The sequence below is a fragment of the Amblyomma americanum genome, chromosome 5 (assembly GCF_052857255.1).
Source record: "Amblyomma americanum isolate KBUSLIRL-KWMA chromosome 5, ASM5285725v1, whole genome shotgun sequence".
In the NCBI taxonomy this organism is placed as follows: domain Eukaryota; kingdom Metazoa; phylum Arthropoda; class Arachnida; order Ixodida; family Ixodidae; genus Amblyomma; species Amblyomma americanum.
Window position 1 is genome coordinate 128,316,897 of NC_135501.1, and position 281,056 is coordinate 128,597,952.

At 48.4% G+C, this 281,056-nt stretch overlaps 1 protein-coding gene and 1 long non-coding RNA gene across 2 annotated transcripts; both read left to right on the top strand.

Moving 5' to 3' along the window:
* The first annotated feature begins 23,157 nt into the window (after window positions 1-23,157).
* Window positions 23,158-35,390, top strand: LOC144135010 (uncharacterized). Its single transcript, XR_013315337.1, has 4 exons — window positions 23,158-23,283; window positions 26,204-26,239; window positions 31,043-31,063; window positions 35,380-35,390. It is a non-coding gene; the product is annotated as an uncharacterized LOC144135010 (long non-coding RNA).
* On the top strand, window positions 35,385-156,406 carry LOC144135009 (uncharacterized). The gene is made up of 18 exons (XM_077667788.1): window positions 35,385-35,389; window positions 37,839-37,954; window positions 40,429-40,500; window positions 43,394-43,420; window positions 45,617-45,745; window positions 51,102-51,174; window positions 53,711-53,740; window positions 67,184-67,286; window positions 73,375-73,540; window positions 82,835-82,892; window positions 85,118-85,359; window positions 106,302-106,527; window positions 111,307-111,460; window positions 112,779-112,900; window positions 131,582-131,711; window positions 133,614-133,784; window positions 147,000-147,113; window positions 156,205-156,406. Exons 2-18 carry the CDS (start codon window positions 37,867-37,869, stop codon window positions 156,343-156,345), a joined length of 2,046 nt encoding a protein of 681 aa, XP_077523914.1. The 5' UTR covers window positions 35,385-35,389; window positions 37,839-37,866; the 3' UTR covers window positions 156,346-156,406.
* The last annotated feature ends 124,650 nt before the right edge of the window (window positions 156,407-281,056 follow it).

Consider the following 281,056-nt stretch of genomic DNA (forward strand, 5'->3'; position numbering starts at 1 on the left):
GAAAAACCAGTTTAACCAGCGTTTCCAAACACTTAAAAATAATCTGGCAACAGTGGTACACCCAGCGCGTCGTCTGCTCTTTTGTTCCGTCGCATCCGCTTGACGTCATCGGACCGAAGGCCAGTTTTTAGTGGCGCACGAACACGTAATGCGCGGACGGCGGGCGAACGGACCGTCGTGTGAGGCCCGTTTCACGTGCTGCGACTGGACCGAAAATATCCGGTGTAGTCAGTGTAGCCGCTGTGCGATTTTCGGTCACTGCTTTCACATGCGTAACCGACACAACGAATTCGGTCGGAGGAACAGGAAACGTTGCTTGATATTTGCATAGGCAACCCATTATTAAACGCGACAGAAACATCCCACAGAATGTGTTGATGATTTTATGACCAGCGTATTTTTATATGCAAGGCATTACTCCGTATGTTTTCACTAGAATAAACAGTTTTGCTTCCACCGCGATAACAGCTCCCACGTGACCGCACGTGCCACGCCGTCTCGGCGCTCCCCATTGGTCAGTCGCAGTGCGAACACACCGACGCTGTGACTGAATACCAACCGGACGGTACTCGATCGCAAGCCGTCTGTGACGAGACCGACGGCCCTCCGCAGTCGCAGACCGACAGAATTCGCAGTGTCGCAGCCGAAAATCGCATGAATGTGAAACGGGCTGAATCGGGCTGAACCGCGGACGCTCCACTCCCCGTCTCCCAGGCCTGCATGCCGGAGGCGGGAAGGAAGGTCTTTTCTGATGGAACTAAAAGTTGTTAAACGAATCAAACAATACGAACTTCTCAAGAATATACGTAAGTAACCGTGTCTTCGACGTCTGGGTGTCAGAGGCGACACCTTCGACTGATAACCTCCGAACAACAGGCCGCAGAAGACGCGAAAACTATAATTCTCCAACAGTCAGATTTAAGCGTGCCTGACGCACTGAGGCATGTTGCCAGCGAGCATAAACTGCGACGAAGGACGAGCAGATGCGATGAACGCTGGACTTGGCTGTAAATGAAAATTAGAAATTGGTTTTTGAGGAAAAGAAATGGCGCAGCAACTGTCTCACATATCTCAGTGGACACCCGAACCACGCCGTAAGGGAAGGGATAAAGGAGGGAGTGAAGGAAGAAAGGTAGAAAGAGGTGCCGTAGTGGAGGTTTCGGAACAACTTCGACTACCTGGATATCTTTAACTTGTCCTGACATCGCACAGTTCACGGGCGCCTTTTTGTGTTTCGCCTCCATCGAAACGTGGCCGCCGCGGTCGGGTTCGAACCCGAATACTCCGGGTAAGTAGCCGAGCGCTCTAACCACCGAGCCACCGCGGCGGGTGGACTTGGATATTGAATGCAAGCGCTGGTAATGGTTGCTGTTTCTTCGTGCTCATCTATTCGCGCTTGTATCTGTGTTACATGTCTCCATGTCTATCTGTGTTCACAGCCACCAACTAGCCCAGCTGTGTGCTCTTAGCGATATCTGACAACCCGGCCGATAACGTGAGTATTAGCTGACGTAGATGGCAGGGTCTTCGTAAGTGATTTTGGACAATGAGTCACACCATTACCAAAGGTCAAGAAAGTGCCTTCCTCTGCCCTCGTTCAAGATGCTGAGCCAATCGTGGAGCGCCACTGCGAACATCCGGTTAAAATAAACGCTGCAGCTGGACAACAAACCTCTCTATTGCGTCTGTCAAGTCGTTGTGTGAGGTATAACATTACAGCGTCTAACATCGGGCCCCTCAATTCTTTAGTTCATCCCCTACATGCCGTGTGCAGTTTTCTTGGCAATATATGACTGTGATGTTTTATATGGTACTGCTCCTAAGCAGTGGGAAACACCAATCGCAGCAAATAGACCGTTTGAACTTCGTACGGACGAAGTGGCTATTCAGAGTAGCAATTCCAATTTGATGTTGTGTGCGTGGATAATCTATCGCGGCTCGCCTTAACATGTCTATTGTGCTCGAGTAGCAAGTCATTTGCTTAGGGCTGAACAACATTTTTCCTATTTTGCACTCTTTACATGCTGAATTACCAGTGGTAGGTACAAGGTCTCCTAATGCAAATTATATCTGTTTCATACAGGCACTTTCGACTGTGGTTTTAGTAAACAACAGTCCATGCAGATTTCCAGCTGGTGCTGGACTGACTTAGGAGTCTTCGCCCCGTTAGCGCTGACATTTTCATCGCGAAATTCCATTTTTTTTTCGAAAAACTGCCCTAAGCATACCACAGATTGTATTCGCCAAAAAGATCAATGCTAAACTGTACTCACCTAACACAATTCAGCCTTCTTCTTCCTCCACCTTGCATCTGCTCGTTCTGAAATTTGCGGCGCCACAGAAATTTTACAATGATCATCATCACTGCTAAGTCGCACTCGGCCTGGGAGACACTGATATCGGTCTGTCATGACGCAACAAGAACGAACGCACTGCGATGTGCGACTTGTTCGAAAATCTTGCATCCACACTGGGTCACCTTCCTCAAACGAAGACCCGCCCACTCTTGGTTGGATTTCTGCTGACTTCTCAACTGGCGTGATGCAGTTTCCGATTAAGATGACGATGAAGTTGTTGATACATCAATAATCATCAGCCTGACTGCGCCCATTGCAGGGTTATCTCTTGTGGCAAAATTAAGTCCATAAATCACTTTTTTCTCTTTTTCGGGAGGTTCTTTTCTCACTGTAGAACTTAGTTGAAGATCCCCCTCGCTTGCCTGGGGCTTCCTCTATGTATTCCGATTATCTTCTGCTTCGTCGCAAGCGATGCGCGACTAGTTCGAAAATCTCGCATCCACACTGGGTCACCTTCCTCAAACGAAGACCCGCCAACTCTTGGTTGGATTTCTGCGGACATCTCAACTGGCGTGATGCAGTCCCCGATTAAGATGACGATGAAGTTGCAGATACATCAATCATCATCAGCCTGACTGCGCCCATTGCAGGGTTATGTCTTGTGGCAAAATTGAGTCCATAAATCACTTTTTTCTCTTTTTCGGGAGGTTCTTTTCTCTCTGTAGAACTTAGTTGAAGATCCCCCTCGCTTGCCTGGGGCTTCCTCTATCTATTCCGATTATCTTCTGCTTCGTCGCAAGCTCAAACCAGTGTGCGATTTTATTCACGAATATATAATTGCATCAAGTAGATCCCTCTGCTAGAATAAGTATTCACTGCGGTTTCATTTACGTTTTTTTTGTCCTCCATTTTTAATCCAAATTCCCGTCTAGGTCACGAAACTATCCAATTACTCCATTCCTTGCCCATGAGTGCGTTTGTATCAGCTATGCATCCTGGCCAATCTCCGCCCTGAAATTTTTTTTATTTATTTACAATACCTCCAAGGGTCCTCTCTGCTTTGCGAAGGTGTTACATAGTGGCGGGTGGGGGGATAAAAACACATAAATAAAAATTTGGCGCAGGCACTTGAAACAAGTAATGCATGTAATAACAAAGTGTGAAACAACTAGTATTGTACACAAATAAAACAACAAAGAACACAAAATAAAATACACGGTGGTATTATAATGCACATAATAAAACAAAATACAAAATATATTAGTACATGGTTTGCTTGATCAAATGCTGAAAGGATTATAAGCTAACCGCATTAGGCTTGTGGGATGGCAGGTTGTTCCAATCTATTATGGTACAAGGAATGAATGATTTCGCGTAATGCGATGAACGGCACATTATGCCTTTTATTTTGTTATTATGGTCACGGCGAGGAAACACTGCATGTGGTTGCAAAAAGCAGCCATCGTGGTGTGTGAGATGATGTTACAATTTGTGAAGTAAGGTTAGGTGAGCGAAATGTGGTTCCAACTCGGCACGTTGCTTTAATGCTGTGACACTGGTGAATCGTGAATTATCCTAATGTGCCGTTAAGCCTGATGACATCAATTAGCATCATCACTGCAGGGCAAAGCCCTCTCCCATGTCTCTCCAATTAATGTCTCTCCGTGTCCCTGTCCAATTAACGGGATAAGGTGGCCGCACCGGGCCACCTTATCCCCGAACATTAATCTCATCCGGCCACCTAACATTCTGCCGCCCACTGCTACGCTTGCCTTCTCTTACATTACGACGCAAAGAAATCTGTCTTAAAGTTATATCGCATTACTGAAGAATATAACTAAAGCGGCAAAAAAAGCACTGAAGTTTATAATGAAGCGAAGTTGCTCCATCTGCTCTATAAATCGCACAGCAACTCAATATGCAAGGAGAAGTAACAATTTTTCCCTATATATAAACGCATGTGGCACAACCATTTGATGGATGGATGTGCACTTGCAAGGCCGCGCGGCTCTTTACTTTCGCTGCAAATCTACCTGCGCAGATTAGGTTTAGCACTGTTTGCACTGCGTTGTTGCATCTCCTCTATGTTGTGTTGTTGTTGTTGCGTTTAAACGGATGGGAGGTACCCACGGCGGGGGATTTGCCAGGGTTTGGCACACATCCAAACAGGAGAAAATTCACCCAGGTCTACGCAGGTTAATCCAGGTCCACGCGTAGATTGCTAGAACGATGAAGAAGACAATGATGAACTCTGCTTGAAGCTCGGTGCCTAGACTACTTGACACAGTTTAGTGATTACTAGTCTTTTTTTTTATTCGAGAAGTGTGCCATGAGGCATGAGTTGAAAAAAGGAAAGGGGGAAGGAATGCACGGGATTGAAAGTTAAAAGAAGGAGTGAAGAACCGTTGCGCTGAGGTAGTCGCAGAGGTTGTTAATGAAACGGTTGTCCATTGTCCACTTCACGTAGTCACTTTCGCGGTTCCACCGCAGGCCCACCTCCCTGAGGAGCCGTTTTCTGATAGCAGCCGTCGCTGGGCACGTCCACAACAAGTGCCGCACATCACAAATGTCCGGTGCAGTGCTACAGTGAGGGCACCTGTCAGGTACTGGCAGATCTTTGGCACGCCACCGATGACGGACAGATGGTGTCAGAGCCGCCCCTGCCCGAATCCGGCGCACGGATACCTCCTCCTGCCGAGTAAGACTACGGGGGAGAGGGTGCGAACACGGAGGAATTAGAGCGCGTGTTCGCTAGCGCAGAACTTCGGAATCGAAAACATGGGACAGGAACGGATCTGGGGGAAGAGCGGAAGGTGGTGGATCGTCTAATGCATGAAGACGAGTCATAGCATCCGCTTGAATGTTATGTGGATCCTGGGCATGGCCGCGAATCCAGTGTATGCGCACAGGACATGGATACTTTGCGCAGAGCACATGAATAGATTGTGAAATCTGGAACGTTCGTCGAACAGCCTTAAGCTGTTTAAGGGCGGCGCGGGAGTCGGTGTAAATATGAACTGTATTGAATGTTGGAATGAGCGGAAGGGAAGCAATGGCATTATAAATGGCTTGAAGTTCTAACGCCAGGGGAGTGCACGTATCCGCAGTATACGTCGCGCGAGAGTTGAGATGCGGATGAGATGGACTATACACAGCAGTAACTCCCCTCTCTGCAGTATGTGATGCATCCGTGTATAATATGCACCCTTCAGGCAGATACGCTGCTGATACCGACGGGGAAACAGTGGGGCGATTGTCAGTGAGCTGGCAATAGGACCACGGTGGAAGTGTCTTTAAACTGTGAAGTTTGAGAGACTGTTTTCGAGCTCTATTTGCCACCCGTTGGTCGATGATTTCACTGAGTGTATTAAGTTGGGCGAACTCCTGTAGCACAGGTATGGGTGTTAAACGAGGCAGATATGTTATGACGCGCATAGCCTCACGATTGATAGCTTCAAGGGAGTCCCACTGTCTGCGGGTGAGACGTTGAAATTGGGCCTCATATATTATCCGTGGCTGAAGGATAGAGCGCACAAGCTTGCGGTCCGTATGAACACGTGCGCCACCAGAGCGCATAGCTATGCGACGAATCAGACCTAGAGTAGCGTGAGCCGATTTACGGGTGGCTGTCAGCCACGGGGGGCCAGTCCCAGATGTATGGAGGAGAAAACCAAGAATACGAACAGTTTCTACCTGAGGAATCAGAGAATTATGTACCGTAAAATTTAAAGGGGGAGCTTTCCGTAAGGCGGCTTTATTGCCAATTCGAATGAAACATGATTTAGTAGGAGAGAGTGTTAGACCCAGAGGTGGGAGGCGAGATGTCAATACATCCAGCGCGTTTTGAAGGACCGACTGATGAATAGACGCATCTGGATGACAGCACCACAAGGTGACATCATCGGCATATGCAAGCACGCGGATAGAAGGGATGGTCTCTAGGGCTCGAACAAGAGGAATTAAAGCCACATTAAATAATGTGGGGGCGAGAACTGAGCCCTGCGGCACTCCTCTATTGGAAGTGAAATTACCAAAGGGCTTTCCGTGGACACGCACGCTGAAGGTTCGATTTGCTAAAAAGGCGTGAATGAAGAGGAGGAACCGGTGAGGGAGACCAAGAGTTTGAAGGGAGGCAAGAATGGAAGAGTGAAGGATGTTATCATATGCCTTTGTTATGTCTGTAGCAATTACGGTTCGTACAAGGTGACTCTGCGGAGAGTGGTCAAGCACGTCAGCAGCCAAAGTAGCAAGGCCGTCCTCCGTTCCAATTTGTGGGCGGAAACCAATTTGCGGATCTGGGTAACAATCATGGGATTCCAGCCACCACGACAAGCGCGCGGCTAGAATGTTTTCATAAAGCTTGCAGATGGTAGGGGTAAGGGAAATTGGACGAAGGGCCGAGAGAGATACTAGAGGCTGACCTGACTTGGGTATTGGAACCACAATAGAATGCTTCCAGTCTCCCGGCATGACGCCAGAAAGCCACACTTCGTTAAAAGTATCAAGTAGGGTTTCCAAAGCCCTCCCTTCCAAGTTTCGGAATAAGGAGTTAGGTATGCCGTCGTGCCCGGGAGTAGTAGTAGTTTTTAAACGTTCAATGGAGGCCAGCAGCTCTGCCATGGTGAGATCAGAAGTAATCCCATCGGGGGGCTCTGTTACCGATAAGTCAGGTGGAGACGTAGCGGTGCAGTCTTGGTTTGGAAAAAATTAACGGGCCGCGTGTTGCGCAAATGTGTCCTCATCCACATTTAGCGCGAGGCGAATGCACTCTGTGTAATCTGCAACCTGAGAAGGGCGCTCCATGGCGTGAAACGCTCTCCAAAGATGTCGTATGCCCTGCGTAGAGGACAGGCGGGCACACCATGCAGCCCAGCGTTGCCTGCCTAGCCGCTTGGCATAGCTCCGCGGCCGTGCGGTAGCGCGGTGAAGAGTAGGAAGAGCCGAAGGGTCATAGGGGTGACGAGTAGCGTAAAGATCCGCCTGGCGACGAAGAGCCCACAGATTCAAGAGATGTATGTCCGGGTTTGGGTCGTCTTCATTTACAGTAGTGGTAATAGTGTGAGTAGCGAGAACAGCAGAGAGAGTAGACAATGCTGAAGAGGGGTTGAATGTAGATAAATGATTGTCTGCGCGTACAGAATCCCATGATGTTATTCGTACAGTGCGGCGTATTTTCCGTAGACGCGTAGGCGTGAGGGAGATAAAAATAGGGCTGTGACCGCTACCCCAAGTATCCGAATCAACAGCCCAACGAGGGTTACCGGGGCGTAACCACCAAGTCAAATCAGGTGAATACGGGCCACCTCGTGGTGGGTAGAAGTATTCGGGTGGTTTAAAAGTCTAAAGGAATGATCCGAAAAGCTCCCTTGGATGTGTGCACCCCTTGAGGAATCCGATGGGTAACCCCACGCAGTGTGTGCGCCGTTGAAGTCACCACCAACTAGAATAGGGATACCCGAGTTGTTAGAACGTAGAAAACGAACCCATCCCAGATTGGGAGATGCGGAGCCAGGAGGACTATAAATAGAAACTAGAATAAGGGGTGTGCGTGCAGGTTTTACGAGAAGGGCTACAACCTCTTGACGTGTGTTGCACCATCGTGAAAGGTCGAGCGGTGTGTGCGGAACTGAACTGTGAATATAAATTGCAGATTTACCTGGGCTGAGGGAGGAGGCGGTGCAACGGCGATCAGGGATAGAGGGTGAATGGTATGCGCAGAAACATGAAAGGCGTGTGAGTGCATTATGTTCTTGCAGTAGGAACGCCCATGCCCTCAGCATTCCGTCGCGAAGGCGGATGTTCACTTCAGAGGCCTTATTAGCGAATCCTCGACAGTTCCACTGCACCACCACCGATGATGATGCGCTATCCATGACGAGGCCGAAGTGCTTCCACGATGAGGGATGTCACCTGCTTCATCAGCGCTAATATCTTATCCACTGTCGGGGTAGTCACGGCTAAAAGGTGGTCGGCACCTGATTGTGGGCCAGTGCTTGCCCTGGGTGATTCCTCTGATGATTGCTACCGAGTTATTAGAATTCTTCGAGAGGATTGAGAACGACGCTTTTCCCGGCGCAGGATAAGTTGGTGTAGTCGGCGGCGAGCATCCGCGATTGCATTGTCCAAAGCTGTGTCTTCATCTGTGGTATCCACATGTGATGGATGCACTGGACGTTTTGGTGTACCATTTGATCCGGGAAGGTGAGCCGCTTGTGCATATGTACGCTGGTGAGGAGACGTATGGTGAGTAGCGGGCTCAGATAAAGGAAGTTCAGGGAAGTCGTTGTCGTCACATGCGAGAGCTGCAAAGCGATTACTTGTAGGAACATTCATATTTGCAGGCGACTTGTGAAACTTCTTCACTTGCTTCTTCTTTGGACAAGCGGGGGAGCGAATGTCATGGTCCGGCGATTTGCACAGGGCACAATGAACTGTTGGTTCATTCATGTCGGCCACAGCTGCTGGATTAGGGCAGGTATTTTGCACATCACCTTCTTTGTGGCAGTGATAGCAAAAAATACGACGAGGTCGGAAGGGCTGTGGTTTGACGATCGCACCGTAGTAGGTAAGGTACTTCGGGAGAGTCAACGGGCCTTGTAGGATGAGCAGGTATGAGCCCCGGCGACCCATAGGCCGTGATTGCAGTACAACATGAGTTGAGCAGCGAATATTAGTGCGCACCTCCTCGGGAGGGCTCGTGCTGTCGACATGATAAACCATGCAGCGGAGTGTGTCAGAACCAGATGCAAAATATATTTGCACCGGGACACGCTTGCTGTCATCCAGGGGGATCCGCGTAACTGCGCAAAGTTTCTGGGCGTCCATCAAGGATGACAAGTTTACCGTGATGGTGTTCGATGGGCGATGGACGACAAACCCGCAGTAGTTCGAAGAACCAAGGGCATGGTCAATTGTGGCTTGAACATTCCGGGCAGGGATGGCAGTCATATCAAAGCGCAATGTAGGCTTGATGGTAACGCGGAACTAGTTCGCAGCAGGCGGAAGAGAGCCTTGACTCACGGGAGGCATCTGCGGAGGAGGCTCAGACGCTGGTGACGGCCCTTGGTGGGAATACTGAACTGGCGCGACGGGCACAGTTTCTTGAGGGAGTGCCATGGGCACGGAGGCGGTAGAGTAGTCCATGTCACAGGCCAAAGTCGTAGCATCGGAAGACGGCGCAGGCTGGAGGCCCAGAGGCGCTGACGATTGCGTGGACGTGGTGGCTGCGTCAGGTGGCAACACAGCGGGCATCCGAGTAGCTGTCGTCGACAACGCAGAATCCATGCAGACGCGTCACGCGGCCTCGCTCGGCAGCGCCGAGCTAAGCCTAGCTTGCCCCTAAGGGTTACGGTTGGGTTTCCTCACTTGAGAATGCGCCCACCGTGCCGGGAATTTCTCCGCAGGGTCGTCATCAGCATTCGGCCTCACGGAGGGCACTGTCCGGCCCACGCCACACGCGAGAAGACAGCGAAAAGCGAAAACACAGACCTAGAAGCAGACACGTAGCCAGTCAGACACGTAGACTAGTCGCTCAGCGACCGTTAATTGGGGCAAGTTTAAACACAGCGACGCCTCGAAAAGAACGCCGAAGCCCCAAGAGCATCGAAAGATTAGACAAGACTCAGGTCCTCCGGCTACGCCAAGTGGCTAAAAAAATTGGCGGTGGTTTTGTTTGGTTAAACCTGAAGTGACGTGATAGCTACAGCTGGCTGAGCGGAACTTGGTCACGTGACCAACCACGTGACCAACCACGTGACGAACCACGTGATCAGCCACGGCGCCGCGCCGCCGGCGGCTGCTTCGCACCACGTGACCAACCACGTGACAGCGTGGCCGCGCAGCCACGCTGAAGGCACGAAATGCTACCGTAATGTAGCTATCGCTATAAAAACAATGAACAGGAAACTCATGATAAAAGGGGCTGACGCTACAATTCAGATGAAAAATTAACAGACACAGAGATGTGAGAGGGTAAGGCGTTCTATTCGGACGCAGTTATGCGAAAGAAGCTATTTTTAAATGTGTTTGTGCGGGCGAAAATTGGGGTCAAAGAGTGTTCCAGCGTCGGTCTGGTACTCCTCGTACAATGCGTTTGGACGCATGTAGGCAACTTCATTTTTATTTTTCCGTGTAGTAAACTTCTTTCAGGATTTTAAGGTGTGTATGTTGTGTTCCTCCACTAGAATAGATGGCGAATGATGCCGTATATATTTGTGAAAAATAAATCAAACAGCTTTTCTTAGCACATTCTGAAGTTGCACAATATCTTTTTTCTTATGTGGGCTCCATCGAACCGCCGCATACTCGAGTTTAGCCCTTACGAAGCTGTTACATGCAAGATGTATAGTACTGGCAGGAGTAGCCCTAAGCTTTCTCTGAAGAAACCACAGTTGGCGAAGCCCAGCAGCAGAAATTTTTGATATGTGTTTCTACCAGTTGAATTTATTTGCGAGCGTTATCTCTCGACATTTATATGACTCAAACTCTGAAAACTTGTTGTTATGAAGCTAATATGTAGAGGTAAACGGGCGTATCTTCCTTGTCACTCTTAAATGTACCATTTTATCAATGTTTCATTGCATACTCCACTTTGTATATCAGTAGGAAATAGCTTCTAAAGTGTCCAGTAATGTTTCTCGATCTTTTGTGCACGTAATGTTTTTGAACACAACAAAGTCGTCGGCAAATAACTGGGCAGACACTTGCGGAGAAGAAAACGTCACAAATCAATGAGGAAAATAAAAAAATAACGGGCCCTAGACACTCCCCTAGGCGCAACAGAAGTAACATTCAACATCCGAGGAGAACAGTTTCTAAGTGTGACATGCTGTGTCCTGTCAGTAAGATTGGCTTTGATCCAGTGAACAATACTCGGGGGAAGACCAATACATTCCAGTTTAAACAACCGCGTACATGTGAAACCCGGTCAAAGGGTCTGGAAACGGCTAGGAACAAAACACCTAATTGACCGTTCCCGTGCAATCCACATCCGAGTTCATACACACTCGATAACAGTTGTGTGACAGTTAACAAGCCTTTCCGAAAACCGTGCTGAAATTCTGATAATACCTGATTGTTTTCTAAGTGTTGCCGAATATATGTTGCTATAGACGAGTTGCAAAATGGCATCCGTAGTAGCGCCATCTATGCACAGCTACACAAAGCTCGCCTAAGCCGCTATTGTGGAGGTACGGGCCGAGCGAGCGTTGGTCTGCCTTGATCGCTTGCCTGCCGCTTATTCTGGACTTTGGTGTTTGTTTTGGATGAGCGGGCCGCATTTAATGACGTGACACCATGCCAGTGAACTGCTGGGTGCCGCTGTTTGCGCTTTACGGACGCTTCGACAAATCTGGATGAAAAGTACCCGCCTTTCCTGTCCCCGCGTTCATGGTGCACCGGCGTCAAAGACGGGAGCTCAGATTATCTAGCACATTCATATCATGTTTATGTGCACGCGTCGTCGAACTTGTCACTGACGCCTATCAAACATGCTCGAGGATAAAAACAAGTGCTGATTGTTACTGGATGCGGGAGGCCAGTGCAAGCATATAGAACTGATGAGCTTTGCCGCTTGCGAGGTACAGCCTACGTGTACTCTGTTTAGTTGCATCGACCGTCGTAGCTGAAACACCGTGGTCTTCACGTAAGAAGCCTGCGGTGAATGACTTGAGCTGCATTTGAAGAAGAGGTGGGGATGGATAGTATTTTATAGTGTGCAAATAGCTAGTGGCTACGCATTTTAACGCTGGGTTAAGCAATGGGTTTAAAGGTTGCAGTGCTTTGTAACTGGAAATTCGAGGATGTCGGGGACGGGGCAACAAAAATGATTTATTTATTTTTTATTTCTTTATTTATTTATTTCGAATACTTTCCAGGCCCGAAGGCATTACAGAAAGGAGTGGTATTTAACATAAACAGTGCATTTTATACAATATTATTTTACAAAGCGGCAGAAAATACAGTGGTCTTGAAGTTGTTAATGTCAGAGATGGCAGCAATGGAGGGAGGAAAGTCGTTGCAGTTTGCGCTGGTTTTGGGAATAAATGAATTATGACACGCTTTTGTTCTGAAAAATGGGACAACTTTAAACATGTGGTCAGAACGGGAGGATATGTATGATGGGCGAGCAAAAAGATGATCCTTTAACACAGGGTTATGATGATACATTCTATGAAAAAGACAAAGTCGAAAGCATTTACGGCGCGAAGAAAGGTCCGGCAGGGCAAGGGTGCTTTTCATGGAAGTAATGCTGGCGTGACGGGATTAGTTAGATAAGATAAAACGTGCTGCGCGATTTTGAAAGGATTCAAGTGTGTTTATTAGTGTGATTTGAATGGGATCCCATACTGCGCATGCATATTCTAGTTTTGGCCGCACTAATGTTTTGTACAATGTTAGTTTTATCGGCAGAGGCGCAGCAAAGAAATTTCGACGTAGGCACTCAAGAACCCGGTTAGCGTTATTAGTGACGTGTTCGACGTGCATATGCTATGATAGGTTACGTGAAATATGAACACCTAGGTATCTGTATGAGTTGAAGGATTTAAGGGAAGTGTCGCGAAGAAAGTAAGTGAGCGTGTTGTCAGGGATGTTTGTGCGACGCGATACATGCATTACTTTACATTTGTTATCATTTAGTCACATGAACCATTTATCAAACCAGTTAGATATGCTGTTAAGATCTTCTTGAAGCTTAATAGAATCAGTGTGATAAGTTATTTTGCGATAAACGACGCAATCATCGGCGAAAAGCCTGATAGATGAATGGGAAATGCATCTAGGAAGGTCTTTAATGTAGATAAGGAAGAGAAGAGGTCCCAGTACCGATCCCTGGGGTACGCCCGATGTTACGGAAATGTGAGAAGATGAACAGTCGTTAGCAGAAACGTACTGAGTTCGATTTGACAGAGAGCCTTTAATCCAGTTTAGAACATTTGGATCAATGTTAAGCATGCTAAGTTTAAGAATAAGGAGATTATGTGAAACAGTATCGAAAGCTTTCGCAAAGTTCAAAAACACGCAATCTACATCGAAGCTCATGTCAGCATAGGTAAACAGGCCATTAGTAAAACATATAAGTTGTGTTTCGCATGAGAACGTCTTTCTAAAACCATGTTGTTAAGCCGCAAAGAAGTAATTAGACTCAAGGAAATTGACGAGATGAGAATATATAACATGCTCCAAAAGTTTACATGGAATACTTGTGAGTGATATAGGGCGATAGTTTTCGGGGAATGAGTGTTACCTGATTTAAGGACCGGAACAACCTTGCCAACCCTCCAATCACTTGGAAGTTCTGAGGAACCTAGAGACTGTGAAAAAAGCATCGAAAGCATAATTGCAGAATACGGTTGAGTAATTTTGAGCATTTTACAATTGATTGAATCTTCACCCGATGAAGAAGATATTTTCATGCTTTCAATCAACTTTGAAATGCCGGCCCAATCTATAGAAATAGAATTCATTGGCAAGTAAGAGTAATTTGGTATAGAGGGAAGAGCAGTGGGAGCACTTTTGAGGAAAACAGAACAAAATACATCATTTAAAACGGAGCAGCACTGGTTCGTAGGAATGGGGACATTGTCAGAACGGGCTAGTTTGATCACTTTGCTTTCTTTGCCACCAACAATATTCAAGAATTTGCGTGGATTAGATTGTAGATGGATTGTAGATGTCATGGAAGGGTGTCATCGAATTTTTTTTTTTGCATTTTTGACGGCGATTGCGTATTCCGCGTGAATGTGATGATATGCAGCCCAGCGTTCCGGAATGTTAGTTGCTTTGGAACGACGAAAAATTCGTTTCTTTTTGTTGCGTAGGCGTTGAAATGTTCCAGTAAACCACGGTGAAGCAGAATTAGAAACTGTCTTTCTTTTAGGCACATGGCGATCTATTAGTGTAAGCAGTTTGTGCTTGTACAATAACCAGTTCTCTTCAACGGTACGTTTGGAAAAGTTTAGTGTGTACTCAGTAAGGAATGATTATAGTTCAGCTGTGATGGATGTGGTATCGGCGGCATTGTAGTCACATATAGTTTCAACGACTTTCGTAGAACGAACTTTCTTCTTAATTTTCAAGTGGAGAAGAGAGTGGTCACTGATTCCTTTCATGTACGTTGGAGTAGAGACCAAATCAGGGGCTGTGGTAAAAAAAAAGTATAAAGTATTTGAGGAGCTACTGATAGTGCGTGTAGGTTCATGAATCAGCTGTGTTAGATTGAAGTCGGCGCAGATGTCTAAAAAATGGATGCATTCGGAGGATGGCTGCTTAAGAGAGGGAACACCGGATTTCCACACTATATCTGGGAAATTGAAATCACCTAGAAAGAATAAATGTGATTTTGGGTATCGGACAATTAATTTGTTAAGAACATCATAAAGATCAGTGCAGAAAGTATCTGGTGAGGATGGGGACCTATAACAAGCACAAAAGGTAAGGTCGCCTGTCGGAAAAGCTACATGAGTGCAAACTATTTCTAGCGGTGAATCAATGGGGATATCGAAGGAATTGATAAGAGGGTTCACGGCAATGAGTACACCTCCGCCAGCACGGAGATCGCGATCGAATCTGTAAAAGTTATAAGTTTTTTCAGTCTAATATTTCACTATTTTTTATTTTTGCTGAGACCCACGTTTCAGTAAGGACAACTATATCAGCTGAGCATGCGTCGATATGGGATGACAGTGATGTGCGTTTGTTGACGATACTTCGAACATTCGTGAACAGAAGCGATATGCAGTTTGTATGTCTTCGAGCATGAGATAGTTATGCTGAACCTGAATGTGGAGAGGGTGAAACCGGTGATGCGTTGACTGTTTTGGGTTCAATCGAGCTCCTAGCTGGTCCGATCTCGCATACTGCGTCTGTGGTTGCGCTATACACGTAGCATTTATTACCTATGATTAGTTTGTTATGTCGCAAAGAATAGGACTGACCGCTAGCCTTTCCAAAGTCATTCAGTTCTTTCCTCGATCGACGGGTAGCGTTGCAAAAATTTTCGCCGATTGAAACACCCTCCTCTTTAAACTTTGTTTTTTGGGAAAGTATGTAATCTCTCATTTTAGAAGAGGCAAACTTGGCAATAACAGGCCGTGACTTGCCGGCATTAAATGTTCCTAATCTAGGAGCTCTATGAATTGAAGCTTCCGAGGAATTCATGTTGAGACACTTGTAAAAAAATGATGTATCTGGGCTTCTGATTGTACCCACGTCTCTTATAAGTTGTCTGAGATTCCATAGAAAATTAAGTTATCGCGTCTTAATAGGTCTTCCAGAACGTCTAGCCTTGACGCGAGCACAGCATTCTCATTTAAAATTGCTTCTTGGACTGCGCTAGTAATATCTCCGCGGCCTCCACGGCAGCCACTCTATTGCATAGGACGGAAACAGTTTCAGTAAGGGTTTCATGGTTGACCTAAAAGGGACACTGAGGAGAAATTGAAGTTTGGCTTGTATCGATAGAATACCAGCTCCTGATCACAAATCACAAAAACGCTGCTCTTACTGAAAACAAAGCTATTGTAAGGTAGAAAATAGCAAGAACCAAAATACAGGTATCGCCACCACAGGCCAATCTCGCAAGTACAAGCGTGGTGACGTCATAGGGCAAGAGACGCCACCTTGGAGGAATTTTCCTTCCTACATGGGGCGCGAATCTCTGAGGCTGACAAAGGTAGGTTGCGCAGCCCAATATTGAAGTAAATTTTGTTTTAAAACCAATAGTGCACATTTATCACACAAGGAAGGCAGGCAAAAGACAACCTGAATGTTGGAAGCAAAGAAAACCGATGCTTGGCGGCGCCAAAGGCGGCCAGGAGAGTTTAGATTTGTTATGGCGTTTCGCGTCTATGAGTTTTCCGTGCCCCTTGGTTTTGTTTTTGACGCTCCTCGATTTACAAGCGCCGAACAGCAGAGGAACTCCAAGTGCCGCTTCAAGTGCTATATTTAACCTTTGAAGGAGCCTGTTAAGGCTTGTCAGATGATCGCCACGGTCGTTGAAAAGCTATGATGGCACGATGGCCGGTGATCGTACAGAGCAGCACTTGTGTATTCGCTCGCTTGCCCGGCGAAACATTCCCGGCTGTGCCAGTCAACTTCAAACTACTTAACGGAAATCGTTTATTAGGGACGGGAGACAAGGTACAAGGCAGTTCAGAAAAATAGCTGATGGTCTAGCTCTGTTAGGCCAGGATATACCTCGCGAAAGCGCGGAGATTTCTGCATCAGAAGAGTGCATTCACTAGACGCGCCTTCATTGACTGCTGTAACTTCAGCTGTAACTTGAGCCGTCGTGGCGGAGTGGTAGCGTATCTGCCTCAAACGCCGAAGGCCTTAGTTCGATTCCGAACCTCGGCTCAGGACCTCTTTTCTTTTATTGAGTGAGTGGTCGGGGGGCTTCAGTGGCTCCCATGGATGCCGCCGCCGAATACGCTGGTTAGCGGTTAAGCACAGGCTCTGTTAAAGGGACACTGAGGAGAAATTGAAGTTGGCTTGTATTGATAGAATAGCAGCTCCTGATCACAAAAACGCCACTCTTACTGAAAACAAAGCTCTTGTAAAGTAGAAAATAGCAAGAACCAAAATACAGGTGTCGCCGCCACAGGCCAATCTCGCAAGTACAAGCGTGATGACTTCCTAGGACAAGAGGCGCCACTTTGGAGGAATTTTCCTTACTTCCTGGAAGCCACGATACTCTGAGGCTGGCAAAGGAAGGTTGCGCACCGCACCGCTAGCCGTCAGAAATCACGGAGTCTGCGTTTACGTCACGTATCACGCCACTCCGTTCTGAGACGTCATAAGAGTTGCCATGGCGTCATAAGAGTTCCCTGAGTTTGAATCATAGCGGCGGGAAAAACTTTTTCATCTTCGAATCCAAATTTCTTTGAAATAAATGTATCTTTCGCGCCCGGACAAGCGGCAACAAAGCCATGAAATGCCGAACTATGAGATTTTGCTAACAAAAAAATGATAGAGTTCTCCTCAGTGTCCTTTTAAGGCGCGTTTATGCTGCGGCAAGGCGCGCGCGCGCTGCACGGCGAAGTCACGTCGGTCAAAGCGAGACCCTCTATACTCGAATTGCGCTTGACCGCCGACGTGTTCGGCGGCTTCGGCGCACTCTAACCGCACTGGCGGGGAGACTTGGAGCATGTCTCTATTTCGCGCCGAGTACGCCAGCCGCCGCCGGCCCGGCCAGACTGATTTGGTTCCGTGGCGAGGTGCGCGCTGTATTCAATAGCTGCTGCAGTTGGGCGGAGCTGTTCCTTTCGAGCTCGCCTAATTTAATCCATTCACAGTACATATCTGAAGGTACATGCAAGTGGGCGAGAGAGCCAGATCAAGTGGACCCGTTGGATCTAGCGGAAGCCGTTGAAGCGTCGTGCGCCGGCTTTAGTTTCAAGCCACCGACTTTAAACGCGACCGCCCTTGAGGACCCATTTGTTTTTTTATGGCAAAAATATATAAATAACTTGGCCCTTGCAACCGTGGGAGACCTCGACGCCGCCTGCTGCGCCGTGCAACCGCCCCGTTCAAGGAATCACATCTGTTGGCCCCAAAGCCCCGGCCAGCCTCCGATGGGCGCAAGGCGCCGACCTTGTCCTGGCCCCTTGCGACTCCCTGCACTGGGGTTATGATATTTAGTTTGCAACGGCTGCTCTCTGAGGAAGGGGGAAACCACCCGCCGGCGCCTAACCTAACCGTGCTTCCTCAAAAGCATCGCACGCTCTGTGTGGCTGAGGTCGCTGAAATGCAGGCCGAAGTTTTTGTGAGAACTACGTCGTCGGGTTCGGGAACGGTATCCATCGTAACGCTGGCAAGACGCCGCTGCAAACGTAAGCGAAGCGACGGTAGCGACCCCTTATAGATGCTTTCAAAGTGCGGCGGCGGTAGCTTTCATTTCGGCAGCTGCTAGACCGCACCGCTAGCCGCCAGAAATCACGGAGTCTCCGTTTACGTCACGTTTCACGTTACTCCGTTCTGTGGCGTCATAAGAGTTCTCGAGTTTGAATCGGAGCGGCGGGAAAAAATTTTTCAACTTCGAATCCAAATTTTTTGAAATAAATGCATCTTTCGCTCCCGGACAAGCGGCAACAGAGCCATGAAATGCCGAACTATCAGATATTACTAACAAAAAAAATTTGATAGGGTTCTCCTCAGTGACCCTTTAAGTTCCGCTATGGCATTCATCATTTCATTATGACGCGCGTCAAACTTGGACGACAAAGCAGCTATAGAGGCCGAAACTTCACTGTGCTGATGATCAGCGTTTCCAGAACCTGGATTTAACTCCATGTCCCCGGAAAGTAATAGCAACATAGCAACAAATACACAATCGTTCAGAGTGGCAACCAGCACTTGTGGGCAAGGGAAGAGCAGCATACAGACATTGTTTGTACGTTTGCAAAGTAGCGATTCAGATTGACTAACCTGCACAAGAAAGCAGAAAGGAGTTCTTAGCAGCAACCGCATGGTAGCTGCTCTCCCGTGCCCACTGGAAGCGCCTTGGAGGAACCAGTTGCTTAAATCTGGCCGCTGCAGTGCTGCCGCTGGCGGCAGTGTGGATGTCCTACTAGACAGGGGCGTGAAGATGACGTCTTCGGTGATGAGATAACGAAGGCTGTTGTCGGCTGTTGGGGGCGGTAGATGCAGCAGGAAATACGATGCCGATGTAGACGTGACACACGTGCCAGATGGTGAAAGCCATGAGCCGAGAACAGCAAACTGCACAAGAAAGCAGAAAGGAGTTCTTAGCAGCAACCGCATGGTAGCTGCTCTCCCGTGCCCACTGGAAGCGCCTTGGAGGAACCAGTTGCTTAAATCAGGCCGCTGCAGTGCTGCCGCTGGCGGCAGTGTCGATGTCCTACTAGACAGGGGCGTGAAGATGACGTCTTCGGTGATGAGATAACGAAGGCTGTTGTCGGCGGTTGGGGGCGGTAGATGCGGCAGGAAATACGATGCCGATGTAGACGTGACACACGTGCCAGATGGTGAAAGCCATGGGCCGAGAACAGCAAACTGCACAAGAAAGCAGAAAGGAGTTCTTAGCAGCAACCGCATGGTAGCTGCTCTCCCGTGCCCACTGGAAGCGCCTTGGAGGAACCAGTTGCTTAAATCAGGCCGCTGCAGTGCTGCCGCTGGCGGCAGTGTCGATGTCCCACTAGACAGGGGCGTGAAGATGACGTCTTCGGTGATGAGATAACGAAGGCTGTTGTCGGTTGTTGGGGGCGGTAGATGCAGCAGGAAATACGATGCCGATATAGACGTGACACACGTGTCAGACGGTGAAAGCCATGAGCCGAGAACAGCATACTGCACAAGAAAGAAGAAAGCAGTTCTTAGCAGCAACCACATGGTAGCTGCTCTCCGGTGCCCACTCTGATGATGCGATGTCGGTTTGCTGTACAAACAACGAAACCATTCCCATATCTGGGGGCCGCCACAGCTCGACACAATGAAGCGACATCCGCATGTCCGCGATGTCGAGATCAAGTTTCTGGGCAGGACTCATTTGCACTGATCTGTTGGATTGCTGGTATTCCTAAACCATTTTGGTCACAATAGCTTTCCGTGTGTTACATGACATAAAATGCAGCTGGGGCAAAATGGCAGTCCCGCATTTTCAAACCATGACAAGGGAAATTGCAATATTCACTTCATTTTCAGGTGTCCACCCATATAATCCCAAAGAATCCGGACATTTACAAGAAGTTGATTGTGGCCATCAGAAGGAATGAAGGAGGACATTTTAATGCGTCAAAACCGACCAGAATGTGCTCGCTCCACTTGGTCGAGAGCGTCTTCGTCGCTAATGTTGAAAACGGTTACAGGCATTAGCACTAAGGTGCGATGCCTTCAGCGCTTGCATTTAAACAAGCTAAGGCTGCAAGCAAACTATCAGCTAAAAGGACACCACTGCAGCAGTCGGGCGATAAGAGGCAAATTTTCCGGCTGGGCAGTCGGACGTCTCGTAGGGAAGACGAGTGCACCGTTGTAATCGAAGATTACCTATTTATATATGCTTTCAATGAGTTGTCGATCAGTTTTCTTTACACGCTTTGGATTTTGAATATCTTTAGTTGCCGCAAATACAGTTTCAGCATTTTGCTGGTGGGCGTTCCTTAAGAAAATAATACATGTTTATTACAGTTAACCAGAAATTTGGACAAGTTTCTACATTTTTAAGAACAGAAAACGGCGTAAAAACAAGGGACTTAAAAGCGGACGACGCAATGCGCCAGCTTCTGCGCTGTATTTCAACATGCGCGATACGTTTTCAAGGAGTCAATCAGCACGACAAATTACGTGCTCTTACTGGCTGTTTTAACGATACACATGTACTTACCCATTGAGCTGTAATCAATCAGCATGACATTTACAGAGGCGCCGACTTGTTAGCGGCACACAGTAATTGCCTATTAAAGTATACAGCGTAAACCACGGCAGCCTGACCTGCTCTGGCACGTGTTTGTGTTCAGAGCAGCCACACTGGCGTATTGTTCTACGTGGAAGCTGTAGTTACGATCGTAAGATACGCTCGGTGCACGACTTGCTCTCGCAAAACTTCCGGACGCTCTGGTGCGAGAGCGGCGGAATCGCCGTCAGATGATTTTGCCATCCCGTAATGGGAGAAATGACCCACTGTGACATAGCTGCATGCGCTACGTTGAAGAGTATAGTCTTTCCCTGCTAGACTGTAACGAAGTATAAGCGACACAGCAGCTGCTATTTGCAAGGAAAGAGACGATCTGATGCGGGCTATGTACACTGCGGCAAGAAATGCTTGTGGTCGCTTGTCTCGCTGTCCTGCACAATGGCCGCGTTGCGCAGTGTTGCCAGAACTCGCTGAGGCTTTTTACAGCGCTGCTGGAATTTATGCAACTGGTCTATAAATGTTCCAGAAACAGTCGGAGTCCCCCGCGCCTCCTCTTCCTTTCTATTTCTCGCGCAAAGAATTGGAGGCTGCTGATTACCCATGAGTTGGCTTTTAACGGTAGCGACAGCGAAAATAACCCAGTAACAGTACCTTTTGAGGGAGGTGCTGAGTAACCTGACTATGAATTGCAAACCAAGTTTTGTAAACCTATCCCCGCTTTACAGTTTCGGTTTTGCTTACCTTCTGGCAGCAGCGATCCCAAGCTGTCGTTCTTGTTGGCCAGGGTGTCTTGCATATTCAAAGAATAGTGACACTGACGCAATTAAGGTAGACGTGAGCGCAATTTTGTGTGGAGGGATAAAATTTTCAAAATTATAACTAACAAAGCAAGATAATCGCAGACTGGTGTTAGGATATATCTCCTGGCGTTTGCCCCAAAGGAGAGAAGAACCTAAATCGAAAGACGAAGCGTTAATGCAGCGAGGGCAATTTCCAGATAAGCTCTCCGCAGGTAAACAAATCGCTTACAGGAGGAGGCAGTGGCCGTTGTTGTCCTCAAGAGGATAATGGCTCTTACCCACTGCGGGTGATTGGCCAAGAGACAGACGGCGACTGAGAGGTGCTCAAAACGTTAAAAATAATATTAAAAAAATAACAATGCAGATTTGATGGCTGGTTTGTTTTATGGAGGTTTAACGTCCCAAAGCGACTCAGGCTATGCGTGCCGCCGTAGTGATGGTCTCCTGAAATCTGGACTTTCTGGGGATGTTAAGCGTGCACTGACATCGCACAGTTCACGGGCCTCTAGAAGTTCGCCTCCATCGAAACTGGACCGCCGCGGCCGGATTTGCTGATTGAAACTGAGGAATCAAGCACTGTGAGATTGGTCACGGAAAATGACAACAAGGTTAACCCTGCCGTGTTTAGGAACCTTTGATGACTTTTGAGATGAATTTTGAACACGAGCAGCCAGAAGATGAAATTAAGAAATATTTTAGCATGTCAGCCGTTTAATGTACAAAAGGAAGCCTTGTATGGCGGAGAGCACATTCCTGTTGCTGTGCCCAAGGGTGGAAACACCAAGAGACAGAACAACCCCAGCAGACAGATGTAGACGTAGCTGTCGTAACGGGTACTCATGGACGCACCTCTCAAAGGAGGAGAAACGGCGGTAGGTCCACAAGAAATGATCTGTCGTCTCGGGTTCTGCGGGTACAGTGGAGAGACCGCCAGACCAGACCTATGTTGGTAGAAGTTTAAATGAGGCACGCGAGAAGATCGCTAGACATCGCAGCTTAACGCTTCCCCCACTTAAAACTAGCTCATTCTAAGGCTTACGTTTCTGCCCCTGAAAACTCCAGTTCATTCTGAACGCTTATATGCAAAGGTGGGCTCTTAGACTTTGCGCGTCCCGAAAATCATCTTCGATGGCACGAGATATTCATAAAGATGAAGAAGAACCAGATACTCAAAAGCTAGAACTTGGAGGAAAAAGAAACAATTGAATAACTTCAGTGATGAAATGATTCATTCCTAAATTTTGTGACGGGCAGGATTACAAAATTCTTCTGTTTACATGAATGCCTTCTGCGAAGCTATAGCCGTGGTGCTACCACATTTGGTACATGGGACAGAGAGAGAAAAGTTTAATCATTTATTGTTCGGGTGGGTCCTCATTCCAAGGGCCCATTGGCTTTAGCCGCAGCTCTTGCCCAGTTTACCGAAGAAAGTAGGTCTTCCGAATGAGCTGGACAGCGCCGCCTCCAATTCCTCAGTTGTTTGGTTGTTTATTCTTTTTCTAGGCGCACTTTCTTAGCACACCCATACGATATGGTATACGCCAGTCACTTCACCGCAGACAGCGCAATGCGGGTCGTAAGAATTTTGAAGCATATAGCTGAAGTTGACGGGACTTACCTAAGTATTGATATAAGTATTCCTCCTTGCTCCCAGTCTGCATGACGACGAAGAAGAGGGGTAGCAGCGCCTCGAGCTTGCCCCGCTCCTCGTGGCGCTCGTGCCCACGCTAGTCCCCGGCCTCGCAAGGAGCGTCAGGCCCGCCACCGACCGCTGCCGCCACAGCCGCCGCCTCCGCAGCCGCCTCCGCCGCCATGGGTGAGCAATTTACAGCGAGAAGCTGTTCAGCTTATGCTTAGCGACTCTCAGCCGCGAGATTGAGGGGTCGTCGACGCTCTAGGCTGCCGCTGACGCCTGCGGCACCGGTGGACCGAACAGCCAGCGCTGGCGGCCGGGCCGTGCTGTTGGTCGGGCCTAGCCAAGCGCCGCGGCGTAGCTGGCCGATAAGTGCGCCTTGCGGTCGTCCGCGTCCCTTGGTCTTCTCTCTCTGTTGGCGTAGCTCGAATTTCGACGTTGAGTCGCGGTCACGCTGACGTGTCGCGGAGCTCGCGCGACTTGTTCTGATCATCTCGCGACGGGCGCCGAGAGACTTGAAGTGTTCAATGGCGAGTGAAAATTGCGACTCGCTCCCCGGGCGTTCTCTACAGAACACCACGGATTGGCTGAGGAGTTCTGCGACAGGATGTCGTGTCTCAAGAAATTGGTCAGCGAACGACTGCTCCAGAAAGGTCGTTGGCGACTTGTTCGTTGGCCCCCGCCGCTACGAATCGGCTTAATTATGTCGCGCGAATCGCGCGCAATCCGCGACTCGCTGGTGCAAATGCGCCTTTAGCAGCGTGTCGATCGGAGGCTCCTGCTCACATAGTTTATTGGTCTGTTCGGCGGCTTGATGCTCGGTAAAGTGCGCAAGGTGTACGAAGCGAGGGGGGGGGGGGGGGGGCGTGAAGTTGTTGTTGCGCCTGGTTAGGTACCTCGGGTCGCTGTGTGTCCGCGTGATGCTCTGGTCGCCGAATTCAGTTATCACCGCAGCAGCCTAGCGTTCCCTCCAGAAAACATCCTGACTATACCACAGGAAAACAACCTAGCTGGAGGCCAGTTACACTACCAGTGAATGCTCTCACTGGCAGTTTTGCGCCACCGCAACGTCTTTCCTTTGGTTTGGCACATAGGTGTGCCTGAGCACCGCAGCGTAAAAATGATGTCCAACATAGCAGGAGGCATCCCAGCTGAAGCAAACACGCCGTAGTAAGGAATATGATGCGCACGGACGTCTCGCTTCTGTGAAATCCTCTTGTCAGTGACTAGTTCTGTAGTTGAGGCTCTACATTTCCTCTCCTTTTTTAGAGCGAAAGCTCAACTCTTCCCGTGCAAAGCTGAAGGTAACGTGGCTATGAAATTTGACCTTCAAACCAGCAGGAGCGGAGGCTGGCCTCTGACGTCATGCCACGTGACTATCCAGAGCTGCGCGCGTTGATCCGACGGCGCTCGATCAACATGCAACTATCGAATCACGTGACTCGCTGCGCCTCGTCACAGCTCCGTATGCGGAGCCGACGGTACTTTCGCAACTGCCACGTGACACGCCGTTCGCTATATAACATCTTGTGGCATGTGCTTACCTTTCTGTGCTCTTCTTTAAGAGTTTTCGGTCTTCTTACTGGGTTCAGCCTAGTTGAGCCACAGCTAAGTTTTTGTAAAGAGCAGATCCAAGAAAGACTTATCCGAGCAAAGCGACATCGCTTCTGACGTTGCCGTAGTATTCCGAAAGGAACGTAAAGTTTATTGTCTCCTGGGCTAGCACACTTACGGTAGAATCCGTCAGGCCTCTCCGATATAAAAGGCTAAACCTGAAATCAAAACCGGTCAAATTCCATCCGGAAAGGCTGTTTTTCTGCTGTCCAGAACAATCTTGGCCGCGTGGACACAGGAATTAGGGCCATGTCTGATGATGAGGGTGTGCTTTCGATAATGTAGAATTAAACATGCGCGCTGGCTCACGGAGGCGAGAAAAAGGTCACATTTCTCTTTACCCGCATTAACGAAATGATAGCGAAAGCTATATCTTACTCTTTCCCCGGCCCTGTGAAAAATTGTTACTAATATGTAAGCACTACTTCGTTGTGTACCGAAAGTGTCCACAGAATCTGTAGACACCCGAGGTTAGCCGCCGCGGTGGCTCAGTGGTTATGGCGCTCAGCTGCTGACCCGAAAGACGTGGGTTCGATCTCGGCCGCATCGGTCGAATTTCGATGGAAGCGAAATTCTAGAGGCCCGTGTACTGCGCGATGTCAGTGCACGCTAAAGAACCCCAGGTGGTCGAAATTTCCGGAGCCCTTCACTACGGCGTCCCTCAGAGCCTCAGTTGCTTTGGGACACTGAAGTCCTGTAATCTTATCCCCGCTTACCCTAGTTACTCGGTATTAACTAGAGTAAGCCCGGATAAGTATCCACACTTTCTGTTGACGCCTTTTTTATAAAACTGAGTAGTGCTTACGTATTAGTAATTTTTTCGCTAGGATTGCTTAGCTAATGAACATTGAGGAATATAATAAGCATGCAAGACAGCAACCCACTAGTTCGTGCACGTTGGAAGGAAGTACGGAGCAATAGGAACAGCGTCACAGAAGGAACGGTATTGTCTGTGCCTGCATTATTCAAATTCACCCTCATATAGCCGGCACATCTTAAATACCTGTGTTGGAAACTAACACTGCTCTTGGAGCTCGCTGGTCGGTGCAGTGTTTTTCGGAAAAGAAATTCACCGCAATGATTGCCATCCTGTGGCTTATAAGCTTACTTGGTAGCGTACCCTGTAGCGGCGTACGCGTTTTACAGCTGATCCTAAAACTTTGCCCTGCTGATAACGTAACGCCGATCGAGCCGTATTTCAAAAAAAAAATCTAATACATCGCCCACTTCATGACAGCCCGACAGACAAATTGTTATCAGGCTAGCCTACTCGGTGGATACGAAGCAGGCAGAGTAGTTAGTAGGTAGATGAGAACGTACTTGCGTGAGAGTTTAATGGACACCCGCCTTTAATTGTTATTTTATACTGAAATTTTCTCCCGTAATGTCTTAGTGTAGATAGTGCGTCTTGCTCATTGTTATCCACACTACTAGAGGCGGCGAAGGACCAAATGGTATCATTTCCCTTATCCTTTCTTTTCTCTTCCAGCTGACGCATCTCAAGCGCCGGAAGGAACAGCGGAACGTGAGTGCTCGAACAGCAATAGGTTAACCAGGGACCTGTAAACTAGTACCTGGTTACAGAAAGTTCAGTGATGTCATAGTTACATGTAACATGTCAGCATGCCGCTAATAGAATGAATCTACCCTGACGACAGAAAAACAGGCACCGTCTGTTTTAAGACGGCGCCACAGTGTTACTAGAACTTGTTTAATAGTTGTAGTAGCACTACCAGCATTTCTAGTAGTAGCTGCTCTCGGTAGCAATAGAAATAGCGGCAGTATCAGCAGCATCAGTTGTGATTACCAGGAATTGGGGACAGTGCTCTAGTCGGCTTGTTCAGCCCTCATTTGACGCATGAAAAACTAAGCGCTGTATTTCCGTCTGAAAAAAAAAACCTCGGTAGCGTAGGTGGGGTCGGGGGAACCTCGTTCTCTACTGTGTATGCGTTGCAGCGTCAGGCCACTCAGTTACGGCGCGACATAAACAAGCGTATGGATGCATAGGCTTGGAGCCCTGGCGCGAGAGATGCGGTAACTGTGTTGAGGGAATGTGAGTTCTGAAAATTTTCCTACTTGTTTCGACAAACATGGGATTAAATAATGGAGAGTCCAATCCGTGTTCTGTTTGCAGCCATAGTCAAAAAGTTGTTGAAGCCGTACATTCTTGAAAAATCGTGCTTTTGTCATACAAAAGGTCACTTATTTTTTGTCGTTTCACATAGACCCATCATTCAAACATTGCATGCTTATGAAGTAAACGTTAGCCGAGGCGATAAGACGCTTGTACCTTTAAGGGTGCGATGGGAGGCGACCCTAATCCTATGGCAAAACCCAGTTCGTCATCTGCACAATTACTTATAAAAAAAAATGAACGCCCGTTCCCCAATGAAGCCACGTAGCCCGCAAGGCCTAAGAGCTCTAACTAGCAGCTGCCCCCCATTCATAGCTGTTTGCTGGTAGTAAAAGTGCCCACAAAGCGATGGGCGTCCGGCCAATGCCAGGACAGAGTGTGCTAAGAGGGTAGCATGCAAATGGTTATGTAAGAGATGACAGTGTAAATAATCGATGAAAACAATGAGCAGGAACGTAGTGTTTTCATGATGAAAAGGCAGGCCTTACCGACATGTGAAGGGTGACCTTTCGCCTCGCGGCTGGTGGAGGAGTGTCATCCCACGTATCCACGCAGGTGGCGGCAGTGAGCACAGCCCCTCCTTTCAGACGGCCACGTCGGAGCCATCACCGCTTAGCTGCTATGCCCGGAGCTCACTTCAACTGGGCTGCTAGTCTGGCGCATTGCTTACAGCGCGACGAGCTATGGTGGTGGCTTGGGAGGCTTCTGCTTGAGTCTAGGGCCCGCTCGCACATAACGCTGCCTGTGTGGAAAGCAAAGGCACAATAACTCTCTTGCTCGATGGGCGCCTCAACCGCGCAGTGATGAAAAGGATAAAAAGGGAAGCGAAAACAAAGAGAAAAGACGGTCAAGTTAGCTTGTCTGTGGGCAGCAGATCTCCCTCGAGAAGCTGCAGCGTTAGCCTCAGCTGTCCGACACCTTCGTCTCGCTGGTCGCCTCCCAGAACATCTGGAAGGGTCTAAACGGGAAGTCCCGCTGCTTGGAAGACAGATGTTGTACCGCAATGTCAAAGTAGCTCCGTGGTGCTGCTCGCAGTCTCTCGTAGATCAACTAGATTGCTGCCACCTTTGCGACGTTGGATCTGCAATTTTCTCGCAGAGTGCGGCGGGCCTCGTCACGAACAGAGTATCGAGCTGATTGGCACGGTCACTGCAGGATGCGGCTTGTTTGCCCTGGCGTCCCCTCGCTGGGGCGCGCAGTGACCCGCGGGTTTCGTGCCATGTGAGGGTAGATCTGAATTATCGTATTCGATGAGGCGTTCACTCTGTCAAGGTCATGACACGACCTAAGGTCTCCAGCAGTTGATGCAGCTAGGATGTTTGTCGGGCACTGTGCCAGCTAACTCAGTGTGGCCCTGCAAATTGTCGAGGCGGCTGCAGTAATGAAAACTGCAGGCCTGTTCAGACAGGCAGACGCACAGCGGGGCGCATCTAGAATCTCGCTACCGCTCTTGGAATACTGTTAGCTGCGACCTTTAGGAGCATACCCAGAAACTCTGGACAAAAGGAACTGCAAACCATTCAGGACCGCAATTTTTTCATATAATGGAAGATTTAACTGTAACAATCAACATATTTGCAGATCATCTGACGGCAGTCTAATTTTTCTTGCTACTAACGTCCTTGCTATCGTCCTAAGCATTCCGCATTGGTTTCCTGGGGCAGTCTTAACTGTTCGATGCGAGCGATTGCAACGCTTTAAAAGAAAGATTTCGCTACATATCAGAAGAATGGGTCATTGCCTTCAACGTTACCGTACCACTTTCCTTAAAACCCTAACCTTAGCATTTTTCCAATTATTAAAATTTTGGTCCGAAATTGCTGGACATGAATGACAACGCCATCGCGGTGGAAAAGGCGCATAAATACAGTGTGTTTCACCTCAAATGTTCTGCAATTTATTAAAATTGGCTTTTTCAGCTAGAAAAAGCATTTTTCGCCGTGGCATTGTGGCATTCACCCGCACAGAAATCGGCCAACATCTTCTACGGCATCTTCACCTGGCCCCCTATCATCTTCTCATCTGCCCTCAACTATCAAATATCCCTAATGACATCCAGGGCCAATTGCACATCAAACCTCAACCCAAAAATATGAACCCCGAGCTACATAGGGCAGATGCCAGACCAGAGCTGAATATTACACCAAACACTACAGATGAAGACCCGACATCCTCTACGGGGACGCGGCTTAACGCAACCTAGCAGGCTATCATACCGAAGACGCCGTCTTGGAGGATGGCACCATCGGGGCCGCAGCCACCCTCCACGCCAATAAACTTTCGGAGGCTGAGGGCGCGGCCGTCGCCTTGGCGCTCATACACACTACACAAGAGCCCAACGTCGCTGAAATCTGCACAGACTCCGAACCTGCGTACCATCACTATCAGCAAAGCATTATCACGGCAGCCGCCCGAAGCTTTCTCGCGTCAGGATGCACGCTTACCCCAGTGGTAGCCCCCGCGTGCGTTCCTGGGAATGTCTCGATCCTCGGTAATCAACGTGTTCATATGCAATTGCTCAAGAAACATCCCTTCGGACCCTGGAAGACCGGGCACCCAAACCCACGCAGGTAACCTCGCGGGTTTCACCATAGACTAGATTCGAAATACAGTGTGGTCTGGCGGCAACTGCAGAGAAACTGCTACTTCTCACTTTACCTCCTTCATCGCTACCACCCTGCCTTGGTACTCGCAGTCTGCTGAACACGTGAGGCGGCCAAGGTCACACTCATGCACTACATGCGGGAGCGCCCCCAACCCATGCCAGTGGCCCCATACCCAGCCCAGCCCATCCCCCTCCTCATGGTAGGCCGCTCTGCGAGCTGCTCAACCAGCTGTCCAAACAAGGCTAGTGGACAGAGCTCTCTGTGAAGCCCAGGCGCTTGCACTCTTTTACAGCTTGAAGCCCACCGCTGATGTGATTTTGTTCCTAATTGAAATAGCTAACGGAAAAAGGTAGAAAGTTGGCTATTCATAATTAGTTAACTATCTTAGTAGACAGCATGTTGAAGCTGCTTTCTGATGCGCTGCACCGCTATTTTTAAAATTACAGGTTATCTTGGGTGAGACACTTGGTAAATGTGTAGTCGACCAACCGAATACTGGACCAGCTCAGCTTCATAAGCATTATAGAAAAGAGGCTAAGATAGATTGCTCTTAGTTGTCTTCGTTGCCAGTGCAAAGCCTTTCCGAGACTCATCGCCTCCAATCACGTGCAGCACTTTGGCTTCTACCCCGCCGCGGTGGCTCAGTGGTTAGAGCGTTCGACTACTGATCCAGAGTTCCCGGGTACGAACCCGACCGCGGCGGCTGCGTTTTTATGGAGGAAAAACAGTAAGGCGCCCGTGTGCTGTGCGATGTCAGTGCACGTTAAAGATCCCCAGGTGGTCGAAATTATTCCGGAGCCCTCCACCACGGCACCTATTCTTCCTTTCTTCTTTCACTCCCTCCTTTATCCCTTCCCTTACGGTGCGGTTCAGGTGTCCAAAGATATATGAGACAGATACTGCGCCATTACCTTTCCCCAAAAAACCAATTATTATTATTATTATTTGGCTTCTAAGCCGTATAGCGGGACACATGAAGCATCCGTGGAGGCCTAACTTTTGTATAGATGAGGGCTAGAGCTATTCTTACTTCCAAAACATGCACATTTAAATTTGAATCCTGGCGCAGTGAAATGACCCCGAAAAACATCAACCGCACAAAGGGAAACCGCCTACCTACATACGCGTAGGGACTTTGCTATGCACCCCAGAAGTCGCCATTGACCGTCATCGCACAGTTCGGCAACGTGACTCGCAGCCTAAGCCCCTTCACCCCCCCTCCCCGCACCTTTCGCATCACCGCTTTCCTTCTTTGGGCCTCCTGGTGCCTGCCATGATTACCTAAACACGCTAGCTACCATCCCCAGTCACCTCTAACGAAAATAACCGAGCCGGCTTCGAAACGTTTGGTTTTAAGTTTAAAATGTTTGTGGTTGAAGCCAGGTCAGAGTTTAAGTTATCAAACGCAACCAGGCAGAAAATTTTGTCAAACTTTTCAGTTTTAAATATATTTGAAACGCCGATGACTCATAACGAACCACACAGCATGGCTGAGCAGCAGGTTTCTTGGTCTCTGTGCTTTCTGCAAAGAATGTACCATAACAGTCCTGCAGCGAAATTGGAGTGATTTTGTTCATTTCTCTTTCAGAGCCGTCAGCGGCACCAAGCAGTAAGTCCACGTTTTCTCATTGCCAGATTTACATTCGTCGTACCAATGTCAATAGTTTTGGAGCCAATTATTCCCACGCACCGATGAAGAACCGATACATTTAAGCGTTTCTGCGTAACTGCAGCTCCGACTACTGTACAAGCTCGAGAACAGCGGCCTCATGAAGGCAGGCTTTAGGCAAAGATGCACTTTCAACATACATTCTGAACATGTTCATTCGTTAAGCTGCAATATGCACACTTACGGACAGGGCTGTAGCAACACATAGAAATACTGCTTGAGCGAATATCAATCAGAATATCAATAGTCATTCGTATGCTCACTCGAACGAATATCAATTGTCATTTTTCGTGCGCGCCGCTCACGACTGAATTAATGACCTTCTTAACCGTCTGGCGCTTATCGGTGGTACTGCAAGGTTCGAGACTGCCATCGAAGAAGCTGTCTCATCATAACCATGTATACCGCAGGCCTGTCCCAATTTATCGCCGTACAGCCACCCACCCTTCATGTAAAGTCTCACGTCTGAACCTTTCAGGTATTATTAAATTAGATTAAATTAAACTAAATTTTCAGGTAAAAAACTTTGCAAGATGTCCTGCCGAAACACCATTATAACCTGTGCAAAGGAGTTCTGCTGATTAAATTAAATGCATGGCAATTTTAAATTGATAACAGGAAGCATTTTGGAACGTACTAAAGTACTCCTTCCTGTTAGAGAATTATTTTGACTGAGGAGGGGCAGTTTTCGTTCGTGAAACAGCGGACCCTGCAATACCGAAAGTGGGTGTCGGATGCCAAACATCGCAGTGACATGCTTTTGCTTGAAACACTGCGGGCCGGCATATCACATTTCGGCTAGTGTGGATTCTCGGCTGCCTTGTAGCCTGAGTGCTATATATAAAAGGAAGACAATAAAAGTAAAGCAAGAAATGTGCAGTGTCTCGGAAGTCGAAAAGATTTGCCGCTTTGTAGACACCTATGCTAGGAAATTTGCATAAAAGCGCATACGTACTCTGTCCACGACGGTGTCATGTTGAGTGCCATAGTTTATTACGCATGAGAGTACTGCATTTCATGAAAGCGCTATGTGCTCAGTGGACGCGTGGAGTTCTCCAGAATCCATTTAAATACTTCATGTCCCCTTGTGTCCAGTATTGAACTCTCCATGCTCATTTCTTCTTAGCGAACTGTCATTTAAGCGCACGTTCTGTTGTGGTCCGCGATTGTTCGTTCAAATGGCATTTTTTGTACAGGCTTTCCCTGGATGCAGGTAAAGAGAGATCGAAAAGAAGAAACAATAAGAACAGCCATATAATTGTGTGGTGGAAGGATCAGAGAAAGCGTGAGCATTAAATATGGTTGTTCAAGTACCCTTCTAATCTCACACTCGCTATGTTCTCAGTTCTTTTTGTTCCACTCTGTTCTACCCTTCGTCGCCTGTTTTGCTGCTCGCAATTAAATTTCAAGCTGATGCGTTAGCGCCACATGCATGTGCTGTTAAGTTGCAAGTATTCATAACCAGCAATCCTGCACAGCAGCATCTTTCGATGCGAGAGAGTTCAAGCACGCAATTTCTTTCGTATATTGTTAGATTTCACTATAACAATCAATATATCAGGAGATGTCCCATGGGCAGCCTTCAACGTTTTTCTGCTAAGGTTTTTGCTATCATAAAAACCCTCCCCGATTGGTTTTCTAACAAACTGAACTGCTCGATGTGAGCGATGGAAAGACAAAAGATTTGGATACGGATCTAAAGGATGGACAATTTCCTATAATGTTTACATTACAGTACAACACATGTGTTCCGATATTCAAAACTGTTGCCCAGTAACGCTGGACATGTGTACATTTCTTGTCAGGGATGTCGGCATGATGCCGTTCACAACCTTAGTGGGCCAGCCATAGTAATTACTACGCGTTTATAACGCAAGCTCCATGCTTCGTGGTACGGGCTCGCAACCACTGCTTGCTGTCAGTGCACCCGGCTTCACAAGTTTTCAGGGCGATGCGGATAGATGTTACTTACGTGCAGCCAGGACGTTTAGCCTGAAAATAACATGGGCGCTGCAGAGTTTCAGCCGTAAAGAAGCGGGCTACGGGGTATCATTTGATGGTAGGCGCAGTGGCTTCCAAAATATTTACGTTTTTCGCAATTCACGTGCCCCGTTAACCTTTGACGACGGCTGTACACGCGCTCTCTGTCAACTTTCAATAGTTAACTATCATCGTGTGCTGTTACTGTTACACTCCTCGATAGCTTAATATTACTTTAATGTTATTCACAATAAGGATTAGACCTTATTCATTCGCCACTACTCGTCCTTTGAGTTTCCTTGCAGATCAGTTATATCACCAAGTCGTACGCTTCTAAGGCGTTCTCTAGGAAGCCTCATACCTCTCTTTTCTCAAAGAAATCCACTGATTACCTCTTTTAAACGCGACAGGTAAGACTGATTTAATCATTCGGTCTGAGAGTATTGTAGTGGAAGTTCAGGCTTACAATAATAGGTAAGGTATTGGTTCCCTCGTATACGCTGCTTACGTAAAACAGGCTGAAAGAAATCCTAATGTTTAAGGGGGGACCGTGATCTTTAAAAAAGATATTAGTAAAGTCAGTCATGCAATTTGCAGAGAACATATGTTTTTGTGTGCTGATTCTAAATATGTCAATTAATTTTAATTTTATGTAAGACAACTCCGTAAGCACTTGTGCAATATATTATACGATGTTTTGGAGGAACATTTTGCTGCAGGGAACTTGCTGAAGTCCATGCAATTGATTTGTCTTGACATCAAAGAGTGCAATAAGGCAAAATTTTCATCCAGCCTATCATACAACTTGAGTTACAGGGTTTTCAAGTCGCCATTCTAGAAACAGGGATACCAACTTTTTTTGGCCATCTCAAACCCCATAACTCAACTATGATCGGCAAGATGACAATTTTACAGTTATTGCGTTCCTTGATGTAAAAAAAAAAACCAGTGACATGCATTTCCGCAAATTCCCTGCAGCGAAATTTCTTGAAAGCCCTCTCCAAAAAATGGCTCTGGCTTAATTGTGGTTAAGTCTGGATACACAAGCAAAAGCTTCGCTCGCTTGGCATGCTGGATCCTCCAGTGAAGCAGCTCGCCGGGCGATTTCCGCGGTGTGGTCAGCCGTCGCTTCCCGTTGACGGCTCAAAGCCCCCCCCCCCCGCCTGTCTGAGAAGACGGCCCGGCCTCGCTGTCATGCATGGCCAAGCCCGCACTCAATAGGCCAGGGCGCCGCCAGGTGCACGGCGAGTCAAGCTGTCAGGCGGCACCCAGCTGCGGACAGCGCACGCGCCGACGGCGTTGCCAAGGGTACGGTGCAGCTCCGGTCAAATGAAGGTCAATCTGCAACCCACGGTGAAATTGGCGCCACTAGGCCAGTGAAGCTTTCGCTTCAAAAATTTATTGACTCATTGCACAAGTGCCAAGCTGTTGTTTTACATGAAACTTAATGACATATTTAGAATGAGCACACAAAAATACTTGTTGCCCGCATATTACACGAATGTGATTTCAGTAATAAATTTTTAAAGACCAGAGTTCCCCTTAACCAAAGTGCCACAAAGGAGAAGTTGTTATTCACGCCGGTGAAAGCAAATTCACGCGACTCTCAATTACGGCATGTGCTGACACATAAGTGGTAGTGAGGTAACTTCCCTTCAGCTAGTGTTCGAACTTTATTACCGGCGACACATTTTTCGGGTGAAGCTTCTAATGCAGTCGCTTTAATAATAGATGAAAATGCCAGGCGCATTTAATGGCTGGTCTTTTGTCTTTCTTTCATTCACTGCGGTCGCTTTGCAGTTACTATGGAGATCTTAAAACCCAGCAGCTGGTTCGAAATTCCGCCTACTTAGATGCGTGGACCGTTCTCGATGGTTAACGGTAGTTTGCTAACACGCACACAAGCGAGAAGCAGCGGAAAGGAATGAACTTTCCTAAATGGCTAATTACTGGCCTGTTGTTACGCGTCACATTACTGCCATACCACTTCACGATTCCGAGAACATCTCTACAAGCAGGCGGGCGAGTTCACGGGCAGAGGGAATCTTTAAAGCATATTATTTCAAGGCATTCAAGACAATGTTCTCGCGAAGTTACCGCGGTTCGATCACAACTCTAGTTTGTTTACTTGGCGCCGTTTGTTTGTTTTTATCATTTTGTATATTTGATCACATTTGTTTCATGGCCGCTGTTTCGTCTCACTGCACTTCACTGCACACAGTAGTGGAGTTATCGGAGCGACTTACCGAAAAATCACATCTTGCTTTCGTTTTCAGCTGGGGCTGAGTAAGTACATTTCCTGAGCAAAGCTTTCGTCTTGAATAATCGATTCCTTCTGACAATTCCTTGGAAGTGCAGAAATACACGAGGAGAGGACACATTTGAGACAGACTAAAGTTTTTGGGAAAGCATGCTAATAAAAGATAATAAGCGTGACAGAATATTGGGTAGAGAATAAAAGGGAATCAAGGTGTTTCAGTAAATGTTCGGCGTAACCAAGACAATACTAATACTATTTTCTCCTCAGTACACCGGTCATGTGCAGCTGCCAACAATCAATACACACTGAAACGAGCCGGCATTGAACGTATCATATGTCTGGAAGGAAAGTGCTCAGAATTAACTGAGCTTTACTTTTAGTCATTTCGGGGGGCGTCCCCTTTGACTGCATCTTAATAAAGCACTTCCTTCGATTCGCGGCGGTACTTTCTTGCACATAATAAAAACCGTTATGGAATAAAATTTCACCCGCAATTACCTCTAAGAAACTTCAACATCTTGAGGATATATGCTTTTTAGTTGTTTTTAGGTCAGCATTGGATGCAACCTGTTTTTAACGTCATCACGAGAATAACCTTGAACTACGCATAACCAAACCTCAAGAGTACAACGTGATAGCATTAGAGATTCCTCCCGCTCAAGTACTCCTTGTATTTCAAAGATTCTTGGATCACCGGGTGTCCTCACGCTATGGCGCGGTGGTGCAGCTGTTAAGAGGTGCGCCACTGCCCAGTGCCTCCTAGACAGAAAATACCTCTGCTCTCCTCCTGTGACGCCGTGCACCTTGACGCAGATGACCACACCGCGGCATGAACTTAGAACACAAAGCTGAATAAGCGGCAGTCGCCACCATCAAGGCGGCTATCCCTTCTTATCCCGGATACTGTCGCCTCTGCAGCCTTGTGCTCTGATTTCGTGCCGTGGTATGCTCAACCGGCAAGATATGCAACGTCACAGTAGTAGTTCAGGGTTTTTTTTTTTTCTAAAAGGCACAGCAGCGCACCGGCAATGAACTGTATCATACACATCCTCTTGTGAGAGGCTTTTGAGAGCCAGGTCTCTTTTCCGAGCTGCCGTAAGGCTCATTTTTGCGCAAAAACTTGTTCGGGAAACTATCCCACGGCCAACGAGCTGATGCGCGGTTGCCCTGTATAGGCAGATAGCCAATTGCATCGAATTTATTTGCGTTAATTTCATTGCCACCTGATTTATCGTGGCACGGACCATTTATCTCTGCCGGACATTGCAGCTAGTTATCTGAAGAAAAACGATAGGCGTAACGTTAAGAGATCGGAAGCCGGGCAGAGTGCGTGAGGGAACAAACGAGGGTTAACGACATCCTAGTTGCCGGGCAATAATACCATGTGGGGCGTTATTGCTTTGCGCATGTGCACCGGCAACCAGATATTCCCGTAATCGGTAGGGCCCCCTATTCTAAAACTCATTAATAATTTCTTTTAGGCATTAGAAGTCAAGGGTTATCGGTTTGCTCAGCTAAAGTACAAGTCGCAAACTGACCGATAAAAAGAAGCACTTCAATCTATGAGGGATATGATGGTAGACTTACCAACGTCACCACTCTAGCATAAGCATAACCTGCCCGAATAAAACAATGGCTCCATATTTCGCTTGTTGCAATACATCCATTGCAATCGTTTGTATCTCCTCAGTCCTAATCGCCGTCCTCCTAAATACCCCCTCTTGCAACAAAGAAACTTAGTCCACAAAGCAAGGACTAATTACGGAAGACTAAGTTAACAGAATCCAATTGTTCTCAAAACCCATGTCGTGTTTGATCTCTCTAAGAACATATAAAAAACATTAAAATCAATGGTGACCTAAAATGATTACATTTTTTTTTGCAGCGAAGTATCTTTTGTTTTCGTGTCATGTTGATTGTGCGAGTTTTTGCTTGAGTGATTTAGCGTCATGCTTATAAATTTTATAGATTGCTTTGACTTTATAGTGCACTCTCTGTCTATAATGTAACATTTGTGCTGTACTACTGGCGTTTGGTGCAACTAATGTTTGCTAATATTTGAATATTTGGAATTTCTGTGCTGCGCCCTGATGTGCACAATTTTTTGGATACTGTGGCGTCGTTAGGCTAAATTTATTGCCTTTTGACACAGTTCGCTCTTTCATATCTGAAAGAAATAAACCGCAACCTCAAACCGAGTGGAATAAATAAGAACATATTCAAGAAGGTCGTAGAATCAACCATTAAACGATGAAATGAGAACAAGTATGTACTAATAATTCTTACCCTTTAAAGTGTCACGAAATGTCTCAAAAACGCGCATGGTGCGACCCTCTCAGCAACAGAGAAAACGGCTCTTTGCAGTTGAGTTATTTCATCTTTGACCTATACTTAAATCTAGCCACCTTTTACCTAGCCACCGTACTCAAAGTGACTGCACTAAAATGCGGCATGTCAACACTTCTGCGCTCTCAGGGCAGCAGGGGGTGAGGGTGGAGGAAACATGCCGCTTATCATCATCGGAGTCGTGGTGTTGGTGGCTGTGGCCGGCGTCGGTGTCTTTCTGGCGACGTCAGGACCGAGCGACGAGGGTGAGTCCTATCCGCCTCAACAGGCCAAGCGAGCAAGCAAGCTTGAAGTTATTTTAACAGAGCTATCGGAAGAAATTGAATATTTATGTCAGACAGCGTGATGATCTGCCATTTGCTACTTTTAGGTGTGCTCTTCCTTTTTATCTACGCTCATGATGTATATAACTAAAGAACGGGCAATAAAATGGGGTTGTTAGTCAGCGTCGTGTCGCCACTCTCCTCTGTCTAGTGCAAGAGGTTTTTTTTCGCCTCAAGCGCCAAGTGTTGCTTCCGAGTATCCAGAAAGTAATCCCTGCTAAGCAGCTTTACAGCTCGGCCCGGCTGCATACGAGCGGCTGTGCCGGAGGAATGAAGCTTCAAAGACATTCGGCCAGTGATTACCCAGTGAGTACACCGTGAAGGATGGCGTTATTGCGCGAGAAAGACGCTTGATAGGGATAACACGAACCGTTGACAAGTCGCTTGGAAATAAGTCCCGGGACCCGTTAATGCGGCTGCGACCAACCTGTTCGCCTGTGGGAGTAGTATGTTAGCCTTATAATAAACTGCACATATCCAACCAAAATTTTCACTTTAACCCAACGTTTCGAAGCCGACTCGGCTCCTTCATCAGGGGTGATTGAGGGCAGTAGCTAGCGTCTTTTAAGTATGGAGGGAAGGGAGGGGTGGAAGCCTACAAGGTGGCGCCACTTGTGCACTTATGCGCAACTGGGTAGGGGCGCTAAACCTTTCTCAAATCGCATACAAAGCTTGGAGGCTGCTACAGACGAACACATACTCACATCCTCAACGTCTTGCACCACATACAACCCACATTATACCCCCAAAAATGCCAGCTACGCGGGAGCACCCAAATCTGTATTACATTACATGAATAAGTGTAGTGAATTGGTCCTGTTGGTCAACGTTCATAGTTAAAAACAGCGCTAGTCGTGTCTCCGTTGTGCCCCATCCTTCGCACTCTTCGAAGTATTAATGCTACATGGGCTTGAGAAAGCATGCAGGCTGCCCCGAAACCCTCAACCTGAGCAGGCCGTGCCGAACAGCTCGAGCCTAGAGGACCGAAGGCAGCTGGTTTACCGGACGCATCAAGCAGTTAAGGCCGTGCACTAAGAGTCACGCCAGTTAGGGAGAAGCGGAGTTCTTAATGAAGAAACATGTTCTTCGCCACGAGCACTATACCCACCTGTAGTGTGCAAAGTCTGTGTAGCTTTTTACTAACGTTGTCTTTATTATCTGCCCTGAATCCTTGAGCTCTTACCGCTAGGGTACGGCCCAGTACAATCCGTACTCAGACGTCCCATAGTAATGGCTTTTAATGAAATGGGATTGCGGAGTCCAAACTGGAGTTGTTCCGACACCCTTTGCGCATAGTTTCCGCATGCCTTTTATATGATGTGCATGACTTCGTGCGCAGTCCGTATGAAGTTCGTCTTCTCTGCAAGTGTTTCTGTACAGTGCATACAGACTTTAGGTGTTGCATGTGCTTACCGTGTGAGTCATATGGGAAGATTTTAGAATTATCAATTTATATATGGAACGTTCCAATTGAGAAATGTGAATAGGTTTTTGAAGTTTCGACCACGTTTAATTTTTTCAGCGGCGAGTTATTTCGGGGGAATCTTCTTATAGTCAGATTTGGCCGCAACATGCTTAATTTTCACAGAACAAAATGCCACCGTCCAGGCTGATCGGTTGTGCAATTTCCAACGCGCCGTGTTATATATCGTGAACGCGGACTGCTGTTTGTGTTTGGCCTTCTTTGTGTCAATTGGTTCACAAGAAGCCTCCATGTAAATAGACAAGCAGATTTTAATTTTTTTTGAAAGCAATCATGTTTGCCGGACAAGCGAACGAAACCGCTCACCGGAGCTCCTTGAAAAAGCTAAAGCCGGGGACAAAAAAATTGGCGGTGGTTTAGGCTCTGGTTAAACCGGGAGGGACGCGATAGCTACAGCTGGCCGAGTGGAACTCGGTCACTTGACCAACCACGTGATCAGCCGCGGCACCGCGCCGCCAGCACCTGCTCCGCACCACGTGACGAACCAAGTGACAGCGTGGCGGCGACACCACCACGCTGAAGGCTGGAAATACAACCGCAATGTAGCTATCGCTAAAACACTCTTATCTCCAGATGACGCGACATCGCTGCTGGTTAAAAATTCTGAATAGAAGCATTAGCCATTCGTGACGCATTATATCCCAGCAGCAACGTACCAGACAAGTTGTGCGCACCTGTTGGTACGCTGGGACTGAAAGGGTAAAATAACGTACCGCTTCTTACTGGACGGGCGCCAACGACCGTTTTTATTATTAGTGCTTTGGCACTGAGCTGATTTGTCGTCCTCATGGCCAGAAGTGTCGAAAGCATGCCCTAATTTGAGCTTCGCTTCTCAAATTTCGTAGTGCCCTTCTCACAGTGTGGGAGCTGTCAAGTTCTCATGACATTGCATGCATGCTTTTCTTTTTTTCAGGTTCAGGATCCACTACTGCGGAAAGTGGCGGCCCAGGTGGCCCAGGAGGGCCCGATGGTCCCCCAGGAACAGGTGGTACAAACTGAGCTGCCGCTATTTTGAGTCTCTTCGATGAATTCTAAACACACGGTCATGCGTTGAGGCCGAACGAAAGCAGAGTACATTGAAGTGGGCAGGTGTTGCCCGTTCGTTTCCTTTCTGCCGTGAAAAATAGGTTCGAGGTAAAACGAAACTCTGCTTGGGGGATAGTCAGTCTTGCCATGGGAAAATAATCATGCTCTCTTTGATATCGACCACTCCCGAGCTGACCGGGCTGTAGACGTATAATACAACTTGGAACAACTCTGCATCATTTGCGTAAGCGTTTGCCGTTCTCTTATCTCATATCTAAGAATTCCAAATGTGCAGCGTAGTACGAAGGTGCCTGTATTTACTAATCCCTAAATGTGCAAAACAAATTTTAGTGGCCAAGGAAAGTGCATAAGAAAAAAGAGCATTTCATACATGAAGACCAAAGAAAAAAGAAGCAATGGTGCATTGTACTTCCTAAAATACCTCGTAAATAAAGAACAGAAAAAAAGCATTCATTGAAAGCGAACAATGCCTAACATTGTAACTCTTTTGAACAAAAGATTTTCCATTCGCGGGGGCTACGTGCAAGGAAAGGACGGCGGTATGTGGTGTTGCTAGGCATAGTTGCACGTGGTTGTAGGCGCTATTACTCGGGGCACAGAGAAACAGTACTGACAAAAAAGCACAGGGAATAGAGAACCACGTAAGCGAGAACGCCGATAACCTCGCGCAGGCAAAAAAAACCGCTCCCCGACCAAACACTACGGTGACAGGTGATGAAATAGCAAGTCATTGCTTAACAAAAAAGAAATACAGGGGTTTACTTAAGTCTGCTTGAGACCAGTAATGCGAAACAATTGGTCTTACTGCTGCCGATTATGTTCCTTAGTGCTGCTGATTGTTACGCACGCGCTAATTGGTCCCAACGTGGTAAGCGGTCGCGGAGTTGACGGGAACGTGGCGCCATCTGGCTCCCTCAGGACAGTGCATGCGCAGTCGTGGCCTCTGCGATCGGCTCGGCTGCGCCGCTCTCTATCGCAGAGGCCACGGCGCAGTGGTGGGGCACGGTACACGCTATGCTAAACGTAATTTTCCCTTCTCTGCGTCAGCTTACTACAGGCTTGGCGATTCTCCTGTGACACTCTGCTGTACGCTCGGAGCGCCGTTTTGTCGTTGCGTTGTGGTTTCAGGGTGCTACTGTTTCACCGTGCAGTGATTTAGATGCGCCCTTTCTTGGTGCTGTGTTTTTTTTTGTCGCCCGGGCATTTTCTGTTTGGCGTTTTAACGGGTGCTGTTATTCCCGTGCCATTACATACCAGTGTAAAGTCCTGCGTTGCACGGCCTCGCGGGCATGCACATTTTTGCTGTGGTACGTCGCTTACGGAACGCTCACGTCAATGCGGCGACAATCATCGAGGGCCAACAACCAAAATAGTTAACCGTCAGCATTCACTTGAGAATAGCATGGCAGCTTTAACGAAACTTATGCACCTTTCCTCAGACAAGGATGCTTGAATTACTTTTTTTGGCGCTGCATGGATGCGCCCAGGAGGAAACTCCGCTGATTGGAACATGCTGCACTTTAGGGAATTAGCGTAAACACATTGCACTAATGGTGATAGTCGGCGTTGTGGCGAGGACTGGCTTGAGCGGCTCAGGTGCGCTGTAAGGGTCGATAAAACCCAAGTTGAAAAGAAAGCACGGGATAGCGTCCGAGTTTTACAGTTAGCTTAATGGTTTCGTGGCACTTCGTCCGCCTCGGCAGGATTGACGCGGTAACAATGCATGCTACACCACTTCACCGTGATCACCAGAAGCGATTTTTTGTCAGTGGCATGTTTTAATGTAATAAGGGACGTTTAATTGCCCCTGTACCTCTGAGAAAAACCGCTGGTGACTCCGTCTGAAAGAACTGGCATAATCAAATTAGAGGAATTAAAGCCTCAAGTTAGCGTTCATGACATTTCTGAAGAGATATTATAGAGAAAATTCAGAGACACGTGATCCCATTATAATGAGATATGTAGTCATGTATGACTTGCCACTGCGACCGCATTAGACGCTGCTATGCCTTTACTGGACGGGACGTCATTTCAGCGCTAGTGAGGTCACTTACAGTGGCAATGCTGTTCTACGTCACGCTCCTCCAGTTAATTGTAATGCTCCGGTATAGTGATGTCATTATCGGTGGGAATGCTCCGATCTGGTGATATCAATATTTTTTTTCAGCGAATGGGAATGCTCACATCTCGTCATGTCAATTTTCTCCAGCCAACATTAATGACCCGGTCTGACGACTTCACTTACCTGCAGCCAATGGGAATAGTTTATCACTGACGACGGTTTTTGACCCCATGGGGCTTGTAATGCGCCAAAAAAAAAATGGCTCGTGCAAGAGTGTTGCGCCATGCGACCAGCCTTAATTAACAGGCGAAGCTTTCTTGAAGCCGTCCCCCCCTTTTTTTTTATCTTCCCTGGGCCGTAAAATGCTTGCCCCTCACTAAGTGAACGCCTCACGAGTCGTCCCATCGGCCTACTTTCAACCATCTTATTTTCATGACTGGTGTTCTAAGCGGTCGCGTGATGCTTTCTTTTAATATAGATAACATTTTTTTCCTCAGTGCCTGCAGTTCATACACCCTTGAATATCAGCAGGCCAAAGATCGGCTGATCTAAAAGACCGCATAGTGGCCCGCTCTGGGCACAGGTCACCTGGTCTACTAGTTTGCGCTTCAGGTCACATATCTCGGCACAAGCGTCATGCTGGACTGCTCACCTGACATGTATATCGCCTTGTAGCTCGCTATCATCATTATCGGGCTCTTGAGTATGTCTATGAAAGTTTTTTGTGCCTGTTGATGAGCAATATTGAAACTTTTTTTTTTCCGCACAGGTGGTGATAGCGCCATAGACCCGTCAAGTAAGTTCTCCATTGCTCTTACGAAGTCACAAAGGGCTTAAAAAGGGGCTGGTGGAAGGTGTCAGTGCGCATTGTATTTTTGCTCCTTGAGGCACTGAAATTGAGCCAGCATGATATTAAGGCGAAAGCCTTTAATGGCTCATACTGTCGTCCGTCCGTTAACAGAGGGTGTCACACGTGTTAACTCAGGAACTAAAAACAATGGGAGAAAATGGTTGCTTTCAGATAGAGAAGGAAAAAATGAACCTAGAAGCCAAGCTTGAAGACTGTAGAGTAATTGTAGTCAAAATGTCAAAACTGCGTCGAAATAGCGCGGACGTCAATATAGCTACGGGAACGATGTGACATCACATCCACCGGAAGTCGTCACAACAGTGTAAACTTCTACAGAATGGCCGGAAAAAGGTCGGATTTTTGTCAACTTAGATGGGGAAATGAGGAATTAAGCGTAATTAATACTTAAGATCCCCAAAAGATGTATCATTTGGGTATCGATATAGCCTCGGGAAGGGTGTGACGTCACATCCAACGGAAGTCGTCACGGCATAGTGAATATTGTCACAGAATGGCCGGCTTTCGCCTGTCAACAGTTTAGTTGCCAAAAGTATCTCGTATTTTTTTTTATTTCCGGAGAAACATTAATATTAGGCAGCTATTATGTCAAGAGTAGTGATAGATGCAGAAGTAAGGTTTCATTAAAAAATAACGCAGCTTTAGTGCCAAGGTAGAAGAGCAGTTTCTTGCCCTTTTTTTCAGAACGAACGAATTTTGTGTAGCATTGCGGAGTCGCCCTTCATGGTGACATGGCTCTCGTGCAATTGCACCGCATTTCGGTTGCAAGAATTTTTGTCACGACGAAAGCAGATTCCAGAATGCTACGATGATATATGCTGTGCTCAAATAAGTATAGGTATTTTACATGTTCTAAGCATTGGAGTATTGTCGGCGCCGCAGTGGTACTGGTAGCACGAAAAGAGGTTTTGTTTAATGCGAGAATATGGAGCGATGAACAAACTGTGGCGGAGCAAGACCTCCAGCTTCTAGCTGGGAGGACGCTAAGCCCGACTGAATCCATGGCACACAGTGGGCTCTGATGCTATTCGAGCTTGAATGTTTGCCTAATCCATCTATATTCTGAAATGTGGAGAGGCGCGTTTTTTCTACTGGAAGTGTATTGTTTCCAGAAAAGTAATTCACCGCTACTTACCTAAGACGAGCACACAGAAAGGCATGACAGGAAGGGCGCTCACTGGATATAAGACTCGTTACATTGATTTAGAAAGTATGCAGTCAGCGCATGCGCATATATTGCCATGAAATTCTACATTAATTTTATGAGCGTGCGTTCCAGTAAACTTAGTTTGAATTAGCGCCCGTCCTGTTAAGTCTGTCTGTGTGCTCATCTTAAATATGTATAGCTGAATTGCTTTTCTAAAGCCCAACAATGTGTGCTACTAAAAATATGTTCAGAATTGCTGGGTAGCGTCGACAAGCCATCAGCACCCTCCATATATGAAAATCGGAGGACTCCCTTAATTTGGAAGACCGGCCACCGGAAAAAAATTCGAAAGACATTCAAAATACTGGAAGCAGGCTTACCCGGAAAATGAATTAAGATGAGTTAGTGGGTAGGTTGAGGTGGATTAGTGGGTGGGATTAGTATAATAATGTATGATGATCCCATGAAAGGTACTAGAACATTCCGAAGGCGCTGACTTATTCATACCATATAAGGGCATTGGAACCGGTTCTAAGCGGAGTTTTGGCAAGAACAACCTTAGAATAAAATTTGGCTAAGATGAACTCAAGCTTTTTGTTGTGTATTTCTGAGGTTTGACTGCACTGCCATCCACTGTTCGTCCAGTGATCGCGAAGCCATATTAGTCGCAGCGTCACGAGTTTGAGTCGAGTGGCGGCGAAGAAACACTCATTTCGAACTTAAAGTTCGCAGCAATTGACATGTCTTTCGCCGCTGAGCTACAGCCAACAGAGCCTTCCGAAGAGCCAAACAATCCAGTTTCGCAGTGAGCGAAAGTCGGCTGGAATTGTTCTCAGTGCGTGACATGTAAAATAGCGCAACAGCACACAAGAACAAGCAAGAACATGCGCGAGTGCTCGTGTGTGTTCTTGAGGCTGTCCTGTTAAGTCTTTAGGCCTCCAGACCATCTTGTTAATTCGCACGTTGCACGCCTGCAGACTGGACCTACTTCGGAGCAGAACTAGGGCCGCTAAACAGCAATGAACACGGCGTAAGCGGAAAAGTGTATGCTGCAACGGACTCCCTGATCTGCATCACCGAATTCAATTACGACGGCACAGGACCCGGTAGGTATTAAATAGCCAGCAACTGATTTGACAGGAAATGTCAACCACGGTTGCTCAAAACTCCCCAGGCCACAGGGTGTGTTTGTGAGCACTTTGGTGAGGCTGTCAGCGACAAGCCCCGAAACATTATATCCGGAGGCCGGCAAGGGCACTCAATTTCACCTATAAGAGAAAATGGCCGACTGTACCGTTCAAAAGATTTTTTTAGCCGTGTACTGTGCAATGTGAGTTCACGTTAAAGAACTGCACGTTGAAATTTCCGGAGCTCTTCACTACGGCGTCCTCCTTAACATAAGTCGCTTTTGGACGTTAAACCCCCATAAACCATAAACCTTTGGCCTGGGAACCGTGCCTGCATGAGCATGTGGTGATCTGCGTGCCTTACTTTCATGCTCAGTGGCAATCACTGGTTGGCTGCCTCTTCCTCTGCGTGATGGAAGTGTTTTCACGAATGTACAGGCTCTGCCAAACGTAGCCAGGCGCATGGCTTGCTTGTCAGCCGCATATGGAAGTAAGTATATGCGAACCCTTGTCTACACCTTCCGAGACCTTTCTCATCTTCGGGGAAGCCGTAAGGGCTTTGAGGAACAAACCATGCATTCTGGTGACGCTTATTGTTGCCTAGTGGTTTGAGCATCGGCTGCGCATGCGGGGTGTGAGGGTTCGACCCTCTCGGGTACCCATAGGTAAGACAATGGGCACACGCTTCACCCTGGCCTCATGCTCCGTTTATCTGGGGGGAAATGATTGGAAAAGGGGCTTCATCTTTTGTGGTCGCAAATAATTTGTGACATGAAACTGTTTGGTCAAAGCTGCCCTTGCGGCACAGGAATTCAGCCCCGCCATCAAGTGGAGACGAGGTTGTGCTAAACCACCCGCGACGATAGCATTATACTGCCAGGAAAGAACGAAATGAAATTCAGGGCTTCAAAAGCAATGAAATCTCTTTAAAAAATTAATTTCGCCCATTTGAGTGTCATGAACGTTACATACGTAACAGAAATGGGGCTTGGCGCAGCCATCATCTCACCGGGTTTCAGCGAAATCATCTGAAAAGTCATTGTGTTAATACGCTATGCATTTGTCGTCAAACGGCTGCTTATCAATAGGCGTTCCCATAATAAAATTTCACCACGGCGAGGGAAATTGTGAAGATTGCTTGGATGCATATGCGGCCATGCTTTCGTTCTTAACTTATTAGCTCATGATATGGGTAAGGGGGCTTCGGACCAATGTTTTGCACGAGCCATTAATATGACCAATGAAAGTCGGTCACGTGAGCTGGCAATCTGATGGCTCCATTTCGTGCGAGTGACAACCACAAAGTTTCTGAAGGAGGAGGGGCTTCTGGCTGTAACAGGGGCGGACGCTGTCTTGGCACTGGTCAGTTATGTGGTGAGCTCTACAGCACCGCGACCGGTGTGGGCTTCGCCATTTTACTGGTTCTTCGGGGACCACTGTTGGGAAGTGTAGCTGGCTTGCCTTTGTGGAAAATGCGTGCTTCGCTGTAGAAAGCGATGACAGCAAGCTCGGGATATTGTCACCAACCCTAACGAAGAATTTCTGGTGAAAAAGGTAGCTTGCTAAGCGAGTTTTGCATTACGATAAACAGCGTTGGATGAAACGGGCGAAGAGACGTGCACGCGGCACTGAGAAGACAACTCAACTGCATTGGAGAAACGCTCCGGACTTTGTTTTAAAAACCACAATAAGAAATTGTTTCAGTTACAACGAATCTCACATATTCGTGTTATTTTCGCCTGGCTATGTTTTGTGCCTAGAAAGCCATCATCTTCATCATCGACGTCAGCCTACCTACGTCCACAGCAGATGAAAGGCCTCTCCCATATCTCTGCAGTTAAACCAGTCTAGTGCCAGCTGCAGCACGCTGATAATTCCTGCAAACTTCCTATGGTAGGATGCAATTGAAAAATGCATCCGTGAGGAAAAGCCGCCCAGCCAGTGGAACCGATCGTTTCTCATGCGTCGCGGTTATTCCTCTGGCGTTCAGTCGCCGGTAGTTGCCAGGTACCTGCATGAAATGGGATTAACTGCGATATTATAAAGACCGGTCGACGCCATTTGTGGAGCGCATTCTTTAAGTGTGCCGCTAAATTTTTGTGTTGGCCGAGTATAATCTCATCCGCCCACGTAACATTCTGCCCCCCCCCCCCCCGCTACTACGCCTGTCTTCGTTTGGAATTGACTCAATTACGCTTAACCAAGATAACCACTGATTATCTTGCCCTGCAATTATGCCCAGCCGAAACCCATTTACTATTGTTGATTTCTAGTGGGATGCCATTAACACGTTTTGTTCCCATACCCACTCTACTCTCTTCCTGTCTCGTTCATTGCTCGCTCCGTTGTCCTTAACTTGAGTTGAACCCTTTTCGTTAGCTTCCATGTTTCTGCCCTATAGGTGAGTACCAGTAAGATAGAGCAGTCTTTCACTTTCTTCGTGAAGAATACTTGTAAACTACTATGCATCACCTGAGGGTGCCTGTCGAATGCAGTCCACCCTATAGCAGATTTACTTTCTTACCACTTGCAACGCTTCGATAGTAAACTGCGGCTCCACTCCAAGACTTGAAGATCACTTTTTTTTTGTATATCAATCCATAGGCCCGCCGTCAGGTCCTCAGTCGTGCTTGGCAATTCATTCTCTGAGGTACTTAAGTAGGCGGTGTCATCAGCGCACAGTAGATAAAGGTATTCTCCCTCACCACCCAAATATTCCCCATCACAATCTCTGATTACCTCCGGGAGACAAACGATTAATATAACCAGAGAGGTAGTGTCACCTTGCATGGCACCCTTTCCGATTGGTATTTTCTCACTTCTCCTCTGAAGAAACTCTTTGGTCGCTGTACAACCTTTATGGGTATTTTCCAGAACCCCAAGCAGCACAGGTAATCGGTTTTATATTGGAAATGAATGGTTTCACTCTGGACCTATGTATGACCGGCCTTTGCGAATATATTACCAATATTTTGCCAATAAATTGTGCTGCTTGGCACCCCTGCATGTGCCTCGTCTGCGCCTTAGTTACGCAATTCCTGCGTACTGCGGTGATTTCGAATGCGTCAAATGGTTTCTTGCAGTGACCTGATTCATACTCTGAATGATGTATTTTACCTCGCCATTTATGAAAGCCTGCTTTGCCCTTTGGTTTGTTGCAAAATCCCTTTGATCTAATTCGATTAGTGACTACCTTAGTAATCCTTGGAAAAACGGAGAGTAAGCTGAGCGCTCTGCATCTTTTGTGTCCTTGACATCACCTTTTTTATCGATTAGGATAACGTTAGCGTTCTTTCAAGATTCCTACACGCTTGCGGTCACGAGGAACTGCATATACAGGGCGTCCCTTTTCCTAGCATAAGTGTCTCTACCATGTTTATAAAATCTGCGGTCACATGGTCCTTACCAGTTAACTATTTGCATTCCATGTAATGCTCTCCGTACTTCCTGTCATTTCAAGAATTTCTAGAGGCCACTGTACTGCGCGATGTCAGTGCACGTTAAAGAACTCCAGGTGGTCGAAATCTACGGAGCCCTTCTCTACGGCAGCTCTCATAATCTGATTCGCTTTGGGAGGGTAAACCCTCATAAACCATAAACCATTTCAAGAAAGTAGGTCATGTGAGTGCAATGACTGTTGGCCTTCATTCTTTTCCGGAGCGGTTCTGGAATGAAGTTTTGTTTGCTGGATAGTACAGCGTGTGTGCCATCCTTCTCTCCATCGTTTCATCTAGATCTGCGTTCAGTGACTTATAGCAGGTGATGAAAAAACTAAGCAAATTGCTCTTTAAATCGATAGGTTCTGGATTTTGCGAAAAAAAATTATATCATCCTTAAAAAGTCAATATTTTTTTAGCATATTCGGGGTCACACCGTGTTTCTATGAGGGCCCTTTTCTGCATTATGAGCCTCTCCAGGTGCTTTTCAGTTGCGCTCCGTGGTCTTTGTAGTACTGTGCACTTTTATGTGGTGAAGTTTCAAAATCCTATGTGCTTACAAAAAGGAATAGTTAATTACAAGCTGCTAGTGGTAAGTAAAAGAATCCGATAGATGTAAGGATGCAGATCCTTAACGCCTCCCGTGAAACAGTACCGAGATCTGACGTTTAATTCCCACGCTCGTCGACAGAAAGATAAAGTGGCAAACTAACCGGAGCCAGTGACACCAGGGAGGGCTAAAAAGATCACTTGCCTAAGTAACATGCTTAACTCAGCCAAGCAAGTCGCCATGCCTCTGTCTGTCATTTTCTAATGCTTAAGATCTATAGCAAAGTCTCACAGGGACGAACTGTTTTTCAACGTGGTACCATAACGATCTCAAGACCATCACTGGTCACCTGGTCACACGTCATCACCATGTGACCGGTTGCTGACGGCCTAGGGCCTTACGAGCCAGGCCTAAAAATGATGGGAGAGCCTGGGCACCAAGATGAGAGCAAAATATGCGCAGAAGATTTAGTCACCGAGTAAATGTTAACAAAAAAAAAACTGGGATTAAACAGTTATCAAGCCAAGGAATGACGCAACGCAAGTGTAGGTCGACCGAAAAATTGCATCGTCCTGACGAGTAGCACACAACTGTCTGCACAGAGGTCACATTTACCTGAAAACTTAAAATCTCGCAGCTAAAAATTGCGCCAATTCCAGCTAAGCGAAAGAAGAGCAGATCTGAAGTGCGGCTAATTCCAAAAACACAGGCGTTTTTCACTGAGCAATGCCAACACGGTGTTTACGCTCAGGATTCGGGCTTACGATCGAATGGCTGAATAATTTCCAGTACATTTTCTGAACGCCCGCGAGCCGTATTTTACGTTTTGTCGAACCTGGACTCACACTTGAACCACCACCCGCCCTAAGCGGTGTGAGTGACTCAGTAGTTTAGCCAACGTTTAAACAAGGTCTCGCCGACCTTGCCGAGACGAAGTGCTCTGTTCGAAACTTTGATGAGCGGGCAGAGGCTGCCTTCCTCACACTCGCCCATTTTGGTCACAAGTCACCTAAACGTACGTAAGGAAGTGGCCTTGTCGAAAAATACGACAGAGCCGGTCCCAAAATACAACGGAAATTTTGTCCTGTCGTTACGACAGAATTTTCGTTTTACTGCGAAACTGTCTGTTGTGTTGACAGAACGGGATCCATCGTTACGACAGGGGACTGCTGAATACTGCAGAAAATTATGTTGTTACTACAAGAATTTGTTGTGAGTTCCCAAAAGACTACAGGAAAGCCTGTTGTTGAAACGGAAAATTTTTTGTTTTTCGTTATGGAATAGTAGAAAGCTGCGTCACATATCTTACAAATCGCTGACACGGTCGCTCCCTCTCTTCTCTCCGCAGACGCTGAAGTCATGGCTGGAGCGACAGACACACCCGACCAAAGTGGCGAGGTGCTGATGGACGTAACAAAAAAGTGAGCCGCCTGGCAGACGAAAGGAATGGCTGTGAAATACTAGCTCAATGCGTTGATTTGTCTTTACTCAAGCCAGAGTAGTCTGCACGAGCCTGATGAGTGGTCCTGGAAGGAGAGGCGTGCAGCGCAAATTACAATAGAATGTGAAGGACGCTTAATGAAAGTTCATAAAAGGGATGCCTACGTTCTTTCCGTATAACAAAAAAGTAGCATGACGCCTTGTCGTAGGAATGGAAAAACTGAAATCCCAGCCCAGACGGGACAAAACTTGTGAAGAGAAGCAGGTGTGCTGTACAGTTTGATACGAGAACTCCTTGGAAATAGAGATTCCGTTCCATAATTTATTTGTAGAGAAACCTGTGTTCACAGACAAAGCGAAAAGACAGGACGCACAGCACAGTGCCATGGTGGCAGTCTAATCTACGATTGCAAGCCGCATGGCCAGAGGCCGATACTATGAACACACGTCGCACGACACAGGGGCGAAATCGGCAAGTGTGGGTCTGACTCCTAGCGCACTACACTCGGATAGAACTCTAGAACGGAGTAGCCCCGTCACTGGACCCCCTTCCAGCCAATGGCGTCGGCCGGTCCTCATGAGCCTGCTAGTGTGGCAATGCAGGGTGTGGCGCCAGAAAGCAGAGAGGGGTCTATCCCCGAACATAGAGGGAATAGATTATCCCTTTTATTCTGTCACTCCCTGCTTTGTCACACTGAAATGGTCATGAGAATCGGCCGACGCCATTGGCCGGAAGGGGGTGGCTTTGACAGGGAAAAGATTCTGTGATCTTAAGTTGTATTCGGCAATAAAAAGCGTCTCGTGAGTTAGTAATGGGCATATTGCCATGTTCTTTCACTTCAACAAAAAATAACATGACTCTTTGTCGTAGGAATGGAAAAACTGAAATCCCAGCCCCGACGAGACAAAAATTGTGAAGAGAAGCGGGTGTTCTCTAAAACTTGACACAAGGACTCCTCGGTTGCTGTGCCTGTTAAAATGGTGCCTCTGCCTTGGCAGTCGTGTTGGGGCCCTGTAGCACATACGTTACCCTTAAATTACGGACTTTCTGGTTATCCGCCACATCTTAGTAGTTGCAATCTTTTTTAGACTCTGAAAAAGGAAACGATGCACCTTGAGCGCCTTGCGGGCACAGAATGGTCACGCTGCAAATCTATAAGCGGGCTGTGAGGGAGACTAGATGTAAACCTAGATGTAAACCTAATGCACACAGAGACAAAACGTTGCTATTTTGGCTAGTGAGAAAATTTACAGTCTATCACGATAGTCGGTAATGCGAAATTTGAGCTCAGCTCTTCACTGCTGGCACGTGGCATGTTACGCTAATAGCCACCCGCCAGGATCCTCCCCTGGCAGCCACCTCCTACTCCGTTCCATACATAGCAGACAACGCTGCCAACGCTAGCGTGCCTGTTCGCGCAGTCAATACTCGTGCCAGATTAGTCAGCACGGGCCTGGTGAGTGGTCCGGGCAGGAGTGGCGTTGCCTGCAATGTCCGCGCACCAAAAATACTTCTCCCTAAAACCGAAGTTGGAAATGGATCATTACTCATTGGCACCCACCAAAGCGCAGCCATACGGCTACAAACCTTTTGACCAATCCTGTTTCCACTTCTAGGTATTGATCAATTCCCTATCGCCCTACCATAGGCTCGCCGTCCCGGTTAGCACAGTTGGTAGAGCGACTGCTCCGGTGGAGCGGTGGTCCCGGGTTTGAACCCCGGACCAGGAAGAATTTCTCTTCTACTATGAAGTTTCTGAGAAAGCTGTTGGATGCCAATCAGTAATTACCGCCTTATTACAAATCTACTTCATCTTATGGGATTCCCCTAAAACATTTTACCTAAAACCAAAGTGAACACAAGCTTATTTCGTTGCGACAGATCTTAAGTGCCGTGAATTGCCATCTTCTGTGGTTCGTTTTACTTGCCACATTTTCGTCTCCCAACTTATCGTGAATTCCAGAAGTAATAATTAATTTGACGGTCCGATACGCGGCTGAAAGGGCGAATCGCCCTTACTCCATCCGCGCTTAAAAAGTAGTTAACAATCGGTGAATGTTACCGCCAGAGGCTGCGAGCACTGAACGCCTCACAGCTTCCATCGTAGTTTTCAGTGCTACCTCATCGCTTTATACAGCTCATTGTTTGTCCTAACGCTCACCGAAGCTACGAGATGGACGAATTATATGTGACGGAGTAATACTGTTCTGCGGACGCACTACTTCCGCAGCCTTGGCAACGCTCTTCTACTAACGCCGACTACGCGGAACGCAGGAACTGGCGCTTAAGAGCTGCCTGCACTCTAAAAAATTTCTAAGCGTGAACAATAAAAATGACCGCTACCGATCAAAAATTTTGCTTTGTGCAAGTGCAGGAAAGTCTTCAACACGTGTATTAGTAAAACAAGCTTTTCTTATGCGTTTAAGTGAAGCTTACAGACAATTTAAAAGTTGTAAAAGCGATTGCTACTCACTCAAATATCCTTAAAGGCTCAATATTTATCTTTTTCCTTCCAGAGCAAGCCGCAGGAGTTCGGGAGGGATAAAGTAAGCATTTATTTTATGAGATTTATTGCTTCCGCCATAGTACGAAGTAATAAGACCTCGGTCTAATATGTGGAAAACTGAAGAAGACATGCCCGCAACACGTTGGCGACGCTTAACTTATCAGTTTGCGTGGTATTCCGCGTATGCATTCAGCTGCCCGTCAAGCTTGACGATGTGAAGCTCTGCGCGAGGGCGAAGAACCAAGAAACACTTCTTATTAAAAATATAAACACATTAATGACACTTAGGCACGGGAGCGCGCAAACACACCACACACCACACAAAGCATGGGCGGAAGACTTCGCACAACGCAGTGTCAGGCTGGCTGGATGGAAGGTTGGGTTTGGGTTTATGGGGGTTTAACGCCTCAAAGCGACGAAGGCTATGAGAGACACCGTAGTGAAGGGTTCCGGGAATTTCGACCACCTGGGGTTATTTAACGTGCACTGACATCGCACAGTAGACGGGCCTCTAGAATTTCGCCTCCGTCGAAATTCGACCGCCGCGGCCGGGATCGAACCCGTGTCTCTCGGGCCAGCAGCCGAGCGCCATAACCACTCAGCCACCGCGGCGGCTGGATGTAATGTAGGAGCGTGCCATTTGAAACGGGGTGATGGGGGTGGGAGGGGCTGACACCTGTCGTGCAGCAAGCAAAGCACGAAAACGCGAGCCAATCATGTGCTGCATGGGAGCTGTCACAGGTGCTCAGTTTCGTGGCCAGTTAAATCTGTAGGTTGAAGCTCCGAGACGTGAACCCTCAGGTTTGACAAGGCATCATGCAAGTGACTACTGAGAAATGGAAGAATTATGTGCAGCATGTTAGTGAGGAAGATGTGAGAAAACTGGACCACATCATCGACGATGTTGTTGACCAAGGAACAGCGATTGTTGTCAACCTGGAGGACGAGATAACCAGCAATGCTGGATCGAGTTGTGGTGAAGACGATGAGATGAGCCCCTTTAATGTGCTAACGTGATACCTTAAATGTGCGCGCACAAGTCGGGACCATTCAGTACTGTCGCAGTGAGAGTAACGAAAATGAGAATATCATCGTCTGTGATAAGATATGGCAGACGCCGTAATAGAGGACTCCGGATTAATTCCACTGCTTGTGCGGTGCCTTTCGTACAGCACATGAACTTGTGCTTTTCACCACTATTGAATTCTGCTGCCCCGGCCTCCATTAGACCCAGCTTACAAGTGCAGTGACCACGCTGGAGCAAAAAAAAAAGCACACGACAGCAGCATTGAAAATATGTCATGTGAGAACGGAGAAACTGATAAGTACAGTTGGTGACAAAAAAGAAGTAGGGTCAGTCCCTTCGGAACGGTCATCCTCATGTCCAAAAACAAGCGAACACAAGAATAAAAAGACATTTAGCGGCGCCTGCTAGTACGCTACTAGCACGCCTTCTTTCACATTTTTGGAGCCAACTATCTGGTGGGCCTTAAGTCCCTCAATGAAGCAGAAGCAACGAAAAGCTTTGATCTTTCCAGCTGCTCTCCTCTCCCAGCGTGCCTTTGTGAGCGGACATATCTGAAGGTTTCCCAATTCATGTGCTTTCCTTCCCGGCGACGCATTCTGCAATGCGCGGATCGGAAATGGTACACAGCACACAGTGATCGCTTCCTATGTTAATGTTGAGATTGTCCCATCTCACACCGGGGATATTTCTTGCAAAGGTAAGGTGGGGGCGCGTACCCCTATCTACACTGTAACCAATGCGCGTAGCTTTGTTAGGGTCGATGCGTGAGGTGTGCCTTAGCGCCTCAGCCAGAGTTTAGTTCCCTTTATACGGTTAATTGAGTAGCCCCCTTCTGCATGGGGCGCGTTAAAATCTCCGCGGCTGCATGCGCCTTGCGGATGAGGGTAGCCATTTTCGTGCTGTTGTCTACAGGTGGACTGTATACGTTGATAATGTAGAGGGGAGGGCGCGTGTTCGGTAAGATTTGTATGAAGGTATGAGAGACCTCGACATTTCCAGATTTAGTTGATTTGCTGTGAGATTGCGGAGTACAAGTGCAGCTGTGATTGGACGGGGCTCAGCCAACACTTTCTCGTTGTATGCTTTGTATCCAGTGAGCTTTACTTAACCGTCCATCTCTTGAACGGCTATGATCACCGGTCTTTTTGTTTGGGCCAAAACTGTATATTCCATAGCCTTACGCTTGGATCTGAATCCCATGTAGTTCCACTGCCATACTATAACAGGAGCGTGGGTGGCAGTACGTTAGGTTTGAGAATATCGCTGGCGGACGCACGCGCCGACGCGTCATCGGGTGGGCGGGAGAGCCCAGTGTCGGTGCGAGGAAAAGTTCCTATACTTAGCATTGCCGATGTCGTGGTCAGGTTTCTAGGGGCCGCTAGAGCGTCGACGCTACTTGATAGCGTGCATAATTTAGATAACACCGTTTGGAAAGTGCTTGCAACGCTGGCCACCGCCTCGGTTACTTTGTCAGCAGTGATACCAGTTTCTGGGTAATATCGTCCACCTTGGCGAGTCGTTCAATTTTTGCAAGCCTCTGTTCGTAATTATTGTCTAGCTCATCTGGATCTGGCCGAGGTACAAGCGACGCTTTTCGTTTGTTACGGCAGATGCGATCCACTTCCATGTATTCCTTGCGGGTGACCTCGACGAGTGTGCAAGTCTCACTCGACGTGTTATTATTTTTGGATTATGCATTCACAGTTTCTTGCCGCTTGGTTTTAGCGTTGGACTGCGCTGACTGTTGTTGAAGTTGTTGGACTAACTCTGCCAGCTCCCTTACCTGTGGGCCGGGTGCTTCTTGGCGTTGCTTGTCGTCGATAATTGGCGTTTTCTATGCCAAATGTTTGGAAGGTTTGTCTTCTGCTCCTGAATTGGAGTTGGTCCGAGAGCTACTTTTTGAGATGACGATGTGCTCCTACCGGTCCTCCCACTGCGCCCACTTACAGGCGTAAAAGAGTCCTCCCTTGGTTCTCGATTCGACTGACCTCTGACCCCTCATCGAGATGGACGTTGGATTTCTGAGGGTCCTAGCTCTGTGTCACCTGTGTCCGGGCTTGAGCTGGAGCTTGAGGTCGAATGATAAGACGAGATTCCACGGCGATTTTCTACGAAGCGGTGCTTCCAGCTCCTGCTGTTGGTCGGATGTGGGCCTCGCACACGATGCATACCACTTGGCACGTGGGTTCCTGTCCTTGTGGCGGCGCATGTTCGATGCCGCTTCTGTGGCAGGTTGGTGTCCGGTCGATGCCCCTTTTAGCGGCAATTAAAACACGCCCCCAGTCTGCTTCTAAACGGGAAGACCTCAAATGTGAATCTCGGATATCGGACGTACCGGGGAAGGGTGGTGTTGGCAGAGGTAATCTGAAGTGGCGAGTCTGGCCCAAACGCTGCGCCGGCGCGATAGGAAGGTCAGGGTGACGAGTTTTAAGCTCGTTAAAGATGTACAAGTCCGTCTCGTAGCTGCATCCTCTGTAGATCACGCCTGTGATGGTCAGGAGTAGAAACCGCGCCTCGTTCTCTTTTTGTGCGACAGATTCGGCGGGAAGCGTTTCTTCACCTTTGACGGCGTCTACGCGCTGCGGTGATGCAAAGCTTCCGTTGCGCTTATGGGTGCGACAACCGAGAAGGGACAAATTATTGTGGGATGATAAAGAAAAAAGGAAATGTCCCTGCCCGTGCCACATTAGGAAAAAGTTATGTAGCGATAGCTACATTGCGGTAGCATTTCGAGCCTTCAGCGTGCCGGCCCGGTGGCGGCGACGCCACCCTGTGGCTGCGCCGCCATGCTGTCACGTGGTGCTGATCAGCTGCCGGCGCCGTGGCTGATCACGTGGTTAGTCACGTGGTTAGTCTGGTGACCAAGTTCCACACGACTAGCTGTACCTATCGCGTCACTCCAGATTTAACCAGAGCTAAACTACCGCCAAGTTTTCGTCATTCCGTCCGGAAAAAGCAACGCGGCTCTCCGAAATGTTTGGCCGCATAGGATAGGCCCGGAAAACTTTGATAATGTGCTAGATCCGCGCATTTGCGATGTTAGTGGAAGTACTTCTCATGTCGGTCGTGTTTTTTGGAGGATTCGGTGTGAAGCACGAGCGACTGCAGCCTTCGCAGTAAATGCTGTTTAGAATGGCTGTAGATGGATTCATTCCCTCGCGGGCTACAAAAGCCGCGCTTTTCGTTGTCTTAGCCCCGCCGCACTGCTAGGCTCTGCAGGTGTAGCTTTGATGTCGCGCGCATTATATGGCGTGTTGGTTTGGCTGTAGTCGGACTCGTTCGCAGGCTCGACTCGAAAGTTGCGCTTCATGTTTTTTGAGCCCCTCTGTGTACGCTGCTCGCGCTGCAAGTATAGCTTTGATGCTGCCTGCACTGCTGACCGTGTTTGTTCTGCAACGGTTCAGGGTTGATACCATGCCGTTGCTGTGCTTAGGCAAAGTAACGACATCTATGGATTGGATGCTTCATATCTGCGTGGATAATACTTGAAAATGCATGCGTGGGCCTTCTTTAGCATAGTTGCAGATATTTACTTCTTCAGTTTTCAATTTTCGCTTCAAGCAACTTCATAAACGAACGTGTTTGTTCAAGCTCGACTGAGTAACTTCGAGTTTTGATTTTTCAGCGCTTGATTGTTTTTGCGCGCGGTTTCGACTGAAAGCGAAAAATTAACTGCGGCAGTCCAGCCTGCTCCGATTTATGCCTGGTGATTACACGAGGGAACTTAAATATGCCATTATTGCATATGTTGACCGAAGATGACCATCACCGAAACCAACACGCTGGTGAATCATGCAGCGCTTAAAAGGCTTCTTTGATTGCGGTTAATCAACCCAAGAAATTAACCCTACAACAAATTTTTTCTGGTCAGAACCGTATCAGTGCGCAGCTTGCTTTTGCTACATGTCAGAGTTTTTATACCATCATGGTCCTATGTGAGCCATTGGCCACCTGTGCCGCACTCAAGCATGATTTCCATAACCGGCACAGAATTCTACCTTTTACACGAAGGTGAAAATTAAGTGATTGAATGTTATTATTACTATCAGTTTTACTAAAAAGGGCAGTGTATTCACCTATTTGCAGAAAAATATCAAGGGACTGCCGTCAGTCGGATCGTTTGAACGATAGCCTGCAAGGTGTTATAGTAACTCCGAAATATTCGCTAAGCTTTCCTGCACTAAAAAAATCGAGATGAGTAGGCACCTGCGCACTGAATAGTGCAATCAGCTGCGCTATTCATTGCGCAGCATCACACCGTCATCCTTTCATATAAGCACACAGGCCGCACGTCTAGTCGTATGTCGTTTCACTTCCTCTTGCGTAGTTAAATTAAGAATAAGAATGCGCAAAACACGCCGGTCGAAAAACAACACTGCGACAGTGGTGGTGGTAAAAACTATTGATGTCTGAGGTGTTTGGGGCACACAGGCCCCTGGGCATCCGCACGATCCTACTGCACTGAAACGTTCATGTTCCTACTGTTTATGACGTTCGCAGCCCAGTCCGTGGCCATCTGCCGGACCGGGTCCTCAGAGCGTAGCATGGTCTCCCATCCTCTCAGCTGGTGAGGCGCTCCAGGCCCTGTGGGAGAGAATGCTACGGGCATTGGAATAGATTGTGGGCGAGGGTGGCGACGGGGTGATTGCAAAGGGTGCAAGAGTGGTTGATGAGCGTTTGGTGGTAGCGGAACTTAGTATAAGAGAATGGGAGGGTCCTTGTGGTGGAGGCGGCGCCATAGGGTTTGGTGGCAATTATCAAGTGAGTGTTGCGGTGGCGGGTAGAGCTGCCTCTCGGCTCGGCGAGCCTGTGTCAGCTCACTCAATGTGTGCATGAGCTCTCGGGAGAACTCCGATGCGGGGGCTGCCTGTGCCCGGTATATAAGGTGAGCTATCGCGGAGCTAAGCTATCAGCTGCCTATTTACCGGGGTTCCCCGAGTGCGCAGGCACCCAGAGCAGCTCCACGTGGCGGGGCGTGTTGGCACCGGGCGAGGTCAGTATGGAAATCGCAGGGACATGAACTAACCCACGCACGAAATTTAGTAGTGCAGTTTTTGACTCTCTGAGAATATAACGGGCTTCCGTGTGGGCAATCGCAAGGGCAATGGCTGCCTCCTCAATCACTTATGAAGAGGATACCGGGAAAGAGGGAGAGTAGCAAGAGATTGAAGAGTGTTGCCTACCACGGCTGCCGCCGCTTCCTCGCCCAAGCATGCGGCGTCCACCTTCACGGCATACTCCACAGAGCCGCAATATTTGTGGAGAGCCTTTGTCTTAGTTCGGCGGCGTGGCCCGTGGTGTTGCGGATGAGTGTTTTTTAGAAGGGGTTTGACGAGGAGGTTGGAGTGGATAGGGCGTGGGATGGAGAGGAGTGTGGCGTCGTTAGCCGGGATGTCAATGCCGAGAGTGTGGGGGATGTGGCGTCCATGTTAATCGGATATACAGGGTCTGTGTATGGACCTCCGCAAGCTCCCAATAGTATTGTGAAGACTCAGCTGGAGCAGTTTTTCAGTTGAAGTATTCAGGGGTAGGTGGAGGGCCTTCTTGAACGCGGTGCGAAGCATAGCGTTCAAGGTGGAGACTTCCGCACTCCTAAGTCTGAGATATGGGAGCGTATATGGGAATCGGCTGAGGGTAAAGGCGTGAATGAGACGCATAGGTTGGGCTCCTTCGTGCCCTTATGGTGGACCAAAACTCGGGGGATGAAGTGCGAGAGCGCATCGTTCACCTGCTGAAGTTTCTACATAGTAAGACTGTTCCTACCGTTTTTTTTTTAATATGAAGGCGTAGAACCCGGACAGTGTCGACCTCCGGAATGGGGCGATCGTCCAGAGCAACGGTTATTGGTGGGACGGAGGGTGAGCTCGGACGTGTCTGGAGAGCACAAGAGTCCTATGATTGAGGCGTGTTCTTGTGTGAATATGGCGATGGTTTATAGTGTGTTGTCTTTGCATCTCTTCCGTGGGTGGTTCACAGCGTGATGTCATCGGCATAAAGAGAGTGCCGCAGGTGTGGTATTGTAGTGAGTTTATGAGCGAGGGAGAGTCATAGTCGCGTTGAAAAGGAAAGGGGAGAGGCCGGACCCCTGAGGTGTTCCGACTCCTCTACGGGAGTAAGAAGGGGATTTATGTGGGCCAAAGTGCAACTTAGCCCTGCGGTTCTTAAGAAAAGCTCTTGCAGAGGGTGCAAGAGGGGTTGGTGAGCGTCATGGTTGCCTGATGGACAACGCGATGAAAGGCTTCAGATAAGTCAAAAGCCAGGACGCCCTTTGTGTGGCCTGGAATGGCGGGGTCAAAAATGTCGGTTGTGAGCTACAGCATAGTATCATGCGCCCATAAATAGGGATGGAAGCCTACGATCCTAAGGGGGGATAGAGGTCGTTGTTCTTCATGTGTTGAGTGAGGTCGCCAGCAGGACGTGTTCTAAACGTTTCCCGAGACACGACACGAGAGCGATTGGGTGGATGTTGGCTAGTGGGAGTGGTTTGTTTGGTTTGGGGATAAATATAATCTTTGCTTGACGCCAAGACTGGGCAAGGATGACTTTCACCCAGCATTAGTTTAAGTAGTACGTAATCTGGTTGATCCATTGATAATCCAGGTTGCGGAGAATGGAGTTTGAGAGTTTGTCTACACCGGGAGCGGAGGAGGTGTGGAGAGTCAGGAGGGCCGCTCTGACTTCCGCTGCCGTAATGGAGGCATCGAGGGTTGGGTTTGGTTGGCCTATGTAGAGAGGAACGGGGTCGAATATGCCAGGCGATGTATGAGTTGGCTTGAGGTTGCCCAGGAGGGGGTCAGGGGATAAGTGAGTATTGCGCATGAGCCGTATCACATGATAGAGTGTAGCTGTTTTGGACTGCGTGGGGTCGATGAGATGGCGGAGCAGTTGCGAGGCTCACTTCGTAGACAGGTTACCGGCCATGCGGTCACAGATTTGTGCCTACTTGGAGCGGCATAGCTCCTCTGCATGTTGGTTGATCTGTCTGCAGCGCAGCCAGCCGCTTTTCCATACTGCGGTTGAGTTTGATTGTTTTCCGGCGCTCTTGGAGACTGTAGTAAGCCTCTTAGAGGTGGGCGAGTCGAGAGTATAATGTGGGGACATCCTGTATAGTTTCAATGTGTTGGGTGTGCGGCAACGTCGGTCGTAAGTCAACTCACCCATTGGTCGATGTCTGCGATGGCGGCAGCTGGTGTGTCCATTCGCAGTTTGTAGATGACTTCGCAATATGTTAGCTTGTGTGAAAGGTATTTCTTGCGTTGTTGTATAAACGGGACAGCGATAGAGTATAATATGCCTAGTGTATGGTTTGTCCGGTTCTCGGTGATGCCCACGAGAGGGCGGCTTAGCTTCTGGTCTGGACTGGTGTCCATGGAGATATGCCGATTCTCATGGGAGCGTGGAAGTTATTGTGCACAGTGAGCGGGAGGCCTCGCACCAAGGACAAAAGGCGTTGCCCTCTGCCCGGTGGGGCTTGGTAGCCGCAAACAGTGTGTGCACAATTGAACTCCCGCCCAATGATGGGAGGATGCTGCCCTGTAGTGTAGTGTCGGTGTGGACCGAGACATGACTGGGGAGTGTGGCGGATGTGTTGGGGTCCTGCAGTCAGAGGGGATTTGTGGCTTGGGGGTGAGGCTGAGGAGAAGTTGAAGGCGTGCGCGCTTGCCACGGAAGCCGCGACAGCCCCATTGGAGGAGAGGTAATTGGCGGGGCCGTCGCTTCATTATGGCCAATTACCTATGGCCATACTAACGTGTTGGGGGTTGGACGATTGAGGGGTGTGATGTTGTTAAGCGCATTTCCTGCGTCTGCATCATTCTGGTGAACAGTTGTTGCACCTGGTGTAGAAATCGGTGTGTGATTTGATCTATGGTGTTGGTAAATTTTGCCACAAGGCCCGCCTCCATTTCTTGTAATATTATGTTCAGTTTTTCTTCCAGTTTCCTGTGACCATCTTGGGTGATCTGGAGGGATTCCAGTGTGCATTTCTTTTTGGCGGGCGGGGTATCGGTTGGCTACGGAGGAGTGGGGGTGATGTGTAATGTGGGGCTTTGTGATGGGAGTGAGGCAGTTTGTGTGGGATGGAGAAGGGGAGGAGTGGTATGAGAGAGGCGGAAATAGAGATCTTTGTGTGGGGTGGATTGAGGGAGAAGAGTTAGGAGAGATGTTGGGCATTAACGAGGAAAGGCGGCTTACCTACACCCTTAGGGCCTTTAGCTCCCTGTTCCTGGGATCCGCACGAGGTGGGGAGGTCTTGCCGGCAACTCTGTCGGCCCATGAGAGGTGGTGCGGTTTGGTGGTTGACTTTGAGGAGTGGACATTTCGGGTGCGTGATACTGACTTGGAGGCACTGGAGCGGTTTTTGATGCGGGAGTTCTCGCGATGGGTTGTAGCGTCCTTGCGGCATGTGTGAGTAGAGTGGCCAGACTTGAGGGCTCGGTGACCGCGGGCAATGCATCCGGTTGTACCCGTCATGTGCCACCCACCACAAAGGATGCATTTTGGTGTGCATGTAGGTATTTCTTCTAGAGGGTGTGGGGTAGCGCTTCTGGGGCAGTTGTATGTACGGGGTAATATGCGCACACCAGCTCAATGTCCTGGCTTCCTACTGTTAAAGCACCCGCCCATATAGCCTCGGTACAGGGTGTAGAAGTGCAGACCTCCTCCATAGAGATTTTTCTCGGGGATGGACCTTCCCGGAAGGTGATGAGAATGCATAAGATATTGCCCATCCTTCTGGCAGCCACTACAGGGCATGCGGGTTTCCTTTGATTAAGTGATCCAGGAGTTCTGCTGGGATCTCGTTCCAGTACGCATTACTAATTCCCCACGTACTGACCCGTCAGGGGCAGTTATGTATGCTGTCAGGGCGTAGGTGCTGTCTGGAAAATTGAGTTTTGTAACACGCATCATGCTGATGGCGTCTTGTTTGTTGGATGTGTTGCAGTGCACGTGTTGTTAGCTGGATAGATGCGCAGTTGTACTTTCTCTGGTTCTCTAAGCTCTTGGGCTGCTAGGAGAAGGGCGGACCGTAGTTGGCGGGAGGCAGAGTGGTGAGCTGTAGGCCTCCTCTCGAGCGGAGAACTACCGTGAAGTATGCAGGCGATTAGGCGTGCAGCGCGCAGCGCTTACGTCATTGAAGACAGGTACACCGGGACAGCGGGTTGCAAGCCGGATGTTGCGCTGGCGTTAATGGCCTTCTGCGGCATCGTTCTCAGGCTATCGGGCCAATTCTAGCCGGCTCCAGGCGTTGGGATGGAACACTCAAAATAAATGTCCTGTCATGGAGGTCGTAATCCCGTGGATGGAGGGTCTCTCTGGGTACATGCATCGCTATAGTGGCGCTTCTATGGGAGGCTTCTATGGCGGGCCCGAAAAAGGACTGGCTTGTGCAAAAAATTTTCTCCCAGTGGTGCTCACCTTCACGAGGCTCTGGGCGAAGGTATCAAAGCTGGTAGTGCAGTCGATTTGCTGAAAATGCCGTCTTTGGACGGAGCCAACGTGAAGCACGTCCACACTCCACGATCCTCCCCTCCTAGGATATTCGCTGCTGTGCCGCGAGCTCTCTCGGCTGGCCTCGGCGAAAAGCTCGTTTCCTAGAGCAACAGCAGAGGGCAGAAGTAGAGAGGAAACATGAGAAAAAAGGCAGCTCCATGGCTAGCCTCGGCAGAGTCCATTTCATAAAGCAACAGCAGAGTGCAGAACAAGATAGGGAACATGAGGAGGCAGCTGCACGGCTGGCGCCTGCAAAAAGTCTGTTTCCTGCAGCAACAGATGGCAGAAGAACTAGAGGGGGAACATGTGGGAAGAAGTAGCTCCACGGCTCGCCTCGGCGAAAAGTCCGTTTCCTGGACAAAAAAGAGAAGACACAACAAGACAGGGAACATGAGGTAAAAGGCAGCTGCACGGCTGGCCTCTGCAAAAAGTCCGTTTCCTGGAGCAGCAGCAAAGGGCGGAACTATTAAGGAAACATATGGGAATAGACAGTTCCACAGCTCGTCTTTGCGAAAAGTTCGTTTCGTTTAGCAACAGCAGAGGGCAGAACTCTAGAGGGAACATGAAGAAAAATCAGCTCCACGACTGGCCTCGGCAAAAATCGGTATCCTAGAGCAACATGAGATGGCAGAACTAGGTAGGAAACATGTTGCAAGAGCTAGATACACGGTGGCGGCGGCGAAAAGTCCATTTCCTAGAGCAAGAGCAGAGGGCACAACTAGAGAGGGAACACGAGGGAAGAGGCAGATCTACGGCTGGCTTTGGCGAAAAGTTCATTTCCTGGAGCAAGAGCAGAGGGCACAACTAGAGAGGGAACACGAGGGAAGAGGCAGATCTACGGCTGGCTTTGGCGAAAAGTTCATTTCCTGGAGCAAGAGCAGAGGGCACAACTAGAGAGGGAACACGAGGGAAGAGGCAGATCTACGGCTGGCTTTGGCGAAAAGTTCATTTCCTGGAGCAAGAGCAGAGGGCACAACTAGAGAGGGAACACGAGGGAAGAGGCAGATCTACGGCTGGCTTTGGCGAAAAGTTCATTTCCTGGAGCAAGAGCAGAGGGCACAACTAGAGAGGGAACACGAGGGAAGAGGCAGATCTACGGCTGGCTTTGGCGAAAAGTTCATTTCCTGGAGCAAGAGCAGAGGGCACAACTAGAGAGGGAACACGAGGGAAGAGGCAGATCTACGGCTGGCTTTGGCGAAAAGTTCATTTCCTGGAGCAAGAGCAGAGGGCACAACTAGAGAGGGAACACGAGGGAAGAGGCAGATCTACGGCTGGCTTTGGCGAAAAGTTCATTTCCTGGAGCAACAGCAGAGGGAAGAGCTAGAGAGGGAACATGTGGGAAGAGGTAGCTACATGGCTGGCCTCTGCGAAAAGTTCGTTTCTCGGAGGAAGACGAGAGGGCAGAACTCGAGAAGGGACATATAGAAAGAGGTAGCTCACGGCAGGGCTTTGAGCCTCCCCCCCTCTCCCCACGCTTCACGTAGCGGCGTTGAGGGAGCCGTGGCGAAGCTCGATCGTGACGGCTGCTTCCTCAGTCGCGCCATCAGCTATCAGCGTGCGGGGAGTGAGGACATAGATTCAAGTTCCGTGTCTTGACTGAAGAGCTGTGCAAGTCCTCCACCACTAACCCGTCAAAGGTTAGAGGTTCACTGAACCTCGTGTTTTTAACGCCATATCGTTAAGTTCCCGTTGTGCAGAAAATACGGCGTCGTCGTGGTCGGCGTTGTGAGAGAAATAGGGTGGCATAGGTTGGCTCAGGCGGTCACCCCCGAAGAAACTACCTAGGAGGGCTACCTAGGTCACTTGACTTTGTGGCGATCACGACAACCTGCCGACCATGTTGCGAGGAAACCAACCACCACGCCAAGGTGCAGTTAAATAGTGACAGATCGCGTGAGCTTGCTTGAAAAGAGCAACTTTGGTCTTCGGAATAATTTTGACCACCTGGTGATCATTAACGTGCATTGCCATCGCGCAGCACACGGACACCTTTTGCGTTTCGCCTCCATCGAAACTCGACCGCCGCGGTTGGGCTAGAACCAGCGTACTCTGTTTCAGTAGACGAACGCGCTAACCACTTAGCCACCGGGGCGGGTAATTTAAAGGTGAAATGGTCAGTTCCGCATATCCTATCGCGTCATATCCTTAAGACGGAGCTTAAATGTCACCTTCAATTTTTCTGCCTTGGTATAGTCGGATACAATTTTAAACGCTGCCGCGGTGGCTGAGTGGTTATGGCGCTCGGGTGCTGGCCTGAAAGACGCGGGTTCGATCCCGGCCGCAGTGGTGGAATTTCGATGGAGGCGAAATTCTAGAGGCCCTTGTGCTGTGCGATGTCAGTGCACGTTAAAGAACCCCAGGTGGTCGAAATTTCCGGAGCCCTTCACTACGGCGTCTCTCATAGCCTGAGTCGCTTTGGGGCGTTAAACCCCATAACCAAACCAAACCAATTATATACCGCAGCAGGTTTTCCCTGCCAAATGACTCCCTTCAGGCAGTGGCGTCGGCCGGTTCTCTTGAGATGTCAGTATGACAAAGCAGTGAATGGTAGGTGAAAAGGATAATCTCAACACTATGTTCGGCGATAAACCGCTGTCCTCATTGTTGCGCTGCTTCCTGCATTGTTACGCTGCCAGGGTCTTGAGAATCGGCCGATGCCATTGGTTGGAAAGGGGGTTCTTTGACTGGGAAACGCCGCTGTATTCTTGAGTTGTATCCTACTACAGTGAAGCAGCGCTTCTGCGCTAAAACAAACAGGCAGCGTTCCGCAGCAATGACATACCAAAATGAAGTTTCTATCCGCAACTTTCGAGCAGGTGTGCACTTCAGGTTTTCATATCAGATTGAGGTTCATAACTTTTATCCTCATTCTTATCACGGTCTGCTACAGCAGTCATCACATCATCGCCATACGTGGCGACTCAGAAGGTCCTCAGTGTCTCACCATAAGCTGTCGACTTTCAGAATGCCAAAGCTCGAGAAGCTCAGCGACGCCAAACTGGTTTTCAAACTCTCCAAAAAGATCAACGAGTACAAATACATCAGCATTTTCTCCAAAACAGAGCAGGTAAGCACGCGGTTTGTGCACGGCTTGCTTCGTGCACTTCGAGTAAGCGTCACACTACCGCTCTCTACCAGAAGCATCGCGGCTCTTCTCGCCGTATCTGGAGCACCGAGAAACGCTCTTTCCCGCGTGCGACGAAATGCTTTCAGCAAAGCGCGTTCCGCTACCTCTTAAACGCCTACCGCGCTGCAGTCTCGACGTGGCAGGCTAGCGGGCTGCGGACGGGAACGTGGCGCCACCTAGAGCCTTCCGGGCGATGTGCGCATGCGCAGTTGCGCGGCGCGGTAAGCGGTGGCGGTACGTGCTATGCTTTCTAACGTCACAGGGTTGCAACGTTTGCACGGTTGGGCGTACCGCGTAGTGCTAAGAGCACTTTGAGCACAGCACACCAGTTAGTGTTTGGAGCCCTTGTATCGAGAATCCTATGGTCTGAGTCGGCCGCAACTTATAGGTTATCTTAATGTCGTGACACCGGTGCGCGATAAATGAACTGTGTATGCTTGTTGACATATGCGCAATGGAGCGTAACGTGGGAGACTCGGAGATACCAGTATCGCTCGCCCGCTCATGTAACAGTTTGCTCGCCAAAAGTGTGACAATAACATTATCGTTGCTAAAAACTATCGCTACTTCCATAGCCGTGAAGCGCAAGCAGGAAAGATTTAAAGGCACCGAACGCGAGAGCAAATTTCTCTTAAGAGTGCAAAATATCCTCACGAGACGTCCAAAGAGACTTCTTGAAAACGTTGCAGCTTTACCCTTTTTGGAACACGCATGGTGTCTTTGTGATACGATGTTGAGTGCGAGCGCGCGTACGTAGCCTCCCTCGTACATTTTCTTTTCCGGGCTTACACGTTATTGTAGCGTCTGTGTTTGTTCTCTTAATGTGTGAACATTTTTAACGCAATAGCATGTAGTTTGTAGTCTTAAAGAACTACCGAGTTTCGCGTAACGAAATGTCATGATTTTTCGAGAGGGCCTTGTGACGTCATCAGAACTACCTAATTTGACAATCTTAAGCCTAGAAAAGATAAATTGTCTTCCATCAGATCACCATATGGGATTACAATGGTGTAAATCACTGGGAGGGACAGGGGAGTCTTCACTTCTTCTCTTATGACGCGGTGACACCCCCTCTCAGGCAGTGCGTAATTCAGCTGCATTTAATGTTGTAATGCAGTTGATGGTGGTAACTCTTGTCACTGTGGCATGTTGGATCATCTGCTTAAGGGGGGAGAGTACCTCATGAGCTGCCGGTATGAAATTTTCAATATATCTGGGCGTCTATTCTATTGCCTCAAGTTCTGAAAACTTGCGTGAAACGCTCCAAGTTATATTTAAAAATATGCTGCCCATCTGAAGTTAAAGGACAAACAATTTTCGTGCTGTGGCGCTTTGGGAAAGGTGCACCTACAAAAAGCCTGTTGCCTCCGGAGCCACGGAAATTCACATCAATGGTCTTTATTATGTACACTGTTGACTGACGTACCAAGCTATACTGGACAAAAGAATATTTTAACAGGAAAGATTTCGAACGAAATTTTTTCAGACATCATAAGATTTCACTACAACAATCAGTATATCCCCCACTCTGCTGTCGGCAAGCTTGCATTTTTTTGCTTTAATGTTTTTTCTATCTTCAAATAAATTCCCCATTCGTTTTCTATGGCAGTCCTAACGGCTCGATGCGAGCAATGGATAAACGTAAATCGAAAAAAATCTACCATTACCTTCAACATTTCCATAACAGGGCATTAACATTAATCTGATATTCAAAATTTTCGTCCAAAGAAAGGTGTACAAGCCTCTAAAAAAAGGATTTTGACAATTCATTTATGGCAATTGCTTCAGGGATTTCTCTAAACAAAACTTTTATTCCTCTCTGAATTTTTCTAGTTCAGTAGACGCAATAGGAATACATTTGAAAGACCTTAGATTTTAATCTCTGATGTTTTCAGAGTTGGCTAAAAAATTTTCCCGAAATTCACGAAAACTGCGTGTCTAGAAATTGTTGTTTAAACTGTGGCAGCGCAATCGCAATGCTAATATGACACTGCAGGTGTGGCGTACATGTTTGTTTTTGAGGGGTTCAATCCCCAGCGCCAGCCGGTATCCACCGGTGATAATATAGGTACAGACTTTGCCATTGTTTGGTGCTCGGTTTCTTTACGGATAATTGCTTGGGAAAGGGGTCTCTGGCTAAACCTTGTGTGGACGAAGAAACCCTTTGGCAACAAATCCCTCTGCGCTATAAAAATTCATCGCGGCCGACATTCTTAAAATGTACCTGGTGGCTAATGTTCAGCATCGTTTACTTGATTGGTTTATAAAACCTTTCCTTGCACATTCATCTTCTAGCTCTCGCAGTTTGCGATGCTACGAAATACACTCTTGAAGTCAAGTTGTTGCCCATGCGGCCGAGCACCACACTGCAAAATATATCTGGGATAGCGTGCAGGCTGGCTCAAAACACGCGCTTCTTTGGCGGATTGGAAGAAAAACAAGGCACTGCTGTCTTCAGGAATATTCGGAATATATCAAACAACCGCATGGGTTAGGAAACTGCAAAAACTACCATACACGACTATCATATGCTTAAGGGTGGATGGTACCTCGTGAGCAGTCGGTAAAAAATTTTCAACATATCTCAACGTCTATTCTACTGACCAGTCTTTCGAGTGTTTCCATGGCTTGAATCGAGCAGTTAAGACTAATGAAATCCAATTGGTAATGCCCTGGACGATAGTAAAAATGCTAGTAGAAACAAAATACGAGCCTGCCGACGGGAGATGTGCCTATATATTGATTCTTATAGCGAAGTCTACGATATGTGAAAAACTGACTCATAAATCTTAGTTAACATTAATAAATCTTTCCCCTTCAAAAATTCTTTTCTCCAGAATTGTTGAGTATGACACACTAATCTACTACACTTTCTGGCATGGACCAACCTCCAAGGTTTCCTTTAGAATATTTCTGGAGTGGCCAACTTCCGAATGGTACCGAATTTTCTTCTTTAAAAATGTGGTTCAGAAGGTGCAACGTTTTTATCAAACACTCTAACCCTAGGCCACGCAGGCACGCGCTACGGCTTTGTTAAAGCGAGGCTTTATATTTATGCTGTGTGGTCGAGCAGGCCGCTGTTTCTAACACACATACTGGCGGAGCTTGCGAAACTGATGTTGGTCTTCCCTAGCTTCCGTAAGGCTGATGAGCATCGTCATGGTGGGCAGGTCGCAAGTGCATCATGTCTAGCAACAGGGGACAGTTGGTCCACAATCTAGTTGGCAGGTTTTGAGGACGTCGCCTGACCTCTATCGACCAATCGGGGATTTTGGTGACAGAGAAGCATGAAATTTTCTTGAAGGCAACCTATATGCTATCGCATTAAAAAATACTTCGAAATTGCCGCATTCGTTTTGTCCGCTGCAGTGCATTTTGCCCATCTTCACGTCTATCGCTATTTTCATGGGGTAGTAGAAAACCTTCGCCAGATAAGAATAAAAATTACGGGCCATCAATTGGACGGACGCGGACGAATGCGATCGCATTCTTCCAGTCGCCAATCTACTCCAGCATTGATTATATTGCAATTTTGATTCTGTCACAGTTATGAGTTCCACTTGCCTGTTCCACTTACGACTGTGCAACCACGCGAAAGGCGTCACTTGATAGACCTTGGCGAGCCCTCATACCACTACCGGCGCAGTGGCGCAGCATTTAAGCTATGCGCCAGAGAACTGGCTGGGGGCTGTTTCAAAAGCAGCCACCGGTGGGGTTTGTGAGAGCCAGGGTGCTCTTCCCGAGCAATGCGAGAAGGAAAAGCTGCCGCGAGCCTCATTTTTGCACAAACAGTTCGTCGGAAGGGAGGCTACAGTATATGCTGCATGTAGGCCTGCGGTTGTTTCAGTCAGTCATTCTCGAAGCCATTTTCATTTTTGCGGAGCCAGTTACCGTCCGGTGTCTCCCTCGTCTCTCCTAAAAGTGGAGAGGCATGGGAGAGGGTAATCGTTAACAAATGACAAATCCCCTCAAGGCCGCCTTGCAGGTGAAGGATTCACACGGAGGCCACCGATGCTGCCAGACACTTCATGGCCTTCCTAATGCATTCGCGTCGAAACCCAGTGTCGTCCGCGGTTGTGCCGAAAAATCCTCACTGGCTGCTGGCAGTGACGTCATTTCTGACATTACCAGAGCTGAGAAACAAACTTGGTTTGAGGGACGTTACGTCACTAGTCCGGAGAATGTTCACGTTTGGAAGGGAACTGATGTCATCAAACCGGCTGTGTCATCATCAGGTCAAGTTCTTAGGGCCGTAGCCTCTGCCTGCTAGCCGTGGCAGGTATTTTACGAGAAGAACAATCTGGGTCTCAGAAGCGCCACTTCCGGTGTAAGCACCAACATCTTTGAAAGCTATCGCATTGCAAACGCAAGCGATAGCTATATATGGAAGCACATATGAAAATTGGCGTGCTCCATAAGACGTCATGTTAAATGTATCGAAACCGCATGGAGATTATGTAGAATTCTTATAGGTTCCGTACAGAGGGGGTATGGATTTCCATATATTGTATCATGTCTTATGCACTCCATATTCCCATAATTCCATATGAGCGGCTAATACAAAACGTTTCAGTAGGAGTGGAAGATGGAAACCTGGCCACCGGATTGTGTGCAATTTCCCTACCGTGCCAGAAGGCAGGTGGTCTCCCACCCAAAATTTTCATTTTGTCCAAGCCCCAAAATTTGCAAACTAGCTCTGAAATGCCGGAAGTAGGAAAACCTACAAAACGAATTATGGTGGATTAGTGGGCGGGTAAAGGTGGTTTAGTTGGTCGCATTACCATAATCACGTATGTAAACCCAATGGAAGATACTAGAAGATTCTAGGTGGTGATTCATGCCGCATAAGGGCATATAATTTTCGCGATAAAACCGCAGGAACACTTTAAACTCACTATATTGCAGGCATCCTAATGTTATCATATTTTGTTCTTATAAAATGTAGCTAAGACATGCTTTTTTTCCTCTCGTATCTGCGGGCCATTCAAAAGAACGATAGGAGTTCTGGAGCAAGCAATACACTCATTATTGCTAGTGTACAGATCCTGGAGGGCACTATGATGTCGCGTTTTGTACCGGATGCGGCCTCTTGCTAAAAGAATTTTCTGTACGAACATGACGAGGAAACTCCTTTAAACTTTCCTTAATGAGTATGAGTAGCTAATTGAAGGACGCTTCGAATGTTTTGCGACGCAGCAGGGAGAGATTCTGTCGGTTCTTTTCAGGAGCTTCCAGGTGCACGAAGGCTATTTTTGCAATCTTTTCTTCTGCTTTGTAAAGGCAGTCTCTTTGGCAAGGGCTGATCTTTAGTTCCCATGTGCCGATTCATTTCGGCTAGATACCTGATACTGGATATTATTACTTAGGGTGGGCTACACGCGTCTCAATAATTAAGGAGCGTAACGATAATAGTTATAAAGTTAAGTATTCAATACTAGTTAACCAGCCTGGTAGTTAGAATTTCTTAGCTGTATTCTGACATATTACACCACTGACAATGATGTGCCGAAAAAAGTGCTCTTCTGACTCAAAAAGCCTAGTTATAAAAATAGTGTAAATACTTATGTGAAACACAGTCTATACGTTCGATATCTTTGGTCCCTATTTCGATTTCGAGATTTTTAAAATTTCGTCCGCCTCAGAGCTTTACCGCTTCCATTTACGCAATATAATCAGAAAGGTAATTAATAATGTCAGTTAAATGACCCCGTGTGAACTGTACTTGAATTGCGTATTTAATGTTCAGCTTGCATTACGATCTGCCTGCTTAGACTGGTCCTACGTGTTTGTCATGAATTTTCAAAAGAAAACTCAGTACAGAGAAAAAATAACGTGAAGATAGTGACATGTGAGTAACAAAAGTCATAGACACTACGTGACGAACGAAGCGTGTTGACTAATTGCAGAAAAAAGCATGAATTTCAAAAGAAAACTCAGTACAGAGAAAAAATAACGTGAAGATAGTGACATGTGAGTAACAAAAGTCATAGACACTACGTGACGAACGAAGCGTGTTGACTAATTGCAGAAAAGCTACGGAGAGATCAAGGCCAGTCCTGTCTTCGAAGCGCCGAGTCGACAAGACTGTAGTTCATTTCAGAACCCAGAGAAAAATGTGGCCTCAACTGCGAACACAATTCTTGACTCGAAACGGATGAAACTTGCGGGCTTCCATCTCGACGGCAACGTACCAAGTGAGGCTTCAGCAAACTTTTTCAATGCGAAGGAACACCCCATGTGGTGATTTCCAGTAGGTTCCTCCCTCTTTGCAGGGAAGGATACGGCGGTAATAGGACACTTGAATGTGCGTGCTTATTTGCATTTTTCCTAGTGCACGCTTCTTGTATTCTCTGTTTACTTGTAAAGGCCACTGCATTTCAAACGGACGTCGTCCGTTCGAGCAGAGAAACGAATTTCGCTTCTGTTGCTGCGCTAAAGTGCCGCATACCGTGCGGGAATTTTTTGCCCGTAAGAAAACGGCGAGGACAGAAGGAGAATGTGTGGTTTCCACTCGTAGTCATGTAGGTAATCCTCGGATGCACTCTCGTGTGTAATCTTTCGGACTGCTCCTACCGTCACATCGTATGCATAATGTAGAGGGGTGATTACGCGGGGCGAAAACTGGAGAGCACTGAAGTCTGCTGCATCGGAGAAATGCGTCGGCTTTTGCGTTTGAACGTCAGGATGATTTTTGCAAGTCATTCTTCTCCAACATAAGTACACATCCCCAACACACTTTACCGTTGTACACACCACAACACGTTCACTTCGTCCCCCTCTAACACGCTTGAACCGACATTTCGTGGCATATGCGTTGCCATCCCGCGTGGCACACACAGGTCCTGTGTTCAAACCGCGCTGCCAGCTAATTCCTTTTTTCGAATGGTCATGTTCGTGCGGACACGCCTTGCCGAAGCACTCTGCTGAAACTCTTTGCTGACAAGCTCTACTGACAGGTCGTGTACACGCCACTCATGAGACAATAAATGCTTTCGCATTAATAAAGTCGAGTCTTATTGCAGGGGCTTGGTTAGGAGCCAGGCGCTTGAGCGTGTGCGGTTCGCTGGTGTATTCGGCTTCGCTCGAGCGCACCTATATTTAGTGAAAATCGGCACCTGCTTTAAAAATCTGATTTATTTTCTCCGATCAGAGCTGCTCCCGCTCTCTAGACAAGTCAGATCACCTCATAGCGCTCGCTTCTACGCGCATTGAGCCCAGCGCCGGCAGCACCTCCTGTCGTCGCTTTTGCGAAGCAGCGACGGGGCTGCTCCCGCTGGCTTGTTGCCGCTGTCCCCTGGCATTTTGCTAACGCGTGTCCCGCTGAAGCTTTATATAATCAGACAAGCAATCAATGAATCTCCCTGGTGGGTTTAGCCTTCCTGTGCGAAAAAAGAGACTGTTCTGAGTATTTATACAGTGTGCTTTCTACTGTCTGCGGTCACACTTGACGGGACAGCTAATCACAGCAGCTATAGTTAATTCGTAATGCACTCGTAATGAAAAGAAGGCTATGTTTGCAGAACACTTTGAATTTGAGCAAGAATGCGCCAAACCTTAGGGCAACTACCACCGGCACCCACAGGCCATTGCTGCTGAACCACGTTTGTCGCAGTTCTGCGAGGCTATTATTTTCCTCTATTAGCTTAAGTGGTCACTTAGTTCGTAATAGACAGGATGTCATCGTCTAGTCGAAAGTTTTCATCAGCACGGCAGAAATTATCTGAACTATAACACGAAATTTGTCTGTAGGGCAATATCAATAGCAATATGTATAAAACACTTAAAGTAGCCGAAGAGCTATAGTAGCCAATGTAACCAGAACCTTAGAGAGTTGAGCACAGCAATGTGGAAATCCTGCCAGCAACGAAAGAGGAAGCAAATAAAGGCTCAGGATCAATGCAAAAGGGGAAATCAGGTGTTAAGGATAATGTTGTAGCAGATCTGTTAAAAGACTGAGGGGAGATTGTTCTAGGAAAACTATCCGCCCTGTGTACGCAATGCGTTATTGTCTCGAGCTTGCTTGAAGCTTGGAAGATTGCTAATATTGTCTGTATAAAAAAATTCGACGTCAAGGGCTTGAAAAATTACAAACGGATCAGCATAATTGCCCTTGCCTACAACCTATTTACTAAGGTAATCGCTGATAGTAAATACTTAGGAAGCATTTGACTCAGTGGAAGCATAAGAAGTCATTCATTCATTGCGGAGTCAGCGTGTAGAAGGGCATGTGAAAATTCTGGAAGATATCTATAACGAATGCACAGCTACCGTAATCTTCCATAAAGTCCACAATAAAATTCTAAAAAGGAAGGGCGTCAGGCAGGGGGACACATTTTGGCCACTGCTGTTAACCACCGGTTTACAGAAGTTTTTCCCAGGCCTCAAATGGGAACAGTTGGGGATAATAGTTAACGAAGAATGCCTAAGTAATCTGCGACTCGCTGATGACATTGCCTTACTAGGTCACTCAGAAGATGAGCCGAGAAGCATAAACAATGAGCTAGACAGGTAGAGCAGAACGGTGGATCAAAAACCAACAAGCAGAAAACCAGTCTAGCAACGAAACAGCAGTTCACAATGGGTAGCGAGGTTCTGGAAGTGGTAAAGGAATAAGCCTTTTTAGGACAGGTAGTTACCACTGATCCGGATCATGACACGGGAATAACTAGAACAAGAATGAGGTCGAGCGCATATGATCATGAATGGCATGGAATGGATCTCAGATCATGAATGGCAGTTAACCAATATCCCTCAAATGAAAAGTATACAACAGCTGTATCTTACCAGTACTCACCTACGTGGCCGAAACATGGGGGCTGACGAAAAGGGTTCAGCTTAAGTTAAGGACAACGCAGCGCAATATGGAAAGAAAAATCATAGATGCAACGTTAAGAGACCGCAAGTGGGCGGAGGGGGTGAGGAAACGAACGTGGATTAATGACATTGAAGTCGAAATCAGGAGGAAGAAATGGACTTGGCCAGGTCATGTAATGCGAAGGCAAGATAATCATTGGTCCTTACGGGTAACGGGGTGGAATCAAGAGGAGGCAAGCGCAGCAGTGGGCGGCAGAAAGTCAATTGTGTGGATGAGATCTCCGAAAAATGACAGGGTTAATTGAAGAGACATGGGAGAGGCCTTTGCCCTGTGGTGGGCGTCGACAGACTGCTACAGAGGACGAATGTGTTCAGCAGGCAATGAATGCCAAAAAGCCGCGATTATTAAAGCGAAATCATTATATGCCTCATGTGACAGAAAACCTGTCAGCGGAAGTTGTTTTCAATATATGTCCGTAGGAAGTGGCACGTCTCACCTGTTGAGAAAAGAAATTAGCTGGCATTGAGTTTCGAACCCAAGCTCTCTACGTACCTGGTGGGCACGCAACGCAACTGCCGCAAAGGATCTTATTTTTCTTGGTTGCATGACAATCAAATCCGCTAAGCTAACAAATTCTTTACGAACGCGCATACAATTACGCGATGCAGACAAACATTCTCATGTAATCGTACCATGAACTCCACCGGCACATAAAAATTGCGGGAGATGTACACATGTGTCAAGAATCGGCAACCATTCAGGCGGGCAGGCCTGCGCAGCATAAACTCCCCGCACCAAGGCGCACTGTTCCCTGAACAGGAACTTAGATGAACGAGGTGGCTCTTCGTGTTGATCTATCATGCGGCTCTTCCATGGGATAAAAAGTCCAATAAGCGTTAACCTATCGCACAGAATACAGGAGTATTATCCGGACAGGAGAGAACCTTATACTGTAGGGTGAGATCTGAATGTCTTTTTTGATTGTTCAGTGTAGTATGTCCCAGGAAAACGCTGCATCACGGCACCACACAAAGCAATGGTAGATCGTCTCTGGTTGTTCGCATAGGCAAGAGTTCACGGACGCAATAGTCCATGGCGCAATAGTCCCCTATTGTCCTCGAACATAGCACAATAGTACCCGACCATGACACAACAGTCCCATGGCACCGTAGTCCCAGACCTTGACGGTTAGAGAAGTTTGCCACGAGGGGTCGTTGGTTTAAGCGTGTTAGAGGGACACGAAGTGAACATGTTGTGCTGTGTATGTAATGTGTGTTGGGGATTTACGGATCCTGAACAATGACTTGCAAAAAGTTGCTGACGCCATCCAACGGTCACTTGATGAGTGTCACGTGACAAAGATGAGTTGCAAGAAAAAAATTGATGACGTTCAAGAGCAAACCTCTTTCGCCCTGTAAAGTTGGGAAATAAAGTTACTCCAATTTGATTGACTGAATGCTTTTGCATTTCTCCGATACAGCAGACTGCAGTTCTAAGATATTCGATGAAACCCAGTGTTACGAATTCAAATACGAAATCGACGCCGCGTACTCGTTTGCACATCATTACCAGGAATTCGGGGCAAGTACTTCTAGTCCGTTTGGCTGCCACCATGCAGCGCATGGCTTTGAACATAGAAAAATGGCACGTCGACACCATTTGTGGCATAAAAAAATTGACAAATATCGACGTAGTGCGCGCTAGTGAAGCGCTATATGCCGCTAGGCTTAGGGGCACTGGCTAGGCGCTGTTAAGAATTTCCGATAATGGGAACCTGAGTGCAAATTCAAAAGTTTGCAGGAGCCAGCACTACTCGAAAATTTGTGGCGCCACTGTGAATAACTAGATGAAGGTGAAGGAGGTGCTAATGTAAAGTCGTGTAAGAAGATCAGCACAAGTGATCCATTATTGGTACAAACTAATCTCCTCTGGCCGTTCTGCGGTTCACGAAAACTCCAGTAACAAGCATTGCTGCCGTTACTCAATCTTCAGTCTTCCGTCACGTCTAGCAGAAAGTCGCAAAGAATTCTTAAGGCTGGCTCACGTGCAAACAATTCAGCGAATTGATCAATTGAGCGGCGCATCGCTTCGAAAAAATTTCAATCTCCTTGGAGTCTGGTCGCTCGAGCCGCTTGAGCCACCGCCCCGACTCTAAACAGGTTCTTGCTTCGCGGCGGCAGGATTCGCTAGCGTTTTCGCTTGCATGTGAAACAGGCGTCCGCTCCTGCGTTGAGCGTCGCCGTTGGCTTCGGCGTAACCGAGCGAACGAGAACATCGGAGGATAGGAGATAGAACGCAGAGCGCAGCAGAGGCGGGAGGACGGCTGTTGCAGAGTGAGAAAAAGGCGGAAAGCGGAGGAGGGAAGTGCCACAGCTCCACTATGATGCGGTTGGCAAACGCGAATATTGGGTAATTGCTCCGAGTGCCATGGATCTCTACGACTTCGCGAGGAGGAAAGTGGAGGAGTAGGTTATGGTAGAAGCAGAGAGAGTACAGTAGCGCTATGGTCGTTGGCAGGAGGCGTGGCTCATGGACAGCGGAACACTGTCACGCTGCCCAAGTCGAAACCCAGAGCAGCCTCCGTTCTGCACTGTGTGTTCCATATGTGGTCTCCTACGGTCTCAGTGCCGCAGTGGCGGCACTCAAAAATCGCGTTTGCGAGAGGCGTGTTTGCGCTAACGTTGCGCTAGCGTTTAGAGCCTTCAGCGCGGTGCGGAGCAGCTGCTGCTGCCGGCGACACGACGCGCCATCGAAACCAAGGGAGGAGGGGGAGAGTAAATCCACGTCCAGGGACGAAGAGGAAGAAGGAACGCCCAGCGAAACGCAGCGGCGAAAGGCTGACTGCAGCTCGACCGGGCGAATTCCACGCGGCCAGCGGTAGCTATCGCGTCACTCTAGGTTTAACCAGACCTAAACCACAGCCTTTTTGTTTCTGCCCAACCATTGGGCGGTCACTTCTGCTTTTACTTTATCTTTTTACTCGCGACTTCTGAAATACAACATTCCATGACTTGTCGCACCCTATTTTGTGATAACTGTTACCAGAGGGAGAAAAAAAAATTGTTGCTTTTAGACTAAAATTTACATTATATATATATATATATATATATATATATATATATATATATATATATATATATATATATATATATATATATATATATATATATATATATATATATATATAGATAGAAAGATAGATAGATAGATATATAAATAGAGAGAAAGATGGATGGACAGATCGATGGATAGAGATATAGATAGATAGACGGCACCTTTATTTGTGTCAATTGACATAAAAAAAGAATCAGGCCTACATAAGCCTCGGGCGGCTTGTGTAGGCCTGGCAGACAACGAACAATATAACATGATTATATCAAAAGGGACAAAGTTCACAGTTTGCACCGTAATGCGATAAACTCTTTGTGCAGCGTAATGCGATAGACTCGGCGATATCACTTAGTCACGCGCGGCGCATGTGCAGTAAGTAGGAACCGCACATGATGCTACACTCTTAGTCTGGATCCATCTAAGGATACACTTGGTGCGCAACTCTTAAGCGCCTGTTCGTTGGCTGAGCCGCGTTGCCGCCATCGGTGTAACCGAGCGAAAGAGGGTACCGCCGCTTGCTCATAGATGGCGTTAGAGTGGTGCGCGCCGTCACGATATATTTCTGCAGGCAATATATCAGGAAAATAAATTTGAAATATCGTGGCAGGGGATTACGAGTACGACAACTGGTCGAGGTACACGAAGGATTAAGGCAAGCTTCTCCTCTATCACCGCTGCTGTTCATTATTTATATGATAAATATGGAAAGAAGGCTACAAGGAAGCATACTAGGTTACAATCTGTCGTATAGATTAGGCGGAAAGGTTTTCGAGCAGCGGCTGCAGGACTTAATGTACGCGGACGATATTGTACTGTCACCAGATAGCCAGAAAGATTTCCCGACTCTGGTTAATTACTGTGGATACGAAGGAGGCACTCTAGGTTTCAGTTTTAGAGCAACTAAGTCAGGTGTGTTGATTTTGAACGATAAAACGGATAGCTGCTTGCAATACAAGACCATGAAAGACCAGGAGTGGCCTAATACAAATACCTCGGGGTATGGGTAAACAAAGGGCATATGTACACTGAAAATCACGAACAGTCATTTATAGCAAAACTGCGAAGAGATGCCGGGATAATGAGACATAGGGCATTGTGGGGGTACAACAAAGATGAAGTACGTAGTTATTTCGAAACGAATAATGATGCCGGAGCTTACTTTCGGGAATGCGGTTCTTTGTTTAAAGGAAGGAGTTCAGTCGAGGTTAGAAGTAAATCAGAGGGCTGTTCGAAGATCAACACTACGTGCCTACGGGAAAATCAGAAACAAGGCAGTAAAGGAGAATATGGGCTGGACATCGCTCGAAGCCCGGCAAGCACAGAGTAAAATTCTATATAAAAAAGCCATGAGGAAATTGGACGATAACAGGTGGGCAGCTTGGGTATGTAACTACCTATACAGGAAGAGCATGGACTCACATTGGCGGAAAATTACTAGGGAGCCAACCAGTAAGTATGCCAGACACAAGGACGGAGAAAGAGCATTAAACGAAAGGTTAAAAACGCGGAACGTAAAAATTGGATAAATTCAATGGAAAAGAAGCATAGTGTAGAACAATATCGATACTCGAAAAGGCAGATCAGAAAGGAAGCGTTTTTTTATAGCTCAAAAGGCTTTGCCCTGCTCTTTGAAGGTAGATTAGGATATCTTCCCGACGCTCTAGGGTTTCGAGATAAGAATAGTCATGTAAATAAATCTGCGGTGGTGATGAGCAAAAAGCCTTTGGAAGATTGTTGGCTCAAAAGTAGAGAGGTGACAGAACGTTACAAGCGCAGGAAGACATATTTAAGGAAAATGGCGAGTTCTAATAACACCATATATCACAAAGTTAATAAAAATGAAGGGAAAAAATCAGCATGGTGGCAGATGCCATCACCACGTTTCAAAGGGGACGCTGCTACTTTCCATCCATCCATCAGGCGCGCCGCGCACGCCATCACCACTGCAAGAGCGGAGGTACGGAGGTTAGGGGAGGAGTGGTTTGCATGCGGAGGCCTCCTCGCAGTCGCGCCACACTCCGCTCCGTGGCGCGCGCTGCTTTGAAAAGTGCTGCATGCGACAAATTGTGCACGTCGGTCGCGCCATTCACGGCATTGCCTGCTAGTATGAACCGTCTGCTTAAATGCGCGAGAATGTCTCGTTCCTCGCCGCTACTCTTACGACCTCGCGAAACACTTGTGTTGACCTCGTTACCGGGTGCACAGGCGGAACGTATCTCCATCCATTTCTCCGGCCACAAAGCCACCTTCATGACAATCAGACTGGTAAAGGAGTGTTACTTAAAGAGTACATACATACGCGGACCTCTCAGTTCTTTGCCTCAATATATGGCAAAACAAAACACCTACAGAGCTGCGCTCAAATTTCGCATTAGTTAGCGCCGTAAGCATCCGTAGAATTCTTTTAGCAAAATGTTCCGGTAAGTGCAACGGTGATTCACGTGTTCCTAAAAGATGTGGAGCAGTATTTTCGAAATTTTAGCTGGAACTGTGCCTCGTATATTTTTAGTGACGCAGCGCTTCGCATATTTTTAAACGAAGTGGTACTCCAGCAATTTTCGGTGGAACGCTTTTTCTTTCGGTCAACGTTGTCGCAGTTGCTGTCGCAGTCCCTGATAGCCTTTTCCAGGTGCCTTGTAAACATTAGCTGGAGTTGATAACTTATTAATGGAATTGAGCTATCAACTGAGCATGCGAAAAGTGCTATAGAGCAGGAACATTTCTATAATACAACTAAAGAGCTGAGGTTCTGTGAAATCCAGACTTTTTCACACCTTGTGGGCTCTTGGCACCCAGTCGAGTCATGAATGCTGTTCAAGATAAACTAGTTATGGATAAAATATATACCTTTACTCAGGTGGAATGAATTATTCTCAACAGGATTCATGTTTCGATTGAGTGCCAAGAACCTACAAGAGGTGAAATACAGTACATCTTAAGACCGCATTATTGACCTAGTCATTTAAGCATCCGCCTCGCATGCGGGAGGTGCGGGGTTCGATTCTCAGTGCCGCCGGGCACCCGCCGCTGATGTAATGGGTACAAGCTTTCCCCTGCCGGGTCCTCGGCTTCTTTAGGGTGCAATGCTTGGGGATGGGTCGTTGACCTAACCTTGAGTAGAAGGAAGAAACTTTCTGACATGGCGTTCCTTGGCCACAGATGCCGTTGCGCCATAAAAAAAATTCAGCATCAAAATATACACCCTCTATTATGTATGTAATATTCTGGCGACAAACTTTTAAAATTAAATTGCTCCCAAATTGCTGCTATGCTGCCAAATAACAATAACGTAAGCTTAATCAAATTTATACTTAAGTCATGGTGCTGCAGATTGCTTTTTTACAGAGCTTGAGTATCCAAAGTATGTTTCATACCAGACTCACATTTAACACGCTACTTCTCTCTTGAGTGCGGTGTGTGGTCCTCCACCTCCGACGACGAGCGTTTTAATTGAAAGCACAACCTAATATGTGGTGCCTGCATACATCTCGTTTTCGTTTTCTTATTATTAATTGCTGAACTGACAGTATGCAACTTTAACTTTGTCTCTTGCATGTGGCAGACACTGTAATCTTAGTCGGAAGAGGAGAGATAAAGAGTCCAAACGGCAAACCGCTCACGTAAGTATAGACCAAAACCATCTTTGAAAAAATAGGAGTCGTCTGCGCTCTCTGGGTATATTAGTGCTGGAGTCACTTGCTCTAATTCAGTGTTGCCGTGTATAGATTCAAGTGCTTGGCACTGCTGTTCACGCTTCTTATATACTCCAGGAAAGTAGCCTAATTCGGGTTTACAAATCTGCATCATTCCAAATTCCCTGGAACCATACTCTTAATGCAGTTTAAGACAATGCGAAAGAGGCAGCTATGCAGTCGCAGCCGCAATAGACAGATAAGCACCAGTGTTGTAAGCGTTACAAAAAAAGTAACTAAATACGCTACTCGTTACGCTAAGAAAAAAGGAACGCGTTACCGTCCTAAGTTAGCCACAGAAAAAGGTAACGCGTTACCGTCACCGAAAAAATGAACCGCACGTTCCTCTGCCGTTACTCCATGGCCATCAATTTTAATCAGTGCGTCTTCGTTGCAAGAACTCATAACAATTTCATAAATCTCGTATTTTACATAAAACATATAGCCCAAACAATGCTTTCTCCCGAAAACATGATTTCACGATATTTTGCACAAATGTGCAGGTGATTAGCAATTTTATAATGGCCTAAAGTTGCCCATTGAGTTGCATGTGATGGCTTCTAACTCTGACACATCGTGAAGATGTTTTATGTCACATTAAACACATAATAACACTTCATCCTCAATTCTAACTTTACAAAGGAAACATAGCTGAACTCTTGACAAATTTACAGTAATTCTGAAAATTGTGATGTCTCAAAATGCTTGGCATGCTTCCACTGTTCAGTTAGTTGTGCGAGTGAGTAGTTTGGGAAAGAGAGCTAGGGGAAGGGAAGTGCATGAATGCGTGTTCGTACACCTCTTTCGTGCTTTATGGGTGTTCTGTCCAATTCTTTTAGTTGGGTGCGTCATCGAGGGCAGGTGTTTTATGGCATGCATGCGAGCCGCGACAAGAGTCCTCGAGAGCACCGGCACATTTTCTTTACATGCAGCGTCACTTTAGGTGACCTGCGCTTTTTTTTTAAAGCAGGCCATGGGGGGGGGGGGGGGGAAGGGGCAGTTGGAATAAAAAGTATCTAGTAACGTGACACCTCACGTTACACAAAAGATATTAACGCAAATACGTTGCCCGTTACAGTTCCGAATTCGTAACGAGTGCGTTGCTAAGTCGCTGAAAGAAACTATCGCGTTACCAATAACGCCGTTGCTTGTAACGCGTTACCGCCAATACTGCCTCCATGAGTTCGACTAAGCTATAGGCCTCTCGCGGGCTGGCGGCGCTGGCGGAGCAACACGAAGCGTTCCGTGAACTCGCTGGCTTCTTCACGGTCTGCGCTGCACATTGGTGTGCAAGGCGGCGATTTTCCGTTGTCTTGTATCATGACAAACTTGCATGTAGCAGCAAGGACAGAGACGACAAACGAGTCAGCAGCGACGAGGAAGCCAGCGTAGTGATCTTTTAGCTCGGCGGGTACACGCTTAGAAAGTATTTTGAATCCTAAAGGTGCGAAGAGGTATTCATGCCGACCGTTCGGATAAGTAGTATATCACGTGAATGCTATATTTTACTCTGATTTTTTTTGTGTGTGCGTGTGGGGGGGGGGGGGGGTCAACTTGTTTTGATAAAGAGTTAAAAAGGGAAGGTCAGCCTTTCACAGTCCTCTTGGGGCTATTTTATGTATATAGTGTAAGATGCCCTCGAATACGGGACTTGACATTAACGGTCGCTAAAGGTCTTTTAACATGGGCCGGGCGAAAAGGCTGAGTGGGTACATTGCTGGTATCGACAGTATGTGATGTGTCAGCATTAGGATGCGTAACCGTGCTGTCCCTTCTGACAGCATTCTTTCAAGCTAGCTGGAGCACAGTTTGCCGAACTGTTAGCGCTATAGACACGGACAACAGACAGGGAGACGACGCACATTGCTACTAACACCTCGCGTTAGCCGCACTGTGTACGTTCATTTTATGCAGTCCGCCTTTCTTTGCTAACGGTCCCGTGCATTCTGGATTTGCGCTGTTACGGAGCTTCGGGGACGAGGGCGGTGTAGCCACCACCCCAAGGCACTGGAGCAGAGAGCGGAAACATGCGCGGCTGGAAAGCTGTTATATTCGCTTTCTTTTGAGCTGCCTTATCTCCTTCTGCTTGTTCTTCGCCTTGAAATTTCGTGCTTGAAATTCGCCTTACAGTGGCTGGCGCATTGTTTCTGCAGCGAAGCTCTTGAAGAATATACCGGCAAGGACCTCGAAGTAGCCCTGAGCGACGGCACCACCTGGGACCAGTACGAGTGGATTTCAGTGTACTGCCTTAATGTCAACGTGAGCTTTGGACACTTCAATATCCCATCCCCACTGAAGGTGCCGGTGAACGTGGGCGGCAGCGGTAGCAGTCGGCCTCAACGGGCGGTGCAGCGACGCGTTCGTTTGGGAAACCTGAACCTCAAGCCTGGATCCGGTACGAAAACAACCGAGCTTGTGCTGTGCGCCCTCTCCGAAAGGCTCATTCTCTTTCTAAACGCATTATCGAAAATACCAATGAAAAAAACAAAAACAAAATTTGACCACGCACACCTCAACTCACGAGCCCTCAACCGTATCAGGTTCGCGAGCTGATTTACTCAATTTTGGCCACATGCGCAACGCTATAGTAATTTTGTTTCATGTCAACATTTTGACAAAACTGTCCTGTTGGGAGGCGGCCTAAAAGCCCGAACACTCGGACTAAAAGCAAGTCTGCTTAGGTGCAGTAATGCGAAAGGATTTCTCTTACCTGCGTGTCCTTCCTTCTCATGCGTGTCCGCCATCTGCTACACAAGCGCGGTACATTGCGAGGGTGGTTTTTAGTGAGTGACCCATCAAAGCGCTACGACTGCGCTTCAAGCACGGAGGAAATTTGCAGGTAACGTACATCTGTAATTTAGATGTACACTCGGTATGGGTTTGTAGGAAAGCTGAACCCAAAGAAAATAAGCTATGGGAAACAATACAGAATTAATGGCCATACATTCTGAATTCCCCGCTGGAATGCACACGCACAGGGAATAGTGTCAGCGTGGATACCTCCCCGGGGCTGACTTTAACCAGAAACATTAAAGACGATAGGTGGTCTAACACAGGCCACGAATTAGGTAGTGATGACTACATAATATCTACATCATTTCACTCCACGCCCAACTCACCTCAGCCTGCACAAGCGGTGGAATGGGTCGGTTCCTTCAATAAAGACACAAAACCTGCCACCGTCGAGCAACCGGTTGAGGAACAGAGTCAGATTTCTGACTCTAGACAACTGCGCTTGTGAGAGGCCCATATAAGCCTGCAGAAGCGGTGGAAAAAGCAAATCGCAACAAATGTATGCGCAAACGAGTTGCAGAGCAAGAGCGAAAGATAGAAGAGTACACACTAGAACTCCAAGACAAGCAGTGGGGCCAAATTGTTGATAACATGAACGGGCAGATGGCCCGTAAATAGACATGGCAGCTACTACGCCACCTATACGACCCCACCCAGATCCAGTCTGCGCAAAGTAGTCAGCTGACAAGTGGTACACCCAAACGCTACCACCCAAATACCTAAATATCCAAATACTACAAATGGTAACCCACTGCCGGACTACCAGGGGTTCCCCAACGATGACTTAGACTCAGACATCGTGAATGCCGAGTTGTGGTACGCCCTCAGTCACCTCCGCACCCCCTCCGCGGCCGGTCTGGACGGAGTTACAAACAAAATGCTTAGGAACCTCAACCCCGGCTCGGTCGTGGCTCTCACAGACATCATGAACACCTAGTGACGCGAAGGAAAAATCCCAGAGTATTGAAGGCATGCTATAGTCATCTTCATTCCCAAAACGGCAAGAAACTTTGTATAGAGGATCTGAGAACCATATCACTCACTTCTTGCTTAGGCAAGTTGATGGAACACGTAATCGTTAACCACCTACAAGGGTTTGGGGAAGACTGCGACCTAATTCCTCCTAGCATGATTGGCTTCAGAGCGCATCTGTCTACACAAGATGCCATGCTTCAATTGAAGTCCGACATCATTGACCATGTGCAAGGGACGGGCACGAAGGCAGTGCTCGGCCTAGACCTGAACAAGGCAATCGACAACGTCTCGAACGAGGCTATCCTCACGAACCTGTCTGACATTAATCCCAGGTTGCGGAATTCACATATATCCGCTCCTTCCTCTCAGAGGACTTCGGAGCTCGCAGTAGGTGCGATCGAGTCCGACCCCATCCACCTAGGGGGCAGAGGAACACCTCAAGGTTCAGTCCTCTCACCTTATCTGTTCAATCTGTCCCTCATCAATCTTCCCTCAAAACTCGACGCCATACCCGGGTTGCATCATACTTTCCACTCGGACGACATAACTCTGAGGGTAAATACAGGGAGGGACGGCCAAGTGGAGAGTACACAGCAGCAAGCGGTAGACACGGTCGAAACATATGCCCTAGCGGCGGGCCTCTCGCGCTCGCAACAAACATCTGAAATCTTTGTACTCAGAAACAAGCCCAGAGGCGTACACCTAAAAAACTACGTTCCCCCGCTTCCCTTAAATGTATGCGTAGGAGGTTTGCCCCTGAATGGGCAAACCTCCTACTCGTCGGCGAGGCGAGAAAGAGAAAGAACGTAATTGCCACAGACTCAGCAGACGAATATCCAACCGCAGAAAGGGTGTCAAGGAAAAGAATGTCGTCTGGTTTAGGCCTTCGTTCTAAACAGCCGTTTACTCGGTCCCCTACCTCCGCCTATATGCAGCGGAGAAGAATAAAATCAAAAGTGCCATCATACAGGCGCACAAGACCGCTCTCGTTCTACCGCGTCACACGTCAATAGAGAGGATCTTAGGGCTGGGCATGCACAATACGCTAGACGAACTCTGCGAAGCACACCTCACGACACAAGCGGAAAGAATCACTCGTGCCAATGCGGTCAAAGCCATTCTCTCCCGTCTTGGACTGGGCAACGCACCTCCGTGAGAAGCGAAAACTCGGCTACCGAAACATACTCGGAAGAACCTACTCATAAAACCACTCCCCGAGAACATGCATCCCGTGCACCACGAGGTCTCTCGTCGAGCCAGAGCACACGATCTGCACGAAAAGTACAGGCAGCACTCGGGAGTGATGCACGTTGATGCTGCGGAGTACTCACACAACAAAGCCTACGCATTGGTGGCGGTGGATGGACCCGACGGACCGCTCGCAGCCGCGACTATCAAGCTCCTCCGAGTTTGCGTAGGAGGCGGCAATAGATTTAGCTATAGCTAATACCACCGCTGATAATATTTTCACCGACTGAAAATTCGCCGTTCTCAATTTTGCCGTGGGGCCGAATAGCACCCATCACCCTTAGCATTCTTAAAAAAAAGCAGCCCTACCTGCCAGGGAGATCGAACTGATTTGGGTGCCGTCCCGCTCAGACAGTCCAGGGAACGAGGCAGCTCACAATAAAATCCTAGGTTTCGTCACCTGGGCAGGGAGCTGGCCTATTCGTCCGGAGTTTACGAGAGACGGCATGGCATCTTTTAGTGACATTAGCCATCGTCACACCTTGGGAAGGCGTGTTTATCCTCCGCCGGCTAAAACGTTGTCCAAAGCCCAAGAAACCACGTGGAGACGGTTTAAAACGCGCTACCTCACGAACTCCGCGCAACTGTCACTCATGTACCACTCGCATTACGAACCCCATTTTTTTCCGCTGTGGCGAACGTGCCAATTACGACCTCATCTTAAGGGATTGTAAAGAACGGCCTCCGGCGGAGCAAGTACAAATCCCTTCTCTCGAGCGGTGGGAGGTTGTGCTGGCGAGCTCAGACCCGAAGACGCAAGTACGGGCCGTCGAGTGGGCCGACCAGGTCGCCAACGGCCATGGACTAACGGCCACCTAACACAGTCCTCCAATCACCGAGCTCTTGACGAAATACAATTTTTTTTTCTAATCCAATCCAGTGACTCAGTGCGCAGTACGTCCGACACGCCGTATGTTGTGGATTCTCGAAGGTGCGATATCTGAGGAAAGCGCTGCCTTGCGCGATCATCGAAAAATAAAAAAAATGAGCTAAAAACTCGTCGTCGACACTGGCGAGAGAGAGAAAAAACTTAATAGCCACAGAATGTCGGGATTTAGGGCAGGCGGGCTTGGTGTGGCGCCCTGGTGGTGGCGAGGTCCTGAGCCCACGAAGTGAGTGCCATGAACCTTCTCTTGTCATCACTACATTCGGTTCTCATCAGTCAAGTCCTACCAGCCAAGCTCCCAAGACGCCCGCCTGGTGTGCTCCGTGCTGCCATTCTCCGACTGCCCCCCCCCCCCTTCCACCCCCACCCCCTACCCCAGCTCTGAGCAATGATCCCCGCAGAGGGAAGCAGAAAATAGAGCCACTCCCCACCTACATTGAAGCGACCGTGGATGGTCTTGTCTGGCCTTCTGAGGAGTTGGTTCCATCTTTCCTCCGACAGGGCTGGCAGTAAGTTTCATCGGGGTGGGTGTCCCGCGCAACCCCAGAGGATATGCGCCTGGATGGCGATTTGTTGTAGTTTTCAGTGGCTTTTAATTAATAAAATAAGAATGGAAGGAAAAGATGTTGCAAGCCGTGGCATCATCCACCGAAACCTGAAGCATATGAGCAGCGGCTAGCGGGAATAATAAAATAACATGAAGAGGGAAAGAAAGAGGGGAGGGGCGATATTTATCTGGTTACAGTTTTGGCATGCGCTGTCGTATTCCTTGTCTGTAATGAGTGATAGTCTAGAATGGGGAAGGATCGAGTGTCTGCAACTTGCGGAGCATGGTGGCTTGCGCTCGATTAAAGCCGTGGTGGGGAGGCGGGGAGTGGTCTCTCATCTCTGTTTGGAGGTTGGCGATTTCGGCAAAGGTCAGGGGAGCCTAGGCAAGAGCGTCTGGGCCGGTCGCCCAGTTGGTTACGCCTCGGGTTAGTCGGCTGACCCGTTTGCTTCCAGTTTTCCGCGTGGGCGGATACCCAGAGTAGATTGATCTTTTGGTCGGGAGTGCAGCCGCGAAGGATGCGTGCAGCGGGGTGGCAGATAAAACCTGCCAAGTAATTTTGTGTCGCTCCTTTGGAGTCTCTTAGGACTGCGTTTACATGAGTCGGCGATGGCGGATTCTTCCGCTGTGGTGGGAGAGTGGACTCGTACTGTCGCGGTGGGGACGAGAGTGGATTGTGGCATGGTTGCACAAGCCACGTATGTGGTTGCACTTTGTTGTGCAGCGTCAACGTGTATTTCGTGCTCGTCAGCAAGGTATGTGGCATCCAGTTCTCTGGCTTTGAACTGGCGCCGCGTATCATGGCGGCCAGGTAGCATGTTTTTTGGTGTTGATTTGATGGCGGCTATGGACTATCGGAAAGGGGGCCGTGGTGTGAACGTCGCCTATGGGGTTGATGTTGGGACGGTCAAATGTAAGCCGGGCGTGTTTGGTGCGGGATATGCGGTGGATTTGGGCGGGCTTGTTTTCCGTTGAGTCCTACGAGCGTGCTGTAGAAGCGGAGTCGGAGGGGATGCTGTGTGCTGCCGTACTGGGGCAGCCTTAGTGCCGCTTTTCATGCTAAACATATAGTGCTGTTCACAGCTTCCTCTTTCCTCCGGCAGAAATTATAGGAGGTGTAAGAGTAGATTATCCTGCTAATGAGGAATGCTTTACGTTGCCGAGTGCCGGATCACGATGGTCCGGCTGGTCAGGTGCGGGTCTGTTGTTCGCCCGACCCGCAGGCGCGTGCATTACGTCCGATTTCATCCCATACTTAACCATGCTCTTCACCACGCGGCTTCGCGTCCTCTCCACGCTTTTGCGTTCTGATCCTGCTCTCTTTTATACCTATTTACGTGCGTTGCCACTGGGACGGCAAGAACGCGACTAGGTTGACAGCTAGCGTGGCAAAAAAAAAGAAACCACTTTATATCGGTGCTACAACAGGCCCGCATAAGCTTCTGTTGTGGGCGGGAAGTTTTTATAATGGAGTTGTATACACTTAAAAAACAGAAGTTGCTGCGTACATCAAGCAGTTTGCTGCCGCAGAGTTTAAGCACTGTGGGTACATTAAACCAGTAGGAAGTTCACAGACAAAGTCCTTGTAATTTTTTCCAAATGCATTGCGATTGAGAAAGCTATGTGCTGCTTTCGTTTACAGCGATACAGAAACACTTAGCTTATTTTCTTTACATGATATTTACAATAGTTTTTACGATTATAAAGGAGTTAAAGAAGATTAATAAAGTGTGAAGTGTACTTAAGTCTCCTTACGAGCGGAAATGCGAAAGCTGCTCCGCCACCTGCATCATCTGCTCGGCCAGCCCCATACATTACGAGTGGGGTGTTTCATTGGGGGCCGCCTGATGTGGCTACGGCTGCACACCAAGCACGGAGGAAATTTACCGGAAACGGAGGGAATTTGGTGCTCGCTCGTTTACAGCATATGTAATTAACATGCTACAGTTAATGTAGGCCTCACTAAATATTTTGAAGATACGTTTTTAAGAACTTCGCATTTAGTAGACGCGCCTTTATTGAGCGTTAGAGGGCCAAGGGGCGCGGCCGAGTGGGCCAATCGGCGGCCCGGATTCAGTTGGCACCTAGACACCAATTTTATTTTCTTATTTTTATGCTATAACCAGAACCATTTGCGCTGTATATATACTGCGGACAACTTTTGCGGACAGATAACCTGCAACTGAGCCATCTAATGATTTCGCATTAATAATAGTGTTTAAAGTAGCTCCTCGGATTAACGTCCCGAAGTGACAGATGGACGATGAAGGATGCTGTAGCGGAGTGATGAGAATTTAGACCACATTGTGTTCTTTAGCATTGGGAAACATCATGCAGCACCCGCAATTTTTTATATTTCGCCTCCATCGCCACACAACCGCAGCGGCCGTGATTAAACCCGCGACCTTGGAGTAGTAGCTGAACGCCAAAGCTACTAAGACAACGCTGCGGGCGCAAATACGGTTGCCATTGTTACTTTACAAGAACGGAAAAGATATGAAGTAATAATAAAAACAAAAAAGCCCCTAAATGGATTGGGTTAGTTGTAAAAAGTTTTGTATATTCATTTACAGGTACCATGAATTGGTATAAATAATTTATTTCATGCTTGCAATATTAATTAAAAATACAGGTGCATTGTTACTAAAATATTACCAGCAATGAGAAACTGAGTCTATAGAAATGAGCTTCTAGCGATAGACATGCATTTATGCTTTAAAATATGAAATCTAACTTTCAAAGACACTTTTGAGCAGATTTCGCCCAGCCAGCCTTCCTGGCTAGCAGTAAGACGAATGACCTGCTGTAGCATATAAAGATTGAGCCGAACGCTTTGTTTACACATTCAAGCATGGGCAAAGTAGAAAATCCCAAAGGCTAAATGTTGATATTTGTTTGATGTGGTGTGGTGGGTGCTTCTAAAAAATAAATGAAGCCAGGAAAAGTTTTGTTTTACACTTACCTCATGTCCGCATGCGTATGCTGCGTATGCGGAAGTACGTTCTCTATCTTTTACTACGACTTTTATTTTCTGGCTTGTCGTTTATGAGTCTTCTGTGGAATCTGCGTCTTGTGCAAAGATCGAGTCATTTTTTTTTGTGTTGGACGAAAGCGGTTGTTCGCTACCTAGTTTGGGATTGTCTAACAATGTGAACAACGAGTGTAGTAGGTAGGACATTAAAGCACAATATGCTGTGTTCTGGAATACATTGCTTTAATGCGTTGTAGCAAATAAATCCCTGATAAACTGAAGGTCCTCCCTGACAGTACATGCCTTGCAAAGCATTCAAACATAAAAAAGCCGTAATTTCATCTTCTATGAAAGCTCTTTAATGACTGGGGTACCTATATCGTGCAAGGACCTGTTTATAAATAGCGAGTTTTCAAAACTGAATCAGATATGAATTGTGTAGCTCCTTCACCCAGTCAACACGAAGTATTGCTAAAACCGAATCGAGTACGAATGCAATAGTTATAGAAGGAAGAGACTACAGGAAGACAATATTTACTGATATTAGCTTCTTCCGCGAATACTCCCTGAGAAACGAATAATATTGCGGAACACGGATGTCTGAACTACTGCACATTAGTACTGTGCTCTAACCTCTGTTCGAAGGCGTAAAAAATCTCCTCACAAGGAGGGGCGTAACACCTGGTTGGTAGAATAGCAGACACATTTAGTATTGCCGCCAGGTGTCCCCGGGCGGCGCCTTGAGGACAAAGAAGTGAGTCGCGCGTGCTCTTTGCAGCTGAACACTGCTTGATTCCTTGGGGTCTGTGCCTAGCCTCTTGATTCTGCAACCCATTTGTAACATTTTGTGGTGGAGTGCGCTGGGTAAATCGCTCTGGAATACGTCGCACACCCCTCCGAACACCGAGGACCCCAGACCTCTCCCTGTCGACACACCAGTGCACCGGGTCAGCAACCGAAATCTTGGACTGCCCCTGAGCATGGACTATTGGAGACAACCTCGCCGTTTGGCCGACTGCCTCCTGTGCTCAGGCCATTCGACTCTCCCTCGGCGCATATTCCTCAATCGGTCATACAAGGCGCCGCGTACTACACCCTCCAGTACCCACGGCTACCAAAGCCCTTTCACGGGACTCAACTGGAGGACGTGGAAGATTGGCTCCTCCAGTTTGAACGTGTCGCCGCATTTACCCAGTGGGATGACGCCGCGAAGCTGAGGAACGTTTTCTTTAGCTTGGAGGGCGGTGCTCGTACGTGGTACGAAAACCGTGAGGACACTCTTTTATAATGGCCTGAGTTCCGATGTCAACTGCTCGCCGCGTATGTCGGCGCTAAACGTCGGGAGCGAGCTGAACGAGCCTTGCAGTCCCGCATGCAAATTCCCAACGAAACTGTTACCATGTACGTCCAAAACATGACGCGGCTCTTCCGACCGGCTGACCCAGCCATGATGGAAGCCAAAAAGCTGCGCATCCTAATGCGTGATTTTAGAGAACAGCTTTTCGCCGGCCTCGTGCATACCCCCCCCCCCCCCCCCAGCATTGTTACCGAGTTTCTAGCGGAGGCAGTCACGATGGAGCAGGTCCTCCGCAGCGTTCCACCGCGTACGACCGGCAGTCCTTGCTGCTTCTGTTACGGAGTACCTCCCGGTTTTCAACAGCAATACCGACTATCTCCGGGACATGATCCGCGCTGTGGTCCGTGAGGAGCTAGAGAAGATGTGTGGTACGTCGCAGCCAGCGGCCAGCTCCCTTATGAACGTTATCCGCGAAGAGGTGCTGCAAGCTATCAGGCCTCCGTTACTACACGCCGAGTCACAGCCTACCCAGGCAGACTACTGCCGCTTCGACATACTCTGAAGCTCTGCGACGCCCCGCCCCAAACCCACCGGCATTTCCACCGCTCGACCTACACTGACGCGCTGCGACGCCGTGCACCGAATCCAGCGGCAGTTTTTACCAACAATCACGACGTCCTGCTACCCTCCGTGCAGCCAGGGCAGCACCCCATCCCGTGTAATCGAGACTCCCTGCACAGAGCTGAGGTCTGGCATGACCCTGACCGCCGGCGTTTGTGCTTCCACTGTGGGGAGCCCGGTCACCTGTTCCACCGGTGCCCATATCGAGAGCTTCGCTGTAGGGTTTCCCTCAGATGCGGCAAGGCCCCGGTTTGGCCGTGAGATTGAAGAGTACATGACCCAGCAACCTCCGTGGTCCGTGGAGCGCCGTCGTAACAGATCACCGTCACCTCGCCGTCCATCGTTTTCACTCAATGTGCAGAACTCCTAGCGAGTGACGGCCGACCGCTCGCCCAGCCCTCACCGGGAAAACTGAGGACAGCGACCTCCGGGGGCGTGGTCGCTAGATATCGACGCTGTAGACCCCCTGACGATGCAGACAGCCGATGATAGAGTTTTGACGACGTCGACGACAGCAGCTGAACTAAAGGACAGCTTCTTCCTCGACATACCCGTGTTTCTCGATGGTCATAGCATTAGCGTGTTGGTGGGCACAGGAGCGGAGTTTTCAATTATCGAGTGCAAATTTGCAGCGCTTCTAAACAAAGTTACAACACCTTGCTCTGGCGTGCAGGTGCGGACGGCGGGGGGCCATATCATTACTCCGCTTGGACAGTGCAGGGCTATGGTCCAGATCAGCGACTCGACGATCGTAGTTAGCTTCCTGGTGGTCCGCGACTGTTCTCGTGACCTGATTGTGGGCGTAGACTTTCTCCGTGAGAATGGTGCTGTTATTGAGCTGCGGCACAGAATCGTTACGTTTTCGACAGCGGAAGCCGACACCTCTGAAGTTCGGCAACGCAGCTCCTCCCTTCGTATTTCCACTGAAAGCGTCTTGATCCCGCCGCGCTCCAGCGTTTTTGCAAGCGTCGAATGCGATGATGCGCTACGTGATGGGCCTGCAGTCGCCGAGGGCAACCTTTCCTTGCTTCTGACATGTGGCATTTGCGCGCCCCGAAGTGTCGTCCACCTCCGTGACGGTCGGTTGGAACTCCTGATTAATAAACAATTTTACGAGCGAGCCTCGTCACCTTTTCCGAGCTACCAATTGGCCGATGTTACGGAGTGCTTTGCGTCCGAGGTCATGGACCGTCCGGACACGTCCATGGATCGCATCGTTATTAGCTCTCGGCTCTCAGCGACTCAACAGCGCGACCACCGCGCTCTACTGCTCCGGTACAAAACCTGCTTCGCATCCTTCTCGAACGTGCGGCAAACGACGGTCACGAAGCATCGTATCATCACTTCCGATGACGGTCGACCCATACTACAGCAGCCGTAGCGCATTTCCCAGAAGGAACGCGACGCAATCCAAACGCAGGTGGAGGAGATGCTTCCAGACGGCATTATTCAGCCCTCTAAGAGCCCGTGGTCGTCGCCCGTCGTGCTTGTTAAGAAAGATGGGACACTGCGCTTTTGCGTGGATTACCGTAAGATGAACGCCATAACGAAAAAGGACGTCTACCCGCTGCCTCGCATCGACGACTCGCTCGACAAATTTCGCTGCGCCAAGTATTTTTCTTCGATTAACCTAAAGACCTGATATTGGCAGATTGAGGTTGATGAACGTGACCTAGAAAAAACGGCCTTTATAACACCCGACAGCCTATACGAATTTAAGGTGTTGCCCTTCGGCCTTTGCTCTGCGCCAGCGACGTTTCAGCGCATGATGGATACTCTCCTGGCTCGCCTCAAATGGCAAACCTGTTTAGTTTACCTTGATGACGTGGTGGTGTTCTAAGAAACCTTCAGCCAACACCTTGAACGCCTGCGGACCGCGTTGGATGTCCTACGGTTGGCCGACTTGACACTTAAACCCGAGAAATGCCACCTTGGCTACAAAGAGCTGAAGTATATCCGCCATGTTGTGAGCGCCGATGGCATATGACCCGATCCCGAGAAAACTGCCGCCGTAACCAAGTTTCCCCGTCCTACTACAAAGAAAACTCTCAAGCGCTTCTTGGGTTTGTGCGCCAACTACCTTCGTTTTATCGCCGACTTCTCCAAGGTAGCTGAATCTCTCACCCATTCAACACGTGAGGATACACCGTCCGTCTGTTCTGCCGAGCAACAGGCTGCTTTCACAGAGCTGCGACAACTGCTGCACACTACCCGTGTGCTGGTCACTTCGATGAGCAGGCTGCTACCGAGACACACACTGACGCTAGCAACATCGGGCTTGGTGCCGTCCTCGTTCAACATCAAGAAGGCGTGGAACGTTTGAACGCGTATGCGAGTCGCACACTCTCGCGCACCGAAATCAACTACTCCACCTCGGAAAAGGAGTGCATCGCTGTCGTCTGGGCCACGATGATATTTCGGCCTTATACCTATGGCCATAATTTTAAAGTGGTCACCGACCACGATTCTTTGCGCTGGCTTACCAATCTCTGGGACCCATCAGGCCGCCTAGCACGCTGGAGCCTTCGCCTTCAAGAATTTGATTACACAATTGCCTAAAAGTCCGTACGTAAACACGAAGACGCCGACACGCTCTCACGCGCACCTGTCGAGCAAACTGATGACAGCGCAGAGGATGACAATCGATTTCTAGGTGTGATCAGCAGTTCGGACTTAGTGGCAAAGCAGCGTGCTGTCGCTTACCTACGATCTATCATGGATCACCTGGAGGGCCATGCTTCCAACGTACCTCGGCACTTTTCCCGCCACTCGTCCTCTTTTTGCATTCGCAATGGCGTACTGTTCAAGAAATTCTACAGCAACGGTGACCGGCCCTACCTTCTAGTCGTGCTCAGACCACCCGACGACACCCTTCCGGCGTGTCATGATGTGCCCATCTCTGGCCATCTGGGATTTGCACGCACGCTCGCTCGAGTGCGTCAGGGCTATTTATTATTGGCCTGAACTTGCAAAGACCATCCACTGCTACGTCAGAGGTTGCCGTGAGTGCCAGTGTCGTAAGTCACCACTGCTCAAGCCCGAAGGTTTGCTCCAACCAATTGCGCCACCGTGCACACCTTTTAACCAAGTCGATCGGCATTGATCTTATGGGCCCATTCCCTGTGTCGTCTTCTGGCAATAAGTGGACTATAGTTGCGACTGATTATTTGACGCGCTATGCGGAAATCCAGGCGGTACCGTGCAGTACATCCTCTGAAATCGCGCGCTACTTCATACACCACATTGTTTTACGACATGGCGCCCCGTCCTCCGTCATCACCGATAGGGACACCGCGTTTACAGCGCAGCTCATGCGCGAGGTGTTCCAGCTGTGTCACACGAACCACCGCAAGACTACTGCATATCACCCGCAGTCAAACGGGCTCACGAAGCGCCTCAACAAAACCTTAGCACACATGCTCGCAATGTACGTCGACGTTTCAGCACTAGACATGGGACGACATCCTACCCATATGTGACGTTTGCCTACAACACGGCGATTCAGGAAACGTCTCGATTAACGCCGTTTCGCCTCGTCTATGGTCGTGATGTCCAAACGATGCTCGATGCCAAGCTTCCGTGCCCCCCTGACGACAAGGCGCTCACACCAGACGCGGAGAAATTTACCGGGCACGCAGAGGAATCCCGCCAACTGGCCCGTATGCACATCCGCCGGCAGCAGGCAACGGATGCAGAACGCTACAGCCAACGACATCGCCACGTCGATTACCACCACGACGACAAAGTGTGGGTATGGACCCCGGTTCGTCGCCCCGGCCTGTCGGAGAAGCTCCCGAGCCGCTACTTTGGATCCTACACGGTGCTGCGCCGCATCACAGATGTGACGTATGAAGTCCTCCACGATGGCACTCTCCCAGTTCGCGCTGTCGACCGCAGCCTGACGTCGTGCACGTACTGCGTTTAGGAAGCCGTACTTTACGCAGTAACGGGCACCTCGTTCGCTCCAAGTGCGCCCACGTATTTGCTGCCTTTTTTGGATGGGGACGGGGAATAATGCCGCCAGGTGTCCACGGGCGGCACCTTGAGGACAAACAACTGAGTCGGGCGTGCTCTTTGCAGCTGGACACTGCTTGATTCCTTGCGGCCTGTGCCTAGCCTCTTTATTCTGCAATCCATTTGTGACAGTATACAATGTAGTGTTACCGTTACCGGAGCACCGGGAGCCGGAGACCCGTCAGTGCGCATGCGCACGCCTTGAAGGCGCTAGCTGGTGCCATGCCCCCGGCAGCTGCCGCAAGACTGCCGCATAAGGACCAATCAGCGTGTGCTCAGTGGCGGTGGAGAAGCTCCCGGGGAAGCGAGCGCACGTCAGCGAATCACGCCGACGATTACACCTCACCAGCTGTGCCAAAACGGCGGGCCAAGTGAAGTGAAATTTATATATTGAGCCAAATATCAACGTATAAAAATTAAGCGAAATAATTGGCGCCATTTCCAGGCAGTGGATACGGTAAAAGGGAAAAGCATCAATTGGAAGAGCAGCATCCTTCACTTCAATGCACTTCACTGCATCTGAGCGTCTCTCTGTTATTTTTTACCGTCGTCTTTTCTTTACTAATATCCCACCAGCTGTGCGCTCTACAAATCACAAAGTATTGTTCTGGGTATTCCTTCTTTTCCTTGATTACACATTAATACAAAATGTGATTCTCGCGAATGAATACAAAAAGAAACACTACGCCAAGCATGCGGAGACAAGAGCACAGTGAACGACGTTTTATGTACTATCGGGGGCAAAAGTAACAGACCCATCCTTTCAAGTTCCGGTCCGTGCCGCTTCGTGTGGGTGTGTGCCACCTGCAAAAACACTTCTGGTGTCTAAACTAGCACACTGCTCCGGACTATAGTGCAAAAGTGTTTTGCCAGGTGGCGCCCTCACACAGAGTGGCACGGACCGGAACTTCAAAGGAGGGGCCTGCTATATGTGTCCCAAATGGCACATATTTTAAAAAGCCTGAAAGACTGAAAAAAAAGCACTTTATTCTTCTGGAAACACAACATTCCCTTACACTTGGGTAGCTCTTGGGGGAAGGCACAATTTGTTTTTTGCTACCTGTTTTGTATGTAAACAACAAAATATTTACAAGTTTCTCCATTTTTTTAACCAACGTATTGCCGCGAATCTTTGTACTGTTTATCGCTTTGATTATCGCTTTATCACTTTGTTTATTGCTTTTTCGCTTTGTTTGCGATTCAAGACGAGACCAGATATATCTCGATTGTTCGCACCCAGGCGGAGCCGAATCTTGGTTGTTCCAGAATGTTGTAGTAGCTTTGCACGCCGTATCTAGAAAGTTCACTATCAGCTTTAAATTGAGCACGGCCGACAGCGGCGGGCGTTCTGTTCGACGACCGCCGAGCTCGCTTGTTGTTACGCCACCGCCGAGTGATTCAGTCCATTGTGGGCGCAAGTCAGCCCAAATAAAGAGTTTTGCTTAGACGTCATTGTTGCTGCCGTTCTGCTCCCCGCATGCAGTCACCACATCATGGAATCTGGATGAGTGCGGGGTTGCCTTCCACGTTCCGGACGCCCCCTTCAAGCTGTGACGCCAGTCCTCTGCGCTTCGCACCGGAGGATGATCCCCTAGTTCACCGAGCCAGCCGACGTCTCCAGGGAGAGCAGCCTGAGTTCGAGACCAGGCCGGACCACGCGCGACAAAGAAAGACGCTGCTACGAGCAGCACAACCTCGCCAAAGATGTCGACATCAATCATACTGCAACAGCCACGGGTGGCTCCTACTTTCAATGGATCTCAAGGCGCAGACCCCGAAGAATGGTTGGGCCAAATTGAGCGCCTGGCATCATTCAAAAAGTGGAATGATGCGGCAAAAATGAGACAGGCATTCTTGTCACTGGCGGGCTCAGCACGTACGTGGTACGAAAATCACGAGACGTCCCTAACGACATGGAAGCTATTGAAGAAGGAACTTTTGAAGGTATTCACCAGTGCCATGAGGAAAGAGCCAAACGACTCCACGAGTCCAGGATCCAGCTTCCGAATAAGCCCGTCCGCATTAAGTCGAAGAGATGAAGCGCCTCTTTCGCTGCGCTGACCCTGAAATGACCGAGGAAAAGAAAGTTTTTAATGCGCGGCGTAAAAGAACAACTCTTTGCCAGACTAGTCCGTCCTGGCTCTGCAGTACAACCGCTCTTCTTATGCCTGTGCAATTCGTCCGGAGACGACGACCACCACCAGGGACAAGTTGCGCTAAGTTATCCGCGAAATCGTCCGCGAGGAGCTTCGCCTATTGCTGCAATCCTCCCCACAGCGGCAAGCAGGGATTCTCTTGAATGTGTTACGAGAAGTAGTGCAACAGGCACTTGGAAACCCGACGACCACAGAACCCCAGACCATGACTTACGCCGCTGCATTACGCAGTTCTCAGCCCCAACGACACCCCCTACGTCCTCTCCGACACGAACAACTTGTTTCCTAACGGCGCCTTCCAGCCTCCGGCCGCCCAGCTTATGAGCGACGCTCAATTAGGCCCCTGGTAATGCGACGCGTGGAGGACTTCCGAGAACCGGCCGTTGTGCTTCCAATGCGCTGAGGCCGGCCATATTCTTCGTCACTGGCCGTACCGACGTGTCGGTCTTCGAGGATTTGCCGTTAACGCCTCACGACCACGCTTCGGACAACGTCCGCAGGAAATCGGACGAGTACCTGCGTCGAGAGGAGTACACGCCGAACCGCTTTCCGCGCTCACCATCGCCGTCAACCTCGCGCTTTGCGTCGCCACGTCGCAGCTACGCAGCAGCGGTACGAGGAAGCTCTCCCAGCCCCAGTAGGGCAAACTAACGACAGCAACCTCTAGAGGTGAAGTTGCTCATGATCGAAACGCCTGAGATCCTCCACCGACCATGCCCCATGAAGACGCTGCACCCACTACGCCGCATAAAGACGCCGCACTCGCTGCAGCGACTGACAAATCCGACCACGACGCGAACTGCCTTCAAAACGACGCTGACACTCTGAGCAGCTACGACGGCACGCCCCCCCCCTGTCATCCCCCTCCGCCGCGATTCCCATAGGCGAGGAAGCCGTGACCCGACGCCGAGGCCGAGGTGCGATGCAAGAGCCAGGACATCCGACTTAGAAGAGACTATCAACGGCCGGAAAGTTACGGCACTAGCCAACACGGGCGCCGATTATTGGTGATGAATGGAACATTTGCCGTGCAATCGAGGAAAGCTACGACCGCCTGGACGCCCCTCAAATTCGCACCGGCGGAGGCCACCTCATTACACCGTCGGGGCGATGCACAGCCCGAGTGACAGTCAAGGGACACACCTATCCTGCAAACTTCGTAGTACTACAGCAGTGTTCCTGCGACGTGATACTCGCCATCGATTTCCTTAATGAGCATCAGGCGATCATGGACCTGCGTTCCAAGCTCATCACGGTTTCGACGGACGAAGCCATTCCTTCAATGACGACCATGGAGCAGCATGTTGCTATAAGTGTCCTTGATGAGCAAGTGGGCGTCCCACCTCGATCAATAGTCATGGTCACCGTAGATGCCACGGATGCCAAGAACATAGAAGCTCTCATTGAGAGGATCACGGCGTTGCTTCTAGAGCGAGGTATTGGCATCGCAGATTTCCGCAATAGTCACGCTGAAGTACTGCTGACTAACTTCAGCGGAGAATACCGGCACATTAACAGAGGAACGACGGTGGCTATCTGCGGCGAAATATCCGACGTAAGAGAATCCTTCGCCCTCTCCGATCCATCTGCAAAAGATTCGCCTGAACGAGACAACTCGCCGCTTTCAGCATCGACGAAGCCAAGATCAGATCTGCAACCTGCTTCGAAGCTACAGCGAGTGTTTTTCGTCATCGCCGAAGGTCCGACAAACGCCGATTGCCAAGCCTGGCATTATAACCGACCAGCACGACCGACCTCCCAGCCAAAGCCCCTATTGTGTGTCGCCGCTACAACGACAAGGCATGCGGGACCAAGTGGAAGAAATGCTTCGCAACGGCGTCATCCAGCCTTCAAAGAGCCCCTGGGCGGCACCGGTCGTTCTATCATCATCATCATCATCATCATCATCATCATCATCATCATCATCATCATCATCATCATCATCATCATCATCATCATCATCATCATCATCATCATCATCATCAGCCTTACTACACCCACTGCAGGGCAAAGGCCTCTCCCATGTCTCTCCAATTAACCCTATCCTTTGCCAGCTGCATCCACCCTTTGCCTGCAAACTTCTTAATCTCTTCCGCCCACCTAACTTTCTGCCGCCCCCTGCTACGCGTACTTTCTCTTGGAATCCACTCCGTTACCCTTAAGGACCAGCGGTTATCTTGCCTTCGCATTACATGCCCTGCCCAAGCCCATTTCTTTCTCTTAATTTCGATTAGGTTGTCATTAACCCGTGTTTGTTCCCTCACCCACTCTGCCCGCTTCCAATCTCTTAACGTTACACTTATCATTTTTCTTTCCATAGCTCGTTCTATAGAGAGGAAGAAAGACGGCGGGCACCGAGTCTGCGTTGATTATCGCCGCTTGAACATAAAAGAGGACGTGTATCCCCTCCCACGCAGCGACGACACACTTCAACGTCTCTGCAACGCCAAGTATTTCTCATCGATGGATTTCAAGAGCTTCTACTGGCAAATTGAGGTCGATGAAAGAGATCGCGAGAAGACTGCATTCCTTACTCCGAATGGGTGAAAGCCGGGTAACGCCGCAGATAGCTATTGTCGTTCCTCTGTTAATGTGCCGGTATTCTTCGCTGAAGTGAGTCAGGAGTACTTCGGCCTGACCATTGTGGAAGTGTGCGATGATTCTTCTGATGCCGATTCCTCGCTCTAGAAGCAACGCCGTGTTCCCTTAAATGAAAGCTTCTATGTTCTTGGCATCCGTGGCACCTACGGTGACCATGAGTTCATGATGCCACTTAGTCTATGTTCCGCACCAGCGACATTTCAGCGAGTAATGGATACAGTACTGGCAGGCCTGAATTGGCAGATTTGTCTGGTATATTTAGATGGCGTCGTTGTTTTCGCCTTGAACTTTGAAGAGAACCTGGAAAGGCTTCGAACAGTACAAGACGCAATCAAGTCGTTCGGCCTAACCTTGAAAGCAGGAAAGTGCCAATTTGCCTCTGAAGAGCTCTTTTTCTTGGCCACATCGTGAGCAAGGAGAGAGCACGCCCAGACCCGCAGAACACAACTGCTATCGCACTGTTTCCAACGCCGGCCGATAAGAAAGCGGTTGGCAGACTCCTCAAACTGTGAGCGTATTACCGACGATTTGTCAAAAATATTCACGCATCGCGGAGCCTCTGACCAAACTCACAAAGCCAGACTTGCCATTTTGGTTTCATTTATGTGGGTTAACGTCCCAAAGCGACAGAGGCCATGAGGGAGGCCGTAGTGAAGGGCTGCGGAAATTTCAACCACTTGTGGTTCTTTACCGTGCACTCACATCGCATGGCACACGAGCCTCTAGAAGTTCGAACGCCGCGGCCGGGATCGAACCCGAGTCTTTTGGGTCAGCAGCCGAGCACCATAACTACTGAGCCACCGCTGCGGCTTTGGCTTGCCATTTAAATGGTTAGCGGCGCAAGCAGAAGCCTTCAACGAATTCTGTGTCGTTTACAGTCTCCACCGATCCTCGCACATTTTGATGAAAACGCCGAGACTGAAATGCGTACCGGCGCAAGCAGCGTGGGTCTAGGCGCCATCCTCGTTCAGAAAACTGACATACTAGAGAAAGTAATCGCATACGCTAGCTGTTCCCTGTCCAAGGCCGAGGCTAACTATTCGACAACTGCGGAGTGCCTTGCTATCATCTGCCCTACGTCGAAATTCCGCCCCTACCTGTACGGACGACCGTACAAGGTGGCCAGCGATCACTGCGTGCTTTGCTGGCTTGCCAATTTGAAGGACCCCTCTGGCCAACTCGATCGATGGAGTGTGCGCCTCCAGGAGTATGACGACACCGTCGTTTGCAAGTACGGATGTAAGCCCTTCGATGCCGACTGCCTGTCTCAAGCCCCAGTAGCTCCAGCACCGCCGGACGACGATGAGGACGCCTTCCTGGGAGCTATCAGCTCCAGCTCTTTTGCACAGTATAAATGCTCGGACCGTGACCTAAAACGCTTCATTGATTACTTAGAAGGCAAGGTTTCTTCACCCCCTGCCTCGTTCAAGCGAGGATTGTCTCCGTTCTGAGTACAGAATGATGTCCTCGTGAAGAACAACTTCCCAGCAAACAAAACAGCCTACTTTCTTGTACCTGCGAGTCTGCGCGAAGGTCTTCAGGCTTCACACGACGGGCCAACAGCGGGCTACTTCGGGTTTTCTCGTGCGCTCCACCCATTCAAGGCAAGTATTACTGGCCCCGACTCTGCCGGTGTCGCTCGATATGTGAAAACCTGCCGAGATTGTCAGTGACGAAACGCCCTTTCCACCCGACCAGCAGGATTCCTGAACGCCAATGAACCCCCCTCAGGGGGGACCTTGCAGCAGATCGGCATGAGCTTGCTTGACCCTTTACCAAAGTCAACGGCTGGAAATAAATGGATCATCATAGCGACCAACTACCTGACCCGCTACGCCGAGGCAAAAGCCCTACCGAACGGAGCAGCAGCAGAAGTCGCCAGATTTTTCTTGGAATGCATTCTGCGACACGGCGCTCCCGATGTGGTCATTGCGGAGAGAGGAACAGCATTCACGGTGGAACTGATACAAGCCATCCTGCTTCACAGGCAAACCAGCCACCGGATGCCAACTGCATACCATCCGCATACCAACGGACTTAGCGAGCGCCTGAACAAAACTATCGCCGATATGCTCGCCATGTATGTCGATACCGAGCAGCAGGCCTGGGACGTCATCCTGCCTTTCATAGTCTTCGCTTAGAACACCGCATTGCAGGAGACCACCCAGATGATTCCTTTCAGGCTCGTTCATGGGAGGGAGGCCACCAATACGATAGACGCAATGCGGCCCATGTTATCGAAGAAGATAACGCCTACTTCGCCGCCTACCTTCAACGATGAATTGCAGAAAAACGTTGCTGACGTTCAAACGCAAATGCTTTGGCATTTCTCCACTGCAGCAGACTGCAGTGCCGTCCAAGTTTACCCAACCTTAGACTCCTCACCACGCTGCCGCATTTGCAGGCACACGCGAGCTCAAAGTGCTCGTGTGCACTTTCGGTGAGTTCGTCGTTGCATTGAGTACGGCCGAGAGCGGCGAGCATTTTGTTGGACGACCGCCGAGCACGCTTGTTGCTACGCCGCCGCAGAGTGATTCAGACCATTGTGGGCGCGAGTTTTGTTTAGACGCCATTTTCGCTGTCGTTCTGCTCCGCGGATTGCAGTCACCACTTGGTGACAATATACACATTTTAGCCTAGTGCGTGGCGCATGGCAGCTTCAGGCGCTAATGCGCCGTAAAACACCACACCAAAGAATTGCGGTTAAGTTTCCTTCCTAACGAGAACGAGCTTTATTTGCTTTCACATGTTCGCTTCACTACGTTTTTATGCGAACGCATTTTATGTCTTATGCGAAAGAAAATCCGACACTAGAGGCTTTTCGCAGAATGTGTCCACAGTAATTGGTGCCTCTCACGGTCAAAACACAAATCAGTCGTATTAGGGTTGTCAACCTGCACGCTCTGCGTACCAGGCGGGCACATACGCCACAAAGGGTCTGTTTTTCTTCATTGCCTGTTTCGTTGGTTCAAGTGTGTTAGAGAGGCACGAAGTGAAGATGGTGTGGCGTGCACGACGCTTAAGTGTACTGGGTACTGGGCATGTATACTGATGTTAGACAACGATGACTTGCAAAAAAAGTTGCTTACATCGTCCAAGGGCCACGTTATAAGTGTCGCGTGACAACGAGACTTGCAGGAAAAAGTTGCTGACGTCATTTCGCAAATGTTTTCGCATTTCTCCAATGCAGCAGACTGCAGTGCTCTCGCTACGCTGCCGCCTTTGCAGGAACAGGCAAGCCCAAGGTTCTCCTCTGCACTTTCGGTGAGTTCGGCGTTAGGAGCTCCATGGTGCCTCCCGATGGGATGTGCGATATCATCTTCTTCACGGACGTCGAATACGACAACGACAAAGGCGCCATCGTTCCGACGAATGAAGGCCCAGCTTTCGGAGTGCTCCAGTCTGCCGCGAAGAAGTACACTAAGACCACCTTCGGGACGTCAATGTCGACAGGGTGAGCATCGCCTAACGCAGAGTGGGAGTGAGCCCGAACGGTTGGTCCACTGAAATATGAAGAGCGCTGCAAGGGAATCAGGATAGGTGAAGCGCGAGTGCCTTGCATGTTGCGTTTTGTTAAATGGAAGGTGAAACGGCTTTTTGAGCATTAGACGTTATTCAAGAGTTCGAAACAATGAGGCGTCTAGGTAAAGCCGGCGATATAGTTTTCCGCTAGCATTTAAAACAGTGAAGTAACCACTGAGTAAATCCGTGGCGACGTCATTGCTGCCGAAATTTAAGATATCCGCTGCCTTTGTCTACACGACGCTGTGCGTGCGGCGGCATTCGTTTTCTTCCTTGAAACGGCCGCTTCATCGCTGGAAATTGAGCGCCGCCGTACGTGACGTCGTCATTCTTGCCTCTGCCTGTCCATGTGCACCGCAGAGAAGCCTGAACGCCGACGCTGGTTTAGTCAGAGATTACGTCGCCATTTCAAATGCTAGCGGAAAAAAAGATTTCGCATGCTTTACGTGCCTGTTTCGCACATTCGGCCAAATATTAAGCTATTGTGCGCGACTGCTGCCTTCGTTTCGAGGCTCCTGCACTTGACAAGGAAGCAGACTTGCGAAGAGCTCAGTATTAGGCATGGGCTTGGTGAGCTCGAGCTCACATTTGATGTTATCGCAAGCCTACTCTGCCATAAGGCGCAGCAGCAACGAAAAGGCAGCCTGCGAGCACGATACCTTAAGGCTGGGCCGATTGTATACATCTTCAGCCCAAAGTTTCGTGCGGCTCTAAAGCATGATCCCAAGGGCATCTTGTGGCCAGCGAAGGCATCGTATCGTGTCCTAGACCTCCTACAAGAAAGTCGCAGTATTTTTCGTTTATGCTATCCTAAAATGAGATTTCTTTCCCCCCATCGCTGGAATGCACGTTGTTTCGGAGCGTAGCGCTCGTAGGGCTTGTTAGGAAAGCAAATCTTCCTGACAGAACAGGAAATTACGAAGTCAAACTTTGTATGCAATAGCAAGCTCAACCTGCATGGCGTGCTATGGAATCGAATCGCGCGATGAAAACATAATGTTTAGCGTAGATAAACCGAGTAGATGTTCGCTAGCATAAGTTTAGCCAGGTTGGCGCATGGTCTTGGCTTGCTGGGTCTTCGGTGCGTCTAGCGACGATATTAGACTGAGGGTAAGCTGTGATCGAGGTCAGCCGATCTGACCTGGTTGCGCCGTTAGTGAAAGTAGATGAAGCCGACGACGTGCCATGCACTGCGCGAGAGTCTGCTGCAGCTTAACATGAGGCGTGACTGGAAACCCAGTTGCGGCAATACTTCATTCCGGCACGGGCTATTGCTATTCTAAGTTTCGCCAAGGTCGCCCTCTAAGTCAAACTTCACACAAACTTTGTTAGTCATCGTGAAGAAGTGCTTTCGCACTGAAATATGGACAAGGAAGCACGGCAGAAAAATAGCAAGAAAGGACAAAGAACGAAAGGCAAAGCGAAAGAAAGGAAGAAACCACAAAAAGAAAAAAGAACGAATAAAAAGAAAAAATAAGCGGCGGTTTAACTAGTACTGGACCTGGTTAAAGAGCAAAAGCTTTGGTGTATCGGTGAAGTAGACGCGGCTTGGCGTCTGTAACGTTGAGTGCTTTCCGCACGTTGGATGTGCAGCGCGGCCGCGTTGCCACCCTGGCAGGTGACAGTTAAATTAATATTTGATCGCGAGAGGTTGGTCAACCAATGAAAGCTGCGGCCTATTGCCGCAGTGCCGCTTGTCTGCCACAACGTGGTCAGCGCTAACGCACGCAGCCCAGATCTCTCGCTCACCGCCGCCACGTGCCTGGAAGCGCGATTGAGGCAGCCACTGACCCGGGGAGCCAGTTATGCGCCCTTCCTTTCCTCAAAATCATCGGGGCGGCGGCTGAGTGAGGTGATAGCTGTCACGGGGTTGCTCCTCGGTTCAAGGTCAAACTCGCGCACAGGGCCAAGAATCTACGGGTTCGAGTAGTGAACGATTTGGTTTAAAGTGAAAGGCAGAAAGAAAGGAATAAGGGAAGTGACAGCGCTGCTCTGTCTGCTTCGGTGGCGCGAAGGGCAGTGTCCTCTCGGCGGCAGTGCTTAGCTGCTGCTTGGGCGGTGTGCACCTCTGCGTTCCGGTGCAGGCGGCGCCGAGCCTCTCTGCCGGGGCAGCTCGCTTAGCTACAGTGGCAAGCAAAGGATTTCCACCGAGTGCGGCGCCCATTCTTAAACGAAACGGTGAGTGGCGCGACTGCGAGGAGGCAGCATGTGGGTGCACGTAGGCGTCGCTGGCCTCCCGTCCCCTAGCCACCCTGCCTCCGCTTGTGCAGTGGTGCTGAGCGAAGGCGCGCACCACTGTGGGGCCATCAATGAGCGAGGGCGCGGTTACACCGGAGACAGTAGCGGCGACGGCGAAGGAACAGACGCGGTCTAAAATGGAAGGAAGAAAGATACACAGAAAGAAGGCCACAAAAAGGAAACAAAGGTAAGAAAGAAGCAAAGGAAGAAACTCGGAAATAAAGAAAAAGGAAGAAAGACTGCGAGAAAAAGGAATGCCGAAATGGCGCAAGAAGTGTTAGAAGAAAAGAGTGTGGAAAGGAAGCAAGAAAGAAAGGAACAAGGAAATGAAGAAAGGAGCAAAATGGGGCCTGGAAGATACAAGGTAACAAAGGTAGAAAATGAAAAGGAAGAAATAAAGGAACAAAAAAATGACTCAGGTGGCCTTAGCAAAACCTAGCATAGCAACCACCCGTGCGTAAATAAAATAAGTACTGCCACGACTGGGTTTCGAACCTGCGGCGGCGCGAGCAGATCAGCTTGGATGGCCACTGCACGAGAGCATGGACAGCGCAGCAGCCGATCACGTCTCGTGTTAAACTCCTGCCAACACTCGCGCTCGGCATTGCGTTGCGACCAGATAAGATTAACCCCGATCGGAGCCTAACCTAAGTCTAATATCGTCTCCTGGCGTGCGACAACAAAGAAAAGTACAACTATGAGCCAATAAGGCTAAACGCATGCTTTCGCACGTCTGAATTTTTTGTACCTACAAGCAGAAGGCATTTTTTGTGTTATGGAAGTCTGCATTAATTTGGAACACTTGAGCGTGTTTCTTTTATCGGCAATATTGAAATAACTGGAGTCCGAGTGCAAACCGAGAAGGTAGAGGAGGAGAGGAAGTAACAAGGGGGTTTCAGTGAGCGTGGACTACTATGTGAAATTTACGAGAAACGAGCAAATAATTTGTGCGTAAATTTTTCTCGCTATTCGCTTGTTTCAAGAGCTGAACAGTGGCTATGATGTTAGCCGAGAGATTAGGTAAGCCGGATGTAGCGTGAGAGGTGCAAGAATTGCGATGTTTTAGCGGCTTGTGCGCTTTTCGTCCTGCCGGCATTTGGGTATTGCTGGCATTACTTGCAGTGAATTCAAATAGCGAAGCAGAGATGATATAACAGTTTTTGTACGAATGACTTCAACTTGGTTCCGCTTGACGATCTGAATTGCAAACAAAACTCTCAATCAAAATTGCATGTTCTAGCTCTTATTTAAAGGCTTTGAAAAGCCTGCAAATGGCCGGGTTCTGCAGGTGGATGCATGAATTGGAGGTGGGAACAAAGAGGGGGCGAAATGACATCGCTTGGCGAAGAGGTCTCCTGTAATTTCAGCTCTATTATTGGCCACTCATATCTAACGGTACAAATCTGAGGCATTTTTCAGAAGCCGGATGCACTGGACACTCGACAGATCGGTACAGATTTGCTTTGCTGGCTTTGGTTTAATGTAGCTCTAACGGAAGCCTTAGCCAAGGCACCGAAGTTCCAGCCGCGGCGGCAGTATTTCGGTAGAGGAGAAATGCAAAATGGGCGCCCTTCTGTTCAGGGCATTTGCTAGTTAAGGAACCCCAGATGGTCGAAGTAATCCGGAAACCTTCAAAACGGCGTGTCATAAAGAGCATGTGCTGCTTTGGGACGACTCCATACCACTGAAGCGATTCAATGATAATCGGAAGCATTGGCGGAAAATATCGCCTGAACTAAATATATTAGTCGTACCACCGTGCGCGTCTAAAGCCGGCCTGTCGACCCATTGTCCTTGTAATGGTTATGATTTAGGTCATTTTCGAGATGTACAAGAAGGCTTCAGAGAAGCACTGCTTTGTTGTAGCGATAGCTACATTACGAGAGCATTTCGAGCCTTCAGCGTGGTGGCGCCGTGGCGGTGGCGGCACAGCCACCCTGCGGCCGCACCCCCTCGCTGTCACGTGGTTGGTCACGTGGTGCGGAGCAGCTGCCGGTGGCGCGGCGAGCCGGCGAAACCGAGCTGCCACAGCTGTGCGCATGCGCCGTGTCAAGAGGGACGAAGATGAAGGAACGCCCCGAGAAGCGGAGCGGCGAAAGACTGACTTTGCAATTCAACTGAGCAAGTTCCACTGGGCCAGCTGTAGTTATCGCGTCACTCCAGGTTTAACCAGAGCTAAACCACCGCCGCATTTTTTATGCACGGTTCACGACAGCCGAGTTTCTTTATGCTCCCTCATTACTACTTCCTTCTGCTTCTGCATGCACCTGCCATCATTGCCAAAAGTTACCCAACAGCCATGCCGGAGGCCGATGCCGGCTTGCAGCCGAGCTGACGGCGCTGCTATATTAGGCGCTGGCCGCTGCTCCCCGGAGCTGCGAGTGTAAAGAGGGTGACGTTCCTCGACGTTCTGTGCTTTTCTGTTGACGGTGACAGGCCTCGGCCCGCACCTAATGCGCTCACGTTTTCTCAGAGCCATCGCCGAAGCTGTCAAGGACAAGGCGGACGCGCTGAAGGCGTCCATGGATGAAATCTTCAAAGCCCGACTGTTGCACTTTGGAATGCTCAACGTCGAAAACATCGAGAACTATGACACTTTGAAGGGCACAGACCTGAAGTATCTAAAGGTGAGCTGACAACTCTCGTCACCTGAGCTGGTATGTGAAATGTGCGGTGAAATTGTGGGTAGTGTTGGTTAAGGCTATGACTTTGCTTTAAAAAAAAAAGGATGTGGCTTAAGCTCTACTCCCAAGGTTGTCTCATGCCACAGTGTCAGCGTGTCTCGGATTTTCGCGCAAGCAACTGACTTCCGACGAAATGGAAGGGAAACTAAACTGTCCTGTTTCCTTTTCATCTTGGCGCGAAAGCGTTGAGGCTCCCTTTGCGCGGGAAATCAGGCGTCGTCGGTGTCGTCGTGGCTGGCGTGGTGAGCGAAAAATGGCGTGTGTGCTGCCAGCTGCCACCTTGGCAGGTAGAACTAAAGAAATGTTTGGTTGCGATGTTACTAAGGAAGATCAAGCTGGGCCAATAACCCCTACCGGAGGCTGGGTTTGAAGTAGCCACCTCACTGGTGCGTGCGGCATCGCTTTACCACTGCTCCATTACGCCAGGAGTGGAATGAAGATTTCCCGCGATCTATGATTTTAAAACAGAATGACCTACTTAGCATATAGAAGCAGCAGATAAGCAACTGATTATTTTGGGGAGCAAAGCGTCGTGAGATGAGATGCCGATCGTTTTGTGAGTATGCGCTAAGGATCCAAAGCTGATGAGGGACGCATCGATTCTATTGTGTCCCACTCTGAAAGGCGAAGCTTAGGTTTCCCTTAAACTTTTTGCTAGTGCAAATTATTAGTCCGATGCCTCTGCGTGAAAAAAAAGTTAGAGATGGCTTGGGCTGATGCTTCGTGTACGAACTGTTGTCTCGTGCGGGTGGCAATTTCGAAGAAAGTAGGGCGACTTGCTCCAAATCCGGAAACACCTTTTTAGCCGATGTGGTACCCGCATGGAACCTCAAGTTCAGCGCCAGGGATAGGTGTGCGCTAGACAGTCGACGATGAACAGCCGGGGATCAAGACTGCGCTGGGTTCAAATGTGAGGATAAACCTTCTAGATTAGGCGGCTATACCACCTCAAAATCGGAGTTTAAAATTTCAATACCAGGTGGCTATTACACCTACAGTTCAAATGGGATCATATACTTTATATATTAGGTGACTGTATTACCAACTTTTCAAAACGGGGGATAAACTTTTCAGACTAGGCGGCTAAAGCCCCTACAGTTAAAAAAGGAGGAATGGGAGCAGATTGTCAAGATGCGGCGGCTATGAAACCTTTTTCTTTAAATCGGGGAATAAAGTTTTAATACTAGGTGGCTATAACACTTACAGTTGAAATGGGAGGCTAAACATTTCCCTAATGTTCTCATTCACGTCCGCCATCTAGGTTGTTGCTGATTTCTTGAAGACAAAGGTGCCGCACCGGCGCTACCACAACGCTTTGGGTATATCGCTCCGGGACGCTTCAAAGGGAGACAAGATTCTTGAAGTGGCCAAGCTAGCCCCTCGGTAAGCGAATACTCTCCCTAAAGAAAGTCTGAAAAGGAGGAGACCAGGCCAAATCAATTTGCATAGCGCAACACTAGTTAACGGTAGTTTTAAAAATCGTAAAGCCAATTCAAAAGTCACCAGAGAATTTTTTCTCCATGTCGTGAACCCAGGTTAAAGAGGATGGGATGGCTTTTGATGAATCATATGTCTAAATAGTGAAAAGTGTTTGGGCGTGATGCGCTTATAGGGCCGTGCTTAGACGCTTTTTAAATGCTTGATGTACTTACTTTGCTGCTGGAGCGACCGACCACTGCATGCACTTGCCATGTAAAAGAGCGTATATTCTTTCAATATTTGGTTGTTTTTTCATCGTAGTCAACGAGTCAATGTTTATGGCATGGTCGACTTTTTTCAAAAAGTTATATTTATGAATGATGCCTGACGTGCTATCTACGCAAAGTTGTTACTAATTCGAGATCCCAGTACAGTCCGAGGACTAGATTACAATATGGCCGTAATGTGACAGTGACAATTTGACAGTAATTCTGATTATAACTCCTAAGACCTACCGCTGTAACATACTACCTGCCTTTATGTTGCTTGCTCATGGGCGGCTTGACAGCCTTGTCGCTGTGGCTCTCTGCAAACATGCGTCTTCGATAGGGAGCGCTAATTCTCTAACCCGCCTTTTGCTTACGGCCACTTTAGGCTACGTTTGTGCAGCAGTGCAGTATGACACGTCTCAGATCAACACTGGTTGCCATAGGTTTAGGAATTAAGTTTTAGTCGCGTACGATCCACGTTCACAAGAAATTGATTAATCTGCCCTCCACTCGCTTGCGCGGTAGCTTTAGGCATGTTGCAGATCGTCAGTTCAGAATCACAACAAAGGGCGCATCAAGAACCTTGTATATTTAGAGCCTGCCGCCATCCATGCCGGAAACAATCACGAACTTAACTGTTAAGAGGTATGGGCCAAACTCAGGCATGAGTTAGTCAAGAAAAAGTCTCATTTTTGCAAGGCGCGCCGAAGGCTCCCAGGAGTTATGACGAACCTTTCTTCAACGAAACAGCGAGTTAGCACAATGTACGACGTACCCAAGAGATTTGGGCAAGAATACGTAAATATTCTCGATAATCTAAAGAGACACCCATTGGTTACACATAAACAAAGATAGACACGAAATCGCAGTCAAAGGCAAAGTCTAGAGAGAGACACAATTCGACTCAAGCCTGCAGAAAGTACGCAGAGCCCCCCTGAGCATGGGCTAATGGAGACAACCTCGCCGCCTAGCCGACTGCCTCCTGTGCTCAGGCCATTCGACCCTCCCTCGGCGCCTACTCCTCAACCAGTCATACAAGGCGCCGCGTACTACACCCTCCAGAACCCACGGCTACCAAAGTCCTTTCACAGGACTCAACTGGAGGACGTGGAAGATTGGCTGCTCCAGTTTGAACGTGTCGCCGCATTTAACCAATGGGATGACGCTGCCAAGCTGAGGAACGTTTTGTTCAACTTGGAGGACGGTGAGTTCCGACGTCAACTGCTCGCCGCGTATGTCAGCGCTGATCGTCGGGAGCGAGCTGAACGAGCCTTGCAGTCCCGCATGCAAATGCCCTACGAAGCTGTTACCATGTACCCAGCCATGTCGGAAGCCAAAAAATGCCCCCCTAATGCGCGGTGTTGAAGAACAGCTTTTCGCCAGCCTCGTGCGCAGCCCCCCGCCCCCCTCCAGCACTGTTGCCGAGTTTCTAGCGGAGGCACTCACGATAGAGCAGGTCCTCCGCCAGCGTTTCACCGCGTACGACCAGCCAGTCCTTGCTGCTTCTGTTACGGAGTCCCTCCCGGTTTTCAACAGCAATACCAACGTTCTCCGCGACATGATACGCGCTGTTGTCCGTGAGGAGCTAGAGAAGATTTGTGGTACGTTGCAGCCAGCGGCCAGCTCGCTTATGAGCGTAAACCGTGAAGAGGTTTAGCAAGCTATCAGGCCTCCGTTACTACACGCCGAGCCACAGCCTACCCAGACAGACTACTGCCGCCCGACATACGCTGAAGCTCTGCGACGCCCCGCCCCAAATCCACCGGCATTTCCACCGCCCGACCTACCCTGACGCGCTGCGACGCCTTGCCACGAATCCAGCGGCAGTTTTTCCAATCACCACGACGTCCTGCTACCCTCCGTGCAGCCAGGGCAGCACCGCATCCCGAGTGATCAGGAATCCCGGCGCAGAGCAGACGTCTGGCGTGGCCCTGACCGCCGGCGTTTGTGCGTCCACTGTGGGAAGCCCGGTCACCTGTTCCGCCGGTGCCCATATCAAGAGCTTCGCCTGCAGGGTTTTCCCTCCGATGCGCCAAGGCCCAGGTTAAGCCAACGGCCCCGTGAGATTGAAGAGTACCTGACCCAACAACCTCAGTGGTCCATGGCGCGCCGTCATACCAGATCACCGTCACCTCGCCGTCCATCGTTTTCACTCAGTGTGCAGAACTCCTCGCGAGTGACGGCGGAGCGCACGCCCAGCCCTCACCGGGAAAACTGAGGACAGCTTCCTCCGGTGGCGTGGTCGCTGGATATCGACGCTGTAACGAGCCCCTGACGATGCAGATGACGCAGACATCCGATGATAGAGCTTTGACGACGTCGACGACAGCAGCTGAACTAAAGGACCGCTTCTCCCTCGACATCCCGTGCTTCTCGATGGTCACAGCATTAGCGCGTTGGTGGACGCAGGAGCGGAGTTTTCAATTATCAGTTGCAAGTTGGCAGCACTTCTAAACAAAGTTGCAACCCCTTGCTTTGGCGTGCATATCCGGACGGCGGGGGGCCATATCATTACTCCGCATGGACAGTGCACGGCTAGGGTCCAGATCAGCGACTCGCCGTTCATAGATAGCTGCCTGGTGCTCCGCGACTGTTCTCGTGACCTGACATTGGGCGTAAATTTTCTCCGTGAGAATGGTGCTGTTATTGACCGGCGGCACATAACCGTTACGTTTTCGACAGCGGAAGCCGACGACACCTCCGACGTTCGGCAACACAGATCCTCCCTTCGTATTTCCACTGAAAGTGTGTTGATCCCGCCGCGCTCCAGCGCTTTTGCAAGCGTCGATTGCGATGATGGGCTACGTGATGGACTTGCAGTCGCCGAGGGCAACCTTTCCTTGCTGCTGACACGTGGAATTGGCGCGGCCCGAAGTGTCGTCCACCTCCGTGACGGTCGTTCGGAACTCCAGATTAGTAATTTTACGAGCGAGCCTTGTCACCTTTTCCGAGCTACTGCCGTCGCGTGGACCGATCAATTGGCCGATGTTACTGAGTGCGTTTCGTCCGAGGCCATGGACCATCCGGACACGTCCCTGGATCGCATCGATATTAGCTCCTGGCTCTCAGCGACTCAACAGCGCGACCTCCGCACCCTACTGCTCCAGTACAAAACCTGCTTCTCATCCTCCTAGAAAATGCGGCAAACGAGGATCACGAAGCATCGTATCATCACTTCCGATGACGCTCGCCCCATATGACAGCAGCCGTAGCGCATTTCCCCGAAGGAACGCGACGCAATCCAAACGCAGGTGAAGGAGATGCTTACCGACGGCATTATTAAGCCCTCTAAGAGCCCGTGGTTATCGCCCGTCGTGCTTGTTAAGAAGGACGGGACACTGAGCTTTTGCGCGGATTACCGTAAGCTGAACGCCATAACGATAAACGACGTCTACCTGCTCCCTCGCATAGGCGACTCACTCGTCAGACTTCGCCGCGCCAAGAATTTTTCATCGATCGACCTAAAGACCGGATATTTGCAGATTGAGGCTGATGAACGTGACCACGACAAAACGGCCTTCATCTCACCCGACGGCCTATATGAATTTAAGGTGTTGAACTTCGGCCTTTGCTCTGCGCCAGGGACGGTTAAGCACATGATAGATACACGGTCCTGGCTGGCCTCAAATGGCAAGCCGTTTAGTTCACCAAGATTAACACCTGCGAACCGTGTCGGATGCCCAACGGTTGGCCGACTTGACACTTAAACCCGAGAAATGCCACTTTGGCAACAAAGAGCTCAAGTATCTCGGCCATGTTGTGAGTGCCGATGGCATACGACCCGATCCCGAGAAAACTGCCGCCGTAGCCAAGTTTCCCCGTCCTACTACAAAGAAAACTCTCAAGCGCTTCTTGGGTTTGTGCGCCAACTACCGTCGTTTTATCGCCGACTTCTCCAAGATAGCTGAACCCCTCACCCGTTTAACACGTGACGATACAGCGTTCGTCTGTTCTGCCGAGCAGCAGGCTGCTTTCACAGAGCTACGCCAACGGCTGCGCACAACCCCTGTGCTGGCTCACTTCAATGAGGAGGCTGCTACCGGGATTCACACCGATCCTAGCAACAGCGGGCTTAGTGCCGTCCTCGTTCAACATAATGAAGGCGTGGAACGTATGATCGCGTATGCGAGTCGCACTCTCGCGCACCGAAATCAACTACTCCACCTCGGAAAAGAAGTGCCTCGCTGTCGTCTGGGCCACGATGAAATTTCGGCCTTATATCTAAGGCCGTCATTTTAAAGTGGTCGCCGACCACCGTTGCTTGTGCGGGCTTACCATTTTCCGGAACCCATCAGGCCGCCTAGCACGCTGGAGCCTTCGCCTTCAAGAATTTGATTACACAATTGCCTATAAGTCCGGACGTAAACACGAAGACGCTGACGCGCTCTCACGCGCACCGGTCGAGCAAGCGGATGACCGCGCAGAGGATGATATCGTTTCACTAGGTGTGATCAGCAGTTCGGACTTAGTGGCAAAGGAGCGTGCTGACGCTGACCTGCGGTCTGTCATGGATCACCTGGATGGCCATGCCTCCAACATACCTCGACACTTTTCCCGCCACTCGTCTTCTTTTTGCATTCGCAATGGCGTACAGTGCAGGAAAAACTCCAGCAACGGTGGCCGGCCCTACCTCCTAGTCGTGCCATCAGACCTCCGCGACGACATCCTTTCGGCGTGTCATGATGAGCCCATCTCAGGCCATTTGGGATTTGCACGCACGCTCGCTTGAGTGTGTCAGGGCTATTATTGGCCTAAACTTGCAAAGACCATCCACCGCTATGCCAGAGGTTGCCGTGAGTGCCAGCGTCGTATGTCACCACCGCTCAAGCCTGAAGGTTTGCTAAAACCAATTGCACCACCTCGCACGCCTTTTGGCCAAGTCGGCATTGATCTTCTGAGCCCATTCCCAGTGTCGTCTTCTGGCAATAAGTGGACTATAGTTGCTACTAATTATTTGACGCGCTATGCGGAAACCCAGGCGGTGCCGCGCAGTACATCCTCTGAACTCGCGCACTTCTTCATACACCACATTGTTTTACGACATGGCGTCTAGTCCTCCGTCATCACCGATAGGGACACCGCGTTTACAGCGCAGCTCATGCACGAGGTGTTCCAGCTGAGTCACACGAATCACCCCAAGACTACTGCATACCACCCGAAGTCAAACGGGCTCACGGAGCGCCACAAACAAAACCTTACCAGACATGCTCGCAATATACTTCGACGTACAGCAGAAGACTTGGGACGAGATCCTCCCATATTAAGACGTTTGCCTACAACACGGCGATTCAGGAAACGACTCGATTTATGCCGTTTCGCCTCGTCTACGGTCGCGATGTCCAAACGATGCTCTACGCCATGCTTCCGTGCCCCCCTGACGACCAGGCGCTCACGACAGACGCCGAGGAATTTACCCGGCACGCAGAGGAAGCCCGCCAACTGTCCCGTGTGCACATCCGCCGGCAGCAGGCAACGGATGCAGGACGCTACAACCAACGGCATCGCCACGTCGAGTACCACCCCGACGACAAAGTGTGGGTATGGACCCCGGTACGTCTCCCCGGCCCTTCGGAGAAGCTTCTGAGCCGCTACTTTGGACCCTACTGTTACGTTTCGCCTACGACGCGCGGTATAGCCGGCGCGGATGCAACGGACGCCGGGGCTTCGTTCAAAGTGGCGGTCAGTTTGGGCCCGTTCAGTGCTGCCGTAACGCCTCCCGCCAAGCGCGTCCAGGCAGGTTTCAATGCCACGTGTCGTCGTGTGTGCGTGTGTGTGTGTGTGCATGTTGGTGCCCACGCTTGTCAAAGCGCGGCAGCCGGGGAGAGGAGCTCCCCAACTGGGAGGCGAGGAGGTCTGACCGGCGCCGGCCGGGCGGACGCGCACGTCACGTCTGAACATGTCCGAGCGTCGCCGTATCGGGCGCCTCATCCAGAGCCGTTCCTTCTTGCCCTCGACTCCGAGGGTATAAAAGCCGCTGCCCCGGACGCCAAAGAGAGACTTCGATTTCTTCCTTCGAGTAACGTGGTCGCCCTGACCTGCTGCTCTTTTGCGAAGCCAGAATAAACAAGTTGTTCTGTTGCCAGTCGACTCATCCTTTGCCGAGACCTTCGGATGTTTCCAGCTGTGCCCCAGGCCGCCAGGCCAACGCTACCCTTGGGGCTTGCAACCCATTTGCAACAACTGGTTGCCAGCGGTGGGATCGCGACAGCGGAGGCCAGCAGCGAAGATATGCGGTCAACTGTATGCTGAGCAGCACAACGAGCAACCGGGAGCAGTGCAACGAGCCCTGTGTGATGACTGGTTGCCTGCAGTGGAACGACTGCGCCGAATTCTTGGCTGCGAGGTTTGGTGAGTGCGGGACTTTCTTCTTCTGAGTTTTGCCAGGCTTTTGTTAGTGTCAGAAACAGAGCTGGTAATTGTGGTTGTCGTTGCTGCCGGGTTAGTTTGCGGCAAGACAATAGTAGGCAGTAGATATAACAGCATTCGGAGCAGCCATGGATTTGAAGTCGTCGTGCAAACCGAAATTGCTGAAGCTTGCAAGAGAGTTGGGTCTGGGTGTCTCAGACAAACTCAGAAAACCAGAACTGCGAAGGGCTATTCTTGAGTTGGAGGCTGAGGATGACGAGCTGTCGGAATGCCTTGAGACCATTGAGGAGAGGGAGCAAGAAGAGAAAGACGAGCGCGAACGTAAAGAGCAAAAAGAGGAGCGCGAACGTAAAGAGCAAAAAGATAAAGAGAAAGAAGAGCGCGCTTTGGAAATGAAGCGTCTCGAGGTAGAGATGGAACGCGCTCGTAATGGAAGTCAGGCACACGGTGCAGGAGAACGAGTATCGTTCAAAATGACTGACCTGATGCGGTCGTTTAAGCCTGGAGAGGACATTGGTTTGTTCCTGGTTAACTTTGAGCGAACGTGCGAGAAGCAGGGGTTCTCTCGGGGAAACGTGGCCACAGCGCTTGCTCACTTTGTTACCCGGCGAGGCGGCCGACGTAGTCGCTCGCTTGAAGAGAGAGGAGGCAGAGGATTTCGACCAAGTGAAATCGAGTCTGCTAAAAAAGTACAGGCTGTCAGCGGAGGCGTTTCGTCGGAAGTTTCGGGAAAATGAAAAAGGCAGAAGTGAGTCATATACAGAGTTTGCCTACAGGCTTATGTCAAACATGCAGGAGTGGCTCAAAGAAGAGAAAGCGTTTGGTGACCACGAGAAAATTCTGCAGTGTTTCGGGCTAGAACAGTATTATAGTCGGTTACCTGAGAGCGTGCGGTACTGGGTCTTGGATAGGCCAGACGTTAGTACAGTGGCTAAAGCCGCCGAGCTAGCCGAGGAGTTTGTGACGCGTCGGGCTCGCGGAGCTAAGGACGGTCAAAAGGGTGAATTTGGCTCCAAGTCTGAGAGGCCGAAGTTCACACCCATGAGAGCAAGGGGGGACACACGTAGTGCGGATGCGAGTGAAACCAGTCCGACCGAACATAAGGAGACGGCGGCAGCCGAAGCCGAACGCAGAAAGCGGTTCAAGAGGAGGCAAGCGCGCGTGTGTTATACGTGCCAGAAGCCGGGTCACTTTTCGGCGCAGTGTCCAGAAACAAAAAGAGAAGTCGTGTGTTTGTCATTTTGTAGCACTGACGAGAACATGAAGCTTCTCGAGCCTTACATGCGAGACTTCCTCGTGAACGGGAAAGAGTGCCGAGTGCTTCGTGATTCCGCAGCTACAATGGATGTAGTTCACCCCTCTTACGTAGAACCCGATATGTTCACGGGCGAGTGCGCATGGATCAAGCAAGCCGTGGAAGCTCATAGCGTGTGTCTGCCCGTAGCAAAAGTGCTTATTGAAGGACCTTTCGGAGCACTTGAGACGGAGGCCGTAGTGTCATCTATGCTGCCCTCCCAGTACCCGTACCTATTTTCGAACAGGTCCGATCACCTCCTGCGCGAGAAGGGGCTTTTGTTTGGTGAGGCTAGCGTTCAGGCCTTAACCAGATCGAGAGTTTGGGAGCTCGCTGCAAAGGCGGTAGTTGCGGGGCCGACGTTGTAAAACAATGAAAAAGGGTCGGAGGCGCAGCAAGCTGATATTCCGAGCACGTCAGAACTGGATAAAATTGAGCCTGTAGCGTTGAAGGCACCAGGTACTGGAGAGGAAATGCCCGACACGGGAAAGTTAGAAGAGCTTCCGGTCGAGCTTCCGGGACTAGGCTCAGTGACGAACAGGGAAGACACTGATCAGGTCATTAGTGACTTAATCATTAAAGCACCGCTGTCGGCTGAGCAGAAAACTGAACTACACCAACTCTTACAAGAGTTTCAAGGTCAGTTCTCTGAGAGGCCTGGTAGGACTTCAGTCCTTAATCATGATATTACCTCCCCAGAGCCTGAACGATCCAAAGCGTACCGGGTGTCACCCCGCCAGCGCGATATTATGGAGGCTGAGGTAAAGAAAATGCTACAGCTCGGTGTTATTGAGGCGGGTGAGAGTGATTATACCTCCCCTTTGATTTTACTTGAGGTACCGGGCAAGGAACCTCGTCCTTGCGTCGACTACCGCAGGCTTAATTCCATCACTAAGGATCAAATTTATCCGATCCCTAACATCGAGGAGCGCTTTGAGAAAGTTAGTAGCGCTCAGTTTATTTCCACCCTAGATCTTGTCAGGGGTTATTGGCACGTTCCACTTACAGAAGAGGCTAGTAGGTATGCCGCGTTCATTTCACCAAAGGGAACATTCCGTCCTAATGTTTTGAGTTTTGGTTTGAAGAACGCGCCATACTGCTTTTCAAGCCTCATGGACAAAGTGTTGCGGGGACAGGAAGAATTCGCTTTACCGTATTTAGACGACGTAGCGATATTCTCCGCACCCTGGTCTGAGCATATGGCACACTTGCGGGCAGTGCTAACCCGCCTGCGCGAAGCGGGCTCGACAGTCAAGGCTCCCAAGTGCCAATTAGCACAGGCCGAGGTTGTCTACCTCGGTCACGTGATTGGACAGGGTCGTCGCCGCCCCTCTGAAATAAAGGTGGCCGCTGTGCGAGACTTCCCGCAACCGCGCACGAAGACCGATATTCGGTCGTTCTTAGGTGTCGCCGGCTACTATCAGCGGTACATCCCCAGGTACTCCGATATCGCGGCTCCCCTGACGGATGCTCTAAGAAAAACAGAGCCCCAAGCAGTCGTCTGGGGCGAGACAAAGGAAAGAGCTTTTAGCGCCCTAAAGAGCGCTCTAACAAGCCAGCCTGTGCTACGATCGCCAGACTACACAAAAGGGTTCGTTGTTCAGTGCGATGCTAGTGAGCGAGGCATGGGCGTTGTACTGTGCCAACGGGAAAATGGAGAAGTGGAACACCCCGTCCTGTATGCTAGTCGTAAGTTGACCTTTCGTGAGCAGGCGTACAGCGCCACCGAGAAAGAGTGTGCGTGTCTCGAGTGGGCCGTTCAGAAATTGTCTTGCTACCTAGCCGGCTCGAGGTTTATCATTGAGACGGATCACTGCCCTCTCCAATGGCTGCAGACCATCTCTCCCAAAAATGGCCGCCTCCTGCGCTGGAGCCTCGCTTTGCAACAATATTCCTTTGAGGTGCGTTACAAAAAGCGGAGTCTCAACGGTAACGCCGATGGCTTAAGTCGAAGCCCCTAACGTTGGAATCCGCCTCAAAGTTGTTTGTTACTGATGTTTTCTTCCTGAGGCAGGATTTTTAACATATTGCTTTTGTTTAGTGTTTCAAAGTGATTATATGCTTTCTAGTGCAATTTTCCAATTTGTGGACGCGTTCTGAGTGCTGCTTGACTACTGTAAGGAACTAGGCAGTAGTCTAAAAGGGGAAAGAGCCTGGCAGAGCTTAGTGAGGGTTCTCTCGTACTTGCTAACTGAGCGGTTGCGTTTCGGCGTAGTTCTAACGCTTGCTGGGAACGAGCACAAAAATGGCAACTCTCCCGAAGTGACTTTGCAGTGTCCTGTGTGATCCTGAACCTGAGAACGAGGCCTTCTCTGTGCCCTGCGCTCAAGCAACGTCAAGGGACGACCGGTTTCGATTACGAGCATCATCGAGCGACATCCCTCCGGACAGCGGATGCAGTCCCCTGACCATCGGGATCTCCTTCTCCCGGCGGGGCGGTCTGTTACGTTTCGCCTACGACGCGCGGTATAGCCGGCGCGGATGCAACGGACGCCGGGGCTTCGTTCAAAGTGGCGGTCATTTTGGGCCCGTTCAGTGCTGCCGTAACGCCTCCCGCCAAGCGCGTCCAGGCAGGTTTCAATGCCACGTGTCGTCGTGTGTTCGTGTGTGTGTGTGCAAGTTGGTGCCCACGCTTGTCAAAGCGCGGCAGCCGGGGAGAGGAGCTCCCCAACTGGGAGGCGAGGAGGTCTGACCGGCGCCGGCCCGGCGGACGCGCACGTCACGTCTGAACATGTCCGAGCGTCGCCGTATCGGGCGCCTCATCCAGAGCCGTTCCTTCTTGCCCTCGACTCCGAGGGTATAAAAGCCGCTGCCCCGGACGCCAAAGAGAGACTTCGATTTCTTCCTTCGAGTAACGTGGTCGCCCTGACCGGCTGCTCTTTTGCGAAGCCAGAATAAACAAGTTGTTCTGTTGCCAGTCGACTCATCCTTTGCCGGGACCTTCGGATGTTTCCAGCTGTGCCCCAGGCCGCCAGGCAAACGCTACCCTTGGGGCTTGCAACCCATTTGCAACACTACACAGTGCTGCGCCGCATCATGGATGTGACGTATGAAGTCCTTCCCGAAGGCACTCTGCCCAGTTCGCGCCGTCGACCGCAGCCTGAGGTCGTGCACGTACTGCGTATGAAGCTGTACTTTACGCAGTAACGGGCACCTCGTTCGCTCCAAGTGCGCCCACGTATATGGAGGGGGAATAATGCCGCCAGGTGTCCCCGGGCGGCCCCTTGAGGACAAAGTGAGTTGCGCGTGCTCTTTGCAGCTGGGACACTGCTTTATTCCTTGCGGCCTTTGCTTTGCGTTTTGATTCTGCAACTCATTTTTGACAGCACGCAGAGCCCTAGATGGGCTGCATGGGTGCAGGAAAAAATGTCCCTGGAAGATACATCTCCGGAAAAATTCCGTCAGAAAGCGAAAAGTAGGAGGGAAGGTCCAAAATACGAAATTACCTCAAGATCATATTCTTCGGGTATCCACTTGAATAAAATTGCTTTTTTTATTGGACTCTTCTTTAACTTTTGAGAAGAAGTGTGAGCGTGATGTATTTTGAATGCCTGTATGCCGGCAGTCTATTCGTTGGTCAGTCAATTCCATGCCGATAGCTGAATTCGCTGCAGGTACAATGTTGCATCGTTTGTCCCGTCTCCTCCATTAAGAGTGGCCTAGTGGATGCTTCACATCGTTAAGGGATCAGCGGGAGGCGTTCGACGCGAAGTTAGCACGTTTTCGCTCTTTTAACCCGCGTTTACGTACCGGAAATATACCATGTATCAAAGGATTCTAGTATTTATTGGGAAGCTTCTGGCAGTAGTTTTCTGGGGAATGGTCCACAATTAAAACACCTCTGCAGCCATAACGTTTAATACATGACCAGTGGGAACATTTTGTCTAGTTCAGAGCGCATTGCATACCAGTACTGCACCTAAAGTAAGATACCCTTTAGAAAACCGGCGGATACCCGGCTGCGCTAGGGATACCCCCCCCCTGAAAGCGATGCGGATGCTCAAATAACAGGCTGTTAGGAGAAATTTAATGGCACCAGTTAGGTAGCATTGTTTCCTAATTCTAAAATGAGGACGTTATTGCTGTGGACGTTTTTTCCGGAACCCGGGTCACATATGGGTTCGAGCATAAGCGGGAAAGACGCCCGAGGCTTAGTTTCCCCCATTAGGTCTTTTTCTTAGCTCATGAGATAGATGGCAGCGGATGATTCCACAGCCAAACAGAGAAAGCAGGGCAGTCGCCCTAGGCATGGATGTTAGAATGTAATTTTATGGTGTCCGATGAATTACAAACAATTTATGATAGGTGGGGAGGCTGTGTTTTCCCCTGGAATCCTGATGTTGCATTTGGGTTGCAAGCCCCAAGGGTAGCGTTGGCCTGGCGGCCTGGGGCAAAGCTGGAAACATCCGAAGGTCCCGGCAAAGGATGAGTCGACTGGCAACAGAACAACTTGTTTATTCTGGCATCTCAAAAAGAGCAGCCGGTCAGGGCGACCACGTTACTCGAAGGAAGGAATCGAAGGCTCTCGTTGGCGTCCGGGGCAGCTCGCTTTATACCCACGGAGTCGAGGGCAAGAGGGAACGGCTTGGGAAGAGTCATCCGATACGGCGACGCTTGAACATGTTCAGGCGTGACGGGCGCGTCCGCCAGGCCGGCGCCGGTCAGACCTCCTCGCCTCCCAGTTGAGGAGCTCCTCTCCCCGGCTGCCGCGCTTTGACAAGCGTGGGCAAAACACGCACACACACACACACGCACGCACGACGACACGTGGCACTGAAACATGCCTGGACGCGCTTGGCGGGAGGCGTTGCGGCCGCGATGAACGAAGCCGCGGCGTCCGTTGCATCCGCGCCGGCTATACCGCGCGTCGTAGGTAGGCGAGACGTAACAGACCGCCCCGCCGGGAGAAGGAGATCCCGATGGTCAGGGGACTGCATCCGCTGTCCAGAGGGATGTCGCTCGATGAGGCTCGTAATCGAAACCGGTCGTCCCTCGACGTTGCTTGAGCGCAGCGCACAGAGAAGGCCTCGTTCTCGGGTTCAGGATCACATAGGACACTGTAAAGTCACTTCGGGAGAGTTGCCATTTTTGTGCTCGTTCCCAGCAAGCGTTAGAACTACGCCGAAACGCAACCGCTCAGTCAGCAAGCACGAGACAACCCTCACTAAGCTCTGCCAGGCTCTTTCCCCTTTTATACTACTGCCTAGTTCCTTACAGTAGTCAAGCAGCACTCAGAACGCGTCCACAAATTGGAAAATTGCACTAGAAAGCACATAATCACTTAAAAACACTAAACAAAAGCAATATGTTAAAAATCCTGCCTCAGGAAGAAAACATCAGTAACCAACAACTTTGAGGCGGATTCCTACGTTAGGGGCTTCGACTTAAGCCATCGGCGTTACCGTTGAGACTCCCCTTTTTGTAACGCACCTCAAAGGAATATTGTTGCAAAGCGAGGCTCCAGCGCAGGAGGCGGCCATTTTTGGGAGATATGGTCTGCAGCCATTGGAGAGGGCAGTGATCCGTCTCAATGATAAACCTCGAGCCGGCTAGGTAGCATGACAATTTCTGAACGGCCCACACGAGACACGCACACTCTTTCTCGGTGGCGCTGTACGCCTGCTCACGACAGGTCAGCTTACGACTAGCATACAGGACGGGGTGTTCCACTTCTCCATTGTCCCTTTGGCACAGTACAACGCCCATGCCTCGCTCACTAGCATCGCACTGAACAACGAACCCTTTGGTATAGTCTGGCGATCGTAGCACAGGCTGGCTTGTTAGGGCGCTCTTTAGGGCGCTAAAAGCTCTCTCCTTTGTCTCGCTCCAGACGACTGTTTGGGGCTCTGTTTTTCTTAGAGCATCCGTCAGGGGAGCCGCGATATCGGAGTACCTGGGGATGTACCTCTGATAGTAGCCGGCGACACCCAAGAACGACCGAATATCGGTCTTCGTGCGCGGTTGCGGGAAGTCTCGCACAGCGGCCACCTTTATTTCAGAGGGGCGGCGACGACCCTGTCCAATCACGTGACCGAGGTAGACAACCTCGGCCTGTGCTAATTGGCACTTGGGAGCCTTGACTGTCAAGCCCGCTTCGCGCAGGCGGGTTAGCACTGCCCGCAAGTGTGCCATATGCTCAGACCAGGATGCGGAGAATATCGCTACGTCGTCTAAATACGGTAAAGCGAATTCTTCCTGTCCCCGCAGCACTTTGTCCATGAGGCTTGAAAAGCAGTATGGCGCGTTCTTCAAACCAAAACTCAAAACTTTAGGACGGAATGTTCCCATTGGTGAAATGAACGCCGCATACCTACTAGCCTCTTCTGTAAGTGGAACCTGCCAATAACCCCTGACAAGATCTAGGGTGGAAATAAACTGAGCGCTATTAACTTTCTCAAGGCGCTCCTCGATGTTAGGGATCGGATAAATTTGATCCTTAGTAATGGAATTAAGCCTGCGGTAGTCGACGCAAGGACGAGGTTCCTTGCCCGGTACCTCAACTAAAATCAAGGGGGAGGTATAATCACTCTCACCCGCCTCAATAACACCGAGCTGTAGCATTTTCTTTACCTCAGCCTCCATAATATCGCGCTGGCGGGGTGACACCCGGTACGCCTTGGATCGTACTGGCTCTGGGGAGGTAAGTTCTATATCATGCGTAAGGACAGAAGTCCTACCAGGCCTCTCAGAGAACTGACCTTGAAACTCTTGTAAGAGTTGGTGTAGTTCGGTTTTCTGCTCAGGCGACAGCGGTGCTTTACTGAGTAAGTCACTAATGACCTGATCAGAGTCTTCCCTGTTCGTCACTGAGCCTAGTCCCGGAAGCTCGACCGGAAGCTCTTCTAACTTTCCCGTGTCGTGCATTTCATCTCCAGTACCTGGTGCCTTCAACGCTACAGGCTCAATTTTATCCAGTTCGGACGTGCTCGGAATATCAGCTTGCTGCGCCTCCGACCCTTTCTCATTGTTCGACAACGTCGGCCCCGCAACTACCGCCTTTGCAGCGAGCTCCCGAACTCTCGGTCTGGTTAAGGCCTGAACGCTAGCCTCACCAAACAAAAGCCCCTTCTCGCGCAGGAGGTGATCGGACCTGTTCGAAAATAGGTACGGGTACTGGGGGGGCAGCCTAGATGACACTACGGCCTCCGTCTCAAGTGCTCCGAAAGGTCCTTCAATGAGCACTTTTGCTACGGGCAGACACACGCTATGAGCTTCCACGGCTTGCTTAATCCATGCGCACTCGCCCGTGAACATATCGGGTTCTACGTAAGAGGGGTGAACTACATCCATTGTAGCTGCGGAATCACGAAGCACTCGGCACTCTTTCCCGTTCACGAGGAAGTCTCGCATGTAAGGCTCGAGAAGCTTCATGTTCTCGTCAGTGCTACATAATGACAAACACACGACTTCTCTTTTTGTTTCTGGACACTGCGCCGAAAAGTGACCCGGCTTCTGGCACGTATAACACACGCGCGCTTGCCTCGCCTCGAACCGCTTTCTGCGTTCGGCTTCGGCTGCCGCCGTCTCCTTACGTTCGGTCGGACTGCTTTCACTCGCATCCGCACTACGTGTGTCCCCCCTTGCTCTCATGGGTGTGAACTTCGGCCTCTCAGACTTGGAGCCAAATTCACCCTTTTGACCGTCCTTAGCTCCGCGAGCCCGACGCGTCACAAACTCCTCGGCTAGCTCGGCGGCTTTAGCCACTGTACTAACGTCTGGCCTATCCAAGACCCAGTACCGCACGTTCTCAGGTAACCGACTATAAAACTGTTCCAGCCCGAAACACTGCAGAATTTTCTCGTGGTCACCAAACGCTTTCTCTTCTTTGAGCCACTCCTGCATGTTTGACATAAGCCTGTAGGCAAACTCTGTATATGACTCATTTCTGCCTTTTTCATTTTCCCGAAACTTCCGACGGAACGCCTCCGCTGACAGCCTGTACTTTTTTAGCAGACTCGATTTCACTTGGTCGAAATCCTCTGCCTCCTCTCTCTTCAAGCGAGCGACTACGTCGGCCGCCTCGGCGGGTAACAAAGTGAGCAAGCGCTGTGGCCACGTTTCCCGAGAGAACCCCTGCTTCTCGCACGTTCGCTCAAAGTTAACCAGGAACAAACCAATGTCCTCTCCAAGTTTAAACGGCCGCATCAGGTCAGTCATTTTGAACGATACCCGTTCTCCTGCACCGTGTGCCTGACTTCCATTACGAGCGCGTTCCATCTCTACCTCGAGACGCTTCATTTCCAAAGCGTGTTGACGGTCGCGCTCTTCTTTCTCTTTCTCTTTTTGTTCTTTACGTTCTCGCTCCTCTTTCTCTTTTTGTTCTTTACGTTCGCGCTCGTCTTTCTCTTTTTGTTCTTTACGTTCTCGCTCCTCTTTCTCTTTTTGTTCTTTACGTTCGCGCTCGTCTTTCTCTTTTTGTTCTTTACGTTCGCGCTCCTCTTTCTCTTTTTGTTCCCTCTCCTCAATGGTCTCAAGGCATTCCGACAGCTCGTCATCCTCAGCCTCCAACTCAAGAATCGCCCTTAGCAGTTCTGGTTTTCTGAGCTTGTCTGAGACATCAAGACCCAACTCTCTTGCAAGCTCCAGCAATTTCGGTTTGCGCAACGACTTCAAATCCATGGCTGCTCCGAATGCTGCTTTCTCTACTGCCTACTATTGTCTTGCCGCAAACTAACCCGGCAGCAACGACAACCACAATTACCAGCTCTGTTTCTGACACTAACAAAAGCCTGGCAAAACTCAGAAGAAGAAAGTCCCGCACTCACCAAACCTCGCAGCCAAGAATTCAGCGCAGTCGTTCCGCTGCAGGCAACCAGTCATCACACAGGGCTCGTTGCACTGCTCCCGGATGGTCGTTGTGCTGCTCAGCATACAGTTGACCGCATATCTTCGCTGCTGGCCTCCGTTGTCGGGATCTCACCGCTGGCAACCAGTTGTTGCATTTGGGTTGCAAGCCCCAAGGGTAGCGTTGGCCTGGCGGCCTGGGGCAAAGCTGGAAACATCCGAAGGTCCCGGCAAAGGATGAGTCGACTGGCAACAGAACAACTTGTTTATTCTGGCATCTCAAAAAGAGCAGCCGGTCAGGGCGACCACGTTACTCGAAGGAAGGAATCGAAGGCTCTCGTTGGCGTCCGGGGCAGCTCGCTTTATACCCACGGAGTCGAGGGCAAGAGGGAACGGCTTGGGAAGAGTCATCCGATACGGCGACGCTTGAACATGTTCAGGCGTGACGGGCGCGTCCGCCAGGCCGGCGCCGGTCAGACCTCCTCGCCTCCCAGTTGAGGAGCTCCTCTCCCCGGCTGCCGCGCTTTGACAAGCGTGGGCAAAACACGCACACACACACACACGCACGCACGACGACACGTGGCACTGAAACATGCCTGGACGCGCTTGGCGGGAGGCGTTGCGGCCGCGATGAACGAAGCCGCGGCGTCCGTTGCATCCGCGCCGGCTATACCGCGCGTCGTAGGTAGGCGAGACGTAACACTGATGAAACTGCCACAGCTCAGTCAATTCTAAAGGATTACTGGAAGCAGGGATGGCGCACTTTGATTCAGACCGAAGCGCCTCGGGAGACCATGATCACGACAAATATTTGAATGCAATAAGAATCGAGTTCGTTGCTTCTTGCAGCTACTGTGAAGTTAATAACGCGAATTTTGTCATTATATTTTAAAGATGACCCATATACAACAGGTGCATTCTAGCTATTCACAATCTTATCAACAGAGACTCTCTGGCTAACAGAGGTGCTGGAAATAAAGCTATGAAGAGAGCCTCCACATATGGCAAAGAAACTGTCAAGTAAAACGTCGTGATACTGAGCAAGAGGACTTGGAATACACGAGAAACAGAGATGAAGAAAAGTATTTCTGCGCATTACTATAGTCCATTAAAGCAGAAAGGTGCACACCCAAGGACCGAATGATTGACACCAAACCACGGCCGAAATTAAATGTCAAGGCAGGAAATGTTCATTAACGAAGTTATTTGCCCAGCAACATTTTTTCACCACTTCGTAAATGACGCCGGCGTTTGCGTTGGACCTAGATCTCTTGTCGTGGAGTCAGGGGTGAAACTGTACGGGGTGAGGGTTTGCGGAAAAGGACTTTCGGCCTAGGCAGGAATAATTAACTGAATGGCGGGGGAAGCATAAGAGGACAAGTGTGCTTCATCCATTGGAATGAGTGTCAGTTTATTAGCTAGGGAAGTAACGGTACAGAAAAGGCGCCCGTGTATTGTGCGACGTCAGTGCAAGCTAAAAATCCTAAGGTGGTCGAAATTATTCCGGAACCCTTCACTACGGCACCTCTTTATTTGTTTCTTCTCTCACCCCCTCCTTTATCCCTTCCATTACGGCGTGATTCGGGCGGCCACAGAGATCCCAGACAGTTCCTAACATGACACATATCATGATCACTTCATGATATTGAACACTGCACATTCCATTCCAGTGCGCCGTTTTCATCCTTGAAGAACTATTTTCAACCAATGTTCAATTTTCGAACAAGGAGATATTTTTTTCTTTTACCCAAATTGCATCTCGTATACTTTTGGTGCTTATTTCTGCCTTGAGTGAAGCTGGAAAGTCACTGTGGCCGCCTGAGGTGCAATGCAGTATTCCGTTCGCCATGCAGATATGCATAATTTAAATATAGCCACGCATCAGGGGGCTTTCTTCGTTGAGGAGCGTTACTGTCTTCCTTTTACGACCAGTGACTTCCCGGGCCTCACGATGATCGTCGTCAAGCTGCATACCGAGAACGTCGACAACGGCGGGGACCACTGGCCCGTGGCGCCCAATCCGGACGGCGTGGACCTGACGGACCACAACGCGCTCTCCCTGGTGAGCGATAACGCTTGGCGGGGCACGTTTTCACATAGAAGTGTTCGCCGCCAACATGTCCGCCCGTCTAGTGTCACGGTGTTTCGCAGTTCTCGGCATCTCCCGCTTACAAGAGGATGCTGATCACTTCACTGACCATTGCAGTACTTTGTTTCTTCAAAGGGTAGCCGCTGACCAGAACCCGCTGTCATGCGCCAGCAGGTCTGCAGAACAAGCGGTTATTAAGGTAGAAAAGGTGCGGTAACTTTCTTGCTCCAGAAGTTTTCTGCTAACAGCTCGGTGAGAAAAAAAACTCCGCTGTGTATTGCCTAGTTCCACTAAATTAGCGTTAGTTCCACTAGCGCTGCGTGCTATTAATGCGCACTGTTTATCACCTACCTGTCACGTGAATTTGTGACTTGATCGCTACCTTTCTGATGTACCAGGTGTTTCAGAGAAACTTATCGGGGGTTTTGGAGGGAACTGCTTAAGTGCTTAGTGCATGTAAACGGCTTAAGTGATTAATTAAATTCTGAATGTTACCTTCTAACTTTTAGCGAGAGGCACCTGATTGCAAATAGGCGTATGCAGCGGACCGTTAGGAATAGCCATATCAGTTTTTAGAATTTCGAAAACGAGAATACCCCCGCCGCTGTGGCTCAAGCAAATTTGGCTATATGGTGCCAAAAGGTGCTCTCGGAAAGCATGCGGGCAACGCAGCTCCTCCAGTGCATGTAACTAGACGAAACAGAGGAATTTTTTCGCAAGATAGAGCCGACAGTAATGGCGTTTTCGTAACGCGAAAAACTGATATCGCTAGTACTAACGATGGTCTCCAAGTTCCTACTTGCAATCAGGTGCCTCTCGGTAGGAGTGAAAAAGTTAAAAAGTCTATTATCCGTCGACGGGTGCGTTTTGGCGTCCCAGTGATCTCCCCCGTCCTTTCCTCTTTCTCTCCTTTTCTATTTTGCTTTGCGTCTTTCTCTTCTCTCTTATTTATTTTATTACGGCCGACCGCTGGTTAGGTGCTTATTTGGTAGACAAGTCTTCATGGCCGGTGCCAATCTTTTCCTCCCGTCTCAATCTATTTTTGAAGTGTAATATCACGTTGCTTCTTTTAAGCCGGGATGCACTAATATACAATATACTGCTACAATACAAACCTCGCTAGTGGCGCACACACGCGCCCTAACTATATTACCGAGCACCTGGCAAGCCTTGGGCATGCGAGTAGCTAGTAGGGTCTTCTCTCGAACTCCTTGCTGCCTGGAACGACTTGTCGGTACCAATTTTTATGATAGACTGACAGCTGAACTAGGTGTTATGCGCAGCACTTTTTTTCAAATAATTATTGAGCAACGAATTAGTTTCCTGAAATTGACAATGTACTGTGAGCATCAGAAAGGCTTTCTTAATGTTCCCGATACGAAGGCGAAAATTACATCAATGCCTGGGTGAAAGACGTAGGCCATAGCGGCAGGCAGTAAGGTAATGAACTCATTGAGCGTGGAAGCTGTAATGCCAAATAAATGTCTTTGCCGCACTTGACGCCTGTGGGGTGTTGCTAGTCCATACCCAACAATCGTGGACAAAGACATGCTTAAGCAAGAAACCGCAGATGAACGCATTTTTTCAGTATAATGAAAGATGTCACTATAACAATCAATTTATCCGCAGATCGATCAACCGACGGCAGTGCTGGATTTTTTATAATATCGTTTTTGCTGTGGTCAAAAGCATTCCGCATTGGTTTTTTATGGTCGACTTAATCACTGCCTTAATATGTGCCAGACAGTTTCAATATTTTCAATATTTTGGGCCGACAACGTTGGGCATGCTGATAACTTAGTCTTACAAAAAATGTCGTGAGCTTCACTTAGCTCTGCACGTCCCGATTTTCTCGCCCAAATTCTCACTCTCCAGGCCAGTATCAAGGACGAGGTGAAGAAACAGCTCCTGGACGTTGCGAAACACGGACGTTACGCGATGCTGTCTTTCGCCATGTACGCAAGGACGTACCGCATGAAGGCGTCATGGAGCAAAGTGTCGGTCCGCGAGACTTCCGAGACCAGCCTTAACATGGAATACGCGGCGGTGAGTCAGCCTTTGTTGTATATTGAATTCGTAGTTATCATCATCATCCTTATTAAGCCCACTGCAGGGCAATGGCTTCTCCCATGTCTCTCCAATTAACCCTGGCCTTTTCCAGCTCCATCCACCTTTTGCCTGCTACACTTACTTTCTCTTGGAATCAGTGTGCTCCCCTTAGGGACCAGCGGTTATCTTTCCTTCGCATTACATGCCTTTCCCAAGCCCATTTATTCTTCTTGATTTCGACTAGGATGTCAGTAAGCCTAGTTTGTTGCCTAACCCACTCTGCCCGCTTCCGGTCTCATAACGTTACACCTATCATTTTTCTTTCCATGGCTCGCTGCGTTGTCCTTAACTTATGCTGAACTCTTTTCGTTAGCCTCCACGTTTCTGCCCCGTAGGTTAATACCTGTAAGATACAGCTGTTGTGCACTTTTCTCTTGAGGGGAATTGGTAAGCTGCCATTAATGATCTCAGAGAGCCTGCCATATGCGCTCCACCCCATTCTTATCCTTCTAGTTATTTCCCTCTGATGATCCGGATCAGCGGTCACTACCTGCCTTAAGTAGACATATTCTTTTACCACTTCCAGGCCCTGGCTGCCAATTGTGAACTGCTGTTCTCTTGCTAGACTGTTGAACATTACCTTGGTTTTTTGCATGTTAATTTTTAGATCCACGGTTCTGCTCTGCCTGTCTAACTCATTGATCGTGATTGCAGTTCACCTTTTGAGTTACTAAGGAAGGCAATGCCATCAGCGAATCGCAGATTATTTAGCTATTCTCCATATACTCTTATTCCCAACTGGTCCCAATTTAGGCCTCAGAATACCACCTGTAAACAGGCGGTGAATAGTATTGGCGAGATCGTGTCTCCTTGCCTCATGACCTTCCTTATTGCTGACTTTATGGATGACAATAACAGCTGTGCGGTTGCTATATATATCTTCCAGTAATTTGACATTAGGCTCTTCTACACTTTGACTACGCAATGCCTGTATGACTGCTGAGGTTTTGACTGAGTCGAATGCTTTCTCGTAGTCTATGAACGCTATAAATATACGTTGGTTATATTTTGCGCATTTCTTTATCACCTGATTGATAGTGTGAACTTGATCTATTGTGGAATATCGTTTACGAAAGCCAGCTTGATCATTTGGTTAATTAAAGGCTAAGATTGCCCTGACTCAATTAGCGATTACCTTTATAAATACCTTGTAGAGAAGAATAGTAAGCTGATCCGTCTGTAATTTGTCAAGTCTTAGGCGTGTCTCTTCTTATGAATTAAGATAATGTTTGCATTCTTCCAAGCTTCTGGTAAAGACGAAGTCATTAGGCATTGCGTAAACAGGGTGGTTAGTTTTTCTAGCACAATCTCCTTCTCACCCTTCAACAAGTCTGCTGTTACCTTATCCTCCCCAGCTGCTTTTTCCCTTTCCATTGCTCCTAAGGCTGTATTTACTTCATCTTTTGTTACTGGTGGGATGACGCATTACTGCGCGCTGCTGTCTCTCTCAATAACGCTCTGATTACATTGGCCACTTTGGCCACTGTCGAGATTTGTGTAGAACTCTTCGGCTGCGTTAACTATATTATTGATATTGCTAATGACATTGTCCTCCTTGTCTCTTAACGCATACATCGGATGTTTACCTATGCCTAATATTCTCTTCAGCGTTTTTAGGCTACCTCAGTTCTTTAGAGAATGCTCGATTCTCTCCATATTGTCACAAATGGATTGCAGAATCAAGAGCTTAGGCACAGGCCGCAAGGAATCAAGCAGTATCGCAGCTGCAAAAGAGCACGCGCGGCTCACTTCTTTGTCCTCCCGCCCGGGGACACCTGGCGGCATTATTCCCTCTCCCCATCCAAAAAAAGGAAGCAAAAACGTGGGTGCGCTTGGAGTAAACGAGGTGCCCGTTACTGCGTTAAGTACGGCTTCATACGCAGTACGTGCACGACCTCAGGCTGCGGCCGACGGCGCGAACTGGGCAGAGTGCCATCGGGGAGGACTTCATTCGTCACATCCGTGATGCGGCGCAGCACTGTGTATGGCCCAAAGTAGCGACTCAGGAGCTTCTCCGACAGGCCGGGGCGACGTACCGGGGTCCATACCCACACTTTGTCGTCGGGGTGGCACTCGACGTTGCGATGTCGTTGGTTGTAGCGTTCTGCATCCGTTGCCTGCTGCCGGCGGATGTGCATTCGGGCCAGTTGGCGGGCTTCCTCTGCGTGCAGGGTAAATTCCTCGGCGTCTGGCGTGAGCGCCTGGTCGTCAGGGGGGCACGGGAGCATGGCGTCGAGCATCGTTTGGACATCACGACCGTAGACGAGGCGAAACGGCGTAAATCAAGTTTCCTGAATCGCCGCGTTGTAGCCAAACGTCACATATGGGAGGTTCTCGTCCCACGTCTTGTGCTGTACGTCGGCGTACATTGCGAGCATGTCTGCTAAGGCAGAATTGACATCTGAGCTAGTTGGTTTTTCATTTCAAAAATTATATAAAGCGTACTTGTGTGTTTGTGTGTTTCTCGAATAAACGCGCAGTTGCGAGCAAGCGCTTGTGTTGCTTGGTCTCCCTTGTCTGTTGTCCTAAGTGCGCTTTATATAATTTTTTAAATGTCTGCTAAGGTTTTGCTGAGGGTGGTATGCAGTAGTCTTGCGGTGGTTCGTGTGACTCAGCTGGAACACCTCGTGCATGAGCTGCGCTGTAAACGCGGTGCCCTATCGGTGATGACGGAGGATGGGGCGCCATGTCGTAAAACAATGTGGTGTATGTTGATTGTATGAACATGAAGATCGTCTTTCTCAGTTAAAGCTCAATATCTGTTTTGCAGCGATATCTTGTATACCTCTACTTTGCCTCTTACCCCTAATTCGTTAATGGATTTGCTCTTCAATAGCTTCTTCCGTTCCCTCTTCAAGTCTTTGCTAATTCGAAACTTTTTATTCTGTGGTCGCTACAGCGCATCTTTCATAGTACGGCCGCATCCTGAACGATGCCAGGTTGAGCGCACAGTATGAAGTCGATTTTTGGGGCTTTTGCAGGTCCACTTCCTGTTCTCTCGTTTCCGGAAGAAGGTATTCATGATCCGTAAATTATTTCTATCTGCGGATTCGACTAAGAACTCTCCATTGTTATTTCTGGGACCTATCCCATAGTCGCCTGCCACGTTGTCACCAGCCTGCTTCGTGACCACCTTCGCATTGAAGTCGCCCATCAGTACAGCGTACTGTGATTTTACTGTGCTCATTGCCGATTCCACGCCTTCATAGAAACTTTCAACGGTCTGGACACCATGGCTGGATGTGGGCGCGTAGGCCTGCACCACTGCACCACTTTCAGCCTGTACCTTCTATTCAGCTTAATTACAATAGCTGCTACCCCCTCGCTAATACTATAGAACTCCTATACGTTGCCAGCTATATCCTTCTTAATAATGAATCCCACACCTAGTTCTCCTCTGTCCGCTAATCCGCAATAGCACAGTATGTGTCCGTCCTTTAGTACTGTGTGTGCCTCACCTGTCCTCCGCACTTCACTAAGCCCTTAGATATCCTATTTAATTCCCGCTAGATCATGGAACAGCACTGCTAGGCAAGCCTCACTACATAAAGTTTAGCGTTGAACGCTGCCAGGCTCAGATTTCAATGGCGGCCTGTCCGGAGCCAGAAGTTCCTAGAACCCTCTGCTGCGTCACCAGTCTGACCGCCGCCGTGGTCAGTTGCTCCGCAGCCGCTGGGGACTGAGGGCGGGGGTTAATTAGTTTGTTCATAGAATGTTTTGGCCAAGTACTACCACAGGGTGACCAAATCCTGTTCTGGTGAGGGAGTGCGTTGTCGGGTGTCTCCACCGAGATCAGGCCGCCCCCCAGGCCTGGTTATGCAATTCCATCGACACGTGGATTTTTTTTTTCAAACATGGTGGAGAATTGCCCGGCACCAGGATTTGAGCCCCGGTCCTCTTGCACGCGAGGCGGACGCTCAACCTCTAAGCCATGGCTGCGCCATCTTATAATATATTGCACATCTCTCTCTCTCTCTCTCTCTCTCTCTCTCTCTCTCTCTCTATATATATATATATATATATATATATATATATATATATATATATATATATATATATAGTAGAGAAAGATAAACGTATTTGGTTGCTAGAGGCAAAAATTCAAAGTTGAAAACGCTTCATTTAGCAGCCATAGATTTATTTTGAGTCGACGTTTCGGACAGAGCCTGTCCTTTCTCAAGACTACGGTTACAGGGGTCTTCTTCCTCTTCTTAAGCAGTTGGCACTGGCACACATGTACGACACATGAACAAAAGAAACAAACGGAGGCAAAGAATACTAGAAAACATACAGATAGAAAGGGAAAAAAGGGGAACAAATAAAAAAAAACGTGCTGACCCCCGCCGCCCACCCCGCAGCCGCGGGGAGCCGACTCCGGACGAGGAAAAAAGAAAAGGAAAACACGGAGCGGGAGGGGATAATGGCTATCCATCAAGGCAACAAAGCGGCGGCGTGTAAGGTGCACAAATAAACAGAATAAAATGCAGACAGGGCCGGAGCTTCCCGCCGTACCGCGGCTAAACTCTATTTCCTGGCAGTTGGCAAGCCTTGAGCCATCTCGGGGCTAGATGCTTTGTCGTCTTCATCTCCCGTGCTGCCTGCTGCCTTGCGCGTCTCAACAACGTCTTGCGCCTATAAGTAACGCAAGAAAACCGGCTGTTGCGTACGTCAACCGTTTCTCAGTGACATATTTGGTGGAGCAGCTGGGTAACGCCAATGCACGCTGACCAAGAGGACACCCTTGACGTCAGTTCTCAACGTGTGGCCACAACACCAGTCCACAAGGCGAGCCGCACCCTGCGAGGCCTACAACCGGAGTTCGGCCAACTCACAACATTAGCAAGGGCCACGACGTCCACTTCGGCTAGCCAGACAAGTCAACAATCCGGGAATGCCTCGCCGTTCGTACTTCATACACCTCGGTCGTCACCATCGTTCCACGGTGAGAGGTTTGAGGACGTCGAAAACTGGTTTGCCAGCTTTGACCGTGTTGCGGGTTTAAACGAGTGAGACGGTGAGCGCGAATTACGGAATGTCTACTTTGCACTACAGGACTCGGCCAAAATGTGGTATGAGAACCATGAAGCTTCCTTCACTAACTGAGAGGTTTTTCGCCGAGGGCTCTTAGCCACGTTCAACACAAGCGAAAGAAAGGAGAAGGCTGCAATCGCCTTGCAATCGAGGTCGCGGCAGCTGAACGAGAGCGTCGGCTTGTTCATTGAGGAGGTCATGACAGGAGTTTACCATCGCGCCGACCCTGGTATGCCCGAGGCCAAGAAGGTACGCCACTTAATGCGCGGAGTAAAAGAGCAGTTGTTTGCCGGACTGGTATGTGACCCGCCAAGAACAGTGGCCGACTTTGCCGAGGAGGCAACAAGCATGGAGCGTTCTCTGCAGGAACGTGGCGCGCACTACGGTCGTCATGCTAGTGTAGCATCCGCTCACTACTGTACGCCTACGTCGCTACCCACTGAGGAGCTTCGACGGCTTGGGAGGACCCTGGTGCGCGAAAAACTCGAGAAACTTAGCTTCGAAGCTCCACAAGCCAGCGTCGCATCGCAGCCTTACCGGGCGTGGTCCGAGATGAAATACGGTGAGTGGTTCAGAGGCCACCAGCTCCGCAGCCGGCGCCCTACGTGAAGAGATACAGTGAAGCACTACAAAGTCGTTCTGGGCCAGTGATGAAAGCCTCTTACCCAGTCACTCCTGTGCCTTCATAGCGGTATCCACTTGCAGCTATACCCGCCGAACCGCAGGAGTACCGATCTACCATGAGAAAAGCGCACGTTTGGCGTACTCCAAACAATAGGCCACTCTGCTACCACTGCGGGTCGCCCGGCCACATCCTCCGTCACGGCCCCTACAGCAGAATGAGCTTGCAGGAGTTTTCCCCTGACGAACCTCGACCGCGCTACGCAGAACGGCCGCGGGATATCGAGCGATATCTGTCCGATAACGTGCAGCCATCGACCTCGCAGCGACGCCAGTCCCTGTCGCCAACTGCAAGGCGGTTATCTTCACCAAGCCGCCCGTCGTCTTTTGGCCAGTTCAGAGGCACGTCCCCACATCGGGAAAACTGAAGACTGCGTCCTCCCGGGGTAGGGCCGCCGCTATTGGACCAAGTCAGGAGCCTCTATCTGACGTTCCGCGGCTACTATCCGACCGACCACAACGACAACGACGTGCTGTGACCGACTGGTGTCTGCCCAAATCCCAGTAACCGCTGATAATCGCGATGTGATCGCACTTGTGGATACCGGCGCTGATTTTTCTGTAATGAGCAGTCGGTTAGCCACAGCACTCAAAGGTGGTGACCCCTTGGTCTGGACCGCAGATCCGCATCGCCGGCGGCCATGTGGTTACGCAGATTGGCGTCTGCATGTCACGAATACAGATTTGCGGTGCTACTTTCCCTGGTTACATTGCTGTGCTGCCCGAGTGCTACAAAGACCTGATACTCGGTATGAATTTCCTTCGGGAGTACGGTGCCGTCATCAACCTTCAGGAGCTGGTCGTGTCATTTTCCACTCAATCTCTTGTTGACGGCGATCCCGAACCACGCGGGACTAAGTTACGCGTTTTTGACGACCACGTATTAATGCAGTCAAGAGTTAGCATGTTTGTTACCGTAGATTGCGACATCACTGGAACTCGTGGCATCGCTGAAACCAACATGTCGCTGATCCTTGGTCGGCAACTTTTTGTTTCTCTAGGAATTGTTGAACTCAACAATGGCCGAACCAAACTCTTGGTGACCAATTTTGGCTGTGAACCTCAGTGGTTTCCTGGCAAAACATCTATTGCATTTTTCGAAGAACTCAGCGAATTCGCGGGACAGCACTCTTTGTACGGAGCCCCGGCATCAGTGGAGGAACCTACCACTCCCATAAAAACTGACGTGAACCCGAGCCTCCCATCTAAGCAGAAACACTGCCTGGAAAGCGCTATCCAGCCTTTCTGCGACTGTTTGCCTCGACCTTTAAGGTCAGGCAGACGCCGCTCACAAAGCACCGAATTATTGCTGACGCCAACCAGCGGCCGTTATGTCAGCCGCCTTACCGGCTCTCTTCCAAGGAGCGTTATGCCATTCGCCTCCAAGTTAAAGAAATGCTCCAGGAAGACGTGATACAGCCGTCAAGGAGCCCGTGGGCGTCTCCTGTTGTTCTAGTAGCAAATTCAGATGGAACCCTACGGTTCTGTGTTGATTACAGACGTTTAAACAAAGTCACGAAAAGATGTTTCTCCTCTTCCGCGTATTGATGACTCGCAGGACCGGCTGCGCCGCGCCAAGTACTTATCCCTAGATTTACGAAGCGGCTATAGGCGAATCAAGGTGGACAAACGCGACCGGGAAACCACCGCCTTTATTACACCGGACGGTATGTACGAATTCCGGTTGCTCCCTTTCGGCCTGTGATCGGCTCCTGCTACATTCCAAACGATGTTCCACGTCACACACGTGGTATTACAGGACGTGCTACGTCCGCCGCTATGAACGAGGGTGGCGCTGGCGAACACTCTATAGGTTCGCGTACACCCAATGAAACAAATACCCACGATAGCAGCAGATTGGAAAGGCGTCGCCGTAGCTCAGTTGGTAAGAGCACCGGACGCGATATTCGGAGGTCGTGGGTTTGGATCCCACCGGCGGCATGGTTGTTTCTTCTGCTGCTTTATTAGTAATTTTCTTTAAGCGATAGATTATTTATTTAGAGTACACCCTGCAGCGCCGAAGAATTTTAGCAGGGGAGTGGGTGCAGCATAAAGTGACGAGTACGTGAATATAATAACCCCAAAATGGAGGGATGACAAAAGAGCAATGCATCAAGATCAGTAGAACAAAAAAAAGACAAAAAGCAGAAACCAAAAATGCATGCATGCGCTTTAGGAGAAAGCGTACAGTCAATGGGGCTTAAAAGAACAGTGCAATTACAAGTCACTGATTAGACTTAAAAATACATCTCGGGGAGCACCCACGACGTCAACCGGGAACTTATTCCATTCAGAAATACTACGAGGCAAAGATGAATACTTCATGTAGTTTGTTTTGCAGGTAATTTCGCGTATTTTGAAACTGTGGTCTCTTCTATTTGAAACATAATGGGGTGGTTTGTGGTATGTAAGCTTGTCAATGCCTGTTGAGTCAGTGTATATTGCATGTAGTAGTTTCAGGCGGTGCTTTTGGCGTCTTGTGTGTAGCGGCTCTAGTCCGACTTGCTTCTTTATTTCTGTAACGCTTAAGTGTCCGGAGTACTGCCTTGATATGAATCTAGCAGCGCGGTTTTGTATGGCTTCTATTTTATCAATCAGGTACCGCTGAGTGGGATCCCATAAAGCGGATGCATATTTTAACTGCGGCATTACCAGCGACATATATGCTGTAATGTTTAGAATCTGAGGGGCAGTCCTAAGGGTTAGGCCCTAAGCATTTTCCCGGCCCTTTGGACAGTCGAGGTAATAAGGCTAGAAATGGACAGATCTGCCGTCAAAAGAACACCTAAATATTTAACCTCATTCACCTTTCTTAGCATCGAATCACCCAGTTTGTAGGTGGGTTCACAAGTGATTTTAGATTTAGTAAATGTTACCTGGTAACATTGGTCTGTATTCAGGCTAAGCTCCCAGTTTTCCACCAGGAGGCTATACTGTTTAGGTCATGCTGGAGTGCATCTATATCAGGTTGATTGCAAATAGCTCTATACACAACGCAGTCGTCTGCAAATAGTCTCATTTGTGAGGAAATGTTTGAAGCGATATCATTGATGTAAATTAAAGAGAGTAGCGGTCCTAGGACAAAGCCCTGCGGCACTCCCGAGGTGATTTGAGCAAAACTAGAATTCTTGCCACCAATAACTACGCTTCGCGTTCTGTCGTTTAGGTAGTCTTCAATAACCTTGATGACTTTTGTATCTAAGTTTAGAGTTCTCATTTTGTGTATACACAGATCATGTGATACGGAATCAAATGCTTTGCGATAATCAAGAAAGACTGCATCGGTACGCATTCTTTTTGCGGAAGTATCTCCAAGCTCATTAACTAGTTCAATTAACTGAGTGGTGCAGCTCACTCCTTTGCGGAAACCATGCTGATTTGGAAAGAAAAAATGGCTTCCTTCTAAGTGCTTAATTATATTGGTATAAAGAATGCGCTCAAAAACATTACAACATATGGAAAAAAGTGAAATTATCCTATAGTTATTTACGGAGAATTTATAGCCGCTTTTAAACACTGGTACTACATAGGCTTTTTTTCAATCTTTAGGGAGTATGCCACTTTCGAGGGTTTTGCAGAATATGATTTGTAAGTACTCAGATATAATGAAAGAACAGTTTCTGATTATCTTCGGAGAGATTCCGTATGGACCAGTGGCTTTGGCTTCATTCATAGAATTGAGACACTTCCTTATACCTTCCAGTGTAATCGTAATTGCAGACATTATGTTTGGCATACTGGAAGTAGTACTAGGAAAAGTATTCCTTTTTTTTCTTTTTTTAGAAACACTGATTGGAAGTAATTGTTAAAACAGTCCGCTTTGGCGCTGGTTTCGAATATCTGGATTCCATTGTGGAGAATACTCAGAATAACCGTCCTTTCCTTGCGCGTCTTTATTAGATAGCTCCAAAAAGCTTTTGTATTTGTCTTAATAGATTCAGCTAGTCCGGAAAAGTACATATCTTTTGCTGTACTGATAGCTTCGATATTTTCTGTATGTAGCTCTTGAAGAGTATTATTAGAGAGTAATCTAAGTATGATTATCCCACTCATTAGCACTACACATTAAAAAAAATTAAACATTCCCCTATTCACCTAGGTTTCGGTGACGGTTGGCTCCTTTCATAAGTTTATCAAAACGAGTCCCACATTTCCTTTACCTTGTCTGCTAATTGCTTAACAAAGATCTCGGTTCTGGCAGTCTTGATGCCATAGGTAACACAGGAGGGCTCTCGCACAGTTTCCGCCCTCGGCATTAGATGACGTTCCACGTCACACTCGTGGTATTACAGGACGTGCTACCTCCACCGCTATGGACGAGGGTGGCGCTGGTGAACACTCTCAAGGTTCGCGTACACCCAATAAAACATAAATGCCCACGATAGCAGCAGATTGGACAGCCCTCGCCGTAGCTCAGTTGGTAAGAGCACCGGACGCGGCATTCGGAGGTCGTGGGTTCGGATCCCACCGGCAGCATGGTTGTTTTTTCTGCTGCTTTATTAGTAATTTTCTTTAAGCGATAGAATAATATAAGTATTATTGTCCCACTGATTAGCACTACACATTGAAAAAAATATTAAACATTCGCCTATGCACCTTAGTTTCGGGGACAGTTGGCTCCCTTCATAAGTATATATATATATATATATATATATATATATATATATATATATATATATATATATATATATATATATATATATATATATATATATATATATATATATATATATATATATATATATATATATATATATATATATATATATATATATATATATATAATACACAGGCAGACAAGGTAAGGAAATGAGGGGCTCGTTTTGACATACCTCTGAAGGGAGCCAACAGTTCCGGAACCAAGGTGCTTAGAGGAACGTGTAATTTTTTTTAATGTGTTGTGCTTATCAGTGGGATAATACTTCGATTAGTCTATCGCTTAAAGAAAATGACATATAAAGCAGCGGAAAAAACAAGCATGCCGTCGGTGGGATCCGAATCCACGGCCTCCGAATATCGCGTCCGCTGCTCTACCAACTGAGCTACTGCGGCGGCTGTAAAATCTGCTGCTTTCGTGAGTATTTATGTTTTGCGTGTAAGCGAACGATGAGAGTGTTCACCAGCGCCACCCGCGTCCATTGGTGCGGACGTAGCACGTCCTGTAATACCGAGAGTGTTACGTGGAACGTCACCCAACGGCGAGGGCGAAAACAGTGAGAGAGCCCTCTTATGCCAACAGTAACCGCAACCAAGGTGCACAGAAAAATGCTTCTATTTTTCATTTAGTTTCTAACGCTGATCAATGGGAGAATAGTGCGATTAATCTGTCGCATAAAACAATGCGTATAAAGCAGCAAAAAAAAACCATGACTCTGGTGGGATCCGAACCCACGACCTCCGAATATCGCGTCCACTTCCCTGCTGACGACGCCGGGAATCGTTACTGCGCCGACGAGTTTACTTGGCTCATCGTCAGCACACGGGAGAGTACGCGTGCTAATCGACTTAGGCGGAAGGTCGGTACGCGATCATAATAGCTCGATCGTCCGCCGCCACGAAGACGCCACGATGTGGTCGCAGCTAAGAGCTGCACCACCAATGAGAGTCAATGTCTCAGTCCGTCCTTTCGACCATCATGTCAGCCAGTATGAGCTGCACAGCTTGGAATAGTACCCGAAACCGAGCATTAGCGATCATATCTGAGCCCAGGGTGTACCTCTAGTCGTGCAGCATGCGGCTTACCTCCGATAAATGCCAGGTGTTTGGATACAGAGATATAGGATATAGCATACTTCTGACACCTTTGCACAACATTTCAAAACTTGGCAGATATCGTAGCCAAAGTTGCATTAGTTTTTACTCACCACACATCTTGTAAACGCATTTGTGGATATCTGTGTTGCCGGGGTTAGTTGAGTGAGTGTTTCATTTTCTTTAATGTTTTTTTTTGGGGGGGGGAGGGGGGGGGGGACGGGGGACGGAAGCCACGTCGTTCCTAATTTTGGCGAAAGAAAAGCACTTAAACTTGATGATAAAAAGAACAAAATGTTCAGGATAAAGAAGGCACAGAGTAAAGACAGCAGTTCTAAGTTGTCTTTGCAGGGACATTAAGAGCGTCTTACATGACAGCATAGCGCTGACACTTTTGCACTACATTGCAAAACTTGGCACACATCGTAGCCAAAGTCGCATTAGTTTTTAACTCACTTATGCACTTATGCTTAAAAGAAAACTATGCGAGGCGCTCACTCCAGCGACATAAGCCACAATGGCCCATGCTAGTCCTCCGTGTGTCAGCGAACCCTGAAATCTGATAATACGCTTCTGAACAAGCGCAGCAAAACAATTTACATCAAAGGAAACAGCTACAAGGGTTACATCATTCGCTGTAGTAAAAAATGCGAATGAAAAAAAACAAACTATTTAGGCATGACGGCTAAAAGAAATGAAAATATAAAACATGCACGTAGCAATCCCAGGGGACGTCTACTCTCGGCATCTGCTAATCATCGGCGTTGCGACTCGAAGGGGGCTGCCTTTTCTGCAGCCGCGCCCTGCACCCAGTCATTCATACAGTGTGGCATAATGAACGCTATTGAAAGGAAAATGTATCTTTAGTTTACGGTCAGAGTGTTATCTAGGTGGATGAGAAAAACGTTATTCGTTCGTATATGGACCTCAGGGCTCGCCTAAAGTTGGAGCGACTAAGATCGATTGGCAGGGCTTTGACGCCACAATGGACGTAACGTTGCTGAATCATGGCTGTTGCCAAAAGTGTGTTTGTGAAGGAGGTGAATGATGAATTGATTAGTGGTGGTCATTACTGTGTAAGTAGTACTAACATTACAATGCGAAAATGAAGTTTGCTTAACTTCGGAGAATGAAGTCTCCACCCTCCATAAACGTCATCCACCACCAAGTCCTCACCCGTTCACCATTCACAAGACCTCCACCACTAAAGGCCACGCAGCTGCGAAAGAAAAATCAACTGCGAAACCGAATTCAAGGACGCACTGAGAAAGCCACCTGCTGGCCTGAAGCAATTAATACCCACCTTTAACTTTTTTCCCCACGTTCTTAGCGAGGGGGCTGCCACCCAGCCCTCTCCTCCACACTCGAATATCTCTACCCTTCGTAAACACCGCCCACCCACCTCACCATATTCGTCCACTTTGAATTTCCATAAAACTTCTCCCCAAGCATAATTGGTAATCGGCCCTGCAATGCAAATTTTGTTTCCTTCTATTTGTAGTACCAGCCTTTGCCAGTACATTTATAATATTGGGCCAGTTACCTGTGCTGCTTGCGAGGTCACGTGTGTGAAACCCTGACTCAGAGTAAAGGTAAAAAGCATCAAAGTCAACATCGAGGAAAAGTCTAATTACTTTCAGAGAATTGTCACCCGAGATGTCTGTATTGTTCTTGTTACTTCATTTTAAGGTATGCAAGATGAAGGCAGAAAAGGACAGCTCTGACCACGGGACAATGTACATCGCCGATCAGCAGAAGAAGTTCCTCGCCCTTTTTGACTCGCCCAGCACGTTTAAAGCCAAGGTATGCCGCGTGTGGCCTGTTTCGAGATTTCAGAAGAGCCGCGAACATCTCGGTTTAATCATATGGAGCACACGGTAGCTAGCTTTGATAGATGCGCTTCACAAGCCCTGTGCACGTGAGCACGATTTATGTGGCGGTAATGTACCGTGGTCCTCACTGTGTCCCCGCGCCTTTTTAGGATTGAGGCAACGTTAAGACGTGACACTAATGACCGGGTCATACAAATCGACAGATTATAGGCCATCGCAGAGTCGAGGACAAAATTCGCTAGGACACATGATCCTCGAACGAAGTCGATAGCTCTATTTTTAGCCGCAATACTGAGAGTGGTCCACACTTGTGTTGCAGTGTAATGCTCAAATCGCTGACAGACATGGCGCCTATGTGCATAAATGATTTTATAACGTCCTAGAGACTGCTTCTCCTGATAGCACGCTGCCTCAATTTCTTCTGTGTACAAGCCATCAGACGAGGCATCCTTAAGCTCTCAAGCAAATAATATAAGGCGTCAGCAACCGTGGTGGCTCAGTGGTTGTGGCGCTCGAAAGACGTGGGTTCGGTCCCGGCCGCGGCGGTCGAATTATGAATGTCAGCGCATGTTAAAGAACCTCAGATGGCCGAACTTTTCGGAGCCCTTCGTTAAGGCGTCCCGCATAGCCGGAGTTGCTTTGGGGCCTAATGCCCCTAAATACCTAAACCATACAAGGCGTCGTCTTGAACATTATAAGCTGGGAAAAGAGCTTGCCTCTAGATCTGCAAGATTCATTCGGTATGATCCAGATGATTCTGGTCAAAACCTGCTGAGTGGGCTATTGTCGGAATCTGAGGCTCTTAAGGGCTACCATATATCTATGTCAATAATAATCGTTCTCATCCCCAGCAGTCCAGATGAACGTGGACGTCTTTTATCGGCCCTTAGAAGGACGATTTTCAATCTATACACAATTGAGTGCACCATCCTGAAACGGGGCAGCGAAATATTTGCACGATGTGTTTAATAGCACAGCTGGAGGAGTGGGAGATAAGGAATGAGCTTTAGGTTCGTAGAAGGCTCTTTCTTCCTTACCTATAGACCCAGTGCTGTTTTTTAGTCAGTATGGTCGTAGTCGCACCACTCTGCTACTCGAGACGAGCTTTCAGAAACGCATGAATGGACGCAAATTTTAGACCTGCAGCGGGAAGACTTAATGTTGAATCTCCTACTTTCAACTCCCGCTAAAACACTATTAAGCAGATCATAGGACTCTTAGCACTGCAACTAACACACTGCCCAAAACAGAGCCAAAGGGATGACAGGACGAAAAAAAAATTTCAATCATGCTTCTCGATTCGAATTACATGAAACTAAGAGGTCTTCTAGGATGCAGCAGATATTTTCGTCTGTCGGTGTTCTACTGGCGCGCTTTGTTTTTGAGAAGTTTGCTTCGTAGGAAATAAACGAAGTAAATTTATATAATTTGCCGCAGTGAAATGGTTAAGGCGCCCTTACCCACGGTTTCGTGAGTTTGAATTGGAAGATTTACCAAGAAAGGTTCCTGCAAATAGAAATGTGCTGTCATTGGTCATAGAACTGATTGTCGCCCTGAGGCCTGATCTACTGCCATCTTTATTTTATTCATTTATTTTGGACACACTGCCAACCCCAGAGGATTTTTTTACAGAAGTGCGTGAATTAGCACTGAAAGATATTTAGAATTCTGTTCCAGGCTGCTGCTTAGAGCCAGAACATAAATACAGAGTAGCTTAACATATGAATACGCAAACGCGGAAAATAGAATCGAAAGGTGACATCGATGTGGGAGAATTTTAATTTATTTGTGTGCATCTGCAGTGTCTGGCGAGTGCATTTAGGATGCATTTTATTTGTACTTACGGAGTTCGAAAACTACAACTGGCATTTAGTAAAGAGGCGGTGGCGCTGTGAGATTCGATGTCGAGTGCATTGTGTAACGGCGCAAGAAAACGACACACACGAGAAGAAACAGACAGGACAACGCGCGGCTTGTTCTCGCCAGAGTCTTCGTTTTTAGAGAGAGAGCTCCACTTCACTAGCAAAGCGCGAGGTATGTGTGAAGCCTCAACCTTTCACCTTTGACGCGGACCTTGCGCAGCTGATCCGTCAACGCGTGGAATCGGCACCCCCCCATCTCCTCACCGCTATAGATAGCGATATCGGCTGATTCTAAAATCTTGCATGCGGTTGCCTCAAGTGCTTTGTCCTACCAGGTTTAACTACATTAAACCCAACCATTACTGTTTTGTATTGCGCTTGCACACTGCGTTCTACATCGAGTCGTCAGCTTATCGGCTCCCTGTGGGGAGAAATGGGGGGGGGGGGCGATATCGGCCTATCAGAATAATAAAGAAAGATGGCCGGGTGCTACGTGCTGTCGAAACTGTCAACATACTGCAATAACCCGTAGTGAAATATGAAAACCACCAATTCGATCCTGATGCGTGTCCAACAGGATAGCATGCGGGATTTTCGTTAGGAGTAAAGTATACGGGAAAACAATGAGTGTTCTCAGTGCCTATCTGATGCAGTGCGAAAAGTGCAAAGTGTTCCGCTGCGCTGTACAATGCCTGGCAAATGCACCTCCGTATTTCGCATTTGAGTCTTGTAACTGCTTACTAGTTCCATAATTTTCTCCGCATTGCAGACTAAACACATACTTGTACACACATACTGAATACATACTGACCATACTCGGCACATACTTGAACAACCAAATGGTATTGTCTCGTAGTGATGACGGCAGTCGAAGCAGCGATGAAGGCGGACAAAAGGTCTTCTAAAAAGAAAACTGTTCATTGGGCTGACTTGCACCCAAAATAGACTGAATCACTCGGCGGCGGCGAAGAGACAAGCGTGCTCGGTGGTCGTCGAATAGAATGCCCGCCGCTGTCGGCCGTGCTCAATTTAAAGCTGATAGCGAACTTTCGAGATAAAGCGTGAAAAGTTACTAGAACATTCCGGAACAACGTAGAATCAGCTCCGCCTGGCTGCGACCAATCGAGATAAATATAGTCGCGCCTTGCGTCGCAAAGAAAGCGAAAAGGTGGTGTGGCGCCAGATTTGAAAAACGAACAAACGCTGCAAATATTCGCGGCATTACTCCCTTATCAAAGAAGCATCGACCCGATGCATTAAAACAAATAATGTGACTAGTGAGAGAAAAAAAGTATGATGCGAAAATAGAGCATGGAAGTGCAGCGGCCTTTAGCGCGCATAATACGGCTTCAGACGGACTACATGGACAACTTTTGTTCGTACGCCGCATCGCTGGGATGCACTCATTGTGTCAGAGATGACTTCATGATCCAGTTCACCTAGACGACGAAGAACCTTGTAAGGGCCGAAATAGCGGCGCAAAAGCTTGTCACTCAATCCACGGCGTCGAATGGGCGTCCACACCCAGACTTGGTCTCCTGGCTTGTATTCCGCGTTGCGTCTTCGTAGGTTGTAGCGTCTGGCGTCGGACCGCTGCTGATCTTTGATCCGTAATCGGGCAAGCCTTCGAGCCTCTTCTGAGCGTTGAAGGTAGGCGGCAACGTCGACGTTCTCTTCTTCTGTAACGTTGGGCAGCATGGCGTCTAGCGTGGTCGTGGCCTCCCTGCAAAGGATGGGCCTAAAAGGCGTCATATGGGTCGTCTCCTGCACTGCGGTGCTGTAGGCGAAGACGACGTAAGACAGGATGACATCCCAGGTTTTGTGTTCGGCATCGACATACATGGCGAGCATATCGGCGATGGTTTTGTTCAGGCGCTCGGTCAGTCCGTTGGTCTGCGGATGGTATGCAGTTGTCCTCCGGTGGCTGGTTTGGCTGTAGCGCAGGATGGCTTGCGTTAGTTCCGCCGTGAATGCTGTTCCTTTGTCCGTGATGAGCAGATCGGGGGCGCCGTGTCGAAGAATGCACTCCACGAAAAATTTGGCAACTTCTGCTGCTGTTCCGTTCGGTAGGGCTTTCGCCTCGGCGTAGCGGGTCAGGTAGTCGGTCGCTATGAAGATCCACTTATTTCCAGATGTTGACGTTGGAAAAGGGCCAAGCAAGTCCCTGCCGATCTGCTGAAAAGGCCTAGAGGGAGGTTCAATGGGGTTCAGAAATCCTGCTGGTCGTGTGGGAGGAGTCTTTCGTCGCTGACAATCTCGGCAGGTTTTCACATAGTGTGCGACATCGGCAGACAGTCGGGGCCAATATTACTTGTCTTGAATGCGGCGGAGTTTGCGAGTAAGCCCGAGATGTCCAGCTGTCGGCTCGTCGTGTGAAGCCTGTAGAACTTCTTCGCGGAGACCAGTAGGTACAACAAGGAGGTAGGCTGTTTTGCTCGCTGTAAAGTTCTCCTTCACAAGGGCCTCATTCTGCACACAGAAGGAAGACAGTCCTCGCTTGAATGAAGCGGGGGGTGAAGAAACCTTGCCTTCCAGGTACTCGATGACGCCTTTTAGATCGGGGTTCGAGCGTTGCTGCTGAGCGAAAGAGCTGGGGCTGATGGGTCCCAGGAAGGCGTCCTCATCGTCGTCCGGCGGCGGTGATCTACAGGGGCTCGTGAGAGGCAATGGGCGTCAGAGTGCTTGCGCCCGGACTTGTAAACGACGGTGACGTCAAACTCCTGAAGACGCAGACTCCATCGAGCGAGTCGGCCAGAGGGGTCCTTCAAATTGGCAAGCCAGCAGAGCGCGTGGTGGGCGCTGACCACCTTGAACGGTCGTCCATAAAGGTAGGGGCGAAATTTCGACGTAGCCTAGATTGATGGCAAGGCACTCCTTCTCAGTTGTCGAATAGATAGCCTCGGCCTTGGAAAGGGATCGGCTAGCGCATGCTATGACTTTCTCCAGCCTGTCACTTTTTTGAACGAGGACGGCGTTTTCGTCGAAATGCGTAAGGATCGGTGGGGACTCTAAACGGCGCTGAAGTTCCTTGAAGGCTTCTGCTTGCGGCGCTTCCCATTTAAACGGCGCGTCTGCATTCGTCAGTTGGGTCAGAGGCTTGGCGATGCGCGAAAAGTTTTTCACAAATCGTCGGTATTATGCGCACAGTCCTAGAATTCTGCGCACTGCTTTCTTATCGGCCGGCGGTGGAAACTGTTCAATAGCAGCTGTTTTCTGCGGGTCTGGTCGTACTCCTTCCATGCTAACGATGTGGCCTAGAATCAGCAGCTCTTCGTAGGCAAAGTGGCATTTCTCTGCTTTAAAGGTTAGGCCAGAGGACTTGATTGCGTCTAGTACTCGAAGTCTTTTGAGGTGCTCTTCAAAGTTCGAGGCGAAGACAGCGACGTCATCTATATATACCAGACACATTTGCCACCTCAGGCCTGCCAGCACTGTATCCATTACTCGCTGAAACGTCACTGGTGCGGAACAGAGACCAAATGGCATCACCTTGAACTCAAACAGCCCATCCGGAGTGATGAATGCTTTCTTCTCGCGATCTCTTTCGTCGACCTCAATTTGCCAGTAGCCGCTCTTGAGATCCATCGCTGAGAAATATTTGACCTTGCAGAGGCGGTCCAGTGTGTAGTCGATGCGAGGGAGGGGGTAGACGTCCTTTGTTATGTTGTTCAAGCGGCGGTAATCCACGCAGAATCGAAGTGCGCCGTCTTTTTTTCTCACTAGAACAACCGGTGCCGCCCATGGGCTGTTTGAAGGCTAGATGACGTCGTCGCGAAGAATTTCTTCGACTTGGTCCCGGATGGCTTGTCGTTCTCGCGGTGACACACGGTAGGGGCTTTCACGGAGAGGTCGGACGTGTTGATCCGTTATAATGATAGGGGAGTAATGGCAGTAATTGGCGTAGCTCCTCTCGGACGATTTCGCGGATAACTTCCCGCAAATCGTCGCTGGTGGTGGCCATCGTGTCCGAACGGATTGCACAGGCAGACGAAGGGCGATTGTACTGCCGAGCTCGGACGTCGAGGGTCTTCTAAATCGTGCAGGCTTATTGCATGATTTCCTCGACTGTTTTTGGCGGATTGGCGGAAGAGGCTGCCAAGGAGTTGTTCTTTTAGGCCGCGCAAAAACTGAGCTTTCTTTTGCTCGGTCATCTCGGGGTCGGCGCGGCGAAATAGGCGCTTCATCTCCTCGACGTAACCGCGGACTGGCTCCTTCGGAAACTGGATCCTGGAATCGAGGAGTCGTTCGGCTCTTTCTTTCCTCGCGACACTGGTGAATAACTTCAATAGCTTTCTCTTGACTAGCTACCATGTCTTGACCTCAAACAGCCCATCCGGAGTGATGAATGCTTTCTTCTCGCGATCTCTTTCGTCGACCTCAATTTGCCAGTAGCAGCTTGCGGGAAGTTATCCGCGAAATGAACAATACCAAATGGTATTGTAGAAGCATGAAATTGGAAAATGTTTTTTTGCCGCATCATCCAACTTGTTGAATGACGCCACGCGCTCAAATTGGTCCAACCATTCTTCAGGGTCTTCGCCTAGGGATCCATTGAAAGTTGGTGGCACCCGCGGCTGCTGCAGTATGATCGGTGTCGACATCTTAGGCGAGGTTGCGATGCTCGTAGCAGCGTCTTTTCGCTGTCTGGTGCGGTCCGGCAGGGTCCCGAACTCAGGCTCCTCTTTCTGGAGACGTCGGCTGGCTCGCTGAGCTGCTGGCTCGTCCTCGGGGGCGAAGCGCCGAGGGCTGGCTTCACGACTTGAAGGGGGCGTCCGGAACATGAAAGGCTACCCAGCACCTTCACCAGATGTCACGTAGTGATGACGGCAGTCGAAGGAGCGATGAAGACGGACAAAAGGTCTTCTAAAAATAAAACTGTTTATTGGGCTGACTTGCACCTAAAATGGACTGAATCACTCGGCGGCGACGAAGCGACACGCGTGCTCGGCGGTCGTCGAACAGAATGCCCGTCGCTGTCGGCCGTGCTCAATTTAAAGCTGATAGCGAACTTTCGAGATAAAGCGTGCAAAGTTACTAGAACATTCCGGAACAACGTAGAATCAGCTTTGCCTGGCTGCGATCAATCGACATAAATCCAGTCGCGTCTTGCGTCGCAAAGAAAGCGATAAGGTGGTGTGGCGGCAGATTTGAAAAACGAACAAACACTGCAAATATTCGCGGCAATAACCCGTAGTGAAAAATGAAAACCACCAATTTGATCCTGATGCGTGTCCAAGAGGTTAGCATGCGAGATTTTCGTTAGGAGTGAAGTATACGGGAAAACAATGAGTGTTCTCAGTGCCTATCTGACGCAGTGCGAAAAGTGGAAAGTGTGCCGCTGCGCTGTACAACGCCTGGAAAATACACCTCCGTACTACGCATTTGAGTCTTGTAACTGCTTACTAGTTCCCTAATTTTCTCCGCATTGCAGACTAAACACATACTTGTACACACATACTGAATACATACTGAACATACTGGGCACATACTTGCAGAAACAAATGGTATTGTAGAAGCATGAAATTGGAAATTGTTTTTTTTTTCTGGGGGGGGGGGGGAACGAGATGGCGCATTATGTGTCTCGTATGTCGGCGGACACCTGAACCGTGCCGTAAAGGAAGGAATAAAAGAGGGAGTGAAAGAAGAAAGGAAGGAAGAGGGGCCGTAGTAGAGGGCTCTGGAATAATTTCGACCAGCTGCGGATCTTTGACGTGCACTGACATCACACAGCACATGGACGCCTTAGCGTTTTGCCTGCATAAAAACGCAGCCACCGCGGTCGGGTTCGAACCCGGGTACTCCGGATCAGTAGCCGAGCGCCCTAAGCACTGAGCCACCGCGGCGGGTAGAGAGAGTGAACACCGAACATAAAAGCAGAAAAAAGGCAACAAATGATACCCTTTGGTTTGACTGCGCAGCAGAAGCGTGAAGACCGAATAGCAAAATCTGCGCACTTAAAGGTTTAACACGGCGGCGGAAACCAAAGGTGACCATTTGTAGCTTTCTTTTCTGCTGTCGCGTTTAAAATTTGTTTTTGTGCATTGCGGTTCATTGTGTTTCTTTAGATTTCACATTAACCTTTGTACTACGCCCTGTTTCCGTGAAAAACTAATAATTATATAAACGTTTAAAGTTAACTGCGCACGGGACACAATGCGTAGAACATGTAACAGGAGTCTCTTCCGAGTGACACGCAGAATACCAAGAAAAGGCCACTGTAGTCGACAGCAGTGGTATCAGTTTGCATGGAACGGGCTCGAAATTTTTGGAATAAGGCGGCCGTTCTTACTCTTTGAGGGTCAAATACACTAGCTGTGACTCTCTGTGGCCAAGCCATTTTTCTGCCATCAAAAATCTAATCATTAAATCTAATCATTCATTCAAAGGGACCCACTTTATCGTTCATTATGTCAAAGTCATCTCTGTTCTTGCAGCGGATCACAGAGTATCATATACAAAACGTTTCTATCACCATTGCTGGCACTACAAAAAACATGCCTTGAAAACATAGGATTACCTACTTCGTAAAGTTCTAAACATTTTTTACGCAATGCAAATTATGTCGTTCTCTACTATACGCGACTACAAAATAGCTCTTATGGTTTAAAATATTATCAATACCAAATATCCCTTAGCAGATTCAGTATTCCCGTCCGCAACACTAGACAAGCCAGTAATGGCAATTTTAATCCTCCTATCTGTTATAATCTATAAGGAGAAAGACGAATAGAATTTACAGGAGGTAACATTTGACACTCATGCTAATTGAAATAAAGCAAGCTAGGAATTTAAAACTGACATACAAGAGACATTTTCTGGGTATCGAAGCAAGGCTACATAATCAGTTTTTCTTCAGTGTGTTTGTGACTGCTAACCTACATATTATTTTGTATTGGACCGCTGATTAGCCTCATTGGCTATCGGTCCAAATATCTGTCTATAAATTTAGTTCCTGTCATTCAATGAAACTTCTTGATTGATTGATTGATTGATTGATTTATTGACTAGTTAAACATATTTTGCCTGTTTCCGAGGTCCGCCAACAATAGAATTAATATGCTGCAAAAGCTTCCCTTTAGATCAAAAACCCCTATATGAAAAAATAGTCACCTTTAGAGAAGCACCTCATATTTCAAAGAAATGACGCTGCAGTAGTTCTATTGGCTTTTAATCTGGTCCTCTGTCGACACCTGTCCGCAGACTAAGGCCAGGCTCAACGTTATGCCGAAGAACTTCACCGGACTGGCTGTCTACAACGTGGAGATGGACGACTCCGAGGACGCCTGCGGGAAAGGAAGATTCCCTCGGCTTCGAGCCATCAAGGCGGCGCTCGCGGCTTGACCGCAGCTAAAGGAGGACCTGGAAAAGGGGTCCTGGAAAAGAAGTCCTAGTTTTTATCACACTTTTCCATGTGTCAGTTTTGCCTGCATTTCTACTCGACATTGCAAGAAAAATACGTAGGATAAATGGCGGATGCCAGTTAAGTTTCAACGAGCTTGAGCAGAACATTACTAGTCAGGAGATTGAAATGAAGGGCCTGAAATGCGTGGTGACTAATTTATAGAATGGGGATAACGTGAATAAGACTCGACTAGCTGACCTCCAAAAAATAAACGGTAAGTGATCGTCTTGGAATACATGGAAGACTTGTGGGGATGGAGAAGGATCTCCTATTCACTAAACCCGGTTGCTGACTTACATCTGCGACCTCTGTCTATTGAAGCTGCTCTTGGGCTAGCTTACCGGCTGCCTGCGAAACAGAAGCAATCTTGAATTATTATGTTACAAAAAAAACCGAAAAGGACCGATTGAATTGAGGCGGAAAGAATTCATTCACAATAATTTATTGACTGGAGAAATCTCGGGCAAAGAACGATATGATAAAAAGACAAGAGGAGAGGCGTAATATTTCTCTTGGTAAGGCAACGATAAATGTAATACCTTTCAGGCTAAGGGAAAACATCTGGGCAGTGTGCAGGCGACGATTAGTTTGTTCTTGTGTGCTTGAGTTTCGAGTGAAGAGCAAATAGCGATCTCTTCATCGTCAAATTTTCAATGAACAGCAATCTCTTTACAGCCCTTGTGTTTAAAGAAATACTGTCACGCAGTAGTGGCGGCAGTCCGGCGTGTAAGAAGGGAGCGAAGAGGCCAGGCTCAACGTTATGCCAAAGAACTCCAACGGACTGGCTGTGTACAACGTGGAGATGGATGACTACAAGGACACCTGCGGAAAAGAACGATTCCCTTGCCTTCGAGCCATCAAGGCGGCTCTATAGGAGGACCTTTAGAGCCCTGTTAAGGCCGCTCTCAGCCGTGGTCAATTTAAAGGGGGCAGGCACCTTTCGAGATACAGCGTGCTAAGATGCTAGAACATTTTGGAATAACGTAGAATCTGCTCCGCATGAAAGCTATGAGTCGAGATAAATCTGGTCATGTATTGCTTCACAAAGCGAAAAGCGGTGTGCCGGCAGCTTTGAAGAATGAAAACACACTACAAAGGCTGGCGACATTTATCCCCCCTCAAGTAAGCATCGATCCGATGCTTTAAAACAAGCAGGGCGGCTAGAAACAGGTAAGCCGGATTGTGCAAAATAGAGTGTGGGAACACTGCGTCCTTTAGCGCGCATAATATGGCTTTAGACGGACGACATGGACAACTTTAGGTCGCACGCGGCGTCGCTTGGATGCAATCATTTCGTCAGGAACGACTTAATAGACGAGTTCACTTAGCGGAAGAAACATGTGTGGGCCGAAATAGAGGTGCAAAAGTTTTTCACCGAATCCACGGCGGCGAAAGGGCGCCCAAACTTACTCTCTCTCCTGGCTTGTATTTTGCGTTGCGTCTTACGTTGTAGCGTGTGGCGTCGGTCCGCTGCTGGTCTTTGATCCGTAGTCGGGCACGTCTTCGGGCTGCTACTGCGGGGTGAAGGTAGGAGCGGCGACATCGACGTTGTCTTCTTCGGTAACGATGGGCAGCATGGCTTATAGCCTGGTCGTGACCTCCCTGCCTTAAATGCGTCAGCTGGGTGGCCTTCTGTGCTGCGGCGTGGTAGGGGAAGACGTCCTAATGCAGGATGACGTCCCAGGTCTTGTGTTTGGTATCGACATACATGGCGAGCATATTGGCGATGGTTCTGTTCAGACGTTTCGTCAGTCCGCTGGTCTGGAAATGATATGCAGTTGCCGTCTGGCGACTTGCTTTTCTGTAACGCAGGACGTGCTGCGTCAGTTATGCCGTGATGAGCACAACCAGAGCGCCGTGTCGCAGCAGAATGCACTCAACGAAAACTTGGACATCATACGCTGTTTCGTTGGGTAGGGTTTTTGCCTCGGTGTAGCGGGTCCGTATTTGGTAGCTATGACGACATTGGCAGAGTCCGGGCCAGTAATACTTGTCTTGAATGCGGCGCAGGGTGCGAGAAAACCTGAGATATCAAGCTTCCGGCACATCATGTGAAGCATGTAAAACCTCTTCGCGGAGTTTTGAAGGTACAACACGGATGTAGGCTGTTTTGTTGGCTGTGAAGTTCTTCACGAGGAGATACTTTTGTACACAGAATGAAGACAGTCCTCGATTGAACGAGGCGGGGGATGAAGGAAACTTGCCTTCGAAGTACGTTGCGCCAGCTCACCGGCCGGCTGCGAAACAGGAGCGATCTGGAATTAATATGTTGCAAAGCAACCGAAAACGAACGGGTGAGTTGAGGCGGGGCTTTACGTTGGGGTCTGAGCGTTGCTGCGGTCCCAGGAAGGCATCCTCATCGTCGTCCGGCGGCGGTGCATCTAGAGGGGCTCGTGACAGGCAGTCGTCGTCAGAGTTCTTGCGTCTGGAAGCGACGGTGACGCCGAACTCCCGGAGGCGCATGCTCCATCAAACGAGGCGGCCGCAGGGGTCCTTCGAATTGGCAAGCCAGCACAGTGCGTGGTAACCGCTGACCACCTTAAACGGTCGTCCGTAGAGGTAGGGGCGGACTTTAGACGCAGCCCAGATGGTGGCAAGGCACTCATACTCGGTTGACAAGTAGTTAGCCCCAGGCGTTCTACGGGGAACGGCTAGCGTATGCGATTACTTTCTCCACTCTGTCAGTTTTCTGAACGAGGACGGCGCCTAGGCCCACGCAGCCTGCGTCGGTATGAATTTCAGTTTGACATTTTCATCAAAGCGCACAATGATTGGTGGGGACTTTAAACTACCTTGAGGGCTTCTGCTAGCGGCACTTCTCACTTAAGTGACATGCCTGCCTTGGTTAGTTGAGCCAGAGGCTCGATGATGCGCATTAAGATCTTGACAAACCGTCGGTATTAAACGCACAGTCCGCGGAATCAGCGCGCAGCTTTCTTATCAGCCGGCGTTAGATAAAGAACAATAGCAGTTGTTTTCTGTGGGTCGGGGCATACTCCCTATTTGCTAATGCTGTGGCCTAGAAATATCAGCTCTTAATAGGCAAATTGGCAGTTCTCTGCTTTCATTGCAAGTTTAGGCCGGACGACCTGATTGCCAATAGTACTGTTCTAAGCCTTTTTAAATGGTCTTCAAGGTGCTAAGCATACTAGGCAAATTTGCCACTTGCGGCCTGCAAGCACCGTATCGATTATTCGCTGATACGTCACTGGTGCGGAACGGAGACCAAATGGCATCATCTTAACTCGAAGAGGCCACCCTGAGTGAGGAATGTAGACTTCTCGCGATCTCTTTCATTTGCCTCAAGTTGCCAATAGCTGCTCTTGAGGACCTTCGATGAGAAATGGCTGGCGTTAAAAAGCCAACTAATTGTGTGTTCGATGCGGGGTAGGGGGTAGACGTCCTTCATGTTGTTTAAGCGACGGTAATAGATTCATAATCGAAGGGCATCGCCTTCACGAGAAATACCGATGTCGCCCAGTGACTCTTTGATGGCTGAGTGACGTCATCGCGACGCATTTCGTCCACTTTGTTCCAGATGGCTTGTTTTTCTAGCGGCGAAGCAGGGTATGTGGTCTCTGGTGGAGAGTTCAGGCGAGCTGGTCAGTTACAATGCGATGCTTTGAAATCAGTGGTTGTCGGGCGTTCGGCGATGACTAAAAGCACTCGCTGTATCTTCGAAGCAGATTGCGGATCTGGAATTGTTTGTTCAAGAGCATGGCTGTGTTTATGTCAAAGACGTGCTTGTGATCTTCCTTAAGTGTATCTTCTGGATCTCCATCCAACAGGGCAAAGACGTCGCGAACTCCGGATATTTCGTTGAGGTAACCAATCGTCTTTCTTTTGTTAACGTGCCGGTATTCTTCACTGAAGTTCTTATGCAGCACTTGAGCTTGACCATTGCGGAAAGGTGCAATGCCCCGTGCGATGTCGATTCCTCGGTCTTGAAGACACTCCTTGTCCCTTTCGATGAGAGCCTCCGTGTTCTTGGCATCCGTGGCACCTACGATGACCATGACGCTTGATCGGGGCGGGACGCTCACATTTTCATCGAAAACACTTGGGGTAAGATGCTGCTTCATGGCTGTTATCGAATGGATGGCTTTTTCCATTCGCGCTGTGCATTTTGCTGACTACGTAATGAAGGGTCCTCCTGCGGTGTGAATTTGTGGGTTGTCCTAAATGGTCGTGACTTTCCTCAACTGCGCAACAAATATTCCATTCATCACTGATCAATCGGCCCCTGTGTCGAATACAGCGGTAACTTTCAGGTCGTCAATAGCCGCCTTTAAGTCATATGTCCTGACATTTGCGCTGCAGGTCGTCCACAGCGTCGGGACATGTTTTCGGCGGGTATGTGAATTTTGGGTAGGACTTGTCGGGGCTTTTCTGGGTGGCGGTGTCCATTTGAAGTTCGGTCGCCTCATGGTCGAGCTCGTGTTTGTGTGCGGCGTCGGCCTAGCAGATGCGCTGTCTTGATGCGTGCTGGTCGGTGTAGGATTTTCGTCGTTTCGCTGGTGAGCAAGTTTGTCTGCAATGGTCACTTTTTTTTATTTCCCCTGCGGTGGCTGAGGGGATCTTCCGCGCAGAGCCGCTGCGTAGCTGCGGCCCGGCGACGCAAACCGTGACACGGACGGTGATGGTGAGCGGGAGAGACGACTAGATGACACGTACTCCTCTTGACGCAGGTACTTGTCGATATCCCACGGTCTTTGGCCAGGACGGGCTCATGCTGCATTTACAGGGATACCACGCAAGGCCATTTTTTTTGTGTGGGAGCATTGCGGAAGAATGATGCCGTTTTCGCCACAATAGAGGCACAGTGCGCGGCGCTGGTGGGGGTCCTGAGGTCGGCTTTTGTTGGGTGATCTTGCAACTTTATTTATTTATTTGTTTATTTTATTTCTTTAGTTATTTATTTATTTCAAAATACTGCAGGCAGCAGTGCTGCCCGGGCAGGAGAGGGTTACAAAAGGTAAGCTTGCAAAGAACGCTCAAAGGTATTAATGTTAGTACATTCAACAACCGAAGCAGGCAGTCGATTCCATTGTTCGATTGTGAATGGGAAAAAAGATTTTTGGAACTTCTTAGTCCTGGCATTGTATGGCCTTATCACTTTTGTGTGGTTCAGCCTTGATCATCTTTGCGGGCGCTCCACCTGCTCGATGTTTTTTAAATGATACGGATCCCACACAATAGAGGCGTACTCTAGGACTGGTCGAATCATAGTGCGATATGCTACAAGTTTTACGCTCAACGGGGATCTTTTTAATTTCTTGCGTAGGTAGCATAATTTCCTGAATGATTTCGAGCATATATCATTGAGATGCATATCGCATTGAAGATTGGTAGTAATTGTCAGGCCTAGCTATTTAATGGAAGTGACTGCATTTATGCATTGATCTCCAATTTTGAAAGCGTATTGCAGGACATGTTTCTTAGTTGTAATTGTCATTGACGCAATTTTAGAAAAATTGATTTTCATCGCTCTTTGTTCACACCTGTCCGCGGGTTTACATAAATTGGTATTTAGTAGTTGCTGACAGGAAGAATTCTTGATGACGGAACAAATGACACAATCATCGGCAAACAATTTTACAGTGACACCTTCATCAACATTTTGAGCAATATCAATATATATGAGGAACAAAAGCGGTCCCAGCACAGATCCCTGCGGTACACAGGACAGAACATGCAGACACTCAGACTTCACCACATTCAACAAACTGCCTGCTTTTCTGTAGGTGCGCTTGCAACCATCAGATAAAAATGTCTGGCATCCCGATTTCTTTTAGCCTCTCAATAAGCAAGTTCTGCGGCACACAATCAAATGCCTTAGATAAATCCAGGAAAATTGCATCTATTTGTTCGCGATTATCAATGACCAGAGAAAAGTGATTAATTACGGATAATAGCTGCGTTGAAATGGACACGTTTTTACGGAACCCATGCTGAAATTCGACAAAGAAGTTGACTGATTCAAGATATTTGGAAATATGATGAGCTATTATGTGCTCAAGCAATTTGCAACACGTACATATAAGTGAAATAGGCCGGTAGTTTCCAGCATTTATCTTTTCACCGGACTTAAAGACTGGCACTACTATTGCGGCTAACCAGTCACTAGGCAGGCAACATTAATCAAGTGAGGCATTAAAAATCACGTAAAGGTAGTAGAAAATGATCTCAGAGTACCGATGGAGAAAAGCATTAGGAATGCCATCGGCTCGATTTGAAATTTTTGTTTTTATATTTAATAAACGTGCATGTATGCCCTCGCGGATCATAACTAATTTCGGCATCTTAAGACAGGGAGGAAATACATTAACATTAGGGCGATATATGATGAGGTAGAAATCTGAGTGCACGCTCTTTGAAACGTAATATTGAATTCATTAGCAATGTCTTTAAAATCTGAATTAACATTACCACTAATACGTAGCTGATCGACAATCTGCTTACTACCAGAAAGAAATCACCAAAATTTTGCAGTAGAATATTTTATAAAACAAGCAAGGGTATTCTCATAGAAGTTCTTGAGTGTATTTCGCAGTTTGGAAACCAGATCTTTGAGAGCATGCAGGTTAGCCTTACAACCCTTTGATTCCCGTTTCCGTGCTCAGCACCGCTTCCGATGGATGATATCACGGCTGATCCAAGGGTTGTGATGCCTCGTTTTCGTACGCCGGACAGGAATATATCTGTTAATGCATTCCATGACCATATTCCTGAACCTGTTCCAAAGGAGCGAGACGTCACCTCCGTGTTCGAACTTGGGAAATTTGAAGTGCAAGGTATCAAGAACCGATTCGTCATCTCCAGCTGAAATATCAAGAAACGTTTTCAGAGAAGGCAGCACTTTGCTCCCATGTGCGTTTAAATTTATATGGACTGACTTGTGATCAGCGATGCCTTCCGTGATGGACACATTACAATCTTCTGCAAAATTTTGAAGAAATATCAGATCAAGGATCGTTGCAGTTGTTTCTGTCACACGTGTGGGAGAAGTAACCAGCTGTGTTAGGTCATGAGGAAAAGCTGCATCAAGGAGAAGACGTGCACTTTCGGCATCATGCGATTCTGTTATTTTTAAAGAGTTACAATTTATACCGGGCAAGTTTAAATCACCGGCTAGCACAAATTTTTGATTAGGTCTCATTAAGCCTTCAAGATGATCAGTCAGTTTTGCGATGAAGGATACTGGGCTTCGGGGGGATCTATAAACGACGCCGAATAGAGTGAAAAAGTCGCGATAGCTGATATTACACCACATGCTTTCGTGATCTGTAATCTGATCAACTAAGAAGCATTCAATTTCTTTATTCACAATCACAGCCACTCCACACCCTCGCTCATCGCGATCTCGCCTCACTATCTTATAGGAATGGGGCACAATTTCAGAGATTTGGGATGACAGCCATGTTTCAGTAACTGTCAGTATATGGGGATCATGAAGAAAAATAACGTCTTCAAGTTGACTTGCTTTCTTAGCAAGACTTCTTGCATTTAATAAAGAAAAGCGGAGTGATTTGGGGGAGCGGTTGATTGACATTTTTGGGGCAGTGCATACTGCTCATGGCGCTGAGTGGGAGGACGCCTTTGGCTGCGAGCCGCGGCAGCGTAAGTCATGGCCTGGGGCTATGTATCCTTCGAAGTGTCAGTGTCCAAGTGCAAAGTGTCGAAGTGCCAAAGTGCCGAAGTGTCGAAGTGCAAAGTGCCAGTTGCACTTCTCGCACCATATTCATGAGGCTCTCTGCTTGAGCATGTGGGGATGGTGGCAGCAGTCGTAGTAGCTCTTCGCGGACGATTTCGCGGGTAACTCCCCGCAAGTTGTGACTAGGTGGAGGTCGTCGTGTCTGGACCAATTGAAGAGGCATAAGCTGGGCGGTCGTACTGCCGAGTCCGAATGTCGAGGGTCCTCTCGATCGTGCAGGCTCCTTGCATGAATTCCTCGAAAGGTTTTGGCGGCTGGCGGACGAGGCTAGGAAAGTGTTGTTCTTTTACGCACTGCGTAAATAATTGAACTCTCTTATCTGTGATCTCGTGGTCGACGCGTCGAAAAAGGCGCTTCATCTCTTCGACGTATCCGCGGACGGGCTCGTTCGGAAGCTGGATCCCGGACTCGAGTTGTTCGGTTCTTTCTTTCCTTACGATACTGGTGAATACCTTTAAAAGTTGGTTCTTGAATAACTCTCATGCCGCAAGGAATGACTCGTGGTTTTCACACCATGTACGGGCTGAGCCTCTAGGAAAAAAAATACGCCTCCAAGTTGCGCTGCATCATCCCAATTGTTGAATAATGTCATGTGCTCAAAATTGGTCCAGTTATTCTTCGTGGTCTTCGCCTAGGGATGTATTGAAAGGTGGCGGCACCCGCGGCTGCTGCAGTATGATTGGGGCGGCATCTTAGATGAAGTTGTGAAGCTCGTAGCATCGTCTTTATTTGTCGGGTGCGGTCCGGCAGGGTCTCGAACTCACGACTGCTCTCCCTGGAGACGTCGGCTGGCTCAGTCAACTGGCGGCTCGTGCTCCGGTGCGAAGCGCAGAGGGCTGGCGTCACGACTTTCAGGGGGTGTCCGATACATGGACGGCAACCCCGTACCTCCACTAGATGTGCATAATGGTGACGGCAGTCCGGCATGCAGGAAGATATCGAAAAGGTTTACGAACGAAATTTTTTATTAGGCTGACTTGCGCCCAAAATGAGTAGGCGGTGACGTAGCAACAAGCCTGCTTGGCGGGCGTCGAACGGAATTCCCGCAGTTCTCGGCCATGATGTGTTCAAAGCTGTAAGCGAACGTTCGAGATGCGGCGTGCAAAGTTAACACAACACTTTGGAACAACGTACAATCAGCTCCGCCTGGAAGAAATCAGTGTAGATAAATCTTGTCGCGTCGTGCAAGCAAAGCGATAAAGCAACGTGCGGCAGCATTGAAGAATGACGAAGCAGTATATAGACTCGCGGCAATATTCTGTGCATTACTTGCACTATTTCGTACAGTGTAGAAAGTGCAGCGCATAATAAAGTTTTGCCAAACAAAAATGTTTCACGGTACACTGCATGCCAGCATACCAGCATATACCCTGCATGCCAGCACTGCCATGACGGGACACATGGCACCGAAAACTATATATTATGGGAATGCACTAGCAAACCCCCTCCGACTACACACTTGCCAGGTCCTTCGGAGGAGGAATCGGAGAAGCTGTTCCTTCCTCAAATATTCCTCAAATCTTGGTGTGCATCCGAACCCCAATTTAAGGGAAGGGGTAAAAAATATGGAAAGGCATACAAGTGAGGGTGTTCGACGTAATGTGTCTGGAAGGGCGTCATAAAATCTATCAACGTTTCTAGATAGTACTCTAACACATTCCCCTTAAGATATTTTCAACGTGCACACACATAATCCCCTCGGAAGTTGGTGCAAACGAAACAGGTTAACTGAACGCCTTGATCCGACCAATGGCTTATCGAAATGCAAAAGTAGAGCTCGAAAAGATGGGACAAAACGCAACTGCAGCGTCAGCACTATCTTTCAAACATAAACATTAACTGGCCAAAGAGAAAGGAATTACGAGACGGCTACTCTTATATCTAAGTAATCTGCAATTCGCTGATGAGATTGCCTTGCTGAGCCACTCAGGAAATGAACTGCAAAGCACGATCAATGAGTTAGATAGGCAAAGCAGCACGGTGAAGCTAAAAACGAACATACGGAAAACAAATTTAATGTTAAACAGTCTCGCAAGGGAACAGCAGTTCACAATTGGAAGTGAGGTGCTGGAAGTGGTAGGGGAAAACGACTACTTAGGCAGGTAGAGACCACTGATCAGGATCAGGGAAGCGAAATAATTAGAAGAATAACAAGAGGATGAAACATATGGCAGGTTCTCTCCGATTATGAATGGAAGTTTACCAGTATCCTTCAAGAAAGAGATGTACAATAGCTGTATCTTAGCTGTGATAGCTGTGATATGTGACAGAAACGCGTAGGCTAAGGAAAGGATTCAGCGGAGGTTGAAGACAATGCAACGAACTATTTAAAGAAAGATGGTAAGTGTAATTTTAAAAGACCGGAAGTGATCAGAGTGGGTGAGGGAACATCGTAACGACATCCTAGTGGGAATCACGAGGAATGCATGGGCTTGAGAAGGGCATGTAACGCGAAGGCAAATAACCGCTGGTCCTTAAGGGGTGAATTCCAAGAGAATTCAACCGTAGCAGGGGTGGCAGAAGGTTAGATGGGCGAATTGGATTAAGATATTTGCGGGGATAGGCTGGCCGCAGCTGGCAGAAGACAGGGATCATAGGAGAGACGTGGAAGATGCTTTTGTCCTGCAGTGGGTGTAGTCAGGCTGATGATGATAATTACTCTTATCGTGTTCGCGTTCTGTTCTCGCCAGCGCGCTTCAAGCAAGGAGAACTCGAACAAATCCAAGAGAAAGTCCTGCGAAGCGCCAAACTGGTGTTGCAGAAAATATGAGAATCCGGAGGAAGAAAATTTTCAGGATCCCACAAATGGATAACAGCTCTGCCCAAAGGCTTCATCGTCATTATCAACATCGCGGCATTATAGAAATCAATCAAAACGACCCTTTATTTTTCTTCGGAGTATCAAGACTGACAAGACTGAAGATTCAGCTCGTTTTTCCGTGTGTGGTCTGTGTGCAGGGTGCGCTGAAGCCATGTGCTCAGCTTGTAACGTTTTGTAAATGAGATGCAGGATATGACAAAGAAGAAGGGTAACACCGCACCCCTATGCCACTACACCTCGGCCAATTCGCCCATGTGCGTACGCGCAATGTTTTTAGAGGAAGAAGAAGTTTTATTCCGCCACAAAACAACCGCCACCACCTTCCGGGGCTCGCGGCTGCACAAACAACTTACATAAGGTAATTACGAATGTAAGAAGACGCCATCAGGCGGTACGACAATAACCCACAGTCTGTGTGATAGATTGATCGATTGTTCGACTGGAACCTGCCCTTACAGTGGGTACACGCAACTTCTGGATTTAAGGACAACATATCTGCCACGCTCTTTCTCGGTCTGGCAAGGGGCACCAAGCCCAGTTCCTCAGACTGCAGCCCATGGGTAAGCCTGGTTACATTTTATCTCGCTGCCCCCTCCCCTCCCTCCTCATAAACAAGTATACTCGTGAGGATCGAGGAGGACACGTTCTGAAGCTGGAAAACTTTATATCTACAAATAAATCCTCCTCTTCTCTCTATTCTTACGTAGCTCAGCTTTTGTGTGTATGCAGAGGACGACCGTTCTCTGGGCGTCCTGGCACATAACCGCAAAAAAACGTGATATACTTGTCAAGCTGCCGTGTGTACTTGTATACGAAAGCTGGACGAATTAATAGAACGCGGTGAGTGGTCAGAACATGTTTAGGCTCGTCGGCAGCCGCCAGTGAGCAAATGGCCTGGTCGCTTCTCACGGAAGCTTGAAACAAGCAGCTATGTGAGCAAACAAGAGCTACCAGTTCCAGCAAACCAAATGGGTGCGAAATGGAAAGTGGAGAATTGGAGCCTCTGGAGGAACTCCCTACACAGCTATGACAATGATGAGTCATGATTTGCAACGGGGTCATGATATTATACAAGGGCTTGATTTTAGTGAGCGATGAAACAATAAATAAATCACGTCCATTTTTAGTCACATGGACTATCTATGTTTCATGAGTCCTTCATGTCGATTACTAGCATTATCTCTTATATGACACAATAACTTGGTGTTTTGATGCATGCGCGCTGGGATCTACAGGCTCCCTTACCACCGCCATAGCGCAACTGTTTTGTCATTATCATGTAATTTCTGGCCAATGACGCGATCTTCACAAAATAAGCCCTTCCCTGCTGACGCTGCCTATATACCTTGTGACAGCGCGCTCTATATGCCAGACCTTACTAAGAGTGTATAGATACTTGCTTACGTGTATCCATAGTTTGTCGGCTGTCTATAGACAAGAGTCAACTAACATTGTACGGCCATAAACTTACAGATTGTCTATCGACTGCCTATAGGATTTGTACTGTCCATAGACTGGTCTATAGGATTTGTCTATGGAAAGTGTATAGCTTTCACTGAAAACGGTACATGGACAGTACAGATACTCTTAACGAAATTTTTGTAAAAGCGGTGTCTCTTATAGGGCTGACATGAGGCTATAATGTGCTTAATTGAAAAAGGTCTATTCCAAAAGAGAGATTAATATATGAGCCAAGTTACGTTTCCGCCCGCACCGACCACCCACTAAAAGTGCACGAGTACAATTCCCTAATTAACACATTCAAATATAGTTTTTTCCCGTGAACAATACATGATTGGAACAGACTGCCGCACAAATTGCTGCTTCCCCTGCTACATCTTTTTACAACGCGTTGCAAAATCACCTGTGAATATCATTGTATTCAATTAACATGACTGTTAGGGTCACTGTTAATATCAGTACAGCAATATTTCTTATCCTAGTGCGTTGTGTTCTAGTTCTGCCTTTCCTCCTATAGTTCATAGGTTTTATCGGTATATTGAAACATGTGCCTCAATTACTGTAGTTCTTCTTTTGCTTTTATGATGTTTCCTCCTTACAAGAATGCTCTAATGGGAGCGCGATAGGTATTTTGTATAAATAAAAACTACAGTGCGCTTAAGGCACACCTCACGCCGCGATATTTGGTTGGGCGTGGTTCGTTAAGATCATCTTGTTTATGAGAACAGGGCTAAAGGTATTACTGGTAGCAAAAAACTACAGAGAATGTTTGCGAAACCCCTGATTTGTGCTACGTAGAAGCGACGATGAGCGCGCATTGTCGGGGGACGGAGCGCTCGCGCTGGGCCAACTGCGGACGCGCAAGAGACGATTTAGCTCGCTGCAGAACCATCGGATAAGTTCCACGTAGAAGAGGACGAAGAGAGGGCAGTGCTGCGGGACGGAGCGTTCGCCATAGGCGCAGGGAGAACGCGACAACGGACTATTTCGCTTGGGGTTGGTACTCATAAGATTAGTGCTTACTCATTAAAAAAAATTCTTGTGAGCCATTGTCTCGCGAAAAACGTACGAGCTGTTATTCCTTTATTACTCTAGATCTATCACAGACTGCGACTTTGGTTCCAGATACTATTTCGTACTTGAAAATAGTACAGAGCAACTGAGGGATTGGAACACAGGTGGTAGAGTAGGTAGAAGACCTCTCCTTGTATTGCCTACTATATGACTGTGTCTTGTGCCTTCGTACTGACTGACCGTGCAGCCCTGTCCCGTGCATAATGTCGGACAGCTGTGGACGCATTTCCAAAAGACTCGAAAGCAAAGCGCGCCTAGACGACAGCGTTTTCGCGGCAAACGACGAAGAAGATAAGGAACGCCAATTACGGAGCATGCTAAGGTGGAATGTTGCGGACCTCGGATATCATTTTCTGGACATAATTTCTCCTCCCTGATATTTTGGCGACATCTGCGATTTCTTCCTTACTGTACAGTTATAACATGGAGAAGAATAGCTAGAGATTTTTGCATTATTTTTTCTTCCCTCTTGCAGGTGACCAGTCAGTGGTGTTAAAACCGGAGCCGGTGCCGGCGCTGGCGCCGACAGGGGAGCGTGAGTTCTGTCATAGTGACAGCTTGATTGTAGAAGTGTGAATATAATTGAAGCATCCATAACGCCATACCTGCATGTCGCCATGATGTCATCAATAGAAAAAACCTGCTGTGGTGGGCAACAGGCCTCAACCTATACATGATTCGATTCAACATCAGTTGCAGCAACGGCAGTGGTACTGGTAGTGGGAGTAGTAGTGACAGTAGTGGTCGTGGTGGCGGTGGTGGTGGTGGTAGTAGTAGTAGTAGTAGTAGTAGCAGTAGTGGTAGTAGTAGGAGTAGCAGCTGTAGTAGCAGTAGCAGTAGCAGCAGCAGCAGCAGCAGTAGTAGTAGTAGTAGTGGTAATAGTAGTAGCAGTAATATCAGTAGTATTAGAGTAGTAGTATTTATATATAAAATGTTGGAGCCCGAGCGCCAAGCAAAGTGGGCAATATTGCAAAACAGCCAAAGAGATAACAATTGCCAGCTCATAAAAATTCATCCAATAACGCTCTTCACAAACAATCTGACATGCGGATGAAGAACATAGAGGCAACAAGGGAAAAACTGCATTGCCATAGCATAAAAGCAGAGAAAAGTAAAAAAATAAACACCGCAGGGCGCAGACAGCCAAGTAGTAAGAAAACATTTTCTTGGAACAGCCGAGTTTGTGAACAGCGGAGACATGAAAATGGATAATCAGGTAATAATGTTGCATGCCAGGGAAAGAATGACAATTTACTACCTCTGCTTTGCATTGTCGTTGTCTTTTTGTTGTTGACATGGAGAGGGACTTTCCTTTTCTTTGTTGTATGTATTTTTTCTCCACATCTGTAAAGGCCCTTCTTGGGCTGACAGTATCAATAAACAAACAACAAACAAACACTAACTCAGATGAGAGAAAGCATGCGCTCTTCAAAATCGACAAAATCACGCGCATCAAAACACTGCTGGCGGTTTAGCATAGCTAAGCACGGAATATTGCGCGAAAACAGGATTTTTCAGGCAATGGCGTTGAATGCGGAAAATATTTATGGGCAGATACACTTGCAGGAGGTTATGCGCAAGCTGACGTAGAGGGGGCCAGCCCCTACAAGTAATATGAACACCAAAGCCATGGAGAAGAAAGCGAGATTGAGGTGTCCATTCACCCAGGGAGCCAGTTGTGCTCTTTTTTTTTGTCAATATCAACAGACTTTACAACGTTGTCCACGCTAAAGCCAATGAACACGCCGGTGGCCCACTTGTTTTCTTCGGTTTGGTTTTTGAGGGAAGGAAGTGACGAAGTAACTGTCTGACATATCTCGGTGGACAACCAAACCATGCCGTAAGAGAAGGGATAGAGAAGGGAGTGTAAGAAGAAAGGAATTAAGAGGAAATTGAAAATTGGTTAATGAGGAAACTAAATGGCGCGTTATCGGTCTCACATATCGGTGGACACCGACTTGCTTGCTTGCTGTTGTCAGAAAGAATGAAAAGGAAAGTGCACGGGCCTGCCCACTGGCTCAAGCTGAGCCACAATCGCTGCCGCGTGCTGAAAGTAGGAGAGTTAAAGGATAAGATAGAAAAGATTGAAATAAAAGACGCGTGCTATTATGTGGACAAGGGAACTATGCTTTAAGGGAGGTATTAAAGGAGGGAATGAGAGAAGATATATCACCTGGCTGCTACACCACCACCGCTGGTCCACTTTAAGGTCTAATTGCGGCGCCGATGAACTTAGCTTGACTAGGCCAGTAAAGCTTTCAATTTAATACGTGAGCTAGCAAGCTATTACACTGAGCGATACTACGGGCAAAGGGAGAGTTTTTAAAGAGTTTCGTGCGGGTGACGTGTGGCGTGAGGCTGTGGTCACGAATGTAGCTAGTATGTTGGGTTAAACGTGGTCGCAGGTAGTCGCCGCAGCTGAAAGGAAACTGTTTATAATAAAGTGAGAAAATAAATTTTAGCCTGCCGAGTGATCCTGCTTTTTTTGAAGGATGGAATATTGTTTGCGGCCATGAGATCAAATGGTGAAGTATGCCTCGGTTGAAAATGAAGCGCACTTCTTGTCTTTGTACCATCTCCACGTAATACTCATCTTTTATTTTAAATATAGATCCATCATACAATAGCATACTCAAGTTTAGGTCTTATATGTGTGTTATAAGCTAATAGCTATATGGGTTGTGGGGCAGACTTTAAATTGCGTCGGCGAAAGCCAATCATTTTTCGGAAGCCGCATCGCAAATTGTTTCGGTGTGGCTGGCCCAGCGTAGATGCCTATTTAAGGTTACGCTCAGGTACTTGTCATTATCGACGTGCAATCAATTCTCGCGGTTGAATGCCTAGGTAACCTGTAATGGTTTTTTTCTTACTCGTGACCTGTATCGATTTGCATTACTCATTGCAAAGGACCAATCTGAATCTGCATTAAGGCTTGTTTGCACTCATTCTTTATCCTGGTGACTATATATATTAGGTTGAAAAGAACACAGTCAACTTCAATTAACCTATTATTTATGGCAGTGGCGTCAATGGCCGTGACGATGTCATTGATGTAGTTTGAGCAGTAGTGATTGAAGTACGAAGGCAGAAGTTGTCTGCAAAAGAGAAAAGAGGGTGGAGGGGGACGCCGCATGCATTGAAGCCGCCTTCCAGAGCAGTGCGAACCTCAGATCAAGACGGACGAGAAGTAAGGAAGAATAATGCGCCAGACCCTCGGAATAATAGATTATGAACACGTACAGCACAACGTGATTAAAAGAGTGGCGCTTTCAATTCGGCCAAGTAGGGCAAACTATTTTTCCTTTTGTTATGTTCATTTACCCCTAAGAAAAATAAAGCTGCCGGTATGATGAGCCAATAGGGTAGCTAAGCTGAGGTATTTCCTTCGGCCTTCTTGGAAGAATAGACTGTGCTAGAACATCTTAGTTTTATTAGGTTCAGGATAACTTCATCAAATTGCGTTACACTGTACAAGTGCAATATAAGGTAGGAACAAAATGAAACGGAAGACAGAAAGAAACTCGAAATTGGCGAAAGTCTTTATTAAAAATGGAGTTATAGAGCCGAGGGACAGGTTTGCGTTCAGGCCAAATGCCTTAGGCCGCTGGGCCTCTGCTGATAACATTTGCTGCGTTATGAATGGATAAAATTTCCAACACTGATCGGACCTCAAGTTGCATGTCATTTCAGAATCGAAGCGATGCTGCGTCACTTTAATCGTTCTCTTGCTTTTCAGAGCCGCCAGCAGCGCCACGAGGCGGTGAGTCAGCACTTTAGAGATGAGCTGAAAAATCGTTATCATCGCATCATTCTTCGCGATCATCATCATCAGCAGCAGCCTAGGTTATCGCCACTGCAAGAAAAAAGAGTTCTCCCGACGGCCTCGAATCTAATCAGCCCTCTTCCAGCAAATCAGCTTAATCCCAAGCGCCCAACTATTTGTCGACCCTGACCCCTGACTCCACCTCTTTCTTGGATCACCTATTTATTAGTGCGATAGCATTAAAATTGCCGTCTTGCAAAAAGCATCCGGTTTCTTCGTATCGAAATTCCCTCATTGGATGAGAGGGCCGTGACGTCATGTTTACAGCAAAATTTAAAGTGTGAGGAGTAGAATGTTCAATTACCTTCCATTAGAATATTATATGGGGTTATGCTATAACCTGACCTGATATTCCAGCTTTGTCCACCTACTTATACCAACAAATCCGCACAGTTCAGTAACTAACACTTACTTAATCCTCACTGAATAACCTTATTTCAATTTGTGGAGCAAGCTGCTTCCAAACTTGGAGGTCCTTGGACTATTCAGGAGTGTGGGCAACTTTTAAATACTGTCGCATTTTCTTCTTTAAGGATATTATTCTTAAGTCCCTAAGTCTTGGCAGTATACAATCTGCGGTCTCGAGTAACTAATAGGAATGCAAGGCTTCTTAGGCTGTGAAAAAAGCGAGAAGGGAAGGCTGAGAAAAAGTGAGCATATAAGCCTAAATAGTGCTGCCCAGCGTGCGAGAATCAGCTGCAGCCAGTTAAATCTGTATGCCCCGTTAATTTCAGCAACATTTATTTCTTTCGACTTTGTTCTGTATCGTAATTTGATTAACTTTGCCCCTACCTACCACTATTCGCGGTGCCCCAGCGTGGTTCTCAATTGAATGTTAAGCTCTGTCATGTCAAAATGGGCCGCACAGCGAGCTCACCAGCGATGCAAGCATTATGTACTTTTTTCGGTTGTATCTGGGTGGGCTACACTTCATAACCTGAGTGTGCCCTCTAATTACCCAAGCAGCATAAGTGATCGCCCCAACATTAGAAAGAGATGGTTTTACTCTACTCCTTCGTGGGACCGGCCTTTGTCAATATATGTCTAATTTTGGACCACTTACCTGCCCTGCTTGGGTAGCTACTCCTGCGCAGTTGCATTCTTACTGCCATTCCTTTTCCATGACCTTTATCATTGGTCACTAACGTTGCACTTTGCGCGTTTGCGTCCTCAAACAATTCCCTCAACCACTCCCCCGAGTTACTGCACAACTATTTTACCATGATGCTAAGTTTATTAACACTTATGCCAAGCTTTTTCTAATGATACGCGATGAATATTTCCCAGAAAAACGAGGTGGAAAATAGCGGATGGATTATGCCACGCCACCTGATATCTGCGTACGGTAGAGGCATGCCGTGGGGGTGGTGGGGGGGGGGGGAGGTTGGAACACTTAGAGATAACACTCACCCTAGCCTACACTACTGACGTATAACAGGCTTAATAAATCAATTACAATGAAAAATAGGATGGCTCAAAACATGGAAAGAGGATTATCGTACAACCTTAAGTAACTATAAAGGAGCAAAGAGTGAAGTGGACAGAGATCTTTGATCATCTCATTCATTTCGTAGAGTGCTGAGGTAGCTGCGCAATGCGATAGCATTACAATCTACTGATTCCTTTCAGGAGGTGATTACGCTTCCGGTCTGGTGACATTTCCTCCAGCCAATTGGCGAATTTAATGTGCAACGGCACAGTTTTTTTCGCGATTTCTTCTGGCGTCTAAATGAGGAGGTGTGAAAACCAGCTGTGGAAGCGTGCATATTGCCCTTGTGCGCGCCAAAGCCGCAATGCGGCACTGATTCCCTTGGCGTGGCTGCATTGAGCGCACTGCTGGAGCTAAAATTCTCCTCCTGAGAGTTAAATGGTCAGTTTCACGTTTCGCAGCACTCTTCCTTGGCATACCCTCACAAAACCTTCTTTAGACAGTCTATACACTGCCATAGACTTCTGTGTATAAAGTTTATAGACTCTATAGACGAACCCTAGAGAACAGTCCTTAAGTACTATTAATCCTATAGACAGTGTATAGACAATCTGTAGATACATGGCCACACACTTCTAGTAGAATTTTGCCTATAGACAGTCTATAGACTATGAGTAGACAAAAATATCTGTAGGAAGGCAATATAGTCTATACGAAGGCCATAGACTGTAAATGATCATTTACCCTTGTCAATAAATATCCTGTTCAAGGGCCCCAACCCTTCGCGCATATTCGACGAGTTTCGGGCACTTGTACACAACCATTCCTTAGAAGGACCTTGAAGGTAATTTTTCCTGCGCATTGAACAGGCTCGAATCATGTGTGCTGCAGCGCCTGTAAACTTCACCGTTATATAACCTAAAGGAGGGTCGATGTACTTCGTAGGAGAATTTGCGGTGCTTGGATGTGCGTAAAAATGAAATAAAAATAATCGAGGCAGTCACGAAAAACAATCACCTGCAATGTCTGAAGGTCGACGGGAAATGCAAACTCCATCCGGTGGTGACAATACCCAGCCGCTTGGTCACGAGGCGGCACAGCAATTTATATTTTTCTGACAACGCATCCGCAGACAGTATTTAATTTGCATATTTGGCAAGTGCGGGCATATTTGAAGCATGCATTTGACGCTTCTGTAAGCAATGCACGCAAAACAACAATGAAGGTAAACATCTCATCAGTAAATATTGAGAGTAAATAAAGAGATGGTATGTTGGGAACTCTTCAAACACAAATTAAAATATGATAGGCGCGTGTTCCGATCATTGCACTAGCGCCAACGTTGGAATGTTGGTACAGAGGTATAACGTATTACTACCCCAATACTCAATAGGGTTCGTAAAAATTTATAATTTATAATTTATATTGTATAATTTATAATTTTATAATCTAGGTTTTCACAGTCACGGCCATATTGCATGTAAGGTGTAAAACACAGTGCCATGTTGTGAGCCAGTGGTCGAGCAGCACATGGCTTTGTCTTTTTATTCTTCGCAGCATGTATCACACATGCAGTAGTGATGTAAAATCGCTGTAGTGATTCATAATATTAACCAAGCGTCGACACGCGTGGGGCACACGTCCAATTTATTGGAAGCGGTCGAGAGAAAGTAGCATAAAAAAATGCTTGAATCAGTTTTGCTTCGTTCCTTACCAGTGCATCTGGTAAATAATCAAAAATAAGGGTCATTAACCAGTTTACTTAAAGCTACAGCGCTTCAGTAACGTGAATTAGTGGTCGGTTCTACCTTTGGTTTTGGCGTCCATGTTATGGTTGTAGCGCTATAGTTGGGTACAACTTAGAACAAAGAGCAGTTAACACCGGGCCTCGCACGGCAGAGTATTTTATTACTACGCTAGCCAATCACAACAGTAAACGAAATCAGCTGTTTAATGTTTGAGTTTATTAAACGAATCATTTATCCAAATTTTAGACCTTATAACTTTATCTTGCGATTCGCTTCTTGTCTAGGTGACAAGAAAAGTCCTCACTACGGACAACTATTTCTCGCAAAGGAATTCTGTGCGACGGCCCTAAATGCGGGCTGAGCTTCACTGCAGATTTAAGTTGTATCCGAGTATGAGTATGTTGCTCGATATCCCTTCCTATATTGATGTTGAGCGAGCGCGGTCGTTACATTGAGGTATCACAACAGTATAAAAAAAAAGGCTATGAAAGTGTTTAGTACACTGCCTGATAACCTGTTTCATAACTGGAGACTGGAGGGGCGAACTGACTCATTTGGAGTTGGTAGTTGCTCTTGTTATTTGCCTGCATCATTAGTAATGCCCCACTTATATGCATTGTTGTGAGCTGTTGCATATTTCTGCAAGGCATCGGACGGTGAATAGGAGAAAACCAGTTCATTGTTGCATAGATACGTGGCTCTATATTCTAAGATTTTTTTCCGGATTTGCTTTTCTATACATTCACCCCTAGGTACTGCTACCTCTTACGTCAGTGCTGCCTTCACTGTGCACAGTAGTTAAAAAGGCAGAGTCAAAGGCAATGAGAAAAAAGTTAAAACGTAGATCTTCAAAACAGATTATCTTAGAGGAGGACCCCATCTCTCTTAAACGAAATGATTTAGGGTAAACGGCAAAAAATTGCATTTCTTCAACGTGACAGAATGGTTGCAAATTTTTCGGGGTCCCTCCACAGCTTTGGCATGAATTACGTGCAGGTGAAGTTACTTCACGATAGTTACTTCATTTATTTGACATGGAACTAGTGTTTTATCCACCTGTGTGTCTTTCTGCACTTATCCGTATGGTGCGGTTACTAGTGGCCCTTATGAACGGATCCTGCCGTGCTTCCGTTTTCAGGAAACGCGGAGTAAGTACAACTTTCCTGTGGGAAACATTTTATTTGGCATATTTGTTTCATTTACACGAAAATATAAGAAACCAAAAATTGGCAGGGAAAGGCGACATAGCAGAGGCACACAATGTCGTTCCGGTGTTAGTCCCGCATCTGCAACAAAAGAACAAGCAAATGCAGCAAAGCACACTCCCAAAAAACAATGACAACAGAACCTTAGCAGGATGCGTTGTTGGGCAAGTTGGTTCATTGCAATAGGAAACATTGGTTGCGCTTTCTAGAGAATCACATGTAAGAAGACAGGATAGGCGCTGACTAACAACTGAGGTTTATTCCAGAAAAAACACATATATCATACTATACCAGCGCAGGCGCATCAGGGTATCAGCAGCGTAACAAAAGAACAACCCAAAATCAGAAAAAAAACCAAAGGCGTGGCTCACCTAAAGATACTATCAAGAAAACGTGCCTCCCTATTGTAAAGTATGACTGATGTGTCTCTGATGCATGCTTGTCCTTGCTTTTTTATATAATATGACTCAAGAAGTTCACGTGCTTTTTCATTACTGCACTTGCGCAGGATCTTAACTTGGTGGAGCAGGGGCCTGCATTTATGTTCTAAGCAGTGCATGGGTAAATGACGTTGCTCCTGGTTTAAAATTGATCTTTCGTGTTCTCGGATTCGCACGTTCAAACATCGGCCCGTCTGGCCTATGTAGGTTTTGCCGCATGTCAGGGGAATCTGATAAAAAACGCCAACTTGGCAATCTGAATAGCGGATCTTGTGTTTCACGCCGCAGCCACCTTGTTTCGTTCTGGCGTGAAGTCTCCCAATGCGGGCGCAAAGGCGACTCAGCTTGCAGGGAGCCGAGAAAACGAGTGGGACACCATGCTTGGTTGCTATCTTCTTCAGATTATGTGCAGTTCTATGAACATATGGAATTACAGCTGGCTTTGAAGTTTTGTTGGCAACATCAGAGTTTACTTTTTGGGGCGCTTTTAGCCTCTATTCGAGCGTTTCAACCACTGCCAACACAACCACATTGGGGAAGCCAGCCTCTTACAGCCTGGAAATTTGCATGTTGAAGCTAGCCTGCATGGCATGCGTACATGACGTCTTCAAATATTGCTCAATAATCTGTTTAGCAATGGCCCTTTTGGTGATTTCAGAGTGGGCTGAATCATATGGTAATAGTTGTTTTTGTGTGCGAGGGCAGAAACAGCTACAAACGTGCTCTTTTCCAAAGGTAAGTTTGAGGTCAAGGAACTGCAGAGTGTTATTAACAGGGAGATCATGTGTAAAGGTTAGACCTAAGGTACTATTCTCAAAGAGATTTAAAATGTCTGCAAAGGCATCGTCATACATACAATCATTTCGTACTTTCAGCAGCACAAGAAAATCGTCAACATACCTGAAAACGTGTTCTACTTTGTCTTTGTCAAGTACGCCATACACGGTGCGGTCAATACTCGATAAAAAGATATTGCATAAAACTGGTGCCACGCACGACCCACTGCACACTCCCTGTCGCTGCAAAAAGGTTTGGTTGTCAAAGGTTATAAAAGTGGCACTGAGATAGAATTCTAAAAGAGCCAGGAAACTGTCTACCGAAATGCCTGCTGAGTTTTGGAAATCAATGACATCATTAGCTTCAATGCAGCTACGCACTGATTCAAAAAGTGGCTGGTGAGGTATGGAGTAGAATAAATCTTCTACATCAACTGGCAGCCCAAATCCGATTTAGTCAACTGTCTGCTGAAGCGAAAAAACATCTGAATTCTTCGTGGCAAAAGGATCACCAATATGCAACATGTTCAAATGCTTCTGCAGAAAGATACTAATTTCGTGTTGCCATGTGCCTTTCTCGCTAACAATGGCTCTGAAGGGTACATCAGCCTTGTGCGTTTTAGCGGAAAAAAACACAGACAGGCTGTCGTTCTTGCTGTTGTTAACAACATGAGACAGTTTGGCTAGCTCTAGCTTATCGCATAAAGAGATTGCGGCTTGCTTTACGCGAGAACGCTTCACGGGTACCTTTTTAGAGTTCTTGAGCACAGCTGCAGTTGCTTTTTCGTTGAAAAGTCCGGAGGGCAGAACGACGAATCCACCTTCTTTGTCAGATTTATTGAGCTGGAGGTCATTGCTTACGAAGAAGTCGTAAACAAAGCTTGTTGGGTCTTTCTTGTAAACAGTCTTGTTCACTGATTTTTCCAAGCTGTCGACGCCGTCCAATAGGCACCTTTCCTCGTCTTCCGGACCTGCTTTCCTTGATAATTGGCGATTCATGGCTAGCCATTCATGGGGTGCCAATGTTGGTTCGAAGCAAAATTTCGGGCCTTTGCGAAGTAGTGACTAAACTTCGACGGTCAGGGACCGCAGCTCCACCCACACACACCAGGTTACCTCGCTGGTGTTTGCTCTTTTTTTCCAAGCGGGGAAGTACCAGGTTGAGCGTTTGCCTCCCACTCTAAAATCACCAAAAGGGCCATTGCTAAACAGATTATTGAGCAATCTTTGAAGAAGTCATGTACGCATGCCATGCAGGCTAGGTTCGACATGCAAATTTCCAGGCTGAAAGAGGCTGGCTTCCCCGATGTGGTTGTGCTGGCAGTGGTTGAAACGCTCGAAAAGAGGCTAAAAGCGCCCCAAAAAGTAAACTCTGATGTTGCCAACAAAACTTCAAAGCCAGTTGTAATTCCATATGTTCATAGAACTGCACATAATCTGAAGAACATAGCAACCAAGCATGGTGTCCCACTCGTTTTCTCGGCTCCCTGCAAGCTGAGTCGCCTTTGCGACCGCATTGGGAGACTTCACGCCAGAACGAAACAAGGTGGCTGCGGCGTGAAACACAAGATCCGCTATTTAGATTGCCAAGTTGGCGTTGTTTATCAGATTTCCCTGACATGCGGCAAAACCTACATAGGCCAGACGGGCCGATGTTTGAACGTGCGAATCCGAGAACACGAAAGATCAATTTTAAACCAGGAGCAACGTCATTTACCCACGCACTGCTTAGAACATAAATGCAGGCCCCTGCTCCACCAAGTTAAGATCCTGCGCAAGTGCAGTAATGAAAAAGCACGTGAACTTCTTGAGTCATATTATATAAAAAAGCAAGGACAAGCATGCATCAGAGACACATCAGTCATACTTTACAATAGGGAGGCACGTTTTCTTGATAGTATGTTTAGGTGAGCCACGCCTTTGGTTTTTTTTTTCTGATTTTGGGTTGTTCTTTTCTTACGCTGCTGATACCCTGATGCGCCTGCGCTGGTATGGTATGATATATAAGTGTTTGTTCTGGAATAAACCTCAGTTGTTAGTTACCGCCTGTCCTGTCTTCTTACATGTGATTGTCTTGAAAGCGCAACCAATGTTTCCTATAACAGAACCTTGGCTTTCACACAGAATCGCACGATGATGATTGTACATTTCTAGACCTAACTTAAAAAAAATAGTGGCTACTACTCCTTTGGGGTGAAGTACTTTATTATCTCTATGCTTGCATCCAACAACAAAAAAGGCATCGCTCAGTGCGCTGTCAAGCCTCCAACATAATTATTGCTGCGTCGAACTTGGAAACACAGTGATGGTCCCCGTACTTAGAGGAAAAATGGTTACATGCGCTCAGAAAGTAAAAAGACAAAATAAGTTAGTTGATCGACAAACTCTTCGAACAATGGAGGCTGTCAGTGTAATTGGAAACGCAGACTCTCGAAGAGAATTTAATCAAAGAGCCGACGGAAGTTCGATGGCGCAGGGACTGGATGGAATGATTCCAGAAGCAAGGCACCAGATGGGAGGCCGCATAAATGACACGGAGAAAGATATGCTTCAGACGCGCACTGCAGAGAACTTGGCTTCTACAGCGTCCCTCCAACAGGCGATGCGTCATTTAGTATTGTACTTGTTTGGGAAAAGAGTGTCACTGATCTCGCATAGCCTAGCCATTGATTTGTGTCTTGTCAAACTAGACGTAAAAATTGCCTTAGCTGGGGCAGTTTCACGTTGTAAGCGGTGCACTGACGCTTCGTCGTCGATGGCACACCATAGAAGCGAATTAGTGGGATCCGGACAAAACAGGTCTAGCTTTTCTCTTACTTCGGTGCTGCTGTTGTGGAGGTTGTCCTGGACCTCATCATGGTATATACATTTTTATAATGATTGGATTCTATTGGCGCAAAGAGGGTGCTTGACCACAGAGCGCCATTTCTTCCTTGTTTTGGTCTGCATGAGGGTAGGTCAAAATGCCTCTTTTTTCAAGCCTTGCATAAGTAGAAAGTCTAGTACAAGGACAGGTGATGTTTTTACGAGTTGAAAAAGCTGTGCGTACCTTGAAGGCCTTTGTACTGCACCCCGCATGCCCTGTACAAGAAGCGAGGGCTGAACAGACTAGGCCAGAACTGCTCTTGTAGATTCAATTTTATTAGCACCGCCGTCTGACGAAAGAGCACGATGACAAGTAGTAAAAATTTGGTCTCTGAAGGAGTTATTGATATAAAATTTGGAAATGTGCTTTTTCTCTAGCTTTTATATTTGGCCTAGGTAAAATATAATATTCTCAGGGCCGTAAATTCTTCTGTTTTGGGGCGTTGACTCGAGGGTTAAACGAAAAATATTTAACTCGATAAATTCAGGGTGTATTTTTCACAGTGCTTTGAAAGAATAAGAATGTTCTCTTTGCTTCAAAATAATACTTTGGCAAGTGTTTTCTTGTAAACAAAAACGTAACATATGAACGGGACGAAGAAGGGCGAGGACAGCACGGCTCGTCCCGTGCATTTGCTACGTTTTTGTTTATATGTCTGACCAACCCTCCCCTCAGTATACCACGTCTTTTCTAGCTAAAAAGTTTGTTTTTGTATTGTTTCCGCATTATCTCCACTCCAGGATGAGCCCGAGATGGGCCTGCAGTAGATGTAAATAAATAAACTAATAAAATGTTGAGCAAAGTGTCTCTAGGCTGGAAATCAGCCTAAGCCGCCTTCATGAGGAAGCGGTTACAGGCCGTAGAATGAATGGTTGAGAAAAACAACCTTGGAGAAGAGTTTCGAAAGCCATCTGTAAAGGCGTGGGGGCACACATAGAGGGGCTTTAAAAGACTGAATCTCTGTACGTTCAGCAACACTCTCGCCGTTACCTTTCTATACATCTTGCTTTTAGGGATGCAAAAACTGCTCCATTTAAAAACTCGCCAGCAGGTCTTAAGAGAGTAACTACCTTTTATCATCGCCCAAACTAAGCCTTACAGCTACGAAGGCAAACTATGCAACTTTTTCAAGAACTTATTAGCTGAAAATATTCGTTCTGGTCCATGGAACGGACTCAGGACCACCGCTTGTCCGGAGTAGTTGCTCAATCACTTAAGTTAACCAGGACGGCTATCAGATGAAATAATGAAACCAGATTTATTAACAACTAGAAGTGTGAAATATGCTCCCTTATGCACAGTGAAAAAAAAACAAGCAGTATGGCCAGAATTCATTAGACCAGTGCTGTTTGTATACATTCATCACATTGAAATCAATTTTGACACTTTCATTATTTGATTCAATCATTTTCAGTTTCACATACATTTTAGTTTTTTCGACTTCTGCAGACCTTTCACCTTGCTATCCGTGGTCATAACAGGTGTTTCTTCCAAGACCACACAATTTACAAAAATAGCATTTTTGAGTTAGAAGACCGGTTTGTTCGTCATAACATATAGTTAGCGATGTAGTGCATCAGAATACAGTTAAGACGTGCTAGCTAGCAGGCTAGTTAACTAATATTGAACAGTAAATTTCTGACTCTGTTAGGCTTCTTAATTGTTCAGGAATATGTAACCTACGGTATGTAATATCCGATCCAGATTTTAGAATTGAGAAACCCTACATACCCTCGGCGCTATGGCCCAACCAGTCTTGGCTGCATAGCGCCAAAAAGCATGCGCTTTCTGGAAGCCTTCTGGCAAAGCAACCTCTTGAGCGGACATAACTTGCCAAAAGAGCCAAATTACTTTTGTGCCACAGCTCCGAGGGTAGCCGCTTTACGAAGTTGTAAAAAAAAAACATACTTACGGTGGGCTATGCGCCTCTCAATAATTAAGGAGCCTAACAACCATATTAATATTTAGCTATTTAATATTAGTTAGCCAAACTGCTAGTTAGTACGTTGTAGCTATGAGTTCCCATCGACATTGCTGTACTCGCTGCAATAGTTCCTTGGATTTCCGCGGCGGTGCCACCGGCGAGCAGCGTCAGTTCAAGTGCAGCTTGGCAGTGGCTGCCTCCAAAACGAATGGTTGAGTACAGGCCTGGTCGTATGCTAGCCTTGGCGTCGCTGCCAAATTAGAGCCAACTGTGTGTCTCGGACATCAACGGGCGCCAAAATCCCGAACCGCGCTAAGATTTTTCAAGCAGCTAATCCCAAGGAAGTGTAGCCATGAATTTCCCCCTAGAAATAGCTGCTTCATAGAAAAAAAGAGAGTCATACATTGCATGTATGCACGCAGACGATTTACGAATATGCTCTGAAATTCTCCCTATGAGACTCGACGGCTTCGGTTTGCAGTTATGACGCCATGAAAAGTCCTTCACCTCCTCTTTTCATGACAGAACTGTCGTCGATTCATTTAGCGCCTACTGTAATATCATCATTACTTCTCCAAACCTGCACATGGACGCCGCCATATTGCTACACTACAGCTTCACTTCTACTTCGGAGAGTTCAAGCCAGCGAAGAACTCGTGCTGCACTAGGCTGACACTTTTGCAGAACGAAGAAGGAAATGCAGCGGGCGCGCGCTGCAGTGGCAAAACGAATGCGAAAGTGCTTCGCTCTTTGAACTGGTGCAGAGAGAGCAGCCAATAAAAGAGGCCTACAGTCTGATGTACTAACCGCAGCGGTGGCCAAGTGGTTGACCATCCGCCTCGCATGCGGGAGGTGCGGGGTTCGATCCCCAGTGCGGCCGGGTGCCCACCGGTAATGCAGTAGGTACAAGCTTTTCCCCGGCCTGATGCTCGCCTTATCTGGGGTTAAATGCTTGGAAAAACAGGTCTTTGACCGCTCTTCAGTAGTAAAAAGTTCCTCGTGCCATGGCGCTCTTTAGCCGCAGATGCTCTTGCACCTAATGATGCATAATCATCATAGTCTCATGTGCAGGTGCAGACATGGGTAAGCGGAGCACGCTATTTCGTTCTAAGTGCAATCACGCCTTCGCTTTCAAAAATTATTAACATATGTTTCTCTTTAGAATGCGCACAAGGATCCACTTCCAACCTGCACTTAAAATAACAGACAATTTCTACTAGTGATTACATGAAATATGATAAAAGGCAATAGCGCGCTCCGTTTACTTTTGTCCGCACCTGTACTACATCGCTGACAGTGATATGCCAGAAAAAGCGCTCTTGCAACCCAAGAAGCCTATGTTTAAAACTTGTGGAAAATCTTTGGCGAAATGCCCTCTATATTGCCATTGCACCAAACATTTTCTGCGACATCATTCACTGTTTGGGTATTGATTGCACTAGAATCTTATCATCAATTCGTGCCGACTCGTCGTCTACGCTCGCAGAGGAGGAGAAGGTGAGGGCGGACTCAACGGGCCAGCGCTCGTGCGGCGGCGTCTGCCTGGGGTTTCTGCTGCTGTGCGGCATAATTTTCTTGGTCGTTTTCAACAGATCCTGGGAAGATCGTGAGTGTCTCTTTCGCTGCATGATCGGAATAAGCAGCGAGCAAGTGTTATTTGCCGATCACACGGGACCAGTTGGCTGTTGGTGCTAAGCAACTGGGCCCGTGTTGTCCTTTCAAAGCCTGAGCAGCTGAACGACGGGAATGAAGGGACTGTATCAATAGTATCGCTACTGAAACGCTCCATAGGAGTGGCTCGTATGGAATGATGGGAATATGGAGTCCACATGATATAGAAAAATACATAAAAATCACTGCGCCCCTGTACGGTGTCTATAAACTTTCTATAAGACTTCCATAAAACACTCATAAAGTGTGCATGACGTCATATATAGAGTGAGTAAGTTTTTATACGCGCATTCCAAAAAGTATCCACCGACTCCATAAACTGCATACTGCGTGAATATAATGCTTTTGGAAACATGTGGGATTATCGGACTCGCCTTATGGAAACTTTCAGTAAAGATACTGTTGGTTCTGTTCGAACAACAAAAATAAAAACGGAGATGAAACAACGGGTGCCTGCAAGGGCAATTGCTATATGATCGAAAATGGAATCAAGGTTCACCATGGCGGCTAGTTAACTGCTACATGAAGTTGAAAGGCAGCTCACGCAATGTGACACCAGTGGCAGTGTCAACTGGAATGGGCGGCATTTTGCGTAATGGCACTATGGTCACGCGGAAAGAAGTTTAGTGTATCACACGACCCAGTGACAGTCACATCGCGAGCTGGTACCATTGTGACGTGACTGATGGCAATGCGTAGCATGACTTTCTATAGTTTTCTTCTTTTTTATATTCAGAGAAAGATAACCGCCGTACTAATAGAACTTACCCCATCATCCCAGAATCATCAGGTAAGAGGAAAATTTCTTTATTCTGTTATAAATCGACGTTTTCAAAAATCATAATATTGCCACACTGCTCACATTCTGCGAGCGCCGCCATGCGGCCGAGCGGCATTACTGGGCTCGTGTGGGAGCGAAGAAGAGGACGTGCCCGTTCGAACGCGCGCTGCTGGGTTTCTGTCCTTCGGATTAAAAAAGCCCCTTTTCGTGCCGCCCTACGTTTGTCGGCGACATTTTGGTGGAGGTGCTGGGTGTCGTTCCATGAACGCTCACCCCGAGGGCAACTCTGACGCTGATCAGCGACGCTTGGACACAACACCCGTCCACAAAGCGAGCCGCCGCCTGCGAGGCCTGCAACCTGAGTGTCAGCCACTGACGAGGCCGGTGCGTGCCATGACGTCTACTACAGGCAGTCAGACAGGCCAGCCTTCCGGCACTGTCCCGCCCGTTGTAGTTCTCACCCCTCGCTCACCACCATCCTTCCACGGCGATCGGTTTGAGGACGTCGAGGACTGGTTGTCCAGCTTTGACCGTGTGGCTACTTTTAACCAGTGGGACGACGACCGAAAACTACGAAACGTCTATTTCTCGTTCTAAGACTCTGCGAAGACATGGTTCGAGAACCATGAGGCATCCTTTACGAACTGGGAAGCGTTCCGCCGTCAGTTGCTGGCTACCTTCAGCACAAATGTACGCAAGGAAAATGCCGAGCTCGCCCTTCGCACCAGGTCACAGCGGACGAACGAAAGCGTCGCTATGTTTATTGAAGACATGGCACGTCTTTTCAATCGGGCTGACCCTGCCATGCCAGAGGCTACCAAGGTGCGCCACCTCATGCGTGGTGTGAAGGAGCAGCTCTTCGCTGGCCTCATACGCGACCCACCAAGAACCGTCGCTGACTTCGCTAAAGAAGCCACAGGCATGGAACGTTCCTTACAGGAACGCAGTGCGCAGTACGGTCGTCCGGGAAGTGTTGCTGCCAGCAACTATTGTGCGTCCCTGCCAGTCGCCGGAGACGAGGCTCTTCGAGAGCTTGTGCGGAGTGTTGTTCGCGAAGAACTGCGCAACCTCCGCTTAGATGCCCCACCTGCCAGTGTTGCAGCTGTAGCCGATGCCGTACGCGAGGAAATTCGGCGAGCAGTCCAGCCACCACCGGCACCACAGCCGGAGCCGTACGCCAGCAGCTACAACGAAGCCCTACCGACACCGCAGCCGGAGACGTACATCATGAGCTACAGTGAAGCTCTGCCGAGACCTGCGCCAGTTCCACATGCGTTCCGCCCTGCTGCCGAACAAACGCAGGGGTACTTTCCCTCCGCCGAGCTGCGTGACCCGCGCCCTGTTCGAAAAGCTGACATGTGGCGCACACCCAACAACCGGCCACTATGCTAACACTGCGGGGAGCCCGGTCATATCCTCCGCAACTGCCCCTACCGGCGGATGGTATTAAGAGGATTTCCACCGAGCGCACCTCGACCGCGCTATGGTGAGAGCGCGAGACATTGAGCAGTACCTGGCCATATTCACGCATAACATGTCTTGGTCTAAACACATTGATTACGTATGTAATAAAGCACTAAAAAAACTAGGTTATCTACGACGCACGCTACCCAATTTACCAAAAGACACAAAGCTACTGTTGTATAAATCTCTAATCCGCCCTGTTCTTGATTACGCAGCTGTAGTGTGGAACCCGTACAAGCAATTCGAAATTAACATGTTAGAATCAGTCCAGAAGAAAGCTGTAAGTTTTATATGTCATCGTTATGATCGCGATTTCTCCACCCTCTTCACTTCTCTCATTGAATTTAACCACGCTGTCTATCCGTCGCCACACTGAATCATTAAAATTCTTACATTGTGTCGTCAATTCCTCAGTAAGGCTGTCAGCTAACCACTCCATTAACTTTGCACCATTATCATATACAAGAAGTCATCACGAGCTTAATTTGATACCGTATTTTGCGCATGCTAATTTGTTCAAATTCAGTTTTTTTCCCCGTTCAATAGAAGCCTGGAATTCTCTACCCGGGTCCATTCGTTCTTGTCCATTTCAAAACTTTGTAACTGCCGTTGAAGACGCATAATAGCTGTGTATTCTTACCCTGTCGTTAACAGTTCCTTTCTTGTTTGATATTTCATTTGTGATTTTAACTTTTTGTAGTGCTCACTTTGTACATTTTGCTGCATTTTGTTTCCTTGCATTTTTGTGTTTTCCCACTCCTGCCATAGCGCATTTAATTGCGCTGCAGTATGTATAAATAAATAAATAAATAAATAAATAAATAAATAAATAAATAAATAAATAAATAATGTGCTGCCCTCAACGCCTCCACGACGCCAGTCTAGGTCGCCGTCTCCAAGACGAGTTCCTCCACCCAGTCATGCACCATCATCTGGCCAATTCAGAGGCACGTCTCCCCGCCGGCAAAACTGAAGACGGCGTCCTCTGGGGGTAGGACCGCCGCTGCCGCAGACAGTGAACTGCCTCCATCCGACGATTTTATGCGACGACCCCACCCGCCGACCTTAAAGACGATCCCACCGCCGACCTCACCGACGACCTCAGCGACGACCCCATCGACGACGGCACCAAAAACCTCGCCGACAAATTGTCAAACAATTGTTTCCGCCGCCGAAATTCTTGTTGCCGCCAATGGCTATGACGTATCTGCACTCGTCGATACCGGGGCCGACTTTTCTGTCATGAGTAGTAACCTAGCCGCAACCCTCAGAAAGGTTCTAACACCTTGGCATGGGCCGCAGATACGCACAGCTGGTTGCCATGTGGTAACGCCGGTTGGCGTCTGCACCAGCCGTATAAAGATCCGCGGTGCAACTTTCACTGGCTCCTTCGCCGTGCTACGAGAGTGCTCTAAAGAACTGATTCTCGGCATGGACTTCCTTAAAGAGTATGGGGCGGTCATCAACCTGCACGAGCAATTGGTATCGTTTTCGACACAGCGAGCCGTTGATACCGACCCCGAGCCGCACAGAGCACCATTACGCATCTCTGATGACCACACAACGATACCGCCGAGAGCAAGCAAGTTTGTCACAGTCCAGTGTGATACCAGCTTCGGTACTCGGGGCATTGCCGAAGCGAATATGTCGCTGCTACTGTCTCGGCAAGTTTGCGTTGCTCGCGCCCTTGTCGACCTTGTTCACGCGCGTACCACGCTCTTAGTGACCAATTTTAGTTGTGAACCCCAACATTTGACGAAAAACACGGTGATTGCCCATTTTGAAGAACTTGGCGAGCATGCCGGCCAATGTGCCTTATCAACAACGGCCCCCGAAATAGCTGAACAGGACACTGCAACAGCCATTAGGACCGACGTGAACCCTGACCTTCTGACCAATCAGAAACGCCGCATGGAAAGCCTTATTGACTCTTTCCGCGACTGTTTTGCATCAACATCCAAGGTTCGCCAGACGCCAATAACTAAGCACCGTAGTATCGTCGACAGTGACCAGAGACCGCTATGTCAGCGTCCTTATCGTGTTTCGTCGAAGGAGCGCGATGCTATCCGCCGCCAAGTTGCCGAAATGCTCCACGACGACGTCATACAACCATCGACGAGCCCCTGGGCGTCACCTGTTGTTCTCGTCGCAAAGAAGGACGGCAGCCTACGGTTCTGTGTAGATTATAGACGTCTCAATAACGTTACCAAAACAGATGTCTATCCACTGCCGCGCATTGATGACTCATTAGACCGCTTCCGCCATGCTACCTACTTTTCGTCACTCGACCTTCGCAGCGGTTATTGGCAAATCGAGGTCGACGAACGTGACCGAGAAAAGACCGCCTTCGTTACTCCTGACGGACTGTACGAATTTAAGGTGCTTCCTTTCGGCTTGTGTTCAGCCCCTGCGACGTTCCAACGTGTGATGGACACCGTACTAACTGGCCTGAAGTGGCAGTCCTGCCTTGTCTATCTCGACGACGTCGTGATTTTCTCCGACACGTTCGAGGAGCACCTGAAACGTTTGCGTGCCGTCTTCGAAGCAATTCGTTGTGCGTGTCTGTCTCTCAAGCCTGAAAGTGCCACTTCGCATTTCGGGAGCTCAAGTTTCTTGGCCACATTGTGAGCGCTCAGGGCGTTAGCCCCGACCTAGAAAAAACCGCCGCCGTTGCTGCATTTCCCCAGCCAACAGATACACGAAGCTTGCGGCGTTTCCTGGGGCTTTGCGCCTATTATCGGAGGTTCGTTCAAAACTTCTCCAAGCTCGCAGAGCCGCTGACGCGCCTGACAAAAGACTCCGAACCCTTTTTCTGGGGCCAAGATCAGGAAAAAGCTTTCATAGAGCTTAAGGCCCGCCTCCAATCTACGCCTATCCTTGCCCACTTCGACGAGCAGGCCGACACGGAACTGCACACAGATGCCAGCAATGTGGGCCTCGGTGCGGTGATTGTGCAGTGGCAAGACGGTGTGGAACGCGTGATCGCATACGCAAGTCGCACTTTGTCCAGTTCCGACGTGAATTATTCCACAACGGAAAAGGAGTGTCTCGCTGTTGTGTGGGCAATCACAAAAGTTCGTCCATACCTGTACGGCCGCCCGTTTCGAGTCGTCAGCGATCATCACTCCTTGTGCTGGCTTGCGAACCTCAAAGATCCATCGGGGCGACTTGCACGGTGGAGCCTTCGGTTGCAAGAGCTCGACGTCACCATCGCGTATAAGTCGGGTCGGCAACATAGCGATGCAGACTGTCTCTCCCGAGCTCCTCTTCCGTGCCCACCAGATGAGTCCGACGACGATGCTGCTTTCCTCGGCGCTGTCACCACATCCGACCTTGCCCACCACCAGAGGGCCGACTGCGAACTGCTGCCTCTAATCGAGTACCTCGAAGGAACCGCTCCGTCTCCGCCCAGACTCTTCTCGCGCGGACTTTCGTCGTTTTGCTTAATAGATGGAGTCCTCTACAAGAAAAACTACGGTCCGACCGACACTGCGTATCTACTCGTGGCCCCACCGTGCTTCGTAAGGAAGTTCTCGCTGCATGCCACGACGAACTTTATTCTGGCCAACTCGGTTTTTCCAGAACATTGGGACGCCTCCGCCACAAGTACTACTGGCCACGGCTTGCTGCGGTCGTCCAACGCTACGTTCGAACCTGCCGTGAGTGTCAACGACGGAAGGTACCACCGACAAAACCGCCCGGCCTTCTGAAGCCAATTGATCCACCGCAAATCCCATTCCAACAAGTCGGCATGGACTTCCTGGGCCCATTCCCGGTGTCCTCCATGGGAAACCGGTATATTGTTGTTGCCACGGACTACCTAAGCCGCTATTGTGAAACCAAGGCTCTTCCCCGTGGCACCGCGGCTGAAATTGCACAGTTCTTTGTTCACCACATCGTGCTTCGCCACGGCGCCCCCGTGGTTGTATTAACTGACCGGGGAACCACGTTTACGTCGGCTCTTACACACGAGGTCCTCCGTCTTAGTGGCACCAGTCATAGAAAAACGACTGCTTACCATCCTCAAACGAATGGACTTACTGAGAGGCTGAACAAGACCATCACAGATATGATGTCTATGTATGTCGACGCTGACCATCGCAACTGGGACGAAATACTTCCCTACATCACGTTTGCGTACAACACCGCCCTCCAAGAAACGACGCGCTTCACCCCCTTCCGTTTGGTGTATGGCCGAGATGCCCTGACCATGCTTGACGCCATGCTGCTCCCGGATTCTACCCCCTCGTCTGTCCCAGGCCCTGACCAATTCGTTCGCGATGCAGAATCCGCTAGCCACCTTGCTCGACAACGCATTCGCCACCAGCAGACAACTGACGACCGGCGTTACAACCTCCGCCACAGGGAGGTGATTTACCAACCCGGCGAGCACGTCTGGGTATGGAGCCCTATACGTGTGCGCGGTCGCTCTGAAAAGCTTCTGCGGCGCTACTTCGGCCCCTACGAGGTGCTACGTCAACTCAGCGATGTGAACTATGAAGTGCACCCGTAAGGAGTTGTCCGGTCTTCTCGCCCGCCCAAGTCTGAAGTCGTCCACGTGTCCCGCATGAAACCGTATTACGCCGGTTAGCCGCTCCCGGAGTTCACATTCAGTGCTGCCACCACACGCTATCGCACTTTCGGTGTCTCCACACTCTTTATCTTTCGTGCCGCCCTACGTTTGTCGGCGACAATATTCAGTGGGACTAAACCAAAGCAGAGGATAGTTGTATAAGACTGCTTTTTATTTTTGTCGCAGAAAACGTGTAAAGGAGAGCGAGAAAGAGTACATGTGCGACTAGGGAGAAGGTTCTCTGAGGAATGTTTAGAGCCAGTTACGCTTAGGCACAGCAAATGTGCGCCGCTTTGTCTTGCTTTCATACCTTAGTTCTCACTCGACACGTCTGTAGCAGACAAGAATTAATGTCAACTTAAGGGTTGCTAATGGCTTCCAATTGCCCTATAGTTGTGCGTTCGCAGTGCTGTGGATAAGCAAGAGCCCTCCCTTTCATGGGCCTCAATATGCCTTATTTCTTATCCTTTTATAACCTGAATGTCTGCACCCCGGCAGCGCAGCTAATCACTCCAACGTTGGAAATGCATTGGCAAAGGCCGGTTCTACAAAGCACCAGAGTGGAGCCATTCATTTCCAATACTGGGCAGATTATCTGTGCTGCTTGGACAGCAACTACGCATCTGAAATCGATGCCTAGCGAGCAGCATCAGTGCGATTCGCCGCCGGTGACGGATTCGCTTAGTTGTTTGCGGGTGAAACCTTTTTAACTGTACGAATCTGCGCACAAAGTCAACTCCTAACTTGCTCCCAAGTTCAAATCCGAAACTGAACAGCTAATATTGCGCTCTAATGGCTTTTGTTTTGTTGGAATGGCGCTGATGTTTTTGCGCCCAGCGGTGCACCCTAAGTGCGAACGCATCAATTAATCTGAATGCCGGAATATGAACTATGTCTTGCAGCTCAACTTCATGGTTGCCAGGATTGCGTTGATACTGGAGACGACGAAGGTGTGTATATATTTTTTGCTTTTTCGAACAGGAGGCCGAGACCCGTCAAGTAAGCTCAACTATGCCGCTCATGAAATCGACTTTAGAACAGCGCTTACAAAAACGAGCAACCGTTAGGTTTATATTCTGCTTTGGAAATGGGTGGAAGGAAGAGAGGGGGGGGGCGAGGCATTATTTGATTTTAAAAAATGGTTCCTGGTGGTGATTACTAGGTTCACTATAGTGCACTCTATGCATTAAAGCAGCTTTCCAGAAACCTCCACTTTTTGTTTGAGATGGAGACCTACCCCACTATCATTCTGCATAGCATCATGCAAAATACCCGCCTGTTTGCGGCGACATTAGCTTTAGGCATGCTGTAAAAGTTAATTAATTGAGACTATCAATAGACTCTGAAGAAACAATTATCACCAAAATGAAAATGTGCACTAGTGAACGGTGTGTGAATAGTCACACACCACATTTAGGAAAGAAGAGCCCTAAGATGATGTCGGTTTGTCGTTGTAACCTATCTGCTTTTTGTAGCAAATAAAGGATTATTAATACTTGAGAACAGTGGTAAGCGCAGATGAAGTCTCGAATTATTTCAGGCTCAAGTTTGATGGTGACAGCAGCACATAGCGAGGACGAGTTTTCAAAAGGATGTTTGGGTGAGGAAGCGTTGTCTGGTACGAGTAGGTAGAGCGTTATAGTTATGGCCCAAATGTTGCTGATCACTCAGTGGTTGCGAAGGTATCACTCTGCTGTTTTTAGCATGAAAAATTTTACATACTTTATGGCAGAAGCCATGACAGACCGCGGGCACTGATAGCAATTTGGCCTGGAAGGTTACATTGCACACTTTATCATTCAAAGTGCACAAGTTGGCTGTGGCAAGGCTTGCTATTGTCACTGATAAACGGTCGAAGCATTCAAACCAGGTTTAATTAAACATCCTGACCGTGCAAGACAGCGAGGAGCGAGGAAGAAGATAAAAACCTCTAACCCCTAGAGTGCGCAAGACACGGCAAGTCCTATCTAAAACAGTTCGGCCGCAGTACGGCGCCACTGGATTCATTGGTACTATGGCATTACTCCCCCTCTCTGAAGGGCAACGTCTCGGTGCCGCAACAATGAGAAGCAGGAAGGGAAGGGACGACGAATGTTCCGGCGGCTGGTGTAGACACGCCGGAAGAGCTAGCGGGCGTGGTACGGCTTCATCCGTGCGACATGGACGACTTCGGGGGCCGGCCATCTAGAGGAGCGAACTGTTCCCCAGGGGAGAACTTCATAGTTCACCTCACTGACTTGGCGGAGTACCTCGTAGGGGCCAAAATATCGCCTTAGAAGCTTTTCGGAGCGCCCACGCATGCGGATTGGGCTCCACACCCAAACTTGTTCGCCGGGCTGGTAACGCACATTTCGGTGGCGGAGGTTATAGCGCCGAGCGTCGAGAACTTTCTGTTGCCGGATGCGCACTCTAGCTAGTTGGCGGGCGGCCTCAACGTAACGAACAAATTGGGCAGCACCCATATCAGAGCAGGTAGTGCTAGCTGGAAGCAGCACTGCATCCAGCATGGTTGTGGCTTCGCGACCATGTACTAAACGAAAAGGAGTGAAGCGTGTCGTTTCCTGTACTGCCGTATTATAGGCAAATGTGACGTAAGGGAGTATGGCGTCCCAGTTCCGGTGGTCCGCATCTACACACATGGAAATCAGGTCGGCGATCGTCTTGTTGAGCCGTTCGGTGAGGCCGTTGGTTTGAGGGTGATAAGCGGTTGTCTTCCGGTGACAGCTGCCGCTCAGGCGCATAACCTCCTGCGTAAGGGCCGAGGTGAACGCTGTTCCCCTGTCGGTTAAAACGATGGTGGGTGCACCGTGACGAAGCACAACGTTTTGGATACAAAAGTTCGCAATTTCTTCAGCGGTAACACGGGGAAGAGGTTTAGTCTCATAGTATCGGCTGAGGTAGTCGGTGGCGACCACAATGTAACGGTTACCCAGTGAGGACACCGGAAATTTGCCTAGTAAGTCCATGCCGACTTGATGGAAGGGGACCTGAGGCGGATCAATAGGCTGCAGTAGGCCGGCTGGCTTGGTCGGCGGCGTCTTGCGACGCTGGCACTCGCGGCAAGTTCTTACGTAATGCTTCACAACTGCAGCAACCCTGGGCCAGTAGTACTTTTGCCGTATTCGTGCCAAAGTTCGACAAAAACCCAGGTGACCAGAAGATGGGTCATCATGGCACGCCTGCAGGACTTCGTCGCGAAGAGCCGTAGGCATGACGAGCAGATACACAGCTTCTGTCGGGCTGTAACGTTTCTTATGCAGGATGCCGTCGCGTAAACAGAACGACGACAGTCCGCGTGAGAAGATTCGTGGGGGAGACTGAGCGCTTCCTTCGAGATAGTCAATGAGGGGCCGTAGCTCACTGTCGTCTCTTTGGTGTTGAATCAGAACGGACGTGGAGATGGCGCCAAGAAAAACTGAATCGTCGTCGGGGTCAGCTCGGGGTCCTTGATAGGAGCGCGAGACAAACAGTCGGCATCACTGTGCTTCCTACCAGACCTATAGACAATGGTGATATCGAATTCCTGAAGTCGAAGGCTCCAGCGTGCAAGCCGTTCCGAGGGATCTTTAAGGTTCGCCAGCCTACAGAGCGAGTGGTGGTCGCTGACGACCCTGAAAGGGCGGCCATATGAGTACGGGGGAATTTGGTCACTGACCACACAACGGCCAGGCATTCTTTTTTGGTGGTGGAATAGTTTGCCTCAGATCGTGACAAGGTGCGGCTCGCGTATGCGATTACGCGTTCGAGACCATCCTGCCACTGCACAAGGACGACACCGAGGCCGATGTTGCTGACGTCTGTGTGCAGTTCAGTGGCGGCCGACTCCTCGAAGTATCCAAGGATGGGCGTACATTGGAGACGAGGTCGGAGGTCTTCAAAGGCCTTCTGTTGCTCCATGCCCCCAAAAAACGGTTCGGAACCTTTAGTGAGGCGGATAAAAGGTTCAACGATCTGGGAGTTCTGCACAAAACTCCGATAATAGGCGCAGAGACCCAGAAAGCGGCGTACGCTTCGCTTATCGGTGGGCACAGGAAAATCAGCCACGGCGGCTGTCTTATCGGGGTCGGGGCTAAACCCTTTAGCACTCACAATGTGGCCCAGAAACTTCAACTCATCGAAAGCGAAGTGACACTTTTCGGGCTTCAGGGAAAGACCGGCCGACCGAATTGCTTTGAACACAGCGCGCAGGCATCTCAGGTGCTCTTCGAACGTATCAGAGAAGATGACAACGTCATCCAAGTACTCGAGACAGGCCTGCCATTTCAGATCGGCAAGAACGGTATCCATCATCCACTGGAAGGTTGCAGGAGCCGAGCACAGGCCGAAAGGGAGCACCGGGAATTCGTAGAGACCATCCGGTGTAATAAAAGCTGTCTTTTCCCGGTCGCGTTCTTCCACCTCTATTTGATATTAGCCGCCGCGTAAATTTAGCGATGAGAAGTACTTGGCGTGGCGCAGCTGATCCAGGGAGTCATCATTGTGCGTCAGAGGATAAACATCTTTTTTTTGTGACTGTTTAAACGTCGGTAATCAACGCATAACCGTTGGGTTCCATCTTTCTTTGCTACTAGAACGACAGGCGACGCCCATGGGCTCGTCGACGGCTGTATCAAGTCGTCCTGGACCATTTCTTGAACTTGGCGGCGAACGGAATCACGCTCCTTTGAAGAGATCCGGTAAGGCGGCTGACATAACGGCCGCTGGATGGCGTCGACTTTAATCCGGTGCTTTGTGCTTTGTGAGCGGTGACTGCCTAACTTAGAGGTCAGGGCGAAGCAGTCACATAAAGACTGGATAACGCTTTCGAGGCAGCGTTTCTGATTAGACGGGAGGTTCGGTTCCACGTCAGTTTTTACTGGAGTGGTCGGCGCCTCCACTTATGCCGAGACTTCGGACAAAGCGTGCTGTCCCGCGAAGTCGCCGAGTTTTTCGAAATACGTAATAACTGTTCTGCCGGGCAAACACTGAGGTTTACAGCCAAAATTGGTTACCAAGACCTCGGTTCGGCCATTGTTCAGCTCAACAATTCCGCGAGCAACACAAACTTGCCGACCAAGGAGCAGCGACATGTGGTGTCAGCAATACCAGGAGTTCCAGTGATGTCGCAATCTACGGTAACAAACATGCTAGCTCTCAAGGGGATTATTACGTGGTCATCAAAGACGCGTAACTTAGTCCCGCGTGGCTCGGGATCGCCGTCAACAGGGGGTTGAGTGGAAAATGACACGACAAGCTCCTGAAGGTTGATGACAGCACTGTACTCCCGAAGGAAATCCAAACCAAGCATCAGGTCTTTGGAGCACTCGGGCAGCACAGCAAAGCAACCAGGGAAAGTAGCACCGCGGATCTGGATTCGTGACGTGCAGACGCCAATTGGCGTAACCACATGGCCGCCGGCGGTGCGGATCTGTGGTCCAGACCAAGGGGTCAGAACCTTTCTGAGGGCCGTGGCTAACCGACTGCTCATTACAGAAAAATCAGCGCCGGTATCCACAAGTATGGTCACATCGCGATTATCAGCGATTACTGGGGTTTCGGCAGACACCAGGCACGTCGTTGTCGTTGAGGTCGTCGGGTGAGGTCGTCGTCGGTCGGATCGCAGACGCCAATCGTCGGGTGGAGGCTCTTGACTTGATCTAATAGCGGCGGCCCTACCCCCGCGGGACGCCGTCTTCAGTTTTCCCGATGTGGGGACGCACCTCTGGACTGGCTAGAAAAAGACGGGCGGCTTGGCGAAGAAAACCGCCTTGGGGATGGCGACTGGGACTGGCGGCGCCGCGAGGTCGTTGGCTGCACGTTATCGGACAGATACTGCTCGATGTCCCGCGGCCGTTCTCCGTAGCGTGGTCGAGGTGCGTGAGGTGGAAACCCCCTTAAGCCCATTCTGCGGTAGGGGCAGTGGCGGAGGATGTGGCCGGGCTCCCCGCAGTTGTAGAAGAGCGGCCTATTGTTTGGCGTACGCCAAACGCGCACTTTGCTCATGGTGGACAGGGGCTCCTGTGGTACGACGGGTACAGCTGCAGTTGGGTACCGCGGTAAAGGCACAGGAGTGTCGGGGGAAAAGGCTTGTCTCACTGGCCCAGGACGACTTTGTAGTGCTTGACTGTATGTCATCACACAGGGCGCTGGCTGCGGAGCTGGTGGCGACTGAACAGCTCGCCGGACTTCATCTCGGTCCACGTCTGGTATGGCACGACCCTGGCATGTGGAGGTTCGAAGAGACGTTTCTCGAGTTCTTCGCGCACCAGGCTCCTCACAAGCCCTCGAAGCTCCTCAGTGGGTATTGACGAGGGCATATAGTGGTGAGCGGCTGCTTCACTAGCCTGACGACCATAGTGCGCGCCCCGTTCTTGCAGAGAACGCTCCATGCTTGTTGCCTCCTTGGCAAAGTCGGCCACCGTTCTTGGCGGGTCACGTACCAGTCCGGCAAACAATTTCTCTTTGACGCCGCGCATCAAGTGGCGTACTTTCTTGTCCTCGGGCATAGCAGGGTCGGTGCGATTGAAGAGCCGCGTCATGTCCTCGATGAACATGGCGACGCTCTCGTTCGGCTGCTGCGACTTCGATTGGAAGGCGATGTAAGCCTTCTTTCGTTCGCTGGTGCTGAACGTGGCTAAGAGCTCTCAGCGAAAGATCTTCCAGTTAGTGAAGGAAGCTTCGTGGTTCTCATACCACGTCTTGGCCGAGTCCTGCAGTGCGAAGTACACGTTCCGCAATTTGCGCTCGCCGTCCCACTCGTTGAAGCCCGCCACACGGTCAAAGCTGGCCAACCAGTCTTCGACGTCCTCAAACCTCTCACCGTGGAATGATGGGGGCGACGGAGGTGTGTGAAGGACGAACGGCTGGGCATTCCCGGAAAGATGATTTGTCTGGCCAGCCGTAGCGGACGTCATGGCCCTTGCTGATCTTGTGAGTTGGCCGAACTCTAGGTCTCGCAGGCGGCGGCTCGCCTTGTGGATTGGTGTTGTAGCCACGCGTTGGGAACTGACGTCAAGAATGTCCTCGATGTCAGCGTACATGGACCGTTTCCCAGCACCTCCACCAAATATGTCACTCATAAACAGTCGAAGCACTCAAACCAGGTTTAATTAAACGTCCTGGGCGTGCAAGACAGCGAGGAGATCGAGCGAGGAAGAAGATAAAAACCTCTAGCCGCTAGAGTGCTCAAGGCACGGCAAGTCCTATCTAAAACAGTTCGGTCGCAGTATGGTGCTACTGGATTCATTGTTACTGTGGCACTATGAATAGGGCAGTGGATGTGAAATATGCATTTGAATACTGGTACAGGTGCGGTGTTATCTCAGTGTCGTCGTGCTTAAAATATGTCAGCCACCTGAGCTATCAAATGACGTGAAGGACATCTGTTGTTTCGTGTGCGGTTCTTGTGCATCCCTGATTAGCCTGAACATAAGCGCACTGATTCTGTAACGGCTATGGTTTGATATTAAAACCAGCAGTACTGCAAGTAACAAAAACTGTTAATACAGCTTCGACTGCCTCTGAGGCTCTGTAAGCGTATCAATGACTGCGGTTTCCGCTACAATGTAGTCGTGGCGTCCGTTGGTGCCAATAGCAACGCTTGGTTAGCTGACACCATACTTGCAAACTGCGTATTTCCCTAGATAGCGATGTCGGCATTTCCTAATAATAAGACTATGGCTCAATAAAACTTGTTGGATGAGTTGGTTAGACCGGGCGCATTGTATCGGATGAAAGTTGGGAACGATGGTCTCGAACTATCGCATCTCGTCGCTCCCAGTCAATAAAAACCACAAATTTCCAGGCGGTGTTGTATTATAGGCACAGTGTTGAATCAATTTTGAATGCGAAACCATTATACGACTGAACCGAGCCGATATCGTGTTAGGGTCCTTCTTTCTTAAACGTGGCGTGTGATTATACGTACATCAATCAGTAGTCCACATTTTCATTGTAGTGCTGTTTCTTCAGAACCTACTGACAGTGTCCCATTGCCAAATTTTTGAAGCATGCCAAAAGCTAATGTTTTGCAGCATTTCAAAAGCCTGGTGCGATGCAAGGTGATAGAATGGGGCAGGTCAGCATATCAAACAAAAAGCGGGGGATTGTAGAAAGCTTCTTCAAGGCGTAGGATGCGCTATGGCAGACCCGGAAAGCACCACTAGAAGTCATTTTTCAAAAACAAATGCGATCGTTTTGCTAGATGCCATTGTTATCGTCGATATTTTAACGCCATTAATTGCTGCTGTATATTTCTGTTAGGAGACCCTACTGCTGCTATCCTAAGTCGCATGCCCCGATTGCTTAAGTACTGATTTAATCACTACGTAGGTAGTTTCTTTAGGCTTGACCTCCCTGGTTTGCAATACTATGCCACAGTTTACACTTGCCAAAACGTGAACTAACTGTACCAGTATTTCTCTACCACGCTTCGTGACTTTTTTTTGAAGATAAGTGAACACCAAATTGACAAGAAGAAGGCTTTGTGGGCCGAAACTAATCCGCTTACGTTGAGATCATGTGCAAGGTGCACATAGAAGCGAAGAACTCAGTGGCCTTCTAGGTACGCTCTCTCGTCGGCTAACTGAATATAAACAAGCCCGATGGGTTTGACACTATTAGTCACAAAATCAAGCATGCGCACCAAGGGTCCGAGGGGCTTGCATAACTCGGACTTGACTGAGTAAACCACAGAGAACAAGAACACTACCACAGCAACGGCTGTTAAAGGCGCGTTTGCTGTTTCGCTGATGTTCGCTTCGGCGTCATCTGCGTAACACCCTGCCATACTTATCAGTCAGCATGCAGTGGCGTCAAATAATTCGTCTCCGTAACTTGCCACGCTGATTTGCCTGCATGTATTGACGTCACTAATGACGTCACAACAATGCGCTAAAGCATAACACCAACATCAGTAGTCCGTGTAGCAGCACGGGCTTGCAGTACATCTTGCTTGGCAGCGGCCGTCCTGTCCGTCTTTTTGTGTGGGTTGTGTTGAATATAGCGCTGTTTTTAGCTTTTGTTAGAAAAGGTTGTGTATTTTATGATTTTCTTTAAAAAGCGAAATTTCCTTGCAAAGTAATATAACGAACCACCAATGTACCCCACTGGCCATTTAGCGCTGATTATGCCGATTTGTAACAAAGTGCCGCGCTTCTATATCAACTTTATGTGGAAGGTTTAAACCACAGCGGATGGCCTGCTCTGTCAAGCACCGTGGAAAACGCACAAAAAACTTATCCCGTCTCAACGGTTCCGGCAGAAAGTGTTTGTGAGGGCAATTTCTCACTTTCGGCGCTCGTTATGCTTCTTGCGCTTATTTATACGCGGAAAATCGGGCATGTGGTCCTCTGAATAATGCCGCACTGCGCGGTGCGCACGGCCTGCTGCGCCATGCTGCACCTCGACAGCGTTAGCAAGGCAAGGTGGTTATATTAGCGGATCATGATTATCCAAATTTAAACTAACTGTGCACCAACTTTTTATTGCAATTGATCCCCCTCGTGCGTAAAGCTTCCAATTTCAATTCGCTTTATATTGCCGCGAATCATTGCAACGTTTGTTTTCGCACTCAAAATCGCCGGTACGCGGCTGTGTTTTTTGTTTTGTAATGCGAGATGCGACGAGAGTTATCATCATAGATCGTGGCCGGTTGCAAATGCTTCCCCATTTTTCCAGATTGCTGTAGTTGCTTTTGGTTAATTATCTCGAAGAATACTCGCCAGCTTTAAATTGAGCGCGGCCAACAACACCAGGCATTCAGGTCGATGACCGCCGACCACGCTTGCGGCTATAGCCGCCGTCGAGGCATTTAGTTCTTAATCGGCGCGAGTGAGTCCCTTAACCATGGTTTATGGGGGTTTAACGTCCCAAAGCGACTCAGGCTATGAAGGACGCCGTAGTGAAGGACTCTGGAAATTTCGACCTCCTGCGGATCTTTAACGTGCACTGACATTGCACAATAGACGGACCTCTAGAATATCGCCTCCATCGAAATTCGACCACTGAGCCACCGCAGGGGCACTCAGCTCCTTAAACTGTTTCTTTTGGATGCCTTTTCGTTGTCTTTATGACTGCAGGAATGTCGTCACCACAACGTGAGAGTTTGCATCATCCTTTGAACATTTATATATAAAATATATATATATATATATATATATATATATATATATATATATATATATATATATATATATATATATACATACGTGTGTGCGTGTGTGTGTGCGAACATTAATATATATATATATATATATATATATATATATATATATATATATATATATATATATATATATATATATATATATATATATATATATATATATATTAATGTTCGCACGCACACACGCACACACGTATGTATATATATATATATATATATATATATATATATATATATATATATATATATATATATATATATATATATATATATATATATATATATATTGTCACGCGTGAATGCGGTAATCACTGAACACAGGAACGCAGGATCCGACGAACGTCTGCACCACAGCTCAAGATCGCTGACACCTCCGCTTCCTCTTCTTCGAGACAGCGCGTGCTTCAGGTCAGCGCTAAGCGAAAATGCGGAATGCACTGTGTCACTGGCCCCCGGAAAAAAAGAGCATCGTCCCGATGCGTAGCCGGTGTGTTGAAAAAAAAATTCACCAAGGGAAGTTCACGTGTTGTGCGGCCGTAAGTCCAGCTCAAGCTCTACCGCTCGTAGTAAGGCTTGAAGCGGACAACGTGTACCACCTCAGGGTGCTGGGAGTGCCGAGTCTTCTGAAAGCCGTCAGGAACGACCTCATAGTTCAGGTCTCCAAGTGGCCTGATGACTTTGTAAGGTCCAAAATACCGGCAGAGGAGCTTTTCGCTAAGTCCGCGTCGGCGAATGGGAAACCAGACCCACACACGGTCTCCTGATGAGTACCGAGCATCACGGCGTCGGAGGCTATAGTGTTGGGCATCTCGGCATTGATGGTCGAGAATTCTCACCCTGGCCAGCTGACGAGCCTCTTCAGCGAGGTGCAGGAAGGTGTGAAGATCCGCATTCGGGTCGATGTCGTCCACATGCGGTAACATGGCGTCTAGCATCGTGGTCACATCGCGACCGTAAACAAGACGGAACGGTGGCACGTTTGTCGTTTCCTGAACGGCCGTATTGTATGCAAAGGTGACGTATGGGAGCACTTCGTCCCAAGTTTTGTGCTGAACGTCGACATACATGGAGAGCATGTCACCTAGTGTTTTGTTTAAGCGTTCCGTTAAACCGTTCGTCTGAGGGTGGTAGGATGTCGTCCTTCGGTGGTCTGTATGACTGTGGAGTAAAATCAGCTGTAGGAGGTCAGTCATGGAAACTGTACCCCTGTCGGTGATTAGGGTCTCCGGGGCACCGTGACGCAAAACGATCTGATGGATGAAAAATTTTGCTACGGCAAGGGCTGTGGCACTTGGCAGAGCTGATGTTTCTGCTTATCGAGTCAGATAGTCAGTTGCCACGATGACCCATTTGTTTCTCGAATGAGAAAGAGGGAATGGGCCCAGCATGTCCATCCAAATCTGCTGGAAAGGCCGCGATGGTGGTGCTATAGGCTTCAAGAATCCAGCAGGTTTTGTTGAGGGCACTTTGCGACGCTGACAGCCTCGGCACGTTCTGACGTAGTGTGCAACGTCCGACTGAAGGCGGGGCCAGTAATACTTCACTTTGATTCTTGCAAGCGTGTGGGCTACACCCAAATATCCAGAAGTCGGTTCATCGTGTGAAGCTTGAAGGATTTCGTCCCTCAGGCTTGTCGGTATAACAATAAGGTATTGCTGATTGTTTGTGGCGAAATTTTTCTTTACGAGGACACCATGGCGAACGCAGAGAGACGCTACCGAGCGCTTGAAAGCCTTCGGGACAGTCGGGCGGGTCCCGTTAAGAAACTCAATGAGGTCCCGAAGTTCTGGGTCGGCGTATTGTTTATCAGCAAGGCTCGTTGCACTGATCGCATTTAAGGTGATGTCGTCGTCGTAGTTTCCGTCCTCCGTTGGGGATTCGACGGGGGCACGCGAGAGGCAATCGGCATCCGAGTGTTTCCGGCCGGACTTGTACGCCACTGTCATGTCGTATTCTTGGAGGCGCAGACTCCATCTGACAAGGTGGGCTGATGGATCTTTGAGGGTCGCAAGCCAACACAAGGCATGATGGTCCGTAACTACAGTAAAACGTTTTCCATAAAGGTAGGGTCGAAATTTCGACGTCGCCCACACGATCGCTAGACGCTCTTTCTCAGTTGCTGAGTAGTTAGCTTCAGCGCTAGACAAAGAGCGGCTGGCGTAAGCGATGACTCGCTCTCGACTGCTGTGGATTTGAACCAGAACGGCACCCAGGCCTACATTGCTTGCGTCAGTATGAAGCTCCGTATCTGCGTTTTCGTCGAAGTGAGCCAGAACTGGAGGTCCTTGCAAGTGGCGTTGAAGAGTTTCAAATGCTTGTGCTTGAGGGGCATCCCACGTGAAAGGCGTGTCTGTCCTTGTCAAACGCGTCAGGGGCTCGGCGAGTTGAGCGAAATCTTTCACAAAGCGACGGTAGTAGGCACTTAATCCTAGAAAGCGGCGGACTTCCTTTCGGTCCTGCGGTGGAGGGAAATTGGCAATAGCTTTGGTTTTGTCCGGGTCCGGCCGAACTTCCTCGCAACTGAGGACGTGACCCAGGAAATTTAGCTCAGTGTAAGCAAAGCGGCATTTCTCGTTTTTTAACGTTAGCCCAGAAGACTTTCTGGCTTGCAGCACAACTTCAAGGCGCCGAAGGTGCTCCTAGAACGTTGGGGCGAACACTACAACGTCATCAAGGTAGACGAGGCATGTCTGCCACTTCAGGTCTGGCAAACTGTATCCATCAGCCGTGGGAACGTCGCGGGTGCAGAGCACAAACCAAATGGCATTGCTTTAAACTCATAGAGCCCGTCCGGAGTAATAAATGCGGTTTTTTTCTCGGTCCCGTTCATCTACCTCGATTTGCCAATATCCTGATTTGAGGTCCATGGCTGAGAAATATTTTGAATAGCAGAGGCGATCGAGAGCATCGTCGATTCGAGGAAGGGGATAAACATCTTTTTTAGTCACTTTGTTTAGGCGACTGTAGTCCACACAAAACCGCAGTGTACCATCTTTTTTCTTCACGAGGACGACAGGTGCCGCCCAGGGACTACGAGAGGGCTGAATGACGTCGTCTCGAAGCATCTCCTTAACTTGACGGCTGATTGCGGCGCGTTCCGGGAAAGACACGCGGTAAGGTGACTGTCTGAGAGGGTGCACGGCGTCATCTGTAATTACCCGATGCTTGGCCAAGTGTGTTCTGCCGACGCGGGAAGAAGTCGAGAAGGTATCGCCGTAGCGCTGGACGAGAATTTCTACTTGGCGTCTCTGCTGCGGCGAAAGTGCGGGGTTAATGTCGTACTGGAAGTCGGGAACACCGGTGTGAACTTCTGTTGACGACACCATGGCAAGACTGGGCGCTTGTCAAATGTCGGCGATACCATGAACGTGGGCCACAGTAGTCCCAAGGCTAAGATGTTGGTGCTCACTGCAAAAATTCGTAAGCAGGACTTCGGTTTCTCCGTTTTCGAGGTAAACGACCCCTCTGGCGACAGCAAGGAAGCGGACGAAAAGCATAATTGGTTTTTTTTCGACGACACCTTCAAACTTTCGCAGCGTCTTCGCGCCGACAGAGACCACAACGCTTGAACGGGGTAGAATTTTGACGTCATCAAGGATGGAAAGAGCCGCGGGACGTTCGAAAGCACTGTGGATTGCATTCTCGGTGGAGAACGTCACTGACTTCGATTTAAGGTCAATGACCGCGCCATTTTCTGTCAAAAAATCCATTCCGGGGATTACGTCCCGGGAACACTGGTCGAGTACGACGAAGGTGGCCAGGTACTTGTCCTCTTCGATGGTTAATCGTGATGTGCACGTGCCAGCTGGGGTGATCAAATGACCCCCGGCGATACGAAGCTGTGGGCCCGTCCAAGGTGTGGTCACCTTTTCCAGAGTCGCGGCAAAAAGTCCACTGATTACCGAGTAGTCGGCGCCGGTGTTCACAAGTGCTGTGACGTCGGTACTGTCGATTGAAAAGTTCAGATCAGCAGTTGTAGTCGTAGGTGTACGGAAACGTCGCGGAGTCCGCTCACGGCAGCGGTGCGGCACCAGGCGGTTTCGTTGCGGCGAAGAATTGATGCGGCGAGGCGTGTTATCGGTCTGGTGATCGTCGGTGCATCGTATAAGCGGTCGGTCATGTTTGTGCAGCAGTGGAGGATCTTGGACATGTCGCAGGTGAGCAACCTTGCCCCCAAAGGTTGCCGCTTCTAGTTTTCCCGACGGGGACTAGGAGACCTTCCACGCGAAATGTCGGCGGAAAAACGTCGCGGAGACGAGAAACGACGTGGAGACGGCGACCGGGCATAGCAGTGTGGTGCTTCGGGTGTCGCGGCCAGGTAATCGCTTATTTCTGGAGGGCATTGAGCACGCTGCGGTCAGGGCGCATCGATACGATATCCCTGCAGACCCATACGTCGGTAACGACAGTTGCGGTAGACGTGACCGGGCCCGCCGCAGTGATAGCACAGAGAACGATAATAGGCGGTACGCCAGACGTCGCTCTTCCGAGGGAGAACCTGAGAAGGATGAGGTGGGTGTGGTTGGCGGTGAATGTGACGAGGTGTATCCGGGCGACTTGGAGGCGGCAGTGGACGGCGAACGGCTGCGGCGTATGTCATAATCTGGGGTGTTTTGTTCGGGTGAAGAGGGGCTGGCGGCGTAGCGCCTGTTGGACCTCTTCACTAATAATGTGCGAAATGGGAGAAATTTGCAGCGACTCTGGGGCTGGAAAGAGCTTTTGAAGCTCTTCCCGTACGACGGTCCGGATGGTTTCCCGAAGGATGTCGTGGCTAGAAGCATCGACCCCGCTGGTAGACATCAGCGACGGCGGACGCTAGTACTGTCTGGATCTCATGTCGAGCATCTTTTCCATCGTAGTGGCTTCGGAAACAAATTCGGCGACCGTTTGGGCGGGCTTCGAGCTAACCCAGCGAAGATCCACCCCTTGATGCCCCTCATAAGAAAATGCAGCTTCTTCTCTTCAGACATGTTGGAATCAGCCCGGCGGAAGAGCTTCGCCATGTCCTTGGAGTAAACGAGGACGGTCTCGTTTGGTAGTTGGACGCGTGCCTGGAGGAGCAGCTCGGAAAGTTCTTTCCTGAGGACGGTGGTAAAAGCCTGCAAAAACTGAGTCTTGAAGGAGCCCCATGTTGTTATTGTGGCTTTTCGGTTCTCACACCAAATACGAGCTGCAGCCTCCAGTGCAAAAAAAACACGTGCTGCAGCTTCGAGTCGTCAGCCCACCTGTTGTATTGGGCTATGCGCTCGAACTTGTCGAGCCAGTCCTGCGGGTCCTCACCTGGGAAACCTTGAAAGGTGGGTGGTTCGTGTGGCTGCTGCAGCACGACAGACGGCAAAGGGATGGCATCCGGCATGCTGACGGGGGTGCTTGTGGGCACTGAAGGTCGCGCTGAGGTCAGTTTCCTGGCGGTCGGACGAGACTGCAGAGGCCCGAACTCTGGTTGCAGTCCTTGCAGCCGCCGGCTACTTTGATGGGTGGGCGTAACTTCGACTCTCAAAATGTCAAGCGGGCTGGAGTCCCGGCATCTTGGAGGGGTCCTGAGCATGGGGTGCACTACCCATCACCTCCACCAAAAATGTCACGCGTGAATGCGGTGATCACAGAACACAGCAACGCAGGATCCGACGAACGTCTGCACCGCAGCTCAAGATCGCTGACACCTCCGTTTCCTCTTCTTCCAGACGGCGCGGGCGCGTGCTTCAGGTCAGCGCTAAGCGAAAATGCGGAATGCACTGTGTCAATATATATATATATATGTAAATGAGCATTACATACATAATTAAAGAAATAAGCTCAAAGTCTTGCCCCCACTCAAAAAAAGTTCCGTAGTCACTGTAGATTACCCCGTTATCAACCTCTCTGCAAACGGTGCAATGGTTAACGTACGGGCTCTCTCACTCACACTGACAAGAGCTGGACCTCATTCGAACTCATAACTGAAACTCATTTTGGCGCACTCAGACTCACGACTAATCTAGACTCACTCACTCATTTGAACCCACGACTCGAACTCACACCTCGCGCCCTCTGCAGTACACCCTCTCGGCGAGCTATATCAAACAGATGAGCTGACGCGGCTTGACCGCAATGCCCAAGAGTTGACACAGTCTGTACGGGCGCGCCTTATCCATACGTGGCGGAACTGAAGGAGAAACCGCCGACGTAGCCACTGTTGCACCCTCTGCTAGTCACGTGCTTTCAAAACGGTGAAGCCGGCTAGCGCGCGCAACTGCGCCTCACCCGGCATGCCATCTCGTAATCATGTGTTGCTACAGAGACAGAGACGGCTAGCCCGCGCAGGTGTGCCTCTAATTGGCGAGTCACGGGGTTCCCCTGCGCTCCGGGGCCTCAAGGTCAAACGTTCATCAAAGTTGACCTTGGGAGACGTAGTCATAGAGCTTTCGCTCTAAAAACTCACTGGGGCTGAGGAACCCAGTGCAGTGAAGGTGTAGCGAAGGAGGATTAGCGAACGCACGAAGGAGGGAGACAATCTGTGTTACGTCAAAGGCAGCATTGTGAACTTAACGTTGTGAACATAGGTTTCCTTCCAATTTCTGCCTTCCAAGATCATTAGCATCATCATCACCAGTGACTTTATTTCCACAGTGCGGGAGTAGCGCCTCTGTTTTAGACGGCAGCTAGGATCTCGTAGGCGCTGGCCCGCTTCGTTTTCTGCTAGCAAGGCGTGTGCGGGGGTCCAGAGAACCTGAATATGTCTCCTTTCTCTCATTTTCGCTGCAGGAGAGATTCTCCCTGTGGCAAAGCTCATCACTGCCGACATTGAGTCGCTAACTACGGTCCTGCCAATTGTGCTTAGTAGGGCTAATGATACGGCAGTTTCTTCCACCGTCTCTGTGTTGTTCGTGCGGGCAGTGTCACTGGCAATTAATGTCGCTTCTGCGTTGACTGCGGCAACAGCTATGCTGCCGTTGCCTCCATCAGCTGCGCCAACGGTGACCACGTCTTGTGAATTTCGGAGGCGATTCTCTATAGGGCCTCGGCTCTCTTTTTCCTGCGTTCTTTATGAAGCACGGGGTGCATGTTCTTTGACAATGGTGGGATAACTAGGATGCTGTGTACTCCCATATTCAACATTATTTCTGTACTGGCTCAGACGAGGTGTCCTAGCGGCTGTTTGGTACATCTTTTGCTTCTCGTGACACGCGAAGTTTATATAGGGGGAACGTAAGCTCTCCCAATAATGCCAAAGGCCTGTACTAGCCTAAAGAGATTTTCTTCCCTCATGCCAGAACGGCTATTGGCTATTCTGCGGATGAGTGTCATCGTTTCGGCGGCGGCGCCCGCTAATCTCTTTATTGTCTCCGGACTGCATCTGTTCGCTTGTATGAACAGAACCAGGACTATAGTTTTGCCAACTTCTGGGATGGAGAGTCCACCCGCCTCGAGGTTGATGTCCGGGGTCTTTACTGCACTTGGCATGACAGAGGAGGAGCTTTGACGTTTTGCGGCGAGCATTTCAGGTCCCGGGTCTCAACGTATTGCTCAATTATATAGAAGGTCTCCTCGATCTGGGCATCGCTGCTTTTAGCTATCCACAGCGTGATGTCGTATGCATAGAGGCTGTGATTAAGGTCTCGTCTGGCTGCAACGTTCTCGGTGTGCTTGACCATGGCTATGTTGAAGAGAAAGGGCGAGAGCCCTTTGACCTGTGGTGTCCCCTTAGTACCTAGCTGAATTTCGTCGGATTTGGTTTCTCTGATTTGGATTATGGCCTTTCTTCTCGAAAGGAAGTCTCTGAGATTCTTGTAGGTCCTCTCTCCTACACCTGCGTCTTGTAGGTTTTCCATGACTGCTGTGTGTGTTACATTGTATAAAGGTCTTTGCTAGGTCGAGCCCGAGGATCATTCTGGAGTCCTTAGTCATGCTTCAACAACAGCTTTGTTGAAGTATGACGTCCTGGGTTGAGAGCTTAGGCCTGAGTCAAATCATGAAGCGGGTGTAAAGGTCATTGTCCTCCATATAGTTATTGAGCCGCTTTTGAATAATGTGCTCCATTAGTTTCCGGGCGCATGACGTTAGATGGCCATGACGTTTTCTATTTTGAGCGCCTCGCCTGGTTTGGGAATTAGCACGGCCTGGGAGGCCTTCCACTATTGTGGGAGTTTTTGCTCTATTCAACATTTCTGTATGAAGTCGATGAGGGCAGTAATTGAATTGTTATCCAGGTTTTGGAGCGCTTTGTTGCTAACTGCGTCGGGACCCGGTGCCGATTTGGTCTTAAGTTTGGCTATTTATGCCCTGATTTGATATTCGCCTATGGGATCGTTCAGCTTTGGGTGTCCTGCCCATGGAATCGTTGCATCGCTGCAAGCAGCCTGTCCCGAAGGTACCTGTCAAGCGCGTTTTGTCCCTTTTGAAAGAACGCGTGCTCTGTGTTCTACCCACTGATAAGAAGGTGGTTTTGCTGTGCTGTCTCACGGGCTTTTAAGGTCAAAGCCTTGAAGCACTTTCGAATGCCTTTGATCCATGCAAGAACTTACGTACGTAAAAGGTGGAAACTCAAGCAAAATAGCTCTGTACTAAGCCGAAGTTAGAAAAGTTGGTAAGGGTATAGAAGCAAGTCGCCGTGATTTTCTTGAGGTCTTTTTAGCGTAAAAACACACAAATTTAACACCCCTTCAGGGCAATTGTCTCAGGGAATGGCACTTGGCAAAAGTCTATTGCCATGTTTCTTCAGAAAAAGCTCGACCTGTTACGGATTTAAAACCCTTTCCAAGTCGAGAACTCTGATGCTGTCCTGAGTTACCTCGAGTGTTCACCTTAAAGGAACCTCAGGGCGTCCTCTGTAGACAATAAAGATCTTTTCTATTAGTTGCTACAGTCAGACTTGCTCTTTTGTGTCCAGGACTGCATTGGCATATTCGGAAATGTAGCTTTTATGAATGAAACTGGATTGCGAATGAGTGGCTTGTAAGATAACGTCTTAGGTTTTATCTTCGGTCAGGTTTTATCCAATGGGAAGGCCAGCCATATCTGCAGAAGGAGGAAATTTGTATTGGCTCCTGTATTGCCCCGGTTCTTAGCGATTTATTTTTAGCTCATCTTGACAGAGCGTTTTGTAGCTGCCTACCAAATTTTAAAGTAATCAAGATATTTAGTTATGCTGCTGATTTTCTAATATTCAGTTACTGCAGTTCGGACTCTTTTGAAGTACTGGCTACCAACACACTGGCCTTGTTACGTGCAGGCTTGTCGCCTCTAAAATTAACGCATGAGATGCCTTCTGACGACAGTATTCGATTTCTGGATATCAGGCTTTTATTTCGTAATGCACAAATCTACTGGAAGTACGAGTCACGCGCTAACAAGCCGCAGCTTCCATTCGGCTCCGCGCATTGCAAACTGGTAAAGAGGGGATTTGTAGGGTTATGCATGAAAAATGCCCTACGTAAATTCATTCCAGAGCTAATGGCTGCTAGCTTTAGTGAAGAGATTTTTCGTCGGAGAGCTGCAGGGTATCCTACTCAAGTTTTGATCGGTGTCGCGGAACCCTTCCTTAAGCGACAGTGCTCAAAAGAGACTCGTACATCACTACCGCATACAACAAAATGGATTGCTGTAATCCCGTACATTCATGGCCTGTCTCATCGCCCAAAAAAGGTCAGCGAGCGGGGGAACGTAAAAGTTGTTTTCTCAGATCCCGATAAGCTCAAAACATGTGTCCACACTGTCCAGGCCCAGTGATTCGAAAAACCCGAACTGCAAGAAGAAGCACCGAACAAAGTTCGCAGAATTTACGCAATCCATTGTCTACAGCATCCCTTTGAAATGTTGGAAGAGCCATACAGGACAAAGCGGTAGGTGTTCGAACGACCGCCTCCGAGAACATTGCAATAATGTGTCGGAACAGCGAAGAGAGTTTCTCGACGCACACTGCAGGAAATGTAAGAAAAAATTGGCGGTGGTTTAGCTCTGGTTAAACCTAGAGTGACGCGTAGCTACAGCTGGACGAGTGCAACTTGGGCACGTGGCCAACCACGTGACGAACCACGTGATCAGCCGCGCCCCCGGCAGCTGCTCCGCACCACGTGACAGCGTGGCGGCGTCGCCACTCTGAAGGCTCGAAATGCTACCGTAATGTAGCTATCGTTGCAAAACTGTGGAGATGAAAACGGATAGCTGTTCACATGATGAGTTCGTGTGCCAGCCCGCTTACCAAGATTGCTCTGTTTCCGCCAAAAATAGTTGCCAACTGTCAGAGAGATCATAGAGGCTGAAATGATAGACCCGTAGTGTGGGTCCTGTATGGCCAAGCCATATTTTGCTCATACTGGTAAGGAGCTGTTATACTTACGTCAAGATATGAATGTGTCACCTATTGCGCATGTGTGATAATTGCTGTTTTTTCGGCTATAATACTAGTCTGAGGTTCGAAATAAACTGTTGCAAGTCAGCGCACGTGTGTTCCTTGTGCCTTCCTTGCGTCGTCATCTTTATTCGCGCTGTACATTTTCATTATCGGTTGCTCTGCGATTGCGATAACGTACCGGAGTGATAACACACCTTCCGGTGTGTACCATTGGTGTATATCACACCGGTGTGTATATAGGTTTAGATGTGATACAGTACATCAAGTTTGAATCACAGTATCTACATTAGCCATAACCATCATAATCACGACCAGCGTAATGAAATCCACAATTTATGTTGAGAAAGCTCTGTCGCCCACACTGTGATGGAAGGCAGACGACTTGTTAGCACTTCCCGAAGTAGGAATGCTGTTCGTCACTATCCCTTATGTGTATCTGTAATTTATGGTTTTCCGTGTCACATGGATATACTGAGACTACTTTCTGGCACCACCATTCGCTGGAAAAAGTTGTCAGGTCACCAAGCACTTCTCTGTTGCAAAGGAACTTTAATGATAGTGGTATCACCATTGAAAGGTTCATGCGCCGATATGGATCCTAAGACCACGGTTAGCGAATTCTCAAAGGTACCCGCCAACTTTCCATGAGAACCGCCTTTTCCAAAGTCATGCGTTTGGTTGACAATAGAGCAGTGTGAAATCGTAGAGGGCCTACCACATAGCATTCGACTGCTGCAAAAGGCCAATCACAGCAATGTCGCCAGCGGGGAGTTGCACGTCATACTAAGCTCTATACAGTAGCTTAGGCTAAGACTAGTTTGAAAAAGCTTCTTTATGTGGGACCCTGAAATGATTTCGATGGGCATATTCCATTGCAACAGGTCTGTATAGGTGGTATTCGTGTTATTTGGGTGAAATTTGAAAGTTATTCATGGACCCTATAATATATAATTAATTTTTAATCATCTCTGCTCGCAATGGCTCGCAACCGATCAGGGCGACGCACCTCACTGAGCGTCCCCTACCCCGATGACGTCGGTGAGCAGACGGGGCGAGCTTGAAAGCTAGCGCTTGTGTCCACTGACGTCATCAGGCTAGGGATCGCAACCGATCACCCTGATCGGTTGCGATCCCTACCCTGAATGTCCCTTTATGCCCAGGAGTTGTATACTGGCGCTTCCGGGTACGTCACACTACGGCGAGGGCGTTTGTTCCGATGAATGTCCGATGTTGAGTCCAGGCACGTAGGCAAAGATTTTCTTCAGGAGGGGCCCGAGGCAGTTTCATATGGTGAAACCCGAGGGGAGGAGGAAGGGCCCATGCATTGGAAGAACACTGAGGGGGGGGGGAGAGAGAAAGCGATTTCGGCCCCCCCTTCTTTCTCCCTTGGATACATGCCTAGTAGAGTCACTGCTGGCACATACTGCATGAACGACGGACTATAACCAGAGTCGGGGGGAATTTCTCACTGACTCTCTGGGTTCCACTTTGTCCGAGTCGTGCAAGTTGTCCATATGGCGCTGTGCCTCGTTGAAGGAGTAGGCCATGGCCGAACTGAACGCTAGCACGGGTCCAAGCTCGGTACACGTAGGGTCCACGAATAAAGGTGATCTGAAACACTTTCCTAGGAGAGCCCATCAACTTGCTCAATACACTTTGTGTGGTCATAGAAACGTGAGCCAAATGATACACCTCCACGTGCAGTAGGGCAGCCACAATCACGGGTCAAAGTTGGCGAGCTTTTCTCGGCGACTTTTTCATGCTCGCACCCTCCTGTGTCGCTCGCACCTGCGTATACAAGTTGAGAGACGCCTATTGGGGAGATTCAGACCTCAGACAGCTACCACGGCCGCCGCCCAAAGCCGCGTAGCTTTGGCGGGTCAGGAATCTCCTTCCCCAAAGGTAAGTCCGGCAGAGGAGCGCCGACCTTCCAGCGTGCAAAAAGTGACGAGAGGATAGGGAAAGGCGCGAAGACGCTGAAATTAAAATTTTGACTACAGATAACTCAGCTTCTACACAGCGCATTGAAAAAAATTTTTTGCTGGACAATAATCGTGAAGCGGCGTGCTTTAACATCTCAGGCATACCGCGAGAATATTAGAACCCCTTTCAGAGCCCCTTTAAGATTAGCGGAAGTAAGCTGCGGTCGCGTGCGGACCGTAACGCGTTCTAATAAAGGTATCGACACAAGGGGTGAATCAAGCTATCCCGCTAAGAGCAACTGAAGCTAGTAAAATTTTCCCGAACAACACCACTTGTTTTTGCAGTAAGAACGGACTTTGTCACTATTGAAGCTCCCGATCTTAAGCCTCAAGGAAAGTATTAGCACAGTAATATTAATTAACCAATTCTATTACCTGAATCGCAATTTAGGCATATTAGAGAAGGAGGTTACATCGTAAGGAACAATACAGAGGAAAAATCTGCACAAGCGAGTGGTAAAAAGCCTTAGGAATGATAAATTGTATAAGCTGGAAGAAAATTCCAGTAGCGTGCTCTCTGGATAAAAAAAGAAATACCAAGAACATTAATTTTACAACGTTTTTTTTTATTTGATATTTGCTAGATCTTTGGTATATATGAGGCGGTTTTTTAGTACTTATAGCTGCCATTCCCAGTTTGGGATTAATATTGTCACAGGCCAGACGGAGAACAGTCGTAGACGTAGAGGGGGACCGCAGAACGGCCGAGGTTTTTAATCGCCCAGAACAGAGCCAGCTCGAGCGCGCCTCACGCGAACGCGACCACTTCGTCCTCGTCACGGCTTAGCGCGCAGGTAGCTCGAGCCAGGTCTGTGGCATTAGTCCCCCGAAAAAGAAGAGCATCGTCCCGATGCGAGGGTATGTACAAAGCAGAAAACGAACAGGAAAAGCAGGAAGACAATGTTTAAAAAAGAAACGAACAAAAGGAACAAATTAAAACGCAGAACCCGAACACAGTTTAAAGTGGAGCGTCATCGCTCTCACGCGAGAAGTATGGCTTAAGTCGCATTACATGCACAATGTCAGTCCGTGGTTGCCGACGACCGGTAGCCACAGTTCCACGTGGAACAACCTCATAATCCACGTTTCCAACACAACGGAGCACCTCATAAGGTCCGAAATATCGGTGCAGCAGTTTTTCGGACAATCCCTTTTGGCGGACAGGGGTCCACACCCACACACGGTCACCGATGTTGTAGGTAACCTCCCTGTGGCGCCGGTTGTAACGTCTGGAGTCCGTGTCTTGTTGAGCTGTGATGTGCAAACGAGCAAGCTGGCGAGCTTGCTCGGCTTGTTCGACAAAGGAGCCCGCATCTGGTGTCAAGTCATCATCCACGCACGGGAGCATGGCGTCCAGCATCATCCGCACTTCTCTGCTGTAGACTAAACGGAATGGTGTAAAGCGGGTTGTTTCTTGAGTCGCAGTGTTGTACGCGAATGTGATGTAGGGGAGTATTTGGTCCCAGGTTCTGTGCTCCACATCCACGTACATGGAAATCATGTCGGCCAGTGTTTTATTCAGGCGTTCTGTGAGCCCATTTGTTTGGGGATGGTATGCTGTCGTTGTTCGATGGCTGGTGTGACTCAGCTCAGAGATGTCGTGGACAAGCTGAGCTGTAAATGCCTTCCCTCGGTCTGTGATGACGACGGACGGAGCGCCGTGTCGAAGCACTATTGCACGCATAAAGAAGTGCGCAACTTCGAACGCTGTGCATTGAGGGAGAGCCTGCGTTTCGGCGTAACGCGTCAGGTAATCGGTTGCAACAGCTATCCATCTGTTTCCTCCCGACGACAAGGGAAATGGTCCGAGGAGGTCCATGCCGACTTGTTCAAAGGGAATGTTAGGAGGCATGATAGGTTGCAACATGCCAGGCGGTTTCAGAGGCGGCGTCTTCCTACGCTGGCACTCACGGCAGGTCCGAATATATCGCTTCACACATGAGGCAAGGTTGGGCCAATAGTAGTTCTGCCGCACTCTGGCAAGTGTGCGCGTGAATCCAAGGTGCCCAGAGGTCGGCTCGTCGTGGCAGGCGAGGAGGATCTCGTGGCGGCATCATCGTCAAAATGGGCTAGTACTGGTGGTGATTGTAGCCGACGTCGTAGATCGTCAAAAGCAGTTTGCTGCTTGGCACCCCACAAAAATGGCTCCTCATCTCGTGTCAAGCGCGTCAGAGGACTGGCCAGCTTAGCAAAGGTTTTTATGAAACGTCGGTAGTACGAACAAAGGCTTAAAAATCGTCGGACGGCTTTTTTATCAGTGGGAACTGGGAAGTCCGCGACGGCAGAAATTTTGTCAGTGTCTGGCCGGATGCCGTCGGAGCTGACGACATGCCCGAGAAACTTCAATTCAGTAAATCCAAAATGGCATTTTTGCGGCTTTAGAGTAAGATGAGCTGATCGGACGGCTTCTAACACCACTCTGAGCCGCTGCAAATGTTCCGAAAACGTTGTTGAAAAAATGATTACATCATCCAGGTATACTAAACATGTTTGCCAATTAAGGCCGGTGAGCACGGTATTCATCATTCGCTGGAACGTTGCTGGAGCACAGCAGAGTCCGAAGGGGAGCACACGAAATTCATAGAGGCCGTCCGGGGTGACAAAGGCGGTTTTCTCCCGGTCCCTCTCATCAACTTCTATTTGCCAATATCCGCTGCGCAGATCTACCAAAGAAAAGTATTTTGCTTGGCGCAGTCTGTCGAGGGAATCATCTATACAAGGTAGCGGATAGACATCTTTTTTGTTACGCTGTTAAGGTTTCTGTAATCCACACAGAAGCGCAGCGTGCCATCCTTCTTTTTTACGAGAACGACAGGAGACGACGAGGGACTATTCGATGGCTGGATTATGCCGTCATTGAGCATCTCCTTCACTTGCGTTTGGATGGCCTCCCGCTCTCGGGGAGATACGCGATAAGGCTGTTGATGTATTGGGCTCGCGCCATCGTGCGTGACTATCCGATGCTTAGTGATGGGCGTCTGACGTACCTTAGACGATGAGGTAAAGCAGTCCTTAAACTGCAGCAACAATTCTTGCAATTGCTGCCTTTCTGCGGGCGGGAGGCCATCGTTTATGTGAACGGCGCGTACTGCCTCTTCGTCAACTTCACCAGGCGTGTCTTCTAGGCATGCGAAACACTCAGCCACCTCTTGGACGGGGTCGACGTGGGCGATGGCTGTGCCACCAAATAAATGGCGGTGTTCATTACTGAAATTGGTCACGAGGACTTCAGTGCGACCGTCAGATAGAAAGGCGAGCCCTCTTGCTACGCAAACACCCATGGTGAGCAAAAGAGAGACATTTGGCCCAACAACACGTTGTCCGCAATGTGGCGCGTCGCAAGTGACCCTAGCCAGAATACTCGCCCGTGGAGGCACCGTTACGGTATCGTCGGATATACGCAGGGACTACCTGCAGACAAGCCTCGCAATCCCAGAGGCCGATATGGACACCGCCGGAAGATGTGACCGGCCTCTCCACAATAATTACACAGGGGACGTCGGTCTGGCGCACGCCAAATATCGGTCTTCCTCGGCGCCTGTCCTCGAGCTTGCCAGTAGGGAACCGGCTGCTCGGCGTGTACTGCGACTACCGAAGGGGCATACGGTGGCGCGCAGGGAACCGGCGCAGGACGGCGCAGCACGTCCGCATACGTCGCTGGCGGCCAAGCAGCTGGCTGTGGTGGCGGCTCTACTGGAGCGACGGGCGATCTGAGCGCCTGCTGAACTTCCTCCCGAATGGCGCTAGTCAGAGAGTCCACAGGAAAAATCCCCTGAAGTTTCTGCAGCTCCTCACGGACCACAGAACGCACGATGTCCCGAAGGGAGCTTGTATTGGCCCCCGAAGCAGCATCCAGGGGGTGTAGAGCCGCGATAGGGTTTAGCTGCCGGTCGTAGAAATTGTACCGTTGCTGGAGCGCCCTCTCCATGAGCACAGCCTCGGAGAGGAACTCGGCGACTGTTCTGGGCGGGCTTCGCACAAGACCGCAGAACAATTGCTCTTTCACGCCTCTCATCAGGTGTCTGAGCTTTTTCTCTTCCGTCATGGTCGGGTCCGCTCGGTTGCAGAGGCGCGTCACTTCCTCCACGTACATCGCTACGTTCTCGTTTGGTAGCTGAATGCGAGCGGTCAATTCACGCTCGGCCTGTTCACGGTGATCGCTGCTGGTGTAAGTCTCCAACAGCTGGCGACGAAAGTCCTGCCACGTCGTTAGACTCGTCTCGCGGTTTTCGTACCAGATCCGAGCGGCGTCTTCTAAGCTGAAGTAAACGTTCCGGATCTTAGCACTGTCGTCCCAGCCGTTGAAACGCGCAACGCGCTCGAACTGATCAAGCCAGTCTTGGGCGTCCTCCGAGTATCCGCCGTGAAAGGGCTTCGGGATCCGGGGATTTTGCAGGCTCACAAAAGAAGCAGGTATGAACGGGGCGCTGTCTGACCTTGCTGCCGTGGTCGTAGCCATGGGTGCGCTCTCTTGAGGCTGGAGTCCGAATTCTGGAGACAAGCCGCGGTGCCTGCGGCTGACACGATGGACGGGGGTTCGCACAAGAGGCACCGGGCTTGTGCTTCGGCTCTCCGAGGAAGGATGGAGCATCAGCCGAGAATACCCAAGCGACCTCCACCATATGTCAGAGGCCAGACGGAGAACAGTCGTAGACGTACAGGGGGACCGCAGAACGGCCGAGGTTTTTAATCGCCCAGAACAGAGCCAGCTCGAGCGCGCCTCACGCGAACGCGACCACTTCGTCCTCGTCACGGCTTAGCGCGCAGGTAGCTCGAGCCAGGTCCGTGGCAATATAAATCGCAGAAATATTTTAGTCACTAATTTTGTTTAGGAGCCACAGAGTCATGCAGTTATAGAGTACAACTGCCCAGAATTATAAGCTTTCTGATGCAGTTACAAAGGAGTGTCCATATAGCACTACTGTGCATTACTGCAAGTTCACGGACAAGTTCATGAAGCGAGGTTAAATCAGTAAGGCAGCTCCATGATCGCGTAAGCTTCGGTTGCGTCAGGTTAAAAATTTATAAGGACGTTTAGGTATCTTAAGAGTGAAATGCGACGGCATTAGAACCGCAGCTGTAGATACACTTCAAGCACGTTGTGGATCCATGCCAAACGACGCCGCCCGTTGCACATACAAGACGAGCAGCTGCACATAGAGGCGGGGTCAGCCGCGGCCTCCGAGAACTGGTTTCAACCAGGTTCTCTATCGCCATTTCCCGTTCGCAAGCTTTCCCTTTAAATGTCAGTGCATTTTCGCGCGATTGTGACGTCACCTTGTAACGTCACGCCATATCCACCAATCAGCAACTTTTTTTACTAGCGCAGGATGCGAAATAGCAAGAAGTGGAGTCTAATGCGGTCGCGTTATAAGTGCTTGAACGATAGGTTTATTATAACAAATATTTACGCTTCAATCCTTGCTGGGGCCACCTCAGAGGACTAATCAGTCCTTCCACGAGAGACGCGACGCGGGACGGCAGCTTGCTGTTCCCAGTATAAGTATCCTGCTCCCTCTCTCTAGCATGCGCTCGAGGAATGGCGGGAGCAGCTCGGCAACAGTGTCTCAGAATATTGAATACAAAACCAGTCAGCGGTCTCCGGTCCAGTGCCGACGCAACGTTCGGTTATTCTATTCGTGACCCCCGTTGACTGATTAGTGCAGCGTAGTTTGAATTTGGCGCGCGATGAGCGCGGCGGCGATCATTACTGCGCCGACTACGCAACGGCCGTACAACCCTTGCTATCTTGCACCGAATGGGGCAGCGTAACGGGTTCATGCAGAGCGCAACTCACCTGATAGTCAACGTTTTGGGCAAGTCGCTGAGCCACTTGTTCAATCGCTGCCTCGGTCCGCAAGGCCATCGTCCCTGCTTCCATTTAGGCGCGCAAGGGCTCCAAGCCAGCACTGCGCCGAGAGAGAAGGCGGCAAAGTTCTGGAGCCGTGTCTAAAAAGTTCCATCCTCCATTGTCTTGATCCTTTGTGACTCGAGCAGCTTCCCGGCGTAGTAGGCAGCGGCGGATGACACCAATGACAGAGGGCCGAAAAGACAGTACAATTAAACGAAACTTCACAAAATAGATCCCCAGGTCTCATTGCGCTCAGGTGACATTCTAACGTTTTCAAGCGTCAGCTGCGAAGGGCTTGTTTCTAGATCGTTTATAGTCACGTGACCATCAGTGACTTCGTCAAGGTGAAAGTGACCCTCTTGCCAAAGACCCATGGGTCACCCATGCATCAAGTGAAGTATACTGTCATCATTAATGACTAATCATATTTATTGCCGTGTAATTTGTTATTTGCAATATACATGCTACCAGTTAAACCCCACAAACCTGCTCATGATCCCATTACAGTAAAAGATCGCCCCAAATCCTGACGCTAAAAATTTCACTTTATATATCGGCCATTCGGCATTTTTAAACGAGAAAAGTAGGAATTTTTTATTAACTTAAAATAATTTAAGTACACTCACGAAGATGAATTAGTTGCGAATGGTTTGCGACTTATAGCTTATGCTAAATGGTGGAAACTCTCATGGACCAGGCAGGACGCAGCCATTTGATTCACTTGATTGATTCAACTCGGCGCAGAAGGCAGTAAAGGCACCTGGGAAAAAAGAAACAAGGAGGCAACTTCCAGACCTCGCACACGGGGACAGCGCGAAGCACGAAGAAACGAGAGCGACAGCAGTGCACTGCGTCTTTTGTTGAAGCACAGACTTCACTGTCCACCCAAATTACATCAACACAAGTAGGACATTCTTGAGTGCGCCCTCCCAACATTCATAGTGGCCCTCACATCCCGGCTCACCGAGGCCGGTAAGTTCATTCCATTTTGTGTGCATCTCATTTTTTTATTTTTTTTGTTCGCTAAGACTCTCTGAACCTGAAGAGTAGACGTGGGCAAGTAGCGTATTTAGATCTTAGTAGGCAGAAATTGTTAGTGGATGCAACCATTGAATGGAAGGAGGGGAGGGTACTGATTTGTAACAGTGGCTCCACATAGGTGAGTGGGAAAAGCTGCATGCAGAAGATTTTCATTGGCTGAAGCAACGCTACGCCCCACCATCATTCGACTCCAGCCATTCGCCTGGAAAGATCTCGAGCATGGCATCTCTTTAGCCAATCAGGGAAGCAAGGAAGAAAAATAGAATACAGTTTAGATGCAATCGAATGCCTACCTGCCCTGAAAGAAACGGTTCAGAAAATGGAACAAGCCATCACTTTTATGTCTGATAAGTTTGATGAATTTGAAAAGAAAATAGACCAGCAAGACACCGAGATAAAGGCACTGAAATCGAGAGTCGCAGAGCTAGAACAGGTGGATGATAGTAATGGAGTCGTACAAGCGCAACTCCAGCAAGAACTGCGTGAGCTCGAGTTCAGAAGTCGACGTCAAAACCTGGAAGTGCATGGAATTGCAGCGGTACCGAATGAGGATCTAATTGCTTCATTAAATACCGTTGCAGATAAACTTGAGGTCCCACACATCACGCCATGTGATGTTGTTTCCGTCCACCGGCTGCCTTCTAAACCAGATAGTGTTCCCGGTATAATAGCTCGATTTGCAAGACAGACGACGAGGGACGCGTGGTTGGCAAATAAAAGTAAGCTGAAGGACAGTACACCACGTGTGTACATTCAAAAAAACATGACTCGACACGATAGGGAACTACTTCGATCGATAAAAACTGCGGCCAAAGAAAAGGACTATCGCTATGTCTGGCATGTGAATGGCAAGATTCTGGTGCGAAAAACTGATGGTGCCGGAGCCATACATGTCAAGAGTACCGAGGACTTTGATCGGCTGAAATGACCATGCAATTTTACTTGCCACATGAGCTAAACACGGTTGTGTCACGGTTATTACCTACTTCTGTAAAATGCATACATCTGAATGCCAGGTCGGTTAAGAACAAGGTGTTTTCCTTAGAAGAGATGTTTGCTGAGTTTAATTTCTTATTTTCGACAATCAGGCTGACCGAAACCTGGTGCACAAATGATCAAGATGTTTTCAGGCTGCAACATTACAACACATTTTACCTGAATAGAATTGATGCCCGAGGGGGCGGTGTTTCTATACTGGTTCAGGACAGTTTTGAATGCCAGCTTGTTGATCGTTATTGTGTGATGACTGTAGACTTTGAAGTGCTTACACTGTATACGGACAAAACATTACTTTCTGTCTGGTACCGCCCACCGAACGGCAGCTTTTCTAAGTTATTAGAATTCTATAACTCTTTTCTAGCTTTTGCCATTGAAAATAATTTTGTTCTAATTGCTGGTGGAGACTTCAATATTGATATGGGCTCTAATACCCAACATGCAAGAGATTTTAGTACAGTTATCACTTCAAATGGTTTCGTAAATGTAATCACTGAACCGACTAGAGTCACTACTGAATCAAGTTCTGTTTTGGATCTTTTTATTACAAACGCGCAAGTACACGCTGCAAAAGCTGGTGTAATATCGTATGACATCAGCGACCACCTGCCTGTTTTCCTCTGTCTCAACGGTAGTCGACTAGAGAGGAAAAAAAATGAGGAAATATACCACCAGATAATAACAGACGCTACGCTTGAGGGGTTCCGCGAGGAGGTGCAAAAATTTGACTGGACAAATGAATGCCAATTAAGTGATGCAAATGAAGCGTACAATTTATTTCTTGATCAATTGAAGAACTTGTATTCAGCTCATTTTCCGTTGAAGTCTCGTCGAAGAAGTCGTAAAATACGGAAGCCATGGATAACACAAGAATTAAAACATGAAATGAAAATTAGGGACCAACTGTATCAACGGTTTCGAAGTACACGAGCCCAAGTTGACTTGGTCACTTTTAAACAACACAGAAATAAATTGACCAAAAAACAGAGGTTCGCAATAAAGGAATACCTCTTTTCTTATCTGAACGTTGATCGTGACAGACATGATTTACTTTGGTCTCGGCTAAACACGCTTCTACACCGTCACAAGATTCATGCCGCACCCTCGGAACTACAAGTCAATGGCCAAGAGTTATCTGGAAACGATTTAGCCGATGCATTTAATACTTTCTTTTGTAGGACTGCCACGAGCAGCGGCTCGTCCGACGCTTTTAGAGTACATGAGTACTCCGAACAGTGACTCTAAATTTATGCAACCTGCAACTGACCAGGAAATAATATCTGTAATCCAGAACCTAAAAAATAGTACATCCCGAGATATCGATGACCTTCAGGTGCGGCCTGTGAAACACGTAGCCGACATCAATGCTCCAGGTCTTGCCAACATATTTAATACATGTTTAACAACAGCAGTCTTTCCGGCCAAAATGCAGATAGGGAAAGTAACTGTAATATATAAAAAAGGTGACCGAAATGATCTGAGCAACTATAGACCGGTGTCCATATTACCTGTGTTTTCGAAGGTCTTTGAAAAACTTTTGCACATACGCTTATCCAAATTCATTGACAAATACAATCTTCTTACTTCACATCAGTATGGCTTTACTAAAAACAAATCAACCAAACTGGCACTTCTTGCACAAAAAGAATTTATTCTTGAACAGTTTGAACAAAACTTTCTGGCACTTGGTGTATTTGTCGATTTTTCAAAGGCCTTCGATTTGGTGGATTAGAATACTCTGTTGCTAAAACTAGAACGATATGGCATCCGCGGAACTGCCTTACAACTAATAAGGTCGTATTTATCTCAGATGAAGCAAGTGGTTCAGCTAAATAATGCCCGTTCTGCAATTAAATTTATCCACGCTGGTGTACCACAAGGTAGTATACTAGGACCACTGCTGTTTAATTTATACCTTAATGATATTATAAACATAAACCCTGAAGTAACATTTATTATGTACGCGGATGGTGCGAGCATCTTTTTCTCCGGAAAAAATATCTCAGAAATAATATCCGCATGTAACGACACAATGATAGCGTTGGGAAAATGGGCAACAATTAATTCCATGCGTATAAATGAACAGAAAACCAAAGCAATCTTTTTTCGGCCAATAAACAAAATCATCCCGCCACATCATGCCATAGTACTAAACTTCCGTAACGTAGAAATTGTGGAGAGTTTCAAGTGTCTTGGAGTAATTTTCTCCTCCCATATGTCTTGGAATGATCACATAAACTATCTCATAACAAAGTTAGCTCAAATCACCGGCTTGGTAGGCAGTTTAAGATATCAGCTATCAACGAGAACCAAAATTGCTTTTATATAACTCACTTTTTTACTCGCACCTTAACTATTGTCAACTCGTATGGGGAACCGCAGCACCGTCTATTTTACAGCGCATACATCTTTTACAGAAAAATACATACGTCATGTTTATAATACATCACACCGATCCCACACTGCAGACCTTTTTCACAATGCCAAGGTAATTAGTATATACAACTTATATAAATACCGACTCAGCGTGAAGATCAAAACAGAATTAAGACACAATCTGAATAGCTTACAGGGTCTTGCAAACTTGCAAACCAATTTGCCACGATACCCCACTAGATATGCAGAACGGTGGTTAGTTCCTACTCCTCGTCTGAACACCGGGAAACAGCGCCTATCCTACACGTTACCCTCTCTTTTGAACACCTACAAATTAGATGGGTTTGATTTATTTTCATGTCCTTACAGAAATCTCCGCCTTATGTATAGTTCATGATTTCGGATACTTTCATTTTCTGTGATTTCATGTTATTCTGTTGTTTGTACTGTGACTGGATTTTTTTTTATCAAGACGCGATTACTGTAGCGAATGTTAATTTACTGTGCCAAATTGTGTACAGATTTGATGTATTGTTGTGCTTCTTCTGCCAAAAAAGAAAAAAAAAACAGGGGCTGTGGGCTGGTCAAGCTGCCTGCGAGCAGCTTTTTTCCCGCCGTCCTCCCATCCAAATGTACGATGGCAAATAAAGATTATTATTATTATTATTATATATCTTATCATACCGGGCGTGGGTAACATTCTCGAGAGCACAATGTAAACGCGGGTTCTCGGTCACAACGTTTTACAATAAAAACCCTTTAATTCTGATTTCACGGCACCGGAAAATATCTGGAGCATTACAAGGAGTTACAACAAAGTGACCTACACCAAAGTATTTTTAGTATTAAAAAAAAAGTCATCATTGATAGCCTAGTGCAACAAATTTGAGGAGCAATAACTGTTCTTCCCAGTCCCACCAAATGGTTCAGTGCGCACGTACTGTAGGAAGAACCCAGACTTTGTTATCAGGGATACACAGAGCATTAAGGATACATCGCCACATCATCAGCATCATCATCAGCCTGACTGCGCCCATTGAAGGACAAAGGCTTCTCCCATATCTTTCCAAGTAAGCCTGTCCTGCACCACCTGGGGCCACCGTATCCCCGAAAGATTCTTAGTCTCATCCGCCCATCTAACTTTCTGCCGCCCTCTGCTGCGACTCCTTTCCCTTGGAATTCAGTATTTTACCCTCAAGGACTATCGGATATCTTGCCTTTACATTACCTTTTCCGGTTTTTCCTTTGTGATGAGGTGTCTTTTTTTAATTCTTCTCATTGTTAACTAAACAAGGTGATCACATGATGAAATTATAAGCTCATAATTGTGATCCGTTCAGAGTACCGTGACAAACTGGAAAGATAATTCCGCATGTTTGTCTAACCAGTTCGCAGAGTAATAGAGAGAGGATTATAGGCTGATGCTGCTTACCGCTGATTAGAACGCCCTTCGGTTTGATTTATGTGGGTAATATGTCCCAAGGCGACTGAGGATATGCGAGGCGCTGTAGTGAAGAGCCTCGGAAATTTTGACCACGTGAGGTTCTTTAACGTGCACTGACATCGCGCAGCACAAGAGACTCTAGAATTTCGCCGCCATCGAAACTCGACCGCCGTGGTTGGGATCGAGCACGCGTCTTTCCGGTCAGCAGCCGAGCGCCGAGCCACCGCGGCGCCCAACTCCCTGGATATGCACACACACCACAAAGAGAAAACAAAAGCAGCATATTCCGCATACATGCACATGATGCAGTGCAAAACTGTTGCATGCGGGCTCAGCGATAACGCGAAGAATGCCGCGCGCACGAAGGGAAACTAAAGATGAAAATGGTGGAGTACTCAGCAGAGTAATAATACATCATGCGGTGCCTTTTCGACTGATGATCAACGCGATGATTACGGCGCCTTCACATTTCGGTCGGGCACAAATGCCACTCATGCTTTAGTGACCAGACTTTCCAGTCTCTGGTCCCGTCTACATCAGCAACCTGTCTCCGGCAGCCTGCGCACGTGAGAACCCCCCCCCCCCCCCCCCGTGTCCGATTCAACCAAAGCGCGGCCAAATTCCTCTGAGCCGCGGTGGCTCAGTGGTTAGGGCGCTCGACTACTGATCCGGAGTTCCCGGGTTCGAAACCGACCGGGGCAGCTGCGTTTTTATGGAGGAAAAACCCCAAGGCGCCCGTGTGCTGTGCGATGTTAGTGCACGTTAAAGATCTTTATTCCGGAGCCTCCACTACGGCACCCCTTTCTCCCTTTCTTCTTTCACTCCCTCCTTTATTCCTTTCCTTTCGGCGCGGTTCAGGTGTCCAACGATATACGACACAGATACTGCGCCATTTCCTTTCTCCAAAAACCAATTATTATTATAATCATTAACTATAGAATAGTGCATAGTTTTGACAGGACCAAATGGGCTGCCCGAATTGACCAGTTTTGCGAATCAACGGAGCTGGGATTACTGACTTTTTGTCTTTACGACCGTGATGTCGATACCGTTTAACGCCGCAGTAAGTTTTCATATACAGTAGAATAGAAGTAGAAACGGAAAAACAATTAGCGGCCGGCAGCATCAGACTATGGTCCTCAGGCTATTAGTCAGCTAAGCGATCAGAGGAGTATACGAAATTATGGCTCGAGTGTTCCAATCTTTCCTAGCAAGTTAAGGGATCACAATTCTGCGCTTATAATTTCATCATATGATAAACGTCTTGTTTACTTAAGAATGAGAAGAAGTAAAGAAGGACAGTTTGCGCATCACAAATGAATAATAGTGACAATAGTAGATCTAGGTGGAGCTAAATACTGCTAGTACCGCTGCACGAATAAACAGGTGAATAACATTTGTGGTGCAGTCTCTGTTGCATGGAAGGTACTTGCCCGTTTCTCACGCTGACTTGAGCCAGTTGGCCTAGCCGGAGGACCTGAGTCTTGTCTAATCTTTCGATGCTCTTGGGGTTTCGGCTTCTTTTCGAGGCGTCGCTGTGCTTAAACTTGCCCCAATTAACGGTTGCTGAGCGACCAGCAATCACTAAGCTGCGTCAAGTAGTTCAGGCACCGAGCTTCAAGCAAAGTTCTTCTTCATTGTCTTCTTCATCGTTCCAGCAATCTAAACGTGGACCTGGATTAACCTGCGTAAACCTGGGTGAATTTTCTCCTGTTTGGATGTGTACCAAACCCTGGCAAATCCCCCGCCGTGGGTACCTGCCATCGGTTTAGACGCAACAACAACAAAAACAACAACAACATAGAGGAGATTCAACAACGCAGTGCAAACAGTGCTAAACCTAATCTTCGCAGGTAGATTTGCAGCGAAAGTAAAGAGCAGCGATGACTTGCAAGTGCACGTCCATCCATCAAATGGTTGTGCCACATGTCTTTATATATAGGGAAAAATTAATACTTCCCCTTGCATATAGAGTTGCTGTTCGATTTAGAGAGCAGATGAAGCAAATTCGCTTCATTATAAACCTCATTGCTTTTTTTGCCTCTTAAGTTATATTCTTCAGCAATGCGATATAACTCTTAAGACAGATTTATTTGCGTCGTAATGTAAGAGAAGGCAAGCGTAGCAGTGGGCGGCAGAATGTTAGGTGGCCGGATGAGATTAGGAAGTGTTCGGGGATAAGGTGGCCCCCTTTAGTACCGCGGAATTGGTGCTTGGTGAACGTTTCAATAGCGCCCGAGACGTCCAGTAGTAGCCGCAGCGCAACCTATCCGGCCGCCCTGGCATGCTCCAGCGCTGTAACAACGTCCGATACAGAATCAGCCGTGCACCGCATCTCACAGAAACCCGTCTGCCGTTCGTCAACAAATCAACCTCCGCAAGCCGCTCGTTCAGACGCTGCACCGCCATATGCTCCATGAGCTTACCTGCCGCCGATATTAATGTCACTGGCCAGTATCCGCTCAGCTCCGTAGGTGGGAACCCTAGCTTTCGTGTGGGACAAACGACCGCGGTTTTCAAAACCTCCGGTAGCTCCCCGCGTTCAAACACCGGGTTGATCTGCTGCAAGAGAATCTGTCGTTGCTCCGCATTCAGGTTTCGCAGCATTGGGTATGTCACCCCGTCCGGTCCATGCGCTGCAGGGCATTGTTCACTTCCGCCGCGGTGAACGGCGCATCACATGGACCTTCCGAGGTGACGGGAGAGCGACTGGCGTCGCTTCTGGGGCTCTCAGGAGCAGATATTTTACCTGCGTTTGCAGGGCTGGGCGGCGCGAACCGGTCGGCAAACCGCTCTGCCAACTCTTCAAAGCTGACCCCTCGGGAAATTGCGAGGGCGGCTAGCGGTTGACAGTTTTCCTGTGGTTCGGTGATGCGCGGTAGGGTGTCAAACAGCCTCCGCGAGCTGACGTCTTCCTTCATCCTTTGGCATAGTGAAGCCCACTGCCGGCGGTATAGCTTGTTGGCGTGACGGCGCGCTGCCGCGTCCAGGCGGTTCTAAACCGTCCAGTCGGCGGCTCTGTCAGTCCGTCGCGTCCATCGCTCTGCACGATCTCTCTTCTGGTGCAGATCGCTCATTTTGTTGTCAGGTGTGGGCTGCCCTGCCCTTACCTTTGCTCTCCGGGTGGCTGCGAGGGCGCTTCGGACTAGACTTGAAAAGAAATCGGCGCCAGTTGCCGCCGCCTCGTCGACCACCCGCCATAACGCACTCCAGTTGGTAATGGAGTAGGTACGTTTGGCGCGAGCCCCCAGTGTAGCGGGTTCAATTTGGATGAAACAAAGCAATGGAAAGAAATGGAAATGAATATTGGTTTCTGGGAATGGCGCAGTATCTGTTTCATATATCGGCGGACACATGAACCGCGCCGTAAGGGAAGGGATACGAAGGAAGTGAAAGAGCGAAGAAAGAGGTGCTGTGTGGAGAGCTCCGGAGTAATTTCGACACCTGCGGATCTTTAACGTGCACTGACATCGCACAGCACACGGGCGCCTTAGCGCTCCGGCTCCATCGAAATGCAGCCGCCGCGGTCGGGTTCGAACCCTGGAACTCCGGGTCAGTAGCCGAGCAAAAGAAAGGCGCACAACTGGCACCTGGCACAGTGGCCGCGTCAGTCGTGCTTTAAGCTACGTGGTAGTAGTGACAGATGTGCGATAAATGTGTTGGCATTGGCACCGTTGTCGCAGAAACGCGGCACTGAAGCTACAGGCCGTTGGCGTTCATTGTTTTCATTGGAGTTGGTGTTGACAACGTTCCATACTCCGAAGATTTTGAGGAAAGGAAGGGCGCATAACTGGCTTCCTGGGTCAGTGCACGCCTCAATCACGCTTTGAGGTACGCGGCGGTGGTGAGAGAGCGATGTGGGCTGCAAGCATTAGCGCTGAAAACGTTGCATGCATTACCGCTGAGAGCAATAGGCCGGAGAGTTCATTGGGTGACCAACCTCTCACGATCAACTAATAATGTAACTGCCCCCTGCCAAGGTGGCAAGGCGGGTGGCGTATTTCCGTTTGCTAGCCGCTGCAGACAAGCTCAATGTTGCCCACACCAACGCGCGCGCGGAGCAGCTGTTGCCATGAAAACTATGTACATGCCATGGTTGCCTACGCCAACGCGCACGCGTAGCAGCTGTTCCCATGGCAAAGTGTGGAAAATAGACGCGACACCGGTAATTGAAAATGGAGGCGCCCTGCCGCCTCTGGGTGTTCGTGCTTTTCGATGACAGCAACGATGACTGCCGCTTGCGGCGACTATCAGACTATGAAAGTGCCGTTTGGACAAGCTTAATTCAAGGTGGGTATTTTTTTCGCTTTCATTTTTGCATCGACAGCGGTGAGGCGGTGAAGCAACGATGTCTGCCGAAAGGGTGGTATGGGATAAGTATAATGAAGGTGGGTAATTTATCTGGGACAACTGTGCTGTCCAAGTTTTCTTTAGTGCGTAAGAGACTACATGAATACATGGCGTAAAAGAGTGACGTTTGGGCAATTTATCTGGGACAACTAGGCTGTCCCAGTTTCTTTTTTTTAATGCGTTCTACGACCACAGAACAGTTTACCCTGTGGACTTTCTTTTTGGAGCGGAACAGAAAGAAGTTGTGCAGAACAAGTTACCGTGAATGGTACAGGTAAATATTCTAGGTAATGCTTTCTTTATTAGAAATTTGCCACAACTTGGGCTATTTTCATCTAGTTCAAGCATGGAAATGTTTTAGGACCTCCTGGTATTTTCTGGCTTTAAAAGCCGTGAATGGTACAGATAAATATTCTAGGTAATGCTTTCTTTATTAGAAATTTGCCACAACTTGGGCTATTTTCATCTAGTTCAAGCATGGAAATATTTTAGGACCTCCTGGTATTTTCTGGCTTTAAAAGCCGTGAATGGTGCAGATAAATATTCTAGGTAATGCTTTCTTTATTAGAAATTTGCCACAACTTGGGCTATTTTCATCTAGTTCAAGCATGGAAATGTTTTAGGACCTCCTGGTATTTTCTGGCTTTAAAAGCCGTGAATGGTGCAGATAAATATTCTAGGTAATGCTTTCTTTTGTTGGAAATTTGGCACAACTTGGGCTGTTTTCATCTTGTTCATTCATGCAAATGTTTTAGAACCTCCTGGTATTTCCTGGCTTTTTTTTTGGATATGCCCAAAATTTGGTGCCTACGCACGCACGCAGTTTGCTTGCAACATCAGCTGGTGATGACAACACCTGTAGTTCACCTTTTGGTGTTTTCCGTCTTATTAAAGCTCAGTTTTCGGTGACAGCAGTTCCTTTGACATTAGAATATCATAGTCTGCCGAGTAGCAGGTCAACTTTAATTTATCCTCAATGTTCCTTTAAGTTTTGTTTGATTTGTGCCAACTCATAACTGAATCTTCTATTGTGTGTAGCTATGCAGCATTCATTTGGGGGCTGAAAATTTTCAGAGCACTTTAAAATTACTCTCAAAAGTGCACTTTCTCCATAAATTGTTTAGTTAGCATGAGGTTCACAATTGCTATGCACTGAGAGAGTAAAAAAACCTGCTCATAACTGTACGTTGTACAAAGATTGCTTTTAGATATCGAGTCTAAAGCTGTGTAAGTGAGGTTGTATAATGACTAATAATAAGCTGGCTCATCTAAAAACAGATCTTCCATATGCGCAATTACATAATCCAGAGAGCTTTGGCGTACAAAGTTTCTGAACGGCGAACACTGAAATATACACCTCAGTAGTGTTGCACCCAGCGTCAGTGTATGTTGACTCGAGATAGATTGCTCAAAATGTACGTGCATGAAACTATATCTGAAGAGAATTTAGTGAGGAAATCACTTCCAGTTCTCAACATTTGAAAGGGTCATACACATAGTGTAACGCTGAACAGAGTTGCAAAGGCTTAGTCCCGTTTTGAGCTGTGCTAATTTCCCTTGCAATTCTACATGTATGAAATTATATGCATTTAAAAAAAAAGATGAGGCCAGGCATGGTGTCAGTGGGGTCATTAATTGTTTCAATCTTGCTTAGATGGCCGCTGGTGCTGCTAGCTAAGCTTTCTCCAACCGTTACGAATTGCAAACATGCTCATGACAGAAGAAGAAAGTTGGCACATTTTGTAGGAGCCAGTCAGAGTTCTTTCATACATTGCACAAGCAGTGTACTTTATTACATAGATAAGCTTCATGCAGTTACTATAATCTGAACTTCATGAAAAGGGGGATGTATTGTGAGCATGGTTAAACAAGAATAAACGGAGGCCACAGTGAATGTTTTACTGTCACTCACTTTAGAAAATGACACCTGTTTTTAGTTACATCTTGTCTTATCTGTAGTGAAGCCTAAGATATTAGAATACATGTATCACCACATGGTATTTAGCAAGGCCTGCTATGTGATTCAAAATTCAATTTATTTTCTCATGCTGTTTCGGTTTAGACAGCCAGACAATGGCTATGACATCAAAGGTCAGTATAGGTCACTGCTTATCATTTGTAGCCATTCTCGCTCTTGAGACAGGCTGGTTTTAGCATTGCAGTCAATGAAAACAAAGAAGGAGCAGTTATATTGCAGTTTCTTTTATGGCCGCATGTGGCGTACACCAACCTTTGATATCACAACCATCTCCTAGCCGCTGGAATCAAAACAGTATCAAGAGGAAATTCGATTGTAAATTATTTTGCGAATATGATGTGTATGGGGTGATCCATATATACTAATATCTAACGCATCGTTTCAAACAAGAAAACACGCAAGCAAAGATTTGGTGGGTATAGTCCTGTAAAAAAAACAGTAAAAAGCAAGAAAGGAAGGAGGAGAAATGAGAACTATACACACACACACGGAATTTGAAGAGCAATGAAGAGAGGAAGCGAGTGTGTTCCATGCCTTACCTGCATTGTGTTTCTCACGTCATGAAAGCTGCAGGCAGGTAACGAGTAAGCCTATGTTTTTGGCGCCATTTATGCGAGGAGCTACAAATTTTTGTGGACTTTGGCAATACATTTTGCTGCATGAATGTTCTGTCTTGTCAAGCTTAGAGTGGCGCTCCTATGTCGTTTTAGAGGCAGAACTGCTTCTTGGCGCTTTTCCAAATACGCATACTGACTATAAATATGAGAAAAATGTGGAGATGGTGCAAAAACAAACGCGACATTCGCGATCGAACAAAAATGAACAAGGATACTCTACCATTTTCACTATGAGTTTAGGCCCAAATATTGATTTGTTGAATTCCAACAGCATTTTGTGAATGAGGATTCATTTAGGACCACTGGTTATTTCCAGAAATGAGACCACTGCCACACGGAACAGTGAATTGCAAAAGCTACAAAGGAATAATTTCAAAGCATATTAGGAAAAATAAATCTGTCACAACAAGAAACACACTGACATCAATGACAAATATGTTGAGAGATATTTGAATGAATAGACACTTTTGGTACAACCTTTGTCTTTCGTTCCATCAAATAACGGCCACAAATTTTAAATCTCCTCTCGTAAGCTTGCCAAGGTGTACCCAAGGTTGAGCAAAAGATTAAGATCTTAAAGAGTTAACAAAAAAAGTCATAAGCAAACACAATGCGCCTCACGGCCATAAACAAGGCCCTTTATTCCAACTTGCGGCTCATTCAAAAAAATCCCCTTTGGTAATAATGTCTGTGGGGCTAAGTTGGTGCATGGTTTTGAAAACAGACGCGCAAAACAAACAACGCTGGGGGAAGACAGACGAAACAAGTGCAACTGTTTATTCACCTATTGAAGCAAGTGAATATATAGACAAAAAGGCAAGAGCAGAGAGGGACCTACACATGCGCACAAGTAGAAACAAAAAGGTAACAAATGGCTATAGAAAAAAAATGTGTCTCAGCACATATCTAAAACACACTTTTCTTTCTGTCAATTGTAAGCAAGGGTGTGCTTACATAATCTCTTCCGCCTTTGTTGATGTGGAACGCCTCTGTAAGTTCACGGGCTGTAGTATCTTTGCCCCTGCTTAGGATTTTTGTTTCCTTCAGCTTCGCCTGGCGTTTTTTCTTCTTTTTCCCTGCAGGCTTTACAGTATTGTGGTAAGAAAGAACCTGTGCCGTTCTTTGATCCGTGATTATGGTCGCCAAGGCTATCATTAATACATCAGCCCGTTTTGTCAATGTAATATTTCCCACACGTCAGCGGGATCTGATAAACTACGCCCGCTACACATTTCACAAACGGCGTCACATGCTTTTTCTGGCATTCTGCTTTTTTCGGTTTGTTTGAATCCATTTTGCCACACAAGGAGAACAGCTTCTTGGGGGTGGAAAACTGCACGAACTTTAAACTTTGCCTCAACATGTTTCAGATTGTGTGCCATCTTATGAATATAAGGAATTATCACAGGTTTAGTTTTCTGTTTGGCAACATCGTTTTTTCCACTGTTATTACACTTTTCTTTTGTTAACCTTTTTCAGTAACACTTTGGCAACTGAGCAGAGTAAGATATCCAGCTTGAAGGGACACAAATTAGAATACAGGCCGAGATTCGCCTACCGTGTGGGAGTATGCCCATTTGGAAATGCACTGTAGTAAATGCAAGAAACATGGCTGCTGCCCTTCCCTTGAAACACAGTGTTCTTTGCAAAGGCAAGAGGTAAAACTGAAAGGAAGGTAACTGTGGCTTTCATATCGCCAAGAATGCCGACAAACATATATGAGCACGCCATCTATCTTTATCATTATCATCATCAGCATGACTGCGCCCACTGCAGGGCAAAGGTCCTTCCCATATATCTCCCATTAACCCTGTCCTTTGCCAGCTGCAGCTACCGTATCCCTGTAAACTTCCTAATCTCATCCGCCCACTTAACTTTCTGCCGTCTCCTGTACTGTTGCCTTCTCTTGGAATCCACTCCGTTACCCCTAAGGACCAGTGGTTGTTTTGCCTTCGCATTACATGCCCTGCCAAAGCCCATTTCTTCCTCTTAATTTCGACTAGGATGCCATTAACCCGTGTTTCTTCCCTCACCCACTCTGCCCGCTTCCGGTCTCATAACGTTACACCTAACATTTTTTCTTTTTCCATGGCTCGCTGTGTTCAGCTTAACTTAAGCTGAACCCTTTTCGTTAGCTTCTACGTTTCTGCCCCATAGGCGAGTACCGGCAAGATACAGCTGTTGTACACTTCTGTTGAGGGATATTAGTAAACTTCTATTCATGATCTGAGAGAACCTGCCATATACGCTCCACCCTTCTTATCCTTCTAGTTATATCCGTCTCATGATCCGGATCAACAGTCTCTGCCTGACCTAAGTAGACATATCCCCTTACCACTTCCAGCATCTCGTTTTCAATTATGAACTGCTGTTCCCTTGCTAGGCTATTGAACAATAATTTGGCTTTCTACATGTTATTTTTTGACCCACCGTGTTGCTCTGACATCTAAATCATTGATCATGCTTTGCCATTCATCTCGTGAGTGACTAAGCAAGGCAATGTCATCAGCAAATCACAGAGTATTTAGGTATTCTCCATTTGCTCTTATCCCCAGCTGTTCCCCATTCAGGCCACATGATGTTATAACCCTTATTCCTTTGCTGTACTACGCAGTCTCCCCTTCATATTTTGTGCATATACAAGGTGTCCAATTTAATTCAATACAAATGGTATATTAAACATGCTGTACACCACAGCTTTGGAAGTTGAATAATCGGTGAGGGTGATGCCTCAGTCAAGTGCAATGTAAATAATAAATGCTTATACATCTAACACTTTCAGATTGGCTTTTTAAATCCTGCGTTCAGGTCATGTCTATAGGGAATAACATGGCACACCCTGTATACCATGAGTATTCCACCCAAACATATTCTTTAAGAATAAATGAAAACACTAAAATGGGGGCTCCATTGCGCCATCTTCTCACAATATGTCCAATGCTAATGGCAATTGCTAGAGTTTAGCAAGGCCGGAAATAAAAGCAGCGTTTTACCGGACGGACCATAACAGGTGCTGGCACCACATCGCTGTAACTCCTGTATAAAAAATTTATTTCTCGACAACAAAAAATATTTTTCTAGTTATTTTAATATGCGAAACTAAATGGGTTGACCATTTGGCTAAGTTTTTTGTCTAGCACCGTTGCCCACACAGCGTTTTCTGGTCCTCAATGTGGCCATTTCCGCAGAAATCTATGTATTCTTTATTAAATTAAAGACAACGCAAGGTTCAAGGTTAATTCAAACAGTGCTAGATCAAGGTTTCAGGCAAAACTCCATAAAAGTTTGCTTGAATTTAGACTCCAAGTTTAGTTTAAGAAATGCGGAAATCTTCAAATTTTTCTCCTGTTATGCACTTCCATTTTAAACCAAAATAGCATCATTCACAGTTTATTTCTTGAAGCATGACAGGGCATCTCAATACCTGACTACATGCGGAGATAAACTTTGCCGACAAGGACCGGTTCCTGAACAATAATTTTTGCAAAATGCCCAGGTTTGGAGCATGATATATGGAGAAATTTTTTTTTTCTTTTAAAGTTTGTCTCTACCCTTCTGTTGGGACTGGTGTTCCATGAATTTTCCCAGCGAAATCTAAAATACCAAGAATTTGGTGCATCCGCTTTCGCGTGGAGTGACTCTGCTGTACCCAAATTTAATTCTTGAAATCGACTGGGAAGTACAGTAAAAAATTGTATCATGAACCTCGGTGGCTGTGAATAGTGAAGAAACATTCTAAAAACGGGCAATTTTCTTCGTTAAGGTTTTCTGCCTAGATACATGCCTTAGAGAGCATACTTGTCCCCAACAGTTTCATGTTTTCTGGACCACTTGTTTCGTTGCACTCCTAGGACCGTAGCGCCGGTCTAGAAAACCGTTTTTTCTAATTTATGAATTTTAAACTTCTTGTATGAAATTGTCTTCTCATTTCAATATATTAACAAACACTGAATCTCCAAAAATTCAAAACAATATTTTGAGCTTTGCAAAACAAAAAGAATTACAAGAATGACTTCACCCTGCAAGAACAATGAATGTTAAACTAGACTCCTGCCATATATTTTCTTAGCTTTGCAGGTATTAAGGAAAATATATATCGGAAAATAATGTTGTGCCCATAAAACAGAGACATTTGATGAGAGCAGTCATAAAATTATTTTTATATTGCTCAAAAAATTTTATGTAAATACAGCAAGAAATAAACAAAACTTTGTTGAAAGTTTCGTCCCTTCTTAAATGGAGATGTGAGACAGACTGCCAGACATATCATGCTGACTTAAAATCCTATTGTTTACATCAAGTGCCGCATAGCTTGCTGCATTGCCTTTCTGACTGGTTCTCGCATTTCCTTGTCAAGTGCGAGTGAACTTTAAAAATGCGCAAGGTGCCACCTCTTTTTGACACAGAGTGGCACATGACCAGAAATGTTGTTTGAAGTAATGGCCATTGGGCAAGCACTAAGTGCCAGCAGGCTAGCTGGAAATATGCAGAAATCATTCTTGCTTGACAATTCAGCAGCCGACCATGATGCAGGAATACTTTACTGTGAGGACTCTTTATTGCCATGGGTGCACTCCAGACACGCCACTTTGTAGCACTCTGTATGCAGCCACTGTCTGCAAGTTACCACATCTGTTCTTCCATGTCCGAGATAAAGGTGACCCCCTGCCATCATTTGTATCCAAAGAGTCTCCCTGTGCATCGCTCCCACTATAGTGGCAGCGTTTATCATGCTGTTCGTCCTTTGATACAGCCACATTAGAAGATGCATGCAAAGTTAGTGGGCTTCCTCATAATAGGAACATTGAAAGGACTCTCAAAATGAACACTGAAGCTTGTTTGACTGGCTGCTGTTTACTTCAGAAAGTTTTGCATAATACCTTTTCTGTTGCTCAACTAACTGCCCTACCATTTCTGTATTTTTTTTGTCATAGCAGGGATGAGGGACGTTCCTTAGGAAGGCCATGCATATCATGCGAAACCAGGTAGTGTTTTTCGAATACTGCATGGTTATAGAGGCATGCCTCGCTAATATGGTACTTTCGTCCCCAGTCAAAACTCTCCATAACAAATTGGGAAGAAAAATAAAAAGAAGACATTTATTCAGATATACACATTGGGATTACAGTATGCTTTTCTGCATAACAACAAGCAGTGAATTGCAAATTATAATATTAGAAACTTGAACATTTTCCCGGTCGCAAAAGTTGTACTGCGGTGCGAAGTGCCTCACAGGTCGTGAGAGACATGATGGCAGGATTCGCACTGGGTGTCCGATTCTGTGATTGCTGTTGTGTCCACAGTGGCCCTGTAGACGACTTGCTTGTTCACCAGTTGTCCATCACTTCCTGGTCTACTGCATCAGCGGCAGGCATTCCTGAAGACTCACGAGGAGGATGTCATTGACGCGCACATTCATTTGCCTGTGACCGCCCTGTGAGGAATGTGATTTCTTTGCTGCTCTCTGACAACGATGGTGAGCCAATGTATATGTGGGCTCTGTTGGCTATGCAGGATCCTTCAAGGTTTTTGTGTGCGTTTGCACCTTTTGTACTGGAGTTATAGGTTCCCTGGTTCGCTTATCTATTTGCATATGATTCTGTGTTCATGTTAGCACCATTTGCATGTTCCCTAATGAAATTCCAATTCTTGTGCAGGATGTCTGCACAATGACAGACACTGCACTGCTGAGTTGAGCCGTTCCCGAATCTGGCTTTATCGATGATAGAGTATGTGCGTCAAAGCTGAGGTCGAGTGTTGGACCTAACTCCCAAAGATTAATTTCGGTTTCATTCCTCACTGGTTGGACTAAACTAAATTGTTCTTGCTGCTTATACTTGTAAATTTAGAGCTTTGAGCTACTGTTACGCTCAGTTCCTCTGCGCTTAACCGCAGTCATATCTCAAGACCAAATACTGCTTAATTTTCACCGCAGCTGTTTTTGTTGCGTGCTTTTTTCCCGAGTGGCATCACACTGCAAGTGAACAGCTTTGTTTTTATTTTTTTTTTTGACTGGCTTTGTTCTTTTTGCCGGCGCAGGTTGGTGCAACAAAGGTTGACGAATCTTCCATTCTTTTCTTTACAATGTTGAAATGCTTATGGAGGTGGTAAATTGAAAATTTATTTATTTTCACATCCTGTGGCCTCAGGTGAAACTGTGGCGTGAGGAGCGGAAAAAATATGTACCCCAGTGTGCCCTTCTGAACACCTGTCGGATGACAGCAGGGTCTAATACACTGAATATTGTGCAGTGGAATTTTTTCCTGACATATTTCTTTACACTTTTTCCCCAGAAGTGGTTGCCCTCATCCTACAAAGTAATGCAACTAGTGCTGTGCCGAAAAAAACAGTGACATTAGTTTGCTGCCTGATTTTCATGCTATGAAAATCCTACAGCTGCACCAACTTGAGTCTAATTTCGAAGCGTGTAAATGTTATTCCTAAAACCGGCACCATTTTTTTCCTGTCCGAGTAGCGACAGCGCCTGCGTCACGGCAGCGGCAGATCTGCCAGGCATGAGAAGTATTTCAAGCAGAAATTTACACGCTACACATGTACATCGTAGGTCTAGATACTCTTTCCCGAATTAAATGCTCTCTCGTAACCGAAACAAGATTGGTTTTGGTTCCATAGCGTACATTGCCATCAGACAGTACACGGGCCTTTAGCATTAACGCATCAATCGGAATGCGACAGCCGCCGCGGGATCGAACCCGCGTCTTTCGGGTCAGGAGCCGAGCACAATAACCACAGCAGCGGCTGAACGGTGGTGCTGGAATTCATGGAGGTACATGGAAGATATGGCGAAGTTATTATGATTGTGCAGTCTCAACCCCTTTTCTCGAGGCGTCATATCTCGTTTCACAATTGGACGGGTAAAGATTGCAGGCTGAGATAAGCCGCGTTTACAAGAATACAGCAGTGCCGCACCGCATATTTTGCGGACGCGACACGCCACTATTCACATATGTACTATCGGCCACAAAAGTTTGCAGGACGAGAGTTCTTGGAAAAACGTTTATTGCTGCTCCACCTCGCTAGTCAGCAGCCAGATAGTGTATTAAGTATACTAAAGAGCGCTTGGCTAAGGTGGCCTAGCTTGGCAATTGTCTGGGCCCTTGGCAAGTTTCGAGTTTATCATAATGGCCGTCCTTTTTACGTGGTCACCAACCACGTTAAAAGATCCTTCCGGTCGCCTGCCATGGCTCGATGGGCTCTCCATCTACAAGAATATAACATACGTGTCGTATATCGGTCGGGCCGCAAGCACCATGATGCTGATTCAATGTCCCACTCCCCGCTACTGGCCGAGCTTGCCAGCCTCTCTGCCCTCGAATCCTCTGCGCCTTCGCTCAACACCTCCGACATGACTTCTGAGAAGCGGAAAGATCATTGGATTGCCTCTCTTCTTGACTTTCTCTGCCCCATCTACGGCCCCAGCGTACCGCACGTGGAAAATTTGTAAATTGTAGAGTTAAACATCCAAAGACAACCCGCCAGCTAGAAGGATCGCCTTAGTGGAGGGCTTCGGATTAATTTCAAGCACGTATAGAAGACTGAAGAGACATACACTTAACGCAATGTGACCATGCTGCCTCGAGAAATTTTGCATAGGCTATCAGAAGAAAAAGGTCAAGGGCTATCCCGAGCTGTTTCCTGCGTAGTGTCTCATGGGGTCAGAAGCTTCAAACCATTTATCTAAAGAGAGCTGATTGATCAACAGCTCAGAGCGAGACTAACACCGTTCTTGCTTCAGGTTGTTGATCAATTCGACCTTACCATGACATCTGCTACGTATCCTGCTTAGCTTAAATATAGAGTGACTGCCCAGGCAAGCAGTGGTCTCTGGTCTTATCCCCAGACTAAGACGAATTTTCCTTCAGCTGCAAAGCTTCTGAGAAAGATGTCTAGCTTTGCTCTGCAAATGTATAACTGCGATCAAGCAGAAACTCATGAGTAATTCCAGCCTAATTGAAATTCACTTCGCCTCTAGTGTTTCCCTTAAACACTTTGGAGTACATTGTGCATGTGAATTCCAAGAGCATTTTCCATTCCCCAATATTATCCTTGCCCTAAAACAGTTAGCAATCTGAAACTCAAAACAATACAAGAGGCTCCATGCTGACACTGTCATCAGGAATTTTCTATTCAGTCTTTAAGAATGTATACATCCTATTGTAACAATATTTTTGGTACAGCATTGTGTACACAGACAGGACACAAATCAATCGCACTCTCACTTTACAGTTCCATTCAGTGCCTCTCACGATGAACCTTGATGTCTACTTTTTTGTTATGAGTGTTTTTGCTCCAGTGCTGCCTGCATTACCTATTCCTTTCCAATTTCCTATTGTTCTTTTGCCAAGGCTGTGGAGTCTGATTGCACCTGTTTCAGTTGATAGGTATATTTAGCGGGTTAGTAGCTGCAGTCCACAGAGTGTTTGAAGTTACTTTCCTTGCAATGGAATAAAATGTAGCAGGAAGCTTTTAGATAACTGGATTCTTATGCTGCAAACATGTTGGACCTAACATGTGCTGTCTGGCAGTTTCTCAGGGTCATCATTCTGCATTTTCGGAGTACACAAAAACTTACGATTGGAGACAATGTTAGATAATGCTTTGTGCAACATGCATGGAAGCAACTTCACATTTTTTGCTGTGGCTGGAATCCTAGCAGAATGACCTAGAGCATGAACTAACACATGCTGACGTTTTGAGTTTAGGTTTCCTGTTGGGCTTTCTAGAAACTATATGCTTGCTGCAAGAATTCGAGGGTTGGACGGAAACCTGTCTGGTCGGGGCTGTACGTGGAGAAGGCAGAACACCGAGCAAAATAAAATGAACTCCTAAATGACTTTTCAGTTCCCACACAGGAGCCTTGTGTACACACAGGTGCAGACGTGTAAGGCTGGCAATTTAAGCTTGAAAATGTGGCCTAGGCAGCGGGCGTATTCTTTAGGAAGTGCCTCGTCAGTGCGATTAGGAGTGTGTTTGGTTGTCTGAATCATTAAGGATTCTAGATATAGACAGCTCTGGAGATTCTCTTCTGTTTCCAAAATGCACGCGTTGCTCAATCCATAAGATTCTGATTGCTTTCAGAATTTTCGGCGAGTGCATTTGACGAAGCTTTCTTGTTTGCAACATCATACTGGTGTTGTCTCAACCTCTCAATGAAGTTTCCACTTTCACCCACATGCACATGGTTTTACAGTCTCTGCACGGTATACTGTACACTACGCTCGGAGTTTTTTTTTTTTTTTTGGTGCGGACAACAGCTCTATACCTGGCTTGAAAAGTGATGATATTCTACAGTTTCGTTTTTATTCATTATTCTCAGCAATCACTGTCTGCAACTCTCTACTAACAATCATTACATCATCTAGTACAGAAGCATCATTCCATAAAAGGTTGAAAAAGTGTGTACTTTTTAATTACCTTCATTTGCCATGCCAATGAACCCTGTATTTATTGTGTACGGCGTTTATTGCTTGAGTGCTTTTGTATAGTATTGTGTTCTCTTTTTGCCATGTTCCTTAATGAGTGTAAAATTGAGAATGCTTAATCTAAATTTTTGTTGTGATTGTTAATTCCTGCTGCACCTGTTTTCCGATATGTAGTTGCTATCTGCCATATGTTTATTTGCGTCATATATACAATTAATAACAGGAGGTCCCCCTGACAGTTTCTTCTCGGGGCCTCCTCCTCTACTAATTTATTTACCTCATGCCTGCCCTAGTTTGATTATGATACATAGAGCAGCAACACAACAGGGGACAAACACAAGCGCTAATACCCATACGCATACCCACTAGCCCGAACCATCACCTTGCTAGTTTTTGAACGAACAATAATGTATGTCAAACAAAACTTTGCAGTGGTTATTCGTCATCTGCATGCCGTCTTGCTTACATGCTGTTAGATTCACACCGCCTGCTAAGCTAGACCGTATGCTGGAGGTCAGATTTTGAGTTAACAGGATTGGTATATTATTCCAAGATGTTAATTAGGCCAAGGTATTTGGTCCCGATGCTATTCCTTCAGTGTAATTCACAAATTGTGTATGATTCACCTACTCTGCTAAAAGCTTTGCAAACTCTTCACATCACCTTTACAAGAAAGTGCTGTAATCACATCGATAGGTAGAGAGTGAATCATATTACTTTGAGAACAAGCAACAAATTTATGTTTAAGAGCGCTTTTTATCTCAGGCCTTGGATTAAGCATGTGAATTACATTTGGAACGAAGCAGCCATCAGCTCCGGGTTTATTACAGTAGAGATTCGGTCATTTGCAAAGTGATTTCAGAATACAGCTGATAGTCAAGTCTGATCTAAACTTGAGTATGGAAGTGTTTGTTGGGGCTTGCATACATGGCCACTTATAAGTAAATTGAAAAAAATTCATAACAGGGCTGCTTGATTTCCACCGGGAAATCGAAAACAGTAACTCAGAATGAGAGAGCAAATATTGCAAACTGAAGTAGAAACAGCAGCAGAACAACCAAGGGAAAAATCCTTGATTAAAATCTTTCTACAATATTTACTTGCTAAAACTGCTGTAAACTGTGAGAAATATACTCAACCAACAACTTAACTACATATTGAAGCATTTCAAGGTAAAAGAGCTTTCCTTAAAGGGTGATGTTTTCCATTCTTCTGCTTTTTACCTATCCTAGAGTAGAAAAGCTTAGTGTCAAGTACTGTTCATATATTATCCAATGGTGCTTTCTTCTATGATTTCAATGTGTAGACTGTTTTCTTTTTCAACATTTTTAACTCCTTGGATGCTATGGTGTGGTGCAAGTAACTCTTAAAAAATTTATTGATGTTCAGAAAAGTAGCCACCTTTTTTTTTTATTCTGAGGACACTGTATAAGCTCCAAGCCATCGAAGGGGACTCACTACACAACGTCAAAAGAATCATTATGCATTGGAGAAAACGAGCAAGCACATAAACCAAGCATGGAAAGCAGGTCTCTAAGTGAGAGAATCTTGCACTTTCAGAAGCAATATCACTTATGTTTAGGACCTACCAGATCACAGATTGCAGAAGATATGTGGATGCCACATCGAGCTCAGATTAGACACAGAGCAGTGGATCCAATATTAATAATGACTACTGTTTGCACTCTGAACAGTTTATTTAGGGGAGGTTGTGCTTAGTGGAATTTTTCCCTTCCTGTGCCCAGTGTTAAGATAAGACAGCAAGTATATGCCATCGTGAAACTGTTTGCAACAGTGCCTAAATTAAGGAAATGATCTTACAGCCCAATGCACTGTTCTAGGTTACCTGACACAATTGTCACTTCTCCTCCTTTATTTCAGTTTCGCCTAATCAATCATGCGACAACGTCACCCGTAACCGCGCGCAGCTTTTTTGAGAGGTGTGAGATAGATATGAACGTTTGACGATTCAGCAATTTGAAAAAAAATGTGCCACAACCCAAGACGAAGAATGGGCAAAATGAGTGTTGACTGTCGTGACAATACTTGCAGTAAACCACAAAAATATGCGCTGAAAACCTACATCATACAAAAAACACTCCGGCAGGGACATTACAGCAGCCCCGCTAAGAGAAAAGACTCAACAAAGCGACAATTACGCTAAAAATAACCGACAATGAAACAAACGTGCCAGCAGGAATGTTGGCTTGCCTATTGTGAAAGGCCAGGCATTTTACACACTGCCTGTGACACTCACGCGTAATGCAGGCCAGGCTAGCGTTACTGCAATACAACTTGGGCCTGGCAGACGCTTGCATTTGTCGGGAACGGGCGTGGGCAACACTGAACTTGGCTGAGCGTCTGTCTTGGCAACATTGCACTTGTCGGGAACGGGCGTTGGCCACACTGAACTTGGCTGCAGTGTCTGTTTTGGCAACATTGCACGTGTCGGGAACGGGCGTTGGCAACACTGAACTTGGCTGCAGCGTCTTTTTTGGCAACATTGCACTTGTCGGGAACGGGCGTGGGCAACACTGTACTTGGCTGCAGCGTCTGTTTTGGCAACATTGCACTTGTCGGGAACGGGCGTTGGCAACACTGAACTTGGCTGCAGCGTCTGTTTTGGCAACTTTGCACTTGTCGGGAACGGGCGTGGGCAACACTGCACTTGGCTGCAGCGTCTGTTTTGGCAACATTGCACTTGTCGGGAACGGGCATGGGCAACATTGGGCTTGTCTGCAGCGGCTAGCAAACGGAAATACGCAGGCGGGTGCGCTGCCTATCTTGTGTGCGACGGAACGCACTCACCGTTACAGACGCCAGGCCGCGTCTAGTTTCCCGTTACACCACAGCTTTCGCTCTCTAACATGATTTAGCCGTAGTTAAACCGCAGGTAATTTTTTTTCATCCTAACGTGCTGACAAGCGAACGAGGAGGTCTGAAATAATACTTCTGGCTTCCTCTATGGGGATGAATCAACAGGTGTAGTTTTACAGACAGGATTTGTGCATGCACTTCAATGGAGCACGCTTTTCTGGTGGACTTCGGCAAATGTGGAGCTCATGATAACCACTACAACAAAAATAACCCTAAACTATAGCCCGTTCACAGTGGAACAGTATGGCACGCATGATACAGTATCAGTGAGATCCCTGCTCGGCGCGCGATGGTCTTTGTCTAGACCGCACACCGAATATGTGTCGCGGAAACAGTGCGAAGAAAACCGCGCGAAGAAGCCGACGAGAAGCGCGCTAATACAAAGGAAACCCACGTTCAGAACGGCTGCAACGTCTTCTCGCGTGAGGTTGTCAAGGCAGCGATTATTGTGCAGGAGGATCTGGTTTGAAGCTTCACTTCTGCTTAGACTGGCTGTTCCGACAGTGGCTTCGTCTTGGGGAACGATGTCTATCAGGAAAGATTGCACTGTGAGGCTAACGAAGATTTCCGACCATTGCAAGAATGGTTCACCGGTGATGTCGAAGCACCCGGCGCTGTGGCTCAGTGGTTAGGGCGCTCGACTACTGATCCGGAGTTCCAGGGTTCGAACCCGACCGCGGCGGCTGCGTTTTTATGGAGGAAAAACGCTAAGGCGCCCATGTGCTGTTCGATGACAGTGCACGTTAAAGATTCACAGGTGGTCGAAATTATTCAGGAGCCCTCCACTACGGCACCACTTTCTTCCTTTCTTCTTTCGCTCCCTCCCTTTTCCCTTCCCATACGGCGCGGTTCAGGTGTCCAACGATATCATCATCATCATCATCATCATCATCATCATCATCAGCCTTACTACACCCACTGCAGGGCAAAGGCCTCTCCCATGTCTCTCCAATTAACCCTATCCTTTGTCAGCTGCACCCACCCTTTGCCTGCAAACTTCTTAATCTCATCCGCCCACCTAACCTTCTGCCGCCCCCTGCTACGCTTACTTTCTCTTGGAACCCACTCCGTTACCCTTAAAGACCAGCGGTTATCCTGCCTTCGCATTACATGCCCTGCGCAAGCCCATTTCTTTCTCTTGATTTCGACTAGGATGTCATTAACCCGTGTTTGTTCCCTCACCCACTCTGCCCGCTTCCGATCTCTTAACGTTACACCTATCATTTTTCTTTCCTTGGCTCGCTGCGTTGTCCTTAACTTAAGCTGAACTCTTTTCGTTAGCCTCCACGTTTCTGCCCCGTAGGTGAGTACCGGTAAGATTATGCTGTTGTACACTTTCCTCTTGAGGGAAATTGGTAAACTGCCACTCATGATCTGCGAGAATTTGCCATATGCGCTCCACCCCATTCTTATCCTTCTAGTTATCTCCCTCTCATGATCCGGATCAGCTGTCACTACCTGCCCTAAGTAGACGTATTCCGGGACAATTTCTAGGCTCTCCCTGCCAACTGTGAACTGTTGTTCCCTTGCTAGGCTGTTGAACATTACCTTGGTTTTCTGCATGTTAATTTTTAGACCCATCGATCTGCTCTGCCTGTCTAACTCGTTGATCATGATTTGCAGTTCAACTCCTGAGTGACTCAGCAAGGCAATGTCATCAGCAAATCGCAGATTATTTAGGTATTCTCCATTTATTCTTATTCCCAACTGTTCCCAGTTCAGGCCTCGAAAAACCTCCTGCAAACATGCGGTGAACAGCATTGGCGAGATCGTGTCTCCTTGCCTGACACCCTTCCTTATTGGAATTTTATTGCTGACTTTATGGAGGACTATAGTAGCTGTGCAGTTGCTATATATATCTTCCAGTATTTTGACATAAGGCTCTTCTACCCCCTGATTACGCAATGCCTGTATGACTGCTGAGGTTTCCACTGAGTCGAATGCTTTCTCGTAATCAATGAAAGCTATATAGAGAGGTTGGTTATATTCTGCGCATTTCTCTATCACCTGATTGATAGTGTGAATATGATCTATTGTGGAATATCCTTTACGAAAGCCTGCCTGATCATTTGGTTGATTAAAGTCTAACGTTGCCCTGACTCTATTAGCGATTACCTTAGTAAATACTTTGTAGGCAACGGATAGTAAGCAGATCGGCCTGTAATTTTTCAAGTCCTTGGCGTCTCCCTTCTTATGGATTAGGATAATGTTTGCATTCTTCCAAGCTTCTGGTACAGTCGAGGTCATAAGGCATTGCGTATACAGGGTGGCTAGTTTTTCTAGCACGATGTCCCCTCCATCCTTCAACAGATCTGCTGTTACCTGATCCTCCCCAGCTGTTTTTCCCCTTTTCATTGCTTCTAAGGCTTTCTTTACTTCATCTTTCGTTACTGGCGGGATGACGCATTGCTGTGCACTGCTGTTCTCATTAGCGCTCCGATTACATTGGCTACTGTACAGGTCTGTGTAGAACTCTTCGGCTACGTTAACTATCTTATCCATATTGCTAATGACATTGCCCTGCTTGTCTCTTAATGCATACATCTGGTTTTTACCTATGCCTAGTTTCCTCTTCACTGTTTTTAGGCTACCTCCGTTCTTTATAGCATGCTCGATTCTCTCCATATTAAACTTCCTTATGTCGGCTACCTTGCGCTTATTTATTAACTTTGATAGCTCCGTTAGCTCTATTCTATCGGTAGTGTTAGATGCCTTCATGTTTTGGCGCTTCTTAATCAGATCTTTCGTCACCTGAGATAGCTTCCCGGTATCTTTTCGAACTGTCCTACCGCCTACTTCTACTGCGCACTCCGTAATTATTGATGTCAGGTTATCGTGCATTGAATGAACATCAAGATCATCTTCCTCAATTACAGCCGAATATCTGTTTTGCAGCGCTATCCTAAACTCTTGTGCTTTCCCTCTTACGGCTAACTCGTTAATGGTCTTCTTCTTCGCTAGCTTCTTCCGTTCCCTGAATGATGTCAGGTTTAGCGCATAGTATGAAGTCGATTTCATTTTTAATCTCACCATTGGGGCTCTTCCAGGTCCACTTCCTGTTTTCTCGTTTGCGGAAGAAGGTATTCATGATCCGTAAATTATTTCTATCCGCGAATTCGACCAATAACTCTCCCCTGCTATTTCTAGAGCCTATCCCATAGTCACCTACTGCGTGGTCGTCAGCCTGCTTCTTGCCCACCTTCGCATTGAAGTAGCCCATCAGTACAGTGTACTGCGATTTTACTTTATTCATTGCTGATTCTACGTCCTCATAGAAGCTTTCAACGGTCTGGTCATCATGGCTGGATGTGGGTGCGTAGGCCTGCACCACTTTCAGCTTGTACCTCCTATTCAGCCTAATTACTATAGCTGCTACCCTCTCGTTAATACTGTAGAACTCCTCTACGTTACCAGCTATATCCTTATTAATGAGGAAACCCACACCTAGTTCTCGTCTATCCTCTAACCCGCGATAGCACAGTATGTGTCCGTCCTTAAGTACTGTATACGCCTCACCGGTCCTCCTAACTTCGCTAAGCCCTATCACATCCCATTTAATTCCCGCTAGTTCCTCAAACAGCACTGCTAGACTAGCCTCACTAGCTAAAGTTCTAGCGTTAAACGTTGCCAGGTTCAGATTCCAATGGCGGCCTGTACGGAGCCAGAGATTCTTAGCACCCTCCGCTGCGTCACAGGTCTGACCGCCGCCGAGGTCAGTTGCTCTGCAGCCGCTGGGGACTGAGGGCCGAGGGTTAATTGGTTTGATCATAGAAGGTTGTGGCCAAGTACTACACCAGGGTGGCCAAATCCTGCTCTGGTGAGGGAGTGCGTTGTCGTTTTTCGTCACCGAGATCAGGCCGCACTCCAGGCCTGGTTATGCAATTCCATCAACACGCGGATTTTTTTTTTTAAACCCGGTGGAGAATTGCGCGGCACCAGGATTTGAACCCCGGTCCTCTTGCACGCGAGGCGGATGTTCTACCTCTACGCCATCGCTGCATGTCGTCCAACGATATATGAGATAGATACTGCGCCATTTCCGTTCCCCAAAAAGCAGTTATGTCGAAGCAGAAGATCGTTTGTCGTCTTCCAGAGATCCACAGCGAGGTTCGCTGCGCCGGTAGAAATGCGTGCGCAGTTATGTTCTCAGACAGCTCTTCAGCTGGGCAAGTTCTTAACAAATTCATTGCATAAGTGTATTGACGTATTGAATTAATAAATGTGGGCCTTTGGTGTGTTCGAAGAAAACGCACAGCTTCGCATCTGTGAGCCCATGAACGCAGATATCCTCAATATTGTCAGCGATAAACGGTCAAAGCACTCAAAGCCAGGTTTAATTAGACGTGCTACGCGTCCAAGACAGCAGGGAGCTCGTGCGAGGAAGACGAAAACCTCTAGCCCCTCGAGAGCGCAAGGCATGGCAAGTCCCATCTAAAACAGTTAGGCCGTGGCATGGCGCCACTGGATTGGTTGGAACTGTGGCATTACTCCCCCTCTCTGAAGGGCAACGACTCGGTGCCGCAACAATGAGAAGCACGAAGACATGGGACGGCGCATGTGTCTGGCGGCTGGTGTGGACAGGCCTGAAGTGCTAGCGGGCGTGGTACGGCTTCATCCGTGCGACATGGACGACTTCAGGGGTCGGCCGTCTAGAAGAGCGAACTGTACCCTGGGGAAGAACTTCATAGTTCACGTCACAGACTTGGCGGAGTACCTCGTAGGGGCCAAAATATCGGCGTAGAAGCTTTTCGGATCGCCCACGCATGCGCATTGGGCTCCAAACCCAGACTTGTTCGCCGGGGCGGTAACTAACAGATCGGTGGCAGAGGTTATAGCGGCGAGCGTCGAGGGCCTGCTGGTGCCGGATGCGCTGTCGGGCGAGTTGGCGGGCGGCCTCAGCGTAACGAACAAATTGGGCAGCACCCATAACAGAGGGGGTAGCGCTAGCTGGAAGCAGCACTGAATCCTGCATGGTTGTGGTTTCGCGACCATGCACCAAACGAAATGGAGTGAAGCGTGTCGTTTCTTGCAGTGCAGTGTTATAGGCAAATGTGACGTAAGGGAGTATGGCGTCCCAGATGTGGTGGTCTGCGTCAACATACATGGAAATCATGTCAGCGATTGTCTTGTTGAGCCGTTCGGCGAGGCCATTCGTTTGAGGGTGGCAAGCAGTTGTCTTGCGGTGACTGGTGCCGCTCAGGCGCATAACCTCCTGCGTAAGGGCCGAGGTGAAGGGCGTTCCTCTGTCAGTTAAAACGATGGCGGGTGCACCGTGACGAAGCACAATATTTTGAACGAAAAAGTTCGCAATTTCGTCAGCGGTACCACGAGGGAGAGCTTTAATTTCACAGTACCGGCTGAGGTAGTCGGTGGCGATCACATTGTAGCGGTTACCCAGCGAGGACTCCGGAAATGGGCCCAGTAAGTCCATGCCGACTTGGTGGAAGGGGACTTGTGGCCGATTAATAGGCTGCAGTAGTCCGGCTGGTTTAGTCGGCGGCATCTTGCGACGTTGGCACTCACGGCAAGTTCTGACGTAACGCTGGACAATTGAAGCAACCCTGCGCCAATAGTACTTTTGGCGTATCCGCGCCAAAGTGCGAGAAAAACCCATGTGACCAGAATATGGGTCATCATGGCACGCCTGTAGAACTTCGTCGCGCAAGGCCGCAGGTACGACGAGCAGATAGGCAGCTTCCTTCGGGTTGTAGTTTCTCTTATACAGAACGCCATCGCGCAAACAGAATGACGACAGTCCACGTGAGAAGATTCGCGGGGGTGACGCAGCGCTTCCTTCAAGATACTCAATGAGAGGCCGTAGTTCTATGTCGTCCCTTTGGTATTGAGTTAGGACGGACGTTTCAGGCCCCAGAAGAACGGTTCGGAATCTTTCGTGAGGCGGGTGAGGGGCTCAGCGATCTGGGAGAAGTTCTGCACAAAACGCCGATAATAGGCGCAGAGACCCAGAAAGCGGCGCACGCTTCGCTTATCGGTGGGCACAGGAAAAGCAGCCACGGCGGCTGTCTTATCGGGGTCAGGGCTAACCCCTTTAGCACTCACGATGAGGCCCAAAAACTTCAACTCTTCGAAAGCGATGTGGCACTTGTCGGGCTTCAGGGAAAGTCAGGCCGACCGAATTGCTTCGAACACAGCGCGCATGCGTCTCAGGTGCTCTTCAAACGAATCAGAGAAGATGACAACGCCATATAAGTACACGAGACAGGACTGCCATTTCAGATCGGCAAGAACGGTATTCATCATCCGCAGGAAGGTTGCAGGAGCCGAGCACAGGCCGAAAGGGAGCACCCGGAGTTCGTACAGACCGTCCGGTGTAATAAAGGCGGTCTTCTCCCGGTCGCGTTCGTCAACTTCGATTTGCCAATAGCCGCTGCGTAAATCTAGCGATGAGAGGTACGTGGCGTGGCGCAGCCGATCCAGGGAGTCATCAATGCGCGGCAGAGGATAAACATCTTTTTTTGTGACTTTGTTTAAACGTCGGTAATCAACGCAGAACCCTAGGGTTCCATCTTTCTTTGCTACTAGAACAACATGCGACGCCCACGGGCTCGTCGACGGCTGTATCACGTAGTCCTGGAGCATTTTTTGAACTTGGCGGCGAATGGCATCACGCTCCTTTGAGGAGACCCGGTAAGGCGGCTGACATAACGGCCGCTGGTTGGTGTCGACTATAATTCGGTGCATAGTGAGCGGTGTCTGCCTAACCTTAGAGGTCGAGGCGAAGCAGTCACAGAAAGAATGGATAACGCTTTCGAGGCAGCGTGTCTGCTTAGACGGGAGGTTCGGGTTCACGTCAGTTTTTATGGGAGTGGTCGGTGCCTCCACTGATGCCGAGGCTTCGGACAAAGCGTGCTGTCCCGTGAATTCGCCGAGTTCTTAGAAATACGCAATAACTGTTCTGCCGGCCAAAAACTGAGGTTCACAGCCAAATATGGTTACCAAGAGCTCAGTTCGGCCATTTTTCAGCTCGACAATTCCGTGAGCAACACAGACTTGCCGACCAAGGAGCAGCGACATGTGGTCCAGACCAAGGGGTCAGCACCTTTCTGAGGGCCGTAGCTAGCCGACTGCTCATTACAGAAAAGTCAGCGCCGGTGTCCACAAGTGCGGTCACATCACGATTATCAGCGATTACTGGGATTTCGGCAGACACCAGTCGGTCACAGCACGTCGTTGTCGTTGAGGTCGTCGGGTGAGGTCGTCGTCGGTCGTATCGTAGCCGCGAATCGTCGGGTGGAGGCTCTTGACTTGATCCAATTGCGGCGGCCCTACCTCCGGGGGACGCCGTCTTCAGTTTTCCCGATGTGGGGACGCGCCTCTGAACTGGCTAGAAAAAGACGGGCGGCTTGGCGAAGAAAACCGCCTTGGGGATGGCGAACGGGACTGGCGTCGCCGCGATGTCGTTGGCTGCACGTTATCGGACAGATACTGCTCGATGTTCCGCGGCCGTTCTCCGTAGCGTGGTCGAGGTGCGTCAGGTGAAAACCCCCTTAAGCCCATTCTGCGGTAGGGGCAGTTGCGGAGGATGTGGCCGGGCTCCCCACAGTGGTAGCAGAGCGTCCTATTGTTTGGCGTACGCCAAACGCGCGCTTTGCTCATGGTGGACAGGGGCTCCTGTGGTACGACGGGTACAGCTGCAGTTGGGTACCGCAGTGAAGGCACAGGAGTGACGGGAAAAAATGCTTGACTCACTGGCCCAGGACGACTTTGTAGTGCATGACTGTATGTCATCACACAGGGCGCTGGCTGCGGAGCTGGTGGCGACTGAACAGCTCGCCGGACTTCATCTCGGACCACGTCCGGTATGGCAGCGACGCTTGCCTGTGGAGCTTCGAAGCGAATTTTCTCGAGTTCTTCGCGCACCAGGCTCCTCACAAGCTCTCGAAGCTCCTCAGTGGGTAACGACGTGGGCGTGCAGTGGTGAGCGGCTGCTACACTAGCCTGACGGCCGTAGTGCGCGCCCATTTCATGCAGAGAACGCTCCATGCTTGTTGCCTCCTTGGCAAAGTCGGCCGCCGTTCTTGGCGGGTCACGTACCAGTCCGGCAAACAATTGCTCTTTGACGCCGCGCATTAGGTGGCGTACCTTCTTGTCCTCGGGCATAGCAGGGTCGGCGCGATTGAAGAGTCGCGTCATTTCCTCGATGAACATGGCGACGCTCTTTTTCGGCTGCTGCGACCTCGATTGCAAGGCGATTTCAGCCTTCTCCTTTCGTTCGATGGTGTTGAACGTGGCTAAGAGCTCTCGGCGGAAGATCTCCCAGTTAGTGAAGGAAGCTTCATAGTTCTCATACCATGTCTTGGGCGAGTCCCGTAGTGCGAAGTACACGTTCCGCTATTTGCGCTCGCCGTCCCACTCGTTGAAGCCCGCCACATGGTCAAAGCTGGCCAACCAGTCTTCGACGCCCTCAAACCTCCCCCCATGGAATGATGGGGGCGACCGAGGTGTGTGAAGGACAAACGGCGGGGCATTCCCGGAATGCTGACTTGTCTGGCTAGCCGTAGCGGATGTCATGGCCCTTGCTGGTCTTGCGACTTGGCCGAACTTTGGTTGTAGGCCTCGCAGGCGGCGGCATCGCCTTGTGGACTGCTGTTGCAGCCACGCGTTCAGAACTGACGTCAAGAGTGTCCTCGAGGTCAGCGTACATGGATCGTTACCCGGCACCTCCACCAAATGTCATCGTTAAACGGTCAAAGCACTCAAAGCCAGGTTTATTTAGACGTGCTACGCATCCAAGACAGCAGGGAGCTCGTGCGAGGAAGACGAAAACCTCTAGCTCCTCGAGAGCGCAAGGCATGGCAAGTCCCATCTAAAACAGTTCGGCCGCGGCATGGCGCCACTGGATTGGTTGGGACTGTGGCAATATCCGATCTAATCAATCGAAAACCGCATGCAACCCAATTTCCCGGAGATTAGAGGAGCCTCTCGTTCTTAAGAAATCCTTCGGTACTGAACTTGTAACGTAACTTCCATTCTTTGGGGTGCCTTTACTCCGTGTTGAATACCTAAGATTCGTGAAGCGTAGAGTAATGCTTTAAATAATTACTCGATGGCAGTTTTTAGGTTATTGTTTCGCTAGTTCTCACGACTGATCAGCATTTATGGGCCAAGTTTTGCCACGCGTTGGGTTTCAATGTAGGAAAACTAAAGCACTTATGGCCTGCCGTTGACAAATGTTTTTTTATGGACACATTACTCTCGATGACAGACGTGTGCTCGCCTGTATGTGCGCTGCCATGGGCATCTCCGAGACTTGGTTGTTTATGACAGCACATTCCCTCAGCAATCTTAAGATGGACCTCTCTTTAATCTTCCCTCTAAATCAGCCCAGTAGCAGGCTAGGGACATGTTCTATTCTATTTACTTCAAATACGGCAGGCCATGCATGGTTCTAGCAGGAGGAGTACATTCGAACATTTTTACAAAACAAGAAATGATAAGCATATGCAGATAATATTGGTAGAGATAAACAAAAACAATCAAGTGTGATTAATAATGAGAGGCACTGTAAAATAAACTAAAAAAATTGGCGGTGGTTTAGATTTGGTTAAACCTGGAGTGATGCGATAGCTACAGCTGGCTGAGTGGAATTTGGTCACGTGACCAACCACGTGACGAAGCACGTGATCAGCCACGGCGTCGCGCCGCCGGCAGCCGCTCCGCACCACGTGACCAACCACGTCAGAGCGTGGCGGCAGAGCCACGCTGAAAGCTCGAAATGCTACCGTAATGTAGCTATCGCTAAAAAAAACATTGAATAGGAAACTCATGATAAAAGAGGGTGACGCTACAATTCAGATGCAAAATTACCAGACACAAAGAAGTGAGAGGGTAAGGCGTTCTATTCAGACGCAGTTCTGGGAAAGAAGCTATTTTTAAATGTGTTTGTGTGGGCGAAAATTGGGGCCAATGAGTGTTCCAGCGTCTGTCTTGTCCTTCTCGTACACTGCGTTTTGACGCATGCAGGCAACTTCATTGTCTTTTTCCTTGTAAGCATTGATTAAGCAAGGTGAGACGAGTAAACTTCATTCGGGATTTTAAGGTGTGTATGTTGTGTTCCTTCCCTAGCATAGATGGCAAATCATGTCTTCTATATTTGCGAAAATAAATCACACAGCTTTTCTTTGCACATTCTCAAGTTGCACAATATCTTTTTTTATTATGCGGGCTCCATCCAACCGCCGCATACTCGAGTTTAGCCCTTAAGCAGCTGTTACATGAAAGATGTTTAGTACTGGCAGGAGCAGTCCTAAGCTTTCTCTGAAGGAACCACAGTTCGCGAAGCGCAGCAGCAGGAATTTCTATGTGTTTCGACGAGTTTAATTTATTTGCGAGCATAATCTCTAGATATTTATATGATTCAACCTCTGAAAAATTGTTGTTATGAAGGTTATATGTAGAGGTAAACGGGTGTATCTTCCTTGTCACTCTTAAATGCACCATTTTATCAATGCTTCATTGCATACTCCGCTTTTTATACCAGTAGGAAATAGCTCCTAAAGTGTACTGTAATGTTTCTTGATCTTTTGTGCACGTAATGTTTTTGAACACAACACAGGCGTCGGCAAATAACTGGGCTGACACTTGCGTGGAAAAAAAACGACACAAATCAATGAGGAAAATAAAAAATAACGGGCCCTAGACACTCCCCTTGGGCGCAACAGAAGTAACATTCATTATCCGAGAAGAACAGTTCCTAAATGTGACATGCTGTGTCCTGTCAGTAAGATTGGCTTTGATCCAGTGAACAATACTCGGGGGAAGACCAATACATTCCAGTTTAAACAACACCGCACATGTGAAACCCGGTCAAAGGCTTTGGAAACGGCTAGGAACAAAACACCTAATTGACCGTTCCCGTGCAGTCTACATCCGAGTTCACATACACTCGATAACAGTTGTGTGACAGTTAACAAGCCTTTGCAAAAACCGTGCTGAAATTCTGATAATACCAGATTGTTTTATAAGTATTGTCGAATATATGTTGCTATAGACGAGTTGCAAAATGGAATCCGTAGCAGCGCCATCTATGCACAGCGACACAAAGCTCGCTGCAGCCGCTATTGTGTAGGAATGGGCCGAGTGGGCGTTGGTCTTCCTTGATCGCTTGCCTGCCGCTAATTCCGGGCTTTGGTGCTTGTTTTGAACGAGCGGGCCGCATTTAATGACGTGACACCATGCCAGTGAACTGCTGGGTGCCGCTGTTTGCGCTTTACGGACGCTTCGACAAATCTGGATGAAAAGTAAGTGCCCGCCTTTCCTGTCCCCGCGTTCACGGTGCACCGGCGTCAAAGACGGGAGCTCAGATTATCTAACGCATTCATATCATGTTTATGTGCACGCGTCGTCGAACTTGTCACTGACGCCTATCAAGCATGCTCGAGGATAAAAACAAGTGCTGTTTGTAACTGGATGCGGGAGGCCAGTGAAAGCAAATAGAACTGATGAGATTTGCCGCTTGCGAGGTACAGCCTTTGTATACTCTGTTTAGTTCCATCGACTGTCGTAGCTTAAACACCGCGGTTTTCACGTAAGAAGCCTGCGGTGTATGACTTTAGTTGCTTTTGAAGAAGAGGTGGGGATGGAAAGTATTTTTAGTGTGCAAATAGCTAGTGCCTACGTATTTCAACGCTGGGCTAAGCAATGTGTTTAAAGATTGCAGTGCGTTTTAACTGGAGATTCGAGGATGTCCGGGCCGGGACAACAAAAATGATGTGATGTCGGTTTGCTTACAAACAACGAAACCATTCCCATATCTGGTGGCCCCCACAGCTCGACACAATGAAGTGGCATCCGCATGTCCGCGATGCCGAGATCAAGCTTCTGGGCAGGACTCATTTGACTGATCTGTTGGATTGCTGGAATTCCTAAACCATTCTGGGCACAATAGCTTTCCGTGTGTTACATGACAAAATGCAGCTTGGGCAAAATAGCAGTCCCGCATTTTCAAACAATGACAAGGCAAACTGTAATATTCACTTCATTTCCAGGTGTCCACCCATATAATCCCAAAGAATCTGGACATTTACAAGAAGTTGATTGTGGGCATCAGAAGGAATGAAGGACTTTTTAATGCGTCAAAGCCGACCAGAATGTGCTCGCCCCACTTGGTCGAGAGCGACTTCGTCGATAATGTTGACAACGGTTACCGGCATTAGCACCAAGGTGCGATGCCGTCAGCGCTTGCATTTAAACAAGCTAAGGCTGCAAGCAAACTATCAGCTAAAAGGACACCACTGCAGCAATCGGGTGATAACAGGCAAGCTTTCCGGCTGGGCAGTCGGATGTCTCGTCGACGATGTGCGTAGTGTCGTCTACTGCAATCATTACGGCATTTTCCCTCTCAGCGCGAAAGCATGACGCTTTCGGAAAGACGAGTGCACCAATGAAATCGAAGATTACCTATTTATGTATGCTTTCAATGAGTTGTCGATCAGTTTTCTTTACACGCTTTGGATTTTGATCTTCTTTTGTTGCCGCAAATACAAATTCACCATTTTGCTGGTGGGCGTTCCTTAAGATAAAAACACATGCTAATTACCGTTAACCAGAAATTTGGACAAGTTTCTACATTTTTAAGAACAGAAAACGGCGTAAAAACAAGGGACTTAAATGCGGGCGACGCAACGCGCCAGCTTCAGTGCTGTATTTCAGCACGCGCGCTGCGTTTTCAAGGAGTCAATCAACACGACAAATTAAGTGCTCTTACTGCCTGCTTTAATGATACACAGGTATTTACCCATTGAGTTACAGTCAAGCCGCAAGACATTTACAGAGGCGGCGACTTGTTAGCGGCATGCAGTAATTGCCGATTAAAGTATACAGCGTAAACCGCGTGTAAAGGGATCGTACGACTCGCGGTATCATTAGAACCGGTCGCCCGCTCGTCGTCTCCCTGAGGCGGCCTCCTCTTTGAAACTCTCCCCCTCCCCTTCGGTGGCGGGCGGCGGCGGGGAGCAGCACTGAAATTGAGCGCTCTAGGGGTCAAGAGCCCCTGACAGCGACGGTAAAGCGCTTTGACCCTCGCATTGTTCGGTCTCCTCGTCAGAACGGCGCCAAACGCGATGTGACATTGCGGCAAGCATCTCGTGAAAAGGGGTAAGCTCGTCAAGGAGGGTCGCAAATAAAAACGAGCAGACGGGCTGCACCGCGGAAGCGCCCCGCTCTAGTCCGATGACAGAGCTAATTGCGGAACAGCTTCAGTCAAGGGAAACCGAGAGTCAAAGGAAACCGCTTGCACGTGCGTGTACGATGTGTGGTTGTTTGTGCTTTTTTTCTTCTCAGGGAGAGAGTTCGAATCATACTGTGGAAGTACGGGGCGTGGCACGTAAACCTGGTGGGCCACTCGTTTCAAGGGTCCATTCCCGAAATCTATTCTCTTATAGCGACTTTGATGCTCTTTTCATGCTGTGTATTTTAGGCAGAGGGTTTTGAACCTTGCCGAAACTGGAAGGCGTGCCATGCAGTTTGTAAACCAATCATGAGTTAGTTTGTTGTGATTGGGTGATGCAAGGGATGGGCTGGGCCTTTAGGTCTTTAAGACCAGGGCCCGGAGCCCTGGAAAATGTTCTGGGCTAAGATCAGATGTAGTGCATCTTCGGCTATGCCGAGTAGGGGCCTCCCCTAGTGTTCGCCAGTTCCACCTTTTTGTTCTTTAAACTTTTTATCGTTTTCAATTTGCCTCATGTATATCAAAGTGCTTGCAATGTAAATATTTCGTATAATACAGTCAATTCATACTCCCCTTAACGCCTGCATTCTGAGTCGTCGCAATACCGTCTACGACGGAGCACCCCTGGTGCGGAAAAGAAGTCTGCGGCCATCCAACAAAGCAACCGTCTCGGGCGGTGGGCACCCCTGGTGCGGAAAAGAAGCAACTCAAAGAACCTAGCAAGGTCTGCAGCAAAGGAAGAGACCTTACGACGAAGACCTTATAGTGGCGCAGTCGACAAGGATCCTGCCGCTATCGGAAGACAGCGCAGGAGGAAGACGAAAAGACAAGGAAGGCGCGACGGGGCCGGAACAGCCAGCCAACGGCAGTTCGGGAAGGCCAGGTGCAGGAGCGAGCAGCAGCGTTCAAGGAAGGACCTGCGGCGAGACGGCGGCAAGGGCCAACGCAGCGGACCAGCGACGCAAGGCAGCCGGCCGGGAAATCAGAGCAGCGACCGGACCGCTACCGAGCACTACAGAGACGGCAGCAGCGGGCTCGACGCCATCGGCAACACGAAGGCTACCTGGCCTCAGTCATCAAAGGGTGAGTCCCTTCTCGTTGTGTTTTGGCGCGAGCGTTGCTGTCCAGACAAGCTTGAGTGAGGTGTATGGACACGCGCTTCGCCCATTTAAACCCCGATAAGCAAAAAGGAAGGAGGATGAGCGACGCAGAGGACGCCGGGATTTTCGGAAGCGGGGCGAGTAATACAGGGACACCGGAGATGCCACAGGTCGAGCAGAGGAACGAGAAAGTGCCGGACGAAGTTCTGGTGTTACGAGAGAGGTGTCGGCTGGCCGAGCTGGAACTGCGGCTTGCTCAGCTGGGACAGCGAGGAGGCGCAGGAGAGAGCTCCAAGGTGGAAAAGAGGCATGGCAACCACAGCGAGTGGCGGTACTACACAAAATTGCTTGCTGGAATAGTGCCCAAATTTCCGAGCGACGCAGAAGTGCCAGTATGGTTTGAGGCGGCGGAGAACGCACTGAATGCATACTAAGTGTCAAAAGATCGGTGGGGCCAAATTGTTTTCCCGCTTGTTGCAGACAAGGTGCAATTTCTGTCAACCCGCTTAGCGCCAGCACAGCACAAAGATTACGAGGCCGTGAAGAAAGCGGTGCACGAGGAGCTTAAACTCTCTGCGGGAGAGTATCTCAGCAGGTTGCAGGGCGCCAGGCAGCGGAGCACTGAAGGATGGAGAGCGTACACGACGCGACTCCACAGTTACTTGCGCTTCTATTTAGATGCGCGCAGCGTAAGCACCTTCGAACAGCTGTTAGAGCTGTTAATAGCGGACCAACTAAAAAACAATCTTTCTGAAGCAGCATTAAATTACGTTACGCTGCAGGAAGGGAACGGGTGGCGGAAGGCCACCGAACTGGCCGCACTACTGCAAACCTTCGAGGACGCAGAGGGGAAAAACAGCGCCGGCAAGAGGCCAGAGCAGAAGAGAACGGACGCTTAGGAAATGCCTAGATACCCTCCAGGGAGGCGGCCACAGGTACCGCAGGCAAGGTCACAACCTAGAGGTTGCTTCTTCTGCGGAGCAACGGGGCACCAAAGAGCGATTTGCTCACACGCGAAAAACGGGACGCCGCAAACGCTTAACGAAAGTTGGAGCGGCCTCTTGGCCCGCGTCGCAATACGGGAGGACTCAGCGGCACACCAGCGCGATCTAATTACGCTGACATGTCAGGATGGAGAGATTGAGGCCATTCTAGACACCGGAGCCGACGTAACAATAGTTCGAGAGAGCGTAGTGCCGTCGGAACTGGTCAAGCCGCACGGAACGATCAATCTCATCTCTGCATTCGGGGAGAAGATACAGGCGAAGCTAGCAATCCAGCCCCTTACGTTAAAGCGAGACACCGGAGTCTTCGCAGACATTCGTGAGGCCGTGCCGGTCTTATGGGCATTGACAGACAGGCTGGTGTCCCAGACCAATTGTTTGCTTTCGGAGGAAGCCTGGGAGTCGCTGAAGCAAGAGGGGGACATGCGAGGGATCGTCGCTGGCAGAGAGAAGCAGGGCGAGAGCTACGCACCGATAGAAAAAGAGGATTATCCGGGGCCGCCATCAGAAGCGGTAGTGACAGAGGGGAAGAAAGATTACCTTGGCGGTCCCCAGTTAATCTGGGGGACCACCAGTAATCTGGGGGGATTACCAGGCTGTCCCCATTGTTACCCGGGCGGTCGCCCAAGTAACAATGCATAGCGAGGGTGACGAGAGCACGAGCTCGGACGGCGGCGACGTGGGAGCCCCCATGGTAGAAAAGAGAAGCACGTCGGAAATATTCCGGGAGAATCAGAGGAGTGACGCGACGTTACAGGGGCAAGGAAGGACGCCAGAGCAGGAAAGAAAGGCATGACAGTGGTAGACGGGATCCTGTACCACAAAGATAATCTCCTGGGCCAGACAGTGATGCAGTTGGGGTTGCCAGAATGCCGCCGCGGAGAAGTACTACAGTTGGCGCACGAGTCAAATTGAGGAGGGCATCTGGGATTCAGGAAAACCAAATCCAGAATTAAAATTAGCTTTTATTTGCCGGGTATGGAGGACAAAGTCAGGCGGTATTGTAATAGCTGTCATAATTGCCAAACGAGATCGGATCTGCGTCGAGCAGACAGCGTCCCCATAGAGCCGTTGGTGAGGCCACGGTATCCGTTCCAGCGGGTGAACGCCGACATCATCGTACCCCTGGAACCAGCCTCGGGTAGGGGGCCACAGGTACGCACTATGTGTCATTGATCTGTGCACGCGCTGGTCGGAGGTTGTGTGTCTACGTTCACTCAGTGCTAAAGCAACCTGTGACGCCCTCCTCACGGTGTTCAGTAGGACAGGCATCCCAGAGGTTGTATCGTCGGACTGTGGAATAAATTTTACCGCGGAACTCACCAACGAGTTTTTAGGAAAGCTGGTGTGCTCCCCTCGGTTTTCGACACCGGGTCACCTGGAAAGTAATGGGGCGGTAGAACGCTGGAACAAGACGTTTAAAAACATGCTCTACCATGTTATTCAGAAAGAGGGGAGGAACTATGACAAGTTTCTACCTTATTTGCTGTGGGCATACAGAGAAGTGCCTCATGATACGACGGGGGTGGCGCCTTTTGAGATGCTTTATGGAAGGCAGCCGACCGGCCCGCTTAGCATACTAAAGAATACCTGGACAGGAGAGAGTGAGTCTCCGGTAAATTTGGGGCCTTCGCCAGCTCAGTACATGCTAGACCTGAAGGGACGCCTAGAACGAGCGGCTGAAGTCGCAAAGGCCGTAAGCTTGAGGCAGCAAAATGCGTACGCCACGCAATTCAACAGGCGAGCGACCGCCAAAGACTTTGTGGAAGGAGAGACAGTTTTACTATTCGACGAACAGCGCCCAGGCAAGATGTTCCCGAAATGGAAGGGGCCTGGCAGCGTAGTTGAAAGGTACCGAGACCACTCTTATTTCGTGCAAATGCCGGACGGCAGAAAGAAACTAGTTCATGCAAGCAAAATGCGGCCCTATATGAGCAGGGTAATGAACGTGGGCGTAATGTTCGAGGGAGACAGCGCGTTCGGAGAGGTTGAGTACGCGCCCCGACGGTCAGCAGCGCGGTCAGCGGAGGGGCGTTTGCCACGAGACGCGGTGGCCCATTTGTCAAAGCATGAGCGAGACCAAATCCTGGGAGCGTTCGCGGAACACGAGGGGCTTTTCAGTGACCGGCCGGGAATGGCATCGGTAAAGGAACACGAAATTATGCTGCAGGAAGGGGTTTACACCTAAGGGTCCCCACCCTTATCGCGTACCTGCGAGCCTAACGGCCGAAGTGGGAAAGCAGGTAGACGAACTGCTGGCGTTGGGTTTAATCTTTCTTTGCGAAAGCCCGTATGCTCACCAGCTGGTTTGCGTGCCTAAGAAGGACGGCACTGTCAGGATGTGCGTAGATTTCTGCAGGCTGAACGCCGGGACTGTAGCTGGCTCCTACCCGATGGCGCTGCAGCAGGAACTGATAATAAAAGCAGGGAAAGTGAAATATATTACCTTGCTGGACCTTCGTAGGGGGTATTGGCAGGTTCCGCTAGCTCCATCGGCTCATCTGCTTACCGCTTTCACCTGTTTCACCTGTTTCAGTTTGCGTGGAAGGTAATGCCGTTCGGGCTCAAAAACGCCGCGCAGACCTTCCAGAGGGTTATGAACGGGCTGTTGCTCCCGCACTCGGACCACTGTTGCGCATACCTTGATGATATCGCCGTGTTTAGCGAGACGCTTGAAGCGCATGTGCGCAATATTAGAGAGGTGTTCAAGACGCTTGAACAGGTAAATCTCAAGGTAAAGCTGGAAAAGTGCCAAATAGCACGAAAGTCCCTTCGGCACTTAGGGCACATTGTTGGTTCAGGGCAGCATGCACCCGAGCCAGAGAAGCTGGCAGCGATAAGGGGCTTAAGGCACCGGCAACGAAACGGGAACTTCGCAGCGTGCTGGGACTGTGCGGGTATTACGCAGCTACGTACCAAACTATGCCAAGGTGGCGCGGCCACTCACAGAGCTTACCGGGAAAAGGATTCCGAAAAAGATCCCATGGTCAGAACAAGCTGAAAGTGCGTTTCGACAGCTTAAGGCTGCGCCCTGCGAAGCGGTAGCCTTGGCTACTCCGGACCCCAATCGACCATACTGGCTGCACACAGACGCGTCTGCGTTTGCCGCGGGAGCCTGCCTTTCACAACGAGCCGAGGACGGCTCGGAACGGCCGATTGCATTTGCGAGCCAAAAGTTCTCCCCTGCGCAGACCCGCTGGTCTACCATCGAAAGGGAAGCATTTGCAGTGATTTGGGGACTCAATAAGTTCGATCACTGGCTCTTCGGGCCCCTGTCACTGTTGTCTGTGACCATAACCCCTTGCGTACCTTACACAGCACACCTCACGGCGCGAAGGTGACACGCTGGACGCTAGCGCTCCAGCGGTACAACGTGGTGGTGCAACACCGGAAGGGTAGCGAACACGCCAACGTTGACGCCTTGTCACGCGTGAGTAAAGATTGCTGGGATCTGGACAGCGGTGCTCCGCAGGGAGCGGAGCGGGAAGGGGCTCCCCTTGCCACTTATATGTTACAGCCACGAGAGTGAACTCTGTGAGCGAATGTATGTTTGGCAGATTGCGTGCGTGGTTGTAGGTGGACTGGATGCAGCCTAGCAACTTGGACTCCGTTTGAGGGCGCCCAGCAAGCATGCCACCATGCGTATTTGAGGGTGCACGTTTTTTTTCCTCTTACTTTTTGTTACCTGGATATTCATGTTGTTCGGTCCCAGCGAACGGCGAGGGGCCTCTTTGCTGACAAAACCAACCCCCCCCCCCCCCCCCCCCTCCCGGCGGGCGGTTTCGGGGATGTTTACGATCCCTTCTTGGGTTATCATTCTACAGGTGCCATTTGGGCCCCTGGTAAAATCTTGGGAAGGACGTGTGAAGGGATCGTACGACTCGCGGTGTCATTAGAACCGGTCGCCCGCTCGTCGTCTCCCTGAGGCGGCCTCCTCTTTGAAACTCTCCCCCTCCCCTTCGGTGGCGGGCGGCGGCGGGGCGCCGCACTGAAAAGTAGCGCCCTTGGGGTCAAGAGCCCGTGACAGCGGCGGTCAAGCGCTTTGACCCTCGCATTGTTCGGTCCCCTCGTCAGAACGGCGCCAAACGCGATGCGACCTTGCGACAAGCATCTCGTGAAAAGGGGTGAGCTCGTCAAGGAGGGTCGTAAATAAAAACGAGCAGACGGGCTGCACCGCGGAAGCGCCCCGCTGTAGTCCGATGACAGAGCTAATTGCGGAACAGCTTCAGTCAAGGGAAACCGAGAGTCAAAGGAAACCGCTTGCACGTGCGGGTACGATGTGTGGTTGTTAGTTCTTTTTTTTTCTTCTGAGGGAGAGAGTTCGAACCATACTGTGGAAGTATGGGGCGTGGCACGTAAACATGGTGGGCCACTCATTTCGAGGGTCCATTCCCGAAATCTTTTTTTCTTATTGCGATTTTGATGCTCTTTTTCTGCTGTGTATTTTAGGGAGAGGGTTTCGAACCTTGACGAAACTGGAAGTCGTGCCATGCAGTTTGTAAACCAATCATGAGTTAGTTTGTTGTGATTGGGTGATGCAAGGGATGGGCTGGGCCTTTAGGTCTTTAAGACCAGGGCCCGGAGCCCTGGAAAATGTTCTGGGCTAAGGTCCGATGTCATGCATCTTCGGCTATGCCGAGTAGGGGCCTCCCCTAGTGTTAGCCAGTTCCACCTTTTTGCTCTTTAATCTTTTTACCGTTTTCAATTGGTCTCATGTATATCAAACTGCTTGCAATGTAAATATTTCGTATAATACAGTCAATTCATACTCTCCTTAACGCCTGCATTCTGAGTCGTCGCAATACCGTCTACGACGGAGCACCCCTGGTGCGGAAAAGAAGTCTGCGGTCATCCAACAAAGCAACCGTCTCGGGCGGTGGGCACCTCTGGTGCGGAGAAGAAGCAACTCAAAGAACCTAGTAAGGTCTGCAGCAAAGGAAGACACCTTACGACGAAGAACGTTTAGTCCGCGGCAGCCTGACCTGCTCTGGCAGATGTTTGTGTTCAGAGCAGCCACACTGGCGTATTGTTCTACGTGGAAGCTACAGTTATTATCGTAAGATACGCTCTGTGCACGACTTGCTCTTGCAAAACTCTCGGACGCTCTGGTGCGAGAGCGGCGGAATCGCCGTCAGATGATATTGCCAGCCCGTAATGGAGAAATGAGCCACTGTGACATCGCTGCAAGGCCTACGTTGAAGAGTATAGTCTTTCCCTGCTAGACTGTAACGAAGCATAAGCGACACAGCAGCTGCTATTTTCAAGGAAAGAGACGACCTGATGCGGGCTATGTACACTGTGGCAAGACACGCTTGTGCTCGCTTTTATCGCTGTCCTGCAGAATGGGCCCGCTGCTCAGTGTTGCCCGAACTCGCTGAGCCTTTTTTACAGCGCTGCTGGAATTTATGCAACTCGTCTATAACATGTTCCAGAAGCAGTCGGAGTCCTCCACGCCTCCACTTTCTTTCTATTTCTCGCGCAATGAATTGGAGGGCGCTGATTGCAAATGAGTTGCCTTTTAACGGTAGCGATAGCGAAAATAACCCAGTCACAGTGCCTTGTGAGGAAGGTGCCGAGTAACCAGACTATGAATTGCAATCCAGTTCTTGCCCAGTTAACCGAAGAAAGTAGGTCTTCTGAATGAGCTGGGCAGCGCCGCCTCCCAGTCCTCAGTTGTTTCGTTGTTTATTCTTTGTCTAGGCGCACTTTCTTAGCATGCCCATACGATAAGGTATACGCCAGCCACTCCACCGCAGACGACGCAATGCACGTCGTAAGAATTTGGAAACATATAGCTGAATTTGACGGGACTTACGTAAGTATTCATATAAGTATGCCTCCTTGCTTCCTGTCGGCACGGCGACGAAGAAGAGGGGTAGCAGCGCCTCGTGCTTGCCTCGCTCCTCGTTGACGCTCGTGCCCACGCTGGTCCCCGGCCTCGCAAGGAGCGTCACGCCCGGCCTCCGACCGCTGCCGCCATAGCCGCCGCCATGGGTGAGCAATTTACAGCGAGAAGCTGTTCAGATTAGGCTTAGCGACTCTCAGCCGACAGATTGAGGGGTCGTCGACGCTCTCGGCTGCCGCTGACGCCGGCGGCGCCGGTGGACCGAACAGCCAGCGCCGGCGGCCGGGCCGTGCTGCTGGTCGGGCCTAGCCAAGCGCCGCGGCGTAGCTGGCCGATAAGAGCGCCTTGTGGTTGTCCGCGTCCCTTGGTCTTCTCCCTCTGTTGGCGTAGCTCGAATTTCGACGTTGAGTCGTGGTCACGCTGACGTGTCGCGGAGCTCGCGCGACTTGCTCTGATCATCTCGCGACGGGCGCCGAGCGACTTGAAGGGTTTAATGGCGAGTGAAAATTGCGACTCGCTCCCCGGGCTTTCTCTACAGAACTCCATGGATTGGCTGAGGAGTTCTGCGACAAGATGTCTTGTTTCAAGAAATTGGTCAGCGAACGACTGCCCCAGACAGGTCGTTGGCGACATGTCCGGTGGCCCCCGCCGCTACGAATTGGCTTAATTATGTCGCGCGAGTCGCGGAGTACTCCGCGACTCGCTGGTGCAAATGCGCCTTTAGCAGCTTGTCGATTGGAGGCTACAGCTCACGTGGTTTTATGCGCTGTTCGGCGGCGTGATGCTATGTAAAAAGTGTAAGGTGTACGAAGCGAGGGGGGGGGGGTGAAGAGGTTGTTACGCCTGGTTAGGTACCTCGGGCCGCTCTCTGTCCGCGTGATGCTCTGGTCGCGGAATTCAGTTATCGCCGCAGCAGCCTAGCGTTCCCTCCAGCAAACATCATGACTTATACCTCGGGAAAACAACCTAGCTGGAGGCCAGTTACACTACCAGTGACTGCTCTCACTCGCAGTTTTGCGCCCCCGCAACGTCTTTCCTTTGGCACATAGGTGTGCCTGAGCACCGCAGCGTAAAAATGACCTCGAAAATAGCATGAGTCATCCCAGCTGAAGCAAACACGCCGTAGAAAGGAATGTGATGCGCACGGACGGTTCGCTTCTGTGAATTCCTCTTGTCAGTGACTAGTTCTGTAGTTGAGGCTCGACATTTCCTCTCCTTCTTTATTTAAAGCGAAAGCTCAACTCTTCCCGTGCAGAGCTGAAGGTCACGTGGCTATGAAATTTGACCTTCAAACCAGCAGGAGCGGAGGCTGGCCTCTGACCTCATGCCACGTGACTCTCCAGAGCTGCGCGCGTTGATCCGACGGCGCTCGATCAACATGCAACTATCGAATCACGTGACTCGCTGCGCCTCGTCACAGCTCCGTATGCGGAGCCGACGGTACTTTCGCAACTGCCACGTGACACGCCGTTCGCTACATAATATCTTGTGGCATGTGTTCACCTTTCAGTGCTTTTCTTCAACAGAGTTCTCGCTCTTCTTACCAGGTCCAGCCTAGTTGAGCCACAGCTAAGTTTTTCTAAAGAACAGATCCAAGAAATAGTTATCCGAGCAAAACGACATCGCTTCTGACGTTGCCGTAGCATTCCGAAAGGACTGTAAAGTTTATTGTCTCCTGGGCTAGCACACTTACGGTAGAATCCGTCAGGCCTCTCCGATATAAAAGGGTAAACCTGAAATCAAAACCGGTCAAATTGCAACCGGGAAGGCTGTTTTTCTGCTGTCCAGAAAAATATTGGCCGCGTGGACACAGGAATAAGGGCAATGTCTGATGATGAGGGTGTGCTTTCGATAATGTAGAATTAAACATGCGCGCTGGCTCACGGGAGCGAGAAAAAAGTCACTTTTCTCTTTACCCGCATTAATGGAATGATAGCGAAAGCTATATCTTACTCTTTCCCCGGCCCTGTGAAAAATTGTTACTAATATGTAAGCACTACTTCGTTGTGTACAGAAAGTGTCCACAGGATGTGTAGACACTTACCCGAGGTTAGCCGCCGCGGTTGCTCAGTGGTTATGGCGCTCAGCTGTTGACCCGAAAGACGTGGGTTCGATCACGGCCGCATCGGTCGAATTTCGATGGGAGCAAAATTCTAGAGGCCCGTGTACTGTGCGACGTCAGTGCACGTTAAAGAACCCCAGGTGGTCGAAATTTCCGGAGCCCTTCACTACAGCGTCCCTCAGAGCCTCAGTTGCTTTCAGACACTAAAGTCCTGTAATCTTATCCCCGCTTACACTAGTTACTCGGTATTAACTAGAGTAAGCCCAGGTAAGTATCCACACTTTCTGTTGACGCTTATTTATACAACTGAGTAGTGCTTACGTATTAGTAATTTTTTCCTTAGGGTTGCTTAGCTAATGAACATTGAGGAATATAATAAGCATGCAAGACAGCAACCCACTAGTTCGTGCACGTTAGAAGGAAGTACTGAGCAAGAGGAACATCGTCACAGAAGGAACAGTATTGTCTGTGCTTGTTTTAAGCAAATTCACCCACATATAGCCGGCACATCTTAAATACCAGTGTTGGCAATTAACACTGCTCTTAGAACTCGCTGGTCGGTGCAGTGCTTGCGGAAAAGAAATTCACCGCAATGATTGCCATCCTGTGGCTTATAAGCTTACTTGGTAGCATACCCTGTAGCGGCGTACGCCTTTTTACAGCTGATCCTAAAACATTGCCCAGCTGATGACGTAACGCCGATCGAGCCGTCTTTCAGAACAAAAAATCTAATACGTCGCTCACTTCATGATAGCCCGACAGACAAATTGTTATCAAGCTTGCCTACTCGGTGGATACGAAGCAGGCAGAGAAGGTAGTAGGTAGATGAGAACGTACTTGCGTGCGAGGAGTTTAATGGACACCCGCCTTTAATTGTTATTTTTAACTCAAATTTTCTCCCCAATATCTTAGTGTAGATAGTGAGTCTTGCTCAGTGTTATCCACACTACTGCAGGCGGTGAAGGACCAAATGGTATCATTTCCCTTATCCTTTCTTTTCTTTTGGAGCTCACGCGTCTCAAGCGCCGGAAAGAACAGCGGTACGTGAGTGCTCGCCCAGCATTAGCTTAACCAGGGAGCTGTTAACTAGTACCTGGTTACAGAAAGTTCAGTGATGTCATAGTTACATGTGGCATGTCAGCATGCCGCCAATAGAATGAATCTACCATGACGACAGAAAAACAGGCACCGTCTGTCTTAAGACGGCGCCACAGTGTTAGTAGAACTTGTTTAATAGTTGTAGTAGCACTACCAGCAGCTCTAGTAGTAGCTGCTCTCGGTAGCAATAGAAATAGCGGCAGTATCAGCAGCATCAGTTGTCCTGATTACCAGGAATTGGGGCAGTGCTCTAGTCGGCTTGTTCAGCCCTCATCTGTCGCGTGAAAAACTAAGCGCTGTATTTGTCTGACTAAAAAAAACCTGGATAGCGTAGGTGGGGTCGGGGGAACCTCGTTCTCTACTGTGTATGCGTTGCAGCGTCAGGCCACTCAGTTACGGCGCGACATAAACAAGCGTATGGATGCATAGGCTTGGAGCCCTGGCGCGAGAGATGCGGCAACTGTGTTGAGGGAATGTGAGTTCTGAAATTTTTCCTATTTGTTTCGACAAACATGGGATTAAAAATTGGAGAGTCCAATCCGTGTTCTGTTTGCAGCCACTGTCAAAAAGTTGCTGAAGTCGTACATTCTTGAAAAATCGTGCTTTTGTCGAACAAAAGGTCACTTATTTTTTGTCGTTTCATAGACCCATCATTCAAACATTGCATGCTTATGAAGTAAACGTTAGCCGAGGCGATAAGATGCTTGTACCTTTAAGGGTGTGATGGGGGGCGACCCAAATCCTATGGCAAAACCCAGTTCGTCATCTGCACAATTAGTTATAAAAAAAAAATGAACGCCCGTTCCCCAATGAAGCCACGTAGCCCGCAAGGCCTAAGGGCTCTAACTAGCAGCTGCCCCCAATTCATAGCTGTTTGCTGGTAGTAGAAGTGCCCACAAAGCGATGGGCGTCCGGCCAATGCCAGGACAGAGTGTGCTAAGAGGGTAGCATGCAAATGGTTATGTAAGGGATGACAGTGTAAATATTCGATGAAAACATAATGAGCAGGAACGTAGTGTTTTCATGATGGAAAGGCAGCCCTTACCGGCATGTGAAGGGTGACCTTTCGCCTCGCGGCTGGTGGAGGAGTGTCATCCCACGTATCCACGCAGGTGGCGGCAGTGAGCACAGTCCCTCCTTTCAGAAGTCCACGTCGGAGCCGTCACCGCTTAGCTGCTATGCCCGGAGCTCACTTCAACTCGGCTGCTAGTCTGGCGTACTGCTTACAGCGCGACGAGCTATGGTGGTGGCTTGGGAGGCTTCTGCTTCAATCTAGGGCCCGCTCGCACATAAGGCTGCCTGTGTGGAAAGCAAAGGCACAATAACTCTCTTGCTCGATGGGCACCTCAACCGCGCAGTGATGAAAGGGGTAATAAGGGAATCGAAAACAAAGAGAAAAAACGGTCAAGTTAGCTTGTCTGTGGGCAGCAGATCGCCTTCGAGAAGCTACAGCGTTAGCCTCAGCTATCCGACACCTTCGTCTCGCTGGTCGCCTCCCAGAACATCTGGAAGGGTCTAAACGGGAGGTCCCGCTGCTTGGAAGACAGATGGTTTACCGCTATTTCAAAGTAGCTCCGTTGTTCTGCTCGCAGTCTCTCGTAGATCAACTGGATTGCTGCCACCTTTGCGACGTTGCATCTGCAATTTGCTCGCAGAGTGGGGCGGGCCTCGTCACGAACAGAGTATCGAGCTGATTGGCACGGGCACTGCAGGATGCGGCTTGTTTGCCCTGGTGTCCCCTTGCTGAGGCGCGCAGTGACCCGCGAGTTTCGTGCCATGTGAGGGTAGTTCCGAATTAGCGTATTCGATGAGGCGTTCACTCTGCCAAGGACATGACACGTCCTAAGGTCTCCGGAAGTTGATGCAGCTAAGATTTGTGTCGGGCACTGTGCTGGCTAACTCAGTGTGCCCCTGCAAATTGTCGAGGCGGCTGCAGTAATGAAAACTGCAGGCCTCTTCGGACAGGCAGACGCACAGCGAGGCGCATCTAGAATCTCGCTACCGCTCTTGGAATACTGCTAGCTGCGATCTTTAGGACCATACCCAGAAACTCTGGACAAAAGGAACTGCAAACCATTCACGAACGCAATTTTTTTCATATAATGGAAGATTTCACTATAACAATCAATATATATGCAGATCATCTGACGGCAGTCCTTTATTTTTCTTGCTACTAACGTCCTTGCTATCGTCCTAAGCATTCCGCATTGGTTTCCTGTGGCAGTCTTAACTGTTCGATGCGACCGATTAGAACGCTTTAAAAGAAAGATTTCACTACATATCAGAAGAATGGGTCATTGCCTTCGATGTTACCGTTACAATTTCCTTAAAAACCTAACCTTAGCAATTTTCCAATTAATAAAATTTTGGTCCGAAATTGCTGGACATGAATGACAACGCCATCGCGGTGGAAAAGGCGCATAAATACAGAGTGTTTCACCTCAAATATTCTGCAATTTATGATAATAGGCTTTTTGAGCTAGAAGAGCTTTTTTTCGCCGTGCCATTCTCTTCGGTGAAGCGCATCAGAATTCAGCTAGGACGTGCTAACTAGTAGGCTGGCTATCTAAGATTGATTGGCTGTTTTCTAACTGTTACTCTTGGTCCCCGCATTTACTGAGGGGCGTGTGGCCTACCGTAAGCAATATCCACATCAGTTTTAGAATTTTGAAAAAGCAGTTACCCTCGGCGCTGTGACCCAACATATTTTACCTGCATCCTGCTAAAATGCATGCGAGTTCAAAAAGCTTGCAGGTAAAGCAACCCCTCCAGTGCGCGGAACTCGTCAAAATAGCCAAAATTCTTAAACTGCTAAGAATATTATTTCATCACCTCCAATCTTTCTCCTCAACCGGCAGCCTCCACTAGTGGTCGTTCTCTCTCCCCTAGCCCCGCAGGCCAAACAACTTGCCAACATACCTGACCTCCACGCGGAAATATGCGCCGACGACATCACCTTATTGAAGACTGACAGCGCCATAGGGGAAGCACAAGACACGTTGCAATTGGCAGTTGATGTCATCACGCCGAACTTCACCAGTATGGACCTTAAATGCTCCCCGCTAAAATCGGAACTGCTCATGACTCGACCCCTTCCCCATAATAAATGCCTGCATCTCCGAATGTAGGACAATCACATTCCACTCGTCAATAGACTCAAGGTCTTTGGACCCTTTGGACACTTTGGATGCAACCTTCACACGCAACCACGGCTTGTTGGAGAGGGAAACCCTTAATATGGCAGGCGCGCTCTTCACCGGCCATTTGAATTCGATTAACCAGCACAGAAGCTGGCCAACACCTCCTTTAGCATCCTCACCTGGTCCCCACCTTCGGCTCACCTGCCCCTAACTAGCAAATGATCCCACCTGACATTCAGGGCTAATTTCGCATCAAACCTCTTCCCATAAATATGAACCCCGAGCTACACAGGGCAGACGTCAGGCCCGAGCTGAATATTACGCCAAACACTACAGATGAAGACCCGACATCCTCTACGTAAATGCGGCATGACACACCCTACCAGGATATCATACCTCTCTCGCCGGCTACGAATATGGCACCATTGTGGCCGCAGCCACCCTCCACGTCAACAATCCTACGGAGGCTGAGTGCGCGGCCGTCCCCATGGCGCTCATACACGCTACACAAGAGCCCAAAGTCACTGAAATCTACACCGACTCCGAACCTGCGTACCGTAACTATCAGCAAAGCATTATCACGGCAGCCGCCCGAAGCATTCTCGCGTCAGGATACACGCTTACCCCAGTGGTAGCCCTCGCGTGCGTTTCTGGGCATGCCTCGATCCTTGGTAATCAACGTGTTCATATGCAATGGCTCAAGAAATATCCCTCCGGGCCCTGGAAGATCGGATACACAAACCCACGCATGTAGCCTCGCGGGTTATAACCACATACCACCAAATGTTCACACAATGCAGAAACAATACTTCACCCTTCCAACTTCTTACCACAGATTATATTCGAAATACAGGGTGGTCTGGCTGCAAATGCAGAGAAACTGCTACTCCTTACCTTACCTCCTTCATCGGTGTACCACCCTGCATTGGTCCTCCCACTCTGCTGAACACGTGGGGCGGCCAAGGTCACCCCCATGCACTACATGCGGGAGTGCCCCCATCCTATGCCAGTTGCCCAATACCCAGCCCAGCCCATCCCCCTCCTCATGGTAGGCCGCTCTGCGAGCTGCTCAACCAGTTTTCCAAACAAGGCTAGTGGACAGAGCTCTCCGTGAAGCCCAGGCGCTTGCACTCTTGCAGTTTGAAGCCCACCGCTGATGTGATTTGTTCCTAACTGCAATGGCTAATGAAAATAGGTCGAAAGTTAGCTATTCATTATTAGTTAAATACCTCAATAGATAGCATGTTTGAGCTGTTTTCTGATACGCTGCACCGCTAGTTTCAAGATTGCAGGATATCTTGAGTGAGACAACTGGTAAATGTGTAGTCGACCAACCGTATACCGGACCAGCTCGGCTTCATAAGCATTATAGAAAACACGATAAGATGGATTGCTCCCTGTTGATAACGTTGTCTTCGTTGCCAGTGCAAAGCCTTTCCGAGACAGATCGCCTCCAATCACGTGCAGCGCTTATCAAAAGTAGAGAGGTCACGACGTTTGCTTCTAAGCCCTATAGCGGGACACATGAAGCATCCGTGGAGGCCTAACTTTTGTATAGATGAGGGCTAGAGCTATTCTTACTTTCAAAACATGCATATTTAATTTTGAATCCTGGCGCAGTAAAATGAACCCAAACAACATCAACCGCAAAAGGGAAATCGCCGACCTGCATGCGCGCAGGGACTTTGCTCAGCACCCCAGACGTCGCCATTGACCGTCATCGCACAATTCGGCAACGTGCCTCGCAGCCTAAGCCCGTTCATCCCCCCTCCCCGCACCTTTAGCATCACCTCTTTCCTTCTATGGGCCTTCTGCTGCCTGCCATGATTACCTAAAGACGATAGCTACCATCCCCAGTCACCTGTAACGAAAATAGCCGAGCCGGCTTCGAAACGTTTGGTTTTAAGTTGAAAATGTTTGTGGTTGGAGCCAGGTCAGAGTTTAAGTTATGAAACGCAACCCGATATTGAATTCTGTCAAAATTTTCAGTTTTAAATATATTTGAAACGCGGATGACGCATAAAGAGCCACACAGCATGGCTGAGAATCGGGTTTCATGGTCTCTGTACTTTCTGCAATGAATGTACCATCAGAGTCCTGAGCGAAATTGGAGTAATTTTGTTCATTTCTCTTTCAGAGCCGTCAGCGGCGCCAAGCAGTAAGTCCACGTTTTCTAATTTCCAGATTTCCATTCGTCGGACCAATGTCAATTGTTTTGGAGCCAATTGCTCTCACGCAACGATTAAGAACCGATGCATTTAAGCGTTTCTGCGTAACTGCAGCTACGACTACTGTACAAGCTCGAGAACAGCGGCCTCATGAAGGCAGGCTTTAGGCAAAGACGCACTCTCAACATACATTCTGAACATGTTCATTCGTTAAGCTGCAATATGCACACTTACGGACAGGGCCGTAGCAACACATAGAAATACTGCTTGAGCGAATGTCAATCAGAATATCAATAATCATTCGTATGCTCACTCGAACGAATATCAATTGTCATTTTTCGTGCGCGCCGCTCACGACTGAATTAATGGCCTTCTTAACCGTCTGGTGCTTATCGGTGATCCTGCACGCTTCGATACTGTCATCGAAGAAGCTGTCTCATCATAACCATGTATACCGCAGGCCTGTCCCAATTTATCGCCGTACACCCGCCCACCCTTCATGTAAAGTCCCACGTCTTAACCTTTCAGGTATTATTAAATTAGATTAAATTAAACCAAATCTTCAGGTAAGAACCTTTGCCAGATGTCCTGGCGAAGCACCATTATAGCCTGTGCAAAGAAGTTTCAGCTGATTAAATTAAATGCATGGCAATCCTAAATTGATTACAGGAAGCATTTTGGAACATACTAAAGTACTCCTTCCTGTTAGAAAATTATTTTGACTAAGGAGGGGCAATTTTCGTTCCTGAAACAGCGGACCCTGCAGTACCGAAAGTGGGTGTCGGATGCCAAACATCGCAGCGACATGCTTTTGCTTGAAACACTGCGGGCCGTCATATCACATTTAGGCTAGTGTGGATACTCGGCTGCCTTGTGGCCTGAATGCTAATAATTAAAAAGAAGACAATAAATCTAAACTAAGAAATGTGCGACGTCTCGGAAGTCGAAAGCATTTTCCGCTTTGCAGACACCTGTGCTAGGAAATTTGCATAAAAGCTCATACGTACTCTGTCCACGACGGTGTGATGTTGAGTGCCAAAGTTTATTACGCATGAGAGTACTTCATTTCATGAAAGCGCTATGTGCTCAGTGGACGCGTGGAGTTCTTCAGCAGCCATTTAAATACTTCATGTCCCTTTGTGTCCAGTATGGAACTCTCCATGCTCATTTCTTCTTAGCGAACTTTCATTTAAGCGCACATTCTGTTGTGGTCCGCGGATGTTCGTTCAAATGGCATTTTTTGTACAGGCTTTCCCTGGGTGCAGCGGAAAGAGATCGAAAAAGAAAAAAAAATAAGAACAGCCATATAAATGTGTTGTGGAAGGATGAGAGAAAGTTTGAGGATTAAATAGGGTTGTTCAAGTACCCTTCTATTCTCACACTCGCTATGTTCTATATTCTTTTTGTTCCACTCTGTTCTACCCTTCGTCGCCTGTTTCGCTGCTCGCAATTAAATTTCAAGCTGATGCGTTAGCGCCACATGCATGTGCTGTTAAGTTGCAAGTATTCATATCCAGCAATCCTGCACAGCAGCATCTTTCGATGCGAAAGAGTTTAAGCACGCAATTTCTTTCGTATATTGTTAGATTTCACTATAACAATCAATATATCAGGAGATGTCCCATGGGCAGCCTTAAACTTTTTCTGCTCAGGTTTTTGCTATCATAAAAACCCTCCCCGGTTGCTTTTCTAACAAACTGAACATCTCGATGTGAGCGATGGAAAGACAAAAAGATTTTGATACGGATCTAAAGGATAGACAATTTCCTATAATGTTTACATTACAGTACATCACATGTGTTCCGATATTCAAAACTGTTGCCCAGTAACGCTGGACATGTGTACTTTTCTTGTCAGGGATGTCCACGTGATGCCGCTCACAACCTTAGTGGGCCAGCGATAGTAATTACTACGCGTTTATAGCGCAAGCTTCATGCTTCGTGGTATGGGCTCGCCACCACTGCTTGCTGTATGTGCACCCAGCTTCAGAAGTTTTTAGGGCGATGCGATAGAGGTTACTTACGTGTAGCCTGGACGTTTAGCCTGAAAATAAGGGGGGCGCTGCAGAGTTTCAGCCGTAAAGAAGCGGGTTAAGGGGTACCATTTGATGGTAGGCGCAGTGGCTTCCAAAATATTTACGTTTTTCGCAATTCACGTGCCCCGTTAACCTTTGACGACGGCTGTACACGCGCTCTCTGTCAACTTTCAATAGTTAACTATCATCGTGTGCTGTTACTGTTACAATCCTCGATAGCTGAATATTACTGTAATGTTATTCACAATGAGGATTAGACCTTAATCATTCGCCACTATTCGTCCTTTGAGTTTCCTTGCAGATCAGTTATATCACCAAGTCGTACGCTTCTAAGGCGTTCTCTAGGAAGCCTCATACCTCTCTTTTCTCAAAGAAATCCACTGATTACCACTTTTAAACACGACAGGTAAGACTGATTTAATCATTCGGTCTGAGAGTATTGTTGTGCAAATTCAGGCTTACAATAATAGGTAAAGTTCTGGGTTCCCTCCTACGCTGCTTACGTAAAACAGGCTGAAAGAAATCGTAATATTTAAGGGGGGACCCTGCTCTTTAAAAAAAATAAAAAATATTAGTAAAGTTAATCGTGCAATTTGCAGAGAACATATGTTTTTGTGTGCTGATTCTAAATGTCATTTAATTTTAATTGTATGCAAGACAACTCCGTAAGCACTTTTGCAATATATTATACAATGTTTCGGAGAAACATTTTGCTGCAGGGAACTTGCTGAAGTGCATGCAATTGATTTGTCTGGACATCAAAGAGTGCAATAAGGCACAATTATCATCCAGCCTATCATACAACTTGAGTTACAGGGTTTTCAAGTCGCCATACTAGAAACAGGGATACCATCTTTATTGACCGTATCAAACCCCATAACTCAACTATGATAGGCAGGATGACAATTTTACAGTTATTGCGCTCCTTGATGTCAAGACAAACCAGTGAATGCATTTCCGCAAATTCCCTGCAGCGAAATTTCTTAAAAGCCCACTCCAAAAAATGGCTCTGGCTTAACTGGGGTTAAGCATGGATACACAAGCGAAAGCTTCGCTCGCTTGGCATGCTGGATCCTGTAGTGAAGCAGCTCGCCGGGCGATATCCGCGGGGTGGTCAGCCGTCGCTTTCCGTTGACGGCTCGAAGTCTCCCCCCCCCCCCCCCCCCCTGTCAGAGAAGACGGCCCGGCCTCGCTGTCATGCATGGCCAAGCCCGCACTGACTAGGCCAGTGTGCCGCCAGGTGCACGGCGAGTCAAGCTGTCAGGCGGCACCCAGCTGCGGAGAGCGCACGCGCCGACGGCGTTGCCAAGGGTACGGTGCAGCTCCTGTCAAATGAAGGTCAATCTGCAACCCACGGTGAAATCGGTGCTACTAGGCCAGTGAAGCTTTCGCTTTAAAAATTTAACGACACATTGCACAAGTGACAAGCTGTTGTTTTACATCAAATTAAATGACATATTTAGAATGAGCTCACAAAAATACTTGTTCATCGCAAAGTACATGATCTTGACTTCAGTAATAATTTTTTTAAAGACCAGGGTTCCCCTTAACCAAAGTGCCACAAAGGGGAAGTTTTTATTCACGCCGGTGAAAGCAAATTCACTCGGCTCTCAATTACAGCATGTGCTGACACATAAGTGGTAGTGAGGTCACTTCCCTTCAGCTAGTGTTCGAACTTTATTACCGGCCACGCATTTTTCGGGTGAAGCTTCTAATGCAGTCGCTTTAATAATGGATGAAAATGCCAGGCGCATTTAATGGCTGGTCTTTTGTCGTTCTTTTGTTCACTGTGGCCGCTTTGCAGTTACTGTGGACATCTATAAAACCCAGCAGCTGGTTCGAAATTCCGCCTACTTAGATGCGTGGACCGTTCTCGAAGGTTAACGGTAGTTGCTAACACGCACACAAGCGAGAAGCAGCGGAAAGGTTTGAACTTCTCTAAATGACTAATTCCTGGCCTGTTGTTACGCGTCACATTACTGCCATACCACTGCACGATTCCGAGCACATCTCTACAAGCAGGCGGGCGAGTTCACGGGGACAGGGAATTTTTAGAGCATTTTATTTCAAGGCATTCGAGACAATGTGACCGCGAAGTTACCGCGGTTCGATCACAACTCTAGTTTGTTTACTTGGCGCCGTTTGTTTGTTTTTATCATTTTGTATATTTGATCACATTTGTTTCATGGCCGCTGTTTCGTCTCACTGCACTTCACTGCACACAAGAGTGGAGTTATCGGAGCGACTTGCCGAAAAATCACATCTTGCTTTCGTTTTCAGCTGGGGCTGAGTAAGTACATTTCCTGAGCAAAGCGTTCGTCCTGACTAATCGATTCCTTCTGACAATACCTTGGAAGTGCAGAAATACACGAGGAGAGGATACAGTTGAGACAGACTAAAGTTTTTGGGAAAGCATACTAATAAAAGATAATAACCGTTCCAGAATATTGGGTAGAGAATAGAAGAGAATGAGGGTGTTTCAGTAAATGTTCGGCGTAACCAAGACAATACCAATACTATTTTCTCCTCAATACACCGGTCACGTAGAGCTATGAACAATCAATACACAATGAAACGAGCCGGCTGGCGTGGAAGCTCCAGAGATTTTTTGAATTTAGCCTTAAAAAGCATTGAACGTATCATATGTCTGGAGGGAAAGTGCTCAGAAATAACTGAGCTTTAATTTTAGTCATATCGGGGGGCGTCTCCTTTGACTCCATTTTAATAAAGGACTTCCTTTGATTCGCAGCGGTACTTTCTTGCACATAATAAAAACCGTTATGGAATAAAATTTCACCCGCAATTACCTCCAAAAAACATCACCTTGAGGATATATATATGCTTTTAGTTGTTTTTAGGTTAGCATTAGATGCAACCTCTTTTTAGCGTCATCGCGAGAAAACCCTAACTACGCATAACCAAACCTCAGGAGTGCAACGTGAGAGCATTAGAGATTCCTCCCGCTCAAGCACTCTTTATATTTCAAAGATTTATGGATCGCCGGGTGTCCTCACGCTATGGCGTGGTTGTGCAGCTGTTAAGAGATGCGTCACTGCCCAGTGCCTCCTAGACAGAAAATACCTCTGCTCCCCTCCTGTGACGCCATGCACTTTGACGCAGTTGACCACACCGCGGCATGAACTTGGAACACAAAGTTGAATAAGCGGCAGCCGCCACCATCAAGGCGGCAATCTCTTCTTATCCCGGGTACTGTCGCCTCTTGAGCCTTGTGCTCTGATTTCGTGCCGTGGTATGCTCAACCGGGCAAGGTGTGCAACATCACAGTAGTAGTGAAGGGGCTTTTTTTCTTCTAAAAGATACAGCGGCGCATCAGCAATAAACTGTATCATACACAGCCTCTTGTGACAGGCTTGTGAGAGCCAGGTCTCTCTTCCCGAGCTGACATAAGGCTCATTTTTGCGCAAAAACTTGTTCGGGAAACTATCCCACGGCCAACGAGCTGATGCGCGGTTGCGCCGTAGGCAGGTAGCCAATTGCGTCGAATTTAATTGCCATAATTTCATTACCACCTGCTTTAGCGTGACGCGGACCGTTTATGTCGGCCGGACAGCGCAGCGAGTTATGTGAAGAAAACAGATAGGCGTAACGTTAAGAGACCAGAAGCCGGGCAGAGTGCGTGAGGGAACAAACGCGGGTTAACGACATCCTAGTTGCCGGACAATACCACGTGGGGCGTTATTGCTTTGCGCATGTGCATCGGCAACCAGATATTCCCGTAATCGGTAGGGACCCCTATACTAAAACTCATTAATAGTTTCTTTTAGACATTAGAATTCATGGGTTATC

Excerpts from the sequence above, each read along its gene's own strand:
- LOC144135009 (XM_077667788.1), top strand. The coding sequence starts at position 37,867 with ATGCCGCTTATCATCATCGGAGTCGTGGTGTTGGTGGCTGTGGCCGGC. Across the intron at positions 45,746-51,101 it reads TTACGACGGCACAGGACCCG|ACGCTGAAGTCATGGCTGGA; the intron begins GTAGGTATTAAA and ends TTCTCTCCGCAG. Across the intron at positions 106,528-111,306 it reads GGGACGTCAATGTCGACAGG|AGCCATCGCCGAAGCTGTCA; the intron begins GTGAGCATCGCC and ends ACGTTTTCTCAG.